The sequence below is a fragment of the Stegodyphus dumicola genome, chromosome 9 (genome assembly GCF_044657685.1).
Source record: "Stegodyphus dumicola isolate Sdum_Otavi_A_Nest chromosome 9, ASM4465768v1".
NCBI lineage: Eukaryota > Metazoa > Arthropoda > Arachnida > Araneae > Eresidae > Stegodyphus > Stegodyphus dumicola.
Genome location: NC_140776.1, coordinates 4,260,853 through 4,547,238, shown reverse-complemented (window position 1 = coordinate 4,547,238; position 286,386 = coordinate 4,260,853). Strand labels below are relative to the sequence as shown.

Here is a 286,386-nt window from a genome sequence, read left to right as displayed (position 1 = left end):
CGAATGAAGCATTTGCAACTCTTATTCTGTAGACTTATAAGTCTTCCCATTTTCGCATAACGTCCTTAGTGAGCTGTGTTGGAAATTTTGCCACACGTTGCCTTTCCATTCTCTTGCGTTTCATGTTAAGCTCATAAAATATGCCTTAGAAACAAGACTTCTCAAAGCACTTTTAATTCAATTTATTGACCTTCCAAGAAGGTATGCCCTTATAAGCATTCTGAGACACCACCTGCTACAGAATTTAATAAGAATGTTACGTTGCATGAGCATTCTAGACTTTGTTAGATAAAATAATTAAATGGATGATTGCTTTTCACATAAACGGTAAATTTAATTTGATGAGCAGGTACGGCAAACTAGCTTTTAAGCGCTTATTGTTATTATCTTGCTTTAAAGCTGTTGTTACTGAGCTTTTAGGTATTGAATATATTTTAAGATGAATGTCAATGTTGAAGTTAAATTTATTTAATGCTTTGCTTGCTTTGTATCACTTACGTATGCATTCAGTTCCGTCTCTCTTTAATCTAATGTGAAATAATAAAAGGAAGGTGGGGCATGAAAATCCGTTGCAAGTTCCACAAGGAAATGAAGCGTAAGTTAATGAAGGAATAGTATTTTTCAATGATTTAATTAAAAGTCTGTGCATGCCTTTAAAAGTTATACTTTTATTGTACACTTACTCTTAAAATAAATGGGGACAAGGAAAGTGATAATATAAAATTGATAAGTATTTTATAATTAGAAAAGTAAATCCTCCCCTTCCCCCTCCAAAAAAAAAAAGTGCCTTCTTTTTGATAATTGGCTTATAAAGTTTTAGTTACATCTACCTAATAAGGGAAAAGGAAAGTATCGAACTTCTCAATGTCAATCGTCCCAAAACGTTCAAGAATTTTTAAACGTACGAGCCAAAACACAGATGCGAAGCATGGCATTTGGTAATCATCGACATCTTCTTAGCAGGAGACGGTAAACGTATGAGAAAAAAAAGGGTGCGAAGCATGGGCTTTGGTAATCATCGACATCTTCTTAGCAATAGACGGTAAATAATAACTTCGCTGTCGCCCTATTCCCAGACGCGGAGTAACAAATGTAATGCATTTATGAATTATCAGATCGTTGCGGAATAAGGCGCATTACCAGCACGTAGCATATGTGTCGCACGATAGTGATTATTGCGTTTGAAGAGAGTGAAACAACGCGGATCCATGTTCGGCCATCAACAAGTAGTATGTTGTAAGCTTGATGAGCCGAATGGTTCACATTTATATACTCATATTAATGACGAAGGTAAAGCACAGTACTCAACAGACTGCGCCTTTCCAACGTATACCGACATGTTTCTCCCGAAAACGTGTTGGAGAAACAAAACCTGTAGCAGCGGTTGCCAGAAATTGCAAGACAATATCGAACAAATGAGGCATATTTCATGGCATTTGAGACTAATGGTGGAATAGAAGTGGAACAAAGTTGAATGAGCCTGCCAGCATGTGTGTAAGAAATTACGGAAAACATGTAATGTGGTATTTGCATTTCTCTAGTGGTACTGAAAAAAAAAATGGATCAAAGAAGCAGCTGATCTAGATTCAAATCCAATACATGTTTCTTTCTCCGCTCCTGAAGTTTGTAGTGCGGGACATGCGTAGCGTTCCTCGTGGTTTTACAGCCGCCATTACTTATTTATGGTGCATGTAAAAATCTTGCTCTTTTGCCTTTATTACCATGGCATTGATTCACACTAAGTATTAAAATAAGCGCATCTTCATGATGGTGACCATACGTTTGATAACACAACGTGTAATTCCTCTCAAATACACTATGTTTTTCAATCTTATTACTTTAAATATTTCTGCCGCGAGTACTACTTTATATGCCTTTCTCTGCTAGCTGTGAGAGTTTGCAAATGTTGTTTTATTCATATGTTTGGTCATCTTGAAAACTTCGTGATGGCTCCCGTCAAGAGGTCCGATAGCTTTAATTGAACGTGTAATAATCAGCAGTTTTGAAGATTTAGAAACATTCTGAGTTTCTGAAAAGTTTTCAAATTTAATTTCAGGGAATGACATAAATCATTTAAGATGCCTGAATCAATGGATATTCGAAAATTTAATTGCGATAGACAATCAATTTCAAAACCTCCATTAATTAATTTATATGATATCATCGGAAAATTAAACGAAATTTATGAAAATAAGCGCTTATGTACTAATTGTTGCAATTCATCCGCTCGTTAGCAACTTTTATTCTGTTGGGAAAGCTTGTTGGATATTAGCCATCATAAATATGCTAAACTTATACTCTTGCTTTGGTCTCAAGTATGCATAATTTGTCGTAATAATGCGAGCTAGGGCAGGTACAGGGAAAAGTGGACGGAACATAAAAAATTCGCCTATAGATTTATATGCAATGCTTCGTGGCACTACTGTTCTAGCGCCTTCCAAATGGGAAAGTGGTTAATGACTTTGACTGCCGTACCGAAGGCTTGGGTTCGAATCCCTGAAAGGACATGTATATAATTTTTTCATCTTTCGTCGGAAGCAAAAGAAGCCCACATATTAGATACTTCTCAGCAAAAAACATCTGTTTTAAGATTAAAGAAATGAATTCCAGCAGAAGAAATTCAGTGTTCCATTATGTTTCTGTCTAAAGGAAAGGAGCTGGCACATTAAGCTGGGTGATCTAAGACTTCCTTCGTCATACTTTTTTTTTGTATTAACTGAACAGATCGATTTTTTTTTCACGGTAAACTTGCTTTTCCAATTTATCCTGAAGGTTACTTATAGAACACTGTTCAGTGATTTTCGAAGCATTAACAAAGACCTTTACGAATGAATTATATATGGCAGCCTCCATCCTGGCGCATTCAAGTGCGAACAAAATTATTCTACAAGATTTATAAAACAAAATACATGGAAGAGTAGTCGTAATGCAATATTATATAAATTTAATGATTAGGTGGATTAATCAACTTAAATAACTGTATTCCTATAGCAAATGTGACTTTTCACTTAATGAATGCTTTATAGACTTAAATAACGAATTTCAATCCCAATAATTTAATTTCTTCAAAATGTTTGCTTTAATGAAAAATTGTTCTGAACATAACAGTCCAAATAGTGTAGGGTATTTATTGATTATTTTGCCTGTTTAGAAGAAAGACTGGAACCCTTTGAATCCTTTCTTTTACAGACGGCGCCTTCGACCACATAATTTAATATTATGTGGCTCTCTTAATATTATCTGCTCTTTCATTTTTCGCTTCTTGAGCGATGAAATGAAGTATTAGGTGTCACATTTGGGAAAACTGCCAACCTAAAAACGAAAAACTGAACAAAAATTATTTTTCTGTATTTTTGTAACGCGTGATTTTATTTCAGGCCTTTGCCGATAAAGGCTTTACTCTTTGTAGATTACACATTACTATAAATTCCTTTTGTCTGACCATTGGTTAAATTCATATTTGTTATTTAAAACCCTAAATCGTTTACTATGTTCGGCGACAGTATCAAAAACTATGCTCTCTATGTTTACGAGAATAATAATCCAAATAACACAATGTATCGAGGCGTAATGCTATCGTGATTATTTTACGCATATATTGGTATTAAATCGAAAACAATTTGAGCAACATTTCATCCAGCTCATCCAATACATAAACTTCATCAGGCTTTATTTCCTTTTATTTAAAAACTGCTTGAAGGTTTATAAAGAGGTGAAGTAAATGCAGACCGATCTCAGATGTCATATTCCGGCTGTTGAATGCATGCAGTTTTATATATGACACTGAGATCATTTGATAACTAGATAAATGCTATACTTTAGGTAATTTTTCGGCATACTCTAAACTAAAACAGCTACAACAAATAATGCATTGCATCATTATTGTAAGGCCCAAGTAACGCCTTAATTCTATGGATATGCATGTTCATTACAGGCAAAGGAAAACAAACATGTTATTCATGATTGTTTCAAGCAGCTTACTGAATGAGTATCTCAAGTAACCATATCTCTAGTAACCGTATCGTCTGCTTGTTTGGATGCATTATTTACTCAAATTTTATCAGGGGTTCTCTAACCAATGCAGCTGCTTGTTAGTTGGACTTACGTTTTTCCTAGATGCGTACAGATCTTCCCCATACACTTTAAAAGCAGGATCGATATTCACCATGTTGTCTTTGAATATCTGCGTCAATTTGGAACAGTTTCCAAAACCTAAATGCTTTGTTTTAACAAAATATTAGATTTCTGAGGCATTTTTATTTGAAAACAGATCACTCCTGATCTTCACATGATTTTATGAAATGTCAAAAATTACTGCTATGGCTTCTTCGTGTAGTAAGATCTGTCTAATAATGATTTTTAGAGGGCGGCCAAGAAACAATACCAACGTATCGGGTTTAAGATATTAATACGAAGCCTACCCCTTGCTGTGAATCTTGGACAACATGTCCGGTAAATGAGCAGTGGGTTCGGCCATTTCTGACCAATTTGCAACAAGCAAATGTAAGATTATTGGAAGGGAGAATGCCGTATTCGGAATTCATGCATTTATTGGTTCTTAATAATTAGAATTTCAATTGCATACTAACGAAATCTTTCTTAATATGACACCAATACATTTCAGTATTGGTAATATTAATAGATAATCAGTCCGAATAATAATGAAAATAATAATAATAATGATGACAAGCAAACTGATGATTAACAATAAATAACGATAATAATTTACTTTTCTGATGGACGATTGATATGAGCTTCCTATGTTCCTATATGGAAAATTTTTATTCTTTCCGGGGTATGACATCAGTTTTTATTTTATTTAATAATGCTCTGCTTACAATTATTCTAGGCTTTTCTACTGTATGGATAGGATGTTTGGTCTGGCTCCCACAACAATGACTACAATCAGCAAAATCACTATTACTAATCGTCCTTTATCAAAAGCATATTAATCAAGATAAGATACTTCGAGAATTAAGTTTTTTTTAGAACTTTGATACGGTTTACATGAAGGAAAGGAAATTACAAGTTAGTGAATTTTAATAAGCGATAAAATTTAACTATTGCCACTTTCATGATTATTTTAATAACTAGAAAGCCTGGCGGTCATACGAAATTACCGCTGTTCTAGATATTATAAATTGTAATTAAAATGATTTGTGCAAAGGTGTCTGCTAATTTAAATTGAATTACCCAGGGCAGGCGGCGAGGACGCCCCTTTGCTTACTGTCCCACGGAGTTTCCCCCTTCTACTTGCTTAATTGCTTAAAGTAGAGTGCAGTGAAGGAAACCATTGGCGGGACATTTCTTAAAAGACCACCGCTAGCTCAATCAATAAAGGTGATTTGAATAATGAAATATTAAGTCACACAACTTTGTACACAACATTTCTTGTGTAGATCTTTCCATCATTTTTAAGCTCGCCTTGCAGAGGACCATCCATTATTTTTAATTTTACGTCCGTTCTTTCACGAACTCTTGAACAGGCAACATAAAGTTGACCGTGTCCAAATGTAAGCTCAGGCAAAAAAATGCCAACACGCTTAAGCGTTTGGCCCTGAGACTTATGGATGCTCATAGCAAAGGCAAGTTTTACAGAAAATTGTCTACGTCTCCATTGAAACGGCAACCCTGCGCCGTGGCAACTTCACCCCATTGGCTAGTACAGTTACGCAAGCAACCAATAAACTATCGGCGACAAACAGACACTTAAGACGCATATATATATATATAGGAAGAATTAACCTTATCTCATCCGAAACGGCTCACTCTCGGGCTTAGCGAAGCACACCGTTAGATTCCGCAGGTCCATGGCACGCCATTTTGACCATTCGCGTCTTCTTAGGACTTTAATTAGCCGAGATATTAATTTAACACTAATTTTACGCTATGTTTTCCCTACATTTTCCACTTTCTTTCTTGGGTCTTCCCTATTACAGGGATTTGGCTACGTGCCAAATTGTTTTTAATCGAATATCTACGGAGCGGCGTTGAGTTGAAATTCGAGACGCGTATCCTCGTATTCCAAAAAATTCTCCGAATCCATCGATACCGTTCTCATCTTCATACGACTTCTTACCGTTCTCAACTTCATTCGGCCGAGATATTATTTAAAAACTGCGGAAACGTTAATTTCCGCGCTCATTTTTCCGAGTGGCAACAATAAGCTATCGGCGACACAGACTTTAGCCGCTTATATATACAAAGATAATAATCATGAAATAACACAATAACAGAGATGCATTATACCGTTCAGAAATCACCAAACGCCTCAACAAATGTTAAGTGCTTCAGCTCCTCTTCTTGAGCAAAAGGCACATGTAAGAGAAATAATATATAGCTAGTGATGTTTCATTCATAGTGCCATTTAACACTTTAAATGCGATTTCAGTCTACGGCGACTGAAATTATATTTTCCTTTTGGACTTAAGTCACCGTTAATTCACAGTGTCCTTTTCAATCAAGCTCAGTCACTGCTGTCTGCCAAGATCCCCCTCGGGGGTTGTCTCAGGCGAATGCCTGGGAAGTACTGGTTAGGATCTGTACCTAGGCAGTCTCAACCACGGGGGTATAAAAACAGACTTCACAGAAGGGCTGAGGGCTCTCGGGACAGAGTAAGGCTCGGCAGGGATCGTACAGGTACTGCCTTGTCTGTCCTTGCTCTGTGGGTTGCCACATGATTGATTGTTTCGCAGCTAGGGTGGCACTGATCCCGTTTGGCAATGTACCTTAGGTCGGGAGCCCCCTGTCCCTTAGCGTTGTCTGCCAAGATACAATTTAAAACTTACCTTCTTCTATCAAATCTATTTATCTTCTATCAAACTCTGCATAATTCTCTGGTTCAGCATATCGATAAAATCGCATATCGCGGACTATACGGAAAGGAAAGTAAAACAGACTTGTCTGTTAACTTTGAAAATTTTAAGTTACACTAAGTTGTCTGTGAATCAGTGGCACTGAGTGACCCATGGCTTAAGATAGCTTCATAACACAAAATTGCAAACTCACTGGTCTAGTAGATTATTGCTCTATTTTTTTAAACTTGAAGATGATGCAGTTTGAAACAGTCTTCTGACATGGACAAATATCATATAATTAAATGTTTACTTTTTGATAGGTTATTAAAAAAATCTTAATCTGGGGGAATTATAGTTAGGAAGCTCAATCCCATATGAAAATTCCGAGTGTGCGGTTGTCTTTTGTAAATAACTCTAAACTGTACATAATAAAGTTCTTAAAAATGTATTTTTATGTATTTTATCCTAGTTGCATTATTATACTTCGTAAATGCACTGACATATATATCAATAAAATTATTTCAGATTTCACCTGACAAAATGCAGTATTGGATTTTTGAATGTATTTTACATATAAGAGATACGAGGTATTTCTCTCGCCTTCGTGATGTAGTAATCAGCACACTCGACTCGTATTCGAGAGGTCCGTGGTTCGAGTCCCGGAGAAGCCATTGCTCATTTTTCACGTCTCCAGCACTCACAATAACCTAATGTCTTTACAAAGGTATGAGTAAAAAAAGCTTTATAATTACAATTCTACAATCGTTTGTAGAATTCCTCACAGTGTAATGCTGAGTTACTGTTGAACGTGAAGAATCTTACGAACTGATAAGCGAATAATCGCTTGAGTTCGTTGGTCAGGAAACAACAAGATAGAAGGGTAAACTAGCCCTTTATTATTCTAACTAAAGTTTAACAAACACCGTCTTGGAGTGTACAATAAAGCTGAATCTTGGGCTTTGAACTTGAGAGACTAAGAATAATATTAAACTAATCTAAACTAAAGAGATATAGCCGAAGCTATCAAGATTCTAACCGAATTGGCCCCTTAACGTTAATAGACTGCGAAGCTATCAAGGGCCTAAAGAACTCCCGAGCTTAATAATAGCTTACGATAGAGTAGCCTAAAAAGGCGGCCACGTGCAGACAGAAACCTGGTAACTCTCTCACTAAGACCGAAGAACTTCGCGGTTAAATACCGCTCTTCCTCATTATGTATTCAGCCGTGATTCTAAAACTATGTTCTGGTCGGAAGTAGTAAGATGAAGTTAAAAATCGACAGTAAAGGAACTTTAACTAAAAATTTAACTGTTAATAAAATTTACATAATCCTTACACATTGATTACCTGATGCAGTCTAGCTCATGATATTTAAATTCGAGTTGCCAAAAAGAGGAGATAATTGAAGAAGATAAAAAAAAGTATTTTAATAATTACATTTGTAGAATCGGTATTTACTGTCTAGGAATATGATGTTCGTAAACTTACTTCTTAGGTGGCTGTCTAGGGGCTAATAAAATAGTCCGATTTATGTAAAACTTGAATATTTAATGAAACATGAATAGTTGCTACAAACTACAAAGTAATTACATACGTAGAAGGAAATAGATGAGATTATTTACAGATGAAGAGAAGGAATCGCCTTTACATTCAAACATCTTTTATTCGCGTCATCGTCTTATTGGCGGAATCGTCTGACTTCTATCATCGGAAAAGTAAAAGATTTATTCTCACAGCTTGTCGCGTCATCCGATTATAATGAACGATGCCATCCCACAAATGCTCGTCCATCCTGATGGAATGCGGCCTCGCATTCTCGTAACACCACCATCTACATCTAGGGATCTAAAAAATAAAATTAAAAAAAAAAAAAAAAAAGATTTTTAGTTACTATTGAGGGAAAAGTCGTCCTAAAAGGTTTTTTTCAACCATCTTTTCTCATCATCTTAACATCTACAGAAATAACGGCGTTAGCTCTTCTTAAATGCTCTTTCAGTGTTCGTTCATCTTTAACAGTCTATCTGAATACATGTATTTTACAAACACGTCTTCCTTTGAGGTTGTCTGGAACAATTCATCTTCGTATTTACGTCTTTTTAAACATCATCTGAATACGTCTTCTGAATGTGTCTTTTTAGATACCGTCTGGATACGTCTTCCGAATGCGTCTTAGATATCTTCAAGATCCGTCATTCGAATGCGTCTTCTCAAAATCATCTTCTTTAAGCCGTATTTCTTCATACATTTCATCCTTAGACATCATCTTCAGTCTTCTTAAATTAGTTCACGTCTTTAAAATAATAGTCCAAGTCCATTAGTCAAATCGGGAGAAATTTGTCAACCTGGGAAAAAGTTTATAATCAGGAATCATCAAAATTGGTATTTCATTATCAAAGGTCGTCTGTCCATGGTTTCAGGTATTCAGCACAGATACTAGTCTTGAACGGTCCTTCGGTAAAACCAACCTTCTCCACGTCTTATGTGTCATTAGGCTTCACCTTGGTGATTTTGTATGGACCTAAAAATTTGGATTTTAGCTTTATACCTGGCCCTAGTTGAGTGCGTTTAATAGCTACCATATCATTGATCTTGTATTTACGAGGGAGTTTTCGACTTCGATTGTAAGTCTTTCGATTCTCTTCCTGGATCTTCCGAATCTGCTCTTTCGCCTCTTTACGTAAATTTTCTCTAGACTCGATAAAGTCCTTCTGAATTTCAGCTTCTATTAGTTCTTTAATCTTCCTGTCTTTATTCGTCTTTATCTTCGTACCAAACAAAAGCTCGAAAGGTGTCGAATTGATACTCCTCTGAAAAGTCGAATTAATTATTTGCTGGACATCATTTACGTGTTTGTACCATTTCGTAGGGTCATCTATAGCCAACTTAGAAATGACTGATATGATAATGGAATTCAACCGCTCTACTTGTCCATTGGCTCTTGGTAATCCTGTTGTGATTAAGGATAGATGAATATTTTCCCTAGTACAATAATCATCAAATTCTTGAGAAGTAAATGCAGTACCTCTGTCAGCTACTATATTGCAGGGATTTCCAAATAAAGATTTTTGAATTTCAAGTTTAGCTATTACTTCTTTACTAAAGGTGGTTTTAGTTGGATGTAACCAAACAAATTTTGTAAACGAATCAATAACCGCGAAAATGTATTTATAATTCTTGTTAGAACTCTCCAAAGGTCCTAAATGGTCTATGTGGTAAGTGTTTAGAGGAATATCTTCTTTAGGTAAAGGATGTAATAATCCTTCCTTCTTTCCAGATTTCCGGTTGGCCAGTATACAGGTAATACAATTTGCGATACATTTTTCAATTTTCTCTTTCAATTTAGGGATATAAAAATGTTGTCTCACATGTTCTTCAGTATACGTTTGGCAGCAAAATGACCTCGTTCATGTGCGTCTTTAATTACTTCAATTTGCATAATCTCAGGTACTACTAGTGCTTCAATTCCATTCACCATTTTGTAAAGCACGTCATTCCGCAAACAATAATCTTCATATGGCTTAGACTTCAAAACTTCTTTTATAACTTTTATATTTTCATCAGTTTCTTGAGCTTGAATTATTTTAAATGTTATACCATCTTGAATTACCATACATACAGGATTTCGACTAAGAGCATCCACATGTCCCATACGGGTGCCAGATCTGTGTTCCATTGTGTAATATAATCTTGTAACATTAATGCCCATCTAGATATTTTAGTACAAATGTCTTTCTTGCTCATAGTTTGTTTGAATGCATTACAATCTGTCATGATTTTAAATGGTATGCCTAATACGTACACCCTGAATTTTTTAAGAGCTTCTACTACTGCTTTAACCTCTAATTCGTAGCTCGAATATTTACGTTCAATGTCTGTCGTTTTCCTACTCATATAATAAACCGGATGCATCTGATTATCAATTAAGGATTTCTGTAACAGAACCGCACCATAACCGTCAGCACTAGCATCAGTGTGTATTTCGGTTTCTGCTTTCGGATTATAAATACACAAAACAGGTTCTGATGTCAATATGCATTTCAATTCGTTAAAAGCATAAAGTTGTTTAGTTTGGAATTTAAATTTAGAATCTTTCTTCAGTAAATCACTAAGCGGTTTTGCAATTAATGAATAATTAGGTATAAATTTTCTGAAGTAACCAGTTAAACCTAAATAACTTTGAACATCTTTTACACATCTAGGTTCTGGAAAGTTAATTACTGCTTTCGTTTTAGAAGAAGAAGGATATAATTTCCCATCTTTAATTTTGTGTCCTAAAAATTCGATTTCGCGCTTCAAAAATTGACATTTCTTAATGTTTAGTTCTAGTCCATATTCCGATGCAGTCTGTAATACGCGTTTCAATTTTTGAATTCCCTGAGCTTCATTTTCGGAAGGAATAATGATGTCGTCCATATAGATTACAACAATATTGTCCTTTAAAAGATCACGAAATATATCGCAGATGTATCTTTGGAAAACACTTGGACTGTTGGCAAGACCGAACGGGACCCTCAGAAATTCATACTGTCCGTTTTGTGTCACGAAAGATGTGTATTTTCTACTTTCTTCGTCCACTTCAACATGAAAAAATCCGTTCTTTAAATCTAGTGTTGTAAATACCATTGCTGCTTGTAATTTATCAATAACATCATCAATTAATGGCAGAGGAAAGCGATCGCGAATTATTTTTTTTATTCAGGCGCCGATAATCCACGCAAAGTCTCCATGAGCCACATTTTTTTTCTACTTAGCACGATATTACTTGCGTAATCAGAACAGCTTTGTTTAATAATTTGTTTCTCCAACCACTCCGAAATCTGTTTATCAATTTCACGCTGCTCAGCTGGGGGAAAGCGTCGCGGCGAGCAATAAACTGGAAGTTGATCTGTCAGCATTATTCGCATCTTCAGGCCAGATGTTTTTATTTTATTCGGCTCATAATTCTTTACTAAGTGTAGTATTTCATTTCTATGTACTCCGTCTTTGATATGGCTTAAATCAATTTCCTCGTCATTATAAATATCACGAATGCACATCAAATTGTTTTCAGGTTGCAATTTTCTAATTTCGACTCCTTTTTTATTTACAGTTAATTCCCCTTGCCTTATAATATCAGTACCAATGATCGCTTGTAAAAACATTTCCTTTTCTGCGATAACACAAATATTTGATCGAAATGAAGAACCATCAATTTCGAATTCACCTACAAATCTTCCTATAGGCTTAATTTTCCCATTACCAAACCCCGTTAACTGTAGATCTGCTGACTTAAGTTCAGGAGAACCTATCTTCTTATGTATATCTTCTCGGATTAACGTTACCTGACTACCAGTATCTATTAAAGCATCAATTTGCAAATTACCCAAATTAACAATTTTATGCATTTCTTTCTGACAAGTCTGAGTTATCGGAGTAACAGCTTTGGCATCTTGGATATTTTTAGATGATGTTTTCGAACAATCTATGGCCTTGTGTCCAAACAAATCGCATTTAAAACAATTAAATCCTTTACTCTTATTGTTACAAAAATTAGACTTATGACCTAAACTTCCGCAATTATAACACCTTGGCTCTTTAATCTTACTAGGTACAGTGTGTGTTTTATTTTGTGTGTTAGTACTTGAATAACCCTTATTCTTCGTATCTGGAACGCGAATTTTCTCATAAATTTTTAATTTCTCTTTGAATTCAGAAATAGTTTTACAACCGTACAAAACAATTTTGTTACTACTCTGATCTGGTATCCCATTGATTACATAATCAAGAATTGATGAATCATCAACAAAACCGCGACTGGCTATTTCACGCATGGCAATTAAATATTCGGAAAGTGATTCACCAGGTTTTAAGTGTCGTTTCTGTAACAAATTATGAAGTTCTGCACTGTTTATTTTAGAACCAAATTCAGATAAAAGATTTTCTTTTAATTTTTTCCATGATATTATACCTTTCAAAGACCTAATAAATACTTTAGCAGAACCAGTAAGCAATTTTTTAGCAAACACAATTTTCTGTAATTCCGATAACTTAAATAATTTAAAAGATTCTTCTAAATCACCAATGAAGGATTCAACTGGATATGTATCAGTGCCATTAAATTCAGAAACAGTTTCTATCACGAAAATGTAAGGAAATATTGCTAGGCATTATAATGTTTTCATTCACTGAGTTATTTATGGGAGGTGATTCTGACAGAACAGAATTAATATCATCATTTTTATCAGAATCATAAACACTTTCGTTTTCAGATAACTCATCATCGTCATCGTCACTTTCGGATTTTAAAAGCTTAAAATCACAAAGACTATTCAATATTAAATCACAGTTTTTATCAGGATTTGAGTCATAATTAAGATGTAACAAATTACACACAGAAATAAAATCATTTGCAGTAAAAGTTTTAAGTAATTTTTGTTTTGTTTCTTCAATATTAAAATATGATGGAAAACCACAAAAGTTACGCAATCTAGCTCTATTTTTTCGATCACCCAAAGTTCCAAACACAATTTGATGTAAAAGTTTAATTGACTTAGTAGGCCCAGTCTTTAAAGAATTTGAAATTCTAGGAATAGAATTTAAGGTAGTCATCTTAATTCACAGTATCATAGAACACTATTCTTAGAAGTAACAATGTGGAAATAATCGAAACAAAACTTACTTATTTTGTAATATTCATAATGCTTCTTCCTAGGCTCATACCGGCCTGAGCACCCAAATCTGTAGAATCGGTACTTACTGTCTAGGAATATGATGTTCGTAAACTTACTTCTTAGGTGGCTGTCTAGGGGCTAATAAAATAATCCGATTTATGTAAAACTTGAATATTTAATGAAACATGAATAGTTGCTACAAACTACAAAGTAATTACATACGTAGAAGGAAATAGATGAGATTATTTACAGATGAAGAGAAGGAATCGCCTTTACATTCAAACATCTTCTATTCGCGTCATCGTCTTAATGGCGGAATCGTCTGACTTCTATCATCGGAAAAGTAAAAGATTTATTCTCACAGCTTGTCGCGTCATCCGATTATAATGAACGATGCCATCCCACACATTAAACAGTTAATTAAATTCTATAACAAGGACATCAGGTTTTGGATCTTGGTAATGTCATATTTCACTTATTCGTTTTCTCAGAAACTTATTTTCATTTCACTTTCTGGCAAAGAGCATTCTGATATTTATTTTTTTTTTTTTATTTTATCAAAGTGAATCATATACTATTTTCAAAATTTTTGCTTTAATATTATCTTAAAAAAAGATGTCGTAATTAGTTCATATCAGGTTTTTTTCTATTATATTGTTTATATTTCATACAATTACGCATTTTTCACTAAAATTAACACTTTTTTTTTATATTTCATTTGGTGCGAAGTCTGAATGGTTTATGAGTTATTTATTTTATTACTCTGAAATAAAGGATAAGACAGAAGGTGACATTAAAGATAAGCTTCTTAAAAGCAAATTCAGTTGTGTTGCAAAATATTAGGAAATTAAAGAATATAAAAGGTGTTATAGAAGGTTTCGAGGAGTGAGTAAAGATCATTAAGAAGTAAGTTTCAAGGAGTGAGTAAAAATCAGTCACGTGAGTAAAGATCTTGCTCTTCAGAAAATGCGGAACTATATTGCTTCCTTATAATTTATACTTTCTTTTAAGTTATAGTAATTAAATCTAAAGATACAAAGAGTGAAATCTGTGCTTCGTAAGAATAACGATAGACTAAATACATCTATCGGAAAGATAAATGCGACCTATTTCCTTCAGTTGCTATCAATTTATCCAATGTTCTTTCTCACTCCTGATCTCATTTCTCTTTTTGTAGTACTTTTGTGCTTCTTGGAGTTAGAAGATCCCTAGTCACAGGAGGATATGGTAACATCGAGAAAGATTCAAAAAGGAAATAGACAATGTATTCAGGGAAAATCCTTTTACTTCGATTTAGTTTTTCTAGCTTGTTCTTAATTTTCTTTTTTTTAAAATCTTTTTTCTTGCTTTAAATAAAGGCATCAAGTTGCAATCGTGGGAAAATTATCAGTTTTTTTTAATTCATTTTATTATATATATATTATATAATTCATTTCGAGAGTAGTATATGTAGTGTATCTGATTTTACTAGCAATGCGTATATAAATATGCATTTACCTCAATATTGAAACAAAACGGTATATAAAAACTGGTTAAGAGATTAATAAAAATTTCTTATTAAACTAAGTTCTTAATCAATCTTTTCGATTTGTTCTTTATACTCCTCCGTTTCTTTCGAATCTGCCAGACAGGCAAAATTTTATAACTAGTGCATGTAAAAAAACATGGAACTTAAACTTTTACCATACCCTAATTTAAAATTTTACTAAACTTCTCCGTATGTGTCTTAAATAAAGGGAATTGGGTTTTAGGTTGAAATAATTTACAATTATTTCTTCAAGAACAATATATTTTTTCTAGAAGGATTAAAATTAAATTTTGAGAAAAAATTAAAGCGATGAAATATTTCATACTGGAAGTGAAGCACTTAATCGCAATTAAATAAAGGTATAATTAAGCAGCATACTATATATTTAACACAGATGGATGGTCGAAATAAAACTGTTCCGGAAAATGCGTATAATTCCGATATTAAATTTACCCTATTTATGAACAGCCGAGGTGCTGTTTGTAAAGTGTACTGTAAATAACCACGTACCCCGTTCACATCGATGCAGCACTGTGCCCGATTTATCACACTGTGAAACTCTCTTGGCAGCTCTACCTGAATACGAATTGTAATGCTGGGTTCTGCCTGAATATTAATTTCTGCTAACTGTGTTTCTCAAAACACATAACAATGAACATTCGGTGTTTTGTTGTTTGCACCATTATCACTATACAAGTGTGAATCTCTTACTTCAGTTGTTCACTAAATATATTTGTACTGCTCACTCAAAGACTGGTTGCTATCACGTATCTGCACGTGCACGTCTTACATCGAGTTGTGTCTGTCTCAATTTCTAATTATGTGATATGTTCAGAGTACATTTTCACGAAATTTCGAAATTATTTTCCCGGGCAAGTTTTATTTTGGCCACCACTTATAAATACGTATATCAAACGATTAACTGTTAATATTATAAATGAGCTGCATAAATCGATGATCACTCGAATCATAACATTTCCTTTCAAGGTTTGTAGATACTTTTACTAGGAAAGCCAGAGAAAAGAGAGATACTAAGGAAAGCCAGAGAAATCATTTGCACTTTTCCCGAGATTCTAATCACAAATTTTCTACTGAAAAGAAAACTGCGGAGAGGTCGTGAAGCTAAGTCATCACGCACTTGTGACCACTTAGTTTCCATCATATTTTAGTTCAAAAACCACTTGCACCGGGTACTAGCATTTTTGCCAACTTTGGAGTCGAAAAAATGAATTTTAAAACATTAACATACATTTTTGATGTTTCGCACGAAGAAAAAAGGATATTGTGTTAATTCTCGAATTTATTAACCTAAAATAGAATTAAGAACTAGAATAAGAGTTCGAGGAAGACAATTTACTAAATTTCTTATGTATTTTTTAACATATAAAAACACATTAGAAAGTTTAGTAAGAATCTTTTATAAAATAAAAGAACACTGAAAATATATATTTATCATTACTTGCTGTAAGTTCAGACTACACTGTTGGCCATTAAAACCACTGCACTAGGAATCGGAGCAAATAGCAGAAATTTATTTACTGCACATATACAATATAATAGAAGGAAGACATGATTAAATTTACATGAGGTTTGGCCTGCATCAATAATAACAGGAAGTCGACATGAAGGTCAGGACAGCAAGGGAAACATGCGGTTGGTCATTGTCTTGCTGAAAGATGACGTTATTCAGGGCTCGAAGATAGGGCACAGCTACTTGCCTTAACATGAACCGTAATGATGTCTGTCCACATATACAAATAATGCCAACAGTAGGTTACCAGGACGTGTGCGTAATGGTACACCATACCAGTACGTCAGTTGCTGCGCCGTATGTCGATCGCGAATGCAAGCTGGCCAATGTTCATCTTCCTTGGTTTCTCCACACACGAATATTTCCATTATGGCGCTGCAAGCTAAATTGGGATTCAGTCTCAAAAGTCGACACGATGCCGCTCTTCTGTCTACTGTCAAAATGCGTCACACCACTGTAGGAGTGAGTATCTCTGCTAGTATTGCCACCCTGGTATTGCGGCAGCTGCTGGTAAATATTTCATCTTCTTGCACGAGGCGTAAATCGAATTTAACGCAAAAAAGAAAAAAAAATTAGAAAAGGAAAAAGAAAAAAATGTGAATGCTTTAAGATTTTATATTACACCCTGGAGCGTTTTTTCAATGTTTTGTGTGTTAACTTTATTTATTAAGTATAATGTTCTTCCTACTTAAACCATAAAATTAAATTCAACAGAAATATCACAAAACATTTAAAAGAACATATTTTTAGAATTTGCGATACACAGTCTCGCGCGCTGGAGATAAAAATATTTTTACTTTTTTTTTCCTACAGGGTTGCCATTGCTCACTTTGGAGTCGTTGAGTTCCTTAATAAAAATCTCACAATAGCTTTATAAAATATGAAATAGATAATAAAACAAATTCCAAATTTCCAAGTTTGGGCTTTCAGATGCCCATACCCGGTTGGAGACTTGCATTATTCAAAATTTGATGGCTCTAGGTACCGTTGCTTTATCTCAATGCGAGAAGCATGTACACATTTATGTAGATTCTTCATTATTCAATTTCTTTAAATATGATACAGGGCTCTAACATTTGGTGACAACAATTTAAAAAGTGATTCGCCGTTTATAGTGAACCAACACAAAATTCCAAAACGAAATTATTAGCCCTTCTCGGAAATTGTCCCTTTGATCAAAATATTTCAAATGCCATTTCGAAATTAGAATCACAATATGCAGTTTTTCCGTTTATACACGATACGACGGGATACAAGTACTGATTTGTGTGCGTGCGTTGGATTGCTAATGATCTGCATTCCTGAGCATGTAAGTATTTGTCATGCAAATTTCACATTTTTTTGTCTAAGCCTTGATGGTGTAGAAATTTTAATGGTTAGCAGTGTAGATACAGTGAGTTTGTTATTAAGTAATTCTAACTGAACAATCTCATTCATTTATTCTTTAATTCAATAATTAATATTCATGGTTTATATATTAAGTAAATGCTAATTCGTTTTTTGGGCTCTAATTGTAATAATATTGACATATTATACGCATATATATGCAGTTATCCCTGCAAGCTTATTGTGTCCTATTAACAAATAATAAGGAAATTTTATTGATGATCGCAGCCTGTAGAACAATTGTTTTCTCCTTTGTATATAAAACGTTATTTGTTGTTCCGGTACGGATTTCTAACTTCTTGACAAATATATATGTGTTTCGCATTTTATTGTGTTTTTCGTTATCATTCTTAATAACATTTATTAATATAATGAAACAAAATTTAGACAAAATTAAAAAAATTAATATTTGAGAATTTTTTGTCAAGGAGCATTGGAAATAATTTTCAAGGGTGCCACGTTTCTGAATTACATGTGAAAAGGGAATAAAATACCAGAAAATTAATTTTAAACAAACAAATTTATCTCACAAATTATAAGAAACTGAAACAACACTATAGATTTTTATACTACTAAATGGAAATTCAGCTTCCTTATGCATTGAGAAAAAGGGCATCGTATACAGTAATCACAGCTTATTAACATCACCTCCGTTCCAAGCATGTTTCAGATTATTAAGCGCCTGAGTTCAATAAACGGTGATTTGTGTACTGCACATTGTGATAACGCATTTCAACTTGTCAAACAAAATAATAATTAATATTAATCCAGGAATTTAACCTAAAAATGGTAATTAAATTATTTACGCCATTTTGAAATGATTGTTTTTTAAATATTTTTATGAAAAAAAATGTAAAGTTATGTACATGATGAAATTTTCCAAGTTTTACCAGCTGTTGTTTCAACCGTGCTGTTTCATACTGTTCATCAATCCTTGTTCTATCGTTATTCTCAATTACAGAAAGCTGGTGGTAGATTATTGACTAGCGTATTTCATTCTTAGAGTTTTTCATAGAATTTTGAGTGTTTTTCTAAATTTGAATGATGCTTGCATGTCATCAGCTTCTTCTGTATTACTGTCAGTTTCTGCAGCTATTTTAACACTTTCTATAATATCACTGCCAGTCTGCCTATTACTGTCTCACTGATGTCTGAAACATTAACGGATTTAGTTTTCAACTCTTCCGAGACTTTTTCTATGAACAAGAATCCACATATTTTAAAACGGTTTTTAACAATACTTTAAGAAATCTCCCCCTTCTGCATTAACTATAATATGCATGGCCTCTATCAAACATATTGATTTATTTACCTCCGTCGAAATGTTTGCATTTTTACAAGATTAAATCATGTTTATTATTTTTTCAATATCTTTCCTATAACGATATATGAAAGCTTTTCTTTAATGGCATGTGAAAGCTTGATATAAAGGCTTGCGACTTCCGTAGAGTCACTCAAGAAATTTGAAAATTTGAAATTTGGAAATTTGAAAGAGTCGAAATTCTTGAATGTAACCACCAGGAGCTCTTTTGCACTAGTGGTATAAATTCCGCTCGCTTGAAAAAGACCCTAATTCTTATACCGCAAGTCACCAAGGCCCCCTCGCATCACGCTTCGTATTTCGAACTGTAGACGTCGCCACAAGCAAAGCCGGTTGAAAGTACCGAAAACACCGAGTAACTGTGAGCTGTAATTCAACTTGGGCCAGCGGGTTAACCATAGGATGAATGTTAGAATTGTATCTGCAAAAACAAAAGGGGGAAAGAGACACTGATGTTTTTCAGACTGTATTCAGATGTGTGTGTGCTGGTATCTGATTACTAATGTTTTTATTTTTAGTCCAAAGGGACTTGAGTCCCGAAGGACTATTACTTTCGTTTTGGCATTTTGCGTCGGACGGATAAATGTCGGTTCACTTTTCAAACTGTTGCCATAAAATGTTAGAGTCCTGCATTGTATTTGAAGAAATTAAATAATGAAAATCTGCGTAAATGTATGTATATTTCTCACATTGTCATAAAATAACGGTACATAGAGTCATCGAATTTTGAATAACGTAATCCTCCAACGAATATGAGCATGTGGAAGACCAAATTTGAAATTTGAAATTTGTTTTATGATCGATTTCCTATTTTTTTAAAAATTTGACGTATTTTTGATTAACAAATTCAAGGATTTCAAAGCGAGCAATGCAACGTTGTGCAGAAAAAACATTTTTATCTCCAGCGCGTGAGTCTCTGTATCGGAAATTCTAAAGATATGCTCGTTTTAAAACTATTTTGCGATATTGCTGTTGCACTGGATCTTATGGTTCCAGTACCATAAGTACCATAAGTAGTGCGAGGAACATGATATTTAATAAAGAAAGGTAACACACAAAATGTTAAAAAACGCCCCTTTGGACGTAATTTAAAATCTGAAACATTTCAGATTTTTTTTTTTTTTTTTTTCATTTTTCAATTTGATGTCCCATTAAAAAAAGGGGGTCAGTAAGATACTACTTTTTGATGACTTCTCGTAGTTATGGTAAGTTACAGGTAAATGATTGAATTCTTTCAAGTATCAATTTTTATTTGCTTCTATCAATTACCAGTGCTGACCTCTTAACTGTTGGGTCCATATTTCACGTCAATAATACAGCAATACTTTCCTTCAGCTTCTTAAACCATCTCTTGTTTCACATTTAAATATTAAGGAGTGTATTAATATTCTCAAAACAGTTTAATTTCTTCTGTATTATAATTATTTTATGGCTTGTACAGTAGCCCCATTAAAAAGTCTTTATCTAGTTATCAGCCGCTTGATGATATACTTGTCGATCAGGCTCTGATAAACGATATTATTTTTTGTCTTACGGACTAGTTAGCCATCCGTCAATTGCTATAATTGTTTTTAATAATAGCAGTTTAGCAAATTCCACAACCTTGATGATGAAAGCAACTCTAATTTTTTTTTTTTTTTTTTTTTTTTTTAATTTTATAGCATGTAACCGTCTTAAGAAAGCATTTCCAAAGCGTCTGTATTTTTCACCTTTTTTTTTTTTTTTTTTTTTTTTTTGCCTTCTTTGTTTGACATTTTCCTTTTTATCAGTTCTTTATCTATTATAATTATTTATTAGCTCTTCATCAATTATAATGCTTTGTTTAGGGAAATTTTATAATGCTGTTTGCGAACTCCCACTTCAGTGCAGTTTTTCTCTGCCTGCACTTACCAGAAACATGAAGATTTTATAATGATTTATCTTTTTTTCAGTATTAAATCTTTTCGCTTGAGCATTTTCGAACTGTTACAAAGGAAGTCCACAACAAACTTTCAAATCTTCCAATGATTTATTTAATCTCAAAATTACCCTTTCTAGGAAGCAGAAATTTTGCACTTTGTCAGTTAAGCGGATTTGCCACTTCATGTTTATAGCCATATCCAGCGCTTGCTTTGCTATTTTAAAGCCTATAGTTACCGTACCCATTCCATTCAAAGATTGTTAATGATCGTTAATGCTTGGAAGCATTTCATGAATTTTATTTTTGAGCTCTTTACGAAAATAATGTGTGTATCGCAAAGGGAAGATTTTGAAAGGGCAAGCATAAAAAGAAGGATTCAGAAGTTGTATTCCAAACTCTTATTAGCTAGTATTCCTGAAGGAACACTCATTCATTTATAATATCTCCAGAGGATTTATATTAACCTTAAGATAAGGAAATTCTGTTCCTCTGCACTCTACTGCAAACACAGAAAAGAGGCTGGGGGGTAGATAAATTTCTGTGAACCCCGTTTTAGTGAACAAATGAATAGCTGAATGAAAAATAACCCGTGGTACACAAGTTAAATGGATTACCTACAAACAATTTTGAAGTATGCTAGTAGGATATTCTAACACTGAGGAGCCAGTCTTTTGCCAATTTCAGTTTTATAAACGGCGGAAATGAGTTTAATAAATGGCGTTTCTTTACTGATTTGTATACATTTGTTTTGGCTCCTGGAAATTTGAACATAATGAGTAGCTGAATTTATTAACCAGCGAATTTAATAAGCGGTAGCATAAAACTCTCAAAGAAATTTCTTTTAAATCAGTCACGTTTGTTCCACTTAAAAGTAGGAGATGTTTTATGCAAATGAACCCAATAGACAACGGAAACAGAATTTCTCTATTTTTCCTCCGATTTCTCCAGGAACTCTTGTAACAAAATGATAAATTGAGTTATTTTTATTTTTCAAATTTCATAGTGCCTTATAAACTGTAGCCAAGGATTTATTTCAATAGATATATATAACTAAGTAGTATACAAAAAAAAAAAAAAAAAAAAAAAGACAGAAACCTTTAAAAAAACATATTTATTGAAACGATAAAATTGTTCCTGAATTTTTATGTTTTATTACAGTTTAAAGATTCTTTCATTTCTGAGAACGTTTGAAACTTTTATAATTAAGAGGCATTATAGCGTAATTTTTTGTAACAATATTTCAAGGAAGGAATCGGAATCCTATGGTTTCAAAAGTGTTTTCTTACAAAAATCCTCTTTAAACCTTAAACTTTCAAAATTTCACAAAATATATGCCTCTTCCTTATGCGCACGGATCAGTTTATTAGAAATGTATAATAGTAAAAAATAGCTGCTAAAAGCTTAGAGATTTTTTACGCAAAGCATTTCAAATGGAGATTTTCATCAGTAATGCCAATTTGACGAAGTTTAGAAGAATATTAAAATTTCCTAAAATATCCAGTTTAGCACAATATCGCAAAATATAATAAGATTTGTACATTTTTAGTTTTCTTAATAACATAGATTTATCTGTTATTATTTAAAAAATATTTTTTGTTTCGAAATCAACAAAAGAGCATTTGCAGTTTTCTGAACATTACTTTATTTTTTATAATTTCATGTTTTATGAAAAATGCTTCCTCAGTTTTTAATAAAGTATTTCATTTAAGTTTTTTTTTTTTTTCATTTGTACTTTTTGTAAATTGATCCTTAAGTAAAAGCATGAACAACCGCTTTAAAGTTTGCGCAAAAGTTCGACGGGGTCACTATAATAAGTTTTGTAATAAATAATTATAATTTTTAATTATAATTTAAATTTTTTTGTAATAAAATAATTATGATTTTGTTAATTATATAAGTTTTGTTTAGCCGTTGTTTGATTTTAAATTTGAACATAAATTTGTTAATGTTCTAAATGCGACATATGCAATTTCTGAAAATTAAATATTTGTTTTTCATCTTTGCAAATAATGACTTGTGTAATCAGTGTGTATAAAACATCATGGTTTCCCTTCAATTTCGAATTGGCAACATCACTACGACCGTATATAAGAAATTTCTGATTACGAGAGATGCAATTGAATATCGCTAATGAGAATAGGAATACTGTTAAAAATAGAGTTGGGAGAAATTTAAAGCTTCAACTACTGATATTGTGGTCTCCTCCTGACATTTTTATATCCGTTTTGAAGGAACGATCACTTAAGAAAAATGCTGTTCTGAGGTCTCAAACTACAAATCGCACCTCTGCAATCCACGAGCATACAAGAGGTGTTCTGAGAGATTTCGACTATGACCATTTTAACCCCTCCTTCTACTTAGTTACATCCGTTAGGAAAGTGTATATACGAGCATATAGTCCTAATTACTGTGGTAGTATAGAACTTAGCTTTTTTCAAGTATGTGTGTTTAGCATTTGGTCACATACTGTTTATTTAATTACTTGTCGCACATTCTGAAATCTCAAAAGTCTAATTTCCTCCTATGTGAGCCGCGGATCACTAACGCCATGGATATTAAAACCGCGGATATGATCTCATGAGTGTAATGCATATTTATTGGAGATAGTCTGTATTAAAATGTTGAAACTTTAAATTATAATTTTATTTCGAAGTGACAAAGGTAATACATCATTTATTTATTAAAATATGCATAAAAATATGCAAAATGTTGATGCAATTTAATAAATTAATTTCATAATATCACCATTTATTATCTAAACTTTTATTGACAGAAAAGTAGAATATTTTTATCCGTAAGCATGTGTGTTACATTTTTAAATACATATCTTTGTATTATGTTCCTCAAAAGACTACCTTTTCGTGATATTTTGATTTAAAAACACGGCTAACACTAAAATTCATAAGGAGTTTGCAAACTAATTTTTAGACTTCCATAAATTTTCACACACAAAGGAAAAGAGATTTCTATGTTTAAAACTTTCTCACTTTTATTCAGACAAATTTTTTAACATGAAAAGAATTAATCACCTTTCTCTCTAATTTTTTCCTATGCTGAATATATAGTGTTATTTTTTCCCATGATAAACTCTTTGTTTTCTCCTTCAGTGTAGATAATTTCATTTTCTTATTCTGTCAACTTAAAACAATTTATCTTTTAGACTCATTTTATATTGTAAATATAGTTAGAATTCTGATGCAACTGGAAAAGAACAGTTAAGCGGATATTTTATTTCTTTCAGTAAACTTTTCTCTTGCTCCGCTTGAGATTTACTTCGCAGAAGTTGTTTAGATTATGCTTTCCCTAAAACACTTTTATCTGAGTTACTGCCCAGAGGGAACAAGAACAGGGCGTTTATCAATATTTTCAGGAAGGAAAAGAGACGCTAAGCTTCGAGAAGTATTATTACAGCTTTGTGCTCTTTATCATACTTCAGAATCCTTCCTGCTTTTATATATTGCGTTACTGCTTCAAGCATTCCTTTTCATCTCATGAAATACATATCCGTGTCCGACAGGACAAACAGGTTTAATACTTTTACTTAGAAGTAACGTATTAAAATCTCCATTTTCAACCGAGATTTTGATGCTAACGCAAGAAAAATATCCAGTGCGATGATATTAATAACTTTCTTTCTAAATTTTAAAATAAAGTGCTTAGCTTCTAAACTATCTCGATTGTGTATCTTTTATTGTATATACGGTTTCCAAGCAGGCATTTAAAGAAAAATCACTAATTTTTGTTTCCTGAAAGAATGGATTCTCTACAAAGCTGAATAACTTTTCTTATTTTATATAACTTCCCAGTGATTTTCATTGAAAATATCAAAGAGTTTTAGGCCTGTATTATTAAGTTTCATTGAAAGTTATGGTATGAAATTTATAGTTTTTAAGAGAATAATAGGCAAATGTACATGTTTAATAGTTTTTTATAAAAACGCAGGGACCACAAGTTCATAGCAATATTCAAAAGCACAAACTTCCGAAATTTCTGGAATTTATGAGCCCGCTTATTTCTTACAGTTTCATAAGTTTTATAGTTCCGAAAAATAAGTTAATTGTACGCGTGTTTTTCCTGATTTTCTCCATGGGCAATTTGACAACCGTGGAGTTTCTCACAGAAAGTTGCACAATTAAAAATGTAAATAATCCTGTATCCTGTAACCTTATTTCTGTTCAGTAAATGTAGAACATAAATTCACGGCGGGTTTTAATCTCGTAGGATAGCATAATCACAGTATTATACTAATAATACGAAATTATAGTATTTGCACTGCTGTAGCTGATGAAGGTTATAACCTTCGAATCGATAATCTTGCAAAAATATTCACGCTCCGCTCACTTAGTATATTTATTATATGCAATACTGTGATAATCATAAGAAGTACATAAATCATATTAAAAACTTTAAAATAAAAATTTTTAATGAAATTTAAAACAAGTTCAAAATATTACAGTAAACTTTGAATCAAACCAATCCATTGGGTTACAGCCGAAAACACCGCTGCAAAAACATCGAGGACTAAAACGTCGCGGAGAAAACAACGCAAGGCGAAAACGTCGTGCTACAAAACATCGTGGGAGAAAACATCGCAAAGAGAAAACATCGTGGTACAAAACATCGTCGTCGAAAATAAAGAGGTTCAAAAACTTCGCAGGTTAAAAACATCGTCGTCGAAATATCGTGGTAAAAAATAAAGTATCTACAAATCATCGCATGACGATAACATCGCAGACATGCTTTTCTTAAGCCTTTAATAACTGTAAATGGATATTCCCATAATGATTCGTGAGCGCAAGATGGAAAGAAGGATAATTTTTACTTTCATATTTTTTATTAACTAATAAATTTTTGCTGAGAAAATTAGAAGGAAACTTAAGCATAGAAAATTAATGCAACTTATAGCACTCAATAGAATTTTAAACCGACATAGTTAACGAACAAAGGCCATTAATAAATCATTTTTTATAAAGTTTTACTGGTAATTTTTCATGAAAAGTATAATCTATAAGTTGCGTTTAATTGTCTATGCTTAAGTTTCCTTCTTACGTTTTCAGCAAAACTTTATTAGTCAATAAAGAACTATGAAAGCAAAAATTATCCTTCTTTACATCTTGCGCTCAGAAATCATTATGGAAATATCCATTTACAAATATTAAAACTTGAAAAAAGCATGTCTGCTATGTTATCGTCATGCAATGATTTGTAGATACTTTATTTTTTACCACGATATTTTTGACTACGATGTTTTTAAACTGCAAAGTTTTTGAACCGCTTTATTTTCGACGACGATGTTTTGTACCACGATGTTTTCTCTTTGCGATGTTTTCTCCCACGATGTTTTGTAGCACGACGTTTTCGCCTTGCGTTGTTTTCTCCGCGACGTTTTCGTCCGCGATTTTTTTGCCGCGATGTCATCGGCGGACACCAATCCATTGAGAACTAAAGTTGTAAGGATTAATTTTATTAATAGTTAAATTTGCACATGTGCAGCCAGAATATCGGGTACCTCTCACTAAGACTGTAGAACTTCGCGGTTATATACCGCTCTTCCTCATTAGCATTCAGACGTCATTCTAAAACTACGTTCTGGCCGGAAGGGGTAAGTTGAAGTAAGAATCGACAGGAAAGGAAGTTTAACTCAAAATTTAACTGTTAATAAAATTAACATAATCCTTACAAAGTAATTAACTTATTATATACAGATGCCAATGCTGGCCATGTAATTACAATGAAGTATGTTACGATATTAAAGTAATAATTAAATCCTATACATAATTTACTACATATTGAATTACCTAAGTTTCACGTGGAATACTATTATGTACAGATACCAATTTCTATACTTTAATAATAGTCATAATAGTCCAGAGTTGTTTCATATTATTCGAATACCTGTAATAAACGCTACAGACTTACTCTTCTTGCTGAATTAAAAGAAACCTTACTGTTGTATGATGTTATACGGTTTTCCTTATTTTGCATAACAAATTTATTTTAAGTTTGATACCTATTCTAGACTTCTCAACTTCCCATCACATTCTCTTGCCAGTAATTTAAAGTTAAATGCTTATTTAAACGGTGAATATCTGGGTTTTTCAGAGCGTGTTTCGCTAGCCAAGCGTACGTTTCGTTGTTATTTCGCTGTTACGCTAGTGAGCCTTTCGGCTTTATCAGATTTAGCCTCACGCCGGTTAGGTTATTTGTGGGTCCACCTCTTAGGAGTAACTTAAGTACTATCTTGCACTATTTATTTTAGGTTTGACTTGCATTACATTCTACGTTTAGTTTCCACCGCAAGTTGACTGTGCCTTTCTGTCAACTATTTTGAATTAATAAAGGGTTATTTTTACCCTTCGCCTGTGTCAGTAGTTTTATTCACGCCTGTGAGAGAATTCACCAAGGCATTATAGGGTCTATTCTAGTTTATGCGGAATAAGAGAGAAAGACTCTATAATGTAATTACAAGTGGTTCGGGGATTATATAACTTGACAAATGTATATTCTAAAGGTTATCCGGATGACCTGCGTAAATTTCTGAGCAGTTCATACTTATTCAGCGAAGATTCTATTTGTGCAGAGTCTACTTTCTATTTTACCAACGACTGCTGTATATTGGAACGCCTTGGGCGCACAAAAATGAGTTTTTTCAGTTAATGAGTCTTGAGGCAAGTAAAAATATCTGTGTGGTTCCTCAACCCCCTTATTACCCCGATTTGAGAATCTGTGACTTTTTTTTTATTCCCAAGAATGAAAGATCATCTCAGAGGCCCTCACTTCTGGGAACAAGAAAACTTTAAAATGGTCGTAAGCTACCAGCTTAAGGCAATACCAGTATCCGAGTTTCAGCAGCTATGAGTAGTGAAAAAAATAATCTGTAACACTGTGTGGCTTCCCAAGATGATTACTTTGAAGAGCACAACATGACATAATAAAAACATCAGTATCAGTACTGTATTTATACAACTCGTATGAATGTATATTATATATATATATATATATATATATATATATATATATATATATATATATATATATATATATATATATATATATATATATATATATATATATATATATATATATATACATGCTTACATACTTTTGAAATTCATTAAAAAAATTAAGCAGCACTAGGCGCTAATTTTGAACTTGTTAGTTCTTTCGTAATTTTTCTAAATTGAATTTTGTCTACTTTTCTAATTTCTTATATGTATATATATATATATATATAGTGTATTTTCCGGCGTATAACGAGTACTGGTGTGTAACGCACATCTTTGATTTCAAATACTATTCTTTTATTTTTAGCTATATTCTCCATATAACGCGCACCCTATTTTTCACCAAGATACATGTGCAATGTAATTTTCTTCTGAGGTCACTTATTCGAAGATTTGTAATAGACATTCGAACAATATTATATCGAACTAACCAGCGATAAGGGGAACAACATGTGTGTGGGTTAATTGCGTGTGTGAATAAATATTCCTGCAAACAGGGTGGATTGTATTAAATGCAGCAGCCCGAAAAATGCTATTGTTTCGAGGAAAAGGGGATATAATTTGGAGTAAGAATGCATTTCCAACCTGAATGAATTCGTGGAATTAGGAGTTAGATATTTTCTCTTTCTGTACTCATTTGAAGCTCCGATTTTGAACCGAATATCGAAGACTTTAGTAAATCGCAATTGCTTTCGCTGAAATACAGTTAATCTACTGTTCCTTTAAGTAGAAAATATATCTCCCGCGAAAAGAAACAAATACAGTGCTGTTTTCAAATGCAAAGCCACTCATTTTGCGAAAGAAAATGGAAATCGTATTGCAAAAAGGATGTTTGCTGTTGGTGAAAGCTCCATACGTGAGTGGAAGAAAAATGAAATCACAATAATTAATATGCCAAATAATAAATGTGCTGTGCTTAAAGTAGTAATTCAGTGGCCTTTTCTAGAAGGCTACATCGGCGAACTACATCCTACAAAAGAGCCAGAATGGATTAATTGTAACAAGAAACAGTGTTTATTTACCGTAAAGCGGGCCAAAAAGAATGCAAATGAAAGTGACCACTTCCAAGTAACTTACCACTTTCCAAGTAACTTCCAAGTAACTAACCACTTTCTTTTGAAATGAAGTAATAGCTTTATGGAAAGGAATAATTTAGTTTTACGAGAAAAAACAAAAGTTTCGCAAATTTGGATAATAAATTGTTTAATTTTCAGAAAATATGTTATCGATCTACGAAAGCAAAAAAGGATTTACTGTCACATATTCAAAATATGGAGGAAACTCCAGTAATGTTTAATATAATAAGGAATAAAACAATTGATGTGAAGAAACAAAAACGGTTCACATAGCAACAGGTCACGAATGATCTCACTTCAACGTAGTGTTTTTCTGCTTGGCGGAGAGTTCAAAATTAAAAACCATCGTTATTTAAAAAGAAAAAAAAAAAAAAAAAAAAAAAAAAAAAAAAGACGAATCCAAATGTAATTTTTCAAGTGTTTTCATTCATATTCAAGAGAACTGGCCACCTATAACTGGACAAAAACGACGTGAAATGGTGGATAAGAAATATTTGCCAAAGAATACAGAGAGTCTTTTAGTCTGGGACATGTTGATATCCCATCTAACAGATAATACGCAGAAATTGTCGAAAGAGTGTAATACAGACTTGGCAGTTATTCGAGGAGGATCAAAGCCGTCAGTTTAGCCTTAAGATGTGTATGTATCAATAAACCATTCAAATAAAATTTAAAGCAATAGTGGAATACGTTTATGTTAGGTGAGGAAACATTTACAAATGGAGATCAAATGCGTCAAGCCAGTTTAGAGATAATATGTGAGTGGTTATTAAAAGCATGGAATGAAATTAAACACGACATAATTCAAAAGTCATTCAAAAAGTATACTATATCTAACAATCTATATGGAACGGAATATGATTATCTATTTACGGATCAGAGTAACAGTGATTGTGAAAAAGAAACAGAAATCGATAGTGTGCCTGAAGATATAACAGAAGACGAATATCATGAACTTTTATTGTTATGCGATAATGAAAATTTTTAAGTTCATAAGGTATGTCATTTGTCATTTCTTTTAAATAAACAGCATTTAGGTACAAACAGAAATCTAACTTTTTATGCTCATTCCTTATTTTTAAATCTATCATTTTTTTACGCTGTGTATAATGCGCACCCGTAAATTTCGATCTTATTTTTTGTATTGTAAATGCGCTATATACTCCGAAATATACGGTGTATATATATATATATATATATATCAGAAACTGGCTACAACTTTGCTCATTAGTTACTCTTAATATGGCACCAAATGTTGCGAAAAGATGTCAGTTATAATTTAATGAAAATTTTGTTTTATTGTTTGGGTTAATTTACGTTTTTATTAGTTTTGTCATCTAAGTTTTAAACTTAACTGTTTTGAACTGTAGCCCTCTGTTAGAAATTTCATCAGTTTGGATAATATCTTATCTCTTTATGTATATGTGTGGGAGGGGTACTTTAATTTTAATTTTTAATAACAGGCTTTTTGTTTTCAATGATATATATATATATATATATATATATATGTATTTCATATATCACACATAGATATATTCTGTCAAATATGCGTATATATATCCCTATATATATATGGGATGAAGTTAGGATTAATAATGAAGTTGGTAGTGGCATTTTAGAAGTATTTAATAATGAAAGAATGAACATGATTATGGGATATACAGAGTGAAAGAAAGTAAGATGAAGACATCATAAAACAGAACAGCTTTCATATCATCATGAAAATGGTTACAGTTCCGCTTTGTTTAATCACATGGTCGAGCTACATCGTCCAGCTGCATCTGTCGTGGCCTCCTAACCACGTCTGACGGGAACCTCTCCATTTCCTCACACAGCTTTACAGAAACCTTTATAATTTTTCTGTAAGATTTAAAACTTAATTTTTTTTTAACATTTCGTTTCCTATTTGCTTTTCACCAATGTTTTCATGATGTTCACGGCCGTATGCACTTTTAAACCTGGTTTAAATGTTATGGACATTGGCAATTCTGGGAATTTTGAGAAATGATTTACAGAAGAAGAAAAAAATCTTACCATAATGCTTCATACGAATTGCGCATATATCCAATAGCTTATCGGGTTACTCATCTATCATCTATCTTACACACAAAACGGGAAACCGTTTCTCCGTTTAATTCTAAAAAAGGAAAAGAAATCCAAACTGTATCGAAGAAATAAGCTTATCGTTTAACAAAAGGGAGAAAAAGGCCACGAAGGATTTCATTTCTCTTCAGTGAAAAGAAAGACGGATCCAGAACCAAAAATCCGGAGATCTGAGAATGATAAAGAAATCCGCAACAACTTGTCTCAGAAAAGAAACGACAACATCTCAGATAATACTAAGAGGTAAGCCGACTGGATCGAGGAAGAACACATTGGTTTGACCTTAACAACTTTTTATATTCCCTTCCGAAAAAACAACCATATTTTATCTCACAATATATTCTAGAAATCAAGGGAAATTTCATCAATATCTAATCGATATAGCTACTCGATGACGGCTTTGTAAGAATTTTATCGATACGTTAGGAGTTAGAAAAGTAAAAAATGTCTATTCAGCATTTTTTTCCGTAAACGTCGAAAGAGAAGACATGTAATGTCTTCTTTAACGATTCTTTTCTTTGAAGAAACTTTTTGCCGATACCGGAGTAAAAGTTTACGAAAAAAACCGCGGTCTTCTACTAGATACGAGTTACTAAAGGGAAAAAAAGGCTTTATTCCATCTCTTTTATTACAGTAGTTGTTCACTTTATTTTGTACTAACGTATTTCCTCTCGAAGCGTTCAAAGTTAAAAATACAGAAATGTGTAGAACGGGATGTGTCACTAAATAGTTTCACGTTAATGATTTCACAGATAAAAATTGTATCCGTCGTTTTCGCACGGAGACAATAAGTAATTAAATTTATTTATAACATATAATTAATTTTTTGCAAATTACAGTCTATAAGCTAATGCTGAAGAGATCAAAAATTGCTACACAGAGTTTTGTATGTTAAAAAATTTTAATTTTGTGTAAGCTCTAGTCATTAAAAACAATTATAAGTTGATTCAAAAAACAGTTACAGTTTTTGTTTAACTGTGCTTTTTAAGAACAACTTTTAAAATAGTGCTTTTATTTTAAAATAGTAAAAGATTTTAAATTGTATATAAAATTATCTTTAAAATAACGTATAATTTGTTAAATGCGGGATGGAAATTAGTTTAGAAAATAATATTATACTATGTTGAGAACAAATGCTTTTAACTTAAGAGCTGTCTGTAATATGCACTGTGCCATACCCGTAAGCATTATTATCGCTGTTGAAACAGAAAGGAACATCATTGGAAACTGTTTCCAATGATGCATTATTATCGCTGTTGAAACAGAAAGGAACATCATTGGAAACTGTTTCCAATGATGCATTATTATCGCTGTTAAAACAGAAATATCGCGGGTATAGCTTATCGAATTTGATTCTTCTTGATGATTTTGACCCAATAAATTTCTAGATTTATTTAATGTACTTTATCATGTAATGGTTTGTCATAAAGTTAGATTGAAGCAGAAAACAACAACAAACAAAAAGTATTTTAGCCGGATATATTACTAACCGATTCATAAAGTTTAAATTTTGTAGATTTAAATTTAATATTTCGCATGTTATATCAGCTGATATTTTAATATGTATTTTTATATTTATTCCACAACGTGAATTGCATTTGCTAAAATTCACTTTAAACTAAGTAAAATTCTGCGAAAAATATACCAAAAGAAAATTTTGAAAGAGTTATATAACATTCAACATCATCGAACGTTGTTTATGAAAACAACTGAGGGCAAAACGTCACGATTTAGAATATAGCTTCAGTGGGATATTGAGGGAAAAGTAAAGTCATGGATTGCTGATTTTGGTCGGTTGCCAAAACTAACATTCTTAGAGGTAAGGCACAGTTCTGCATTATTTAATTATTTTTGCTTGAATTTTTTTGGAAAGGAAACTTCGCAACTCGCATGAAATTTTTTATAAGGAAAAAAAATGAATGAAATTTGGAACTATGAATAAATGCGTTTAACCTTCAAAACGCACGAATGTATGAAGAATTATAAAGCTCACGAGCATCTTTTCTTATCAGTAAAAAAAGCAATGCCTTAAAGGCCGGAAGTCGTGGTATTCTATGTAGTTAGTAAAAAGGCAAGATATGATCAAATCAGAATGTGATATTTTTTACTAGATTTATACTCAGAATTCTTTCCAATGATGCATTACTATCGCTGTTAAAACAGAAAGATCGCGGGTACAGCTTATCGAATTTGATTCGTAAAACTTCGGAAGGGAAACTAAGTTGCAGACATAACATTACGCGTATAACTTAATTAACTGTGGTATCTCTGTATTAAAATAGGAACTGTTTATTTTATACGACTGGGGATGAAAGTCAAGCTAATGAAATTTTAGCAAATAATTCCCGAATTTTTATATTGTTTTAGACTGTACATAGCAGCTTATGCAATTTTAAAAATACTTAACAGTTTTCTATAAAGATTAAAGAAATGAAGAAATTCGAAGTTTCTAGTGTAGATAATAAATGCATATTTACATGCATTGTTCACATTCCGCTTTAACTGCAGTACTTAATTCTGTTAACAAGTGCCTATTCTTAATAAACATATCTGACTCTAATAATAATATAATAAATACGTGAAGCCACCCTTTTTAATGCAGTTTGATACTTTAATAAATTATCTGATATCGTAAAATTGTGAGACCCTTTTTTTAAGTATATATTTTTGAATACTTATTCACCTCTCATTAATTTAAATTCTGATATATAATGAGAAGTAATTTTCTGGTTAAGTTCTTACTTAAGTAGCTGGTCAGTTCCTTTGTGTGTACTGTTGTAATGTAAGCTGTTAGCAAATTTAGCTACAGTTGAATGTCCTTAGCTGGAATCGGGTGAGGCCACAGTATCTTTTATGCTTCCCGAAGTGAAAACCCTTAATAAACTGCATAATTTTACCTGTAGGAAGCACTCTTTAGTTCTATAGCAATACACATTTTCCCAATTCTGAATAGATAAGACAATTACTAAGTCAATAACTTATAATTTTAATTATTTATAGCTACAAGTGGAAATAATGACACAGAAAAGAATTTGATGGACAAAGTTTTGGTACTTTATTTAATATTTAGTTTTTAGCGTTTTGATCAAACCGAAATATCTTATCAATTCTTTCAAGCCATTTTTGAGTTAAACTTAGATTCATACTTTCAAGTTCTTTTTTTTAACATTCCAATTAAGCAAAAGAATCCTTATTTAGTGCTTAATAGATTCCAAATATAGCCACTGATCCAAACCTAATGTTACATTAATTACACATGAGTATCGATGACACTAATATTAGTTTTTCACTTTTTTTTTCCAAATTATCAAAGCCTCTTCCCGCATTTATTGGACAGTATATCAAAATTTATTCTTAAGTCTATTGCATATATTACTCTCTGAGTTAGCACTCTGTTGCATTGTATATCTCTTTCTCTTCGCTTGAGTTATTTGCTAGGATCATCATTAAAGACAGTGCTATGAGTACCATGTTTCTTTATCATATTTGGAACTTAATCACGGTAGCTTGTTTAGTTAAAATAATGTTATTTGCTCCGAAACTTTGAGCGATTCCTTCCGAGTTTCTAATGCCTCACTTGTTTTACGAAATAATGGCAATTTTGTATTATTTCAAATAATTATTTCAAATATATTATCTAATGGAGGATTTTTCTGCCCGAACTGAAAATACAAAATTCGCCTCATCACATTATTTTACATTTGCTAAAAATCGTTATTTACTCTGAAGCAGTACATTAAACAAAAGTTTTTTTGCCTTAAGATAAATTCTGGAGAACATTACAAAACGATATATTTCCTCAAAATTTTATTTCTATATTTTTATATACTGTTATAAATGTTAACTCATAAATTAGTTTTTATTTATCGGAGTAAATTCTAGCTTTTATGAAAGTATAATCTGCACATTAAAACACAAAAAATGATCATTTAAATATAAAAAATACGTTATCCTAAATATCGCATAAAAATGACACCGTTGCGTTTTGCGTTAGATCGTATGAGTTCGATTAAGTGGAACTCAGTTTGCATGCTTTTTGAAATGAAACTGAACGTGGGTGCATTTTAATCCTTTAACTCTCGCCCTTTTTCTTCCGGGTAAACCACCAACTCGAGACGATTCTCCCCATATACGGTGAATTTCTTACAGCTAACATAAAATGATCACACACACAGTTTAAAGAATCTAATGGTTCTTTTATGCCTGAACGATCCAGCGGCTTTTCGCCGGATACAAGCGGAATTCTTTTCGATATTTCTTCGGATTTTCTGCATGTTATCCATTCTGAATTTCCTGGCTCTTCTGTAGAAGCACTGTCCCTTTCACATCCACTACCTATTACCCTGATTATTTGCCTTATTACAGCTCTTATTTCACAACAGTCTTCATAACTGATTTGCTCCTCTCTATCTTTAAGTAATCTATGCATAGATGTAATTTCGTCCTTAACCAACGAAAAATTCGCCTTCACTTGAAATGATTCCTTCATTGTATCTCATGCTTTCCGGGTTCTGTAACTTAGAAAATAAAAATTTCCATTATTTTCAATATTCCAAATATTTCCCTTACATGATATTTTTCTTCTTAAAATGCAAAAATGACGGAGGAAAGTAAAATTTTACAGTGTAAGTTAACTTTTTTCTTAACTAAAATGTAAGTTAACTCTGTCTCCAAAGACAGGAGACAGAGGTACAAAATGTTGGCATAGTGACTTTTTTGTTATTATTATTCGCTTTAATGTGAAACATCAGTTTGAAGAAAATTTATTCTCTCTATCATCTTTACTGTATCTTACGGTTTTAGCTTTATTCTTCCTTTTCAGAAAGAGGGAATGGATGTTCTTCCTTGATACAAATTTCAAAATAATAACAAAAAGCTATACATTGCTGTCCAGGAACATACGGCTGGTGTACAATTTACCTGCCATTTCGATACGTAGGTTTCAAGGATTGCTCCAATGTCTAAAGTATTGTTGCGTTTCTACGGAGTCGCGGATCTGGAGTGATTAATTACAACACTTGATGAAAAATGAAAACACAATTTATTAGACAATATTACTCAGCACAGCTCCAAAAGCACTCCAAAAGTCGTCGAAAAACTACAACAAACACGCTGAAACACTCAGCAACACAGCCTTCAGGCAATCAGGCTATAACGATGAAGACAGCTTCACGGCACAGCACTAGAAGACAGCTCCCGACTCGGTTCGTTCGTTCATAGAACTCAGCGAACTCTCGAGACTCTCCACTCTACAACTCGATGTGCACTCGACTATAGCCTCAACGATATGCCATCTCGATGCACCAACTCGCGATACGATATAGGTAAAAATAAAAGAATGGGCCAACTCCGCACTACGCGTGAAGTACTCAAGCTTTGGTCTTTAGATGGTGGGTTTTTTGTTTACATCCAGAGCTTCCTTGACAGCGATTTGATAGTATTTCTACACACGATAGCTCCATACAAATCGAAAAGCGGGACACTTCCGCATAAAAGGAACATTCATTGTTGATTGAATAGTAAATATTTGTGTAGTTTAGTGACATTTACCCAAAAATCACATCAAACTTGGTTATTTTTCGATAACTTGCAACAGCGCTTTTGCGGTAGCCTTTTGTGTACGTCTTTCGATAGCCTTCTTTTTATCCTTGATAAAGTATTCGCTACTTTTATTTTATGTTCCAAACACCAAAACAGTTTAAGTAAAATACATGTTTTGTCATCCATATATTATGATTTTATTTTTATATAACTGAAAGATAACTAAAAAGTGACTTCAGTTAACTAAAAAGTGAAAAAAAAAGTTCTCTCTCTCTTCTTTTAAATTTTATTTAGCAACATGTTTAATTGATGATTAAATGTAATACAAAATTGTGAATGAAAAATCTTTGTTATTCAATGCGTAAACTTGAGTAGTGGTCTGCTATTTTTGAAAGAGTTTCGAGATATGAAAAAAGCATCATATTATTACCTTCTGGATTACCTCGCAATATGAAAATTTCAGATATTTGTGAATTTCGATCAATTAGCTGTTTTAACTGTTTTTAAAAAAATGAAACAATATTATGTAGAGTAAGGCAAAAGTAGATTGCGATCTGAGGACAGTGAGGTTAATGTTTAAATGTGAAATGAATAGTTAGTATTTATTATATTATCAGAGAATTATTAAACTGTGTAATCGCTAAAAGAGATATTGAATGCTCTGCCAAAATATATTTACTAGAAAACTTGAATTTGATAATAATGTATCCTGAAACGTGTTATTTAAAAGTTTGAAACTTGACGGCTATGTGAAAATGTTTGTAATCAGGCACAAAGGTCAGGTTATGTTCTTATTAAATAGGATAAGGCATGCAATGGCTATCTGCTTAAAGGGAGAGTGCCATCGTGGAGGAATTTCGAAGGAAAACTGACTTTAAGTGGCTAATGCACGAATTTTCATTCAAATTTTTTATACATATTTTCTTATATAAAACATTCTAGTATATGCGAAATTAGTGTAAATTACTTTACCCGAAAAGATAAGTGAATGCACAGAAATTAAAGATTTGCACACGCCGAAAATGAAAAATGTTAAATATATATGGGATATTTATGTATATGCTTGCAAAAAGCATGTATCTGCCTTTAACAAAATAAGTAAATATTTATTAAATTCTTTATAAATGTATTTAGAAAGAAAGGATTTATACATTCTTAAACGCCTGTGACAGTTACTGTGAAGAAATCTAGTTATTAAATATTTATATCTAAATTTATAATGATTATAAATATTATCTAAATATATAAGAAACTTGACATTTAATTATAACTTTAAACTGAAATTATGTTGACAGATACATTTATAAAGCTGTTTAAGCAAGAATTGCTCGTACATGAAACCAATTTGTTGAAAGGTATTGTAAAGCAAATTCTATGAGAAGCGTACTTAAGGAAATAGTAAACAAGAGTTTTTAGAATATGTAATTGTTGAAAGTAAGGGTAAAAAAAAAATTTATAAGTATTAAAAAAACTATTTCCTTACATTTTATAACAACTCAATTACAAGTTTTAAATAATATTTAAAAAAAAAAGAATCCTTTTTTTATTCCCTTTCAGATATACTTATAGAAAGTACGTCGAAATCAGCACCAATATTTAATGTATTTCACTATTAAAAATAAAAGATACTCTAACTTGAAATGAACCGAACAGAGCACTAATTATAAATTGACTCAGATTTTCGATTTAAAAGATGCTTCAGAAGTTAAAAAATCATCTCATATTTGAGAAAGTATTTTAAGAAGAAGCTCCGTAGATAGAAAAGAAATAATGCGTAATTTTAATATAAAAAATATAATCAACTTTGATCTATTTTTTTTAACCCTTAACCGAATAAAATCGAATTATTTTTTTCTGATGTAATAATGTAAACTTCTGAAAATTTTTCATTCAAACTGAGCAAACTATTCTGGATAAATTATACTATTTAATTCCGTTCAGAATGAAATGTAGTTTAGAAATGCATTCTTTTCACATACTTAGGAATATTGTAGAAAAAGAAACTAGAGGTATTTTTACATATATTTACGAATTCACCAGGTAATTACAAAATGCTTACATCCAATCATGTCGAAACGCATTGATCTTAATGGTAAGTCACTGAATGTTTTGGTCTCCATGAAGGGATCGCCACTGCTTCAAAGTAGTGAATAGGGAAAACCGGTTAAGGTCTCTCCTCTTACTTCCTACCTCCATGCCCTATACAATCGACACTAGACTGACGATCAACTCGACGGTAGACTGCGAGACACTCCGCGCACAGGCAGGGTTTATATAGCTTTTGGGTTGCTTTGGAGAACATTCTGGGCCAGACCGGTAAGAATTCGCTCTAGAAGGTTCTCCATCCGTCCATGCATATCGCCAATTTTATAGCCAAATAGGCTATTTCGCCTCAAATATGGCAACCCTGCATTCCCTTGCTATTTTCTGGCAATCTTAAACCCGCCTTGCGGGGAAGCTATCTTACCGCAGCTGGACATGTTGTTCCAGTATTAAGGAAAGTATTATAAAATATAAACGTTAGTCGCCGTTTATAGTGAATCAACGCAAAATGCCAAAACAAAATTAATATTTCCTCTGGGCAAATTTACCCTTTGGGCTAATAAAGTTTATCATTAAAATGCTTCAAAATCACGGAAGACAATTTCCCTTCCTCTATCTTTTTTAATAAACAGCTGAATAAATTAATTAATGTTAATTAAGATTTTGATGAATTCTATTCAACAAACAAGTTATTAAAGAAACTTAAAAATTTATAACATAAATTTTATTGCTTAATTTATTAAATGTTTCAATCTTCTAAAAGCTGTTTAATTGAATTTCTGAAATGCAAATTTGTGATCTTCTCATATAATGTACTGAAAATAGTATATACACGAAAACATGTAATAACACAAGTAGTATGTACTAGTTTGTACATTCATATATTTTCAGGTCTCAGTTTGAATGAAGATAAAATTGTAGCATTTTTAGTTGGTTGTTTCAATGTATGTATCTAAAGCTCAGTATATATATTAATTATTTGTTTTCATCGGGTTCAGATACTGGAGAAAAAGTAGTTTATAATTTGAATGTAAACTTTAGCTCCATTATTTGATATGCTTGATTTGAAACTAAACAATTTTAAACTGTATAATAGTGCGCTAAAAACCTGTGTTACCATGTTTAACTATATAATCAAAATTTTGGAATAAAATCATGTTATTATTTTCTAATTTGAAGAGTGGTATGAATAATGGGAATATAAAATAGCTCGCATTAAATTCATTCAATAATGCTTTCTACCAAGAACTTTAAATATGCCTTGTTTAATTGTGATCTCGTTGTGAAATAAAAAACAGAGACTGGAGGGGGGAGAATTCTTTTCCTTAATGATCAGCACAAATGATTTTTTAAATCCTGTATTCATTTTCAGCTTTATAACCACATGAAGAGACACAGTAATTGCAATAATGCAATGAATCGTTAGAATTTTCTTTTGCTAATGAAATGCCATTAACATAAATTCATGGCATTTCTCAAATAAAAAAGAAAAATCGATAAGGTCTTCTGAAATAAAAACATGCTGTAAGATAGGAGTTAATTGGTCTTCACCTTCTTCAGATTTTACTTTGGAAATAATACATTTTTAAAGCGTCACTCATGAATTACGTGCACAAACACGCTTCAGATATTAAGAGTGCAAATCCTTTCTTTTTTATTGGAATTTTTTCATTACAATTTTTTTTCTTCCCAAAGATCGTTGAAAGCAAATCTCATATACGTTTCTAAAGAATTTCTTTGATCTCTTCAAAAGGGATAATGCTCTAATTTAAACAAATTAAAATGTAGTTCTATATTTCTTTAAGGGAATGGTGTGTGTTAAAAAAAATTAATTTTAATTCTAAATGCATTCATTTAAGTTTTTTCTCTCTTTTTTTTTCCTTTTCTTTTTTTCTTTTTTTCTTTTCTTTTTTTTTTTTTTTTTTTTTTTTTTTTTTTTATTTCTTTGTATTATTTTAAGGACATCTACATTTTACTAGCAGTTAGTTTTTCCTTTTGTTCACATATTAACCTTTACGTCCATTTGTCTTTTGCATTTAAACAATAAAGAATTAAATAATTTAACTTACAAAAAGTTACCTCAGGAAAATGTTTAGAAAAAAAATTGATAATTACAAATTAGAATCCGAAGTAAAAAACACCTTTTGTTTCAAAAGTGCTGATGTTGAACGGAAAACTGAAAGGAAATGTTCCCAGCTTAAAATATTTTTTAATTGAAAAGTATTTATTTTTATAAACACATAATAAACCTTAAAAATTAAACTCTAATTTGAAATTTAGAAATACATTTCTTACAGATGCATGAATCTTTCGCGAAAATGCAGAGTTAAAATTATGTAGATTGAATTAACTAATGAAGAAGAGTATTTCGATTTTATACATCTAAACTAATATACATAATTGTGAATTCAGAGATAAACAATAAATAGAATATGACATATATATATGTGATAAAGAGTTAGAAATGCAACAACAAGTTATAGCTCGGCAATGGTAAAATAATTTCTATTTCTCTCGTTTTCCTGTTTTATGTATTCTTTTGCAAAAAGTATATGTATTCAATTAGAAAACGTCTGCTAGAAAGTTCTTTCTTATAGCAAACGTTAGTTTAGAGAATAAGTTCTTCTCACTTACTACAGTTAATATTCTGGTATATCTTTGAAATTTTAATCTAGATATATTACTTTACTTACTCTAAAAGTAAGATAAAGTATCATATTAATTTAAGCTATATATCTGGTACGTTTAAATTGTATAATAACATCAAACAAACAGTATATTCATTATTGTTTGAGGTTTTTATGTTCATTCTCATAGATCAAAGTACTAAATGCCCACTAGTAGCTTAGTGAATAAGATGCTGAAATTTTATAGTTCGATCGAAAATGTAATCCCGGCAAATGGACTGACTTTATGGGCTAGAGTTTAGTTTCCCTTACAGAGTACTCTATAAAAGAACCCCTTCTGTAAGAAACATTCACATGCTTTAATTTAATCATTTAATTTAACCAATCCGAAACATTCTATCTACATTTTACTTACATAAATGGAAAAACATGCATAAAGCTTTGATAATAAGGATGTAAAAACATGCATAAAGCTTTGATAATAAGGATGTAAAAACATGCATAAAGCTTTGATAATAGGAAGTAAAAATCTGATGACACCATATGACTTCCCTGTAGTCCTATTAAGTTATACATATTTTGGCTGCATTTCATTTAAATTTATTTTTTCGAATTTTACTAGGGATATATTTCTCATTCAATCAATTCAGTTCGCTTCGCGGTAAGGCAAAAATACACAAAACTCGAAACAAGTTTAATAAAAGTTGTAAAATACAGGAACGCGTAAAAGGCCAAATACAGTTAAAAAGAGTTTAAAAAAATAATTTTCACAATTAGAGTTTTCACGCAAAAACACGAAATTTGCTTAGCGGACAAGAAGACAGATTTTTCGGGGAGCAAAACTGAATGTTTACTTTCTGTACCGCTCGGCAAAAAGACATTGAAGGTGAAGAAAGTTATATATTTCAATATCTTCTAAGAGTTTTCAAGTGTAAACAAATGGCTTTCGCATTAGGCTTAGCAAGACTTTCAGAATTATCAACAACTTTTAAATTCTTGATAATTCTACATTATTGTATGCAGATTAACTAAAGACATAAAACCTTAACCGATTAAGAAGTAAATCACTTTTCAAGCAAAAAATGCACAATCGGTGCTGCCGATTGCAACCAAAAAAGGAGGTGCATAACTAAATATTATAACACACCCATATACAAAATTTCAACATTCTGAGGCTAGTCGTTTTTGAGTAATGCGAGATACATACATAAGTACGTACAGACGTCACGAGAAAAATCTCTTCTGAATCCATTTTTCAATCCGTGGGGGAAAAACAGTCCTTTATTCTGTCCTTACGTACAGATGTCACGCAAATACCTCGTTAAATTGCATTCGATAGCGGTCAGAAGCATATTTTCGTTCAAATATGGTGCCCGGATTTTTTTCTGATTGCAATATTTTCTTTACTTCGTACGAGGAAGTAAAAACAGTGCAAAAGTTTTCAGCGATGAAAGGTTGTATTAAGATCAACATTGTTTGAATGGAGCAATCAAAATGCATATTTTCGTTGAACTATGATACCCGAAATCGCGATTACAATACTTCCATTACTTTGTTCAATGAAGTAAAATTTAAAGGGATTTTGCGATGCCATTAGTTTTTAATAACATATAGGTTTTTCTTTGCAGCCTTAGTCCACATTTTTTAAAATGGGACATAAATCAATTATTTAAATATTAACATAATACAGCATGCAATATGATTCATTATCAACCAACCGTTTATATTTTTTCAACAATTATGATAAAATAGTCATTCTTGGTAAATAATATGAATATTATATAAAGGAGACTGCACGTGTATGGATGCAGATTTCTCCCCTTTCATCTTAACACAGGACAGAGAAAGTCTGATCTCAATCACATTTCGTATTGTTTTGCAAATATGCTCATTCTAATTCTTTAAATGAAAGACTTCATGTATTTATCACATTTTTGGATTTATTTTTCTTTACAGAGAGTGACAAACTCAAAGGTTTTGCAAATGGCTCCATCTGTTGAGCACCAAGCTGAAGCTATGCTTAGTATACTGAGAAGGTACTCTTGGCATTCCTTCGCAGTGGTCACTACCAAGTTAGGTGGACATGAAGATTTCGTACGAGCCCTTAGAGACCTTATTCAAAAGATGGTTTATCATGATTTTAAGTAAGAATTTTATTAACTCTTTTTCTTCTCAGTTCTAAAACACTGTTACAATGAAAATGAAGAGTTTCGGCTTAAAAATAAAATTAGTTTTATATCCATTATTCTGAATGAAATAAAAATTTATTTGGACTCTTTGGAGAACAAGATGTCCAATTTATTGCTAAATATTATTGCGATTTAAGAAATATTTATATTATTTACAAATCGACCACAGGTAACTAATGCGTAATAATTCTAAATTAAAAGAATATGAATACACGAATTTTAATAAAATATTCAAACACCAGATGTAAAACAAATTTCATAATATTATGTTTCACATGTTTAACCTTTTTTGAAGCGCATTATTTACTGGCGCATTTGCCCCTAGCGTACCTTTCTCTAAGATTTTAGCGCAAGGTTCTGAAAATTTTATTCATTTAATTTTCCTCTTTCTCAAGACGTTCAGAAAGTGAGCTTACTAAAATTTTAAAATGTATTTGTCTGTGATATAATTGTTTCCAGCTGATTTGCTAGTGAGCATAATTTGGGTGCATTGACTATAACTGATAAAGTAATAACAGCGAATTGTTTCAAGAAAAAAAATATATCATGCTCTGGATGGTTCTGAAAATTATTACACTTCAGGAAAGAGACTGAAAGGCGACGGGGATGAAGGGGATTAAAAAATGAGGCATTAAAAAATGAGCATTAAAAAATGAGGCTAGACATCAACAGTGAATAGCAATAAGTGCGGATAAGATAAGAGTAGTAGAAATGAAGAGAACTTAAACTTTCTAATGTTAATATTATTATGCATTCCTACTGGAAGGATGTTTCTTTTAAAGAAATAATATTGCGGCAGTTAGTGGTAGTTTATTAATGAATTCTTTAATTTATTTTATTCGTACTATAATTCTACGGATTCTACGGAATTTAATCTACGGAATTTATTCTAGTATTTATGTTATTCTTATCTATTATCTTTTATTTATTTATTTTATTTATTATTTATTTTTATTATTATTTATTTATTCTACGGAAATAAATTTATTCATATAATTTTTCTCATTTGATTTTCTTACGATAACGGTAATAAAACAAAGGGTGAAAAACATGCGAGTAAATATAGTACTTTATTTAAAATACTCATACAAGTTGGTATAAATTTCAGTACCTTCTAAAATATAACTATAGCGAACTCAGAAAGTACAAATCACTAGTTCAAATCAAGTTTACCTTTAGCTTAATGAAATTTTAGTTTTATTTAATTTTAACGAATTTCCTGTTTGGTTGCAAGTAATGCAATTCACTTATATTTCACATATTTAAATTCTATAAAATCATTTAAAGCAAATATTCAGACCAGGAACCGAATTAGTTTTGACAAAAAAATCGCATTCTGGTAAGTCTTAAAGCCTATTACTATGTGTATAAGAAGCAATAAAATGTTACCATTAATTAGTTTTCCTTCAAGTTGTAAATGTTTTAAATTATGGTTGTTACGAAAAATGTTGTCAACTGAATATCGGTATTTCAGTTGCAGATTTGCATTTCCCTTTTGGTTGCCCTTTAATGCCTAAACTTATATGTTTCTGAATCGTTGAAATCATGTTCAGTAAATAATGTTTGAATAGAAAAATAGTTAAAATATTAAAAATTAATTAAAATGCAATTAACCAGTCTTTGATCTTCAGCTCATTCTAACTACACGGCACGCAAAATCTTTTCATAAGGAACTCAAATAAATATTTGCACTATAGGTACTATTTTTATTTTGCAGTAAAATAATATGCTGCTATACTAATTTTAAACTGTTTCTGAACTTTCAATTAAAAATATTACCATATATTGCATTCTAAGTGATTTAAATAAAACTCAGCAGACATTAATGCAAATTCAAATTACATGGAAAATACAGAGCATCTACGCCTCTTTATCACATTATCACGTACCATTTTTGAGCCTCTACGCCTAGTGTTCTACAATGGAATTTGAAACGTTTTATGACTTAATAAATTTTTCTTTGTACTGAAAAAAGTATAAATTGTGAAATGGAATCAAAATTCACCTGATTTATATGGATATGCAACTATCAAGCAATTTTTAATTTCCTAATTAACTTTTGAATATTTACTTATCGTTTTGAGTTCAACTTCTTGAGGAATGAATCAAAAAATGTAAGTCTCCGAATTGAAAGAAAAGTAGATGGTCACATAAATTATTTTATTCAAATTATGGAGAATTTTAATTTTTATAATAAGAAAAATGTTTCATGTCTGGATTAATAATAAAAACAAAAAATAATTTCTTTTTATGCGATCATAAGTTCACGATTAGAAGTTTTCAGGATCGAATTTCGGGAACCATATTACTAAAGACATTATTAAAATACTAAACATATTACTAAAGCTACCTTATATAAGTTTTCGAATGGAAATTCTAAAAGATAGTTTGAGGACGTAAAAATTAATTTAGTATATATAAGTAAATATTTAAATTATTTTCATTGCATTGTCTATTATTGTGCATCGATTTACTTGGTTGCTTGTTTCTCTTAGACTTTGTTTTGTATTTGTGCCACATGTTTTGAATATAAATAAATGACTTATAGATGAAAATTTTAGTCTTTAAGTTTTTAGTGTGACAACCTTTAAATTGTAAAGCAAATAGTTCAAGCAGAAAGCTAGATAGAGCAAATACTCTGCTCACTGGTTTTGACAACAAATTCTTTTCGAAGTTTGTTAAAATGTATGTTATTCTAGGCCTTTGATCGCGTTACACTGTATAAACGCGGTTCTGAGAAACAAGCGTCTAAACGAAGTCTTCTGCCCTCTGATAGGATCGGATCTCCGTCACACACTTGAAGATTCTGCAATTGACTATGGTCGAAGTGTCTCATCTTTTCACGTATTCGCATTCCATGGCCCTCGTCTAGAAGCTTATTTAAGGTCGCGGGCGATCATGGCCCTAGAACAACATACATTTTAACAAACTTTGAAAAGAATCGGTTGACAAGACCAGTGAGCAGAGTATTTGCTCTATCTAGCTTTCTGCTTGAGCTATTTGTTTTACAATTTAAGCGTTGTCACACCAAAAATTTAAAGACTAAAAATTTCATGTATAAATCATCTATTTATATTCAAAACATGAGGCACAAATGCAAAACAAATTCTAAGAGAATCAAATATACATGCAACCAAGTAAATTAATGCACTGCAATGAAAATAATTTAAATATTTACTTATATATACGACAAGACGTTTTTTCCTCCCCAATCTATCTTTTAGAATTTCCATTTGAAAACTTATATAAAGTGGCTTTAGTAATATTTTTAGTACTTTAGTAATGTCTTTAATAAAATGGTTCCATTCTTTCCTGAAAACTTCTAATCGTGCAGTTATGATCGCATGAAAAGAAATTATTTTTTTCAGTTTTTCTTGTTCACTTTCATTGAGGTTCACTGAGATATTCCAGAGGTCCTTTGAGATAATTAATAAGTACTGTTTAAAAATAACAGCGGAATGCCAGTTTAAATCCTAGAATCCAGGATTTCTTCAGAAATTAATACGTTTCTTGAAATAACAATTTTGACCTTGTGAGGGCCAAACAGTTTCTTCGAATCAAGAAATCAGCTGATTTCCTCGGAAACAATTGAACGGCCTTTTTCATTACCAAATATCCCTGCACTGGAAAATTAACCATTGTTCTCAAATTTCTGTTCCACAAGTAGCGAAGGATCTACGTTACATTTTAACTTAAAAGGACCTAGATCTCTATCCCACAGAATTATTTGTCTTAAAGCGCGGGACAGAAACGAATTTAAATGTTCTCATTAAGCTATTCAGTACTCCAAAATTCCATTAAAATTATCATAAACGATAGAAATATGCAATAATCTCATTGCCACCGCACAATCCTATAATCGCTAACTATGTGATTAGTATTTTGATACGCTAAACATCTTTAAACATCTTCTAAGTGATCATGCAGTAAAAAAGGAACTTAAAAATACAAGATAGTAGTAAGATAAATAGGGAAGAAGGAAGAATTATAAATTATTACCAGTTCTTCTTGAGCTTAAAAAAAGTAGAATATTTCAAATAACATTTATCTTCATTGCTTTAAACAAGTGGTATTTTGTAGGACTAAAGGGAAAAATAAATGTATTTCTAAATCCTACAATATATCGACTGAAAATTTCTAACTTTACTTCTGCTTACCATCATATGCAGCCAAGATAAAATCAAATGGTGATGATTAAAATCTCACAGCTAACGTATAGATAGCAATCGATTCTTCTATCCTTTTATTTTATGTGACTCAAGCTGCTATATGTTTTCTAAGTTTTTATATTTTTAAGCTTATAACTTTTAACGTTTTTTGTTTTGAAAGGACTTGTGACGTTAAAGCTAAAACGTCACAAAGTCCTCTTTTTAAAGGAAATTCAATACATTATTTACCGTAAAAATTTAGTCATCACTCAACAACAGAAGTAACTACTTTTACTTAAGAAAAGAATCGAAATATTAGCATCATTATATATTCATATATATGTAATGTTCTCAGTTATTCCAACACATCGTGAGCGAGTGGTGAGGCTATTCCATTACACGTTCTGGCAGATGATTGAAGCACGGAGAGAAATGACGACTCAGGACTTTTCACTTTTAACAGCAAGCCTATCTTTATTTTAATTTATAGCAGATGACTTTTTCCAGATGAAGTTAATCAAATAATTTATTCATTAATTGAACTATTAGATACGACTGACTTTAAACTTTAATACGTCATAACGTTCTAACAAATAAAGAGGAGCATAGCGGAAGCGTTAGCAGAACGAAGGGGCATCTGTGTAGGAGAACTTATGACGCAGCATTTATATGAAAGGTTATGTAACAGAGTAGCTTCTAGAAAAATGTAGAAAAACTTATGACGCAGCATTTATATGAGGAGGTTATGTAATAGGCGCGAATGTTCTAGAAGGTACTGGGTTAGGGGACGATCCTGAATTGCAGAAAATTAATTAAAGGTTGCTGGCTCGCAAAGAGCAAAGCCATCGTATTTTTTTTTTTTTTTTATATTTTACATCTTCCCTCCGTCAAAAGGAGAGGCCGGGGTGAGAAAAGTATTAGGACAGGAGTAAAGCAAAAGTATGAGATAAGACACAAAAACATCCAGAACATAGCGTACAAGCTTTAACTATGACCTATCATAGTTCATGACTTTCTCATATAAAATTTTGACTTTATAGCATATGAAATTTTGAACATTAAAACTATGAGTTATAAATAAATGTACAATATATGACCAATTTTAAGACTATAACGTAATAAATATGGAATACTGATAAATAAATAAGTTATAATTACAAAAGTCCTCAATTTTGTTAAAAATGTCCATTTTTTTTTAAGTCCTTTTCATAAAAAGAGTTCGAATAGAATGAAAATATCTGGTAAAATCTCGAAATGCCAGATAGTCCACAAATATGATGCATGTTGATAGTTCACAAATATGATGCATTTTTTTTCGCTGAATATGTTTTTATAATAATAAGCTTTGATTAGAAAATATGTTAAATTTTTCTTCCTTCAGATAAAACTTAGAAAAGAAATAGATTATACAATTTATGAATAATATATTATGTGCATTTTTTCCTCTCATCGTAGGCAATTAAAGATTGACATATTTTACACTTCGATACAAAATATTATAATTATTCAAAAAACAATTCAATATAAATAATACTAGAATATGAACACTTTGACTTTAAAACTATGGCATGTCCTCGCCAACAGATCAGCGTGATTACTTGCTGATGGCTGGGGGGTGCTAGGTACAAATATCGAAAAACCTCCGTTGCCTAATACAAGGTAACTGGTTTTTGGCATTGTACATCACCATTGTAATCACAAAAAGTGGTTTTAGAAAAATAAAAGATCATATAAAATCAAAATTATAAGACAGACAACTTGTATAATCAAGTTAGTCTTTTTTATAATTTTTTAAATTAGAAACAAATATTATTCTACAATAAGAAGAAACTTTTTGCTACAAAATTATTCAAATTATGTGAAAAATATAAAAGGTCAAGATCGCAGAAAAATTTGTCATAGTCTGGAAAATAACTTGTCATAATTAGGGTTTAAGTCTAAATCAGGTATTAAAAGTCATAATCAGGAAGATTTTTAATAGAGAATTTTGAAAAAATTAATTTTAATTTTGAACGAAGATAGGAATTCTACTATTTCTGACAGTTAACTTAAACTCACTTGCTGGATTAAAAGGTCTTAATCTAGTTGAATGAACAATTTCTGATTTCTTTTTAGTTAAAGGATTAGGTTTATCTATTTCATAAGTAACTTCAGAATATTGTTTTAAAACTTTATAAGGTCCTGAGAATGGAGGAGATAATTTACGTGTATTAGGGTATTGAAATTTTTCATACATTACTAAATCGCCAATTTTAAAATTACTAGTTTTAAAATGAATATCATACCTTTCTTTATTTGCATTATGATAATCATCAGATCTCTTTTGAGCTATTTTTCTGGCTTCTTCTATTGACGGATACAATTCTTGATTTTGAATTAAGGAATCATAAGGTAATTTCCCATACATTAAATATGATGGAGGGAATTTTGTTACAGAATGAGGGGTATTATTATACTCTTCATTTACTTGGGGTAATAATTTTGTCCATGCTGTATTACCTTGATAAGAATTTAGTTTACATTTTAATCTAGTTATAATAGTTTGATTAACGCGTTCAATTTTACCATTAGTTTGGGGTCTATATGCAGTAGTTAGCAATTGTTTTACATTATTATTCCTTAAAAAGTGCTTAAATTTTGAAGATGTAAAAGCAGCGTTCCTATCACTTAAAATCTTTTTAGGGACCTGAATTTGGAAAATTTGTTTTAAGCAATTTATATAAGTATCTGTAGTTACACTTTTAGAAGCAAAAGTCCAGATATATCTAGTTGCATGATCAATAATTATGTGAATATACTTTTTAGTAGAATTATAACAATTTAAACCACCTACAGTATGAATAGATAATATTTCAAAAGGTTCACTAACTGATGGTAAATTTTGCTAAATCAAATTTCTTTTGTTTACTTTTCTTATTTAACTGACATACTTCACAATCTTTACAATAATTTCTAACATCTTGAACAATTCCTGGCCAATAATATTGTGGAGATAACAAATTTAGCATAGATGATACACCAATATGACCAAATTGTATATGGGCCTTTTCAAGTAATTTCGTACGTAGAGACATGGGTATCACAATTTTGTACAATCTCTGTTTTTTGATAGTTAAGCCATCATTAATTTTCCTATACTTAGTATTACAAACATTATCTAAATTTTGATATTCTTTTATTTCTTCTAATGATAATAAATTAACTTGCAATCTTAAATGTTGACACATAGGATTTCTAGAGAGCATGTCAGCTTCAACATTAGCAGATCCTTTTTTATATTTTATATCAAAATCATACATAGATAATTTTAAAGACCACCTAAATAGACGACCTGTAGGGTGTTTCATATTTTTAAGCCAAACTAAAGCAGCATGATCAGTATGTACAGTAAAATGGTTACCATGTAAATAATAATAAAATTTATCAATTGCATCAATAATAGATAAACATTCCAGCTCAGTAATGGCATAATTTTGTTCATAAGATCTTAATTTTCTAGAATGAAAAGCAATTGGATGTAAACTACCATCAGGATGTTCTTGTTTTAAAACAGCACCAACAGCTTCTTTGGACGCATCAACAAACACATGACAGGGATATTTAGGATTAAACAAAGTTAAAATAGGTCTAGAAATCAATGCATCTTTTAATTTTTGAAAAGCTTTTTGACATTCATCAGTCCAATTATAAGGAATATCTTTCTTAAGTAAATTTGTTAATGGGGCTCTAATTTTAGCATAATTTAGAATAAATTTATGATAAACATTAATACTTCCTTAAAATCTTTGTAGTTCTTTGATATTTTTAGGGGGTTGCAATTTCTTAATAACCTCTATATTTGCATTACTGAGCTGGTATTTACCTGCTTGAATTTCATATCCTAGAAAATTTATTTTTTCTTTTGCAAAATTACATTTAGATTGTTTTAATTTTATATTCTCTTTCTCACATATATCAAATATTATTTTAAGATGATTTAAATGTTCACCAACATTTGGAGAGAATGCTATAATATCATCAAAATAATTTAAAGCAAATTGAATCTGATATTTGTTTAAAATTTGTCTAAGAGCTCGTTGGAAAACAGCCGGGGAATTTTTCCAACCAAAAGGTAATCTAGTAAACTCATACAACTCAAAATTTGTAGTGAATGCCAATTTTTCAGTATCCTTTTCATTTAATTTTATACGACAATAGCCTGATGCTAAATCCAATGTAGAAAAGATTTTTGCATTTGTTAATTGATCTAAAACAGCATCAATTCTAGGAATAGGTTCAGAATCAGTTTTAGTAATTTGGTTAAGCTTCCTGAAATCAATACACAATCTGCGTCTGGACTGCTCGTCTCGCTTATAAGCTAAAGTTAAAGGAGCAGCTTAAGGACTATAAGAAAGTTTAATAATTCCAGCTTTTAACAATTTATCCATTTGTTTTTTAATTTCACTATTATCTTTAGGAGATGCTCTGTATGGTCTATAGGCTATTGGTAATTCAGAAGTTAATATAACTCTGTAAGGTCCAACCCTTATACAACCAACATCATATTTACTTTTTGCAAATATATGATTATAATCATTCAACAATTTCTGTAATTTACTATCAGAATTTTTACTATTATCAAAATAGTTATAATTTTTAGTACTAAGATCATTTTTACATACAAAATTTTCGCTATTATCAAAATATTTACTAGATTGTTCAGCACTGATATCATTTTTACATACATAATTATTTTGGAAAAGCTTGTCTACTTTAACATTTTTACTTACCTATTTTCCAAGATGATACACTTCATAATTATGAAAATTCAATTGTAATTTAAATAATGAAACACATGGTGATGAAAGCAATAAATAATTCAAATTTGAATCTACTACATAAAATATCACATTATTTTCTATTTTACCTACTTTACAGTTTACTTTGATTATTTTCTCTATATGAACTTGACTAGATATTGAAAATATTTTATCATGGGATTTCACTGAAATTTCTCTAAATTTATCACCAATTTTGTTAAAAATTTTTAATGGTAAAACGTTAATTTGCGATCCCGTATCATTACTCCAGTACATAATACCGTATCCAGTACATAATACTGGGAATTTTTTCCTGTCCAATTTGGACATTCACTTTAAAGTAATATCACTTTTTAACTTCTCTTTTAGGAACCGTATTATAATTAATAGCAGGTAATTGTGGATACGGAATTGGCCGATACGCATACTGTAGAGATTAGTATTGCACTTGTTGATAATTAAAAGGTCTCACACTATAGAAACTTTGATAAGGAGTGGCTTGCACTGGTCTGGGATAATAGCACCTCGGAACAGTTTGCCTTGGAGAAACAAATTGATAATTATTATTTCCTAGACCAACCAACGGCATCTGAACGGCAACGGCATTTCGGTGTGTCTATGTTTTGCACTGTTAACAGCATTCTTTGAGACTCAGGAAGTCCTTCCGTAAGTGCTTCCACCATTGTGGAATCAGTTAGTTTCAAGCTGGCTCCTAATTTCAACTTATTACGAAAATAAACATCAATATTATTAAATTTCTCGTATTTTAAAGACACAAAATCACTAAAAGTAACAGATTCCGATGTTGTGAAGTATGTCTCGAAAATATCCTTTATGTTGTTCCAGTCTTTATCTAAACAATCACGTAAATAGAGGGCTAAAGCCTCTCCTCTAATACACTCTGAGAAAACAAATTTCTTTTCCTTTTCTGGAATGTACTTTGCGGCACATTTCTCTTCAAACAATAGAAGATATTTGCTTATTGGAAAATTTGTACTTGTGCCGTCAAAAATACGGAATTGAAATTTCACTGTATCCACAATAGCTACGGATTCTTGCTTATCAGTTGAAATTTTTGTCGTTTTTGAGCGTGTTAGCATTCCAATCACAAAATCTTGAATTTAAGAGTTCGCTTACACATCAATTTGAACACTAAAATCAATCACTTTAGAAGCACTTGATAAAACGCATAACTTTGGAGACGAGGGAAAGCACTTAAGAATCGCCGGAAAAGAAGCACAAGCATCAGACGATCACACACTGTCCTTGACCCACTGTTGAATTTAGAAGCGCGTTATAAATAAATCCAGGAGCTTTTTTCCCACGTAGAGGATAAATCCTGTCGACTAATTAATAACTGTAATGTTTTCAGTTATTCCAACACATCGTGGGCGAATGGTGAGGCTATTCCATTTCACGTTCTGGCAAATGGTTAACGAAGCTGGGGTGATTGAAACACGGAGAAAAATGACGAATCAGGAATTTTCACTTTTAACAGCAAGCATATCTTTATTTTAATTTATAGCAGATGACTTTTTCCAGATGAAGTTAATCAAATAACTTATTCAGTAATTGAACTATTATATACGACTGACTTTAAACTTTAATACGTCATAACGTTCTAACAAAGAAAGAGGAGCATAGCGGAAGCGTTAGCAGAACGAAGGCGAGAAGGCATCTGTGTAGGAGAACTTATGACGCAGCATTTATATGAAAGGTTATGTAACAGAGTAGCTTCTAGAAAAATGTAGAATGCTTAAATGCTAATTGCTTATGCTTATATTAGCCGAGTTGGGCTTTAATAAGCTATATTGATCTAATCCCCTAAGGACAATCAGAATGTCAACTATCAGCTAGTTCCCAGCCGGGAAATCGGAGCGGGTAAGGAAAAGAGGGCCCATCGGCCATAGTGACAAAGTCCAATTATCAAAGTAACTTAACTCTCACCCCTGAGACAAGAGTAATAATCACGTGTATGGAGCTATGAAGATCCAAAAGAAATGAAAATACATGAAATGTGCATAGGATACAGTGTTGAACATGTAATAAACAAATGAAAGTGAAGTAATGCACGCATAAAAATGTGTTATTTACATATTTAAAAACGAGTGGGTTAAGTGACAAAATTGTGATCCCTCATTCTGTGAGCCGTGAAAGGCCTGATATTGTAGTCCTCAGGAATGCAGACATAGTTCAGTACAGCATTAAAGTTTACTTTACTGCAATTCAAACCTTTGTCAAAGAACTTGCTGTTAAGTTTTTGCAGATATTTGTCAATATATTCAACTTGTAAATCATCGTGCAGGAGTTTGTTACGGATGTAAAAATGCGCTCTTGTAATGGTGCGTAAGATTGTGTTTTGAGTCACCTGCAATTTGTTGATATCTGAGCTCGTAGCAGTCGCCCAGACAGGGGACGCATAACACATAATTGGTCTTAAAATGGAAATATAAATCTGTCTTTTCCTTCTCAGATCTAACTGCGAGCTGCGCCCTAGAAGTACCTGTAATTCTTGAGCAATTCCTCTAGTCTTGTTTGCAATGTAATTGACATGCGTACTCCACGTGAGTCTTCGATTCAAGTAAACACCTAAATACTTGGCCTTGTTTACCATCGGGACACGTTGGCCGAATAGGTAAAGTGGCTGAACTGAGACCAGTATTTTCTTCCTTCTAACAAAAAGTAGCTGTGATTTAGCCGCATTGATGGAAATCTTCCACCTGGAGCACCACTCCTCAATGTCCATAATTATATCCTGCATAACAGAAATTGCCCTGTTAGGCTGAATAGATCTGACCGCTACAGCGGTGTCATCCGCATAGCAGGCCAGCAATGTATTTCTGTTGAGTTTATCCCGCGGGAAATCAGCGCATAGAAAAGATAGAGTACTGGGCCAAGACAGGACCCCTGGGGGACGCCTGCAGCGAAAGTTTTGTATCCAGAATGACTTTGCTTGCAGCTAACAGTAAAGTAACGATTTGCAATATAAGATCTGGTGAGTAAGATCAGTTCTCTAGGTAAATTCATCATTATCAATTTATATATTAAGCCCTCATGCCAGACACGGTCAAATGCTTTGGCCACGTCCAGCATGAGCACTGCAGTACAACTCTTATGATGCAGAGCAGAGCCGATAAATTCCACAAGCCTAATCAGTTGTTTAGAAGTGCTAAGTTCGCTCCTAAATCCGTACTGATCTTCCGGAAGTACCTGTAAATAAGGCTGGAATTTCCTTAAAATTATTCGCTCAAAGATATTGCGTATATTAGAGAGCAAGCTTATGGGCCTGTGATTCTCCGCCCTAGTGATGTCTTTCCAGGCTTCGGTAGTAGGAAAACTTTTGCGTACTTCCAGCAGTCCGGGAAGTAGCATAACTTAATGCATATATTAAAAATGCTGGAAAGTCTTGTGATTCCACCGCGCGGAAGGTTCCTGATCATTAAATTTGTAACTCCATCAATACCTGGGGCTTTCTTGGGGTTCAATTTGGAGATAATATCCGTAACTTCTCTTGGATTAGTTAAACCATCGGCATTTAAAACCGTGGGAGCACTTAGCCATTCTTCTATTTTCATTCTGACTTGGGTCTCAAAGTGAATATTACGAGGTGTCTGATTGGGAGAAAACTGCTTTTCAAGATGTGAAGCGAAAATCTGACATTTGTCAGTATCTGAATAAGCAGTCACGCCGTTGGCAATAATTGGCCTATCACACTGATGCGTCCTCTTTAACATTTTTGTAAACTGCCAGAAGGCATCACTGTCTAAGTTTAACTCCTCCATTTTATCATTCCAAGCCTCACACTTTAATTTATGCATTTCAAGTTTAACATGCTTACTGATCCTATTTAACTCCGTTTTAATAATTGGGTCCCGGGTGATATTATACCTCTTTCGCAATCTGTTTCTTTCGGCTATGAGAGATTTTATGTACCTTGGAATCTTAGCGATTTTACAAGACCTTTGAGTAACCTTGGTGGCCTCATAGAAAGAGTCATTAAGACATGTAGTAAACTTATCAATCTCCTTGTCAATATCAGAAGGGCTTTTCATAGCACCTAATTTAGGGAGCCTCACTTTCACAACATTGTGGTACATTCTCCAGTCGGTATGGGTCTTAAGATTCGTATAATTAATACTGGTGATCCCTAGTGTAGCAATCACAGGAGTATGATCAGAGCTTAAGTCGTCTCGAACCTCCAGCACCCTATTAATTCCTGTATTAGACAAAATGATATCTAGAATATCAGGAGTGTAAAAATGTAGAAAAACTTATGACGCAGCATTTATATGAGGAGGTTATGTAATAGGTGCGAATGTTCTAGAAGGTACTGGGTGAGGGGACGATCCTGAATTGCAGAAAATTAATTAATGGTTGCTGGCTCGCAAAGAGCAAAGCCATCGTATTTTTTTTTATATTTTACATCTATATATATATATATATATATATATATATAGATGTAAAATATATATATATAGATAGATAGATGTTTCAACTTTTTCATACTTAGCTGGTAACACACTTAAATTTCGCGTATTTTTTACTGAAAGGTTTAATGTGTCCAAAATTATTGTACTTATAATCTACACCATTTGATTATCTTTTTTAACTTGGAAGGATGAACTTATGACTAAATACAACTTAATCATGTATTTTTAGCCCAAAGGAACGTTAGCTCAGCAGGACTTAGTCTCGAAACAACATTTTGCGTCGGTTCACTATAAACGGTGTATCACTTTTTAAATTTTTGCCACTAAATATTATCGCCCTGTATTATATTTAAAGAAGTTAAATAACGAAAAATCTGCTTTCTCAGATCGTGAAAAAACGACGGTACCTAGGACCATCAAATTTTGAATAACATAATTCTCCACCCGCATGCGCCTGGAAGCCCGAAATTCTTATTTCGAATTCGTTTTATTATCTATTTCATACTTTGCAAATCTGTAACGAATTTTCGATTTACAAAACCAACGATTTCAAAGCGAGTTATGGCAAGAGTGAAAGGGAAAAAAGAAACTCTTTTATCTCCAGTGCGCGAGACTGTCTATCGAAAATTCTAAATATATGTTGTTTTTAAATAGTTTGTGATATTAGTCTTGAATTGATTTTTATGTGGTTTAAGAATAAAGAATATTTAATAAACAAAAATAACACATGAAACGTTAAAAAATGGCCTTTTGAGCTTAATGTAAAACTGAGGACTTTTAGATACTTTTTTTTTTTTTTTTTTTAAATTTTTGTTAACATTTCGTGCACCTTTTTAAAATTAGGTAATGAACGCATCTTAAACTGGCTCAGATTTTAAACAAAATTCGAAACTTATTAATTTTGAGAGGGATCATGCAGCAAAAATGTTTTGATAAAGTTCCTTCAAATTTCCGTCTCCCTCGAGTTTATTCAAAATCAACTCCAATTTAAAGCTGTTTTTCCCCTAAATTTAATCTTTTACGTTGACAAGTTTCGCTTCTAATTCTACTTTGTATATCAATTTAACTAACAATCCGTTTTAAAACATTAAACGTTTTTTACATTATATAGCTTTTCAAATTAAATTTCATTCTAATATTATTAGTTTAAGACTTTTTGTATAGTGTAATGTGTATGAAAATATATGCTACAAAATATATAAAATACCTTTATAATGTTTCATATATTTAATATAATTTTTTTTACTTTACGTTTTTACAGATTTACAATAGTGGATATCGTTACCTTAAAAGGAAAAAATAAAGATGAAATTCGGAATGAACTTGAGGATTTAGCAGACAGTGAAGCAAGGATTATGCTTCTTTTTGCTACAAGGGACCAAGCTAAGGAAATAATGACAGCAGCTACGGATTTAGGACTGACTAGTAAAAACTACGTCTGGATAGCATCACAGACCGTAGTGGGCACTATTCTGGATAGTTCCATTTTCCTCCAGTTTCCCATAGGAATGCTAGGTAACAGTCATGAGATATCTATATTTTCTTTTTCATAGCAAGCAGTCTTTTATTTTGTACCAAATTTGATTTGTGTATCGCTTGAAAGTGTAAAGTATTCTAAGGCACGACATAATTTAAAACAATTTGTTTTTTGACATTTAATTATTACACGACATGATTGTTCTTGAAATTTATGAACGTGACTGTTGAAATAAAATATTGTAAAAAAGAATTATCAGTGAATCCATAATCATTTTTCTGTTAAATGGTACGACGAGACATCATTTACATTACTTTTAATTTACATAAGAAGACATATTTTGGGACCTTCAACTAACAGGCATAACAGGTTCATTCATAACAGGCATCAAAATTCATTCTCATAATATGAGGAGCAACTTTACACTCAAATAATAAAAATGAGAAATGCAATATTTAGGAGATGAATTATTGACTATTGCAATTTTTAGGAGATGAATTATTGTCTTTACGTCCAGCTGTTGCATTTCGTTATGCCGACATCATCGAAAAACTTAGGCCATACCTAAAAATGTACAATGTACTTGTTGATTTTAGCATGCCTACGCTATTTATCATACGTTGAACTAGACAAAGGAAGTGCTTTAATGTAAATGTTGATTTTAGCTAAACAGTATATCATATATCGATCTTATATATATCATGTATCGATCTTATATATATCATGTATCTATATATATTATGTATCGATTCAAACAACGGAGCTGCTTTTGGAGTTCTTCGAAACTCTCTTGACGTCTGAAAACATGCGGCTTCTTCGATTGCCTAATTTCTATACATCATAGTTTTATTAACGAGGTTACCAGAGGAACGAAGTTTACAGAAATAGTCCTAACACTCTATATAACCTGCTTAAGTAACTTCACTGCAGCAATGCATGATGTCTCAGCATTTTAAGCTAAGTATCGAGAAGCATTTGCCGCGTTTTGGGTTTGGTAATAACTGTGGAAAATGATAACCATTTTCAGCATTTTTGTAAAGCAATATATTTCACATTACCTTTCTACTACTTAATAATTGAGTATTCGTCTAACAGGATATGTCTATTAGAGGTAAAATGAAAGTGTGATATTTTTTTGAGTTTTAGATAATTCGAACAACAATTCATTTTTCAAAATTACTCCCCTATAACTTCTTAACTACTCATATTATTACAGAAATACTATATTATTAAGGGTGTTGGAACCCAAAACTTTTAAAAAAATTGTGATTTCAGATTTTTGCATTTTCAAATTCTCTACACGTTTATCTTTCTAAAAATACCATTCTTTAATCTCTATGAAAATTAGAACTGTAAAAAATCTAGTTTTAATTTTTCATCGAATGCTTTGATCAATGATGGTTTTCACACAAAAAAGCGTTTTTTCTCCAAACTTAATTTTGTACTCGATGTACCTTTTCTCAGAAACTACTGCTCACAGGTATCTAAAATTTTTATGGTTTATTTGTTAGGTTTCCTAATATTTACTGATATGATCTTTTTGTGATAAACTGAGAAAAAAAATTACAAAATGTTTTTGTGTCAGAAAAGTGCTAAATTTTACTATGCCTAACAAAATATTCTGTAAATTACTCTAAAATTCAAAATGTTTCAAAGCTCATTTCAGTATAATCGGATAGGCATACTTTAATTACACAAAAACTTTCAAGCGTGTATCTACATCAAATTTTGAGAGAAGGCACATCGAAAATGGCCAATTTAACATTATCGGTATAAGCGTTGCTGATACCCCTTAAAGCAACAAAAAATTCACATTGCTTTTTCAAATTCCAAGTATAGAACTTTAAAAGGGAGTCAGGAAATCGAAGAAGTTCATTGATTTCTCTGTCTCATGCAAAAATCAAATTTCTCACTCTGAAGCTACTTAAAGATAGATAAGGTTTACGAGCAGAAAGAATGGAATAAAAGTATACTATCGGAGTTCAATGTGACACGAACTTCAATTTACATAGTTTGAGTTCTTATAACAATTTGCAGTGCAAATAGGAAATTTAGTATTTTACGAGGCAGCTGTTTCAGTAGCTTTCATGAATTATAAAAAACAATTTAGACATCTATATTTTCTATTTTAGGGTTTAATAATTATGGGACATTTTCTTTTCATTTTACCAAAACAACGATATATCATTAAAATGAATTATTGGACAAGATTTTCCTTCACATTTTTATTATCTAAAATATAATGAAACAAAATTTATATTTTGAATAATTAAATTTCTTACAACGGATAAGGCAACAATTGTTTTGGTTGCAATGAGTGAGCTATTTTCAAAACGCAACTAATAATGTTTGCTATCACAGATGACGATGCATGTAAATGAGTAAAAACATAGTTATACCATTAAAAAATAAAAATTTCCAACTACTAGAATGAGAAGATGTAACGATATCATGCAGAAGTTCTGATAAAGATTTTGTCAATTTTTTCTCAGTTTGTTGCTCCTTATCTAAATATCTTCTGTTGCCATGGTAGTCATTTTAATTGGTCCATAAGAACGCAGAATTAAATAAATATAGCATCTCTTTTATTTGTCTGTAATAAGGCTATTATTTATTTCTTACTCAGAAGTAGCTGATATAAATTCCGAAAAAAAAAAAAAAAAAAAAAAAAAAAAGATTTGAGAGTATCTTTGAAAAGAAGTAGCAAAAATTAAATGAAAAATGTTAAAGCAACTTATATTTCTCTCAGCACTCTGCATAATTTTCCTTTCACAAGTTCTTTTCCAATTAAACTTTTTCTGCTATTTTGAAGAAGAAAGAGGTTTAATCAATGTGCTATTGATGAGAGATATTGAATAGAAGCGTATAGACTATACTTATACATACCTTTATTTTATTTATATTTTTAAAAGCATCAGCTGTGTTATGAGAAATAATCTTTAATTTGATACGTTCCCCCATCATACACTGTGTTTACTCAAAACCTTTTCTTATTCCATACCGAACAACTTTCTAAGTAAGAAATTTTGATTCCACAATATAATTAATCTGAAACTGTACTCTCAGATTAAAGTAAAATTTATTAACTAATTATAGTTAAAAATTAATTATAGTTGATTATAGTTAAAAAAAGAAAACAAAATTGTTGCAAATATGGACAAATGTGATTATAAATTTTGTTCAATTTAATTACATTTCTGAAGATTTAGTAAGAATATTTATTAATTACATTTCATATAAATCTGATACATTGGATTTAACGTTCACATGTACAGTTCACCTAGCTAGTAGGCAGTTAAGCATCAGAATATCATACTCGTTAGAAATATCTTTCGTCCATTTCATAAACGCAAACTACTTCGATATTTGAAAATATTTAGTACTGCATTTCTCTGGAGAAGCCCGCCTAGGCGGTATCGTGGTTAGGTGTAAGGTTAAATACCGAATGGCATGGGTTCAAATCCAGGAGAAGGCATGGTTGTAACTGTTCGTCCCTTCATAGGAGGCAACGATGGCCGCCTATTAGCTGCCTACATAATCAAATGGTACCAATTTTGGCTTTAGGAGTGGCCAATTCTGAACAGGCAAGTGATAGGTTTGGATAGATATAAGATAAAAAAATAGATAAAAAATAAATAAAAAAATAGATAAAAAATAAATAAAAAAATAGATAAAAAAATAATAAAAAATAGATAAAAAACAAATAAAAAATAGATAAAAATAAATAATAATTAAATAGATAAAAAATAAATAAAATTCTTTTAAAAAATTCTTTACAGAAAAACATTGTCTGTTGCCTTTTTAGGAAATAATGTCAAGGAAGTAAAAAGAATAGTTATGTAAATGAGGTTTTCGTATTTATATTCCAAGTAAACCGGAATATAATAAACATACTGTTACGTTTTTCCTATTCTTCTGACACCAGCTGTTGCGTTATTTTCTTACTTCACGTCCGTACGGGGTTCGTAGATTTGGAGTGAATAACGACGACACTGGATGAAGTATCGAAACCCACTTTATTAGCTAGTATTAACAGGACAGCTCCGAAACACGTCTTACAGTCGTCGAAGATCTATTATAAACACGCTGGAACAATCGGCGACACAGCCTTCAGGTTATCAGGCTATCACGGTGGAGACAGCTTCCTGCAAAGCACCCGACTCTGCTTTCCGGAGTACAGCTCCCGACTCTGCTTGGTCGTTCTCGGAACTCTACGTACTCTCGAGACTCTCCACGCTACAACTCGCGATGCACTCGACGACACACGAGCACAGCTCCTGACTCTTCGGTTCAGTCTTTCCCGGAGCTCCACACGCTCTCTCGACGATGCACTAACTGCGATACACTAACAGACTCCTTCAGTGGACTTGACGACCCACTCGGCGCTCGCTGTCCGGCTGTCAACTCGATCGACTCCGCAGGGATTGACTCGCTAGACGAGGCTCACACACTCTTGATGAGAGACACACTTCCTCTCGATGAAGCACACTGACTGACTGCGGACCAGCAGGGTTTATATAGCTTTCGGCTTGTGTTCGGGAGCATTCTGGGCTAAACCGGTAAGAATTCGTTCCAGAAGGTTCTCAATCGTCCATGGTATACCGCCAAATGGGCGATTTCTCGCCAAATGGGGCAACCCTGTCCTCCTTTGCCATTTTATGGCAACCCTAAAACTGCTTTGCGGGGAAGCCATCTTACCGCGCCTATACATTTCGTAACAATACAAACTTAAATTGTACTATATGTCGACCAACGAAATAGCACTTAAAAAAAACCATTATTTTTCTAATGCATTAAACCCCGAATCAACTCCTGCTTTATTTATTGTGTTTTTGTTTATTTTGCATTGAATTTATATTTGGTTTTTAATTAAAAATGCAAGAAACAATATATTATTTTGTAATATAAATATAATATCTTAAATATTTAAATATGAAAATGAATTAATAGTTACGCAACACATCACACAAATTCAGTCGACATATTTATTATACATGGTTGTAGGTAGGAAGAAATCTTTTTCGATCATGTATTGATATTACTGTTTTTATTCGCAGTATGCAGTCTGGTTATTCCATTTCGCCCGCTATTTACACAGCTATATCTTTCAGAGCATTTCCGTTTGCTCGAGAACTTAATGGAATAGCGGTTGTCATGTATAATTCATCGATAAAACTCTATGGAAATACTCTACCCTTACATAGCGAATAATATCCGACAGGTAATATCCATGACGATATGAAAAAGTAAAGCTTGAAAGGAAAATCTATAACTTCCGATAAGGCATTGTGAAAGACTTTGCAAAAGAAATCAGATGCACTAATATCCCTCCTGTATTAATGTATTCTAGATAGAAATGTTTAGAAAGTTAATGATTTCCAAGAAAACGGAATGTTTTTGTCTAAATGTGCCATAAGTATTCCCTTTATTTATAATTTTGCTAATACTTCAGTTAAAACAGTACCGAATCCAGAAGTTTAGAACTGACAAAAATACGATATACGAATCTTTAGTTTAAAAATTAATTGTTATAATTCTTCTGAAAATGTTGATCAATAAATTATAACGAAGGGTAAAAAGATGTTTTTTAATAAAGATAGAAAGATAAAAAGATGATTACGCAGGTTTTGAGATTTGAGATAAAAATCTATTACATAAAATAAAGCTAAATGAAGATATTTTTCTCTGTAATAGCTGCATAATAACAAAGGCGTGATGGCAAAAGAAGTAAATTTAGCATTTGCTATCGTTGGTCATTTCGAAACATTTGAAATCCATATAAATCATTAAAATACATTGTCAACTGACTATTTATTGACAAAACTCTTTCAAACTTCGTTAAGCCAGAGATATAAGATCAGAGATCTTATGTATCCATAATCATAATCAGAGATGTTATATATCTACAATCATAATCAGAGATGTTATATATCTATAATCATAAACAGGGATCTTATATATCCACAACTTGTTTTCGGTTTGTTGAAAAACACATCCTTAGCATAATCCAGTAGGCCCACCAGTGGACGAGCGGTTAAGTCCTTGAACATTGGTAGTTGGATCCGAGGTTCGAATCCCGCGAAAGGGCTGGCTGCATGGGCGTTTTCGTGGTTTTCCCACTTGTAAAGTGTTAATACGAGCCAGTTTGCCTTAGAAAATCTTTCATGAAGGCATTTCTCCCTTCCCTACAGTGCCTTATGTTGGAATGCGTAAGTAATAATAATTATAACACGCTTCAGTTTAATTTTTTAACTAAAGTTGAAAACTTTTCTTACGATCGCTTCCAAATTGAAAACTTTCTAAATTGTTTTGGTATATTATTATGCGTAGATTTCGGCATCAATTTAAGATTTACTTTGTGAAACTTCTTTCTATAAAGTAAAAAAACAATTTGGCGTAGTTCATTCTGAAGTTTTAAATGCGTCTTTAGAAGATCTGACTGCAGTAAATATGTATCAATTTGTAATTAATTTTGTGCATAAAATTATTATTACAATTTTATTGCAGATTACCTTTATATTTGAAATTCTCCACAAAATATTATTTCGCCAATACTAAAGTAAGATTAAAAGGATCATTTCAGAAACTCAACGCGTATGCTAACTTTCAGTTATTTCGAACGTAGCTATTAGAGTATAAAACTAGCTTTTAAGTTAGAAGTAATCATTTGACATTTGAAAATAAAAACTACGTTTAACAAAAAAAAGTGTTAATTTCTTATATTGAAAGTAACAAGATTAGTTCTGTTTAGAAACGTCTATGTAACATTTCTATAAATAATTTTTCAATTATTGGAGAAGTTAAACAACAAGAATCAGCGTAAAATTAAAAAATTTTGCAGGACTAGTTTTATGGTTTAACTACAAAACCACTTTCCTCAACTGCCTAATGGCAAAAGAACGAGATAAAATAGGCTGATAAGATAAAAATGGCTGGACATAAGGATAAGCTACTGGCGCCATTTATCGGTGACACAAGAAAACTAAATCATAATTTCCTGTTTTAAGGAAGGCCTTTAAGGAAACATTCTGCCTTTAAGGTAACTCTAATATTTTGTGCATCTTTCAAATCAGATGATGGTGGTTCAGTGGGTTTACTAATTTTAACACTTTTACATTTTTAACAATATTTTAATTACTATATACAGAGCGTATTCTTAGGCCGCCGCCTTCGACATGAACAAACTTTATTCTCTTACAACTAAGCGAGCAACAGCCTTTTTCTTCAAATTACACAACACTCCCCACCTGAACTCGGTGGAGAGTTCATCTTTCAATAATATATTCTAGAATATTCAATTAATATTTCGACAATAAATCCTAGATAAATGGTTAAATATAACAAACATGCATACATATTTATAAGCACATAAAATTTTACAATACATTAAATGATATCTATCAGCAAGGTCAGGAGAATCAAACCTAAAAATACAAAATACAACATTAGTTAGATTCCATATTATATAACAATTGTATAGGCCTTTTAAAGGTAGCAGTAGGTGTTTTAATTATGCAAGATCTTATTTTACCATCTCTGCCTGGCATTAATTCCAAAATTTTACCTATTGTCCAGAGATTTCTGGGATGTTTATCGTCATGAATCAAGACAATATCGTTGATTTTAAACTGAGATGCGTTAGAGTGTAGAGGACAAATATTGGCAGATCTCAAATTAAAAAGATACTCTGATCTCCAACGCTTCCAAAAATGATTTAAAATATCTTGATGGTATTTATATTGTTTAATAATTGAATTTCTTGATCCAATCAAATTATTTGATGTTATTTTATTAGCAGGCAGAGATAGCAATCGTCTACCAACCAGAAAATGAGAGGGTGTTAGTGGAGAAGGTTCATTGGGATCGGTAAACACGTAGGTAATTGGTCTACAATTAATCATTGCCTCGATTTCAATGAGCACTATTTCAAACTCTTTCACAGTAAGGGATGATCGACCAATAATTTTTCGCAAGCTGGATTTTATGGTTCGTACCATACGCTCCCAAAACCCTCCCCACCATGGACCCCTCTCAATAATAAATTTCCAATTTATGCCTCTAGCAGAAAATTCTTTCACAGATGAGTCACGCAAAGTTTTAAAAATATGTTTTAGTTCTTTATCAGCTCTTTTAAAAGTTTGGCATTATCGGAGTACACAGTGGTACACAGTCCTCGGAGAGCTAAAAATCTTCGGAAAGCTAGTAAAAACCTTCCAGTGCTGAGATCAGTTACTATCTCTATATGTAAGGCACGAGTGAACGCACACGTTAACAACAGCATGTAAACTTTACCTTGCCTGTCTTTCGTAAAAAATGGACCGGCGAAGTCCAACCCGGTCACAGCAAATGGAGGCGACTCTTGGATTCTGTCTTGAGGAAGTGGAGCGATATCCTGTACCCCAGGACGAGCACTATATCGTTTGCATATCACACATTTTCTGATGATAGTCTTAACACGCTGTCTTCCCTTAATGATCCAATATTTGTCTCTGATCTGAGTTATTGTCGAATTAACTCCAGCATGGAATACCCTTTCATGCGAGTCCATGATGAGCAACTCGGTAAACTCGCATTTTGAGGGTAATAGAATAGGATGTTTTAAATTGAATGCGACCTTTCAACCGAAGAATTCCCTCCTCATCAAGCGTTGGATTAAGGGAGTAGATGTAAGAATCGAGAATTGATTTTTATTTGATAACTTAATTATTTCCGCTTGATACGATTCTCGTTGCGTTAATTTTTACCCAATAATGTTCAGCTGCTTTAATCTCAAAAGCACTTAAAGGTCCATTCCCTGTAGACCTTTTCCGAAGCCTCCCAATAAATTTAAATACATAGGCAGTAATTCGAAGTAATTTTCCTAAAGAACTGAATTTTTCTATATGCAAAATTGGGGATTCATTGTTAATTACAGGTGCAGTCAATATAATATTTTTTCTTAACTCCAACGATTCTGAATTTGGTTTTAATTTCTTTTGTTTTGGAAAGTTTTCAGTAGGAAAACGTAACCAGTGTGGCCCATGCTACCACAGATCATTCTTAACTAGTGACTGAGCACTAATTCCTCGAGTTAGTAAATCGGAAGGATTTTGTTTTCCTTCGCAGTGGTTCCACAATTTTTTGTTGCATATACTCTGTATTTCTGTAACACGATTGGCGATAAATGGTTTCCAATTGTTTGGCGAACCTTTAATCCAAGTAATGGCGATTTCGGAATCACTCCAAAAATAAACATCCTCAATTAAATCACCAAACAATTTTTTCAAATATTTATACATTCGAGCAGCCACGAGTGCTGCCATTAAATCTAAACGAGGAAGAGTGATTGCTCTTAAAGATGCAACCCTGCATTTTGACATGATAAAGGAAGTTTTAATTTTAGAATCACTCGTACAATATCTGAAATATGCGATGGCCCCATATGCTTTAGGACAAGCGTCCGAAAATAGGTGAAGGCTTATATTCATTGAATCGTCATCAAAGAAATTTCGCTGTATCGATATTTCAGTTAAATCATTAAGTTTCTCCCGCCAAATGTTGAATTTGTCCTTAATCTTTGCAGGAAGGACCTCATCCCAGTCAGAACCGGAACACCAGATTTCTTGCATAATAATTTTCTCCCGAATAACAAAGGGTGCAATAAATCCAAATGGATCGTATATTTGGGCGATGCTTTGCAAAAGTTTCCTTTTTGTAGTAAAATCGTTTCCAGTAGAAAAGTCAATTAAATTTTTTAAATTTAACTTTATATCGTCTTCAATGGAATTCCAAATCATGCCTAAGAAATTCGATTCACTAGTTAATTTGTTGTCTGATTCCTTAATCCCATCTGAGACCCATAAATCGTTTAATGCTTTAGAATTAGTTCTTAATTTTCTGAAATTCATTCCAGCATTTTAAATATGTTAACCGCATCTACAGATAATCGATATGCATCTTCAACCATTCCTGCTCCAAAATATAGGTCGTCGACATAGACAGAAGAATTTAACATTTGGAAACCGTCCTGAATTTTATCTTTATATTTTCGAATGTGATATTTTATAGTGGCGGCCAAAATGAAAGGAGATATAGTCAAACCGAAAGCTACGCGACACATTTGCATAATCTTAAAGGAGTCATTATTTTCATTAAACCAAAGAAAATTTAAAAATTGTCTGTCACCTTCAGCAATTCCTATCATTATAATTATCTCATTATGTTTATTTGTTTATTAATTATGTTTATCTCCTATTTTTGTTGCACCAAATCAGATGTTCAATTTATCTTGTGAATCTCAAATTGTATTCCTACTATTTTGTAATCTACTTATGCCCTACACCATTATTTTTAATAAATACTGGATGCGGGGCGTACTGTGGAATTGCACGATGTACCACAATAGGCAAACTTTAGACCTTTAGAAAAGCTTCAGTCTATGCAAATTCTTATAAAACTTGCAATTACCCCCCCTTTTTTTTTCTCTCAAAGAGTTAGTATGGGAAGGCATTACCAGTTGACCTATGGTACATCGCTGGTGTCCCCCATACTTTTACCTTTACCTTACCTGTCATCAAAAAGGCTTTTTCAACGTCTCCACTAAACGCTATCTTAAACTTACAAAAATTTAACATAACGTCTAGTATATTTGGATTTAGATTAGGTCCCGATTCAAGGCAGTCATTTAACGAATTCGTGTCCTCTGTCCTTGAGCTAGCATCGTACACAATTCTTACCTTAGTAGTTTCACTAGGTCGCATCACTGCTCGGTGAGGCATAAAATATCCCAAATTTGTATCATTATTCGGACATTCCTCCACAATTCTTCTAATATCTGGTTCTCAATTATATTTTTATATTCCTGAAAAATCTCCGGAGTTTTACTTAGTTTATTGTGAAGGTTTGCGAATCGTTTCTGAGCTACCTTAAAATTGTCGAACCCGGGCCGCCCGCGTGGCAGGCGAGCATTCTACCACTGAACCACCGATGCACCATCTAATATTTTGTGCATCTTTCAAATCAGATGATGGTGGTTCAGTGGGTTTACTAATTTTAACACTTTTACATTTTTAACAATATTTTAATTACTATATACAGAGCGTATTCTTAGGCCGCCGTCTTCGACATGAACAAATTTTATTCTCTTACAACTAAGCGAGCAACAGCGTCCTCTAGCCTTTTTCTTCAAATTACACAAAAGTAACACAATTTCCTTAAAGGACCTTAATTTGAACCGAAAGATTTTTTAATGCGAAAATCCTCTAGAAAATCTAATTCACCAATAAAAGATGTTTTTTGAATAATTGAATAATTTTGGTTGCCCAAACATGGAAAATCTGATTTTCTGACCAGCAGACCTGAGAAACAGAGGAGTTCTCTGTTTCCCTTTGCCTAACATAGGCCTCAAATTTTTTATTGCGAAATTTTAAGTCTCTCTTTGTTTCGCCAATGTAAATTAAAACACATTGGTAAGAAAACCTATAAATACCCCAGAAAATCATATCCGGAATCAGGCCTTTAAGTATGAACATGGGAATTTTATTGATAGGTAAAAAAAGGACCGAAAATTAAATTTCTGTAAAATACGTGCAATTTTTATAGCCAAAGAATGGAAAGAAAGTAATGACAACACAATTCTCATAATCTCCTAAAGCGAGAGTGTGCCTTTGATGTGTTGAGATGAGAATGTTTTTTAACTACTTGATTAAAAATATTGGGTGAAAAATCCCTGTCAATAGCAACTGCTTTCAAATAATTGAGTGCTTTATCAAGAGCCAATGTGCAAACTTGAAGCACACAGAGGTATTTTAGAAAAAAAAAGAAACACAGAAATCTTCTGTTGCTCAACATTGCTGGTCCAAAAGTGACACTTTTCATTTTCCTGCAACCAAAAGTATTAAAAAAATATGATCCGTTGGTCAATTAGATTTTTCTAGAAGTGTTTCTAATTTAAAAAAAAAATATGTTCTAGTTAACGATCCTAATTCCAATCCATCTTTACCTTCAGCCTGTAAGGAAATTAGGTTTAATTTTCTTGTTTCATCAATAAATGGCGCCAGTAGTTTAACTTCTGTCTAGCCATTCTTATCTTATCTTATCACCATATCTTATCTGCTTCATTTGTGCTTAGGCCTCTGAGAAAAATGGTTTTGTAGTTAAACCATTGAAACTACTACAAGACTTACAAATATTACGCTGATTCTTGTTGTTTGACTTCTCCAATAATCATCAGTCGGCCTGTTATTTTAAATTAAAGTAATTCTAAGTTATAGAATGTTTTACATGTTTCCTTCTTCGTGTTATGTAAATATGCCAGTACTTCTTGGAAAACCATCTACGTAGACATTCATCTTAAGTCACTCTCGAACAACCCCTAAAATGACTGGCCTAATATATTTATTATCAACCTACTTTATAATAATTGCCTTAATTTCTCAAAAGCACATTTTAAGTTTTTAGAATTCTCTATTCTTCTTACTTTCTTTCGCAATAATTCGTCTGGTTAAGACATTTTATGCAAATCTAAGCTACTGGAATGTAAATAAATGTACTGTGATTTTTTTCTCAGCAGCTTACCTTAAAATTTAATAAAATTACTTCTGGTCCAGTGAAGTGCTTGTCGCCTTTGGAGGTTTCTCCTGTGATGGCCGGTTGACTGTAATTTTAAGAGGTTTCGTAGGACAGATGGAAATTGCATTTAGATAAATAGTACACTTCCACATGTTTGATTGATTAAATAACTAGAACTGAAACTGAAGACGCTTTAGACTAATTGCTTTCGTTTGCAGGTAGTGAATGTTTGTGTTTTAATGCTGTATGTAATAAGTTAGACCATAATTGTGGTTTAAATAAGCCTTTTTATTTTTAAGCATAAATTGCACTTTCTGGGACGAGTTTTTTAACCTTATGCTGACCATCGTTTGGCTTCATATTGTATAGTCTAGACTTGAAACATTTTATTCTACGAGTAATTATTAAACTTAAATTCATCGAGTAAGTTTGTTTCTAAAATTAAGCAGACTTGTGTAAATTACAATACTAATCTGTCTCTAAAGCCACGTTGACCTGTGGAATTTAAGATCTATAACTTTACTTGCAAAGCTAAATTTTATTTTGCGTTCTCATGTTTCATGTTTACATTGAACATTTTCCCCTTTTCTTAAATTTTATGTTTAAATTTATATTTTATCCTCATAGTTAATATTTATATTTTAAACATATCCCTTTTTCTTTAAATTGCAATGTTCAGTGCTGGTCTGGAATGGAAAAATTTATTCTTTGTTTTCATGGTTAACATTCATATTGATGGTATTCCCTTTTCTTCTAATAACGTTTCGTTATTTTGAAATTTCTTCACGTTCTTCCGTATGTTTGAAAATATAAGAATAAATATTGTTTAAAAAATATCATGCCTCGATTCATAAATTTTTCAATTTAAGATTAAAATCCTACTGGATTGAAGAAAAAAGACAAATTTTCTTGAAATCTTTTAAAAATCTAAATGAAAATCAAATGTGGTAAAAAATTTCAAACGTTCCAGAAATTGTAAATAAGTTGCAGACAGCAGTTGCAAAAGATTTATTTAGGTCATTCAACCATTTTGGGGCTGTGAATAAATGACTGATGTTTCATAGTAAACATATTTCTGAGTTTTTTAATTAAGACACGAAGCACTATGTAAACATAATTTACTAGAAAGTGTGTCGAGTTTGAAAATAAGAAAATAAAAAGAGATTTTAAACTGCTTTGTTTATTTAAAGCCAAACTAGATATTCAGTAAATATTCTAACATCTTAATTACGTATACTGGAAATATGAATATTTGGTCTACTCATAGTTAGTCCCATTATAGTAGACCATGTTAATGGAACTTTAGCTATGGGATAAATTTTCATTTAAACATTCTTAAAGTATATTAACTTTAATGTCACCGTCACTGAGAATCTGTTTGTGTATAAAAAATTCTAACGGTCTTGCTATCCATTCCATATTTAAAATCCTGATGAAATTCTCTTCATTTATATTTATAACTATTAATTTTGTCTTAAAATATCGCAATTAATCTTTTAAATAGAACAGCAATACACAAATAAAGATTGTCCTATTAGCATTAAAAAATAATTAACCTTATAATATTCATTAGTTCTGTTTGACAATTGCAAACTTCCTACAGCAAAAAGAATTTAGAAATTCTCAAGTGATAATTATGCTTGCGACGTGATAAACACTTCTTAAAACATTGCGTTTAAATTTAACTCAAAATACCAAAACAGTAAATTTTTTAGTTTAAAACGGCGAAAAACATTTTTTATCAACTACCTCGCGAAAAAACAGCGAAAGTTACTTATATATTATGCATGTGGGAAAACTGAGTTTTCACGAGAGCCAAGAGCAATTATATTTAATGTTTAATTGTCCTCTTCAACTATATTAATTAACATTGCCTTCGCATTTCTTTCAGAAGTGCCGCATAACTCTTTTGCGAACCCATAGGCATAGCGTTAAAATTAACTTACTTAACGAATTTCTTCTTTCAGTTTTTGAGCCAGAAAATGTGAACAGACAAATTCTGCGGCCCCATAGGTTATGCGTTAAAATTAACTTACTTAACAAATTTCTTCTTTCAGTTCGAGACAGAAAATGTGAACAGACAATAAACAAATTATTCACTTGAAATGTTAAAATCCTTAATAATTTCGAAAGAATGAATACGTGTTAATAATTAATCCATTGTTATTCACCTGCGATAAGTTTATATTACAAATGTTTACAAAACAATCCGGTAAGTAACCTAAAATGCGGGAAATAAGTGAAATGGGTACAAATTATGCTACTGAATTCAGAAGCTGAAAATTTTGGAACCAGGAATTGGAATTTGCCTGATTACGAGAAAAGCTGCAATAAATAAATATAATTTTTAAAAAAAATCTCAATTTCGACAAGTAACGCTCATAATTCCCTTTATTTCTCGAAGATTTCATTTATTAATGACAGAAAAGGTGTTAAAAACACAATAATGAGTAATAAGTATCTTTGCGGTTTGAACAAATTTTGAGCATCATAATTTCACAGTTTAATGTAACCTTTTCCTTCAGCTGCGAGATAGAAAATGTTGAAAGAGAACAATGTGTCTAGGCGAGAACAATGGGCAAAACTGCCATATTTTATCAAAATCACAAAACATAAGACATAGTAGTATCTATTGACAAAAACGAGAACGAAAAACACTAGGAATTAATTTATTGAAAACTTAAAGGTAAAGAGGGTTTAGAACTAGAATCATTAACAAGTAATATAAGATATTTATCGATGTGAAGCGCCTCCAAGAAACATTACTCATCAACGGAAGATGTGTTTTTAATACTTTTGGATATAGAAAAAACGAAATGTGATCTTTTGACCAGCTGTGATGGATAGTGGAAGATTTATGACTTCCTATTTCTGAAGCTTAAGTCTCATGTTCTCTGATGTGAATTTCTTGGCTTTCTTTATTTGACCTATAAACACACTGCTGATACTTCAAGAATCTCTATTCGGAATGGGATCTTTAAGAATCAAACTTCAAATTTTATTGACAGAAGATTAAATTTATATAAAGTACTTGCAATTTCATAAATACTCGACGAAAAGGGTGTTCGATGTTATGCAAATTGTATTTCTTTCTTTGTACCGAGGAGCGGCGCAGACGCAAATTTGTTAGGTTTTTAATGCTCGCGTTTAGAGCTTTGAGGTTGCTGTGAATTACTGGAGTTTCAACTAGGCAGAGGTTTTTCTGAGTTTGTGTTGGTAAGCAGCCACTGAAGTCGGAGTTTGTGTGGTCTTCGCCGTTCCTCAACTAACCTACTGTTTGAAAGCCAATAAAGAAGTTTCGGTCAACGTTATGACTCTGAGGTTTTTGGGTTCTATACTGAAGTAATATCAAGTCAATTTACAGTCCACTATTTTTAACAACGGATCGTACATGTTTTTTGGTCCGTCGAGCCGGAGTCGCAGTAAATTTGGTGAGTCAGTGTGGTTTTTTATCTTTCTTATTACATAATGGAATTTACAACGCTTAAGACTAAAAAGCGTGTAGCTAAAGCTAAGTTAAGTAAACTGAAAGAGAAAATTACAGTAACTTACGATTCTGCTGATGTTGATCAGTTAGAACTTTTTAAATCTAGATTAAATAATTTAATGACCGAACTTTCGGATATTTTTAGTAACATATTTGTAGTGTGTGAAGAAAAAGATATTGATGTATTTATAGAAGAACAACAGATCATACAAGATACTGTTGATGAGTTAATTTTAATGCTAACCAGAGTTAAGAATGTTTAGACATTAGTGTGGAAACTAAATCTTGTGAAATAGCGAGTATACGCTTACCTAAGCTAACTCTTCCTGTATGTAGTGGCAGTACTGAAGAATGATTATCATTTTCTGATTTATTTAAAACGGCGATAGTGGATAATGACCGTTTATCAGGTGCACAAAAGCTACAATATTTAAAGGGTTCTTTAAAAGGAGATGCTTTGCGGATTGTTCAAGCTTTAACTATTTGTGACAGGAATTTCGAAATAGCGTGGCATTTATTGCGTCAAAGATTTTCCTATAAGAGAGAATTACTTTCATCGTTATTAAAGAAAATCTTATATTTATCAAATTTACAATCTGAAATTCCTAGTCAGATATTAGCATTAGTAGACACTGTAAGAGAGTGTGTATGTTCATTTGAAAATCTAGGATTCAAATTGGAGCAATTCGCGGATACAATTTTAATGTTAATAGTACAGTTTAAATTGGATTCTTCGACGAGAGGATGGTGGGAAAGAACATTAAAGAGTGAGGAAATACCAACACTTAATAATCTGCTAGAGTTTTTGAAATCTCATGCCAGAACCTTGCAAGCAGGTAAACCGCAAGGTGTTAAAAAACAAGTTACAAAAGACAAATTAACTTCATTGGCTTCAGAGATTCGCGCGCAGTGTACATATTATAAAGCCGGTCATTCAGTTTTTAAATGTAATAAGTTTATATATTTGAAGGTTCAGGAACGCGTTAATTTTGTCAAGAGAAATAATGTTTGTTTTAATTGTTTGGTTTCAAATTATAAAGCTTTCGAGTGTAGAAGTACACATAAATGTATAAAGTGCTTTAAAAATCATCACACACTACTGCATTTCGAAAGAGTTCAAAATGAACCAAAGGCACGTAAAGGAGTTACGAACAGTTCGAGTGAATTATCAGTGACGGCTAAGCTATTTTTCCCAGGGCCAGAACCTCGCGCTCAATCGGCTGGGTCAGGGGAGAATATCGCAAGTTCTAGTCCAGTAATTAAATCTTGTGTTTCAGACTTTAATTTTCAGAGTGAAGTTTTATTATGTACGGCTGTTATTAAAGTGTTAAATTCATCGGGTGAATACCAATTGTGTAGAGCCCTCCTTGACCCTGGCAGTCAAGCATGCCTGATTTCAGAAGATTGTGTAAAAAGGCTAGGGTTAGCAAGAAGAAATGCCAAAGTTTTTATTTCATGTTTAGGGTCTTTGGATACGAAAACTAATGGATTTACGGAAATAAACTTCGTTCCGCATTTTCCGGCAAAAGTGTCATTTAAATCACCAGTATTTATCATCAATAGAATTATTGGAACTTTGCCGCATTTTACATTGGATAAGAAGTACGTTGAGGAATATAATGATTTAATGTTAGCAGATCCAACATTTTACAAAAGTGGGCCTGTTGATATACTTTTAGGCGTAGATATTGCCTTACCTCTTTTAAAGGGAGAAATAATTAAATGCGAAGAAAGTAAACCGGTAGCTTCTCGTTCTGAACTAGGATGGATTATTTCAGGTAGTGTAAATAATTCAACAGAAATTAATCCTACTATCTATGTGAATAATATAAAAGTGGAAACTGATCAGATGCTGTTTGACTTTTGGAAATTGTATGCTGTACCTACGTTTGACATGCTTACTAAATCGGAGAGAGCATGTGAAGATTATTTCAAATCTACATATACGAGAGAGGAAAGTGGGGTATATACTGTGAAATTACCGTTTTACTCTCCGCCTTCTCAGCTTGGAGATTCCAGACAATTAGCTATGCGTAGATTCCAATCTTTAGAAAATCCACTTCTAAAAAGGCCTCAGATATATGAACAGTATAAGGATTTCATGAGGGAATACCTTGAGCTGAGACATATGGAGGGAGTGCCTGAGAGAGAGATTCTTATTGACTCTCCGTATTACATGCCTCATCATGCCGTATTAAAGGAATCAAGTACTACGACTAAACTGAGAGTTGTTTCCGATGCTTCAGCTAAAACGACATCGGGTCTTTCATTGAATGATATTTTGATGGTTGGGCCAAGAGTTCAGCAAGAGCTGTTTCCAATTCTTCTACGGTTTAGAAATCACAAAATTGCAGAATGTGCCGATGTAGAGAAGATGTTCAGACAAATTCGTGTCCACCCAGAAGATACAAATTGGCAACGAATGCTTTGGAGGGATAGTCCTAGTGAGCCCTTGAGTACATTTAGATTAGTGATAGTTACATATGGAACTGCCTGTGCGCCATATTTGTCTACTAGAGTAATGAAACAACTTGCATTAGATGAACAAGTGAGATTTCCTTTAGCATCAAAAATTGCCCTTCGTGATTTTTATGTTGATGATTTGCTTTCAGAGGCACAAAGTGAAGAGGAAGCGAATGTTCTAGTTCAGCAGTTGAATGAAATGATGAAAAGGGGTGGATTTCGCTTAAGGAAGTGGATTTCAAACAGTTCAGCTATTTTAGAGAATATTCCCGAGTGCTTACGAGAATCCAGTATTTCTCTTGAAATAAACAGTGACAAGAAAGTAAAAGTATTGGGAATTAATTGGAACAACTCTAGTGATACGTTTCATTTTTCGGTATGCATAAGTGATAAAGAGTTTACTAAGAGGACTATTTTATCAGAAGTAGCCAAAATCTTTCATCCAATGGGATGGTTAGCGCCAACAATAATATACGCGAAAATATTATTACAAGAGTTATGGAACTTACAGCTGGGTTGGGATGAACTCGTTGATAAGAGAATAAGTATAAAATGGAAGCGTTTCTATATAGAATTGCCCTTACTTTCAAGCTTACAATTTCCGAGGTGTGTCTTGAGTCCGAAGGCAGTAGTTATAAATATCCATGTTTTCTGCGACGCTTCAGAAAAGGCTTATTGTGCAGTCATCTATCTCCGAACAATCAACCTTGATTCGTCAGTCAAAGTCAGCCTTCTGACATCGAAAACCAGAGTAGCGCCCTTAAAAACCCAGTCTCTTCCGAGACTAGAGTTGTGTGCTGCGTTACTTTTAACCAACCTCTTACATGCAGTATTATTGTGCATAGAACTGCCTATTAACAATATTTACGCATGGACCTACTCGCGGGTTACATTGGCATGGGTCTCGTCCGAACCTCGCCGTTGGCTACCTTTTGTGGCAAATCGAGTTGCAAAAATCCAGGAAGCTGTTCCAGGTATTTAATGGAATTATGTTGCTGGGAAAGGAAATCCTGCAGGCTGTGGGACCAGAGGTTTTATTCCATCAGAATTCCTACAATGTGAGTTATGGATGAAAGGAACCTCAGTGGTTAAACGAATCCCTAATTCATGTACAGCAAAATTCAAGTGTAGAATTAGAGGGTGAAGTTATGTTGAAGGAATTGAAAAAGAGTTTCAGTTCAAATGTTTCCAAATTTGAAGAGCCTAGTGTGTTTTCAAGATTTTCATCATGGTTAAAGTTATGTCGAGTCTTAGCGTTATGTATAAGATTCAGAAATAATTGTAGTAAGTTACCTACAGAGCGTATAAAGGGTTATTTTTCTACTGAAGAATTCTGTGAAGTTACTTCTATGATTGTTAGGATTGTGCAAAGAGCCGAATTTCCAGAAGAATTATTCTGTTTAGAATCTGGTAAACCCTTGAAGACATCAAGTAAATTACTGTCTTTAAGTCCTTTCTTGCATTCCGCGGAAGTAATGCGTGTAGGCGGAAGGCTCAGAAACTCTACAGTTTCAAATAATCAGAATAAACCTATGATTTTACCTAAGAATCACAATATTACGCGTTTAATTATTAAGCATTATCATGACACGTATCTTCACGCAGGTACGCAGCTACTCACTTCTGTCATACGACATAGATTTTGGATTGTGAATGCTAGAGATATTATAAGAAAGTGTATAAACCAATGTGTTATCTGCCGTAGAGTTAGAGCGCAAACTGCAACTCAGCTAATGACAGATTTACCCGCTTCAAGAGTTACTCAAAGTAGAGCTTTTTCTCGTGTTTGATTTAGCAGGACCATTTAACGTAAAATATCGGCCGGGTAGAGGAGTCAAAATCTTTAAGTGTTACGTATGTCTATTTATTTGTTTTACTACAAGAGCAATACACTTAGAATTAGTTGGAGATCTTTCAACAAAATCATTCCTCGCGACACTTAAGCGGTTTATAGCTCGTAGAGGCAAACCGTGTGAAATTCACAGTGATTGTGCAACGAATTTTATAGGAGCTAATAAAGAATTAAGGAAAGCCTTTTCTATTGTTCAACGTGATGAACAGCTACAGGGTTATATTTCTTCAGAAAATATTAAATGGTTATTTAATCGTCCCTCTGCCCCTCATTTTGGAGGGCTTTGGGAAGCGGGTATCTAGTCTATGAAACATCACTTAAAAAGATGTTTAGGAACACTTATTTTAACATACGAGGAATTTTTAACATTAATAACCCAAATTGAATCCTGTCTTAGTTCTAGGCCTTTGGTACCAGCTTCAAGTGATTGTAGCGACTTGGAGGCGATAACACCAGGGCACTTTTTAACCGGAGCGGCTTTAAGCGCTATTCCAGAATCTAACCAAATTCAAGAAACCATGAGCTGCAGTGACCGTTGTAGGAACGTGCAAAAGTTATTTCAACATTTCTGTAATCGATGGAGCAGTGAGTATTTATCTAGATTGCAGCAGAGACCCAAGTGGTGCACGTTACAACAAGATCTGAAGATTGGTGATATGGTTCTTATTAATAAGGAAAATCTACCTCCGCTACGTTGGAAGTTAGGTAGAATTACTAAAGTGTATCCTGGTCTGGATGAGAAAGTTCGAGTGGTGAGTTTACGCACGTCTAATGGTGAAATAAAACGACCTATAGCAAAGCTATGCGCTTTGCCATTTAATTCCTGATTTAGAGACTTTAATTTTTATTTTTCAGGTTTATGCAGTTCAACAGTTTAAATTTATTGTTTGAACCCCCTTGGGACTTCAAGGCTGGGGGTATGTTCGATGTTATGCAAATTGTATTTCTTTCTTTGTACCGAGGAGCGGCGCAAACTCAAATTTGTTAGGTTTTTAAAGCTCGTGTTTAGAGCTTTGAGGTTGCTGTGAATTACTGGAGTTTCAACTAGGCAGAGGTTCTTCTGAGTTTGTGTTCGTAAGCCGCCACTGAAGTCGGAGTTTTTGTGGTCTTCGCCGTTCCTCAACTAACCTACTGTTTGAAAGCCAATAAAGAAGTTTCGGTCAACGTTATGACTCTGAGGTTTTTTGGGTTCTATACTGAAGTAATATCAAGTTACAGTCCACTATTTTTAACAACGGATTGTACAAAGGGAAAATGCTATTGAATTCTTATTCATAATGGTTCAAAAAGGAAGAATTATTTTCTTTGTAATACGATGACTATTCTTTAAACGCTTGATCCAAAAAGCCTCTACTGATTTTCTGCGCCTCTTAATGTTTAAATTCTTGATCAAGAGCTAACTTCAAGAAAAACACTTTGGGTGCATGTAAAATGAAAGAATAAAATTAAGCTAATTTTTGATTAGCGGCATGACAGAATTTGAAATGTGACCAAGCTGATGAAGTTGATGAAACGCAGTACTGAGGTTTTATAAAATACGTATAACCCATTGAGGAACGGAATATAATTAGATGTCTCAAATTAAAAAAATTATCTTCTGTTTTATAGGATTGCAGTAGAGAATAACATAAATTTATTCTCTAAACCGCTGATAAAACTGCAGTAGACGATTTAGGAAATAATTCTGAAAATTTTATATCTAAAAGTCTGAAATTATGTGAGTTTTACAGCTTAAAAACAGATGACTGCGTGGGTACAGATGATGCAACCGATTAGAAAATCTGACTTTAATTTAGAATCACCGTTGCCGATGATGATTTCGCTAGGAATAGAAACTGAATTTACCTGTAAACTCTAGTAAAGATTAGCTGTTATTGTTCATCATTACTTGTCATTTGAGAAATTACTGAACTTAGAATCAGTAAGACTCACCATCTTGTTCCCATAGTTTTAATAGCTTGAAACTTACGGAGAAGACAAATTAAGTCCCAATTAGAATCAAATATAACGGATTTGAAAACTAAAATGAAAGTATAATGCTATCATCGCATGCTAAAGTTCATTCATCAAGAGTGAAAGATCTTAGGTAAGCGGCACTGAAATTGTTTCCACCCTCCTACGATGTTTACTAATGTTACAATACGTAAAATTACAGAGAATTTGTAGAGACATTAGGTATTTTTGGAAACAGGCAAGATGAAAAATATGCTACGTCTTCCCCGGGAATCGAACCGTGGACCACTCAATTACGCGCTGAGCGTTCAGACTACGAAGGCTCGCTAAGAAGGCGGGAGAAGTACCTTATAAATTTTACGTTTTTGTTGTAGAAGTAAATGCATTCGATTGGAAAATATATTACTTCTCTCATGTATCTTTGTACAACAGGGTGCGAGACTGACCACATGTGAAACACAGCTCGAAGAAATGAAAATTTATCTCTTACAGCAAATTTAAAAGAAACGAATTTTAGAATGATGAACAGATGAATAAACTGGTATTCCTAATCTATATCGCTGTGCATCTTTCCTCTTTAAGTTAGAAATTACAAGTAAACTCGATATCCATATCTGAATTTTTATACAACCTGAGACCAATAAGCAGCCGAGAGAGTAAATTAGCTGAACAGAGATAGTTTGGTCAGGGTTTGAATCCCGGTCAAAGGGCTACCTGCATGTTCATTTTCATGATTTGTGGCCATGTGTAACTTGTATACAAGCCGGTTTCTCTTAAAATTTCTTCCTTGAATTCATCCATTCCCTTAGCTGAATAGCCCTAAAAAAAAAAAAAAAAAAAAGGTCTGAAAGGTCTGGTACTTTAAATTACGTTGAAAGGGGCGTTTTTTTCACATTTCGTGTGTCACCTTTATTTATTAAATATCATATTCTTCGCACTTAACCATAAAATTGAGTTCAAAAGCAATATCGATAAATAGTTTTAAATTGAGCATATCTTTAGAATTTTAGATACACAATCTCAAGCGCCGGAGATAATTTTTTTTTTCTGTACAACGTTGCCATTGCTCGCTTTGAAATCGCTGAGTTTGTTAATCAACAATTCGTTAAAGTTTTACAAAATATGAAATGGATAATAAAACAAATACCAAATTTAAAATTTGGGATTCCAGATGCCCATATTTGCAGTATGATTACGTCATTCAAAATTTTATGGCTCTGGGTGCCATTGTTTTATCACAATGCGAGAAACATACATACATCTATGCAGCTTCTTCGTTATTTAATTTCTTCAAATACAAAATAGCAAAACAGGGCGATAATATTTGGTGGCAACAGTTTGAAAATTGAAACAGACATTCAGAGTGATTCGACGCAAAACCGTAAAACGAAAACAATAGTCCCCCAGGAATAAAGCCCCTTTGTACTAATGGCAATACAAACTGAAATGCATAATTTAGATTGTATCAAAGCACTTTAAGGTTTTATAATTAAGGAATTGATGCTTTTGTAGAGGACTTCTTAATGAAAATTGTCTTGTATTATTTGCCTTACACATATAAAAACAATCGAAGCAAGCACGAAACTAGGTCTTTCTCCAGGTTTTGAAACCGAGTCGATCTATCGGTGTCCAGGAAACTTATGAGTCAGCCACTGGTGACTACGTTTTCATACAGAAGTTACAACTGTTTCAGATGTAACTTGATATATTGCAGACGGAATTAATCAAGATACAAATCACTCTAATGCGAAGACTCCTTTTCGAACTCAGTATTCAACTATTTCAAAGTATTGTCATCAAATGATTTCGAAGTTTGCAAAAATTGCTGCGAGTAGCTGTTTTCCAAAATTAAACTTTTTGAAATTCAGACTAAAATTGTTTTTGAGAATGAATATCTCCCCGTTATTCTGCACATCGTAGAATCAAATGTATAGGCAGTCACATTGCGTGAGTAAACAAAGCAATACTTACTTCTTGTTAACTCACCATTAGGCCTAACCTCTGTCAATAACATTTCGATGAAATTTATCGCCAGATATAAATAAATTAGTTTTTATCACAATACTTTGATGCATAATTTTATATTAGATTAATATTAGCTGGGACCAAATTCCTGGACTCATTTCGAATGTTTTTGCATCGTTAAAAACAAAGTTATACATAAATGTTTAATTTTGTGTGCCCTGTTTTACACACCATTACTAATTGTTTTCACGTTTGTTGTATTTTAATACTGAATATTCGGCAACATTTAAAAGGGATCTTTACAAACAAAAAATTTTCATAATATGTGCTGTTCAGCACAGGGGGAATGCACATTTCCCAACAAAATGTAAGGTGCTGATATTTTTAAATAAATATCCATATATCAGTAAATATTTTTTTATGAAAACCAGCAATTGTCCTCTGTTATATAGATTAGAATAATTTTTAGATGCATTGACACAGCGCATTATATTTCAAATCGAATTTAATTAGAGTTAGATGCAATGTAACATTCAGATATATGTTCCGTATTTCGAATTATAATCGTAAATTCTAACTAGATTCAAGACATGTAATGCATTTTAAAATAAAATTATTCAACTTTGCATACAGACTTGATATTTTAATATAAGCCTTGAATGTTAATTAGGCTATACTGTTAGGATACACAATACTTAATAAGAATATACAATAAGTTACTGGTGGAATACGTAACTATAAATACAATTGAATCCTCGAAGAATATATGCCTGGGGAAAGATAGCTTTATAGAGAATTTTCTAAAATCTATGCATGTGTTTGCGCTACATAATGACAAACTATGCCAAATCACGAGCGGCTAGCCTGTCTCATCGATTATTGAACTTGGAAAAAATAACCAATACTTGTAACTTTAAACACATGGCGATTTTATATGTAAACGTAAATATTATTTAGGGCAATGTTTTGCTGATAATATAAGCAGGTGGTTTACTTTATGACCGTTAACAACATTTTATACAAAATTTACATGCAGCATTAGGAACTAATCTACTTTAAATTGTAACTAACGTGATCAGTAGTCGCAACACACCATTAAGGGGAATTTTATTATTACTATATAACATTATTCTTCAGAACAAACTTCAACTATAGTATCAGTGTAGACTTATCGTAAATGTATCCGATTTAATTTTATTTACTTTATAAATATGCTTTATACAAATTGGCATTAATTTATATCATGGTTATTTTAATATATCATCTACTTTTTTAGCTCCAGTATGTTAATATACAACAAGATTTAGCTTCTAGCCGCGAATTAATTTCCCATTTTCTTAGTTTCACTGATCATTTTAATATACAATCTACTGTATTTCAGGTGTATATTACAACACAACAAAGTTCAGATTGTTTGATGAACTAGAGAAAGCAGTTCTCGTTTTCGGCCATGGCTTGGAACTCTTCACGAGTGATCCGAAAAATGCAAATATCAGCCTTACACCAAATGTCAGCTGCTATGGAGGAGGACAGCCTCGATGGAATAAAGGAGATTACTTCTTCAAGTTAGTATTTTTTTACTCTTTGTGTTATTTTACAGCAGACCATAATTAATGAAACTCAATTCAAATACTGAATAGATTTCCCAGTAAAAGAAATTGTGAAGAAATTTGTAACAGACAATTATTATCGCTGTCTATTGTTATCTGAATTTTCGTCTTGTAAATGTCAGCGAAGAGCAAAAATCTTATGCATGTTGGTAAGTAACACACTCTTATGTTAAAACGTTTTGTACAAGAAATTTTGAATTCATATTTTATCTTATTTAGGTATCTGAAAAATGTGACAGCAAAAATGAAACAAGGTCCGGACATCAGCTTTAACTTAGACGGCTCTCTCAAACATGTCGAACTTCAGATCTTGAATCTTAATAGGAAAAATGTCTGGGAGAAAGTGAGTACATATTTCAAACTGATTGTGACTATACAGCTGAATAGATAACGTAAACGTACCTTAAATGTGAAATCTGTTCCCGTCGGAAGGTCGTGAGAACTTACCTTAAAGGCACAGAAAGTAATCTTAGAAAACTTACATTTATAACACTGAGATCGTTTGAAATTTCAAATAACAGCGAGAAATATTTTTGTTTCAAAAGTGAGCTTCAAGTGTTCCTTAAATTTATCTCTCTAACCTTTTGAAAGAAATACTTCTAGTATGCTTTTGTGAAAGAACACTTTCAGGAAGTTTTCGCGTGTTTCTTTATTTCATGTAATGCGATAGAGAAGTTTTTATTTCGATTAATTCTAAGATTTTTCCTACGAAAATACGGTATTATTCCATAATGCGTGATAGGCTGAGGAAAAAATATTCGATTAAATCCTTCTGTTTACGAGATGACCCTTTTATCTATCGAACGGTATGATATAAGTTTACTCAGCAGAAATTATTTTTCCTAGAAGATAATTGTTTATAGGATGCGTAATTCATTTTGTTGATTGAGAAACAAAGCGCATTTTAGTATAATTCTAGAGTAACGCCAGTGCTCCAAATATATCGACTAACAGTTCAAGACCATCGAGTTAAACGGGATATCCACATGAGGTGTCTTGTCTTTTTCTTGCAAGACAATTTGATACAACGTAAATGAGAGGTATTTATTTTTTTACTCCCTTTAGTTCCTTTGATGGGAATAAATAACATATTTATTATAAAAAATAATCTTGTTTTCATTAAAAAAAAATCAAAAATATATTTTTCGACAAAATTGAATGGTGAAATTACATTTTATTTACCGAAACACTAAGTCTGTTTCGCTTCTAAATACATAATAACAATAAATTGAATTATTATTCAACAATTATTATATACTAAAAATGAAACACTTTTATTTCAGTTGTACTAAAATTAAAAGTACATATTTTGTCAAAAACTGAATGATGAATTTTTTTTTACCTGAACACTTAGTTCATTTCGGTTTTAAATACATTAAAATAATGAAATTAATTTTTATTTTTGAGTAAATCCTAGAAGTAAAACCATGGCCTTATTTTTCTCACGTGGAGAGAAAAACAATAATAATGTCGCCCCGATTTTTTACTCTCTTTTAAGGACAGGGGTAATAAAACGCGTGTTGTGATTTGCGGAATAAAAAAGAAATAAACTACATATGGTATATCAATAGACTTTATTTTTTATAATAAATTTTTGTTGCAAGTAATAAACATATTTATCCAATAAAGTCAGCTAAGTAAACTAAACAGTACACTATTCATCCAAAATTCAATTTAATACTCCTTTAAAAATATATAAGAAAATCCATTCGTCTAAAGCAGCGATTCTCAACCTTTAACTAACAGGTACCATCTAAAAAAAAAATGAAAAAAACTTTTGTACCACCACTACGTTTTACAATGATTACTTTTCAGTTTCTCAATAGAAATATTATATATACATATATACTAGAATGCTGACGGTCATACGAAATGATCGCTGTTCTAGATATTATAAATTGTAATTAAAATGATTTGTGCAAAAGTGTCTGCTAATTTAAACTGAATTACCCAGGGCAGGTGGCGATAACGCCCCTTTGCTTACTGCCCCACGAAGTTTCCCCCCTTCTACTTGCTTAATTGCTTAGAGTGCAATGAAAGAAATTACTGGCTTACATTTCTTAAGAGCCACCGCCAGCTCAATCAATAAAATAAAATTTAAATAGCGAAATGTTAATTCACATGTCAAAGATCTCTTTGTACACAACATTTCTTGTGTAGATCTTTCCATCATTTTTAAGCTCGCCTTGCAGAGGACCATCCATTATTTTTAATTTTACCTCCGTTCAAATGTTCAAATGCAGGCTCAGGTAAAAAAAAATGCAAACACGCTTAAGCGTTTGGCCCTGAGACTTATGGATGTTCATAGCAAAGGCAAGTTTTACAGGAATTGTTAACGTCTCAATTGAAACGGCAACCCAGTGCCATGGCAACTTCACCCCATTGTCTAGTACAGTTACGCAAGCTACCAATAAACTATCTGTGACAAACAAACACTTAAGCCGCATATATATATATATATAGAGAGAGAGAGAGAGAGAGAGAGATAGATATAGATATAGATATAGATATGGGTTGAAGTAACATTATCTCCTCTGAAACGGCTGGCGAAGCACACTGTTGGATTCCGCAGGTCCGTGGCACGCCACTTTGACCATCCGCGTCTTCCTAGGACTTTAATTAGCCGAGATATTAATTTAAAACTAATTTGTCTCTACGTTTTCCCTACATTCTCCACTTTCTTTCTTGGGTTTTCCCTATTAGAGGGATTAGGCTACGTGCCAAATTCTTTTTTCTCGAATATCTACGGAACGGCGCCGAATTGAAATTCGAGACGCGTATCCTCGGATTCCAAAAAAATTCTCCAAATCCATCGATACCGTTCTCATCTTCGTACGACTTTAATCGGCCGAGATATTAATTAAAAACTGCTGAAACGCTAATTTCTGTGCTCATTTTTCCGAGTGGCAACAATAAACTTTCTGCGGCACACACTTTAGCCGCTTATATATATATAAAGATAATGCCATTCGAGCAACCTATTAGCTATTTGTGTTGAATATGTACACATAAGAATATTAAATTAAAAATTGGTTACCGTTTTAATTATTAAAATTTAAGTTATAATACTTTAATTTTAAAATGTACTGCGAAATTTGAGCCTGTTTACGACAGATCAATTTATTTATGTCTGGGTTTATTTCACTTAGCTTTAACCATAAATTAGGATACACTTTTGATTTAATTCTGTATTTATTTTTCAACTATAACTGGGAAGAAAATTCTTGTTTACACAAATAGGTTGTGCAAAAAAGCAATAAGAATTTAATAGCTTTATTTGAAATGCCTTTAAATTATTTTTTTAAGTTCAGCCAAAAGTTAACATTTGTGTTATTTATGAAATCTTCAATTAGAGTTCGATCATAGGAAATTTCTATCAATTACAGCTATGTTCACACAAATAGGTTGTGCAAAAATGCAATAAGAATTTAATAGCTTTTTTTAAATGCCTTTAAATTCTTTATTTCGGCTCAACCAAAGGTTAGCAGGTGTGCTATTCATGAAATCTTCAGCTAGAGTTCGAAATTTCTATCAATTGTTCTTTTTCTTCGCTACATAAAATTTCAGGTACATTTGAACAAAATGGATATCTAATCCAATTTTCGTTTTCTCAACCCTCTGGAAAATACATTTTGAAATTATTTATCAATGAAATTATTATCATAAACAATTTTCCTTTTTTTTTCAGTATTTTTAGTGCTGGTGGATAATTTTTAATGTCGGGTGCTAATTCTGCGATAGTCAGTCTCGGATTCTAATTCTTCTTTTATTTTCAAATTATCGGCTGGAAAACTTTCTAAAAGTAGAAAAAAGCTTAGAATAATATTCTCCAATTATTTGATTATAAGCTCAAGTATTTTTTAACATTGCATTTATTTTATCTCTAATTAAACAAATTAACACTTTTTTCTTTTAACCCTAAATTTAATTAATTTAACTATACAAAACCATCAGCAAAATATGCTAAATGCGCCAAACATAATTCACTCAATAAATATTTTTGCAATTAAAATTTTGAATCTCTGAGGAAAATTTGAATTTCTGAACCATATTCGATCTGATCAAGTCGATTTCAATGATTATTTGCCTTTGGATAAACCCCTTACTTAGGAATGTAACAAAAGCGTTTCATGTTCACTGCCCATCTCTTGGCATAAAATCGTAAATATTCTTGAATTTAAAACTCGGGTTTCAATAAAATTTAAAATTTTCACAGCTTGACTCCAAACGATTTTCAGGTTTTCAGGGATTGTTTTGGCTACTACAGCTTCACGATGAACAGCGCAGTGAGTAAATTTGGTTTCAGGTGCGATTTTCTTTATTTGAGAAATAACACCGGAATGGTTTTCGTTAAAGCCACCGATCCATTACTGCATACGACAATGCACTTATTCCAAGAATTATTCTCAGACATAAAATTGTCAATTACCTTGAAAATTTCATTTCGAGTTGCTCTATCATGGAAAAATTCAAAAAATAAATACTCTTTGGCAATTAGTTTATCTTCTTCGAAACGTATGTAAATAAATAACTGAAGAAAGTGTTTAAGAAAGTATATTAATTAAAGTACTTTCATCCAACTGCATTGTGAAATACTCACTGTGTTTTATCTTGTGAATAAGTGTCTCTTTTATGGAAATTGCCATTTAATGAATTTGCCGACTTACTGCATCATTTGATAACGATATATTAAGTTAATTAAGCGCTTTTTGTTGAACAATGAGGCCCACCACTGGTCGAGCGGTAAAATCGCTGAACACTGGTAGTTTGGACCTGGGTTCGATTACATTTGAACGGGCTGGCTGCATGGGCGTTTCCATTGTTTTCCCATGTCTATAAAAGCCAGGTTTCCTAGGAAAGTTCTCCTCAAAAGCATCCCTCCCCATAGGTACATAGCCCTCACGTGGTTTGCCGTGATTAAACAAGCCAAACCAAAATGTTGAATAGTGTTAAAATGATATCTTTAGCTGCTGCTAATATAAGGTTTCCTCCAATGGTGTGATCTTGCTGAGGTTTTAGCAATTCTTAGGCTTACTAGATAACTAGCTTCCAAAGATTTTCAATTAAAGTAACGAAACGTTTCATTACTTGTTTACTGTTTCTGAACTCAGATAATTTCCTCTTAAAATATTCTTCAGATTTATCCTTTAAATTGGCTTGCTTAGATTCAAGATGTGTTTTATAAACGATGGTTTCACACTTTGTTTGGATAATAGTTCAACGCAAACATCACATTGAGCCTGAGGGTCCATTTCATCTCTATTTCAAGTAAACCCAAACGATAAACAACTTTTATTATATTTTCTATAAACATTTTTTTCTTTTCTTTACAATATTCTTAGAGCTAATAGATTGTTATGGATCAAACATTTGTGAATCATCACTTTTCCGCTTAGTCAATCGTAGCCACTTAACCATTTTGACTTGTTTTATTATTTTTTTGCAAATACACTGCCCATCAAAAGTTAGGGAACAGCATGTTTCTTGTGTCTAATTTGAGAATGAAGCAACATAGAAATAAGAAATTTACAAGGTATGTTCACTAAAAAGTTCTTAAATGAAAGTGACATAGAATGTTCCTAAATTTCACCACAAACATGAATTACATCAAAAAATTACACTCTTGACAGAGAAATCCAGTCTTGGTATATCACAGTTTTCTGAGGTAACGTGGGGTGATAACATTACAAGAATGGGTCCTAATAAGGAATTTGGCCATCCCAAGTTGCAATGCATTGGCGGCAGCAACGTTCCATACTGTCAATTAAGTTGTCGTTCAGTGAAATGGGAAGCAACGACCAGACACGGAGTAATTCTTGTTCAAGCTCTTCTAACGATCTTGGAGGAGGACGTAAAGCAGCAACCTGTCTCCAAGGTAGTCTCAAAGATGCTCTATCGAATTCAGGTCTAGGGATTGAGATGGCTATTCCATTTGTTCCATACCATGACCTTTAAGATATTATTAAACAACCCGAGCTCCGCACATTGTCGTTAATCAGAAGAAATCCGAGACCAATAGCAGCGGCATATGGGCGGATATATTGATTAAGGACCTCGTCTCGATATCTCACATAGATCAAAGCTCCTCCATGTAACACATGCAGTTCAGTGTGACTACTGTGAGAGATCCCAGCCCAAACCACTATCCCACCACCTCTGTAACTGTGTCTTTCCACAATGTATGATTGGTTATATCTGGTAAATTGTTTCCTTCAGATCAGCTGACGACCAGAATCACTCTTCGTTGTGAACCTCGACTCGTATGTGAAGAGAACAGGTCCCCATTGTTGACTGACCCAGGAGACGTTTACTCTTGCCCGACACGAGCGGGCACCTCTGTGTCGTTGGGTCAGAGGACACAAACAACTGGTTGTCTTACATGCAAACCTGTATTGTGCAGGCGTCTACGCACTGTAGTAGCTGAGAGTCTTGTTCCTGTTTCCACTAAATGATCTGCTATGAGCTGAGGCACAGTAATGCTACCCCTCCTTTGGGCCGAATGAGCTAAATAACGGTCTCCCACAGGAGTTGTAACTCTAGATCTGTCTGGTACATGTTTTCAAGACACAGAATCCTCGCATTCAAACTGATTCCATAGTCGATAGACCACACTACTAGAGACATTGAGAGGTCTAGCATCATCAGCTCGTGATTTCTTCATTTCCATCCATCCGATCGCTCGCCACCTCAACGATTCAGGCAAACGACTTCTCCTGGACATTGATAGACTCTCCAGGATATTGTCCACGAAACTGTAATAACAATTGAAGACCAATACTCGAGAACAAAAATTACAATTTTTGCCCTTTTTCTCCAACTCTTACATAAGTATTCATTTCTATAAACTAAAATGGTAACTATTGTTTTTGCATATATTTTCTTAAACTTCGTTACTGCATGCATATGAATTGTGAATTTAAACTTTACTGACATTTTTGTAATGGTGAGCACTGGAAAACATGCTGCTCCTTAACTTTTGGAGGGCAGTGTATTTAAATGTACAATTCAAAAACAAACAACTATTCCTGCTGTTAGAGGCAGCAAATCGACGTAAAATAAATGATTCTAATTCAAGCTAGAACGATATGAGCCCGGCAATGGTGGCGACATGAAGTGTAGACATGCTAATAAATCGATCAGCTCTAAAAGAATTAATGAGATACTATATTATCTTTTTATATCAATTTAATTTTTATTTCCTCTTAAGTACAACATCCATTTCTATTACTCGTTTTAAAACATCATTTATGACAAATTTTTTATATCTGTATCCAAAAGAATATTTGTAAAAATAAAAACAGATTATTTTGTAAAGTCTATGAGCGGCTATTGACCTTGAACAAAGCTCAAATCGCATAAATTTGTGATTGTTAGAAAAAAACAGGATATTAGGTTATTTAATTTTTGAATTTAGTAGTTAATAATTTGTTCCTTTGCGTAACACCAGTTGAGGATATCTGCTCTAAACTAATTTAATATATGTTTATAATATATTTTTGTTATTTATAATATTTAAATTTCCAATTAAAATTAAAAATAGTTCATTATTTATTTCAAAAACAAATAAGTCCAAAGAAGGCTAATTATATTTTCAACTAACTGAAGGCTTACGATTTTGAAATTCAATAACTGTATTTCATAACTGAATATCAAAAACGAAAGAACCCTGAAAAATAGAAGAAGTAATATAGACAAACTTAGAAACAAAAGTTTTTTCAAATGATTTATTTATAGTTGATTATGATTGTTAATTACTTAACTGACTAGTCGCTTGTGGAGCCAGCCCTTTAAAGCTATTATTATAAAAAATACTATATTTATAATGTAATGATATTTATGAATCCATCTAATGTAATTCCTTAAGTCTAGTAATTAATAATGACTTAAATAAATCTGCCTTTGTTACTTTTTTAATCACTTAGCTGTTGATTAATAACAAAATAAATCTGTAAAAAAAAATAAATGTCTCCTTACTCTTTCTTTAACGAGCTGTCGCATGAAAAATATTTTAATTAGAGCCATGGGAATTCATTCTTTTAAATTTTTAATAGCTTGGTTTTTGATTAAGTATACTCTTAATACACTCATAACACCTGCTTAATGCAGAAAAACACTCTTAGACCCCACACACAAAAAAAAAAAAAAAAAAAAAAAACCCGACGCACAAAGAATGAATTATCCGAATGGGACGAAAATCGGTAGAAGTGATGTACATGTACAGAAAAACAAATAATTACACTTTGAGAAATATTGGATGATTTAATTGAAGTCAAAGAGCCTCACAAAGTAAAAAAGTAAGTAACGCATTTGTTCACCTCTGGCCCTTATGCAAGTCGTTATTCGACCTTGCTGGCCAAGGTAATGTTCGCGAAGCACTAAGGCAAGCAGTAAAAATATATGCAGTGTGGGGGCGAGCATTATCTTGTCTGAAATGTAAGCCCAAGATAGCGTGACATGAAGGGCAACACAACGGGCCTTAGAACGTCTTCGAAGTACCGCTGTGTTGTAAGGTTACAACGGATAAGAACCAAAGGGGTCCTACTATGAAATGAACTGGCACCCCATACCATCACTCCTGGTTGTCGGCCTGTCTGCCGGAAGACAGTCAGGTTGGTATCACACCGCTGTTCGGGGCGTCTCCAGACTCGCCTTCGCTGGTCATCGGGGCTAAGTTCAAAGCGGGCCTCATTACTGAAGACTATTCTACTCCAGTCAGTGACATTCCAGTGTGAATGAGCCCGACACCACTGCAAACGGGCTTGACGTTGTATAGAGGGTCAATGGTAGTCGGTTTCTATGAGCCGTCTATGAATGGTTCTTGCGGTCACTGAAGCACTAGTCGCACGTACAATCAATGATAATGATGCATCTGGGGCTGTGAGTGCTGCTCTCACGATTGCTCGTTCTTCACGTTCTGTTGTTTCTCTAGGACTACCGCTTCCTTCTTGACGCTGTGTGAGGCCATGGTTCACCTATTCTTGCCAACATCGTCTAATAGTGGCGTCTCTTCTGCTCAAATGTCAAGCTATTCGCCGATAAGACCAACCGGCTTCTTTGGGCCAACTACACGACCTCTCTCAAATTCTGACATCTGCGCATATCGTTCGCACAGCTGTATGCGAGGCATAGTTAATGTCTACCAGAGTATACGGAATGAAATTTGTGAAGAATTTATGATCTGGAATCGTAATTTCTACTCTTAAATATCCTGCCAGTTGCGCAGATCAGATGCGCTGTAGCGAGAACCGTTCACTCATCGGCAGCCAAAATGTAAAATTTTACATTTTCCGTCGAAATCTGTATGTATATAAGTTTGTGTCCAATTTGCTTTATATCTCCTCGGTGTGTTTTCTCGTTTTCTCGTTTCTTCTCGTTTTTTTTTTTTTTTTTTTTTTTTTTTTTTTTTTTTTTTTTTTTAAAGAGTGTATATTGCGTTTTACCTTGTAACATTTTACCGATTAGAATGTCGCTGGAATTTACTGATTAAACCTGAAATGCAAATACCTTACGCTTTGCGAGTGACAGCATCAAAATTTGAAATCTTTGAGTTTTGAATCAAAAATCATAAATTTGAAGAAACAGGAAACAAATAAAAAAGAAATTCAAAATTGAGCCTTCCAGGTGCGTATGTTCGGGTGGAAAACTACCGTGTTTTTAAATTCTAGTGGTTGTAGGTTCAGCCAATATTCCACAACGCGAAAAATATACATACGTACAGTAGCTCACATTTCTTTTAGGATACTTGTATCTTTCGGTTTTATGTGCAAATATCTGTTAATAAATATTAGTAAAATGACTATATAATATATTTCTTATACATTATCGATCATTGTTTTAAAATCTTCCTTGTTGTGTGGAAAAGAATATTCAAAATGTTTTAGCAAATAAAATAATTTATTAGAAAAGTTCTGAAAATAAATTCACATAAATACTTAAAAATTTTAAATAAATAAAGTTTAATAATAACGTGCAAATAACAGGATATTCAATATTTCATTGGATAACCTATTTTCTAAAATTACATTTTTCATGCGATTTGGCATAGATCAACTAATTTTTTATGCAACGATGTTCCACATTCTTCTATTTCTCTCTAAGAACTACTTTTGACAGAACTTTTGAAGAAATATTGCGTTATGCTTTATTCCAACCCACTCCTTACATTTTCGATAATATTCTATTGGGTTTCGAAAGGGTAGTAAGAAAAGTACGGATGGGATTTGATAACTTTTTATGATGCACGTTGTACTTCGAAAGAAATAGAATAAAAATTGTTTATGATTCTGCCTTCAACTCTCTTTTGCTAATTAGTAAACGTTTGCATTAAAATTTGAGACAAAACGAAAACTTTTTTGGAAGTTTGAAATTGCGCGTTTTCGCAAATATATTTCTGTTAAGAAATATCCGTATTATACTTTCAGAATATTTAACTCGAAAAGTTTTCGATTGAATATATTCAGTTAGAAAAGAGTGATTATAACTTTTAAAATATTTTCTTCGATTTAACAAAATAGTAATTATTGAGACCATAAAAGAGACTTTACGCAAGCAACTTTAAGTTTATAGGATGTTGCACAGTAAGATCCTATAGTTAAAATATTTATACTTTTACGCACAACGCTTCAAACATTATACAAAGGAAAATTAAACAAAGGAAAATAAAAAAAGACATCTGTAACATATTTGAAAAAGTAATCAAATGCATTCATTTCAAACAAGTGTTTACAGACAGATCATTAAATTCATTCACGACCCGAAAGAAATAGTTTATTTGGAAGTTAGAAAAATGCCGGAAAATATATATATAAAGACTGAAGTTAGAAGCAGAAGTTAGAAGTTGCACTGGTATATAATACTTGAGAGATGGTTGTTTCTTCTCATATAAATGTATATATTCTACAGAAATTTTAAAACTAAGATTATATTAATTATTAGTTGTTAAATACTTAAATTATTAATTGTTAATTGTGATTATTAATTATATATACGTAAGTAAAATTATGTAAATCAAAATTATAACTTAAATTAGCACTAGGCATCTTAATTCTTCATTTTAATTTGGGTATTTTCCCTTTCCATTCTAAAAATAGTAGTTGTTCATAGTAATGTTTTTGGGCTGCGTCATTTCTAGAGTACGCCTTATCATACGACTTTTATACAATTCCGGAAATAAAAATGAAACTGAAACTCAAGTAGGAAATAATCGTCTTAGAGCTTTATTAAATATTCAATCAAATGTATTTAAAACCGAATCTAACTCACTCTAAATTAAGCTTTATTTGTGAGCGCTTTGCACTTTGCTTCTGTTTCTGTTGTCGCTAAAACTTTGCAACGCTCTTTTCTTCCTATTGCAACAATAATAAAAATGTAAATTTTCTGGAATAGGCACTATTTATGTGCCAAATTATTGGTGGCCGCGAAATGTTTGATTAAAATAAAAGAATCGTGATTTAAATGTGCTACGACTGCGTCCTATTGCATGTAAACGACTTCTTTATTCTTCTTTACGGATGATCTATGTGCGCTTCAAAATCTCTCCGCATCATTCTCAAATCATTCCAGCAATGAATATAAAACATACATAGTGCGTGTATCCATTCTAAAACGGTAATTTACATATTAAGGTTGCAAGCTGTAAAACCTAAGAAATGAAGAAAAAATAAATAAATTGTTAATAACCATCTTTTACGAATATAATGTAACATATTTTACAGAGCAATTTTAATTCAATATTTATTATGTGAGATCTCAGTTTGCACATCATGCTAAAAAATTTAAATATGGAATAAAGATATTTAATATGTTTCACAGAAAAAAAGGTGCATATGCATAACTTTGCAAATTCTTTATCGAAAAACAAAAATAAAGTTTATCATTATTTAGTCTAATATGCTCACACTATTTCAATCACTGGAAAACTTCTAAACATTCTTATTCATCTTACTAAATAAAGGCAATAATACAGCAAATGTTTTCTGGATTAATATTCAAATGCAACTTTTCATACCATAGAATAAATGAGTATATAAAATCCTATGTATGTTTATTAAAATTTCTCAGTTTACGTTATCTAGGTTAAAGATGTTTAAATTTTAAATCGTTGGATTCCTTCTAAGAACTTCACTGAACTGCGTACAGAAACTTACAGAACTGCGTACAGAACTGCGTACTCTGCAACATAGACTTTGTGAAGACATAGACTTTTATCACTTATTATTAATTAAGTTTTAATTTAGCTTTTTTTTAATCTAAGAAGTATTGGGTTGGCAGGAAAAGAAATTTCGATTTGCACAAATAGACAGCATTATGTTCATTTTGTTATTCTTCTGTCAATCTTGCATTTCGTTTTTGCTTATTACATACCAATTTGTGAGCTGACACTTTTAGGATGCTATAGAAGCTAATTTCGAGTATTTCTTCTTACAACTGTTAGTCTACGATGAGTTTTAACATGGGGTGCAAAAATAAACATTTTCGACACATTTTACGTAATTGCATCGCATCATCATATAATTGTTCTCGAATTTGCAAAATGTATCACATACAACAAGTAAAAATCACATAAGATGTATTCACATAGCTGGATATTTGGGTTCCGCATGAATTGAAAGAAATTCTCTCAGCGAATCAATATTTGCTATACACATTCCAAACGTAATGCAATCAACCTTTTTTTAAAATGAATTATCCCTGATGATGAAAAATAGATCGTCTACAATAACATTAAATGAAAAAGAGAATGGTTCAAGCATCATTAATCAGCACTCGAAAACTTAATTGCATCAGAGGATATCGTGCTGTCAATTAGGTGGGATTAAGCTATTGTAAATAGCTAATAGCTATTGTAAAATTTGGGCTGCCTCAAGCAATCCAACGATCAACTCAGCTGTATACTAGCAACAGCTTATCAAATAAGAGGAGGTTTTCAAAAAAAGTTAGAATTGGCAAATCGCAAAGGAATCATGTTCCGCCATGCCAATGCGAGGCCTCATGCACTGATTGGGAAGTGCAGTCGCCTCCTCCATATTACCCGACCTTGCACTATCGGATTATCACTTATTTTGAACTTTGCAAAATTTCTTAAATGGTAAAAAATTTCAGTAATAACGAAGACTCCAAATCGGAGTTAGTTGAGCTTTTTGTCTGATAAAGATCAGAAGTTCAATCTGATCAAGATCAAGATCAGAAGCGCGAAATCATGAAGTTATCAAAACGGTGGCAAAATATCATTAATAGATTGGAAAATATCTGACTGATTAAAGGTTAGTTTTGTATATAAAAAACTCACACTAAAATCCCGAAATTACTTTCTTGCCAACATATTAAATTTATTTCTAATGGTAAAATATTATTTTCTCTTTCTCTAACAGATTGGCGTCTGGACAAACACAGGCCTAGATATAAAAGATATTGTTTGGCCAGGGGACAGTCCAGTGCCACCCCCAGGAGTTCCAGAAAAATTCAACCTTAAAGTGACCTTTCTGGATGAACCTCCTTTTGTGAACGTGTTCCCCCCGGATAATGAAACTGGAGAGTGCAAAACTAGCCGGTCTGTCAGGTGTCGAGTGGCACCAGAGTACAAGTTTTATGGGTTAGATATTTATTACGTAATAACTTACTAATAACACATAAATGACGCAAATAAATTTTTGCAGTTATTACTAATATAGCTAAGAATCTAAAATATTTGAATTTGTCAATTAATATGTTTCCCATCTAAACTCTTTTTAATTCACTCGAATTCTGTTATTATAATTTTTTTCTACTGCATAACTGGAAACTGTATTAACAGATAATTACATAATTTTACAACCTACATTCCTTTGATTTTATTGCTTTGAGTGCAATATTTGTAACTGGCAGCAATTTCAAATTATATTTTCATTTTTTAATAATTGGTGTTATTAAATCAATATTTATTAAAGAATTTTTATTGGACCTTATTATTAGAAACATTTAATTTTAATTACTTTATAAATTTCATGGAATTTATCTAATTTTATTAAACGTCCATGAAGCTAAAGTTCTAAGTACAGTCCTTACAAATATTCTGATTTTATATTCCTTTTTTATCTTTATGATTTTGCCTTTGTGTCACGTAAGTCCTTTCGCTGGTTTTCATCTGTCTCGCCCTTATATATGCTTGATAAAATCCTTATGCCGCCTACACACCAAAGCAACTAACTCAGCTGTTTTTCTTCTTTTGACATTCTACTCTATGTGTCATATAGCGATCTTCATTTAATGCTTTCTCCTAGGGAATCCTCTTCATTGCCGTACTGCGGAATTCCTTTCCCTAATACATTTAATACTCGCTCAGTCTGGATACATCGTCCAATCTTACTTTTTTCCTATGTCTTTAGTACTTTGAAAAATTATTCTGATGCAATTTCATATATATATATATATATATATATATATATTATCTGGAATACATATTTATTCTACTTTTATGTCCATAAATAATGCAGTAATGTCTTAAATGAATTACTAATTAAAAGCTATTAAAGAATGACAGAATTGAAAGATTATTATTCAAACTTATTTTTCCATAACCAAAAGTTACTTGTTTAGGAACGCTGTAGAAATTTTCTTAGTTTCATTAACAGATTAAAATGTTTTGATGAACATTTCTGAAATTTTATTGAATTTTGTAACTAATTTATTTCTTTTAATATCAGTAATATTTGCCTTGCTTTTAGCATTTACTTAAAATTCACAGTATCCTAATTTTTTCTTGCAGTATGAATCATTCAGTTGCGATACGTAATCCAGATTATTACAAATGTTGTTCAGGCTTTTGTATAGATCTCCTACAGAAGTTCGCTCAAGATTTAAAATTTTCCTACGATCTTTACCGTGTAGAAGATGGAACTTGGGGAGTTTTAAGTGTAAGTAAAATTTCAAATCTTTGTTCTTTAATTTATCTTTTAAGATTTTTTTTAAAATTATATATATATATATATATAAAATTGTTTCATAAGAAAAAATTGAATTTAATTAAATAAATTTAATTTAAATAAATTCATTAAATTTAAATAAAAATTTAATTAAATAATTCTTTGCGCCATTGCTGCAAGGAATGAAATTTAAATTTTAACAAACACGTATAAAAGTAAAAAAGCAAATTTAAAGCCAAAATTAAAAAAAGCAAATTTAAAGCCAAAATTAAAAAAAGCAAATTTAAAGCCAAAATTAAAAAAAGCAAATTTAAAGAAAAAAAGTAAATAAATAAAAAAAAAAAAAATGTGTAAACATATAAAAGATTTAAAAGATTTAATTCTCGAACTAATCTACAATATCATTTAAATTCAGAAGCATAAGCAAATCAAGTGCAAACCAATCCATGAAAATAAATTCACTAATTTAGCAAATTAAAATTAATCCAAACAATTTTTTTTAAAAATGCATAAGTGAATTACTGTTGAGCAGGCAGGAGACAGACTTATAGAGGGGAAATTGCCTCCAAACCTAACTCTCCATATATGAATGACGAAACTGAATTATATGAACTATATGAATGACCATTCCTGCATGAATAACGAAACACGCATTGAATGATTGGAGAGTTAGGTTTGGAGGCAACTTCCCCTTGATAAGTCTGTCTCCTGCCTGCTCAACAGTCATTCACTTATGCACTTTTAAAAAAATTGTTTGGATTAATTTTAATTTGCTAAATTAGTGAATTTATTTTCGTGGATTGGTTTGCACTTGATTTGCTTATGATTCTGAATTTAAATGATATTGTAGATTAGTTCGAGAATTAAATATTTTAAATCTTTTATATGTTTACACATTTTTTTAAAATTTTTTTGGGGGCTTTAAATTTGCTTTTTTACTTTTATACGTGTTTGTTAAAATTTAAATTTCATTCGTTTAAATTTATATATATATATATAATTTATACTGAGCACGCCCATTATTATCCGATAATCATCAAAATCGAGATTTTACCACTGGCTTAACAAGTGCGATGACAGATAATTTTCAGAAAATTACTTACACGTGTTATTAAACCGCTATAAAATGGGAATAATGCGTGATTAAGGCAATTTCAAAGCACGGATATTAGTATGGACTTGTGCAATATGAAAGCAAAATGACGGTAACTTCCATAGACTTAATTAACAGAAATGCAATCAGTGGTTTTCTTTTATCGCCTTCTTGAACTGCAACTAAATGAAAGACAAATACCACAAACTGACAGGTGGTTGAATTTTCGAGAACTTGCATATATTTTATTACGGCACCATCTAAAAAAATGTAAAAGACCTTTCGTTCTTTTCCATATCCTTGTAATGGTTGGATGAAGTAGTAAATGTTCTTGATGATCCCAGAGGAATTAAATGTGAAAGGGGCAATCATTGATGAGGAATGCGATAAAAAAAATCAAAACTAGATCTTTATTAAGACCAAAATAAATAAATAAAAATGATGATAACGTTAACTGTGGAAGGTTATAAAGAGGTCATATGCGTGCTATTCTATTACATAACTGTGCAATAAAGATAATCAAGAAAGATAATCTAGCGAAGAATCTCCCTACACATAGTTACAAAACTGGATTTCGTTATGTGCAACAATTTCCGCAACAGACTCAGGCCTTTCCCAGGGATAGTGGTAGGTTACTATAGTCGTAACGGGTGACGAGGAATCAGGATCTATACCGGAAAGAGAACCTGGGAAAATGCTACCGAAAGCAACAAGGGCAAAAATTACCCCCTCTCAGATTGCGACGTAGTGACAAAAAACAACAATATGGGTCCCTTTACAGATCTTAGTTATCTTAAAGTCTTACTCATTATTACTTACTACTTCAAAATTCATTTACGGTGAGAAAACATACTTGAAATGACTGGAAAAAGTAGCCTGCTCGGATAAAATTTAATCCGAATGCCTATCGTAAATGAGCGACAAAAAAATGGGAAGTTAACAATAAGAAGCAATGGATCATAGCCCTCAGGTATTAGCCTATTGATTGTAATGTTATGGAAACATATAATTATCTGTACGTGTTCTCGTAAAAACCATACATAATTTTTTTTAATGTTCAAAGTTACACGAGTATCACCATTGATCACATAAGCCTGATCCCTGGAGCGTAGTACAATGAAGGTAGACCTATCCATAAGCTTCTATTATGTATCTGTTGATACACCCAGTAGAACAGGGGTTCTCAACATCTCAACCTTTTGTAAATGTAAGATGTAATTATTTTATTATGAACATATACAACTCTTTCCTGTGGTTACTTTTATGCAGATTTCGATATTCTATGAACATAAGTATAATTGCCATTTCCTTTTTTGGAAATATTTACATTCTGATTTTCATAAAAGCAAATAATAAGTACGCTGGCGTTTCTAGAGACATTGGAAGAGCCGGAGAGTTGAAAAATTAGCAATCGCCTTCTCCGGGAATCGAATCACGGATGTCTGGAATACCGGCCCAACGTGCAGAATCCCTACACCACGAAGGCACGCTAGGAAAGAGGGAGAAATACCTAATAAGTTATTAATTACCTTGACAAATAAATCCATTCGTATTTCTTAAATACATATATAGCTTACTTTAAAATTAACACTTTTAGTTTCTGAAGAGTGATGGCAGTGTTTGAAGTGAGGTATAGGAGAAGAATATATTTTAAAATACTGCATGAAACCTAGCTGTTATTTCTTGAAAGTTTGTACAAAATATAGTTTTAACCTAGCTCAATAAATGTTTTATTCACTTAAAACCAAAGAAATTATAATCGTTTAATGAAATCTGATTAAAAACGGATTAACGTTCTTTAAATACGCTGTATTTTAACACATTTCTTCATACATTATTTTAATTGATAAAGTACTGTATGGATTATTTGAATGTGCTCTAGATTTGTTTTCAATAGCATGTTTGTTAATAAAACGAACCAAAATTAAAATTAGAAAGAGTATACAAATAAGACAGCCCATTGCTAAATGTTGTACATACTGCATATATAAACAGGTAAGCAAGTTTTGGAAAAAACGATTACGCTAACAAATGCAGCAAACTATAAAGTGCTAAATTAATGTTATGGTTTCACACTATCATTGTTTAAAGCTTAAAAACAAAATGCCTCACGTGTGAATTATTTGATATATCCATAAATTATTGCTATAATTTATAAAGTTCGTACTATTGCTTCTATCTTGAAAAATAATCAGAAATTTTTATTTCAGTCCGAATTTTGTAAAATCATGCTGTACATTTTTTATTGAACAAGTGGTGAACTAAACAAAATGAGCTGTAGCAAGAGAAAGACTCGGAAATTTTAAACAATTGTTAATTTTCCTTGTTTTCATTTCAACCCTAAAATTTTCTATTTATGTGTTACTAAGAAATCTAACAATCACTTTCACTCTAGTCACTTCTTAGTGCACGCGTCTTATTTTTGATTCATACTTCTAAGCAGCAAGTGCCATCCGAAAATACACCGATGAGGAAGAGCCAAATGTTAAAAAAAGTTCAACTTGGAGAGAAAAATCCTTCTATCCAGAAAAAAAGAAAAGGAAAAGGTAAATCCCACTACAATAGGTTTCGGTATAAATCTCTCAGCCAACAAATAGGAAAGGATTTAGGAGAAAATACCATAGAAATAAAACTGCAAGAGATTTAAGTATTCAGTCAATTGTTAGATAGTCTACAAGGAATCTTCGAGCACTTTTATCGTCCTTCCTATCATGCATACACAAGGCAGCATTGTTCTATACTTAGATATCTCTTTATTGTCTCTCCTTAGACGTAAGATTTCTGTCTCTCCATCTACTGAAATACCAACCTTCTATAATAGAATTTAAGAATATTGTGTAAGAACTAGCATTTTCTTCAAAAGCTGATATTGTAGGGTTTCTATTATTTTTACTAATAGTTTAAGTTGTTGGCCTTTCTGACTTCCCTTGCGTCTTCTCGCATTGATGTAAATGAGTTAGAATGCGCAAGAGTGCATTTAAACTGCAGTAGTGAAAAGGTTAGTCATAGCGTATTTTTCCTATTGAGTGCGCACGTTGTTACATTTACCAGTTGTTTGAATTTTCAAAATCGCTTTCTAATTCTTGCGACGAAAGTTTAATACCATACCGGTGTAGGTTTCTGTGTCAACCTGCTAGGTTAAATTAAATTGTTTAGTCTTTACCTACTAGTTTTCCTTTAAATTTAGTTTGCTACATTATCTTTAAGTTCTTCACTTTAAGAAAGCACTAAGGTTAAGTGCTTACACTGTCAGTAGCCTTTAAGTGGCTACTGACAGTGTAAGCACTTAACCTCGGGCCGTCTGTAAATAATTGAGTTCAATAAAAGGATCTTTTACACCATTCCCCTATTGTATTCTTTTATTTTGAGCGATACGTTGCTAAACAAAAGTTCAAGTAGATCTAGTTGCAGTGTGCATTAGCAACGAAGACTAGATCTTACAATGCTTTTCTAAAATGCCTGTTTAACTTTCTTTATCAGTTTTATCACTAATTGTTAGTCATTATGCAGAAAAGAAAATAAAATTGCATGTTTTATCCAAGCATAAGCAGACTAAAGAAAAAAAAGATAAGAAAAAGAACTTTGTCGAAAATCAGGAATATTGCACGAAAAACAATTTTATTATAAAGGCAATTGCATTTTGGCTGCCAAAGAGTACTTCGGAAATGTTAAAACCTCTGTAAGTAAAAGGGCAAATGGCTATATTTAAATGCAGAAATGTTCCATTTCGAAATGTAAAAATTTTATTCTTTGCACATCAATAAATTTTATATACTTGAATTATATATAGATTAATAGAAAAAGGTTTAAAAGTATATTATTCAAACTGATATGACAGGTAAGACAAAATTAATTATCGTCTTCTAATTATCGCAGTTTCTATCACATGTAACAGAAACATGGCACAGCAAAATTACTTAAGTGAAACAGCTTTACTACCTTACAATCAAAATCTCTTCAAAACCATTGCGGCGGCTGCTCATATAAACCGAGAAATATTCCCTTTAGTTTTAATTCAAGTTCGATTTTAGCATAAGTATTATTTAATTATATAATAATTTTGTGACATTTTGGTAACAGCCTAGCGTCGTGATAACTACACATTATTCTGAAGTATCTAGAAGTTACAAAGAATACATTTGTTGAGAATTTGTAACAATACAGCATAGCCTCCCATGAAATAATGCATATGCTTCTCATGGTAATTTGCACATAACTCTTTATTATATAAGTCTTATGCTCTTTGCACAATCAGTAATGCAGGTTCTGTGCTCAGTTACTATCTTTAGTACTGTATATGAACCAGCACATTACTGTTAAAATTATGCTCATCGGTTCATAAACAATTCGTTTTGCTTCGTTTGATTTATTTTGCACATGGTTCTAACTGATTGCGTGCTTCACTTCCAGTGAAATCTTGAAAATCACTTGAGATTCTCAGCGAACTACCACCAAATAAAGCAGTTCAATGCGGTCTCTAAAATTTTCAAATTTAGTCTTAATGTGATCGAGCAGTGTTTGCTGTGGAATTAATGTAAATATCACAGATTATAAAATCCTAATCAAGTGAGTTGAGGGTATGAGTTCCGATTATAACAAAACAAAATTGAGGTAACCGTTTGTTAAACAGTAGGCTGCTGTAAAGAGGGATTTTCTTATAGATTAATTCTCAGAATCAAACATGGAATATGATATATTGCGCTTATGATTTCCAGTAACGGATGAGGTTTGAGAGGACTTATAGCAGATGATTAGTCCATTAGTTATAACTGATGCCACCGTTTGATTCCCTTGTATAACTGATATTATGTAATCAGAAGACATAATAAAGTGATAAAAACAATTATTAATATGTGAGTTCCTTAAAGTAAGCAAATTTTGTTGCTCAGAACAACATTTAATTTTTAAAAATATTAAGTAATAACAAGCATAATGTTGGTACATGTTAAGCATAATATTGTTAACAATGAAATATTAATAATGAAAATCAAATAAAATCGCAAATAAATAGATTATAAAATAATAATACTATGCAAATTAAATAAGAAAAATCATATATAATAAGCAAACCACTTTCTTGAAACATATTTTCTACATATTCTCAAAAATTATTTTGTGATTTTATATTACTTTAAGCGTTTTATTTCCCACTTAATGTTTGATATTTTTAATTAGCTAATAATTAACTAATTAAACATAAGGCATTAAATCACTGTCTCAAATTATTTAAGGATTTCTTCATCAAAAATTAAATAAAAAAGTTAGATATGTATCTTCCATTTTTAATTCTGAGAAAATGCTGGATACATTTGCATTACTCACAAATTAACAGGCATTATCGTATGTAATTTCAGCAGATAATTCTGAACATGAACGTATTTTTCCTTATTCATATTCATTCAAGCATAATATTAAATAAAAAACGTTACAGAAGCACCATTTGAAAACTTTTCAGAAGCACAAATGTTTGGTATTTCATCGTTGTCACATTTGTCGTTTCATTTGCAATGGGTAGCAAAGGCATGCGACATTTGAAGATCTTGGCACGTTTCCGGAGGCAATAAAATTTTATTTTTATGCTTAGCATAGATAAAGCTACTGTCCAATTTCATTTTTTGAAGAAAGTAGCAATCATCAGCGTTCTGAGGGTTGTCCCTTGAGGCGTCTTCGACATATAGTCGCCAGCAGCAAAGGAAGATAAAATTGTTCCTTTCATACTTCCGCTAACTTAAAAGTAGTTTCATGCTGTATATGAACAGACGTAATTCAATAAAAATGGCGCTGTTAGAATATCAATAACAAATTTTAAGAAGATTGATGTCTAATCTAAAATTTTGTAATTTTTTACTTTAAAGAGACTTCTTATAAATACAGAAACAAGACTTTTTTTTTTAATTAAGAAGATGCATTTAATACCAAAATTCTCTGTAGCCTCTCTTGCTATGTGAGGTTACACGTTATATGCACACAAGCATATTAAAAAACAGCGAATATTATGAATTTCAAAACTATAACCTAACGGTAAATGGCAACAGTAAAAAAATTGAAACATCTAACATCTGAATCATTAGTTAAAGAGATTCGACAGATTTTTGCATGGACATAACTTTTCCTCTTATCCAAGAGTAATTGCTTTATGTTACCTTTATTACTTTTGACATGTAATTCTTCCATGTAGTGTTTTTCTTATAATTATAATTCTTTCTTATTTGCTTGGTTAAATGTAAAGTTTACATGGCCCTCTGGTTATAAACTGGCAGCCCAACAGTGGGCCCGAAGCCTCAAAAATTTAAAACTTATTACCGAAAGCTGAGCGCAATTTTTTTACTTCGAGCTCTTCCTGCGTTAAAAGAAGAAAATTACCACCCTGGTGATATGGAAAATTTTGATTTTTGACTATCTGGAAATTAACAGCCACCCTAGGAGTGAAGGATTAATCCAATGTCCTTGCGCTTATTGTAAAGCAATCATGTAGTAAGTAGGAATTGTATTTTATATAAAGTTAAATTCATTATGATAGTTTAACATAGAGTGAAAGCATGTTTAATTTTCTAAATAAAAAGAATTAATATTTGAGAATAAAAAAGAAATGGATCGACAGAAGGAAATGACTGAAAATATGTCATTAAAAGTCAAAGCTACTGGAACGGATGAACCAAAGAATAAATGTGGAAAATCTTCAGATCCTAAATTCAATCTTATTAGTCTCAGTTATCATTGATTATAAAAGAAATCTTAAACTCTATTTGAAAAACCCGCAAAGAAATGGAGCAATTCATCAGAGGCTTGGAAGAAGAAAAATAAGACCTTGATGATAAAGTGGATGAAACGGTTTAAAAACTGAAAAGCTCTAGTTCTACAACAGATGATTGTTCTAGTGAACTTTTTAATACTCTCATAGAATTAGGAGAAGTTAAGAAACAAAATTCAAACTTAGAAAAGGAAAATAAGTGGCTCCAAAATGTGTTGCATTAAGTGCAGTCGTCTAGCAAAAGTAATGAAGATATACAAAATAGTAATTCCACAGGTTCCCTCAAGTTGCCTTCGAACTATTCTGAGATTTTCAAAATTTTTAATTTCAAAGTTGCGTTGACAGTAGGATGGTGGGGATATTGTGATTTGGCTTTTAGAATTCAAGAGTCGCTTCAAACCAGGGGGAGATCCAACCCCATATAATGAACTTTTCAAGAACTGATATGTACTTAAAATACTTAAAAAACATACTTAAAAAAAATCCTGTCATTTACATCCCTGTCATACTTAAATTTGGAACCTAGGCTTATAACCTTGGCTCCGCCCATTTCTTGTGTTTCGTGCAATTTTTTATTTCAAAATCCTTATTAATATTATGTTTTCTGTCTAGAATGTCCAACTATTAACCATAAATCGAATCTCGGCGAAGGCACATTACATTTATCACATTTCCCGTCTTCGAAAAATATATTGTTCTGTCAATATTTTATTGCATTAATGATAAAAAACTACTACAGTTAAGTAAGTAATTTTTTATTATTATATTTATTTGAAAAATTCAAGAAACGTTTATAATTTGGATCATGATACGAGTATAGAAAAATTTAGGATTCATCCCATTTTTAAATGTAATATTTCAAAAAGCTTGCTCTCTGTGATACCTTGAGTATTTGTGGTACCTTGTTTTTATTATTATTACACGTTTGCAAACATAAACAATGCTTTGTTTAAATATTATCTATTCATGCAATTTCCATTTTATCCAACGTATTTGTGTTGTTCTTTTCTGGTCTAGAATTCAAATACCAATACATTCAACAAAAAGGCAGACTGCCATAAAAACCTTGCAAATAAAACCATTCAGATATAAAAATTCCCTTTTACTCCTAAAAAAACGAAAATAACTTTCTTCTGTACCAAATATGTATATGAATCTTTTCGCACTGAACTAGCATTTCTAAAAGCGGAGAAAAAAGAATAGTATCTCGAGATAACAATATTCTGTAAGGGTTATGGATTTTTCCTCCTTGAAAGCTGTCAAAAAAGGGGTATTAAATTTTTCTTCCGATTCAATTGTTATCGGCTACCTTATTTTGTGTTGCATAGTTAGGAAGATAGCATGCGCCAAGCAGAAATGATGGAATATGCATACGTTAAAATTGTATTTTGAATTTCTAGAATAATAGCAAAAAAATATAAATGTTGATAAATTGTATCACAGAAAATACAGTTGGCAGATTTAATTCCTGATTTGGCAAATTGATGAAAAATGGCAACTTTTATGAATGCAATTCTATTATGATAATTATTTTTTGAAAATGCTTTTGCTTTAGAATCTAGGATATAGATATTTTATTTCTGAAAAAATCAAAAGCTAAACCCTCCAATACAACTTTTGAGGTATTTTGCATTTTTTTTTTTTTTTTTGCTTTGATTTGCTGCGAATATTTAACGAAAGATAGATGTAATACATTATTTTATATTTATTCCTTAAAGCATACTTTAAAATTGCATATGCACCTACTTTTTCCAACATTTCATTTCCGCTTAAGAACTAACATATATAGATATGGTTTCCATTATCTCCTCCATACAAAAATGTCAGACATTTCATTAGATAATCATTCACGAAAATACATCAGTTTCAAGATTGCATCTTCGGGTTTATTTATCATTCTCTTCAGAGAACATACTTTGAAAGTTCAGTGAACGATATGTGTATTGGTAACCGAGTGGGTAAGACTACTGAATACTAGTAATTCTTCTGTGTGTCGTTCTTATTGATGAACTGTTTTCAGGAATTTCATGAATTTCAATTGTTGGAATTGAGAACTCTACCGTGAATACTAGTTATGGCCTCAATGCGTCTAATAAAAAATCTGATGTGTACACCACATGACTTTTGTACGGAATATTAAATTATACGCATTTTTTCTTGCATTTCATTTAAACTTATTGGATTGAATTAAATCTACTTCTCCGACAGTGCATAAACCACAATAGAATAAATGGATTCTTTAAAATTCATTCTATTTGTTTACCATAGCGACACTCTGGCGATAGGTTCACTTAACAGTACTACATTTCGTTCATATTATAACTGAGAATGCACAAAATTGATATAATTTAAAGAATTATCTAATCGCAGCCACATGTTCTATTCAAATACTATAATAAAGCTACAACGATGTATAAAAGAAATTAAGCAAACAAAACAAAAAAGAAACAGTTTTTCACAGACGATTGAGTATTTCTCATTCAATTAATTCAGTTCTCACTTCGCGACAAGGCAAAAATACATAAAAACCCAAAATGTCTGTATTAAAAATTACGAAGTAAATCTTAAACACTTATTTCCTCGAAAAAATTTCAGAAAGGATTAAGCATGATTTAATTCGCAATAATAAATAAAAGCGTTATCTTTGTTGTTGCGCAGCTTAGTTTCTCTAGATTGGCAACAAATCCAATATCCTGCTGTTTCAAATGTAAACAAGCAATGGCCGCCATCCAAAAAAATTATTAGGCTTAGCTGCACTTAAACAACTTTAAAATTGTTGATAATTCTAAAACTATTGCATACAGATTTACTAAAGGCCTAAAAACCTTAACCCGAAGATAATAACAACATAATTCAATCGTTTTTAAAGCAAAAAATGTACAATTTACAAACATATAAGAGTAAAGAAACTGAGATCACTGAGCCGGGTAACAGAGTGGATGCATATATATATAAATATATTTATATACGTTTGGTGCGGCCGATTGCAACCAAAATACGATGTGCACATCTACATGTTATAGCAGTCCTGTATACAAAATTTCAACGTTTTGAGGCTATTCGTTTTTGAGTTATGCGAGATACGTACGTACGTTCGTACAGACGCCACGAAAAATTCTCTTCAGAATTCATTTTAAAGCAGTTTTATAATTTTTTTCGAGGGGAAAAAAGTGTTTTATTCTCTCTTCACGTACAGATATCGCGCAAAAACATCGTTAAATAGCATTCGATAGCGGTCAAAATGGATATTTTCGTTGAAATATGCTGCTTGAAACTTTTCGCTATTACAATACTTCCTTTTTACTTCGTGCGAGGAAGTAAAAATTAAATAAAAGTTTAAAAATAAAATTTGAAAGCTTTCAGATTTTACATTACTTCCGAAAGGGCGTTTTTTTCACGTTTTGTGTATTACCTTTATTTTTTAAATATCATGCTCTTCGCGCTTAAACCATGAAATTCTGTTTAACAGCGATATCGCAAAATAATTTAAAATGAGCTTATCTTTAGAATTTCCGATACATAATAGAGCTCGCTGCAGATAAAAATACACTGGTGTTCAAAAATTAAGGACAAGACGATTTTTTCAATATAACTTTGTACAAAAGATTTCCAAATCAACACATTTAATACCGTGAGATCCCCAATACGTAAGAACATGAGTAATGTAAACAACACTTACTAAAAGAGAAATCAGAGGGATAAAAAGAAGCTTTATTGAAAAAGTAGCATGGAGCGCAATGCGACTGAAGGCCGAAACATCCGGGTGTCCAGCAAAAAACATCCGGTCATTAATAGGGGATATGATCTCCCCTGACTGCTAGACAGGTTTCACAGCGTCTGCCCATGTTGAGAATGAGGGTGTCAATGAGTTGTTGAGACATTGCTGCCCATTCGTCTTGCAGCGCTAATCGGAGCTCCGGAATCGTTACTGGTGGTAAGGTACGAGCTGCCAAGCGTCTGCCTAGAAAATACCATACATGCTCGATGGGATTGATATCCGGAGATCGTGCCGGCCAATCCATACGTTCAATATCCTCGCTCTTTAAGAGCTGTTCGGCAGCTATTGTGCGATGACATGATGCATTGTCGTCCATGAAAAGGAACTGCGAACCCATAGCGCCTCTAAAAAGACGCACAAATGGAAGAAGAATCTCGTTACAATAACGGGTCCCGTTGACCGAACCTGCGTCGAAGATGTGAAGGTCTGTACGACTACCAAGCATGATGCCTCCCCAAACGAGAACACCGCCACCTCCATACCTGTCCCTTTCAATGATGTTCGAGGGATGATTGCGGCTTCCCCGCTCTCTCCAGATGAGTATACGATGAGAATCGCTACTCAGACTGAATCTGCTCTCATCTGTAAAGAGTACTTGTCCGCATTCATTGTCTCTCCAATTCCGGTGTTCCTGGCACCACAGAGAACGCCTTCTCCGATGGGCAGGCGTTAGAGGTACACACCGTACAGGGCGTCGTGCAAACAGACCACCACCGTGCAGTCTTCTGGCCACGGTAAAACGCGATATCGGTCGTCCAGTCGCCTGTGTCGTGTGTCTAGCGATTTCTTCCGCTGTCTGCCGCCTGTTTCTTCTGGCCTGTAAGGCAATATACCGGTCATCTGCGGGTGTGGTTCCTCGTGGACGACCACTACTAAACCCCCGGATAGCTGTTCCTGTAGTTTGAAATTGTCTCCAATGTCGTGAAACGATGCTGTGAGCAATTGCGAACTCTGCAGCCACAATTGTCACACTGCGGCCTTCCTCCAACTTCCCAATGATTCGACCTCTGGTAAAAGCATCGAGATGTCGTCTAACAGATTGATTATTCGCCATTTCTCGCTGAGGCAGCAACTCGGTGTAATTTTAACTGCTATACGGCGTGCAATCTCTTTGCCAGAAATACTGATCTTACACCGACAACATGCTTCATACTACTCAGACACTCCCCCATTACGTCTACCTGCATATCTGCGCATGTGCTACCGTACATCACTTTACTTAAACTCCTGATTGTTCTTTCTGTCCGCTCTGCCTCTTCGTTCAGCTGATATGCTAATTTTTCGACTTCGTCCTTAATTTTTGCACACCAGTGTATGTTTTTTTTTTTTTTCATACAGTGTTGCCATTGCTCCCTTTGAAATCATTGAGTTTGTTAATCAAAATTTTGTTAAAATGTAACAAAATATGAATTAAATAATAAAAAAAATCAGAAATCCAAATTTGGTCTTGTAGGTGGCAATATTTGGATGGAACCATACGTTATTCAAAATTTGATGGCTCTAGGTACCGTTATTTTATCACAGTGCGAGAAACATACACATATTTATGCAGATTCTTCATTAATTAATTTCTTTAAATATAATACTGGGCTGTAATATTTGGTGGCAACAATTTGAAAAATATATCAACGCAAAATGCCAAAACGAAATTAATACTCCTTCTGGGCAAATTACCTCTTTGCAATAAAATAGGAAACTTAAAGGAAATCTGAAAAGATTTAGATTATAGCATTGCATCAGGTGATTTGCTAAGAATTTTTATGCTGTCGTTGAGCATCATAGGTCACCAATCTGCTCTTAAGCTCACTTTTGCTAGCACAAATTTTTCACCTTTTGCTTTATTATCAAGCATCGCATTCTTCGAACTTACGTTACATTAAATTCAACAGCAAGAACAAAAACAAATTTAAAAACAGCATATCTTTAGAATTCCCGATAGAGTGTTAAGTGTCGCCATACTTTATTTGGCCCAAGAGGGGTATTATTCTCGAACTTCGATTTTTCGTCGATTCGCTGCTGTTGTCCGTTTGACTTTTAGAATAACTCTGTGCTGGCGCTGCTAACCGCCTAAAAATGTTATAATGAATAAAAGTAAAAAATATATAATGCTCTTAATAAATACAGTAGTGTCATTTCACGAGTCCAGCTAGTAATTTGTAAAATAAAAGAAATATTGCTTTCATTGCTTTAAAATCGCTTAGTTTGTTAATCAATAACAGTCAGAATGACGTTAAAAGATACGTTAAATAATTTACGCTTCAAAAAATTTCAAAAAATGTATCCGTGGAATTTACAAGGGACGTGTGAGACTAATAACATCTTTGGTTCTAAATATGATGTTTAAAAATTACTATAATTAAGGTTTATTCATTTTTAGTATAAATTACTCTCCGAATATGGAAGTTTAATAACTATATATATTTTGCATAAATCGAAAATTATAACTTTACCCTTTTCTGTGAAGCCTTACATTGGTCTTTAGACCAGTAATATTCGGTGGTGCTTCTGTTTTCGTTTCAATTCCCATTGCACTTTATTTCCATAATTTCAAAGTCTTAAAGAAACATTTTCTCAGGCTTAATAAAACTGTCTTCTAATAACTGGCTAGTGACTTGACTTCTAGTAACTGGCTAGCGTATTAATAAAACTGGCTACCAAACTGGCTAGTTTAATAAGACCATAATTTCAGAAAAGAGGAGAAATAAAAGTAAAAGATATGGAATCTGAGTGAGAATTATAATCTGAAACCTCTACGAGATAAAAGCAATTTCTCCTGTTAATCCCCGTAGTTTTAGATTTCTTACTTCTCTAAATCTTGTTGCAGAATTTCTGGAATATCTCCGAGGCGTTTTTCTTGGATTCATTTAATCTATCACTGAAGTAAGTTTTCAGAGAAGACTGTTTATCTTCTGTCTCGATAAGAATTCTTTTTTTATATTCCTTTGTCTAGGAAACGTCTCTTTTATCTACGAGAATTCTTCTCTTTCATACACGAAATAAATAATTTAATAAGATCAAAATTTAAATGAAGATGCAAAAAATTAATTTTCTTCTTTCCCAGATAATGTAATATTTTGTCTGTCCACAGTTTTGCACCAAGACTACGTTTTACAATGTGATGGTTCATTTATTTAGTAACTTCTTAATCAAATACGTTCGTGAAGCGGGACCTTCCTGATTTTTTTAAGAAAATCTCTTCACGGCCTTTGTGTCTACGGCCACCATACCTTTTTGTTCCTGACTGAACATTAGCGGGTTATCGTTTTTTATAACACAGCTTGGTTCGTTACCGAATCCTAGAAACAATTTTGGGCTACAAACCATACACTTTTTACCAATAGTCTCTATATGTTTTTAGCAATAGCCTAGCTCTTTCATTTTTAAAGTTTCTCAATAACTTCTATAATATCTCATTCCTCTCTTAAGACCTTAAATTTCGTTCCTTCTGCATATTTCTAGAAAAAAATAAAGAAAATCATAGACACACAGTATCAAAATTCTATTTTGTAGAATCAGAGGTAACTTGTTTGAAACTACTCCTGCCTCTTCATCTCCTAACGTGATGCAAATTTATAAATCGGAGAATCATTTCTATAAAGAGGGAATATTTTAAATTGGCACATACATATAAAGAAGTTGGCAAAAGTCGAGTGAATAACTGCTTTAAGTTTCAAGGCTGCCATACCTGCTGAAACTAAGCGTTATTTGAAAACTATAAGTTTATATTCTCAAAAAATGTTTAAAATTTTTAGAAAGAATAATATTGGAAAAACATAAAAATTCCATAAACTTTTCATGCAGTAGCTCTAGATTTAAAACCCCAGAAAGCCATGTTCATTTGTGGGTATAATGATTTGTCGATATGGAAAACTTAAATGATACCAGATAGAAAGGCCTGTAAAGAGGCTGGTGGCAATGAAAGATGTATATGAAATCCTATATTTAAAATACTGAGAGTTTCTGTGTCAAAAGCAAGATGGAGCATATATTCCTCGAGCGTTTTTGCTAAATTAAATACTCTAATTTTCTCTTCATAATCTTGGTGAGAATGAGAACAGTAAAATACAGTTAATAACATTTAAATTTGTAAATTTTAGAAACAACTTACATAAGAGATATATTCAGTAAATGAGTGACATTTGGGCAATCCAGTTTTACTCAGACACCTCAGAATGAGGCATAAAATTAGTTAATTCATAACTGTGAATATTATTGAATTACCTGTGAAATATATTCCTTTCTTAAATCACAAAGAAGAAGCTATATTACTCAAAAATCGCATTTAATTTATAAAATCATTACCAAGAAATATATAAGAAATGTAATTCTTCGCAAATGATTCGCACACTAAATCTTACTATGGTTAAAATGTAATATGTACTCAATAAATTCATTGCTGGGATATCATGTTTTAATATTTTAAGAATCTATTTAATAGAGCGAAATAGTTTGTCATATTTTTCTGATGACCCATTAAGCAGAATAGAATTTTGTGAATACAAAAAAAGGAAGTAAATAAAATCTGAAAGGTTTCAGATTTTAAATTACGTCCAAAGGGGCATTTTCTTATTATTTTGTATTTTACCTTTATTTATTAAATATCATGTTCTTTGAACTTAAACCATAAAATTCAGTTCAAGAGCAATATGGCAAATTAATTTTAAAATTAACACTTCTTTGGAATTTCCGATACACAGTCTCGCTAGCTGGAGATAAAAATGTTTTCTTTTTCGTACAGAGTTGCCACTGCACGCTTTGAAATCATTGTGTTCTTTAATCAAAAATTCATTAAAGTTTTACAAAAATGAAATAGATAATAAAACAAATTCCAAATTTTGGCTTTCAGATCCCCATATTCGGGTGGAAACGCACGTTAGTCAAAATGTAATGGCTCTAGATACCGTTGTTTTGTCACAGTGCGAGAAACTTACATACATTTATGCAGATTCTTCATCATTTAATTTCTTTAAATAAAATACAGGGCTGTAATGTTTGGTGTCAACAGTTTCAAAAGAGAACCGACATTTAATTTTCAACGCAAAATGTCAAAACGAAATTAATAGTCCTTCTGGGCTAACGCCGTTTGGGCTAAGAATCATTTAAAGAGTAAAAGTGTTTTTATTTTTTTTTTATTTTTTTATTTTATTTCATCATACAAGCTTAATTTCTTTTTTTTTTCTAGAATTACTTTACCTGCTATTATATAAAACAGTAAGATACAAACAAAGATTATATAATTATGTTAGATATGTTTCAAAATTAATGAAGATAATTATTAAATATTACTAACGTAGGATGGCATCGTCGATAATAATCGGATGATGCGGCAAGCTGTGAAAAGAAATTTATTTTCACGTGATAGAATTCAGACGATTCCGCCGTTAAGACGATGATGCGATTGAAAGATTTTTGCATGTAAAAGAAAGGTTATTTCTCTTCATCTGTAAATAATCTCATCTTTTTCCTTCTACGCATGTAATCATTTTGTAATTTGTAACAATAAGTATTCATGTTTTCATTAAATATTCAAGTTATTTATAAACCTGACTAGTCTATTTGCCCTTAGACAGCCACCTCGGAAGTAAGTTCACAGACATCACACTCCTAGACAGTAAGCCCCGATCCTACATTAATATGATGCACTATTTTATAACATTGGAAATATTATATATTTTGCTCAATATTCAATGCTTACAAAAATGCCTATAGCTTCCAAAAAAAAGTTGAAATATGTCTCTAGATGTTCTACGCAAATAAATAATATCAAGCTTTTACTTTTTTGCCTCCCGACCTAGTTTTACCACGTTTATAGAGTGATTTTAAGATTCCTAATACAATAAATGTATAATCATAAAAATATAATATTAGTAGTATTTATGTTAGTTTGGAAATAATAGTAATAATAAGAATAATAATTTCGTTGCTTAATTTTTTTTATACCATCGATTTCGATTTTTATTAACTTTCTGTTTTTATAACTGTACATCTTCCAAGAGTGCTTTGTTGGTATCTTCATTTAAGGTCTTTCTTTTTTTGTTTTTGCCCTTAAATCTCTTTGTAGCAAAAGAATTGCTCTCTAGAGATTGGTGGACGAGATTGCTTTGTAATTGAAGAAGATTGATGAAAGTGTTTTCGTTGTTAAATGAAGGGAATGAGTTAATCGTAAAGATAATCTGTATAATGAGTGAATAGGAACAATAAAGAAGCACTTCCTTCATTTGTTGAGTAGTTAATACAAATTATTTGAAATAATGCATCATATGAAATATAAGTTCATAAAATTATTTCATATTCTATATCCTTTGATATACTAAATGGAATGTTATCTTAATTTTGCTTGCCTTTACTAAACACAGTATTTGTTTTTTCGCGTTTGCGAAGAATGTTCTCCGAAGAAAAGCAGAGCTAACTTGTGTTTATATCTTAAGTTATATTGTCCTTAACATTATGCAAACCTATATTAGTATTTATCACAAAATAAAACAAAGCTTCACACTTTTTTTAGCTCAAAGGAGAGTTAGCGCAGAAGGGCTCTTAGTCTCGAAACGGGATTTTGTGTTGAACCTCTGTAAATACTGAATCACTTTTCAAATTGTTGGTACCAAATATTATTACCCTGTAATATTAAAAAACATAAATAAAGTAGAATCTCCGTGAATGTAAGAATGTTTCTCTCATTGTGAAAAAACGCTAGTACCTAAAGCCATAAAGTTCTGAGTGGCGTAATCCTCCGCCCGAACATGGCTACATCGAAGCTCGAATTTTGAATGTAGAATTTGTTTTTTTTTTATCTGTTTCAAATTTTGAAAACCTTTAACGAAATTTTTATCAGCAAACTCAAAGATTGCAAAGGGAGCAATGGCAACACTGTACGAAAAAATGCATTTTTATCTCCAGCGCTCGAGACTGTCTATCCGAAATATTGAAAAAATTCCTCTTAAAATTTCAAAATGTTAAAATAACTGAAAATATTTTGAAATATATACAATCGTTAGCCTGAAAATAAATTGAAACTGAAAGAAATTTCAATTCATCACCTGAAATAACAATTATTTTAAGCTAAATAGGCAATGATATAACCAACAGTTTAAGACTTAATTCTCCAGAGGTTAGAAGAAATAAAAGAATGCAAAATCACGTAGAAAATAAACTTCTTAACATGACAATGCTAAATGAAATATAAAAAACATATTGTGGCTTTATTTCATCATAAGTTAACATCGCGTGAAATGTTGTGGACTTACTTAACGAAGAAAAGAATTATTTCAGAAGTCTATGTGAAGGTTTTTTGACTGTATCGCTGGAACCTGAGTTTTCGAACAAATAGTTTCTTCGTGGCAGTTCACTGGTGCTAACATAAATTATATGTGAAGTGTATTAAATGGTTTAAATGCACCCAAACGTAGATTTCAATAATTGCTAATCTTAATGCCTCAGTTTGCAATATTTATTATTTTTAAATTCCTGCGACTAGCCACGGCTTCCCACTGCGTTATTCCTTACTTAAAGATTTAAGAACTGAGACTCGTATAATTCAAAATGCTTTGCCATGGCTATCTGAAGTCATCGTAATTAGCTTCTCTCGAAAAAAAATCCTCCAAAATCAAGAAGCTAAAATTATCATATAGAAGATTTTGCACCTGCACCTGGAAAGATGTTTTGATGAACTTCTAAATATTATAAATAGTACGCTCTTAAGCAATTCTAATTTAATAGAAAATAATTTAAAAAAAAGAAAACATACAAGCACGAAATAGGAACTAGTTGAAATTTTTGTACCATAACTAGAGTATTTTTATTCTTAAATATAAAAACTATAGACTTAAAACCTTTGAAATATTATCTGCTATTGTTGGATTTTAAAGGGGAAATTTAGTCCTGATGTTTAAATATAATGAAGGATGTGCATTATTTCAAAGTATCGCCCTGAATAAAAGTAATTCAACCCTTTATAAAATGAAATTGATTAATTTTAATAAGCAACATAAAAGAATATCTTTTATTTAAAAATAAAAGTGAAGCATATGCATATCTTTCAGTTTATCGTGTCTCAGAAAATTTCGACTTTTAAAATTTACCAACTTTAAAATTTATTTTACATATCAGGAGCTTGTATCAGTAAATATTTCTCATAATTGAAATATATCTTTTATAGGTAGTAATTCGAAATTTGAAGTATCAGATTGCAATTATCTGTTTAGTTTTTAATTTCTGTCAAGCGCAAGTTTATCCGAATATTTATAACAGAGCTTTTACGGAATGAGTTTATATTCCGTAAAATACAATATATGCAATAATTCACTTACTCTATTTAACAATTTCTTTGCACCATCTGAAATTAGCGTTTACAAAGATAAATGAAAAAACCTTATTTCGTCTCGTGAGAGGTAACTTATTCTGGCAGTTTTTAAATCTATTCATTAATGCTTTATTTTCTCTTGCTACTCATTTCATCTAAGTTACAAATTCTGATGTGTGACTTGAAGTATTACTTACTTTTATGTTTTTCTTAATCTTTACTTTGATATGTCTCACTGCTATTTCTTTGTACTTGGTATATAGTCTTGGTTTATTTTAAGTAAGCAATATTAAAGTAATAAATTGATTTATATGATCTATTTATTTTAGTTCTGATGTATTCAGTGATATCGATTAAAGGCATATTTTGTCAATTTTATTTTCTCATGAATAGTGTAACAAACATACCGATTTTTTATGTTAACCTTATAAGGTATTTCTCCCACTTCCCTAGCAATCCTTCGTGGTGTAGTGGTTCTGCACACTGAGCCGGTATTTCAGAGGTCCGTGGTTCGATTCCCGGCGAAGGCGGTTGCATATTTTTCATCTTTTCTGCTTCCAATTAACCTAATGACTCTACAACCTTTCTAAGAGAATTTCATGAAATTGAAGAAATTTCGTTTTTGAAAATAATTGAAGTTTTGCTTCGGAAAGAGATCAGTTTTCATCTACACAACGAAACTATATTTTTGTAACTAGCGAATAAATATTGATAGACGAATTCACTGCTTATGCAGAGACCTAATGAATCTGCAGAAAAATGAGTGATGATCTTTCTGATGCTTCTGATGATGCCAAACATTGGGTGCTCAAAATGTATTTCATAGACAGAGCATTTGAACATTTACAAGATGTTTCTCTCAGTAACGATATTTTAGCTATTATAACCTCTAAATAAAAATAGCATTACTGGGGAAGTCAAATAACAAGAATCAGGCTTATATTTGTAAATTTTGCAGGACTAGCATTGATGCTTTCTTTAACTACAACTGCCTAAGTGCAACCTTTCTCAGCTGCCTAAGTGCAAATGACTTGTTGATCCTTGTTGTTTGACTTCTCCAATGATCATAATTCGGCGTGATATTTTCATCTAAATTAATAATAGCATGTTTTCCCTTTCTTTAACATAACAAAGATTTCCATAACTGGTACTTTTGTGCAAGATTTAGTACTTTCTATCAATTTTAACAATTAGTTTTCCAACAGAGCTAGTATTCTCTTCCTTCTGAATATTAGTGTTAATAATACTGGAGTTAAAAGTATGAATTCCTAACTTATCGTAAATGCAAAAGAGATAACAATGAAAATTCCAAATCAATTTTAAATGTACTGCAACTTTTTTATACATATTGTATACATAACATTTCAGTTATCTGTAGTAATAAATCTAAATTTGAATAACCAATGCAATAAACATCGCTTTTCCCATCCGCCTTCTCCAATAGAAGATGAGCGGAAAATGATCTCATGGGGCATTTTAAGAAATATTTGTAGGCTGAGTGTTATAATGAAAAAATGTTTAATAAAATTTTATAAGTACGAAATTTTATGTTATTATCCAAAATTAATTAATTATGTAAATTACCATGTGTTCTTAATCAACAAGATATTTATCATGAAGGTATTTGCTCCAAAATAAAGTTAATTGAATCATTCTCTAAAGATATGAGCTCACAGTTCTCTTTATTATAACAGTGAAATTTCGCAAGTTGAAGATTTTCACTGTATCATCACTGCAGACATAGCGCGAAGAAGCACAGCGGGGAGAGTGTGAGGCCGAAGCCTTCTTTACCGCACGAAGTTGAAAGACCGGGGCGAAAAAACAAGTCGTTAAGAATTTATGCACTTTTCCCTGGGTGAATTCGATGAAGATTAATTAGTCCCGTATCAAGTATGAATGCTTGCTTTCACACTGAAAATACATGAATACAAATTCAGATCACCATACCTTTATGATCGAGTCAATAGTGGCTAGCTCTTAGACAAATGTCAGCCAGATCTGTTTTTAAATACTGGTTACTTTGCAGGGAAAGTTAGCTTCTAAACTGTGAATTACAAAATTTTCTAATGTGACAATGAATTTTTCTCTTTAAATGAGTTTATAATAAAATTGTCAGATTCTAGAGAAAGACAAAATACTTTAACTAACGTTAGTAGTAATTATACTTAGAATTTGCATACATTCAAAATCTGCAAGAGAAATTTATTTTATTTAATCATTTTACAGTGAAATATAATATCGAAGGATACCAATAAATAATTAGATAGTGATCTAAAAATGTAAATCAACCTTTGCATTTTTATTTGATATTTTCTAAGCAAGGTGAGGATAATGCATAAAATCCCAAATGTAACTAATTTTTCAAGCTGAAAACTTACACTCTTTGCGTTTTCGTACAGCTGTCAAAACTATATATTCAACTTGATGACTTATAAACACGCTTTTATACTTCATATTTTTTGCGGGGAAAATCCAGCGACTTTAAATGGCTTTTAAAGAAGAAAAAATAAGCATGCAATAATCTAGCACTTTCAATTTAAGTTCATATTAAAGCTTTTATTCCTATTTCAGTTATTACGGATTACGTAAACTCATTTATTCATTTCTTCATTTTATATCAAATGCCAAATACCCTTTAAAATTTAAGTAGTTAGCACTTTGTAATAAACCAAACATAAATAAGATTGTTTATTATCTCATGCGTTGTAACATTCATTTTCTCTACACAGATCCCTGCATATTAGTATTTTCTAGTAAAATGTTAAAAACTTTATCTTAAGTCTTATATTGGGTAGTTTATTAAAATATCTTCGAAATTCCAACACTATGCTATACTAAGCAGAAAACGTTTAATTAAGAAGGCCACGAAGAATTTTAAATTAAGCGCAAATTAAAAGTATTTCCTGGTATTTGCTTTCATAACTACGAAACTAGGATGACATATAGATTCGATATAACAATAAATAAAATGTAAGAAGTAATTTCCTTAACATACTTTAACTTTAGCTGAAAAGAATTTCAAAATATTACTCATTCATCGTTTGCTTCTAACTACTGTAATCTCAGATATCTTCGTTATTTGAGATTCGGTCCGTCGTTTAGAATTAAAATGTATTTGGTAAATTTGAATTATCAGCCTTTTCAAATGTCCCAATCTATGAACTAAACAATGATTACTCCAAAAATAAAATAAAATAAATTGTTGTTACATTTACAAATTTTAAGTCTTATCATAATGTCTACACGGATCTATTCACCCTTTCGTTATGTTTAAAACATTTGCTTTGGGTTAGCGTATTTTTAAGAGTAATATGATTTTGAAACGAAGAAATGTTATTTAACACCTTCTCGAAGAGATATATTGCGTAATCCGAAGCAATAAATTAAGTCTAAACTAGCTTATTATGAAGTATAGTGCTTAAAATATTGCATATTTCAATTTTAAACAAAATACCCAAAATAGTTTAAGTTATACCTATACCTTTTGACATATTTTTACGCTTAGAATTTTATTTACATAATCAATAAAATATTCATGTAAGTATTTGCAGCATTATTTTTGTCGTTTCATGGAACATGATATATATATTCTTTTAATTTTAGGAGTTTATTGTTCGGTTTGGAATGCGTCCTGTAAACGTTAAATGATTTGCAAATATAGTAAAATCAGTATTCTGCAGAAAATTCTCCAAAACAAAGTAATAGGTATTCTATATAATTTAGACGCTGGTTTCGCTAAAACTAATCTCGAATGCCCTTTAATGCCCAAGGTGTTTATATGTTATTTACCTTTATAATAAAAAGGCATTTTTAAGCAGTAAAAGCATAGTTAACGAAGTAAAGGGTATCTTAACCAAATAGAAATTTATTTTTGCAGTTAATTATAAAACTCAAACGCTACATTCCATCTGCGTCTGCAGCGTATATTTCAAATATGAATGATATTTATGGTAATATTCAGGATTATTTGAAAAGACCCACTGCGAAGATTAATGGTACCACCGTGCTCATATACCAATTCCCATATTTGTGACTGAATTTTTACTGTAAATAGGCTTTCATAAATATTGCTGCTTTTAATGCGAATAAAATTATCCATCAATGGAAAACTACCACATTATAAAAATGTCTTCTGTAGACAAATACTGTACTTAGTGAAAAAAAATGTGGTACAAAAGATTTAGTTCAAAAAAGAAATCACTTATATCAGTCTGGTAGATGCACAGAAACCGAAAGCACTGTTATTGACAAAGCGCACGTAGAGTGAAACCGAAGGGACTCACGCGCTTTCAAGGCGATGCAGACTTAATGTAACTATAGAGCACTAATAGAGGCATATTGCGCACGAATGTTGAAACGAAATGAAGGTACCGAAGCAACTCATTCGCGGTTGTTTGCAAAATGACTAAGGTAGGCAGTCAGCAGGCGCATCAAGTCTTCGAATATGCTATTTGAGGAGGATGCTGTGAAAAAACAAACTGCTAGGCATGGATTCAGAAAGCCCTGAAGGCAGCCATAGAGGAAGACACCAATCAAATGTGTGGTGAATTTGGTGAATTCTACGTATCCAGGGTTAGGTGTGTCTTGCGTAACACAGAGAAGAAATAGAAGTTGAGCAAGCAGGTACCTCTCTACACTGCTGCCAACCAACAAGGGAAAATAAGAGGCAACCGATTATAATGCAACATTGGCTGTGACCACGCCGACCTGGGCCTAAAACCTCAAGAAACCTCTGCACCCACACTACATTATGCTCAGTATATAGTTCACTAAAAGTACAGTGACGAAAGAGCTCATTATGAGCTACTAATAGCTATATTCCCAATAGCTGCAGCTGAAAACGTCAGCTCCTGTCAGTCGCTAGTGTTTGCTGAAGCATTCAATAAATTCAATAAATTCTCTAAGAGACACAGTGCTTGATAGACCTAATCCCCACAAATTATGTTGCATCGCAATGAGAGACTACACGTTGTAAGAACAAACTGGAACAACATTCAGTAAATTCGCTGAGTGACACAGTGATAGACCTAACACTCCATAAATTACCACCTGTTCCATTATTTGAACAACTCTTCCTGGGGGAATTCCTTCGGCAATTAGGTAGACTTGTGGCATATACTTGTTTGCTTCTGAAACCCCCGAGTTTTATCTTCAGAAAATTTCACAGCTGTAGAAATGGCAGTAAAGAAAGCTGTACGCCAATGGCTGTTGCTTAAAGAAGTGCTGTATGTCTTTCTGTTTCTGACAATTACTAACGACAAGAACCTTTTGGTTACCTTGTATCTATGACACTCCTTTGCGCAAGTTCTGATGATTCAAGTGGTTAGCCATCCATCATAAAACTGAAAGAACCCTGGCTCGAACGCAGTGGCGAGTATAATTAATTTCCTACATTTCTTTGTTCAGAAGGGATTACGGAATCTCTGCAATGCCCCTAAAACGTAAGCATAATGGATGAATCAACATCATCCCCTGAATTTTGTCGATTGAATCTCGTCCTTTCCGTAGTTGCCTTTTAAGCTTGGAAGAATAAAGAGAATTATCGCATTTTGTCGCGCATGCACTTATGGTATAAGCAGTTAGCATGTACAGCTGTCAGCCTTGAAGATACTTTTTTTTTAATCCTGCGAGAGTATGGTTCATTTTTGACATTTCTCGAACGAAGACCTTCTACAAATAACTAGATAAAAAAGAGATTGAACGCTAGCCTTCCTAACGATGCCTCCTTATAAATGTGTAGGCACCTTCAAGTAAGTTTGCCACCATTAGAAGAGATAAAAACTTTCGTGAAGATGCTTCAATATAAATGTGTCCTCACTCTTACTGAGATGAATAGTTGATTGAAATAAGTATATTTAATAAAGAGGGGCCATTTAATGCTATACTATTTTATAATTTTATATGAATTCCACACAAAGATATAAATTTGCTATGCAGTACAGCTTAAGAACTAAAAACAGTACTTATATATAAAATAGATTCTGTTATTTAATATACCAATATCTTAGCATAGGAAGAAGTGTTTAAGGGACCCCCAAAGAGGGTAAATTTCTGAGATCTTAATTAAAGGAGGAGTTTAAATGAAACAGCAAACAGAACTTGAAGCGCATATAAAATACTATGAAAAATGTCTTGAGAACAGGAACGAAAAATTTACGAAATTTACATGAAAAATTTTTTTGCTGCTTTTGAAACGATGGCTTGTAGATTTTCAGACAAACTGTATTATATTTCTGTGTTAATCTAATTCTTCCCTAAAAATATGACAGAAGTTTTGAATAAAAGTGGATAAATGTTTCTTAAACGTTATCGCTCATATGAGGAAGAGATGCATTAGGAAATATTAAAGATAATAATAGAAAGCGTTCAATGGTTTATTGTGACATTCTACTTTCTATGGATTCTGAAATATTAATATTAACAATTTCAAAAATGGTATTTACTTTTCTAATACTGTTTTTGTTGAATATTACTAGATATACTCAGTTATCAGTCGCGAGATAAAATCTAAAATCAATTAAATGTCCATATTTTAAATTCTTGGAACATAGAATGGATAAATACTAATTTTAAATAATATTTTCACTCCCTATACTTTTTTCATATTTCCTTCATTCCGTTAAAATCTAAAGTAATAATGAAAAAAAATTACTTCTGGATAAAATGAAAACTGCAAGAAATTTATAAAATCCACAGAAAAGCTTGACTACAGAATAACGTTGTTTATTGCGCAAAACTGAGATATTGAAATGCTCCGTAGTAAAGAAATTAACATTTCATATATTGCTTATGTTATTTTACCTAAGAACTTTACACTTGTTAGTTTTACGTTTATAGATTAAATCGGTTCCGAAACTGTTGATAACAAGATTTATTCTGAGTAATCCACTATGTTCAATTATTTTGTACTTGGAAAAATGGAGGTAAATGAGTTGATATATTTTAATTTGAAAATTTTTAGATTGCACTTTCAAACAGAATAAGTAAAGACCAAGAAAACATCTCCAGTACCCTTTATGGTTGCTACGAGAGCGATGAGCGATTTAGCTATTTGTATATTGATATGTAATAGTTTTTCAGTGTCTTGGGTTAAGAAAGAGAGAAAAGTAATACTGTGTATTTTTACCAATTATTTACAGCAAAACGGCACGTGGAATGGACTTATAGCTGAACTCTTACATCATAAAGCTGATATTGTGGTAACCTCAATCAAGATAAATTCCGAGCGTCAAACAGCAGCAGATTTCACAGTTCCATTTTTGGAGACTGGGATCGCCATTGTTGTGGCAAAGCGAACAGGCATAATATCGCCAAAAGCTTTCCTTGGTAAGTTCTTTGATAATTTCTTTCTCCTGTTGACATGCGTAACAAATACTATATGCTTTAAATTAGGCTTAATCTAATTTTAATAGAACAGTTAATTCATAATGAATGTTTAACAAAGTCACCATTATTGATGTCATAATTGTTTGATGTTTACTAGAAGCTCTTTCTATGGCAAGTAACCCATATTTCTGACAAACTGCAAATTTATGTGAGGAAATGAACTTTGAGAAATTACAAAATAATTTCAAATTTTAATCAAATATTGAGTTTAGTAAAACTGAATAAATTGCTGTAGTTTATTTTTCAGTTCTGGAGGCACAGGAGTTGGCAGTTGCAGACAATTCCTTTGCAAACACTTAAATTTTGTCAAGGTTTGTTGCTTTTCATATGGAATTATTTTCTTCATAATTATCATCAAACAAACATTTCCGAATAATAAGATAATAGCGTGCCCTCAAATTAGATAAATCACTTTCTTTACTTTGGTTAGAGGTTGAATATTTGAAGAAAAGTATAAAATAGTAATTGAGTAACATTTTAGAGTGTATAATGAATGATGGCCGTAAAACTTTTAATTAAATTTTTATATGCAATATTTAAGGCAGAGATTTGGGATATTTTAGAAAAGCCTTCCTTTTCATTAAAAGTCTGAATATTGTTCAGTATTATCATACGCTATTGAAAAAAGTAATATGACTTTAAATTGTGAGCTGCCCAAATATTGCTACTCAGAAAAATTACGCAGGTGAGCTAACTAATGGTACTTGAGATATTAGAGAAAACATTATTAGTGAAATTAGTAATATTAAAGAAATTAAAAAACAATATTTTAGTAATCAGCAAATAATAGATTTTCATACTTTTGCTTTTCTTAAAATTATTTCTTCTCATACCGAGTACTTTTTTCTCTTTTTAGTAATTTAACAACTCAAAAAGAAAAATTATTTACGCATATGTGAGCAAACCACTCTATTAACAAAAGTTTAAATTCATATTAAAATAACATAAATGGTAATTTTGCTGTTCAAGTCATTAAAAAATTAAAAATACGTAATATAAAAATGTCATTTAATAAATTCTGTTACAATACGTTTGTAGCCTACATTTTCCCGGATGATAGTGGCTTCAGCGATCCGAGTAGGTAGCATGACGGCCATGAATACGCGGTTATAGTCTTTGTTGTTTCACTCCGTCGTGGTCTCCGACACCTGAGGTTTGACGAGCTCTCGCTGGGCCGGTTTAGCGATGGGGTTTTGAGTAAATCGTTCGTCTTCTGCATTCCGGGATTGTACACCCCAAGGACCGTAAGGATTGTGGCTATAAGGAATTTGTTCTATATTCTCTCCGAGGTCATTCACGACTAGTTTTCACTCCCTGCTTAATATAGTATCTTCAGTTGGGAATTCTGTTTCCTCTAGTGTCATCAGTTTGCAGAAAGGGTGTATAAATTTTGATTGATTATCATTATTATTCTACCCTCAAAACTCATCTATTTATCATATATCAAGAAGTGAAAATAGTGACAAATGTATAAAAGTTGAGTAAAGAGGAAGACTTTTATGCCTGAATAGTAATAGTTCATGTAACGAAAATCGATTCATGTATCGAAAATGAATGATATAGTAAAAGATAATTCATGTAAAGAAATTACACTGTAGTGTGTTAGTAGTACCTGCAAACTTTCATATTTCTCGAAGATCATCTCAGTTATGCCAAATAGACTTAAACTCTGGATGCTTTGTTTTATTTACTCAGTAAATACACTGACGAGGCCTTAGCGTTCATATTACTAAATTATTAAAATTTTCCTTCGAGTACACGGATGTTCGAAAGTAACCCAATTATATTCGCATAATTTAAAATTTACAAGTTAGAATCTGTTTCATTTAAAATGAAGTTGAACAAATATAGTTTTTTTCCCAGCTAGAAAACAGATTCTATTAAACTCATAAATTAAAAATATTTAATTACAACTAAATTTAGAAGAAAAATGTTGGTAAACCATAGGGTTCTTTTTATGAAGGCACTACTTTTAAATTTACTCTTAGATTTGTATCATGTTCTCTCGCTCCTTTCCATGTGCCATCTGTCTGTCCTCAACTACTTATTCCATTAAAGCTGTTGATTAAGCTGATTTACCGAAATTTCGATCTCCGTGACTGTATTAGATGTCAAATCCATATTCCATTTCAATTTGTCCTCCTCTTTGTACGTTAATGCTCAGGTACTCAGAAAAATAATCAAATTTGCTAATGGACTTTATCCATTAGCAATTGTTAAGCAAATGACTTCGAGTTTAATTACTTATACGCTACTTAATCAATATTTTTAATTGTCTGCTGTCAATACCATAAATGGAAATAAGAATTAAGTAAGTAAGTAAGTTTAAAAAAATTAACGCATTATATGCATATGGTACGTACATACGAAATTTTATATATATAACGATATACAAATGAAGCATTTTAAATTCATTTCGAAATTTTTATACTTAATGGATGCAAATTCATTAAAGATTATATTTTTAAATCTCCCTTTCAACGGTTTATATTTATGAGGTCGGTTCTGACAAAATAAAGCTCTTTGATTGGTTTAGCTATGTTTTGAACATATTCAGATTATAAATATAGGAAAATATTCCTGAACGTGAATTCAATACACACGTTAGAGGGAAACAAGAACCGCGAGGGATTTAAGAGTATTGGTAAAAAAAGAAAAGGAAATGGATATATGTATCTACTGCATTCAAAAGCAGGTCACGAATGTGGCTATTCATGATACAACGGAGATGTTTCAGCAAATTTTCAAAATACGATTTCCTTTGAACGCTGTTTTTGTTGCTAGGCTTTATTTAAGAATCGATATAGTTAATAGAAAAATTCATTAACTATCGTATTCCATTATCACAATATATAAAATTTTTAGTTTTTGTAATTATTTGAATGAAAGTAAGTGCCAAAAAATTTGAGGAAAGAATTGTATTTTTCCTGTTAGTTACATGCAAAAAAACTTACTAATGCATTCTCTAATCTAGTTGCAAACCTGAAATTTTACTATACACTGAGAAGCAGGGATCAACAGAAATTGAGGTAATTTCGCACATCCGAACATGGGAATAATTCGGTTAATGCGAATCTCTGTTTAGAAAAAAAAAAAAAAAAAAAGTCGATGTCCACCGAAATCTTTACAACATTAATTCCAGTTGTGTTAAACTCCATATAAAAAATATGCAATTTGAAAATATTAGAATGTAAGACTTCGGATATTTAAGATTATTATTGTCTCAAAGTCAGTTTTCGAAAGACTATTACAGCCTCAAAATTAAAAAAAAAAGTATTTTCATAATTCAAATTTATAAGTATTAGAAGATCAAAATGAAATTACAGTCTGATCTTAATACGTAGATTCATTCTGAACAATTTTAAGCTGAGCAATTAAGACAGTTTTATTATTTAAAAATTTATTGAGTAGCAATTTATGATCTAAAGATACAAAGATTTATATTTGAAATGATTTGTTGAAGATGGCAGAATGATATGGGTGAAAAAAATTGCTATGATTTGTATTTTTAAACTAACGCCAAGGGTAATCTTGTGCTTCTGTTCAATATACAAAGGACTTGATTAATCAAGATGTATCTGTGCAGTTATTTCGCTATATGTCATGCGCACAAGGCTTGCAACATGCATTATTTCCCTCAAGTGATAATGTCTTATATCTTAGTAGGATGTGAAACTCGAAAGTGGAAACACAGGCAACATTGAAACATTGAATGCCCGCAGCATGTCTGTTATATTATCAAAACAGGCATACTATGCATGTCCCTGCGACAGATTGCAGCACAGGTAACGTCAAGCACGGTACCGAACGAATTAAGATATGTTTTCTTAACAACCCGTGTCAGCATGAACCCTTCAACGTTGTATGCAGAGCAGGAACATTTTTGCAAGGTGTCCATGGCTGTGTTTATCATTGACTTGACATTTACAGAAGTATACGACTGTAACTGTAACATCATATATGGAAAACTGAAAATACCAGATACAAAAAAACCTTTCAGACTAATATCTGTTCTACTTACAGCAATGTTCTACTTACAGCAGGATGAGGGTTTTAACATTAAAGAATTTTTTGCTCTCCACCAGGTCTCATTGCTGTCTTGGACTGTCCGTTTTGCTAATTTGTTTCCCATAACGCACATCGGTCAATGATTTGTAAAGGAATGGTCCAACATACACCAACCGCTGCTGCACCCGATGAACTTTGGCAGCTTGTGGAAACTGCATGGAATGACATACCACAGACAAAGATTTAAAATCTCGTTCTTTTACTTTTGATGCACATCGCAGCAATTATTACTATCCATGTTGCTAGGCAAAATACTGATTTCTTCAAACAAAATGCATGATTATAAATGCAATCTTAGTTTGATAAAATCAATAAATTTATTCAATTTATAAGCTTATTAGGTATTTATTTGTTTACTTCCTTGATCGGTTTAAAAAAAGAAAATTATAAATGTTTAACACTGTGAGGATGCAAAGATGCAATTGATCTTCAGGTTTTAATATATTTGAAAGGATTGTCTACCGTATTTCATTTCCAACATCATTTCCAACATTTCTTCTCTTTCAGAAAAGCAGGTTCAGAAATAATTTTAAGTTTTGAGAATAAGCTTTTAAAATGAAGTGGCAAAATCCAATATGTTTCAACATTCAGTTACTTTAATTTTTCAGGAGGACTTGTTTGCATATACATTTTATAAAATACTTCAGTATTTTGAAGGCTTTTCTTGCAGTAGCAAGTTCTCGCTTTTGTCTACTTACCCGCTTTTTTATTTTCTTTCAGAACCTTTTGATACGATATCGTGGTTGATGATACTTTTGATCAGCATCCAAGGTGCCGCTTTAGCTATATTTTGTTTCGAATGGTTGAGTCCGTACGGATATGATATGAAGATGCTACCACCTAGAGGTAAAATTTATTTAAAAGTCCATATTTCCTTTAAGTATTGCATGCATTACACGTTCTTGTTTCAGCTTCTGTTATAGATGCTATTTTTGAAGGAAATAATATCACCGCTAACATAATTGTTATAGTTCAATTACTGTAGCTATTCCTTTTGGGTACTTTTGGGTAATTGTTTGGTAAATATATATTCAGAATTCCGATATCCTGATATAATATTTTTTCAAATTTCCATGATGTTAGGAAAATTGCAAAATGCCATAAATTTTAATAAAGCAAACTGAAATTCATACCATTGAAACGCTTACACAGAATTTTAATTAAATGTGAATAATTATTTGATATTTGACTACTTCTGAGAATTGTAGCGATAAATGAATAAAATGACATTTATATATAATTAGCTTTCCTATCTAGAATTGTTGAAATTTAATTGAGGATCACTAAATTTCAATTTTATCAATTTAAAAATTATCTCAGAATTTTAAATTCATAAAAGGAAATGAAATAAATTATTTTTTAACTTTTACTAGTTGTACTTTCTAACTTAAATTCATAAACCAAATAAGTTATTAAGATAAAACAATGAAATTGCTGTATATTTTGATAAAATAGACACACTCTTCTAAGTCCTGTTTCCGTATCAATTAGAAATTCGAGGTGTCAAAAAAACTCTCATCTAAAGCAAAAGTATATTTATAACCTCCTTTTTAATTTATAGTAATCTAGAAATATATCACTTTTAATTTTTGTTAATACTGTTTCGCAGAATTTCCTTAGAAATCTGTCATTTAAATTCGTAACTGATGTCTTCATGGATTTAGTTTTCTACGTAAAATTTTAATTCTTATGTATGTATCAAGACTGTGATCTTCTGAAGTATATACATGTGCCCTGGTCAATGAATTACTAAAGGTTCTCGCATTTTCTATGTGAAGTCTAACTGTTGGACTCGGATTAGAATTCCATATTAGACAAGAATAATTATAACTCAGAGTCATTGTGAAGTTGAGGCACTTATTATATGTCGGTAAAGTTCTTTTGGTGGTTGACGTTAGATAACATAGTATGAGATTCTCAGTTCCATTCCCTGTGGTAGTGGTATTCTCTGTCGAAATTGAGATGTAAATTAGTCAGACAACTTTCATATGCATGCCTTGCCCAAATTAGGTAATCCTAATGGTTAATGTATTCTTTGTGAATATAGGTAGTGTATTTCAAAAGAGGTTGAAACTCAAACTCTAGATTTTGGATTCATTTCGACAACTTTTATTTATTAAAATTATTACATATTTTAAAACTAAATTTAACACTTCATTTTTATTATTTAAAGAATGAAACTGGAAAATATTGGTAAAAATCTTTAAATAAGTAGTTATAGCAAATCGCACCATTCTGTATTTGTGCATAAACGATGTTTCCAAGAAGCCTGTTTTGAAACGTGGCAAATGTAATTTTGACAATATAGGGCCATTTTCATATAATAAGCTTTTAAATTCAATGTTTAAATTAAAATATACCTTCTCTTCCCTGATAGATTTGGATATTTGAAACATCAGTTTTGATTTTGGACTTTTACCAGACTGAGAAAAGAGATTTTGCTTTCTGCACATTTTCCAGAGTTTTAAGAATTTTAATAATTTTTTTCCCTTTTTAAAGATAAAGAGACTGGAGACCGGTAGTTCCTTTCACAGATTTAAATTTCTTCTGTATTGGAAATTAGCACGTTTAAGATATTTTTAACAGAATTATTTGTCTGTCGGTTCTAAAATGTGATACAGTAATAATTGTCACCAACAATAAATAAATTTTCAGTTAATTGAAAATTTCAAGAATTAAAAAAAAGGATCCTGTGATCTCATACCAACGGATACTCGTTCTTTAACTGGAGACATACCTAATATGTAAAATAAAAGGGATTATTTTAACATTATAATTTTCATTTACGACAGAAAGACAGACTTATCATCACAGACTTATAATCATCCACTATTTAATTAAAATTCAGCCTTTCAAATCTGCTTAAAAATTAGAAATACAATATTTCGTCTTCTTAGAAATAAAAAATAATGTCAGAAACACATAATAGCATTAATAAATTTTTATAGTAAAATTTTAAAAAAATCATACTATAATCGTTAACAAATGTTTTCACAATATTTTCTATCATATAATATCTGTCATAATTTCAATTACACATTACACGGGAAAAATCAAAATTTCTTTCTGTTTGGTCTATGAAATCAATGTAGCTCTCTTGTTTATTGAGAATTTGATGCTAAAATAATTTTTAAGAATTCCATTAACATGCATCATTTACAATCAGTTCCCACCTGTATCAGGTCTTGTTTTTAAGTAAGCAAAGAAAATCTCATGTTGAGATAGAAAAAAAATTTAAATGTTCATAAATGTTATGCTGTACATACTTTAAATTGACATACTTTATATTATTTTTTAAAATAAAGTTTAGATTTTAATATAGAATGAACAGGGGTAAAAACTTAGCATCGAAATGTAACGATCTTCAAAAACCAGTAAGAAAATTCAGTTTTTTTTTTTTTTTTTTTTTTTTTTTTTTTTGTCTTGTTCAAAAATAAACAAGAAATAGTAACAGAAAACTTCTTTTAAGCTTGCTGAAAAGCTATCAGAAGAAACTGGATACCAATTTTATAACTAATTAGGTACACATTAGAATGAGCAGCTGACCTGGCAAGCTGCAAACTGGAAAGAGGTCGTTACTCTCAGAAAATCAACGCATTAAGATTATATATTATTCGAAGAAGAAATTTAGAGAAGAAATGGTCAAATATTCCCTTTCCTTATGAATAAGTTTTCAGGTAAGCCTTCGTTTCCTCAAAAATAATTTTTCATGTACATCCAACATATCTTTTGTTTCTAGCTTCTTAAAAATGTATAATTTACTTTGACGTTTAGGTTACATCTATTGCATCGTATTTGAAGAATGGAAAATGTATAAAATACAACTCAAAATATGTAGTTCTCATAATAAAACATGGAGGAAGAAATATTGTGATCTAAGAATGTATAGTGGCTGCTGTTGTATACTAAATATGTAATACAACAGTGACAGTTACATGAATAGCCAAAAATGCGTCAATATTTTAACACGAATCTAGAACCATTCATTTGAATGCAATTTAGTGGTAAAACATATGAAACTATGAATTTCAGCAAAAACAATCGGTGATGATTCCGTAACACTACTGATGCTTTAGATTGGCCACCACAGAAACCAAATCGTAACTCAATAAAATACCTCTGAACTCCTTCAAAGGAAAAGCTATGCCAAAACTCAGTAAGGTCTAAATAAGATGCCTAACGCTTTTCGCCAAAGCTGCAGAAGAATTCGAAGGACTGCACGAAAACAATTATTTGCATTTTTAAATATAATGTTAGCTTTAAATAAGATTTTTCCTCTAAAGAAAAGAAGTATTTAAATTTTAAATGTATTTAAATTTTTCTTTTTTGTATTAGTATTTTAGTAATACAAAAAAGAAGTATTTTTCTTGTTAACAGCCATTTTCCTTTAAACCGTATTCATTTGTTAGTAAACTCAGTCCTGTTTTGCTAGTTAAAATTAATTCTTTATAGTTATGTGGATAAAAATATTTTTAAATATCGAAAAGAAAATGCCGGTATTGGAACACGTCAAATGGGATCTTAACACACATTAAATGTTAGCAGGAACACAATGCTTGTTCTGGTTATCAAATAGTTAAAAGCCAAAGAAACGTAAATAGCAGAATAAATTGTTTATACACTTATATTTAAATTTCGGAAATACGCAGCTGCGAAAATAACGGTATAGTTTAAACATAAAGTAAAATTTAAATGTCTACAAATTTTTAACTATACCTTAATGGTCCAATAAAAATATCTTTAATTTTCTCCTTACATAAAAGGTATGAAACATTGTCAAATATTTTTCTCAATTAGCTCATTGAACATTCATGAAAAATATTTAATTTAAAGGAAAGAGTGTATTAAAGTACGCTCTTAAATGTTCACAATATTTGTGGCTTTCTAGCTATGTATCTACATATATATAAAACGATGATAAAAATCTGCAAAAAAGACATGCTTTAAAGGAGTAATGCTTTAGTTTTCTTTCTTAAGTTGTAATAATTTTTGTTAATTGTGTGTAAAAGCACTCAGTTTTCTAACTGTTATGTGAAGACATTGTGAAACAGCAATGCTATAATCCTGGTAGTATGCCCTCATTATAAAGTGAGCTTCGACTTTTGTTGAAATGTATCCTTTATATGCATGTATATATTTTGGAATATTTTATTTATGTATGCTCCCAGAAGGCAAACGTGTATTTTTTTTCTATTCTATGGTACGACAGAGGATCCTTTCAACCCAAGGAAAAGTAAGTTAAGATTCGTTCGCTTTGGAAAGCGCAGGCTTCATTATGTGCAATAAGAAAGATCTGTAGAGCTTAGGAAAGCATTCTTGTTTAAGGGCAGAAATATATCCCTTATATAAATTTCAATTAATTATTTATATTTAAATATTCTATCATTTTCCTTTCAGTATTTAAATTCTCTTCCCCCAAAGCCTCTATTTAAAAGTAACAAACTCTCTTATTTCATATTACAGAGCTCATAGTACAACATTCGCTTAAAGCAGAAGGTTTAAAATACATTAGGTTTTACCTTAGAAGGTTTAAAATTTATTCCTTATGAATTATTTATTAATCTATATGAATACTGTATTTTAGAAATAATTCTGCTCCGTAATATACTGCTCTAAACATTCTTATTCGGGTAGACATAGAGCCAATATTATGCTAAAATGTTGTTTGCGTGCGTACGTGTTCGTAATAGATTGAATGCACACAAAATCGTTTGATAAAGTTTAATTTTACCCAAAGAAACACTTCACAGTTTTGGAACTTTTCACAAAATAACTCCTACAGCTCTTCTCAGCATCACAGTGTATAATCAGTAGTTACAGTTTAAACTAGTAAAATGTTAAACACAATGAAATGCAAAGCGCATCTAAAAGGTGAAGCTCTCATGGATATAACCATTGAGAAATGGATGCTCTCCCCGGTCCTATATAGTTTTCTTCCGGTCTCGTATAGCATCAATTACAGTACCCTTTATTACAGTTATACAGAAACCGAACCCAAACATCTCTAAATGGTCGCCACATTTGGCGACGTTTGGAGATTTCTCGTCAAATTCGGTGATTAATATTAGTCGCCACAACCATCGCCTTCTTGCGGTATCTCGCCAAATTAAAGAGATAGCCATATACTCAAAGTTCAATAGACTTGCCCTACTCTTGTTACTTCTCCTATAAAGTTTTGCTTTTTAACATACTGATGTTACATCATACTAAAAAAATACGACAGTTTCACATATAATTTCACGAGAATTATTTACATATGTACATTTCTTACATTACGAAACAAAAACATTTCTTTATGAATTTTCACCCATTTGCTTTAAATTTTTCAAATACTGATTTTTCACTTTATTTTCAATATATTTACATATACTTGCGTGTAGTTATAAGTGTCGTATTTTGTGGAAATTCCTTGCGGTAAATGTAAAACAAAACATGAAACGTAATATGCTTGCAGCAATGTATTATTCATTAAAAAAGTGTCTTCCGTAGAATTGCCATGAACAGAATATGCGAAATGTTTTTCACTAGTTAAAACTAGTACAGTGAATGGTTTATTTCTTAAAATATATGCAAAACTATAATCAGTCAAAGTGAAATGCGGGAAATTATGTATAAACATTCATTTTGTAATTTTTTCTTTATTTAATAAGTATGATTTTAATTCTTGCCTCAGTTACATCGCCTCTTTTTAACAGAAAAATACTTGAGACTGAAAGCATAACAAATGCTAATGCTGATCGGAAAGCTGCACCTATTCTAGAATTGATGCGGTCCAAATCACAAAAAAAAATTTGGACATTTCTGTTTATCAAATTTGTCAAGGATAAATGAAAAATATATTTGTATTTACATTCCTAATGAATGATTCCATACCTATAAATTTAACTGACCACTTTCTAAGTACATTACAAGAATTAGCAACTAATTAGTATTGTAATGTTTATTATTTAAATCTTTAGATATAATTTAATTTTTCAATTTCTTATAAAGAACAGAACCCTACATTGAAAGTTTTACTCATGACATAAACATGATCAAAACTGTTAATTCATTTTAGTGCAGTGATATATAATTCCGGTTGCATATGACATCAGGCCGGCAGAACTGATGTATATACTGCGACTAAGTAACTATGGGACTGCATTCACAGCAAGAAAAATATATATTATGAACAGTCATGTTTATATTCGAAATGGGTCATGCTTCGGTGATGGAGAAGAAAAGCAAATTCCGTGCAAAGCAGTAGGTTAAAACCGCTTGTCTGTGTAGGTATCCACTGTTATGTACTTCTGCGTCATCCACTTCATTAATATTTATGCTCCAATAGGTGGAATACAAGCTATTTGAAAAATAGTATTACACATTATTTCATAACACTATTTCTTAGAGAGCGAACTGACCCATGGTCTGTATCTCACTACTCATGTCACAATCGTTGCTGTATGACGGATAAGTTATCTGCCAGGGCCTGTCTTATTATGATCTTGTAATTCATAAATATACAGCTTCAAATACTGAGGGTCTCTTTATATTCCCTGTTTTGGGGTTTGCAAGTAACAGTAAGATGCCACACTTTGCATCTGTTGTTTTGTTTAAGTACTTGATTATCCATGAATGTTTTGTAGCGATAGTTTTCATTCCAGTATCTTCATCTATTATTATTTTTTTCTTTGGAAAAAAGACATCTCTTACACATTTTTGCGCCTGAAGCACGTATAGTAATTTTCATCAAAACATTTGTTAGTTATTTTATGTACTCTGATGCAAAAAGAATTTTCACACATTCAAGAAAACTTACAACTCAGCAAGATCATCCAGCTAGTTCATTTTACATGAAAAAAGGAGCATGTGTTAAATGTAATCTTCATTAGTCTTGAAATCATCATGTAATAGTTTTTAAGAATGTCACATTCTGCAGCCTATAAAAATCACGTAAACTTTAGTATTCATTTTAGATAATTCAAATGCTGAAAGAATCCTTGAAAGCTTCCAAATATAAGTATAGCTCTTTTAACTCTAATACTTTATACTGAATGTGCGAAAAATTCGCATTATAAAATTTCAGTCTTCCTTCCTACAATGAAAACAAACATATTGCATTATATAAACAATATTTCTTTCTAGAAAGCAAAATAGTTTATATACAGGTTTAAGAAAATAAAGTTATTCTTCTGTTTTAGTATTAGTTCTTTGTAGCTGTTAAGAAAGTTACGTTTAATGTTCACACATATTCGCGTCTGCAAAGTTGCTAATTTATATGACGAAATTAGGCTAAATTTGCAATAAATACAAATGGAATTATTAAATTAGTTTGCTTCTTAATTTCGATGGTATAAGAAGAAGGAGCCAATCGTCTGTTACATAAACCACACAGTAATAAACCTTTCAGTTAACAAGAATGAAATTGAATACTCCTCTCTAATAATCCTAATGTACCTCGAGTTTAGCTTTGATTGCTCCAGTATCATGTATATAAAATTTAATAATGTAGTGAAAGGGGAGACTTTAGACTTCAGAAACGTGATACATAAAACCAGTGTCAACATGTACGGGGGACGTTATAAAAATTATATTATTTTTCTGACGTATTTCATAGCGTATAACATATATGTGAATGAAATTTAGTAATGTTAGACATTACTAAATTTCATTCACATATATGTTACGGAAATAAAATGGTTCATGTCATACTTTTTTATTTTATACTTATTTAATGCTATTTAAGAAAGGACTATAGGATATTTTGTTGACGTTATATATTTACCCAAAATAATGTTTTCCTTAAAAATATTCATAATCACTACAATACAATTAAAAATGCCGATATTTATAAATATAAGTTAATGCTAAGACGGTTTTGCATTTACATAAGAAGTGCAGTATAAAAGTTATACCCTATATATATATACATATAAAGGCTATATCCCTCAGTTTCAAAATCTGGAGGCTAAATTTCATATCTGCATTTATTTCATATGCTACCAACATCTGAAAAATCCCGGACTTAGTAAACGGCTTACTCCTTGACGTTCAGAAAATCTCAAATCTGTCTGCTTTTTCTAAATTCAAGGGCTTAAGCTGTCACTTAGAAAACGCTTTAAAAACATGAATTCAAAAAAAAGCGAAAATAGCAATGCCCCCCTTTAAACTAAAAAAACTTACAGCAAACAACCTTCTAATCCCACACTAAGAGAAAATAACGTAAGATAGGAAACAGAAAGTAACAAATACTTGCTGTTTTATCAGAACAGTGTAAAAGTATAGTTAAAAAAGATGTAGCTAACTGACGTTTAATTAATTTAACATATCAGGAAGAATTAATTTGTCTAAACACTTTCAAATAAGAAATTAATTTAATTGCGTTAATCAGGTCATAGATGTAAGAATGTGTAAAAAATCGATGAATTAATAAAAATGAAATTATGATATTCTAAAAACGAAATGAAAATAATTTCGTGAATTTCACAAACCAAAAATAACAAAAAACTTTCTGAAACTCTAAAGTATCAAACTAGGGCATTTTTATACAGACTGAGTTTGTGAAAAGATGTGTAAAATCATTTTACTGCTCATTACTGGAAAGGAAAATCTCCAAAAATATATCTTTAGGTATGCAGTCTCAAGTATTTTACTTTTGGATTTTTAAGGATTTTGGATTTACTTTCATTAACCATTAAATCTTACATAAAAACACCGGTAATATAAGTGATAACTGTTTCAAAGTTGGCAAGTGTTAGAGACATTTATAAACATATTTATATTTTTTTACATTTAATTAATAACTCTTTATTTTCAAATTTTGTGAATTTACCTCTTTTGCAATAGTTTTTAATAATCATTTCCGCTTAATTACTATCTGAGCGATTTTTAAATAATCTGCTTCAGTGGAAAAATTACACATAATGATTACGTTCTATTTATCATGTAAAGGCGATTTGCGATTTTCCTTTTTTGGGGGGGGGGGCTGGAGATGGAATTCGTACAAAATATAAATAAACGAATGAACACTCAAAATACTTATTTTGCCGATTATTTAATGGTTGTTTAGAAATTTAATTGATAAATACACAATACAAAACATTCATCAGTAATGAAACGTCCATAGGAAGTACAATCGAGTATTCCAAAACGAAAACATAATTAAAAAATTAATAACATATTTTCTCTATGCTGATTATGTTTTCTTTTTTTTTTTTTTATTTTAACTGGTTGGTAATAAGATAAGCAAAGCCACAAAAAGTAGCCAAATTCTAATTATAACTAAATTCGATAACTAAACACTTTTAGTTTGCTTGTAATAGCAATTAATGAAATGAGCTTATATGTAATTGCAATTAATTAAATTTGATTGTGTGCAATGAATAAAATAAAACTTCCATCTTCGTATAACTAGATATTCTAATAAGTTCAGAGGTATTTGAAAACAGAATGATTTCGAATCCCCCATCTCCTTTCTCTTATCAAATGCAACTTGTGCAGAAATAAATATGATTTTTGCTCGGTCACTTCCTCAAATCTGCCCTTAGACAAGTATTCTGAATTTCGCAACTGCATGAGTCTGAGAAAAGCTGTTTGCATGTGAGCAAGGCATAAATTCTTGGCGAGGTATTTCGTAGATTTAAGAGCCAGTAGTGATGCTGCATTTGAGTATACGTGAAAGCATGATGGCGAAGCTAATGATTTTAATACAGTGCCTGCTAATCTCTTAACGTGATAATAGAGGCGTTGAATTAGCGAACCGACTTTGGAGCATAGAGCTTTAGGGTTAATTAACTCCGAAGTGAGATCGTAGATAACCGCTGTGACTGTAACTGTGTTGCATAAAACGGAAGCGAACTGGAGTTCTGGAATTCCTATTTATAATATCCTCTCTGCAAATATTAGGTAAAGTGATGCATTTCCTCTTTCAAGAATGTGTGTTTGATCACATCATGTCTGTTTGATTCCATCCATACAAATACACAACGCATGTGCACATTTTCAATGTCATAATAAGATAATTTTGGTAGATCATTAATGCATCTTGCATGCGAATAATTTCCATATATATATTTTTATGTATGTTATTGTGCTTTTAAATCTAAATCAAAGTTTAATATGAATCGCAGACGTTCTAACAGATTTTAATGCATCCGCCATATCTCAAAACTAATTTTCGAAATAATTTTTAATTCATTTTGGTATTACTATTTAATTTAGTGTATTTTAATTTTTCTTTCTCTCTCGTTCATTAATACGGGCAAGTGCTTTACTCACTCAATTCCGACAACGCCTGTGATGTCAATTACACTTAACATCATGCAATATTCTTGTTGTGACTATTAACTACTATGCAGGTTTTGTTTTATTAAATGTAAATATGGTTTTCGTATTACTTACTATTTTTAACTTCGACAGTTAGAATTGAAAACATTATTGTTTATAAAATACATCAGAAATTTAAAAGAACATTTATTTATAAGAATAATCTGGATGCACTCTTCTGTATTGGAAGCACTCTTCTATATTGTACTTACTCAAATATTTCAAGGAAAAAAATCAAGCGTTCGTGTATATTTATTAGCTGAAATTTGGGCACAAATGGCAATTTTTTTTAATTTTCTGAAATTTTAATTTAATAAACGACTAATTTTCTAATTCTTTCAAATTTTAATTTAATAAACGACTTCCGTTTAATACAACGTTGCTTATCATAAAATGTTCTAATACATGTTGAAATGTACTTAAATATCACTTAGATTTACATATGTCTGAACGAAGAGCTTTCCAAATGTAAAAATTAGAAAATGCATTTTCACTATTATAAGTTTATCTTCAACTCTATTATAAATTATATTAATTATCTATCAACTTATCAGAATCTTTCATAATTCTTGTTTCATGCTCTCATGGCCACTTTTGAAACAGAACTGGTAGTTTTGCTTATTAGACGTTCTTCCTCTAACTTGAAAATGAACTTGGTCATGCATTAAATAAGTAACAATAATACTTAATAAATGCCTATAATTTCATGTACATTCACGTTATTGGCATCAAATTATTTTGCATAATATTACTATGAGTTATTACTCAACACAAACTGAAAAACACACAAACTTTATTAAAATTGGCATTTTTATTTTAGAAAATGATTAAAATATGAACTTAAGTTGCGGATTTCTAACGGTTTTTCAGTTGCATTTCTCAAATTTTCGCAATTTAATTTTATATTTTATAAACTTCTCACAGTTGCATTTGTGGATATTAAATTGAAGAATGAATATCATGCTTGCATTGAATCTGAGTACAAAATTCTTTTAATCTAAATAAACTCATTAAAAATTGCAGAAAATACATGCTAGTTTTATCAATAACAAAACTCAGTACATCATAAATATAAATTTATGCTTAAAAATGTATCTATCTTAGGTATAAAGATGATCTCTCTTCAACCATAGCAAATATTATTCTTTCCAAATTCAATAGTCTTGTTTGTAGTGGTTCTTGAAACCCTTAAAAATCCATAAATAAGTCAATCTACTTAAAATATACCAGTAAAAGACATTATGTTGTGTTCCTAGAAATTCAAGCAAATACACACGCAGGCAACAATCCTGGTTAGCAAGAGCACACAGTAGAAGAAGAGCACATAGTAGTAACTAATTATTCCAAGGAATAGTAAGTTATTATTCCTGGAGTAAACTAATTATTCCTGGAAGTAACTAATTATTCCTGGAAGAGCACATAGTAGTAACTAATTATTCCAAGGTTATTTATTTCGGTGTAGCCTTTTTTCTTTTTTTAGAATTATTTTTTTTTTCAGATTTAAGTACCAGAATATTTTCAAATAAAGAAAGTAATTAGAAGCAGTGGGTGAAAAAAAATCCTTACAATGGAGATTTTGAATAAATTATAGGTACTTATCTAAAAACTCATGATTGCTGGGGATCTCATACGCTGGAACGAGCACTACATGTTCACCAGGATCTCTTGATGCTAATGTCTGGAAAAACTAACTTTCTGCTAATGTAGAACATCTTCCTGAAGTCTTATGATGAACGAGCCAGATGCAACTCCCCTCGATGGAGCTGGCCCGGAATGCCCCAAACGAAGGAAGAACTTTCAGCATCCACTCCCAGCACAAAACAATAAAAAAATTTCTACTTTTTCGTTATTCCAATTCAAACTCTTTCATACTTGTTGCCACCTCAGCCAAAAGAACAGTAACCCTTTTCGCGCGTTTTTCAGGCCAGAAACAGGATGTGTGAATTACATTAAACCGTGTTAGCGGGCTATCTTGCTTAAAAACAGTGTTAAATGTAGCTTTTGAAAACCATAAAATCCTCTCCGTTTCTAATAAAATGTATACTTATTTACTTCTATGTCTCAACTAATCAACATCCGTTGAGAAATATAAATGCATCAGAAAGGCAAAATTTGACTGCACACTGTGTATAAATTTCAAGTTGATAAATTAATAATATGTGCTTTTAAACTGCAATAATACTAAAACATTATTTAAGTTACTGCCTCTTTTAACTAAGTTAAACTAAATTTAAAAGCCGAATATCTGACTTTTCCAAAATAAAGGAAACCAAGCTTTAACAAATTAATTATTAATACCCCTAATTAAAGGTTGCTTAGTAAATTAAAGTGTCTAGTTAAATCTGGAATATGATGTTATCTCTAGAGAAAAGAAAAGCGTTCATGAAATAAGGCGTGCAAAATTACAAAGATAAGCAGATTAGGATGATGGTGAAAGACGTGAAAGAAAGAAAGCGTTTGTACCTTTCGAGCTGAAATATCGGATTTTTGAAATCTTCCGCAAAATATTCTGAATTGGTTACAGCCGAAAACATCGCGGCAAAAACATCGCAGACGAAAACGTCGCGGAGAAAACAACGCAAGGCGAAAACGTCGTGCTACAAAACATCGTGGGAGAAAACATCGCAAAGAGAAAACATCGCAGTTCTAAAACATCGTGCTACAAAACATCGTCGTCGAAAATAAAGCGCTTCAAAAATTTCGCAGTTTAAAAACATCGTCGTCGAAAATATCGTGGTAAAAAATAAAGTATCTGCAAATTATCGCATGACGATAACATCGCAAACATGCTTTTTTCAGGCTTTAATAACTATACATGGATATTCCCGTAATGATTTGTGAGCACAAGATGGAAAGAAGGATAATTTTTACTTTCATATTTTTTATTAATCAATAAATTTTTGCTGAGAAAATAAAAAAGAAGCTTAAGCATAGAAAATTAATGCAACTTATAGCATTGAATAGAATTTTAAACCGACATAGTTAACTAACAAAGGCCATTAATAAATCAGTTTTTGTAAAGTTTTCACTGGTAATTTTTCATGAAAAGTATAATCTATAAGTTGCATTTAGTTTTCTATGCTTAAGTTTCTTCTTACTTTTTCAGCAAAAATTTATTAGTTAATAAAAAAAATGTGAAAGTAAAAATTATCCTTCTTTACATCTTGCGCTCACAAATCATTATGGGAATATCCATTTACAATTATTAAAACCTGAAAAAAGCATATCTGCGATGTTATCGTCATGCGATGATTTGTAGATACTTTATTTTTTACCACGATATTTTCGACGACGATGATTTTAAACTGCGAAGTTTTTCAACTGCTTTATTTTCGACGACGATATTTTGTACCGCGATGTTTTAGAACTGCGATGTTTTCTCTTTGCGATGTTTTCTCCCACGATGTTTTGTAGCACGACGTTTTCGCATTGCGTTGTTTTCTCCGCGACGTTTTCGTCCGCGATGTTTTTGCCGCGATGTTATCGGCGGACACCTCTGAATTATAGGTTCAGACTTCATTAGTTTCATAATATTTATTATCTTATTTTGTCTATCATTAGATACTGTATCATAATACTTTATTCTTTCATTGTTACCGAAATATACTCTTGTATCTAATATGTTTTCGAGAATCTCTGTGGATTCGGTTCCACTGCAACAGAATAAAAAGTGTGTCCGAATAAAATGAGGCTTGTGAAGTTCTACTTTCCCAAGCTGCTTAAAAAAACTGCGTTTAACATTATATATGCAATATTAAATTGGTCCGAAGAGAGAATTTAATAGAATCATTCACTAGTAAACATAGCTGGAAATTGCTTCTTTGTAGATAACTGGAAATGGTAGACTGACTGACGGCGCCTTACTAGATGTATTTTCGAAGAATCACAAGTCACTTGATAATTCGAATATATCTTTATTTCTTGTTCATTACTCAGTTCAGACACATCTTGTAGCATGGTACAGCACAAATGGGAAAATATGGATCTCACAATTTTAATTATGACGAATTACCTTTAATATTGAATATAAGCAACCACGCAACATACGTCCTTTAGAGTAGGCAACAAAAGATACTGCGTACATGGTAGCCTGGCACTGCAACTGGGCAAGAGTTTTTGCAATGCGGTTACTGCAGGGAAAATGCAAATGCGTTGAAGGGGCTATACTTTATAAGTTTTGTAATACCTTATCCTTTGTACTGCTTTGTCGAAAAGACAAATTTCTTAGTGTGTAGTGAAATATTTTTGCGATCTAAAAGGGGTTCAAATTCTATTTAAGACATACGACAGCAAAGAGAATTAGATCATCGAATACCAGAACGCACATTAATCATCCTGAACTATGATGGGTTGAGTGAACAATTTCTTTCGGAATAATGAGATTTATAAAACATTTGGAAAAACTTTAAGGCTTGGCATGCTTCTGTTACAGCAAAAGGTGGTTTAAAAAAATATATTCATTACCGAAATAACCAGACACCTAAGGCGACCTGACCTAAGGTGAAATGAAAAGCTAGAGTTTCTGAAAGATGCATGTTAGCTAGAAGCAATCAAAGAATATAACTAAAAAATTAAATTATACTGTCATTATATCTGATTATATAGCCCGATAAGCCAAAATCATTGCTTTCACTTTATTGGATGTTGTTGACATGTGCTAATTTCAGCAAAATGCTTTAGATCAATGCACTAATTGAAACTAGGAGAAATTAAAGAATTTACTTTTCGCATGCGCATAACAGTTTTAAAGTCTTAAATTATTATCTAAAATACACTGTGTTGTATTTTAAATTAAATTTCCATTGCAATGACGTATGCCGTTTCATGGCGAAATTTATAAGTGCTATTGATTTGTTAAATTTCAAAAATATTTTTTTTTTCTTTTTGTCTGCACAAATTTTATCATATGTGCATATACTATAATGAATATAAAATATTGTTGTTATATAAAGCATATTTATACAGCATTATTATTCTAGTGCTATAAGACGTTTAATTTCTTTCTGAAAAATCTTTCTTCTTGATTTACAATTCGGATAATTTTTTATTTGACTAGACTTGTCTTTATAATGACTTTTAATGCTATATAAGAATAAGAATTTAAGGAAACCGATTCTTCATTATGGAAGTAAATATGAAATAGTGAATAATAATAATAAATTATGGCATTTCGAGAAGAGGGTTACAGTAGATTTTAAGTTACCATTCGCTTAATGATTGATTAACTTTTCCTTATTTTTTAAATTTTCGTAATAATAAAATTCCTCAGGGTTTACAGATTTCTCAGAAACATTTCACAGGTGATATGAGTTCCATGTATTCACATTATTTGCTTTTGCGGCGATAACTAGAGCTCTGGGACTAAAATAATACTATTTTTCAGATTTTCAGGAATGTAAATTATTTTGGCTGTGTAAATTTTGAACAAAGCATTTTGACTGTGTTATTTAGTGTTAAAAGTCTTAATAAATTTCAATTCTAAATAGCTTAGAATTGAAGTTACATTCTTAATTTCAATTTCTTAATTACAATATGTCTTCTAAATAGGCACAGAGTTCAACATTCAATGATTTACTATGAACTTATTAAATTTCTTGTTACTAACTACTCTTAGTAAAAGTATTAAAATACTTTGAAGAATTACAGTGTCATTTATTGCTCTTCTTGCGCACTAATACCATCTAATATTTTCATTCTATTGTCGTACAAAATTTACGTAATGATTGACATACTAATTTATGATTATTTTTTATTGCCTTGCTCTGTGTTTCTATATATTTTATAAGCTCGTAAAATTTTGCATCACAGTAATAATTTCTTTGTCAGAATATGAACTGGCAAAACTTCGAAATCGAATATTTATAAAACGCTCGACGGTTCTTTTAATTTAATAAGATACAAGCACTTAATTTAATATAAGATTTAAAATCGAGTATGTTTTAGATAAATGAATCTATTGGCTGCAAAGTATAACTAACTGTATTGAAAGCTGTCACTGAGTCGTTTTTCGATTAAATCATGTAAGAAAAAACACGTCTTATGAATGTTACAAGCTTTAAAAGTTTGATTCTAAAAAGCGTGTTTAAATAATATTTTTCAAAGTGCAAGTTTATTTGCTACTGATAAAATATTTGATGTTAAATAGCTAGAAATCTTCTGCCATATTTTTCCTTCCATAGTAAAGCATTTGAATATTTTTAGTTAAACGTTTTAAAAGTATTAATTCAAAACTCTAATATTGTTTTATAAATATGCGATAAATTGTTTAACTATTTAAAAAGTGTGAAGTTGATTAGTATAAGTCCTTTTCCAACAAACAACTCTGAATAAAGGATTAGAAAGTCAAATTATACAGCTTCGATTATTTAGCAAATTAAATTTTTCAAGCACAGAGGCAGTACAAATGCTTTTAATAATATAACATGTGATGCCAAAAATTAAACAAAACGTTAATATGGAATCCTATATTGAGAAGGAAAATTTTATGAGAATCCTATTTATATACTGAAATAATAATTTCTAAAAGGTATTGATGTACTTGTATCTATAAAATTTTCCTTTCTTTATTATACAGACATGGTTTTTAAAGAGACATAAACTTAAAATATAACTGCATAATTCGTAAAAAAGAATGAAAAATATTGTTAAAAAAGGATATAGTTCCAAATCATCTAACAAGGTTTTATCTTGATAGTCACATAATCATATGACTATCAAGATAAAAGAGCTTCAGGAAAATATATTTAAAATAAAAGTTGTCTTATATTAATGTATACCAATGCGTTCGAAATTATCTCTTTTCATTAAATATAAGCCCTAATTCAGATGTAATATTGTGATAGTTGTTCTTCTTTGAGCAGTTGATTTTAAAATCATTGAATGAATATTTTGAGTTATAAGTTTTTAGAATAAGATGCATAAAAGATAAGATATAAATTGCATTTTAAAAAGAGTGTAATAAATAGAAATTTTAGGCTAATTTGCCCATTTTACTTTAAGACTGTTCCTGGAGTTGAAGACTTTTAGCTAAGTTCGAAGACGAAAAATCATCGGAAGCACAGTAATAATTTCAATGCGTAATGATCTGCTTCAAGTTACCGCCGTTTCTAACCCTATGCTTTTTACGATTTAAAAAGCCCTCGCGAAACTTAGGCGACGTGCAAGTGAATGACTCAGGATTTTAATTGCATTCTGGCGAGTTGCCACAGTTGTCTGTTTAAATCATCAGTTCGCTTTTAATATAAGTCCAAACTAATTTGCATTCTGGTGAAGACTGATGGAAGAAATAGTCGTTATAGACGTTAGGTGAAATAAACCCTAAAACTATGTTTCAAAACATTTTCATTGCATCAAGTTCATACACTGAAGTGAAAAAAGTCATGGGATACCTCCTAATATTTTGTCGGTCCTCCTTTTGCCCGGCGAAGTGCAGCAACTCGACGTGGCATGGACTCAACAAGTCGTTGGAAGTCCCCTGCAGGAATATTGAACCATGCTGCCTCTATAGACATCCATAATTGTGAAAGTGTTGACGGTGCAGGGTTTTGGGCACGAACTGACCTCTCGATGATGTCCCATAAATGTTCGATGGGATTCATGTCGGGCGATCTAGGTGGTCAGATCATTCGCTGGAATTGTCCAGAATGTTCTTCTAACCAATCGCGAACAATTGTGGCCCGGTGACATAGCGCATTGTCATCCATAAAAATCCCCTCGTTGTTTGAGTACGTGAAGTTCATGAATGGCTATAAGTGATCTCCAAGTAGCTGAAGGTATCCATTTCCAGTCAATGATCGGTTCAGTTGCACCAGAGGACCGAGTCCATACCATGTAAAAACAGCCCAGACCATTATGGAACCACCACCAGCTTGAACAGTGCCTTGTTGACAACTTGGGTCCATGGCTTCGTGGGGTCTGCGCCACACTCGAACCCTACCATCAGCTCTTACCAACTGAAACCGTGACTCATCTGACCAAGCCACGGTTTTCCGTTCGTTTATAGACCAGCCGATATGCTCACGAGCCCACGAGTGTCGCTGCAGGCGATGTCGTGCTGTCAGTAAAGGCACTCGAGTCGGTTTTCTGCTGGCATAGCCCAAGGAAGACAAATTTCGCCGTACTGTCCTATCGGACACGTCCCTCGTACGTCCCACATTGATTTCTGAGGTTATTTAACGCAGTGATGCTTGTTTGTGAACATTGACAACTCTACGCAGACGTCGCTGGTCTCGGTCGTTAAGTGCAGGTGGTCGGCCACTGCGCTGTCCATGGTGGGATGTTATGCCTGAAATTAGATACTCTCGGCACACTCTTGACACTGTGGATCTTGGAATGTTGAATTCCCTAACGATATCCGAAATGGAATGACCCATGCGTCTAGCTCCAACTACCATTCCGCGTTCAAAGTTTGTTAATTCTCGTCGTGCGGCCATAATCACGTCAAAGCCTCTTCACATGAATAACTTGAACACAAATGAACGCCTTACCAAAGCACTTCGCATTTATACATTTTCTACGCGATACTACTGCCATCTGTATATTTGCATATTGCTATCCCATGACTTTTGTCACTTCAGTGTACATGAAACTTTTTTGCATACAGACTACTAATGTTTCTGTTAAATTAGTTAAAAAATGGAGAATTCACTTTATAGGTAGGCTTTCTTTATTTCAGATTATATTTTTACTGTGATTAAATTATATTGCTTATTCCCTGATAACTATACTCAACAAATAGTTCTTAAATAAGTTTTTTCATAAACTTATTTAAAAAATATAATAAAAATTGCTCTCCTCTCCCCCCCCCAAATATTCGAAAACTCTGAGAATTTCATAATTTATAACAATTTTCTCAAGAACCTTTTAGTCTGCATTCTGCATAACAGATGAAATTCGTTTTCAAAGCCTTTTATTTGCATGCATTCCCAAATTATGTTTTGCTCGTATAATGCAGATAATGCTTGCCAAATTTTCCTCAAGCAAATCTTAATTTGAAAACTTATCTGGATTTAAATAAAATGTCGTTTAAGAATACATCAGAACTAAATCAATGTAAACTATAATTGCAACTGATAAAATCAAATTAACATGAGCGTCAGAAATTTAGTATGTTATTTAATAAAGTGACTACATTTTCACAGAGACAAGGCGCGACAAATGGAATGAAATGAAAATTGTAATTTAGTTATGAAAGCAGACCAATAATTCAAACAAGAATATATTTTATTGTAAACATTCATATACTTATCTATAAACATACAAAAATATATTTATTATTAACTGTTGGTAACTATAAAAATATTTGTAAAAACTATAATTTGAATATTATACTTTTTAATTAATTTAAAATTTTATTTAAAAAAAAAATGTGATTTCTTTCACAGTCATATTTTTTATCCGAGTGAATACTTTGCAATAGAATCGGATCATTTATTAAAATGTCGTGAAATTTCTCTGATCAAATTATATTTTACCCTTAATACAGATTTTAAAGTTTTAATGTTCAACTGCGTTTTCTCAATTGTCCATACTTTATTGATACTAAAAAAAAACACGCCCTGTTGCTGAACTTGTGCCTGGGAGTGCACGTGTTCTATAGTTTTCAAAATATTTTTATAAGGAATATTATTCTGTTTAAAATGAAAGAATAACTCCGTCTACTTTTTGTCTGTGTCCACATTTGCAGACAACCAACATTTAATTTTTTTCTTCAGTAACATATCTTTTTACCAATGACACCTTATCAAAAAGATCATTTTCGCAAATAATATTTTTCAGAAAATGGTTACTAATATATTAAAAAGATTTTTCCACATATTCCCATAAAATCTTTTTTTTTTTTTTTTATGTAATGTCACCCAATTCTTTTATATTTGATTTTTGCGCTTTCACATAAATCTTTCAAACTTTTAACATGCACTGTATATATATAAAAAATGAATAAATTTTTGCAATAATATTTTCAAGATCCACTGGAAGTAAGTAAAATGCTGTCTGAATAGTATTGTGTAGAATGTGCGCTGCACAACCTACTGCAATAACGTTTTGGTTCAAATGTTTGTTAAGTTTCGTAAAAACGTTATTGATGCCCCTTCTAGATTTTCCACCAAAATTTTCGATAGTGTTTTCCTCACAATAGGCAATAATTTTATTGTTCAAAATTTTTTTTAAATAGTACTTATTGAATCAAAATTTATTTCTGAAGTTTCACCCGGCAATGAAATAAAAACTAATATTCTAATTTTAATTCCTGTTTCTGGATCAAAAAGTCTAACAATTGTGGGAAATAATTTTAAATACTTGTATTTGTGGTTAGAAGCATCATAATATATGAATATAAATGTGCATTTATCTAATTCTTTCTGCAATTGTGAAAACGAATATAGTAAAAAACATTACAAAAAATTGCTTCGATATTTTTCCTTGCACATGCAAATTTTTTGTCATAGAAGGCTTTGATCATTTGCGACGTACAGTCAATTGATCTGAAACTTTGATTGTGGTTTATAGTGTGGAGAGGAAATAGCCCTTCAACTAATGCTAGCTGTTCCTCAGTTAACAATACATATTCCTTGACGAGACGTAACGACAATGATCGACCACCACCGAGTAAACTGAGTAAATCTAACTCGTTACATCGCCTAATTTAGTTTACTCTGCATGCATTTTATGTGTTTTTTTAATTTATGTATTTTTTATTTCTTTATATTTACTATAATAATTAATAAATAATAGGTAATATATTTTTACAGTACATTTAAAATAAGAAATGCAGATGTTTTCTAAACAGCGGGACGTTTTTAAAAATCGGCGGGACGCGAGACAGTCCTCCAAAAAGCATGACCGTCCCGCCAAATTCGGGACGTGTAGTCACTTTATTATTTAATATTTAAATCTGTACTATTTGTTTCACTTTCAGCGTTGAAATTCGGCAACAACTATTGTATTTCATTTTAAGCGTTTGAAATTCGGCAAAATTTGCGTCCGTTTTTCTTTCATCTTCTGCAGTGGCGCCCTCTTTTGACAGTGCTAAGAAAGTTACGTAGTTTTAGTCAGTGTTCACAGATGGCGTCACTAGTTATTAGCAGTTCTAAATTCTCATCATTTTAAATCAATATGAATCGTTGTAATATTTATGAAACATTAATATAATTAATTTATATTTCTGAAAACGTTATACAATTAGTGCACGTTTCTGTATAAATTATTTTAATTTGTACTGCAAATAAATTCAAATTCCCTTATTATTCTAATTTTTCAAAATATTGTCAAAATTGTATTCCCTAAATATTGATTGTCACATTGATAAATTCTAGTTATGAACGGCCATGCATGACCTTAGAATAATGCTTTCAAAAGGAAAGTAATATAAAATTTACTCCGGAAATGGATTCGTACTATTTAACTGGAAATAATAGTTCGAACCTACTGATATCAATCAAAAATTTTAAAAAAATGTATGTTAAGTGTCGCAAATATTTTAATCGGATTAAATACATAAAGTAACTTGCTTATTAATTGTTATCAATTAAGTCACTTGGAAGTTTTCTTTCTTGCTTCAAAAAAATACGACATACTTGAATCAACTACCACTGCTAGAAATTGAAAAATAAATTAAGGTAGCTTATTAAAAAACGTTTGCAATGAAAACGTTCTGCTGCAGTTTTACAAATACTGTTAATTACTTCATTCTTTACGCCTCAGACATATGTTTAAAAACCTTCTTTAAAAAAGTATAGCTGGAATTTGAAAAAAAAAAAAAAAAAAAATGAAGTGTTTTTTTTTTTTTTTTTTTTTTTTTTTTTTTTGTGTGTGTGCATGAGAATTTTCGCTTGTTCAAAATACTTAAATAATATGTAGCGTATTAACAATGTTTTCTATAGGATAATTTTCTTGGATATCAAATATTTACTTACAATTAAAAAAAATCATTTATGAAATTTCAGTCAGTTTCAGAATTGCGGGATGGAGGATTTCTGTAAATGTAAAATCAAATTTTTTATATGTTATCTGTAAATCAAAATTTAGTAAAATTTTCAGTATGTTTTAATTATGTAAAAACGAAGCGTTTTATAATTTTATGCGGAAAATTCGTTGATATATGATTAATTTATAGTTTCGTGTTGTCATCTAAGTATATTAATAGCTAATACTATTTCTTCAGAAGTAAAATGATAAGTTACGAAAACGAGCTATTTTTATTTGAAGCTTCTCACACAATTTGTTTTATTAAATATTGACGTATATCATTGCTAAAAATAATGGAAATATTGTCCAAGTCAGAGTTTCTTAAACGTATATCAGTCGCGATCCCTTTTCATCACTGAGATATTTCGCGACTCCCAGGGCCCAATTATATTTACAAAAACGTTGTGGAAACACATAAGTATTGCGCAAATCCGGCGCATAAGTGAATGAAACTGTCAATTTTTTCACTTGTATTGTAATATACTACTGTAATATTAGGTCATTAACTTTAGTTTCTAATTTTAAAACATTTAACAATGTGAAAATTTTAAATAAGTAACAGACAAAATGGCAGCGTCACGTGCAACGAAAGGAAAATGAATGTTTATATTAAAAAAGAATGCGTCGAAACATTTTCGTTCTTTTCTTTGTCTGTATTGTCCTTTCTTTATCTATTTTCAGAAGATACATTGTGTAAAAATATTTGGTAATTGTAATATTATTATAATAAGTTAAAGAAATGCCAAAACTGCTAAATTTTTGGCGACCCCCTGCTGCAGGTGCCAATCCCATTGGGGGTCGCGACCCGCAGTTTAAGAAACCCTGGTTAAGTCAGCGAAGTCCTCCTCAAAACACCTTACAGAGTACTGCATTTAAGGACAGAAAACTTTATTTTTAGCTCATTAAAGCATAGCTGTTTTCCAAATTGGTAGTTTCTCTCTGTGAGTATTAAGTAAAAGTTTAGATATTTTGTTATGACTGAATCTTTTGTAAATTGTTTAAGACACTTTTCTTGAAACTACAGTCTTCCTTTGGATATTCCGTATCACGTTACGAAAATATAACAGTTAAAAATTATTCTACTAGGATTTAAAATAGAAAATTTTTAATTATTTATGTGCTAAAAATAATTATTACGTTTCAATCCATAATTTCAGCCCTAAAAATATTATTTTTACAAACTAGTTTCAGAATACTACAGGTCCGAAATTCAAATGGAAAACTTCAGAATATCGTAAAGCTTTCTCGATGTTTAAAGATCTAAAGTATGACATTTTTATGTAATGCAGGTGTATAAATACGGCTTTCTTATCAAAGTTATTTTCTTCTTGTAATTACTCAGCTTTTAAATGCTTAGAAACAGGTTTCACCGCTTTAAAGAAATATTTAGTTATTTTAAATTAACTTTTTATACATATATTCACTCATGGAAAAATTAAAACGTTTTCCTTTGAAAGAAAAATGCAGTTGCTTTTTATACACTTGAGCTATACACTTGAGTTGTTACATGCTGTTACGAAAAACTAAAGTATTACGCACGCAAAGAAAATAAAACAATAATTTATGTCCTGTCTCAGCAGGATTTCTCTAGTTTCCTGTACTTGAACTTTTAATTTTTATACAGCACTTGTTAATATTAAAGTAAAATAATGTAATTTATATGTTTCGTAATTTCTGTTTTTAAATGCATTTTATTTAAAAATCAAACTTTGCTTTTTTGAAAGCTTTCAATTTCTTGTTGGGTTGTTATACTTTAACTGCGAAACATAAGGGAAAGAAACGGTCTTTTATTTTGAAGCGATGATAAAAACTAAAACATTTATATTGTAAATTGGCAATATGGTTATTAAAAATCAACTCTTAATTTGAACCAGCTTTAATAAAGAATTATATTTTTATTTATCTTTTTATATATTTAAAACAATGTCTTTTAAATATATGAAGTTTCTTTTTGCTGCTTAATATCAACAAAAGAACTTACTTTTTTAATTAATAATTATGTATCGAAAAATCGAATTAAATAATTAAATAAATAAGTATTGCCTTATATATATATATATATACTTATAGTTCCATTTTGAAACATGCTCGCAGGGAACCCTAAACCTCTCGAATATGCGTCGATTATGCTTTTCAATTGCACTATGTAGGCATGCATAAGGGAGAGAGAAAAACATTTTTAAAGGGCTACTAGGGATTAGGGGACTCAGTAGCCAAATCCTGGTGGTGACACATTATCGTCCACCACCTTTCAGCTCAGGCGTCACTTGTATAGTTAATTAGGTTTTTTTGAAGCAGGATACAAGAGAAATGTGCAGTTCCATCGCCAGGACTCCAACCCTGGACCTCTCGTATGCTCGTTGAGTGTGCTTCCAATTACATCACGCAGGCATGCGGAAAGGAGAGAATAAATACCTTATATACTGATACGGCTGTTGGAATGCTCAACTATAATAATTTAATGCATAAGCGTGTGCCATATTTATTATAATTATTACCATAATATGGAATATGCGCACATTGAAAAATATAGCTCCGGTTATTCTTTTGCCTTATAGTCCAAACTTCGCATATTTTAAAAATGTTTATATTTTTAAATATTTTATTGTTTATATTTAAAAATGTGTATATTCGCATATTTTAAAAATTTATTAATGTTTAAAAGCATTTTTACAAATTTATTGCATGATGTTTATAGCATGTTCTTGAACTTGAGATTCTTCAACTGCATGGTGTCTGGATGTTCCTGCTATTTTTTTCACTTGTATGAAGGGCAAAAATTAATATGCTGCTTTTGAGAAATTTATTGCTGCACTTTATTAGTTTTACGCATTTTCTGGGCATATTTTGTAAGATCGTATCACTTACATAATGAAACAAATTAATTAAGTGGTCAAAAATTCATTTAATTGAGAAACTGTGTAAATGAAACTTTAATTTAGAATTATTTTCTAAGTTGTTGTGAATAAAGTTTTATGCGTTTTTCAGTCAAATTCATCTTCGAATTCTGATTGAATCAAAGAAATAAATTTAAAAAGTATTCACTTTTATTTTTTACTTATATAGGAAAATTAGGTATTAAGATATATCATTTAAAATGAAATATTGGCTTTCGTAAATAGGATGTTTGCTTCTGAAAGCAAACTGAGTTTATATTAGCTTTTAGTATACAATTTTATTCTCTGAATATTAATGTTATTGTGGAGAAGAATGAGTGTTAATAATTATTGTGGAGAAGAATACTTTGCAAATGTTTTCATGCTGAAGAAGAAGAACCTAAGTATGATTTCTTTCAAAGTTGATAGAGATTTATTCACAATCTAAGCCCATCTAAGATTGTTTTTTTTTCTTTAATTTAAAATTTTTAAGGTTACGAGAATGCTCTCGAAGTTTAATTGAAAAAACACTGTAAATTTCATCTTAATAATACTTGATTAGTGTTTGACACAGAATTTAAATTGCCTATTTTTTACTCTTAATTTTTTTACGAGGTGCTAAAAATTTTTTTCTCTTTCTTTCGAAATTTTTAGCTTAAGGCTGAAAGTTTTACTTTATTATAGGATCATTATTCATTTATTTATAAAATAATTTACAAAAAAATACGAGGTTTTTATATTTTCACTTTCATGATAAGTTTAATTTCTTTATTTTAAAATAATGTAATTTTTTAATCCAATTAAATTTAAATGCGTCTTTGTTAAATATATTATTATAACATAATTATTAAATGAATTATAAAGGAATTATTAATTGTTTTTAAAAACGGAATTCCAACTGGACTTCTTTTTAAATTATAGCGATCGCTCTCTTATTTAATACTTTTTTTTTTTTCAATTTTTCTAAAGATCACAAATTTTCTCTCTTCCGAACCTACTGGCTGGTTTGGGCAATTCTGTTTGGAGCTGCAGTTAACGTGGACTGTCCTCGTGGCATTACTGCAAGGTTCATGTCCAATGTATGGGCCATGTTTGCTGTCGTATTTCTTGCTATCTACACTGCCAATTTGGCAGCTTTCATGATAACCAGAGAAGAATACTATGATCTTCAAGGGATAGATGACAAAAGGGTACGTTATTATAACTATTCTGTTTCTGTCTGAAGTTAGTTTTTACATTTCTGATAATCAAATTGTTTTTTATTTGTTAATGAAAATAGTTAATTGCATTATTGTTAAGCTGGATGCTACAAAGATAGAAAATTTATTTATTCAAACCAGCTAGGATTTACCTAGCGTATTGGGTTATCACTTAGCTCTAAATGCGAAATAAAAATATAAAGCTAAACTGATAGCTATCAAAATTACTTAATGAAACAACCGCACAAAAATATGAAACTTAGACGAAATGTAGAACATTCTGGGATATACAAATGACGAGCATTTCACTGCAAGCAAGAATAATGACATAGCACTACTGTATAAAAAAAAACCAGTGATATGGCGAAACGGTATGGAAAGTAGATTAGATGTCTGTTCTTTTATTTGGAAATCGCTTTTGCTTCTATGCGTCCACTGGGCTCTGAAAGAGAGTGATGTGGGGCATCTCAGTGGCTCATGTCCTCCGATGCCCATACGGCATTCTTATTGTTCACAAAATTATAAGGGATGGTACAGGTCTCAAAAAAGGGTCGGTTGCAGAGTAGACCCCATTTAATATACTGTGAGATAATGTCGGCAAATGCAGGCTTTATCAGCACAGCGACTATTTCTTTGGCTCCGCATGGTGCAACAACGGGAATCAGGACCGACAATAACGCTTTCGATGACGCATATAAACATTAAATGGCGCAGCGTCAACTTTTTTGATGAATTCTGCTCTCGTTCAGAGTATCATGGTCTTTTACAGTCAGAAATCGTCTGGTAAATGGATGGAGAAGGACTAGCGCGACTACACCTAGCAGCCAATACGACTGATTATAAAATTCTGGCATGGAATTAAGCCGTCTGAAATGCGATACCCCAAATGTGCCATCAAAAGTTTGTTCGATAACCACATAATAGCTGCTATTGAGCCAGAAGGGAATGCGCAAGATACTACACGTTTTATGCCTCAAAATTACCTGAAATTTTAATCATTCTGTCCTTTCATTAGAGTGCATTTTTCAATGAATGGGATTTTGCTTACATTTTTAATGGTGTAGTTGTTTTAATGGCCAGGAATGTATATATACATATATATTATATTTTAACGTCAAAATTTAGGTGATAACAATGATATTTTATTCTCAGTATGTATCAGAATATGACAAATTAAAAGCGTAAGTATTTTTACAAATAAGAAATGATATATAAATTTCATGAATGTCATAATGCTTGCGAAAAGCAAAATATTTTTATAGAGTTTCCAAGTTCAAGATGGACGCTAAACACGAATGCATAAGCAATTTTAAAATCCATTTGCCAATGCGTTTTTTCAATGTCTTCAGGAACGGAATTTTCTTTATTATCAATGACTACTGGTGTGTATTTATACCAGCAGACAATATTATGAGCAGCAATTATAAATATAAGCTCCTCGATAATTATACATACAAAGGTTGGGCTTTTTTGAGACATTAAATGTTAAATCAAAAGCCGAAAAACATCTAAATTTGTCTAGAATTCTTTGAAATCTAACAGTTTCAGGCTGTGTGAAATAAGAGAAGTATTTTTATTTTATGTGCGCGAATTAAGATTTAAATGCAGACAACAAGAATTTTCGAAATAAAGTAACACATAACTTTTGTTAATAGAGAAGTTTCTTATAATTCATTCTGGGTAACAAACCATCAGTCCCCATTTTCCATATCCTTAATCCTACCTTAGAGTATTTAGTATGTAAATCAGAAGACGATACGACCAGTTTGGTATTCATCAAAAATTATCTAATGTTTGAAAACAGAGAACATAATTCTTTGTATAATATAGAGTACTTCAGAAAAATTCCATGACTAAATATTTATGAAAATCTAATCATAAAACCATGTTTCAAGTTTAAGTATTGAATCAAATAAGACAAATATTCAGCGAGCTGCAATTTAGTCCTTGTGAGCATTTTTGATAGGAACGTAATTAACGCAGACTTATAGAGGACTTGTAGAAAATATGCAGAAAGGAAAGGCTTTCTCGTAACTTGATTTGATCATTCTCATAGGACTCTGATTTTTCTAAGGTAATTAAAATTCTGTTGGGAATTACAGCCGTGTGCAATATTAAGAGAATTTGATCTTAACATCGAATTTCTGAAAAACTGAAGGATGGATTCTAATCAAATTTGATTTGAACGTACATTTACAAGGGAGAAGGAGATGTGACATTCAAAAGTTATTTTATGTACGTATGATTACCAGTAAGCTCTTAATGCACGGATGTTGTATTTCTAACTGAAAATGAGTCTAATATGGGGTATAGTCCTCTCTTTATAGCCAGATAGGTCGCGCATCGGGGTGGCATACTGAAACGAAGGCAGCTGAGAAGTCGCTGTGACATTTGTTCCTACTCTTGTAGCAAGGCAGTTTCAACTCCAGGGTAGTTCTCGGATAGGGATGGCAAGATAGGATTGTCCTCCAAACAGCGACTTAGGTAATTGTGTAGCTGTGGAGATCAGGCTGGCCAGTACGTGCGACCAATATCCTCACTTTCTAAGTAATCGTCAGCAGATAAGCCCTATGTGAGCAAGCTTTGTCGTCCATTTACAGGAACCCAGGACCAACTGCCATCTGAAAAGTCGAACGTGAGGTTTCACGAACTCCTATCTACTGTTAATAAAGTTCAGAGAGCCTTTGTCAAGCACATACAGGGGTGTGCGGCCTACCCAAACTATTACACCTTCACAATCGCAATAATCCTCTTCTCTGGTGAAGGACCGATAGTAGCATGTTTTAGGCTCTGTCGAGATACAGATACACCGAGAATAAATGTACAGACCGATTCCTGACTCAGCATGGTACTGTACTGAAGTCTGGTCCAAGGCGAATGTTGCCTGCATCATGTTAAACCGTGTGCTGCAGTGAGCGGAAGGCAAACAGCGGGTCGTTTGGCATACAGGAAGCCTTCCATCAAACGTAGCCTGGGAGAGTCGGGTTCTAGTGACAACTTATACTGATATGAGAGCTGTAAAGCTGTAGTAATCCTGTATCATCTTATGAAAGTGACAAATAACGATCCTCATTCGTCGTTATGGATGTTGGTCAGCCTTCCCGAGATTTTGATAATATGAATTTAGGGTCCTAGAACTATTCCCACAAATTGCACACTGCACTAGACATTAGGTTCTCACTATCCTACCTCCAATCTACAGACAATTCTTCTTCTCATATCATCATCCATACGTTTGTGACAACTCATTTTACACATTGATAACTTGTAGATTATTTAGGTTCTTTTAAAGCAGGAGCAGTGAAAAATGTACAGTGCCCTCTACGGTACTCGAAGCTTGGACCTCTTGAATACGCGTCGAGTTGTGCTTCCAATTACACCATGAAGGCATGTGGAAAGGAGGAAGAAAATATCGTACATACACTTCATTTTAAAGGGCGAACGGGGGTTAGGAGACCAATCACCAAATCCTGGTGTTGAAGAATTATTGTCCACTACCTTTTAGTTCGGAGGCCAGTGTTGTGTCATTAGGCTATTTTGAAGCAGGATAATTGAAAAATGTGCAATGTCCTCTCCGGGACTCGAACCTTGGACCTCTCGAATAAGTGTCGAGTATGCTTCCAATTACACAACGAAGATATGAGAAAAGTAGGGACAAAATACTTTATAAACTTTTAAAATTCTTCTAATTCTTGCGAGAAACACGGCGAAAAATTTTAAAGGATTAGAAGCACATACATCGCCAAAAACACCTCATGCGTTTATATTCCCACCTCAAACACAGCTCCGTAGACACGTATTTGACGTATTAGAATTCAGGTAAAGTTACGTATTCGACTCAGAATTTGTGCATAGTTCTCCCGGCAGGATAATTATTGCTTTTAGGTTCAAACATCGCTTAACATTAAACATATTTTGGGAATTCTTAAATTTTGCATTCGAATGTTAAAAGATAAAATCCCTTTAGACAGCTACGCTGTTAAGACTCTGAGAAAATACCCTCTACTAAAGAAAATCTCTAATGTAGGAAGATAGGCTCCAAATTCCTTTTTGTTAGAATGCTAAATTTAAAATCTACTGTAGACACCACGCCTTCCTTGCACGGCCTCTAAAATTATACATATTTATTGCTGCATTTCATTTAAACGTATTACCTGGAATTTCATTAGAGGTATATATCTCATTGAATTAATTCGGTTCTTATTTCCTGGCAAGGCAAAAATACATAAAATCTCAAAACAACGTTATAAAAAATTGTAAACACAGAGAACCTAAAACACCGAATGCAGTTAAAAGCACTTACAAAAAACATTTTTTGCAATTAAAATTAGAGTTAAACAAGAAATTGGGCCAACAGGCAGAAAAGAATATTTTCGGTTCACAAAAACGCAAGGTTAGCTTCTGGTACCACTGAACAAAAAGACATAGAAAACTGGTGCACCAAATGACTTAATTTAGTATACTACTAAGAGTTTCAAATGTAAGCAAATGTCCGGCACATCAGGCCGCCACTTATACTTTTAAATTGTTGAATATTCTACAACTATTGCATGCATAGGTAAAGCCATTAAAAATGTTACCCAGGACATAAAAACAGTGTGATTCAATCCCTTTTAATGCAAAAAATGCACAATTTACTATTTATAAAAATAATAAAAAAAAAACAGAGCTCAATGAGCTGGCTTAGACGGTGGGTATGTATGCACATTTAGTACGTCCGATTCGAAAGGGGGGTGCGAAACTAGACGTTACAGCTGTCCTGCGTGTAAAATGTCAACGTTCTACGGCTAATATTTCGTTTTTTAGTTATACGTGTATTTATGTACCTGCGTCACAAAAAATTCTCTTCTGAATCCGTTTCACTATCCGTTTTAGAAAAAGCAGTCGTTTATAATGTCCGTACGTACAGATGTCACCCAAAAATTTCGTTCAGATGTATTCGAGAGCGATCAAAATGTATATTAACTTTGAAATATCAGACCCGAAATTTTTTGTAATTAAATTACTTCATTTACTTCGTGCCGGGAATCTCTTACCTAACTGAATTTAATTTTAATATAACTCAAAAATTGAATTTTTTGTTGTATTCATCCATTTAAAATTGTGTAAAATTTTTGCGCACTAGTTTTGCCTATTAGAGAACCGATGTGTTACATTTGAAATATTGATTAGGCTGCTGACCAGTTTACTAATTGGAACTTCCTTTATAGAGGGCTCGAATGCAATTTTAAACTTTGTGCGTTTTTACTAAAAGTTGTTACGTGACCGGAATGTAATTTAAAGGGCAGTCTTTATTCCGTCTTAATAACGTTACTGAGTGTTCAAGAACCATTTCTTTCCAGAGCTATTTTATGGACTACTTTTGTTTTGAATCTCTGTGTGCATCAATTTATCTTATCCGCTTTTCCATTTATATTACGCTTGGAAATGAAAATAATGTTTGGTTTTTCTTATACCTGCTTTTATTTTCCCAATATTAAAGAATCTGATGTGTACACCACATAAATTCCTTGTACGGAATATTAAATTATGCGCATTTTTCTTGCATTTCATTTAAACTTATTAGATTGAATGAAATCTAATTCGTCGATAGCGCATAAAACACAATAGAATAAATGCACTCTTTAAAACTCACTATATTTTTTATCATAGCGACACTCTGGCGCTAGGTTCACTTAACAGCGTTATATTTCGTTCATATTATAACTCAATACACAAAATTTATATCATTTGAAGAATTATCTAATGGTTGACACATGTTCTACTCAAATACTATAATAAAGCTAGAACGATGTATAAAAGAAATTAAGTAAACAAAACAAAAAAGAAACAGTTTTTTCACAGATGATTGAGTATTTCTCATTAAATTAATTCAGTTCTCACTTCGCGAGAAGGCAAAAATACATAAAAACTCAAAACACCTATATTAGAAATTACGAAGTAAATCTTAAACACTTATTTCCTCGAAAAAATTCCAGAAAGGATTAAGCATGATTTAATTCGCCATAATAAATGAAGGCGTTTTCTTTGTTGTCGCCAAGTTTAGTCTCTCTAGATTGGCAAAAAATATACTATTCCGCTGTTTCAAATGTAAACAAATATATCCGCCATGTTATTTAAAAATTAGGCTTAACCGCACTTAAACAGCATTTAAATTGTTGATAATTGTACAAATATTGCTTGCAGATTTATGAAATCATAGAAATCTTAACCTGATAATAAGAACAACATAATTCAATCATTTTTAAACAAAAAATGCACAATTTACAAACATATAAGAGTAAAGAAACTGAGATCACTGAGCCGGGTAACAGAGTGTATATATATGTAAATATATTTATATACGTTTGGTGCGACCGATTGCAACCAAAATACGGGGTGCACATCAGTCCTAGCTTATATACAAAATTTCAATGTTCTGAGGCAACGTTTTTGAGTTATGCGAGATAGGTACGTACATACGGACGGACGGACGCCACGAAAAATTCTCTTCAGAATTCATTTTAAAGCAGTTTTATAATTTTTTGGAGGAAAAGAGTCTTTTTTTCTGTCCTTACGTACAGATGTCACGAAAATACACCGTTAAATTGAATTCGAAAGCGGTCAAAATGGATATTTTCGTTGAAATATGCTGCCTGAAACTTTTCGCGATTACAATATTTCCTTTTTACTTCGTAAAAGGAAGTTAAAAAGCTGTTCTAAATTTATTAAAACTCTAAATTTTGTCCCAAACGTTATTATGCGCTACATATACCTCTTAAGAAGCAACTTTAGTAAAACTGTTACCTGTGTTATAAATATGAGTTAAAGTTTTATTTTTGTGGATGTGCTAAAATAATCCTGAAAGATAACTTTTGAGAAATCCAAGAGCCACCATTTCTCAGGTAACTGAAGTTATGCGTTTAGAAATTGAGACATTTTAAAACATTTTCTTAAATATAATATATATATATATATATAATTCATCTCTTTTAACACGACGCAAAACTCTAATTTTGCTTTAATTTGTTTTTAATAACTTAGCAAATCTACAGTTTTAATATAAATTTTTTTATTCAGCTTCTTAGCCTTGTATGAATTGAAATGCATTTGATTTTATTTTTGTTATAGGTAATAACGAAAAATAATCTTAAGAAAAATAACTGCAACTTCTCACATAATTTATCTTTTCTTTTTTTTTTCTCTCTCTGAAGCTCACAAGTCCGTACATAACAGATCCTCCATTCCGTTTTGGCACGATACCTAATGGAAATACTGAGGCTGTCCTGAAGCGCAACAAGCTTCACCTTTACACATGGATGCGCAAATTCAATAGATCATCAGTGCAGCTAGGGGTTGAAGCAGTTAAAAGAGGGTAAGTAGTATGTTTTTCTTGGTAAATTTTTGTAAATAAACTATACAGTCTACTTAAAACTCCCATCAACTAGCGGAAAATTATAAATATTTTATTTTCAAAAGCCTTTTATTCTAAGAAACATATTGCGTAAAATGTTCCATATGAAGAAGTATAAAAAAGTGTAAAGTTACCTATCTTTATATCCTGATTAATTGATTTTTAGTGCGTCTAATTAGGAAGATTTATAAAAAAAAAACTTCTTTAAATCGATTTTTTTCCGGATTTTGCGTATTACCTTATATATTTTAATTATTGCTTTAGGGGAATAGATTTTTAACGTGAGTTTTTTAAAGGGAAGGTGATTACTTAAGAGTAAATAGCCGTATTGTGGCACAAATTATTTCTTTTAAAATTTTGATTAGGAAAAATTCAGTTACTATTTGCATTACACATAACGTAATTTTCAGCAAATTTCTGTTTTATATTTATCTAATTTAAAATAATAGCAAATTGGTGAGCATTTAAATAACTACTTATGTGATCATTTTTAGATTAACCCATTTAGGTAAATAAATAATTAAATGCGATACGACATTATGTATAATATGTATCATATGGTAATTAGTATGCAGTTAGGAAAAGGATTTCAGTCACAAAAAAAGAAAGAAGCTGATATTTCATATGATAAATCAAAAGGCGTCTCATTAATTGTACTCAAATTTCTTTTCATTCAGTTCATTATCTGTATTTAAGTGTCTCAGTGTTACCGATTGCTTTTTAGGGAAATGGTTGACGAAGTCGTCTAACTTGCAGAACAGATTTAATGTCTCATTAAGGCCATTGGTCGCGATCATGAGAAGACATTAATGTTAAACACTCGTCAAAGAAAAATGCCATTAAGCTTGCAGAATGTGTTTACTGCGATTAGTTGGGGAACTTGAAATTGAAGTTACTTTTTTATTCTTAACACAAATGAACTGGAAATACATTCTCGAAAGCAAATAAGAATTACGATAAGTGGATCAAGAAAGTGGTAACAATGTAATGTTAAAAAACCCATAATTCATAGATAGTTTTTCTGTTGCTCTTGTTTTACTGTGACGCTGAAATATGAAACTGGCCTAAAAGTTCTTCGACAAAATTTATATTTTGATTGAGTAATAGAGAATATTTGAAACATGGTCCAGAATTAAGATACAATAACACGCCGAACAAATATTAATTTAGAAGTCAAACAACAAATATCAGCGTAATATTTTTTTTAAATTTTCACAGGACTAGTTTCGATTGTTTTACCGAACCATCATCCTCAGCAGCAAAAGCGCAAATGAAGCGCCATTTGCGCTTTTGCAGATAAGGATGATGGTTCATTAAAACCATCGAAACTAGTCCTGTGAAAATTTGAAAAATATTACACTGATTTTTGTTTTTTGACTTCTAAATTAATGGTTCAGGATGCTTTTATCAGTTAAAAGAGTATAAATAGTGCAAGTGAACTAATGTGTAACTAAATGTTTTCCAAGACTGCGCTAAAATAACGTTTCGTTCGTATAATACATTTGGTAATAAAAATATAAAAAAATAAACTTTTTAAAATCCAAATTTCAATTTACATTTATTACATAAGTTTCTTCATTGAGATAATGAGTCAACTAATAAGCTAAATGATTTATTGATATTTTACTCATGTAGAATTTTCTTTCCTGGGAAACAAATTGAATTTTTCCCCCTATCGTCTTTGCTTTCAATAATGCCCCCCAACGACCGAATATCACTGAACACTGGTAGTTCGGTCCGTGGTTCGAATCCCACAAACGGGCTGGCTGCATGGGCGTTTTTGAGGTTTTCCCCATGTGTAACGTGTATACGAGCCAGTTGTCCTTAGAACGTCCTCCACGAAGACATCTCTTCCCTTAGGCAGATAGCCGTAGTGTGCTTTGCCGTAATCTCAATAAACCAAACCAAAACATTCAGTAATGTACTAAAATTTATTCAAATTACTATATATAGCACGCATTTTAAATAAAATTTAAAAGTTAAATTTTAAATTTCAGGGTTTAGAATAAGCTTTTAACAACAAATACATTCAGTTTATATCTGTTAGTGAGTTTTCAGCTGATCTAGATAAACTGCATATTTGTTTTTTTCCCATTTCCCCCCCCCCTCATTCTTTTCATCTTATTATACGTATAAAAAGAATCGATATTTGAAATTTGAAACTTAGTTAATTTACTAAGGATTTCTAACTTCTAAATTAAATTTGAATACTTCAGTGCATTAGAAATGTGCATTTCCTTATTTCCTGCGCCGATGAGAAATAACATCATGAAACTTTATGACTGAAGTGAAACCCGCCTTTAGCAAAAGCTCTTCCCACAACTTTGATGCAACTGTGCCTTCGTTTTTGATTCTACTCTGCATCATTACCCTCGTTTTCTACACTATATATGACACATTTGCAGCGCTATTGGTCCTCAAAGTGCTAGTCCGACCGGTGATACTGGACGATCGTGATAATGAGTACGTGGCTGTTTTTCGAAATACTTAGCGAAACGTAATGCTGCTAATTGTTATCCTTGCTACCTGAATTTCTAACTGAAAGAATAACAATTAAAATAGAATCTAAAAATCGTATATAAGTCTTCGTATGCTAGAAACAAGCAAAAACGTTTCTTTTGTTAACACCGTGCTACGACGCCAAGGACTTATTGTGTTGTGCTGTAGACTACCTGATTAAAGACAACCTTCAGACACTGCGCGAACCACTTCCTCAGAAATTACCTTTTCAATTTATTAATTCCTATTATTCTCCTGGCTATGAATTGTTTACTTTTTTAAACATTTACGAACCTTTTCCCAGGTAATGATCTCATTTCTTTTACGTATATTAACCCCCTTCACATGTTACACAATAACTTCTACATCATCAGTTGATGGTTCATAGAAAAACACCGACTGCACCTTTGCATAAAATTGCGTATCTGCTTATCCAGATACTCATACAACAGGAGATCCGAAACAGAGTCGTATTTTATATTTCAGTGATAATCAGTATGGTCAAAATTGTTCTTCATTTGACCATTCTTTGGAAGGAAAAAACTTAAGCGTGTTTTGTTTATAACGAAGTAAATATTGAACTCTCATGGAGTTATGTTCTTTACCTTTCTTCTTCTTTTTTTTTTTTTTTTTTTTTTTTTTTGCCATGCTGTCGATGAAAACTGAATTTAAGCTTGATCGGTTAGCTCTGGTGTTACTTGCCATAACTAAATAATCCGATCTGTTATTGCTTTTGCTGTGACTAACCTCGCTTTTCTGCTATCAGAACAGTCACCGAAGTTCGTATTACCTGCATTCAAGTCACAACAGGGGGCTAAACGCTCTTCTATCGTGATAGCTGCTTGTACTCTCTGCCTGTGTCTTAACAATGAGGACTCCTTAGCGGCTTTTTGACTACAGCTTAACAGCTTTTCTTTTCACCTTTAGCGAATGCTTCATCTCTCAATTATTTCAATTTTCATTAACGGTGATGTGGAGGTAATTGCAATTAATTGCAAAGGTACTCCGTAACCAAACGCCTTGGTCGGAAGTTCGTCGCGGCAAGGAGGCAAGATTGCGCCTGTCGTTAGGGTACCATGCAGATGATAGTACGACTTTGTACAGTTCCGCCTACCGTTTTGAAGAAGAGCATCCCAGATGGATAGGTCCGAGAATCTCCCACCCCTCTTTCCCTACCATCAACCTCTCGATAATATCTCGATATAATTCTTTAAACAGAAAACGCTATAGAGAACCGATGTTTACTAAATCAACCGTTTTGAAAGGCATTTTCTCCGTAACGGATACGTTTTGCATAAACTGCTTGCAGCAGATTTTCTCAACCGTTTCCTAGTTCATGGATCTTAGTCCGTCTAGAATCCGCTCCAGGTTCAGCAAACTGAAAAGTCTTAAGCGCAATGTAGACGTTGTGATATCTGGCGACTGTTTGGCGATCAACAGAGCATGCTTGGCGCAGGTAGCTCTTCTTCGAGAAGGGTTAATGTATTTATTAGGAGTTGCATGTTAGCCTCGGAAGAGGAAGGTAGTAGATTGTACTATGCGGTAGGAGCGACGTACTGCTCTGAGTAACTATTATATTATGCTTTGAATTATATATTTAATAAATGTTTGTTTCGTCTTGCTAAATGGTGCCTTATTAAACCACGAAGTCATCACAACACGCTCTCTTTCGAGAAAACCAGAGAGGTTAGAAGCTTAGAGCGTTGAAAACGGAAGAGGCGTAAAGTTAAGCCTAACTAACGAAAGAAGTGTTCATTTGCAAAAGAGAGTAAAAACGTGAGAATTATTTAATCGAGAGTTTGAAAGGCTTGATTCTAAAGGAAAATAGAAGAAAATGTTCAAAAACGCAAAGAAAGAGGATTTAGTAACAGTTCTATTGGAAATTGGCGAAGAAGCATCCCCAGATTTGAAGCTGGTAGAACTGAAACACAAACTCCAGAATAGCAAGGAATACATCGAAGATGCTGATTTCGTGAAAGAAATTCTGATTACTACAGTGGAGAATAGAAAAAGAAAAGAAGAAATGGAAAGAATGCAAATGGAAGAAGAAAGAATAAGAACAGAAAGAGAACACGAAATAGAACTAGCGAAGATTCGAGCAACTCAAAATGAAGGAAGTAGAAGTCCAACACCTTTAATACAAAACACAGAACGAGAAACCGAAATTTCCCTGGACAAGCTGATCAAAGGAGTAGAAACACTGACTATACCAGTACCGAAGAGAGCAGAAGAATGGAATATATTTTTCGATTCTATCGAAAGAGCATTTAAGCACAAGAAGGTTCCTGAAGAATACAAATCAGAAATATTATTGAAATTAATTGGAGAAAAAGCTTCAAATGTTCTTGTTTATATAAAGGAGGAAGATCTGCAAAATTACGAAAAAGTGAAAACTCTTGTTCTGAAGGAATATCAACCTACTCCTCAAACCTATTTAGAAAACTTCATAAAAACTAAACGTTATTCCGGCGAAACGCATATCCAGTTCGCTTCAAGACTAACAGCTACATGGGACTATTACTGCAAGTCAAGAGAAGTAAAGGATTTCGAAACACTCAAGGAGTTAATTATTTCCGATAAATTATTCCAAGCATTAGATGAAGAAACAGCTGCACACGTCGCAATACGCCAAGGAAATAAATGGCTGAAGCCTCAAGAATTAGCTACAGAATGTGATATTTATTTCACGGCCAAAGGAAAATCTTTCGACGAAGTTCGAAATGGAATTAAGCGATCACCGAGATTCCTGGATACAACATGTGCACACGACAAATATATTCCACCACCCATGAGAAAAGAATATCCAAAACACGAAAGATTTCACGCGAGAAGAAAAGAATGTTATATTTGTGGAAATTATCAATACATCGCGAGAGATTGCCCAGACAAAAGAAGAAAGAACGAAACTGCAGTAAATAAGAAGGGAAAGGATGATTCCAAAACTCAAAAAAATTCAAACAGAACATCAAAAGAAGAAGCCATCGTAGCTAAAGTAGAACTCATCCCATCTACGATCTGAATTCGCAGAACGCATCGTTCAACCACTGCAAAAAGTAGATATTTTTATTAACTCTGAGAAAATCGAAGCTATTGTAGACTCTGGAACGCAGATAACGATCGTCCATTCATCGCTCATTCCAAATTTAGAGGAGAGAGAAGGAGGTAAAATATTGCTAACACCTGCTTTCGGACAACCAATTGAAACAAAAGTTTGCCGTGTACCTATTTACCATAAAGATCATGGAAGCAATATATTTAATTTTGTGGATACATTAATTGCAGTGACTGATAAGCTAAATGTGCCTTGCCTAATAACTCCAGAAATATACGAACTCTTGATTAATCCTGCGGCAGAAGAACCAAACGCAGAAAGAAATAATTACGGAAGCGAAAACTTACAAACTTTTTTCGCCAATGCACAGTCAAACGACAGCGTCGATTCCCCCCCCCCGCTAATGCTTATGGAGGAGAAAAACGAAGAGGAGGAAGGGAAGAAGGCGAGTGTTTATGTAAACACAGACTTATCGTCTGCTGAACGCCTACGCGAAGAGCAAGTTAACTGTCCCTCGCTGAGAGAAGCATGGAAGCTAGCAATAAAAAAAAAGGAAATTATTTATTTATTGATCATCTTTTACATCACCAAGAAAAAATATTAGGACAGAATGTTTTTCAGTTAGTGCTTCCACTTAGTAGAAGAGCACAAGTGTTGGAATTAGCACATAGTTCCATTTTCGGTGCACATCTTGGGATAAAAAAACAAAGGAGCGAATACGATATTCATTTTATTGGCCTGGATTAGCACAAGATGTTGAAACCTTTTGTAAAACGTGCAAAGATTGTCAGTTGAAAAGTCCAGAAAAGCGATCTGACAAGATTCCCATCACACCGGTCAGAAGGCCAGGATTACCTTTCGAAACAGTTAACATCGACATTATTGGACCTATTGAACCTTCCTCTGCTAGGAAACATAAATATGTGTTATGTCTGGTAGATCAACATTCCCGATGGCTAGAAGCCATTCCACTGAGAAGCTTGACAGCAAAAGCCACTTGCGACGCGCTTTTGGAGATTTTCATGAGAACAGGAATCCCTAATACAATAGCTAGTGACAACGGAAGTAACTTCGTTTCAAAATTAACTAAAGAATTCCAGAAAAGACTAGGTTCTCACCCTAGGTTCTCTACACCTGCTTACAGTGCTTCAAATGGATTAGTAGAAAGATGGAACAAGTCCTTCAAGCAAATGTTACATCATGTCATCAGGACTGATCCTTCGAATTGGGATAAGCACATCCCATACCTGCTCTTTGCATACAGAGAAGTACCAAACTGCACCACGGGTGTCTCACCATTTCAGCTGATGTATGGAAGACAACCAAGAGGTCCTTTAGCAGTACTGAAGTCTTCATGGTCAGGAGAAATACCTATACCACCTAATCTAAGTGAATCGGCAGTGGATTACTTACAACTTTTAAAAATAAGGTTAGAACAAGCAGCCGAACAAGCCAATTTAATTGCAAGTGATAAACAACAAAAATATGCTGAGTACTTTAATCGGAGATCAATACCAAAAAATTTCAAAATCGGAGAACAAGTTTATTTACTCATACCAGATTCAAATAACAAACTCTATGCCCGATGGACTGGTCCAGGAGAAATCGTGAATCATTGCCCACCTCATTCCTATAAAGTAAAACTACCTGATGGAAAGATCAAACATGTTCATGCAAATAAAATTAGAAAATTCCAAGCTAGTGTCAATGCAGTTGGAGTGATATTTGAAAATGAAGAAGAATTTGGAGAAATTATAACTTTACCAGGAAAAGATCTCTCGACCCCCCTGGAAGATTTTAAAATAGATGCAAATCTGAATTTAGAAAATTTGAATCCGCAGCAGAGAAGAAAATTGATAGCTCTTATCAACAAACACCGAACACTATTCACCGGAAAGCTGAAAATAGCTAAAGTTGAAGCTCATAAAATTAGATTAATACCCAATATGGAGAGGAAGAAACCTTACATTTATAGGATTCCTGAAGCATTGAAACCCAAGGTCGATGAAGAAGTAGAAGAATTATTGAAATCGGGACTAATAGAAGAAAGTAATGCAGAAATAGCTCATCCAGTAGTTTGTGTAAGCAAAAAAAAATGGAGATATCAGATTGTGCTTAGATTATCGAGCTTTGAATGCAGTGACGAAGCCAGATGACTTTCCTATGCAAAATGCCATTGATTTAATGTACAGTATAGGAAGAGCCAACGTCATAACAACTTTAGATTTGCTGAAAGGATATTGGGCAATTCCCATGGAGGAACAAAGTAAAAAGTACACATCGTTCAAAACTCATCGAGGTCAATATCAGTTTAAAGTGCTACCCTTTGGATTAAGGAACGCAGCAGCAACTTTTCAGAGAGTAATGAATAACGTGCTGAAAGAATTTCAACAATTTTCAAGAGCCTATATTGATGACATAGCTATATTTTCCACGGATTTCGACACTCATCTCCAACATCTGGATAAAGTTTTTACCAAATTAGAATCACTTGGATTTACTATCAATTCGAAGAAATGTTCGTTTGCAAAACCTCAAATTAAATATTTAGGACACATCATTGGATCAGGAAAACATCAACCAGATCCCGAGAAAATAGAGGCAATCAAGAAGCTGGAAACGCCGAAAACGAAAAGAGATCTTAAAAGTCTGTTAGGACTATGTAATTATTATCGCGATTATATCCCAGGGTATGCAGAGATCGCCTACCCACTCACAGAACTCACGAAAAATAAACAACCGGAAATACTCGAATGGAAAGAAATTCATGAGTCAACATTTCAACAACTGAAGGAACGATTAGCGATGTCAACGGAGCTGATCACCCCAACACTGCAGGATCCGTTTGTCATTCATTCTGATGCATCCCAAATCGGAATAGGTGCATGTTTGTCACAGCAAAGGGGAGAGAAGCAATTTCCCATCTGCTACGCAGGCAAGAAATTATCGAAACCTCAACAGAGCTGGCCGACTATAGAGCGTGAAGCTTATGCTATAGTATGGGCATTGAAGAAGTTTGAACCTTGGATATTCGGTTCATCGGTGAAAATTGTGACTGATCATAATCCTCTAGCCTTTATAGTGAGAAAATGCTCCGCAATCGTCCAAATTACAACGATGGGCCATAGCTTTGCAGAAATATAATCTCGAAATAGAACATTGCCCTGGAAAAAAACTGTCAAACGCGGATGCATTATCCAGACTTCCCACTTGTGAACTTTGAACATTAATTTACTGTTCATCTTCACGAACATTTTGTATAGTTAATAATTAGATAGTTTCTTTGCTTTTCATAATCATTTTACAATTTTGTGCAAATAAGATGTTTATGTAATTTGAAATAGATAGAGAAATTATTGGATAACAAATATTCGAGGTAAGTGGTAAATTTAGATATTTGTCTCCCAAGGATTTAAATCATGCTGCAGCATCATTAATTAAAAGGAATGTTAAGAATATAATTATATATATATATAAGAAACTTAATAATTTTACTGTCATCATTGGAATAATACTAGGGTATATTTTAACATGTTTATAAAAGAAAATATCAACTTGGTTTCTTTGAATTAAGAATTGATAAATTGTTACAATAATAATAAGGTTCGGAACAAGTGAAGTTAAAAATGATTTATCTATGTTTATATATAAAAATGTGTTATCTATGTTTATGTAGTAAATTGAGGTATGTCTATAGTAATTGAGATTTGAAAATTAGGAGAGAATGTATAAAAGTATATGTAGTTTTTTTTTCTTTTTCACGTTGATCGCAAACAGTTGCTAGATTTTAGTTTCCAGATTGCTGATTGATTTGTAAATAATATCAACAACAATCTTACGACGGGGGTGTGACATCTGGCGACTGTTTGGCGATCAACAGAGCATGCTTGGCGCAGGTAGGTCTTCTTCGAGAAGGGTTAATGTATTTATTAGGAGTTGCATGTTAGCCTCGGAAGAGGAAGGTAGTAGATTGTACTATGCGGTAGGAGCGACGTACTGCTCTGAGTAACTATTATATTATGCTTTGAATTATATATTTAATAAATGTTTGTTTCGTCTTGCTAAATGGTGCCTTATTAAACCACGAAGTCATCACAGACGTAGAGTTCCTGAGTTTTGTTGCAAATTTTAGTGCATTTCCGATACGCACTGTTACTTTATAACGGATGGTAGAATTCCGTTTAAACTTTGACTGCTATAATTAAACTCTCCTTTTATAAGATTTGAGACGTTAGGCATAACATTGGGCATAAATAGACTTTCGGTTGGAAAACTTTCAAAATTGTCTTAAATTAATATCTCTAAATGCGTAAATCGTAGAAGGCACTCAAACACTCTACAGAGACTAAAATAGCTGACCACTAATACTGTTAATGCAAATGATAAAATTAATTGCTCTTTAAATAAATTTTCATTGATTATATCATTGTAATTCTATACTTTCCATTTGAAAGTTTTGTAGTCAAATCTAATATCAACTAATTTATTATCTTGAAAACATTAAGATACTAATCTTAATGTTTATAATATTATAAGATAATCGTATTTCAAATTCTTCTAATAAAATGACTATCATTGACGCATATTTTTTCAGGTATAATTCTCTTGTCCTGGTAGAGTTTCAGAATGAATTATATTGCTACTGTTAACATAAGCTTAAATTCAATTTCGAATATTATCATTCCTTGAAACATTAATTTTTGAACAAAACGTTAGAGCAAAAGAGTTATTTTTTTCCTTAAAGACGTATGCTTCATTAATATCAAAAAATACCTTCACGGAAAATCATCCAAATATTTTTTTTTAAATTTAAAGTATGCATTATATACACTTATACTTGTTCGTTTTGTGATTACGCAATGCGAGGTTCATGGAACCTTTTATGTTACAGTTTGAGCACGAGTGCCGAAATTACTATAAGAATATTCATAGCTGCAATTACAAAAACTCTAATTTGTTGATGTGTAGTTGAGCTAAAATTAAGGCAAGGAAAACGCTATTCATAAATAATTTTTTGTGAAAAAATATGTTATGTGTAAAATTTATTTTACAGAAATATTTAAGAAGAAAAGTCATCAATATTTATTTTTAGAGAATTAAGAAATTTTAGTAAGAAAGAATGGTGTTTTATTGATTGCTCATAATTTAGTTTAACATAGGTTTGAACTAAAATAAGAATTACCACATTATTTGGTGATTAATTTAAAAATATGCATTCTTTGTTTCTGTAAAAGATGGTTTTCAATCTAAATGTGATTTTCAGTGATTTGGATGCCTTCATATATGATGCTACTGTTCTTGAATATCTTGCTGGGCAAGACAACGAATGCCGACTTTTAACGGTCGGGACGTGGTATGCTATGACCGGCTATGGTTTTGCACTTCCAAAGAAATCCAAGTATCTCAGTATGTTTAACAGAGCTATGATACAGTACAGAGAAAATGGTAAAGCGTTTTTTATTCTATTTATTGTCCCTTACTATACTCATAATTTATAAGAAAGTCAACATTTACAAAAGTAATCAGAGAAAAAATATTAAATCATAGAATATTTTTACATATTAGAGAGATAGTAATTACCCATATCATAATAGTTTAGAATTTTCTACTTCTTAATTACTTTAGTAGATAGATATCATTCACAAATAACTGTAAAGTTTTATTGAATAAAGAGTAAGGTATCATTACAGGCACAACATATATCATATTACAAAATAATTGATGAAACAATTAACGTTTTAGGTAATCGACAAATTCGTCGAACATTCTAGTAATCTACCATCTGCAAATTCGAATATTCATGAAATTCCTCTTTGGGTTCTTTGACTTGATATATCCTATATTCTTTTTGGAAGAGGGGCACAGCCTAGAGTAATATTGTAGTTTCATTGCTCTGATTACAGTGATAATGTTTGACCATGGCATGGTTTAATGTAATAACCATAGCATTCTATACAACAACCTATTCTAAGATAATGAACTATAGTCTAAGGTATGCATTAATTGGAAATTATGCATATCATCTTGAAATTCTATTACGCCTTTGAAGCCTAAGCATTTAAAATCTTTCCTCTACTCTCAACGCAAATGTGCAACATGGAATAAGAACGAAATTTTCTTGTAAAATGCTTAATCTAAACAGCCTTTGCGTGGTTTGTGAAAATTATTTAAACAAATAGGCATTGTTATCACTTGCATCGCTCTCCTGTAGTGTAACATCGTCTTCGTAAAATTACTCTTGTGCCAGTTTTATATCGCATAATTATTCCACAACATCTTTGAAAAACTATTGCTTCAAGTTGCCAAAAATGTACATCTATACATATCTACTCCGGCTCTAAATCCATACGTGCCTACTCTGCATCCATACGTGCATACTCTGAAATCGTGCATCCATACGTACTGTGCATTCGTATGTACCTACCATGCATCCATACGTGCTTCTGGAAGTTCAGTAGAGTCACCTGTAATTCTGTATGGCTTGTCATAAATTTTTAAAGTCTCGCATACTTCTTTTTTAAGGTAACAAAGCATATAAAAGCTATCTTAAAGGAAATTATGTCTTAATGACAAACTTAACAAAAGTACTGGTTCGTATTCACTTTTAAGGGGTAAGGACGTCACGAAACATTCTATGCATGTGGCTTTTCACATGGATTCCATCACAGACCACGCTACTAAATCAGGAGTTTTAGTAATGCCATTCATGGGCTTTTCATATAAATGTGTGCTAATAAAGGTAACATAAGAAATTTTCTTAAATAACAACCAAATGAATTTCTTATATTATGATTCATTCATTACCCTATCAGAACCCAAGAGGTCCATCAATGGTTTGTTTGATTAATGGGATCACCAGACACTGATAATTAGACCCGGATTCGAATCCTGAGTAACGGGCTGAAAGCACGAAAGTTTTAATGGTTTTACCTATTTGTAATGTGAAATATTATCAAGATTGTCTTATAAAGGTCCTTTAGATGACATCACAAGTTAAGATAGCTCTCATATGCTTCTCCGTTCTCAGATAACAAAACATTTAAAACCGGAAGTATTAATAATATCAAATTTTAGCTACCTTGCTAAGATGTAATCTGTTTTTCACTTTTCTAAGTCAAATAAAATAGTTTTTTTATTTAAAGATAGGTAATTCTTATCAATTATCCAAGGACAACCTATGTGTGAATAAGAATATCTTAAATATCCCAAAATAATAATACTAATATCAATGTCTTAACCACCGCAAAATGATAGAAGGGCACATTCATAAAATAAAATTAATAGAAGTAAGCCATAAATTTCATTACAAACATGGATGAGCCTTCAGTCATTCCGAAAAAAATGTCGCAGCTAAGAAAATCTCTAATTGCACTAACATTAAAAAATGTTAAAATAAAATAAGCCAACTAAAGACATGAAGAAAATAATTAAAAAGGAAAAGTGTTTCAGATATCTCTTGGTAGAAATAATTCGGCTAGCGGACGTATATATAAAATCCACTCTTCAAGATTACTCCTATGAACGGAGGCATTCTGCCATTGAAGCACAGAGCTAATGTACTTAGAAACTAGACTGTATTTCAGCCAATCAATTGATGATTGGAAATTGTGTTTTTATTTCTATGGCTAAAACTGTTTCAGCACTCCAGCATTTCAGAAATGAAGCTTTAGCGACAAGCGTTTTTAAGCAGAATACTTGTTTCACGTCGGATGGCATCAAAAGTTTATAAACATGCAATTAATACAAAAATAGCCATAATATTTTAAATAGCTTTTATGAAATTATTTGAACGACCCTTTCCTCAGGCAAATAACCCAAGATTGCTCAACCGTAATTATATAACACTATCCATTCCATTATAGAGAATTTAAGTCTTTCTTGGCTAAAATACATCATTATAAGAATACAATATATTTATAACTGACGTTCTTTAATGAATATGCGCAACGTTAGGATAGCATTATTATTGAAACTATATTATATTGAAAATATTTATGTTAAAATAGTTTAACATTAGATGCTTATTAGCATGGCTTAATTTGCTTGGGAAACGAGTTTGAATTTCTTTATTTATTGAGTTCATGAGATATTCATTTTCCATTGATTTTCCATGTATCTTAAAGATAAGAATATATTTTATTGAAACTTAGTTGAATCAGACGCCTCAAAGGTGTATGAATACACTGTAGAGCATTCAAAGCGAAATTGGCTTGGAGCTAAGCAGATATGAAGAAAACTATAAAAGTTCCGTATAGAAGATACTAAGCTACATTTAACTGAAACTATAAAGATTTACTAATATTTAGATCTACTTCTCTAAGGTTACAGCCGAAAACATCGCGGACGAAAACGTCGCGGAGAAAACAACGCAAGGCGAAAACGTCGTGATACAAAACATCGTGGGAGAAACCATCGCAGTTCTAAAACATCGTGATTCAAAATATCGTCGTCCAAAACAAAGCGGTTAAAAAATTTCGCAGTTTAAAAACATCGTCGTCGAAAATATCGTGGTAAAAAATAAAGTATCTACAAATCATCGCATGACGATAACATCGCAGACATGCTTTTTTCAGGCTTTAATAATTGTAAATGGATGTTTCCATAATGATTGAGGGTAAGATGGAAAGAAGGCTAATCTTTACTTTAATATTTTTATTAACTAATAAATTTTTGCTGAAAACGTAAGAAGGAAATTTCAGCATAGAAAATTAAGGCAACTTATAGCACTTAATAGAATTTTAAACTGACATAGTTAGCTAACAAAGATCATTAATAAATCATTTTTATAAAGTTTTTACTGGTAATTTTTCATTAAAAGTATAATATAAAAATGTTTAGAAAAAGGAAGCTTTGTAACTGTGTGACCTTATCTATGAAAAATTGCTAATTATGAGATTAATTTCTTCACTTTTGTCAATCTAATACTCTTATAATGAAATTTATTTCTTGTTCTGCTTCAGTTTATTCTTAAGTATTAAGTTTCCTTCTTACTTTTTCAGCAAAAATTTATTAGTTTTTAAAAAATACGAAAGTAAAAATTATCTTTCTTTCCATATCGCGCTCACAAATCAATATGGGAATATCCATTTACAATTACTAAAGCCTGCTAAAAGCAGGTCTGCGATGTTATCGTCCTGCGATGATTTGTCGATGCTTTATTTTTTACCGCGATATTTTCGAAAACGATGTTTCTAAACTGAGAAGTTTTTGAACCGCTTTATTTTCGACGACGATATTTTGTACCACGATGTTTTAGAACTGCGATGTTTTGCAATGTTTTCTCCCACGATGTTTTGTAGCATAACGTTTTCGCATTGCGTTGTTTTCTCCCCGACGTTTTCGCCAGCGATGATTTTGCCGCGATGTTATCGGCAGACATCTTCTCTAATTGCTAGGCCTCTTTTAGCTATCTAAGGAACTGCATGTATTCTTTCACAAAATATCTTGCATACACGCTGCACGAATTTTATTAAACTCCGAAAAGGTTGTGCATGAGCTGCAAAACAGTTTCAAATCTCTCGTTCTCTAGATCAGAATTCAAATCTTAAGCCATTTTTCCTGTCTACAGTTCATATTTTGCTTAATATATCTTTAAGGTATTCATGCCCTGATATATCCGAAAAATAAGTCTCCTTTACTGCGAAATATCACTTGAACTTTGGACAGCGCAGCATTTAGGGAGTCAATATTTGATTTTATTCATTACGTAAAAATTAACTTTGTTTCGAAGGAAGTACATATTTATGCAAATATAAGGAATTTTAAAAGTAAAATCACTTCAATATCTCTGTTTGTACAGAATTTTGATTAATCCGGCAACTCAAAAGTTTTGCACTCGAGTTACGATTGAAGCAGAGGTTTAGAGCATTACCTTAGAAATTACTTCAGAATTCCATATGACCATAGTTCGCATCCAAATGTGCATTATTTAGTATAACTTTAAGAACGTTTTATGATATGTACACGTACTATGAAATCTTTTTTTCGAATCATTAATGGCCATACATCTCTGCACAGTGAACGAGACAAAAGATGCATTATGTATGTATGTATATATATATATATATATATATATAACTTTGCTAACTATTACTTGTTTATGCCAGTGACTTTATCAGTGCAGTTCTTTTAAATGTTGCACATGCTTTTCAATGATTTAATCTCTTTCAGGTGACCTTGAGCGGTTGCAAAGGTTTTGGCTTCAAGGTGCTTGTAAACCGACAAGGAATAAACGGAATGTAAGCAAACCGTTAGATGTGAACCAGTTCATGAGTGCGTTTCTTCTATTAGGTTGTGGAGTTTTATTCACCATCTTAGTGTTACTATTAGAACATATTTATTTCAAGTATATAAGAAAACATCTTGCCAAAAAAGACACTGGTGATTGCTTCACTCTTATAAGTCTTGTAAGTAAATGGGGATTTTTAAATTATTTACAAATTTTCTTAAAATTAGAATTAAGTGCATATTTTTCATCAAATTATATATTTATTAAGTTCCAAAATCTATTACAGTACTTCCAACTTCAACATGTAAACATTCGATAGCTGTGAAATTAAATTAATCTACAAATGTTACAAAGTTTAGTTCGTTAGATATTCCTCTATGTGAAGAACGAAATATATTTTCTCGCCCCTATCTGCATGCTGATATTATTTTGTCAAATAACACCGAGGTAAATATCCGAAGATTTTGAACAAATATATTGACCTGTTCTTTTTGCCGAAGAGTGTTCTACAAACGGCTCTAGCCATTTTATCCATCCATTTGAGCTCCTCGTGATATGTGTGCATGCGGATACTAGAAACTTCTTACTTACAAAAATAAACTGCATTTATAAGAAGAGTTAGCAACATCAGTTAAGTAACATTCGAAAACTGATGAGGATAAGCTTTAGAAGATCTTTATACAGATCAACATTCTCGAATGGATAAGAATGTTTCCAGCAAATAAATAACGTTTCGAATTCTACTATATCCCTATTCATTATTTACTCTGATATATTTTGAATCATCCATCACTTTATATTATATGAATTTATTACAAGTATATTGTATCAGACTGTAGACTCATTAGGTTTTTTGTTTTTAAAACAGAAGACATGAAACATGTGGAATACCCTAGCCGGGACTCGAACCCTGAACCTATCGAATAAGTGTCGAATATGCTTCCAATTATACCATGAAGGCATGTGGAAAGGAGGGAGAAAATACCTTGTAATACATTTGAAGTTACCTAATAAACATTTCTCTAAACAAATATTTCTCATTTCATTAAAATTTCCGGTCATTCATGATGTGAGATCAAGTTTCATTAACAACAGTCTTTATGCTGATTACTTTTTATTCTGCCTTGTTTCTTCCCATTCGCTCAGCAAAGGTTTAAGCAAATTTTATAGCAAACTATGCATGCGGAAATGAACGAGAAAATACCTCATATACTTCCCATTTTAAAGAGCGACTAGGGATTAGGAAACCCAGTCGCCAAATATTGGTGGTGACGAACTATCGTCCACCACCTTTTTAGTTCGGGTCCCAGTTTTAGAGTCATTAGACTATTTTGAAACTGGAGACGTGAAAAATGTGCAGTGTCTTCGCCGGAACTCGAACCCTAGACCTCACGAATATTCGTCAAGTATGCTTCCCATTATACCACGAAAGCATAAGAACAGGAGGAAGAAGATATCTTAATAACATGAAAATATTATAAAGTATCGTGGAGCTTCCGAGAAAATTATGTGAAGCAAGGGGAGTCATCCCGCATTTATGCAAATCAGCATATATTTTCCTAAACAAATAAACCTTTCAGTAGCATGAATTAAAGTCCAATAAATGAATATTTTAATTTGATTTAAAATTTCAGGGATTACCTTAAATGGCAAGTAAACCAAGTATGATAATAATCATATACAAAGCTTTATTTGGTTTTATATATACATTCATTAATATACTTCTTTACAAAATATACTCTTAGTTTGTTCCATATTCATACGGGAGATAATAGTCCAGAAGATCAAACCGAAGTGTGAGTTGTTGCTATTTCTCCTTCCTTCTCACCTGGAACAGGCCATAATGACAGAGATACAAAATAAAAATATATTGCTATAAAACATAATTTTTTACAATGAGTAGCAATAAAATGTTATCTATAAAGTTTCAATGTTGAGAGAATAATATCGATTCTCTGCTTTATAACAAGTAATTATTCTGTGGATCTGAAATAATTTACGTATGGAGCACTTTTATGCTTAAGCTACACCTTAATGATCTAATACAACTAAACTTTTAAAGATAGAATTAGTAAGATTTTTTTGAGCTATTGTACTTTGTAGTTACAAAATATTTAAAAAGCGAAAATAATTTTAATTATATATTTCAGTAGCAAATTATAATTTAAAAAATAATTTTTTATTAATTAGAATATTAATAACCCTATATTTTTATTCCGTACTTCAAACATTAAGGAACTGAGCTTTTAAAACTATACAACTAAAATAAAAAGTGCGATCTAAATTGCGTTTCATACCGCAGTAAAAAATAGTTCCCAAACAGAAAAATATAATACTCTAAATTTTGTTTATAATTGTAGTTAAATTTTATTAATCATAACATATTTCATTATTTAAAATAATAATGCATTTACTTTGGGAAAGCTTTCATATGTAGGTTTAAAGTATAATTAACCAATAAAGCCTAAAATATAGTATTACACTAATAAATATTTTTCTCATTTCAAAATGATAGTCAGAATACAGAGCGAGAACGGCGTCGGCTCAGTAGGATGTAGAACCACCGCGGACAGCGATGCACGAAGAAACACGTCTAGGCATAGAGTAAAAAAGAATGCGGATGGTGTCCTGAGGGATGGCTCTCCATTCCCTTTCAACCATTTGCCACAGTTCATCTTCTGAACGAGGCAGGGGCAGAGTCTGCAAACGGCGTCCAATCACATCCCACACATGCTCCATTGGTGACAGGTCAGGAGAGTACGGTGGCCAGGGAAACACCTGTATACCTTGCAGAGAATGTTTGCAGATGCGAGCACTGTGTGGTTGGGCGTTATCCTTCTGAAAAATTGCATTCAGGGCCGCTGAAGGTGGAGGATTGCCACCGGCCGCAGTACATTATCCAAGTATCGTTGGGCCATCATAGTGCCTTGAATACGAACTAGAGGTGACCTGGAAGCGTAGGCAATAGCGCCCCAAACATTATGCCACGTTGTCACGCGGTGGGGCGTTCCACAGTTATAGCCAGATTAGTTCTGTCTCCACGCCGACGACACACACGTATGCGGCGACTGTCACTGGATAAACAGAAGCGTGACTCATCTGAGAACACGACGTTTCGCCATTCTGTCATCCACATTGCTCCAGTCCGACACCATTCTAAACGTTGGCGTCTATGCTGTGGGGTCAGGGGCAGTCTTCTTAACGGCGCCGTGAGTGCAGGCCACGTTCAATCGACGGGAAATGGTTCTGGTGACACGGGAACATCCAGGGTATCTTGCACATGCTGCAAAATCGCAGTACAAGTAACTTGCGAGACCGCCACAGCTTGTCGGCTGATGCGTCGATCCACGCGTGCTGACGTCACTCTGGCTGCACCTGCACTGCTCCTTCCATATTTCCTCGTTCCAACCATGTTCGCCATAGCCGATGCACCGTGCTCGCATGTGGGTATCAGCTGCGACCAACCCGCCCGCCCTTCTCAGACCAACCCTCCCTTCTCAATCCCTATGTAAGGACCAACCCGCCCTTCTCAGTCCGATCACCATACCCCTCGTAAAATCGTCTATCTGCTGGAAGTGCCTTCGTTGACGGCGGCCTGGCTTTCTCTCCTATTACGCGTATTCTCCGGGACAAATCTCAACTTTCTTCGATAAGTCGTCTGGCAGAAACAACGACACGAATATTGCCCATTCTGCACGTTCTTTCTGTTATATCTTACTTCACGTGCGTCGGAGAGCTGCGCATTTCACATCATTCACATAACTCAGTAACGTGCGTCTACTCTAAAATTAGCATAAATTTCTGACCACTCCTTCTTGGTAGTGCATTTTCAATATCGAGCAGTGTATTCAGAGTATATGTAGATAATTTTGCCATTTTACAGATTGCAAAATTCGTTATATTGCTGAAAATGTATTAGGAAATGTTTTTTTATATACATTTATGAAAATGGAAAACTTCTTTAGTCACACATCTTGCCCTTCTCGTATAATTTCACTAATTTTGGTTTAAATGTCTGCTAATATTTTCCTATAACTCCTTTTTTCTTCAAAAGGTAACACAATTTGTATTCTAATTTACAGAGTATGGGCAAATCGCTGAGTTTTCGAGGTGCTGTTTATGAAGCTACAGATATGCTGAGACACCACCGGTGCAAAGATCCAGTTTGCGACACACAGTTGTGGAAAACTCGTCATGAGCTGGATATGGCAAAATTAAAGATACGTCAGTTGGAAGCCAGTATACAAGGCGCCCTTAATTCGCCAACATTTAAAGAGTAAGTTATTTTTTTTTAAAATCATTTGACAAGAGGTTTACAGCCGCAAAAGTGACTGACTGGAATGTCACACTTGCAAACTCTGTCAGCACCAAAACAATAGGAAAGGCAAAGTATTTTTGCGTGAGCTGCAATTCAAATGCCACTCATCAGTGATCAAAATGCCTGTAAGAGGAGAAGGTAGTGCCGAAGTCATAAAACCTGGACTGTAGATCAAATGTTCCCTTGCAAAGCATACAAGATCTCTATTTATCCATCCCGAGAAGACTGTAAGCTGATATGAATGCCAACGGTTTTCTTCATATCGGTCACAGAAATATGTTTTCATTTCGGTGTTTCCATATATTTGTTCACTCCTGTATTTTCACATAATGAACTATCTTCTGCAGCTCATTTACCAATACTTTCATAACTTTCATTTACCGATTGCAGCCCAATTTGATGCTATTAAATATTTTAAAGAAATTCTCAGAATAAGGGATGTAGTCTAATTTAATTATATTTAAACAAAAATGATCATAACATTCTGGAGCAATGGTCTAGGTTTTAAACATAAGTTTGTTTAGTGGAATTACATACAAGGTATCCTATGAAGACCTTCCAAACTCGGTACAGCCAGATTCCTCGCTTGGAATATATAAAAATTCCCCAAATAACTGTACGCAGGGTTAAATAGAAGGCTAGATCACTCCTTTGTGTGTCTCCTCGCCAACACGACCCTCGTAAGGAAAAGGAGGTTAACAGGAAATAGCTCTAATTCAGAAGTCAAACAACAAAAATCACCGTTATATTTACAAAACTTTTCCAGGACTAGTTTCGATGGTTTTACCGAACCACCATCCTCAGCTGCAAAACCGCAAATGCAAATACATTTGTATTTTTGTTGTTTGACTTAATATTTATTCGGCGTGTTATTGTGTCTTAATTAGGAAACAGTCCGTCATCACTATGTTGCATCTGCTTTGAATTTGCCTGTTTAAAACTAGCAATGTAGACATCTCAAATTAATTTTAATCATTTATATTGTTTTCTAGAAAAGCAGTGTCAAAGTCAAACTGGCGGCTCTCGAAGTAATTTTATGCTGCCTACGAATACATTTCCCGTAAATTAATTCCTATTATTATGACAAGAACTTGAAGGAAAAATTAATGGTTTAGAGTCAGGTTTACGGTATATTCTTTGCCAAAACAAACGTAACTCTTCAGAAAATCTATAAGTATATCTTCTTAATTTGCACTGTGATATAAATCTTGTTCAAAGATTTTAAGATACAAATTTGGTCAATTTTTATTGGTAATTGTGAAAAGATAAATATCTTAAGTTACGAATTTTCTCAATGAAAATATTAGCTTTGTTTTTGAGTATATTTACATGAGAACAGAATTTTTTTTGGGGGGGGGGAGGAGTTAAAAATTCAGAAGTCTACAAAATGAACCAGACTGTCGATAAGTATCTACAATTTGTGATGATACGTTTTGAAATTCCCCTCGAAAATTACAAACTTTATGAAATTCGAAACGTCATGAGGTGGTGTAGCAGAAAGGCGTAGTAAAAACATATATTTACAGTAATTTACGTACAAAAATTTTTTTTGTTTTGTTTTGCATCATAGAAAAATTTCATAAATAAAAGATTAAGAATAGCTTATCACTATTTATTCTCAAGTTTTGTCCCTCTTAGGAAACTTTCGTATATATTAATTTAAATTACAAGTAAATTACTTAGTGTTCAATATATTACAATTAGTTGAATAAATGCCAGCCTGAAAAATTTAATATTTAGTTGTGAGTTTGAATTCCAAATTGTGACCAACAGAAAGTTCTTGCAGATACTAACGTTTAGATTTCAAGCAAAATATAAGTATAAATTTGATATTTTTCTTTGCGTTATTTTTATTCGTATGTTTTCGTAAATACTTAGTAAAATGCTTTTATTTAACTAACAAAATTTTTTTTGTATAAAAAAAGTTCACGCCTTTTTTTCGTGATCGATGCCTGTCAAATGTTTTCAAATTGTGCATTGGTCCGTGTGCAGTGTAAGTTCGAGACCACTGTTGTAAAGTATCGTTTATGTAATATGTTTATGTATGGAAAGTTATTTTGTCAAACTTTGTCAGGCAACGATCTTGTACTTGTTTAAATGTAATGTATGTGTATAAATGTGAGCGTAAATTAGACAATTAATTAAAAAAATATATGTTATTACATCAAACCAGAAGATGTAAAAACTCCGATGTAAAATTTATAATTAAGCCAAAAAAAAGCAAACTTAGGTTAGACTCAATCTTGAATAATACTATCAACTTCAATAGCAGTCAAACATAAGTTCGTCTTCTTTAGTTGCAGAAAAACGAAATGACATATATACTCAAAACTCTACCAAACTAAGGTTTTTTTCTTACTATAGTTATCTTAGAAAGAATAAAAAAATTCTCTAACTTAGTATGCAAATGAAGAAAAGGTAATGAATGCCATATTTTTTTTCTCTATGATTTAATGATGAACACATAGAGAATGAAAACTGCAGCTTTTAAGAAAACGTAGCGTAATTTACCTATTATTTTAAAATTCATAAATAAGTACGATTAACTTTTTAAACCTCATAAATGCTTACAGTAATAACATCTTCTTTTCTAAATTAAAGATACTTTTTCACGTACAGTTTTTTTAAAGCTACTTTTCTCAAAATTAAAACTTTTATTTCTTTGCTGAGAATTGCAGTCAGTGTCAACATGACTACATCATCACTCCTCATTTCTTGTTTCAGGGGGTAAAGCTTTATGAACTATCTCTTCTCTTCTAAATCCTGATTATAACCGTGCGACCCATAGCTTTCTAGATAAACGCGAAAAAAACGTATGACATCATATCCTGAACAAGAAAAAAATTATTGGAAACATGAACATGGGTATATTCATAGAAAAATTATTATCGTTACATAGGAAGGTGTTCAAAATGTTCACCGCACATAGCAAGGTATGCATGCGCGTGCTGTGGAATCAAAGGATTTCGGAGATGACATGCCCTTAGCAACATTACATGGACTGTAGTTCCAAAATGATAGAACTTCTTCGCATTTTAGCGCTTCTATACGTGAATAGCTGGCTTGAACGTGGGAGATCTAGTTTCATGGCCACCAAATCTGATTCAAATCACCAGATCTGACACATTTGTATTTGTCTCTATGTCTTTCTGTAGTAACTAGGTCTCAATTAAACAGAAAGTCACTTAGTTGCTCTTCTTCATTTTGCATGTACTTTAGACACCATCATCTACTACAACGTGTGCAGTCAGACATTCCACGGGACGTGCATCACATGCGCGGTGAACATTTTGAACTATTCCTCAATGCTAAACCGAAATAGCATCGGTTCTAGCGAAATTGCTTCGGCTAAGGAACCTCCAATAGCAGAAGGAGAACTTGTTTATCAGAAAAGTTTCTCCTGGCGTGGCTAGATGTGATAACAGCATTATATAACAATGTTTATCAAGTGTCTGTAAGATAATGTAGAATACAAGACACTTCGTTCTGTAATCTAGTCATACATCAAGCAACATAAATAGAATAATCTAGCAACTGTATATCCCAATTCTCAAATTAATCTTGCAACAATATGTCTATAGGTTTCCTTAGTTTAAAAAAAAAGGCAGATCTACACAAAGAACAATATCAAAATATTATTTGTTTTCTTGAATGCCATTCAAAACGTCAGTTCTTTAATTAGCATACGTAATTACATGTACCAAAGGTAGTGACATATATTTTTTATCATTATTCAGAAATTCGTCTTGATCTTCAGTGATATAATTAGATCTGTATTTGTTAGGACTGATTTTCATGCAAAGTAACTTTTCCCTGTTGTTAATATAAAAATTTTAACAATGCAACACGCGTTGCGAATCTCAAGTATTTATATTCCCTTGTCTTGAAAACGAATAAAATACAAGAGAAATGATATTTTATTATAAACTGATTTGCTACATACTTATTACTTCGCATTTCCAAATACATCGCTTCCAAGTCAGTTCCAGGCACATTTTTGAATATAGTTGTTGCGAAAATTCCCTGCCGAAAGGTTCAGACAACTTATTCTAATATGTATGATCCCAGTGAATAAAAGAAGATAATAACAGTTATTTTGCATGAAAATCAGTCCTAACAAATATAAATCTAATTATCTCACTGAAGATCAAGACGAATATCTGAATAATTGATAAAAAATATATGTCACTATCTTTGATACATGTAATTACGTATGCTAAGTAAAGAACTGATGTTTTGAATGGCATTCAAGAAAACAAATAATCTACCCTTATCTTTAGAGACTGGACAAATTAAGAGAAATATACATGTTCTCATTAACTATGAACTAAATCCGTGAGGAGCGACTAATCTAATTATTGGAAAAGCTAAGAGATTGGTGTTTTTACTTTGTGTTCCAGCAGTGTTCGACAAACCTGCCTTTGGGAGAAAATTACGAAAACTTCGATTAGCGATAATACAACAATGTTCAACAAGCTAATCATTGAAGAAAAAAAAAGTGATTGGGATTTCGATTTTGAAAGTGAAAAGTCTGCTTCAAAATCTTAAAAATTTAAATTTTCTCCTACTTAATTTACTTAAAAAAACTCTAATCTAAATTCTGTACAATAATATCCCCCTTGTGTTTATTAACGCATAATGTAAGTTTAGCGAAAAATGTCTCGGCAATCGGATTATAAAAGTAATCAAATTTCATATCGTATGCGAAAATGAATTTACATTTATAAGCTAATCACGATGTTATATGGAGATTAGTGCATAAATGTATATTTATTCTTCAATATGGCCATCGATACCACTAATAACCATATTTATAAGGTCTATAATGCGATTAGCTGTGTCACTTCCATACCATTGGGTCTATATTCGCATCTCTGAGAAGATGTATTCGCATCCCTGAGTAGAATTTTTATGCGTCTTCGCGGTATATAGGTATTTAATGAGCTAAAAGTCCCATCGAAAGTTCGTAGTCACTAAGTAACTGAACCCGAGTTAACCAGAGAACATGGTGCTATTTCCATCAAAATTAAGACAAAGCTTGGAAAATTCTAGTATCACTTGTAATGTTATCAAGGCTTTGAATGGCAGGCTCTGACACCTGCCTCTTAACTATGATAAAATTTGAATACTAGATTTGGTTAAAATGCGTTTCATCGGATCAGGAGGATAGCTTCAGATCACTAGGTTTAGGATTAATTCAGATATCTAAACAGCTTCAGATCAGGAGATCAGTAATAACAGCATATCTGTTAACCTAATCAAAAAACTTGGCTAGGCAATTAAAAGGAATAACATTTTTATGGATTCTGATATACGTAAATTTTTTAAAGACCGAAACTGTATTTATCCAACATTTAGAGTTCTTATGTTTATATGTAAAAGGCATGTTAAAATGAGGCTTAATTAATGTTGTTAACAAATGAGAGGCGTTAAAATGCTTGAGAAAACGTGCAGTTATTTCAAGAAAAGAATTCAAACCCTGTATCTGCGGTAACAACAGGAACCGGCTTTGACATAAATCCGCTTGATAAATTATCTTTCTTTAACTTATGTTTGATAATAACTAGCGTTCTGTTTTCTTTTTCAGATGGTCAGCAGATTATGCCAAGCCTCGAGACCTAACGAGGAATTACTTTCAGAGCAACGAACCACAGCTTTCGAATTTTGCACTTCCACCTGCTTACAGAACTCATCCATTGCACCCTTACGGGCCACACTACGTCAAAAACTTCACTAATATGGAAATAGCAGAGATTGAAACTGTATTATGATCACCAGACAATTGATTTGATATTTGCATGAAAGAACAGTGATTCTGGATTTAACATTAGAAAATGAATTTTACCGCAGACGCATTGAAATTTATCGTTCTCTGATTAAAAGCTACATATATTTGTGTAATTTTTTTAAACAAAGGAAATGAATATTTTCTTAACATTATGTTTCTTACAGCTCTGGGTTCTTTTATTCGTATTAGTTGCCTGTAGCCAAATGGAATATTAGCAGAGGTTTCAAAATGTCTATATATTATCCTCGAAAATTAAATGTAATGTTCTTTAACGTTCATTTTGTATGTGTTTTTTACGCTTTTGAGAACCAATTATTAACGATAGCTTAAATGAGAAATGCTTGTACAGCAGTAAATTTTATGAGATATTTTATATTAACATTTGATAGGAGTTGATTTATATCATCATTAAAAATCCATAAATTAGCTATCTTTAATTTAAAATTGAGGAAATGCAATGCGCTGATGTTTCTTCGAGATTGAATAGTTTCTTATTTTCTTGTTATGTAACTAAACACTAAATATTCTGGTCGATGTCAAGTGCAAAACGTCATATATAAAATTAGAGTAAAGGTCCTACAGTAAAAGAAACTCTTGCATTCTATTTGAGTATTGTTGCTTAACAGACCATGCAAATAATAATTAGTTGACAGATTTAATATCTGTATTTTTAAATTAAAATATTTTTGAATATAAATTACTGAATACATCCATAAAATTTCCTAAGTTATTTTTTTCCCAGTAATCTCTGTTGAAATTAAATGGAATAATATAAATTGTCACAGTTCTTCTAACATTTTGAAATTGAAAAGTTTAATGCAGAATTCAGAATTGTGAATGAAATTTAGCGTTTGCATATGAGTGACGCATGTAAGCTATAATGCAAAATAATTTAATTATCCATAAAATGTTTAAAATTATATATTATTTGAGAAAGGACATTTTTTTTTACTTTCAAGCAGATTGTTAAACTCTTTAAACGTATAACTAATTGGTGCATATAGGGAATTATTCAGCGATTTTTATTTCTCATGAGTAGTTGGTGTTAAATATTTTGAGCAATATTTTAATCTCAAATGTATGTATAAGTTTCCTAATCAAATATTAACTTTTAAACCAAAATTTCAATGTGCTGCTTCGGGAAAATTCATTTTCTTGAGCTCTTAATGAGAGTTAGATTTCATTGCGTTTGACTCTATTATAACTGGTTTGCGGAAATTAATTTTTAATTGAATCGCTAGCTAATGTGTTTTCTATCTATTACCGGATGGGGTGAAAAATGGTATGTACAGTGTGATTAAAATATTAATTTGTTAATTATGATTTGAATTGCTATAAATTTGCTGCTAAATATTTTTAAAAATTTAAGTCTTTAAGATAGATCTGACTATTCTATATTTATCATAGTAACAATTTGTTTCGACTCAGTTGCATTTTGAGAAAACCGTTTTTAAAAGTTGCTTACAATTTCAGTATATAGATAGATACTCGTTATTATGCCACTTTAGCAGCTATTTTAAGTAAATATTTCTTTATGAATATAGGTAGCCTTTCATTTTTTGCCGCATCCGAAAGTGCGTTATGGATATTCTATGTACTCAAAATGGTGTAAATTTAAGATCTGAAGGTATTTGATCATTTGAAAGTAGAATTCTAAATATTTTACTTTATAAGTGGACTATAAATGGAGTGTCAATGAAACATTTTAGTCCATATACTTCATTTCCTATAGAAATTAATCAAATTGAGAAGTGTTTGTGCTTCTTTTTGGTAGCATCAGTGTAATTATATTTTGTGATAAAATATAACGATAGTTTTTCATTGCTATAACGCTACTACAATTAATGTGCATTGTTAAAAATAATTTTTTGGCAATAACTTAGCATGGTAAAAACATGAATTTTATGCAGTGCCACAGTAGTTCTCTCAAAGGTTATAGAAAAAGATATTGAATTTATTTTCAAAGAGATTATTGAAAACGCTTGTTGAATAAAATCTCCAATTTTTCTTTATTCAATTAAAGACTGTTCCAAATTTTGTTGTAAGTACTTAGTTATCTAGAAGAAATGAAGGTTTATTTGTAAAAAATTTTAATTATTGATTAATTTTAAACATTATATTAAAAACATCGTATTAATAACATCATATTATGATGTGAATTTTAAACATCATATTAAAAAAACAAATAAACTGCCACAGAATAAATAAGTACAAAAATAGTCTAAAATTATTTTACAGTTAATAAATACTACTTTAAGTGTATATATATCCTAAAATAATAAATTTTAAATGAAAAAAATTTTGATTAATGTCCTGAAATGTTTCATCTCTCTTTTGGAACAAAAATATTTTGAGCTTATACTTTTCATTAGGCACGATCAAAATTTTAATTTGGATTTTAAGATCACTAAAAATATCCTAAATTACTTTGTAAGTTTATCGGGTGTTATATTATAAAAATTGATTTCCTTTAAGTTTAGTTTTTATTCTTTTGTTAGAAATATAATGATTAATGTTAGAAATATAATGATTAGTGAGTTTTATCATCTTTTAATCCAAATATACCTTTATATATAAATTAATCATTTTGAATGTTATGTTTAATTTAATTAGTTGTTATGTAAAATATATAGCTTCCAATTTACATGGTACCCAAGATCATCTGACATACTATTTAATTATGATTATTTGCTAAGGATTTACATTCTAATTACTTAAAGGAAAACAATTAGTAAAGTTTTAAACGTTAAATTGAAAATAAATGTTTAAAACATTAAGATTAAAATGTTCAATTTTTTAATAAAATTATTTACATTTATTGAATTGAATTCATCGATGTTGTATTTTTACATATGATTTCAGTCTTTCACTGGAAAAAAATGTCGGAAATGTAATATTCCTCGACTTAGCAATCTCTAAATGTCCGACTATAGCAACATAATTATCTCCTTGGTTTATATTTAGATGCTATAAAGTGAATGATGGATACAATTTCTTTAATTCCCAAAATAGAGATATTGTAAATAACAAGTATATCATTTAACATCGAAACATATACCTAAATTTCGAGATATTGACAAGCAGAATTTTAGCTGCCTAAAGTAAATTATTATCATTCGAACTGATTGAAACCTCAGCTGTGAAACTGTTATGTCATAATAGCATTCTATTTCATCACCTAAATTGAAAATTTTTCAGTGTGCCAAAAAGTTTTGTTAATTGCTATTGATGACGTTAGTAATCTTTTAGCTTGCGAATTAGCATATCAAAATGGAGAGAAGTTTCTGCGTAAGAAACAACATTATGAATTACATGTATGTAATCATGAGTGAAAGAAATTTTAATTTATAAAAACAGTTTGCTTAACAGTCTTCATGTCAGGTTAATGCAAAAGTATTTCTCTTTAAAGAAAACAAATTAAATTAAGAAATTTGTCTTAAAATGTTTAGTTCCCATGAAATATTAAACTAACAAATGGAAACATTGAAATGTTTATGACAATATTGTTACTGAATGGCAATAACAATGGATAATAATAGCAAATAAAAGGTGTTATTTTCCTCTTTATGGTTAGCCCAAAGTTAAATTCAAAAATCAGTAAAGTTGTTTTATTTATGCAGCAAAAATGCAGTTTATCATCCAGTCTAAATGAAGCATGAAGAGAAACACTATTTAGAGTTATTAAATTAAGAAATTTGTCTTAAAATGTTTAGTTCCCATGAAATATTAAACTAACAAATGGAAACATTGAAATGTTTATCACAATATTGTTACTGAATGGCAATAACAATGGATAATAATAGCAAATAAAAGGTGTTATTTTCCTCTTTATGGTTAGCCCAAAGTTAAATTCAAAAATCAGTAAAGTTGTTTTATTTATGCAGCAAAAATGCAGTTTATCATCCAGTCTAAATGAAGCATGAAGAGAAACACTATTTAGACTTATTTAAAGAATCCAAGCTGAAGAGTGTTGCTGATTAGTATTGTATTAATCAATAATGAACTGAAATATTTATAGGAAATTTTGAAGTCCCTGCTTGCAATGAACTGTAACTATATTATAAAATCCAGTAATTTTATTCATACCGATAAATGAGTACTTAAATATTTGCCTTGTAAACATATTCATTCGTCATCGAAATACTTTAGATTTTAATATAAATAGTAAAAACAGTCTTATTTACTGCAAATTTTCTTCATTAGTCTTGACTTGAAACAGCTTTAAATAACATAATCATATATAATGAAACATAAAATACTTAATTTTACTCCATTTTGAATGAAAAATGCTGGTTCACAATGGTGCTTATACTATAGAAAAGAAGACTGTTCTTCTACATTTTTCTCTTTTTAAGGTTGTTGAAAGAAGTGATGTGTAAATAAAATTAGATATACATCAAAGTAGTAGTAACGGGTCTTGCATGTTTACGCATAATGATGCATGATGCTTTTTTAAGCCGAAATATTGCATGCGCATTTATTTATTGCAGATTAAGTGTACATGTATGAACATATATAAATATGCATATACATATGAAACATATGTGTGGCTTATAAATGTTTTCAGTTGAGAATAATTTTTTTAATATCAATAAAAACAATTTGTTCAAAATGTGCTGTCCTTCATTTATTTTTTTATCATGTATCGTACATTCAAATACTAGCAAACTAAATAATTCATGTCTTATTATGGATGCTATAGAATAAAATCATTAAGTGGGAATTGAGAATAAAACGCAATATAATTACAGTTTTCCGAATCCAGAATAATAGTTATTCATTATTATACTATCAAACAAGTTTCAGACACAATACTTCTCTTTTTATAAGCATGTACTTCTTTATTTCATATATGCTTTGCTATGATGATTTAATAGGTGATCTAAATGACTTTGGAAATGATTTCCTACGCGCAGAACAGTACAGGATATCACACCTGCCAAATCAACTGATGCTGAATTGACTACGAACAGTTGTGGCACAGGGAGAAGGAAAGAAATCCTAGACATAAAATATTTAAATATATACTTAGAAAGTTCAAAAATAATTAAACATGTTTTTTGTGCTAATCTTTTACCATTTTAATTTCGGTAAAAGATAAGCATTTTATAATAATGTTTTGATGAATTTACCTGTAAGGCCCTCTCAGATATATTGTTCAGTGGCAGCGTACGGAGTTCCAGAGACTGTTTAGTTTTACATAAAATTTACTCATTTCTGAACTGAGCTTATGGAAGTATTCGAGATGTTTTTGATGATATTTAAATTGTAATAATATGCAAGCCACTTTATTTCAACAACGACAGGAATTTCCAGCAGCATGTGAAAAAGGGTATCATCTAAGGGGCTGCTATAATGCCACTTATGAAGACACCACTGACACACTTAGGCCAATGATGCGTGCCAGCGAAGGTTAATGAGGCAGTACAATATCCTTGTAAATAATAGCCTATACCGTTGGTTGCTTGAACAGCTCACAGTATTTGCAGTTCTATATGAGCCCATCAATACTTCTTTCTAAAAAAGAATATTTTGATTGCCATCTGCATCTAAGTAAAGTCTGCGGAATGGAATCGTGTATCAAAATGCACTCAGATTAGCAGAATAAAATCAATACAGTAGCTACGTTTACTCTCATCGATAAACGATACTTTTTCTCATTTCGATGTTGTACAGCTTTTATATTCTAGGCATGGCTTTAAATCCATTGTAACTGCACCTGGCTGCAGTGAATTTTGATATTTGGCACCTATTTTTTTTATGCAGTTGGCTTGCAATAGAATCTACTGTCTAGAGCTGCTCAAAAAGCATTAAAGCATGCTTAAAAATATTCAAGTGAAATCAGAAGTAGTTCGAACAAGGTCAACCAATGCGTATGGGCTGAATTGTCTGCCTAGAGTACCATTATCTTTGAAAATACTCCCCTTTAAAAATGAATAGATTTCAGTGTGTTTTGCACTCATAGCTTCGGCATCATATAATATACACATAGGTTTGGTTGATTTTGTTTGACTTGTGTGATTATGGTAAAGCCTCGAATGCTATCTGCCTAAGGGAAGGGATGCCTTCATGGAGGACTTTCCAAGGGAAACTGGGGGGTATACACAATACACAGATAGGGCTAGGAAGGAATCAAAATGTGTTTAAAATCTGTTAATAATTTTGTTGCTCATATCTCAGTTTTAAACGGAATGCTGCAACATCAGTTCCTCTGGGATAACTAGAAATTTTATCAAAAAAGTATTCAAAAACTTTTCGTTGATTTGTTCCATGTCTTTAATTTTCTAATTTTTATTCATTTTTTACATAAGTGTCACTGTAGTTGGAAATGAAATCGTACTTAAAGGTTGATGTCGAAATTTCTGTCTCCCTTTTTGGTAAAATTCAACCGTCTCGTTACCATACAGACAACAATGTGAAGAAACTGAGCAACTGAAGAAAAATTGTTCATATCCAAAATTAAGATTATCTTGATACCATATAATGCAAATCATACTGAGTCTATTACGAATGTGTAGAAATAGCCTGAATTGCTGCAACAAGTGAGAAAAAACTACAACGACTTCTCCTTTTTAAATTAATGGCTGAGCTGCCGATCTAATAACTTAACTTCTCCACGGGAGAAAGCAACATTTCATCCGAAGAAAGAACGACGTAAAAAAAGGCAATTAGAAGACCACAGCGTGAGCATTTTCTCCTGCTACAAGCAGATAGAGGGAGAATATGACTGTCTGGAAACGAAAATTCAAACTAGAACATTTAAATTCAATATTATTCAATATTATTGATTTAATAAATTCAATATTATTGATTTAATAAATCTTTTTTTAGAAGTTGATGAAATATAGAGCACTAAATATATAACTGATTTCTTTAGTAGAGCAAAATATTTTACATAAATGATAATTGAATGTGATCTATTAAACATCATTTAAAACTGTAAAAAATAATAAAAATCAAAGGTTGGAATAAAAATTCAGTTGTTATCCCTCCCTTTGATTACTATCAATATTGATTATTAATATTAAAGACTTGATAATTTTCAGATTATTTACACAATTTGTTAATTTTTACTCTGGTTTAAAATGTAAAAACATTTTAACACATTTCCTGAAGCAGATAAAGGACTTTCAAATATGCAAATAGCCAAAAATCATTAGAAACTACAACATATTTTAAGTTCATTAAACCAGTTGCGTATGCAGGAGGATCTTACTGGGTTTTCCGCATTTCCAACTAGAAAATACCAAAAAAGAAACTAACGAACTGTGATTTGTGTGATGTGTTAGCAGCATAGAAGTCTTTTTCCTGCCAGATTCTTCTCTTAAAATTAGAAAAAGTATCTCTCCATTAATTTGCAATTCCTCAGCTATCAATATCACATTTGATGATTAATCAGAAATAATAACGCATATCGTTGTTGATTTTGGTGCTTGTGTTATGCTATAACTTCTCGCTCATCTTTGAAGGTTTTCATGTAATTCTTTATTTTCGTGAAACCTTCATCGTATTTCAGGAGCACACTTATTGATTTTTGAAAAATCTGATACTTGTACGGTAAATTTCTGTTGCCCATTTTTAAGCCGAAGCAGCTCAATTATTTTTCTGTTTTTTTCCTAATTGGTAACTCCTGTCTCTAGCAGTGTAAAATTTACGCATATATTATATGTAAATGAGCATATGTATATGGGAAAGCGTCATCGAGTAGATGTAGCGTCAAGGCCGTAGCGAAAGGACCTTTGGATCCCGAGTGCTACGACAGGGTGAACTGCGCGGTCATTCGGAGAAGGACGTTAGTAGGAGCATAACGGAGATGATGGCATTTAAAGACGTCTAGTATATATAAATGACCTTATTCTCTATCCATCTGTAAATAACCTATTAAATATCTATTCAACTGAATTTTTTGCAGCGTAAGTGCGAAGAACATGATATTTAATTAATAATAGTATAAAGAATAAATATATAAATAAGACAGAAAAAAACGTTTTAAGATCATTTTACTAAGAAACTGTAATGCCTGAAAAAATAGAAAAATATATGCCCACACTTAACACTCATATGAAATTCTAAACACATACAACTTTTAATTTTTTTAAAATTTTGCTGTTGAAATGTATATAGCTAAAATTTGAAGAAAATTACTTTTAATAATAAAGCTAAAAAGACAAAAAGGAATAGATTAGCAGGAGTGAATGCAACAGCAGCCTGGTAGAGTAGGAGCTCAACAAGAACATACTTGTAGAAAAATACTAACAAACACTTTTAAGCGACCATTAAAATGTGAGCCCTTTTAGACTTTTTAAAAATGTTCATGATTTCTCTAACAGCTTCAGAATATTTACGTCTGATCAGTCAATTTTTAAATCCTAGCAAATTAATTTGAACTACTCAGTTTAGTTAATCTTATCTTTTTACTTTAGGTAAATTATAATACTTTTACCGAATTTATATGCGGCTTCAAGCTTCTACGTGGTACATTGCACATTTCGAAAACTTTTTCTTCCACTTATATTGTCCTGAAATTTTATATATTATAAACTTTTGGGAATTCTCAGGAAACGGCCGCTTTAGTAAACAGACAGAGAAAACAATATTATCGTCTTCTGCAAGGTACAGTCATCTAACTTAAACACTTAGATTAAAATTGCATTTTGTTTTCATTGTATTATAAAAGCGTTGCACTCTGTTTTAGTGCTTTAACAGCACATTTACATAGATATTAAAGAGAAAGTTTGTAGCTGTAGGTTCAGGATAGTAAGTCTGTTTCGAATCCTTCAGAATTCAACAAGTTATTTAAAGTTAAACAAAACAAATTTCACCAAAAAAATAATATAATCTGTCAAAACTTCTCCATGTAACCTCTGCTCTGATACAGCATTAAGTGTATTTCAAAAATTCTTTTTTCGTAGAAAATACTTCGAAAACCGGAATCAAAATTTACCCATATTGTATATTACGCATATTTCCTTTTACTTTCCTTTTACACTCAAGCCAAAACGTTTTCCCCATTCACTTGATATTTTTCCTATTTTTGTAATCGTTCTGATAACATTGTAATTAACATTTCGTTCATAACTAAGTGACCACCTCTCTTTGTGTGTTTAAGTAAGTTATTCGTATTAATTATTTTCCAATGTTTGGCCAATATTGATTTTGTTTCGTCCTTTTAAATGATTTTGGATTAAATATTTTTATGCCTAAAGTAGAAAAACATGTTTCAAAAGCTGTGTAAGAAATATTTTGCCTTTTTTTAAAATTTTTAAGTGTAAAATACATTTATTTATGTGCTACGTTTTCCATTAAAATCAGTATAAGTGTTTTTTTAGAAAACTTATATTTTTTATTGAAATTTTAATAAATTACTCCATTGCATTCCTATGAATTATGGTGTCTTTGCTGCATGTGGTCGATATAGCAGATGATGAAAATTAGTGAGATCTGTCATACATTTATTTAAAATTCAGGTTACTTATCAAATTTATATTCTCTATTAATAACATACAAGTCCGGTGGCGTAGTGGCTAGCAGCAGTACCACCGGTCCGGGGCTCGATGCTCGGGGCTGGGCAAGATTGACTCACTTGTCATCCCTGGTTCGGTCAATAAAATGTGTACCAATTCGCTTGGAGACTAACCACCAGGGGTCCTGTCACAAGATGACCACTGACTATGATGCACAAGCACGCAAGAGCCCATGGTCTAGAAAGCAGATTTCAAGGCACTACCGTCCATGGCTCTCTATGGGCTGTTTGTGCCGCCGAGTTTAGTTTAGTTTTAGTTATAGCATAAATATTTTACAATATTTACTTTAACTTTGACATCATGAATTATTCCAATCGAATACATTCTCAAGGTCTTAATGAAAAGTCAAATATCTCTTTTAAAACGTATTTGTTCTCTGGTAATTTCTGCAAGTCACTTTTAATTAGCATTGATTTCAATGAAAGAACTGCAAGAGAAGAAGACGAAATCTCTTTACCTCTGAGGAAAAAAAATAGTTTGTGTGGTTTAACAGACCACACAAAACGTTACCAATGATTATGTTTGCATGATTTGCTTATTGATCCTTTTTCGAAGAAAGAATCATTATTTTAATGTAAAATTTCAGAGCTTAATTTAGCTAAACATATCAAATATACATTAAGCAAAGTTGAGTATTTACACTGATGGAAAATGAGATCCCAGCAACAAGCAAAAGTTGTGTTCGCTTACAAAAAATGTACTGATAGGCCTTTTTTTACATCGGAAATATGATGTCTGTTATGTCTATTAAGATTTCAAGCTAGACGAATAAGTTTGGCACTACCTCTTTCAGCATGCAAATCAGGCATGCTTTAAATACGCGAATTCAACTTTATGTGCTTTATTTATCTCTTGAATTCTGCGTTGTGAGCGAGATTTGAGTCAATAATGCTTTTTAAAGAGACTAAGAAGGCAGTATCAGCAGCTTACTGAATTTAAACAAGACCTTCTAGCACGCTACGAGAAAATAAATTTTATTCATGGGATATTTCAAAAGGATTTATCAAGAATGCATCCTCTGTGATGCGTGTTGGCAAAGCAGCAGTGGTCCCGGGAAGGTACTATTTCAAGAAGGCCAGTATCCAGCCGTACACGATTCACCACTCAAACGAGAAAACCTCAGTATTCGCCGCATATCTGTGACGCACTGCATCTTCAGCAAACATTCAAGCTTTTGTTGGCACCCGACTGACAAGCGAAATGTAACAAATCAATAACTTGATGGAGAGCTCCAAGCAAGACGATTCATAGCGGCCATACCACTAATTCCAAACCACCTCCAGCTTTGACTTAGTTGACTTCAAGTTATAGCAAATTGAAGGGCTGAGTGAAGATCTCTTGTGTCTTCACATGAGAGCCGTTTTCATCTTGGTGTCCGTTATGATCGTGTGTTGGGCAGAAAGAAGCCACGTGAGTACTTGGAACCAAGCTGTCTGTGACGTAGCTACATTGGGCCTACACCTGGAGTTATTATCTGAGAAGCATCTTCTTATGACTCGTCGTTATCCTACATATTTTGACAACAAATTTATACGTCAGACAGGACCAGACTGGTGACTGCACCGTTTGCACTGTCATTATTGAGCTGTATACCAAGAGGTATTTTCTAACAGAATAACGCTTGTCCCCATACCGCTGATATCACCTAAAATGCTCTATAAAGTATCGACATGATTTGCAAGATTACTTGCAAGATCGATTGAGTAATCTTGCCTTGTTTTGCAAGATTACTCGATCGATCTCCCGTCTAGCACATACGGAACATGATTGGACAGTAAATCAAGCGTCATCTACAACCAACACGTAGTGTTGCTGATTTGACTGACGAAAGTGCAACAGGATGGAGCTCCGTCCCACAATATTGCTTCATGACAAAATACGCAAACATCTGCAGGCTTGCATTCAGAATCGTGGCAGCTGCACAGGTTATTTTTGTACTACCATTTCACATTTGATGGTTCTTCTCCCGTATACTTTAAACTGCAACTTCTAAACAAATACGTTACCTAGATAAATCGTTTGCCTTCATTTTATTCTTCGAATCTGATTTATTCTTGGTTATGGGATTTCACCTTTCATAAGTGCAGACTACAGCAAAACAAACGAAGGTTCACTGTCTAAGGAGAACAATATCTTCATGGAAGAGTTTTTTAAGAGAAACGGGCTGGTATTTACAATGCCCAGGATAAAAATCCACGAAAGCTTTTATATAGTTAGCCTGTTCACCAGGACCTCATCTTGGGCTGAAGTACCCATGTTCAATGATTCCACACCACGGCCGCTACTGACAAGCTACGCTGACGAAACCTGGCTTAAATTCTGGAAGAATGCTCAGAACCCTATCACAGAATTTTTAAGTTGAAACATGAAAATGATTTAAACAGAAGAAGAAACAACTAGGATTTGAACTTCCCACAAGTATGGGTAATCCCAAAAGTTTGGGCCTCAAAAAAGAATCAATGCTATTCTGTTTAATATTTATACCTAACTACACATGAGTATTTTATTTTTAATAGTGATCTAAAATGTAAATAGTATTTAACTGTTAGTGTTTTTAAACAGAGCGGATAGTTTAGACGCAAGGTAATTTTAAAATTTCTGAGCAAAATAAACGATACTTTAGTTTATGGAAGGATTTTTAAAGAGCCCGAAGATGAATTAAGTAATCCAGAAAAGCGTATACATGTCGCGCTTTTAATAATAATAATAATAACAAAATAAACTTGAGAGCAAACGTGCAGCATAAATATATTCATTTTGGAAGATAGCTTTGAAGTTTGCAAGCGTGGATATTTAGCGTGGATAAGGTTAAAAAAAAAACAAAAAGAACCGACTTCATTAAAATAATTGCTTTAGAAGCTGAATCAGAAAATTTAACAAGTGATTTGAATATGATATTTTTATTACCAGGATCTGAAATAAAAATTTTTATTAATACTTGCTATTCAATAACATATGCAACTGGATAATTAGCAGTTTTTTTTTTTTTAATTTCGCTAACTAAAGTAAGATATACTAATTAAAAATTTACAATTATTTTTTTTTCACTTCGATGTAAACTTTATTTAATTTTGGAAAATCATTAGGTTATATCGATGCAGGAACGTAAAAAATGTGAGATGTCTTCACAGGGATTCGATTTCCGGATCTCTCAAATACGCGCCCAGCCTACTTCCAGTTACTCTATGAAGGGATGCAAAAGGAGGGAGAAAATACTTTATAATGGTGGCTAGTGATTAGGGAACTCAGTTCGTCAAATCCTAGTCGTGATTAATTATCGTTCACTGCCTTTTTAATTCGGATGCCACCTATACAGCCATTAGAGAATTTTTCAAAGCAAGTCGCAGAAGTCGGCAGTACCTTCACCGGGATTTGAACCAAATACGCGTCGAGAGTAGTCCAGTTATGATGTATGCGAAAAGGAGGGAGAAAATACTTCATAATTTCATTCAGATGCTTATATCGACGGAAAGAGAAATACATGATTGTTAATCCTCTCAATGCGCATCCCGCGATTTCCGCGGGCAACGTAAATGTAGCAAAATTCACGCAACCCGCGATTTAAGCGGGGATGAATTTTTGCCGTCTATTTAACTGTTCAACCCGCTCTTTCCCCATTCAAGGTTTCCTTTCGGCTTTTCTGTGATGTTTAATTGTTTATTTAGATGTGGGCTAACAGATGGCGTTAACTGTTAGCCATCTGTTAGCTAACATCCACATTTCTGACAAATATACAAGAATATGTAATATGAGCTCAAAAATGTCTTTGCAGGCAGAGTTTCGCGAGTGATATAACCTATATTCCTGACGATATTTCCGACACTGATAGTAGTTCTGACTCGGATTTCAAGTATATTGAAGATAGTTATAGCGGAACTGATGAGAATTTCTCGGATTCCTCTGCAGACAGTGATGAATCTGAAAATTCAGTTTCTATTGAATACGTTCGACAGTGGTTCAAAATTGATATGCAAAATTGATATCACATTATGCAAATATTTTCATTAGTATATGTGTTTTACCTTTGTATTTTATAAAATAAATCATAATTTAACCAATATTAATTTTCAAAATTTTCCTTTTATATCATTATTCTTCAATTTCAGTATTCTGACAACCTTTTTCTATGGTCTAATTCTATACTGAAAAAAAAAAAAAAAAAAAAAAAAAAAAAAAACTCTTTTACAAAACTTTTTGTATATTTTAACTGTAAAATATATCTAAATTTGAAATAAGTAATAAAAAAGTACGCAATATTTGAAACTATTTTGATAAAAAAAGTATGCAATGAGAGGGTTTTAATCCAGAATAGCATTAATCTTTCAGAAATATTAAAAGCACTATAAGAAAAAAATCTCCAAGGTTTCAGATTTTAAATTACGTCCAAAGGGGCGTTATTTTTAACATTTTGTGTGTTACCTTTATTTATTAAATATCAAGTTTTTGCACTTAAACCATAAAATTCAATTCAACAGCAATATCGCAAAGTAATTTTAAAATAAGCATATCTTTAGAATTTCCGATACACAGTCACACGCGCTGGAGATAAAAATGTTTTTTCTGTACAACGTTGCCATAGTTCGCTTTGAAATCCTCGAGTTTGCTAATCAAAAATTCGTTAAAGATTTACAATAATAAAACAACAATAATACAATAATACAAGTCAATAATAAAATAAATTCAAAATTTCAAATTTGGGCTTCTACATTGCCATATTCTCAGTAGGATTACGTCATTCAAAATTCGATGGCTCTAAGTACCGTTGTTTTATCACAACATCCATCCATTTAGGCAGATTGTTCATTATTTAATTTCTTTAAATATACCACAGGTCTATAATATCTGGTGGCAACAGTTTGAAAAGTGAAACGAACATTCAGAGTGATTCGACGCAAAATCGCAAAACGAAAACAATAGACCCACAGAGATAAAGCCCCTTTAGACTAAAAATTAAATATTATGTTTGTATTGACATTCAGTAATTCTACACAAAATTGTTGATTTTTAAATCCTAGAAATAAATTACCTAAAACCACATAAGTTTGTTTTTCTGAAACGTACAAGCACTAAATGGTTTTAACTTTTACTAAATTAACACGGAATAAAGGTCTTATATATATATATATTTGTACAACCTTTTGTGTTGGCAGAACAAAATCATTAGTTCTTTAACTCTTCCTGATTTTGGTTAATAAAGGAAAAAAATAAGTCTATTTATTTATGTCTTCTGATTAAGAGATTTCAGACGTAAAGAGAAATGTTGAATGGAAATAAGAAACAAAACGCTAAGTGCTATATACTTTTCCCATTCTAAGAAAAATGAGCTACTTTGTTATTAACCTTGAGATCATTTGGATAGGATATTTTAGCATATTTTCAAAATATCTGGAAACTATTTGTTTTAATTAAGGAACGGCGTTTATGTGTCATTAATTTTAAAGAAGCAAGTTTGGCTTTTAAGCTCTTCAACTCTAGTCTGAAGAAAGTGATATAAATTACCCTGACATCAATTCAACCTGCAGTCATTTGTGAGTTTTGTAAATCTAATCTTCTAGTGTGAACAGCATTATAGAAACAAAATTATTACTTCATATACATTATTTTTAATAAATGTTTACTTGAGTGCTCACAGTGAGCTTAAAAAGTTCGCAATTGTTTACTGTTCCAATAACATAAAATTTCAATATTTCTAGGAATGTAGCTGCAACAGATAAACGGAAATTAGTTTAACTGTTTTCCTCATCAGCAGAAAATCTACGGGGAATCATAAGAAATGCCTCAGTAGATAAACTAGTGACAATTTCTTGACTTCTCGGTAAGCGGCACAGATCAACACCAGTACTAGTGTTTCTGATTCCCTTTAAGGTATAATGGTTCAACTACATTCACTCTTGTGATTTAAATAACAGCAACGTCGCGAATACAATTTTCTGGGAAATGCCCAGGCTCAGCTTCTAGTGTCCTTAAAGTGAAACGCTTGAGAACGGCGCACTTTGATATGATTTTGCATATTGTTTTTCTCCCATTCAAAACCAAAACTTTTCGAACATATATTCTACATAATTTCGATACCACGAAGCAAATTATTCTTGTGATAATGTTCAATGAGCATCAGCACAACTTCCTGATTTGAGGATAGAATCATTGGTTTTCGAAAATCTTCGTTGTCTTGTCAATTAACAATTAGTGTGACAATACATGAGACATATGATTTATCTTCGTCTAAGTAAGTAGAGAAAATTTTAAATCTTTTACTTTGTCATTTGAAAGACTCTTTTTGAATCATCTGTATTAATTCAGGTCTGGTTTTGAAATTCAGAAGTTGAGCTCTCCAACGGTTCTTTCTTCTTTTCTAAAAAGGCAGTTATTTCTAACTCTTAAAACCCAACTCACTAAACGAACTGTTTACGAGTATTTAGAGAAGTATGAACGGGTATTATAACACTGCATAAAATTTTCAAAGTTAGTCAAAAATTCTGCAGATCTTAACTTCCTCTTTTCTATCACTTTTCAATGTCTTCATTCAAGTTCTTTTACAGTTTCAAAAATCAGTAAGTTCAGTCAACCATTGTGAGCGCTCCGATCATTTCAGAGACAAAAGCAAAAAAGTAGTATAAGTAGTATAACAAAAGTGTAGTATAAGCTGTATTGTTAGACGGCAAGTCGGTGGGATTCAGTTCACTAACTGAGGATTCCATGCGAAATGAGAAGTTTGTTTACTTATCTCTTGTAGTCTATTTCTAACAAACGTTGAACAGTCCTCTTCTCTAATTATCCGTGAGACTACAGTAGTTGAATCGCTTCAGTAGTAGCATTTCACATCCTTCCAGTCCAAAGCTTCAGCTAACGAATAAATTAATCTTGCACCCAGTAAGGCAGATAAAAGTCCCATATGTGATTTGGATGCGACTCTTAAAGGAGCCACTCTGGAGATAGCTGCAGGCAATGATCTAACCAAACTTTTCTCTTCTCTTCTAAAAGTTAAGCAGCAGGATAGGCATCTTTGCTAGCATCATAGAAAGTGTGAATTGTGTAGCGCTTTTAATTTTACGCAGTGATATGAATCGCGTGGAATCTTTAATTCTTAAAATCACTGCACAAGTCCTTTCACCGGATTACCAGTTATTTCTATGTTCAATTTCACATCCACATTTCAAATCTTTTGTAGCATTATCTTGGGGAAAAGCATAACTGAAGTAGTGTATCCAAATTCAGCTATTCCCACTGTCTGAGATCAAAATCGTCTTTTGACATTAGAATACTGAGTTTCGAAATAAAATCTTTTAAATCAGCGTAATTATCAATGCCATCTATGACATTGTTAAAGCAAAAACTTAGTTGGAGCGTTTTTTAAACGCAGGGTCAAAATCTTGATTATTTTTAATATAACGTTCTATAACAGTGGCAAGGAGGAAAGGGCTGCTTTTAACTCCAAGAACAACACTTTTATGCCGAAGTATTTTAAGTTTCTTCTGTTCTAAATTTTGTTACCAAAGAAAACGCAAAAAGTCTATCTTCTTTGCAAACCCGTATTTTCAAAAAACTATTTTCTAATATCTATTGCGATGCCAAACTTCTTTCTCTAAATCGCGTTAAAATATCTGAAAATAATTATGTAAATTTCGGCTTACATTGTAGACCCTGGCTCAAGAAACAAGGGTTTTACGCTTTAGCTGACACATCAAATACCGGTCCAATGGGAATTGAACTGTTGGATTCTTTTATGACAAGTCAATGAGGTTAGCGGCTCCCAAACAAAATCACTTCATTTAGAGTGAACACATCAATGACTCCTTTGTAAAGCTATTCTAGAAGCACATTCTGATATTTGTCATACAAGGTTTTAGATAAGAGTTTTGTAGTTGTAACTTTAACTCTTTTCTGGGTGACGCTAAAGCTATCGGGCAGAATAAAACTATCTTCAGCCCACTGGTAATCAAACTTCTTAATGATTATCTGAATTAAATTTCACTGTTTCTAGACGTTCTTTAGTTTTTGGGTCTATCTCTAGTTCTGAATTCTTCTCCGTGAGATCCTTGATGCCACTGGCGTATAATCTCCAGAAATAAAGAATTTCCATTTTCCTCACAAACAGTAACATTACAATCATTTCACAGTTTTTCTCATAGTATCTTGTGGAATTTTACCCTTTAATGTCCCTTAGCGATGGCTTTTGACTGCGACTAAACTTGATGATAACATTTCCTTCGTTCCATCAAAGGCTTACCTATAATATTTGCTACAGTTAAGACTGAATAGATTTCCAGGATCTGGGTGTCGTTTTAATTGATTCCTTGACATCAGTTAAAACAACATCCAGATCTTTCAGTGCCTCCAACCAAGGCCCTTTACTTCTTGGCAATACAATTTCACATATATTATCTTGATCCAAGACTTCACCGACTTTCAGTTGAAAATCTCATTTAGTTGCTTTAATTTTATTTTGTAACAATTATACTTATCTCCTTTAGCCTTTAAACAATTACACTGATCTTGCACTACCAAACAAAGAGTGTTCGTCTCGATCTTTTCTGTTATATTTCTTAAAATAAAACCTTTGTGAGTCAGTATCGCACAGCACGCGAGCAATTCCTTCGTTATCGCCACAAACAACTTTGACTTCCAAAGGTATTTCTTTAGACTTTTAAAAACTTTCGATTTAAAATCTTTTTATACCTTTCGATTTGAACTTATACTTTTTAACATCTTTTCAAGGAGAAATTCCTTCTTCTCACTATGCTCGTTGTAAGTCTGCAGTTGGTCACACATGTCTTCTACTACAAATGATATATTTTAAAAGCATGAGACACTTTTTAACCGAATAACGAGGAACAAGGCACATAAAAAAGCATTTCTTATCCTCTACTATCTTTTGCCTTTCTTCTAGTGTCACATTTTGAACATTGAAATAATTAGCACTGACATGCTTGTTTTTACAACACATGCATTTTGATTTTATTTTTTCAGATTGTTTACTAAATGTTATCAGCATAAATGCCGTAGATATTTAAACTACACTGGTGTGCAAAAATTAACGACGAGACGATATTTTCAATATAACTTTGTAAAAAAGCCTTCCAAATCAACACATTTAATACCGTAAGATCCCCAATACGTAAGGACATGAGTAATGTAAGCAACACTTACTAAAAGTGAAATCAGAAGGATAAAAAGAAGCTTTATTGAAAAATTAGCATGGAGCGCAATGTGACTGAAGACCGAAACATCCCTGTGATGGGTGTCCAGCAAGAAACATCCGGTCTTTAATAGGGGATATGATCTCCCCTGACTGCTAGGCAGGTTTCACAGCGTCTGCCCATGCTGAGAATGAGGGTGTCAATGAGTTGTTGAGGCATTGCTGCCCATTCGTCTTGCAGCGCCAATCGAAGCTGCGGAATCATTACTGGTGGTAAGGTACGAGCTGCCAAGCGTCTGCCTAGAAACTCCCATACATGCTCGATGGGATTGAGATCTGGAGATCGTGCCGGCCAATCCATACATTCAATATCCTCACTCTCTAAGAGTTGTTCGGCAGCTACTGTGCGATTACATGGTGCATTGTCGTCCATGAAAAAGAACTGCGGACCCATAGCGCCTCTAAAAAGACGCAAATATGGAAGAAGAATCTCGTTACAATAACGGGTCCCGTTGACTGAACCTGCGTCGAAGATGTGAAGGTCTGTACGACTACCAAGCATGATGCCTCTCCAAACGAGAACACCGCCACCTCCCTACCTGTCCCTTTCAATGATGTTCGAGGGATGATTGCGGCTTCCCCGCTCTCTCCAGATGAGTATGCGATGATAATCGCTACTCAGACTGAATTTGCTCTCATCTGTAAAGAGTACTCGTCCCCATTCATTGTCTCTCCAATTCCGGTGTTCACGGCACCACAGAGAACGCCTTCTCCGATGGGCAGGCGTTAGAGGTACACACCGTAGAGTGCGTCGTGCAAACAGACCACCACCGAGCAGTCTTCTGGCCACAGTAAAACGCGATATCGGTCGTCCAGTCGCCTGTGTCGTGTGTCTAGCGATTTCTCCAGCTGTCTGCCGCCTGTTTCTTCTGACCTGTAAGGCAATATACCGGTCATCTGCGGGTGTGGTTCCTCGTGGACGACCACTACTAAACCGCCGGATAGCTGTTCCTGTAGTTTGAAATTGTCTCCAAAGTCGTGAAACGATGCTGTGAGCAATTCCGAACTCTGCAGCCACACTTGTCACACTGCGGCCTTCCTCCAACTTCCCAATGATTCGACCTCGAGTAAACGCATCCAGATGTCGTCTAACAGATTGATTATTCGCCATTTCTCGCTGAGACAGCAACTTGGTGTGATTTTAACTGCTATACGGCGTGCAATCTCTTTGCCAGAAATACTGATCTTACACCGACAACATGCTTTATACTACTCAGACAATCCCCCATTACGTCTACCTGCATATCTGCGCATGTGCTACCGTACATCACCTTACTTAATCTCCTTATTGGTCTTTCTGTCCGCTCTGCAGTTGAAATGCTAATTTTTCGACTTCGTCCTTAAATTTTGCACAGTGTATTTTAGGCTCCATAAATTTATTATTTTATTTGTTATTTTTTTCTGACATCCTCGTATCTTCTTTTTTAGTTTAACAAACTCCTATATTGATAAGATATCCTTTTATCTCCCTTGAAGAACAATCAAGTTGCTCAAAGGTTCCTTTGCATCCTCTACAGAACTAAAAGAAGACCTTCTATTCCAAGCTAATAGAAACTTCTCTTCAAAACATGATTTTACCATTTGATAAATAATTGAGGCACATTTGACCGTTTGACTTCCATTGCAAAGAAAGCATCAAGTTTATCGTAGACGGATATTAGTGATAACGTTTGGCTGGATTGCGTGTAGGTAATTATATACAAATTCCTGACATATACTTCACTAAAATGTGAAGTATGAAACAAGGCTTTAACATGGCTTCAAACTATCTACAGCCTATGTAAAATTTTCTGTAGTTGGAAGGGGGGAACTTTACACTACCTCTTTTGCTCTCGATCCAATGACAGTTGCTTTAATTAAATATGGGAATTTGTTTTCGGAAGTAAAATAACCATCTTTATCAATATGCTCAAAAGTTGCTCCAAAATGGTAGCCACTCTTTTAAATCATCGTCAAACTGCCTAATGCCTGAAGGACTGCCTAATTTAGGAAAAGTAACCTTTTTCTTTGAACTGTTAGTTGTTTAAATTGGCTGAGAAATTTAACCTTATTTTTCAGCTTGAGCTAGAATTTTCCAAATTTCGCTGTATTGTTTAGTTTAATTATCTCCTTTCATCCATTCCATCAGTTTTCTTTAACTCATATTCTTGATCATTTTTGTCCTTCTCTCAATTTTCTCTAACTCAAATTCTTGAACTTGTTTCTTGATTCTCTCATCAAAAATATCCTCCAAAGCTCCTTTAACAGAAATTTTGAACTCTTTTATATGTATTGCTATTTAAAAGAAGATTCTTTTAATCGTCGATTTTCGTCGATAATGGCAATATTAACAACAGCTGACAGTGGAGAAGGTTAAGAAATAAATAAATAAATACTTAATGAGGAGACGTTCGCCTAGACGATAACATTCATCGTGTATCAGCGATCCTTTAAGGAAGAGGATGTTTTTGATATTTTTATTAAAACGTTGTAACATATCATGTATTGAAAACTGACTAAAATATGTGCCCTTTTGAAAATTGACTAAAATATGTGCCCTTTCTAGGTTGTAGAGACATTAAGTATTTTCTGAAAGCTGGAGAGATGAAAAATGGGCAATACCCTCGCCGGGACTCTAACCACGGACCTCTCGAATACACGCAGAGTGTGCTGACCACTACACCACTAAGGTATGCTAAGAAGGCGGGAGAAATACCTTATAAGGTAATGAGTTGAAAGTAAATATTGACGACGAAAAGACATTTATAATTAAACTCCAATGACAAGAATTTTATTTAATCATCGAATTAAAAACTAACATAGTCTCATACTTAAAATTATAATAAATTATAGACCATACAGCTAGGTTAAACAATGTTGTTTTTCCTGCCTTATACATTATAATTAAGTAAACGTTTGCAGTGCTCGGAAATGTGTAATATTCAACTACAAAACATATGAAACGCTTCACATCTAGTCCTTCAACAATAAGTTATTGCAATAAGTGAAACAGATATTTTTCATTATTTTTTTAATACAGAGAAAATAGTTATTTCAGCAGTTTCCTTTCTCTTTAATGGAAACAGTAATTAAAGGAGGAAGATATGTTTAATTTTCATTTTCTTGCGTTTATAGTGAGCATTACGAAACTGCAGTTTGCTAAAAAACAAGTAAAGAGATTTAGGGTGGACGAAGGTGACGTTAGCATTAAACAGATGTTGTAGTTTTCTTTAAGCGTGGAAAAAATGTGAGGCAAGTAAGTACTTCATTAAGAAGAATAATTAGTTTATATTAACGAGCGTGTCAGCTATTTTTGCTTTTTTAACAAGGCTGAATTTGTTATTAAATGTAATGACTAAAGTTTCTACAAGATAAGGTATCATGAAAAATAACTTTAAAAGATACCTGTAAAAGTACTTGTGATGTAAAGTACAAGAGCGCATTTATTATTCTAAATTACTTTTAAAATTATAATATGGAGGGAAAAAATAAATGCAAAACACAGGTTTTGTAAGATCGCTGATGTAAATAAAAATATATAATATGAGATGATTATCCTACTTTACTTTTTTCGCTGAATAACAGATATATGTTTTTCAGTAATCATACACACCCATACACGCACACACACACATATTGAGCATGTATGCCTTACGCTGATAGAGGGAATACAACGACGACTAAGATGAGTGACTTCAGAGCAAATTTCTATTATAAACTTCTTGATTATGTATCTCATGGAGGGGTTTTTTTAAATCTTAAAAACAGAGTGACACACAATCTGAAACCCAAACTCTAACTCAGGTGCGAACACGCTACAGAAGTTATCTCAGACTTCCCGAAACTTCAACTGACTGTCTGCTTCTTTCGCAAGCTCTACACTGGAAATAAGGAGGAAACTGATTGGCTGAGTGCGGATATATGCATGACAGTGAACTTCTTTTTTTCTTGATGATCAAGTGAGCTAATTATCATCAATACAGGAATAAAATAGATTTGTACAAATTACATACACAAACAAAACAAACAAATAAAAGGTGATGTTCTTTCTTATATATAGATATAGATAGATAGATAGATAGATAGATAGATATAGATAGATAGATAATTTTAATGAATGCAACTAGTGTAATTTCAGACGTTCGGTTAATAATTAATATGATTCTGCTTTTATTGCTTTTAAATCGCTTAGTTTGATAAATAAGAACGGAACAAATTTGAAAGGCAAATTAAATATGTAACTCTTTGTTGAAAAAGAAAACACCGCCGTGAGGAAGATAAAAATATTTTAATTTGGGCAGTGGCAACACATTTCTTTAAAATTGCTGTGTTTGTGTGTTAAATTTGTAACCGAAATTATATTGCGAGAGGCAAAGTACTTCTGTTATATCGCAGAGTTTCCTGATTAAATTTGAAGTTTTAAATACTTTACAGAATGGCAATGCAAAGCCTTCCTATGACAGGCTGCCCTTATCGTGTTAGATTATAAAATTATTAACCAATTGTAGCCTAAATATCTGGCAAATTCTAAGTTTTATTCGTGAGAAAAATAAAGAATCCAACTCTAAATTCTGCGACACTAGATTCTGCTTCAAAAATATACCTTCCTTGAAATGAATACTATTGCGTGCATACGGATTCCTAATCGACTGAAAGCACACACATCCAATAATAGATTGATAAAATTTATTTGATCAAAAGAAACACTTCTGATTTCTGGAACTTCCCAGAGAAATACGCCTATAAATCTTCAGAGTATCACACGCTATAATCAGTAATGACACTTCAAACTACTTAGAAAATTAAACACAAAGAAATGCAAAGCGCAGTTAAAGACAGAAGCTAAACCGGAGATAGTACAAAGAACTCATTCTGAGCTAACTTCTAAAACCATGGGCAGATAATATCTCCGTTTTATACAGTTTACACCCGACCGACGAGATATTTCTATCACTTTTTGCTTCTCAAAATTACTGGAAAGCATATGAGGGATGAATACAGTTACAGTTACACAGGAAAATGCCAAATAGTCACCAGGTTTAGCGACTTGTGGCGATTTCTAGTCGAAATCGACGACAAAATTTAGTTGCTGAAACATTTGCCAGCTTAGCGATATCTCGCAAAATAGCGAGATTGCTAGATAGCCTGATAGCCCTTTACTCAATGCTCAACAGACGTCCTTGTATTCTTACTTTTCCGAAAAGCTACGTTTCTTTAGATTTTCATGTTACATTCTACAAACGAAAAAAAAAAAAAAAGTTTCACATATAATTTCACTAAAATTGTCTATAAATGTACAAAATTCGTAAAAATACAAATTTTTATTAAAATCCCAATAATGTTTTCCTTACAATCCATAATTCGTCCGTATCAGCCGGCCACATTATCACATACGAAACAAATCAGTAAAAAACATAAATACTTATCGTACATCAAATCATTTTACTGGCGAAAATTCTTTGGCCATGTATATACCGCCTAAACAGGACAGTCGCTAGCGAAACTGACTGCAGTAACCCAACGCTCCAGGTTCATATCCCGAAGACAGCATGGATATCTGTAAGCATATAACGGCTGTGGGCAAGAGGGCCCTCAAAATACTCGTCGAGCCGAAATAATCTGGAGAGTTTGGCGGCCTTACTTGAGCGTATACTTGTTATTTATTTTATATCACCGTTTGACTTTTAACTCGTGGCCTGTCGAGATTGGTTTCACATAATGATGCTACAAGCAGTTTTCCGAACATTTATAAAATATCAAAGAGAGACATTTATTAAAACCTATCATACTTTAGATAATGTGTTTGCACATAGAATTTTCTGTCTGTAAGTGCGTGTATTATTATCGTCTTGAAAGTTATAAAATACTGCAGATATTGCATTATTACTAATATTAGAGATCAAAAACTGAAAGTTTTCTAAAAATATTAAATATTTAAAACGTTCTAGCATACTCATCAAGCAATTCGATATTATCTTCAAAGAATATGAGTTGGAAGAAAAAGCACGTACGTCAATTATTTGTGCTGTTTAAAATTAGCAGTTAATGTACCATGAATATTAACTGAGAACTACTGAAGAATGTGCTTTCCTTCAATGTTTCATTTTAGTGAAATGGCAAATCATTCGGTATGAAGGCTAATATTATGAACAATATGGAGGCTAATATTACTATGCGAATATGTTTGAAACAAATTTCTACAAAAGTCTGAAATGATATAAGCAGCAGAAAATGACTGTTACATTATTTCAACAACACAGTCTTAGTAGTCGAAACAGGTAATCTTTTATTTATATTTACATTTAAATTCCTAGCAGTGATAAATTTAAAGTTCTGTATAAGTTATGTGCTAACATCTCAACAGATGTAAATTTCTGTAACACTGTAGAGACATTACGTATTTTTTGAAAGCAGGAGATATAAAAAATGAACAATGCCCTCCCCAGGCCTCGAACCACTGAGCTCTCGAATTCGTCGAGCTCGCTGACTACTACCCAACGAAAGCATGCTAAGAGGGTGAGAGAAATTACCTTATTACATAAGGAATTGGTAAGAAAATAAATGACAAATTTGGCTAGTTTCTGCCTATGTTTTAAATGTTCATGAAACATCTATAATTCTTCTAATTTGTACTTGTTTTCTAGTTTTTTTTAATTTCTTATTTATTTTTTCACTCTTTCTCTAAGTGTCTAAAACCATTCTTATATTTCATTGGAGAGGCGAACGTATATAAGTGAAATTCTGAAATCAAATCTGCATAATCTCAAAGGTCATTTCTGTTTCACTTTTGCATGCTAAAAGGGCATACAGTGTTTACTGTTATAGTAAGTTACATAGCACAATTAAAAGCATAATAACGCAATAAATTTTTTTGAATTTAGAAGTCCATTATTTATTTTCTTTGGACTTCTTGCCAGCTATACTACTTTCCGGCTTCAGCCGTTTAAGTTCTATGCGAATGTCCAAGAGTATAAAAAATCCAAGAGTATAAAAAAGTACTATTATAAGAATCTTAAATATGAGCCGTATACGTAGTATGAGCAAATACTGTAAAATTGACAATATGATATTCAAAAAACGCTTATCAAGGTCCGTGAAGTTTTTCAAAAATGCCCACAGTCCAGATTTAGAGCATTATAATGGTTGTAGAGAACATTTCAATAACATTAAAAAAGTTATATTTTTAGAGAAAACGGAGTTACAGATGTTGAATCATTGGACTGTACATTTAGTTATTATATAACATTTTTTTTCCAATTATATGCTTATATGTGCATTTTGTATGTTTAAGATGAAAAACATTTCATAAATAAAATGACGGGCAGAGTGAGACCTAAAGTATATTGAGACTTTTTATTTCTCATAAAAGAATCACATTATATATATGTTACGCAAATTTTACCTTCATTTCCTAATGCTGTAATGCTGTTTATAAAACAAGAAAGAAAACAAGTCTTTTTTTTCTCTGAAGGTGGATAAGTAAGATATAAAATATGAAAAAAAATTCGAACTTTAATTTAGTAATATTTTGTTTCATTTCTCATTTTAATTTGGCTACGTCTTCTGCCTGAAATCTAAATTACATTATTTGAAAACTAATACGCATTATGTCACCTGCAATGTAGTGAAAAAAACGCCTTTCACGTTTTCCTGTCTTCTTCTCTCGATTCGACTGCGGCCGCTTCGGTATTAGCGGGACTTATGCCGCTTCCAATCAAAGCGCAGCAAGAAGCCTCAATTACGAAGGCGACGCAACTCCAACAGTCATACACATATGGGGATACATGCTATCTTCCAGAAGTCTACGAAACACGCAGCTCCAAACTAAGCACACATCCGTCGGAATATGGACTGGGCATAAGGACTTTCCACTCACCAGCGTTAACGCCCCGCTTAAACGGACCAGGGGCCGTGCTTTATACGGATGGGTCAAAAATTTATAACGCTGTAGGCAGTGCCTATGTAGCCTATATATATATGGGAACATAGCAAAGGAATGGAAAGGCCGCCTGGGCGCACAGAACTCAGTGTTCTAAGCGGAAGTAGTTGCCCTCACAAAGGCTGTGAAATGGGCAATTGACACACGGCAGAGTCGAGCTACGATATTTACTGATAGCCTGTTAAGCATTTATGCTATCAATAACCCTCTTCAGCGCTCCGCACTAATCTCGCACCTGCAAGAAGTCCTCTGTCTACAAGAAAAATCAATGAGAATTCAAATTTCCTGGGTGAAGGCACACGCCGGAATCCTGGGAAATGAAGCAGCAGACGCTCTTGCCAAGGACGCTACCCAAAATGAGGAAACGGAGCAGATTCAAGTGCCCCTGCCCCGGTCATCCTAAAGAGGCAAATAGAGGAGACTGCCATTGGAAACTGGCAGAAAGAATGGAACCAAATCTCGCAAGGCCGCAGAGCCTATGAGTTCCTGCCCAAGGTAGAGGTGGACCGGCTCATCTCAGCCCCCTACCTCACGCGATATATAACAGGCCACTGCCTCTTTCCGACATACTTTGCAGAAAGGGGTCTAGCAACAACTAATATGTGTGTTTGTGACAACTTGATCTCACCAGACCACTATGTCACGGAGTGCCCATTAACAGCAGAATGGTACATCAAATTCCCAACCACCAATGTTCGCCTTTCAAACGCCTCCTCGTAAAACATCGAGGCACGCGGCAAAAGCTTAAAAGCATAATGGACAAGTTAGAAAAAATGGGCATAGACCTCTGCAGGCCGGAATAGAGCACATGCAATAAACATAATTGGCATAACGATTCTCAAAGCTTACTAAAGTAGCTAGGACAGGAATGGTATGTGTATCCGAAGTATGGAAATGTAACTGTTTTTAGTTATCCACGAGCCGACATGCCGTTCAAGGCTAATAGCACAGTAATGGGCAGTGCACATATAATACTGTAGATGTAACGTGACACGTATTGAGCACACATTTGTTAAGCGTCTTACAACTGTGAAGGCTCTAGATGGTTGCAGAGCCAAGGTAACACCCGAGGAGTCATAGAAAGCCGTCCGGGTGCCCTGTCCTGCTGTCACCTGTCTTCCTCTCTCTATGTTAACGTGAGTTGGTTCTCCTTTTCTTCCATGGTCTCGCTGTGATAACTTGTCTATAGACTAGTGGGATGTTTATGGTAACCATACTGATGCGTGAAAGATATTATGTGTTCTAAAAATTAGTCGTCAGGAAATAAATTTACTTTGAAGCTGTGAAGGCTTAAACACTTTGCCCGCTATCTTGTGATGCAATCCGTAAATTTCTTTTGTATTGGAGCAAAACTCTCTCCATGATGTCACATTCGCCTGTGTGATCATCTTTTTGTATATTGCACGCTTTCTTCGAAAGATGATGAGCGTGTCTGAGGTGATTTCTAGCCGCCTCTCGTACTTCAATTTCCTTCGAAAAGCCCTGCATTTACTCTGTTGCGTCTGTAAAGCACCCGTCCACCAATGCATTTCTTTTATCCTCTGTGGTTTTCTCTTGGGGAGATTTTGGTCACAAACTGATTGCAAACAAACCTCTCTCTATGTTAACATGAGTTGGTTCTCCTTTTCTTCCATTGTCTCGAAATGTGATAAGTTGTATATAGACTAGTGGGATGTTTATGGTAACCATAGTGATGTGTGAAAAAGATTATGTGTTCTAAAAATTAGTCGTCAGGAAATAAATTTACGTCTTGTTATCTACGTTAATGTCTGCAAGATTCTTCTTCGACTACTCATTCCATCTCTATACCAGCAACACAATAGCCATCTCGGCCATAAGTGAAAAAGTAATTGGTGTCTTCTCTCCCACGCATCCTGAATTTATTACAATCAATAGACTTTATAAAGAGAATTGTTACATATAAGTAATATGATAATTTAGGAATAGCTGTTATAGACTGCTGCGTAGTTTAAATAATGAGTAATGGTGAAAAAAAAAAAAAAAAAAAAACTAGCAGAAGTGCCAGAAGGTATAAAACTTAATTTATATATGGATGATTAGTTATTGAGATAATTATTCTTGGCACCTCATCCTTAGGGATGCGATATGAACGAAATCAAATTTGGCACTGCATGCATTTTCGAAAAATGGAAATAGAAGAAACGACCGAGATGAACAGAACATCTTAGCAAGAGCAGATGCAAAGCGAAAAAGCGAAGAAAGTGAGAATATACTTTTTCAGTTACTATTCGTTTTAAAATAATATTATTTAAAAAAAATCTTACTGTTGCAATTTAGAATTTTCTGAACTCTGCCTTGCCGTGACCAGGCACTTGAAAGTCACTAGGGTTACATCTGTAATATCTTGACGCTTGCAGGATAGCTGTACTGGACTACTTGGTAGTTACAAAAATGACATTTACAAAGAGACATGGCCGAAGACAAGACATATTTTATTGCTAGATGTTTAATTCTCAATACGCATTCTCATTCACACATTATTATGGGTGCGGTATCCACCCCATCTTTATAACGTTCTTTGAAATTGAGATCTTCTTGGAATTGAGTTCTTAGACGTTAATGTTAGATTACGCGGGAAGGTCAACCAGATTGGCGTTGGCTGTGTCCACTTTTGGCTTTCTGGTTTACTGGCCGCGCTCAAAGGGTTGCTTTTGATTGTTTTAGCGGAAAATTGGTATTAGTAATGTTTAGGTGGTGCGAAATTTTGAGATTTTTGGTATCCTGGTGGTTTTTCGTTATTGCGCAAATACATGTGCGGTCTCGTCACTTTTATGCTGATGTTCGAGAGGAGTGGACCTAAAAATGCTTCAGTTAAGATTTTCCTTTTTTGAATTCTCAGTTTCAAAGAATCTGAGAAAAGGTTTCAGTAGATTGAAAAGGGTTCAGGAAGGCCAGGGCACTAAATTTAAGGAATAACTTTATCCATATTTAAGATAGATAAATCATGAACTCGACGTTTGAGCCCGTTTTTCTCGAGCTGAACAGAAGTCACTACCTGCAGGTCTAGATGCCTGACAATCTTGATGGATGTAAATTATGACTGTCTTCCAATGACCAACTTAGAGTCGTCGCTTAATCCACATACAGGTGGTATCCAGAAGCCTGTTCATCAAATACCTAGTTCTATAGCTTCAGAAGTCCTGACTCCTTTAAAATGCTGAGCTGAGGTTACTTCCCCAAGGATGGAACAGATTCAACTTCTTCGTTTACCTTGTTCCTGCTTTCTAAGTCTAGTAGAGGAAGGACCCTGTTTCCGTTTTTGTTTCAAGCTACCTATGCAAAAGAAGTGTCTTTAAGTCCGGTTAACGGGTTAAAATTTGATGGTCAATAATATTTGTGAGTTCTGTTTATTTATGGACATAATCTACTAGACTTTACCTAAGGACTAATTAGAATTAATACTGCTATTTTAAAAGATAATGCTTCTTTCACCAGTATGGCTGAGGATCAAAATCCAATTTTCGGAAATTTAATTGAATTTTCTCTTTTTTTGGGAGAAACTGTGTGTTAAAACACAAAACGCTATTCCGTAATAATTCTTTATAAGTAAACTGATTCATAATATTATAATTATTTAATTGGGTACTCATTTTGTCTTTAAAAATTGCTTAATGAGATGTTTCTCGTGTAAGAAAAATAGAGTAAATCAACCATTAAACGTATTAATAAAATAGTAATAAAAAGAGCTGAATTGTGTCTGTCAATTGTTTATTTTATTCTAACTTTTTATATACATGTCCTCTTGATTCAAAAGGGGTTTAAGTTACGTGTTACGTTTAAGTTAAGGTGTTTATGTTACGTTTCAAAAGGGGTTTAAGTTACGTGTTCTCACTGAGCCCAGTAGTCTGGATGTATCATATGTTCATTTATTTAATGATCCTTTGATATGTTACAGCATGTTTAACTTAGCGTTTGAGTATTTTTTTAATTAAGTGTATGGCCATTCAACCGGCGCGAACCCGGAATTCCAAATCACAACGCGCGACATCTTACTATATTCGATTCTAGTTAGAGTTATAATTAAGATGAAACCAACTACTTACTTGAGTAATCTTTGTAGTGACATTCGTATGGTACTTATTCGTAATGTTTAATGATTTGAGGTACTATCATTTCCCTTTTTGTATTTACCAATTTTGGGCACAGTGAAAAGTTTTTAGATCAAATTTGATACAGTAGTTAGTTCGTTGTAACAATATGATGGCGATTGTTGCAAAACTGATGTTAGTATTTGTAATATTACTGTGCTGTGGGATGACATCAGTTTCTTTTCTGTGAGCTCTTTCTATCGCTTAATATTTAAGGAAGTATTTCAGTCGAGGATACATTACTTACAGGTGAATTTTGAAAGTGGCTTTAGGACTAAATGTCTTCGAATTATACTTAGTGTTATTCAATAAACATAAAATTCAAGAAGATTAAATTAAAGCTAAGATGCAGTACGTTGATATACGTACTTTTGCTTATGTAGTGATCAAACTAAGTTTAATAAAAGTAGAAAACTTTTTGTTAACTTGTTAACTTTTCTGATTTCTTGAAATGCATGGTAAAGCAGCTACATTCATTTAAAGTCTAATTTAATGCAAATTAACAGGCAGAAGAAACTAACGTAAAATACATAAATTAAGAATGACGGAATGGAACGGAAGCAAATATTCTTGATAAGAAAAAAATTCTGGTGTGTTTTTAATCAAATTCGGCTGCAGATTAAAAAAAAAAAAAATATTTTGGCTGAAATATTTCTTCAGTACGCGAAGGAAGATTCATCAAAAGAAATTATTTAATTCAAACTAAATTTATTTCATGGAACAAACTACTATCACCAGCTGCGCCATCTTTAAATTTACATATTTTAGAAAATAGTTAGTTTTTGGCGATTACTTGGGAACAATTTTGGATAGAGGGCTAAAATGTAAGCTCTTCAATATTTTCTTTTCCGATAAAATGTAAAATATTAAATTAGTTTAAATTCATTTTTTTATTAGTTTTGTCTTTTGCTGTTTTTAAGAATTCATTTTCTACTACACCATACACTCCACAATAAAAATAATTTTACATCAAATTTTAAAATTATGTCAATGTTTTAAAATTTTAGGAACGGCGAGCACGTAAAAAATGTCCCTGTAAAAATTTCCTTTCATATATTTTCTCTAAAAAATGGCATTTTAATAAGAAAGTCGTGTTATATGTATATAAAAAAAAATAAAATTTTGTACTATTTATTCTTCACATGATTTTGACATCTCTACATGCTTTAATTTGGAAAAATTTCAGAATTGACCTAGCTTCCTTCAGTACTTAAAGTTCTGAAACTGTTGCTTATACTCTTAGGTTTAAATCAGTTATAATCAAACACATTTTGTTTTAGCAAGCAGTGTGAGTAAATTGAAGTATAGGAACGAATTACGGCAGAGCACATGAGAAATAATTTTCTAGAGGAAAGGATGCCTTTGTGGAAGACACTTTAAAAAGAAACAGGCTTGTATTTATGTTACATAAGAGGAAAACCATGACATCTTCCATACAGTTAACTCGTTCTCTGAAATTTTAACACATTTGAAATACGCCTGGCTGCTTTTAGGCCTTAAAATATAGTAGCAAGTAGGCCTTAAAATATAGTAGCAAATATAGTAATACATTAATTGTTACCATACGTCTTGTAATATATTAATAATATACGTTATATATTTAATATATTAAATTTTAATATATATCATGACTGAATCTGGCTCTCATACTATTTATTTTATGAATACCGAATAGTAGAACAGAATTTATACCGAATGGTAGAATTTATACCGAATGGTGAAAGGTTATACCGAATGGTATTTCTACCATTCGGTATAACCTTTCATTTCAACGATGTGCATAAAAATATATATTTTATGTTTTGCCAAACGTTATAAACTTTATCTCATAAATTGAATTAGAAAATCAATTTCATCAGCGTTTTAGAGTTTATTTAAAGTGGTTCTGAACTTTTAGTGATAAATCTACGATTATCGATATTTCATTAAGCATCATTATTTGGTAAAGAATCTAGGCATTAAGTTTTACCTCTAAAATAATATCCATTTTACAAACTCTACCACTTGTTTCCCACTCAATAAAATACGATTCAAATATTAAAAAGTTTAAAATATTATGTAGAAATATTAATGGTAATGATCCACTCGAAGAACCGCTTCTTATTCAAGCGTGCCAACAGAAATAAAATATTTCTTCTCGAATAAGAATGTTGTTAATCCCAGGTCTGGAAATACTTCAGAATGTAAGTTAAAAAGAAGTTAAGTAATCAGGTTTCCTTTTGTTGAAAGAAACCTGAAAGAAAGCCTGAAAGAAAAATGTTCATTCTACGCTTTTACAATAATAAAAGAATACTACATGGACATAAACTCTTGATTAGTTCAGCTGAATTATTGAAATTTATTGTTGCCTTAGTACAGAACAAATCTAACACAATTTGACTTCCGCTTCTCGAGGGTATAATTTAAAATTCTCAAGATTAAATTCTGTCTTAATATCCTGGTTTGATAAATTTCTCGACCTATTACTTATATTCAGTAAAAAACGTTATGCTCACCTATTTACATAAATTGTACTCACGACGCATGCAAATATACAGGAGTATGCTTACGACGTAGTTGGTTCAACTTTATACTCCAGCACAAATTCTCGGTATGCTGACGCGGTAAATCTGAGTCGAATCGAACCTTAATATTCTGCGAATATCGAGCAGTCCGGATCAATGACACATAATACCATAAAGACGCATAACATGAATGCAGTCATGATAAGTAGGACTTAGAAGGGAGGGAATTTTCTGTAATTTCAAGGAGATCACTTTTTGTAGCAGATGTCCATACAGGTGAAGCATAAACTAAAACTGTTCTGATAATGGAAATGTAAACAAGATGTTTTTTCTAAGATCCATATTTGAATGCTTTACAACAATGGGAATTAGATTATTGATAACATTTTAGTGAATTATATTTATTTTAACTACCAAGTTAAAATTTAATTTTAAAAACCTTCTTCGGTAGGAGGAAAGAGAGTTAGGCTATAACCGCCACCTCTGCCGTAGATACGTTTGCTTATTGCTGGTACAAGTGGCTTAATTACATTTACTTGCTGCTACTAGTTTCAAAAAGGGTTTTATTATGTGATCTCGCTGAGCCCAGTAGTCTAGCTCTATCATTTGTTAATATCTTCAAATTTTAGTTTCGTTACTTGATTTTCAGTTACCGCCCAAGGAGAGGCGAAGTTTGTTAACGTCGAGTTGACGCATTGTAAATTTTCAAAGATTTAACAAAGGGTACATTAACCCTTCTCTTGTGTAGTTTCCTGTTACTCCAGTTTTCATACAGAAGTTTATCTACTGGACTTTACAACCTTATATGCTTTGTTTCTAATCTTGTTAATATGACCATTCCATTTTAATTTAGAATCAAACGTTATACCCAAATACTTTGAAGTCTTGTCTAAAGGAACAGTTTCTTTGAATAGGCTAAGCTGAAGAGTAGGATTTGTCCGGGACTTTCTCCTTCTAATGAAAAGTAATTGAGATTTCGTCACATTAATGGTGTTACGTTATTTTCTTCCTTTGCGTTACGTACGTTACGGGATTTGTGCGGATTTGGAGTGAATAATGACAATAGCGATGAAGTATCGAAACACAATGTATTGGCCAGTATTCACAGGACAGCTCCAAAATCACGTTTGCAGTCGTCGCAGAACATCTATAAACACGCTGACACAATCCGCGACACAGCCTCCAGGTTATCAGGCTATAACGGTGGAGACAGCTTCAATGCAAAGCACCAGAGTACAGCTCCCGACTCTGCTCCGTCGTTCTTGGAACTCCACGTACTCTCGAGACTTTCTAAGCTACAACTCGCGATGCACTCGACGATACACTAAAGTACAGCTCCCGACTCCTCGGTTCAGTCATTCCCGGAGCTCAACACACTCTCTCGATGATGCACTAACCGTGATACACTAAGAGACTCTTTGGTTCACTCGACGACCAGCTCGGCACTCGCTGACTAACTCTCCACGTACCCACAGGGTTTATAAAGCTTCTGGCTTATGTTCGAAAACATTCTGGGCTAAACCAGTAGGAAATCGTTCCAGAAGGATCCTCATCCGTCTATAGCATATCGTCAAATGTGGCAACCCTGCTTCCCCTTGATAGTTTATGGAAACCCTAAACCTGCTTTGCGGAGAAGATATTTTACCGCACCTGGACATTTCGTAACACTAGCAATTCTCCATAAGGTGCACAATCTTTCGATATGAGGTACTTGATCTTGTAACTTTTTAATCGCATGGTTAGCATTTGTAAATCTAGCCGCGAGAGTCTATCATCAGCATAACGCAGGAGGGAGTAGTAATGGTGAAGATTTTCCTTGGGGAAATCAGCGTCGTAGAAAAAATAAAGTATAGGGCCAAGGGTAATTTCCTTGGGTTAGGATGAATTCCCTGTTGGAGATAAACGACATCAATAGGATGATAATTTCTCTGCCAGTATTCAATTGAATAAATTTATATATGAGCCCCTCATGCCAGACGCGGTCGAAGGCTTTCGCCACGTCCAGCATGAATAAGGCAACATTTTCCCTATTATGAAGGGCTGCACCCGCAAATTCAGATAGTCTTAACTAATTGTTTCGTGGTAGACAACGATTTTAGAAAACCAAACTGTTCGTTAGGTAAAACATACAAATAAGGGTTCAATCTGCGATAAATAATTCTTTCGAAAATTTTACTAAGTCCGCTAAGTAAACTTATGTAGCGATACACATCCGGCTCAGTTGTATCTATACCAGGTTTATGTATTAATTTAATTTTTGCATATTTCAACAAATCAGGAAAATAAGTATGAGTCAGATATGCATTAATTATCCTGGTACGTTTTGTGATCGAGTTCAAGGGTAAATTTCTGAGAGGAATATTTGGAATATCATCCTGTCCTGAGGCTTTTCTGATTTTAAGTTTCTTAGCAATATCTTGGACTTCATATGGAATAGCGAATTTTCGTAAATTTTTAACTGTGGGGGCATTGAGCCAGACTCTGATTGTATAACAAACTTCATAAATGAAGTTAATATGTCTGGGATCAGCATTAGGAGTAAACTGATTCTCTAAGTGATCAGCAAAGACTATAGCTTTCAATTCGAGTGCTGCCTTGACATCATTAGAGAGGACTACATTTTTATTTGTATAGAGAGGTTGATTACAAGAGTACGTTTTTGTCGTTCTGTTAATATAATCACACCCACATTACCGAAATTATCACTTTCCATAATGTTCGAAGTAAGATTTTGCGTCCCTGACTCCCCTCAAATATAAATGTATTTAGAATCAAATTTTAAACCAATATTCTTCTACTAGTCAGTTAAGACAACATAAGATCATTGATATTCACTCCCTTTTTTTTCCGTCGATTTAAGCGATTTCTCTTTTGTTATGAAGAGAATGAAACACGTACTTTTAGATTCCTGACTTAGACATTTTTCATTAGGCTGCAATCTACCAAAATACAACAGGTTACAATAGCGACTGTAATCTCTGAACTTAACTGCGAAGCAGTAGGCTTCCTGTTTCAACGGGCCGTTAATGTCAGATATCGATCTTGAGAAGCAGTTGCTATTCGTTTCCGACTTTTTCCAAGCTTCTTTACTTTAGTTCCAAAGTTCTGAAATTGTTTCCGTAACATAGAGACTGTCTTGAAGTACACTGTTGTCCGTTAAAATTTCAAAGCCAGGAAGGAATGATCTGACGAGCGTCAAAATCACATGAAGGGAAGAAGAGGTTTGGATATACAAACGATTGGTATTCCAGCACATTTAGACGACGCAGGAGGGAGAAACGACATATAAAGAGCACTACACAAGAGAAAAGTTGTGTTTTGGATTTTTCATTTGGAAAGCGCTTTGTAAGTTTGCTCAGAACATCATGTTGTAACTCGAATAATAATAAGAAATGCAACTTAGAAAAGCAATTCGATAGAGGCAAGATCGTTTCCTATCTAGACTGATTATTATCGTTCCGTGATATAGCCCGTCGCACTGATCGACATCCAACCACTATCATGATAATATGGAATCAATGGGTTGCTGAGGATCATACTGAACGGTATGCAGGATCCCAACGCCCTCCCATGACTAACGTCTAAGAGGACAGACATATTTTGAGGTCAGTCCTGCAAAACCATACAACCAAATCAGGAACCATATGTCCGGAAATGGGTATGTTTGAAGCATGCCAAGTATCCACTGGTACAGTGCATCGACGTTTGCCGCAGCGTGAACTATCAACACGGCGACCATTACTTCGTTTCTCTTGACAATGCAGCATATAGAGAGACGGCGACTCTGGTGCGCCGAACGACAAAGTTGGGTAAAGGAGTGGCACAATGTACTCTTTTCAGTCGAATCCCGGTTCTGCCTTTAGTATTCTGATAACCGCATACGTGTCTGGAGGCTCCGAGGAGATCGCACTTGCCTGCTTGCTTTCGATATCGGCATATGGGCCTTGCGCCTGGTTTGGAAAGCAATTGGGTACACGACACGTACATCTCTAGTTCGGATCGAAGGTAATTTGAAAGCAGACGGGTACATTTCTGGTATCTTACTTCCAGTGGTTGTGCCCTATCTTCGAGGCCTGCCAAATGCCATCTTCCTACAATATAATGGAAGACAACACGTTGCACGTCGTGTTTTGGCATTCCTCAATTCCCTTGATATTCGAGTGCTGCCTTGGCCTGCGCGGCTTCTAGGAGTGGCAGCTGTTTCTACTAATTTCTCAGCCCTGTAAACCCCAAAACTTCTTAGAAATTTAATCATTTTGTCTGCATGCGTTATTGTTTACGTGCAATTAATATTTTTTTGTATTTGCTTTCCCTCATAATGTTGCAATTTTGCTGCCCAGCAGTGTATCTTGAAACTTCATTTGTATAAAACATGATCATTTGTATAAAACATGATATTCGTTTGTATAAAACATGTATAAAACAGGATCTTCATTTGTATAAAACATGACATTCAGAATGTATCTCATCAACCTTAAGAAAATATCAAATATTCTAGAGGTGATACAATAAGCCAGTGGTATTCAAAATTTATGGCAGTACAACACCTTGGAACATTTATGGCAGTCGACCATCAGTTATATACCGTTAAATCAAATTTTTTAGGAATTTTATCTATCTTACGACCTCACTATATATTTTCGCATTTTCGACCTAGGAGTCTCAACCCGTAGTTTGAATACCACTGCAAAAAGCTATTAGGAGTTTGCAAGTTTTCACTGATATCATATCAGCCTATCTTCAAAATCCAGAGGGACTTCTTTCTGTATGACATAAATGTTCTTATCCACAAAATTACCATAAATAGGAGAACTGCGTGCTCGGCTAATCAAAATCGACTAATTTCTAGTCTCAAAATTTCTAGGTGGCATAAATCACTTCTGTACTGATTTACAGTCACATTTACTCACGTATTTGATTTACTGAGCTGTTCGAAATGTCAGCTACTCGAGAGAGCTAATATTTATTACAGACTAATAATTCATAACTGTCACAGAAACGCATATTCCTAGAAGTTGAAAATATTTAATTAGCGCTCCTTACATTAGAATTTCGCTCTGATTTCGCGGCGCATTTCTATGAGTCCTTTACTCGTACAGACCATATACTAGTTTCTAGAAACACTACAACATGTATTTTCCAAAATGGAAAATACATGTTGTAGTGTTTTCATAATGACATTTTCATAAACTGAAGAAACCCAATTTGATTACATTCGCTTTCTTGGTTCAATTTAAAGTCCTAGATGATGAAAAGTTATTGTGACGTCTAATAATGTGATTATTTAGAGTTAAATTTTTGTGGAAGTCTCTCCAAATGTTTCAATGCAGCATGCTAAAAATTAGTGCTTCTAGATGTAATTTAGTTTAGTTCCATTAGCGTTTTCTGTGATTTAAATATGATACAGGGGATTTGTTTATATTATTCATGGAAAATTCTTCAGTTTATTGGAGAAATATCCATTGTCAAAAAAGCCGAATATATAATGATTACATGAAGAAAGTATAACTAGTTCCCTATATATACGGTAACAATGAAACTGTAATGCGCAAGCAATGAAAATATGCAACGTATATTGTCAGTCCAATTCTCAGAAAACATAAATATTTGAAAGTTCTGATAATTCTATTCAGAATTTTAAAATTTTAGTAATTATTAAAATAATTAGTCCTAAAAGCAATATATTCTTGATTTGAAAAGGAGGTAAAAGGACAAATTTAAACCGTAATTTAACACCTAAGAACAAACTTATATATATTTGAATAATAATTCTTTAAATTATCTCTTCAGTGACATTTAAAATCGCCTATTAATCTTAGAAATATTTTAGTATGTTTTAAGCACAGATTGAACGTTTTAAAAAATAACGGTATCTGAGTTTCATCAGTATGAAAAGCAACGAAGACCAGCAGAAATGCATGAACTTAATGACAAATATACTGTAATTAAGGAAATGAGATACACAGCAAGAACCCCCAACGCAAAATATGTTTTTGGAATTCAAAAATGAAGAATCTGGCTTGTTGGATTATTGTAATCTGGATTACAAGCTGCATGTATATGTGAGAACTAGAACTCAATTTTTCTTAACGAAGTGTTCAGTCAGGGCGGAAAATTTTTACAAGTTCTAAAAATAAATCAGCAGACTGAGTACTATTCCACCAAAACATAAAGAAATACTAAACATAAACATCATAAACAAATACCATTTAACAATAAGTTTATTGTAATTTCTAAATCATCATGTAAATGCGCACTTTTACAATGTAATAAGTATATGCATTTCTATATCTTATTACTATGTTGCAATCTTTTACTTTATTTTTCTAATAGTTATTTTAATTTTTGTGCAAACCTTTATCTTATCTTCTATTTTCCTACAAAGTTTCCCTGCTAGAATGAGTTTTCAGCATTACGCTTTATGCAAATAAGGTAGAAACTATATTTAAGCTGAGGTTTGAGTTATTTCAGTCAAATTAAGCTTCTGTCTTTGCATCACACTTGGAATTTCAATTCTTCCCAAGATTGGGTAGCGGATTCTAAATTCGAAAAGAAGACACTCTTGTGTGTTCGTGGTTCCCGAATGAGTCCACTGCTCGATTATTAACTTTGCCACCCCTTCCCTTCCAAAAGCTCTGATATTACGAAAACATTAAGAAAGAAGAAGGCTCCAGGCATCGATGGTATTCTTAAGAACGCTATTAAAAACCTTCCCAAGAATATCATCTGTAGTATTAAAAGTCTCGTGAAAGTCTGCTTTTCAATTGCGTATTTTCCTAAGAAATGGAAGATAGCAAAAATAATAATGATCCCAAAGACGGTGACTCTAATCCAGATGGATATCGGGCGATCAGCCTTCTACACAAGCTTGGCAAAATTTATGAGCGTGTCATTTTAAATAGACTAACACCTCATCTTCATCTACTGACACCAGAGCAATTTGGCTTTAGACAGTATCTTTCCACGACTAAACAACTGTTCGTATCACAGAGCTCGCAAGTAGAGCTATTCACTGCACGTTAAATGTCGCTTTTCAGTGAATATGTAAATATATAGGAATTCCAGAATAAAATGCTTAAATGTACCTGAATGAGTTTTAAAATGCTCAGAATACTTTCAACTGACATAAAAGGGAAGATAATAATAACGGGTATATTAATTTATTTGATAATATTGTAGATCATTATTATGAGATTGTGAGTACTGAATGGGACAAAAAGCTTACTTGTGATTGCTGTAATTACTAGTATATTTTGATAAATCAAATTTACAATGAAAATGTAGTTATCCAAATTTCTACAGATGTTCTATATGTGTCCCTCCGGTGTCGCAGCAAATGTCTACGCAGTAATCCAGTTCCTACCACACTCGTATTAGAATATCGTTTGTTAACTGCTCGAGCACTTCAGTTATCTCTTGCTTCGGTGGCTAAACGAGCAGTAGCATATTTTTTGACCCAGCAGGGCCAATCCAGAGATGGGGTAGACTATTGTTAACATAATCTATATAGATAATATTTGGATATCCTATCAAGGGGTATGCAAATTGAATATTTCAAACCTATTGTCTTTTTACTTCATAGCGTTGCATTTCGGATAACAGCTGTATATGTAGCATTCTTACCTGTAAGTCTTATGCATTATATATATTCGTAGAGCAACTATAAATTTTACTTGTAGCCCTGTCTTTTATTACCGAATTATCCTGTTCTAAGTGATGAAGGTGTACTCTACATGCAACTTTATAATCGGGTACATTATCTCTATAGATGGTATAATGTCTCAAATCTCATAGATACATAACATTTTCGAAATAATATAAAATTTATAATAATATAAATGGTATATATATTATATAATATAAAAGGTGCATCAAGGAATTAATCCGAAGGTGACGAAACTACATACGCCCATAGGTTACGACATAATTGTTACGACAAATAATTACCTTACGGCAGCCAATGGCTGATTTGCTGGTGCTCCAAGAAATTCCAACGGAGAATCCGGATAGTGTATAATGCAGAGAATATTCCAATGCTAAGGCATAACTTCAACAATGTAGCGTAACTGGCATGTAACTGGGACAGCAGTGACTGTAGTGACCATTGACAGGCGACTCAAAAAAAAAAAAAAAACGGGAGCTGAGGTCTCGAAAGCCATTGCGCCGAATTTCTTTTCACCGTTGCACACCGCCAGATATGTTGCTGCGACGCCGGAGAATTTGTCCGGGATCTCACGGAGTCGTGTAGAATTGGTTTCATCGATGAGCCCCGATGACTAGCAAAGACATTTTTGGAGAGCGGTAGGTTCCGGAGAGCGGTAGGATACTCACAGGACTGTCGTTCTCCACAAAGCCCGATAAGCAGGAGTTAAGATATTGGGTGCCATTTCATTTGATAGCCGGACCTCTTTGTCACCGTGACGTCCGTACAGCACGGCAAAATATCAATATAAGATTCTAAGCCCCGAAGTGTTGCCTTCATTTCATGGATCCGTAGATTTATATTTCCCAACGATAATTCCCGGGAGCACACGGCATCACTTTCTTCTGCTAGTTTTCGAGCTTCTTCAGCACTTACCTGGTCGGCGTTATCGACAAATCTCCCTCCAATGGAGCAAGTTTTGCCTCTGATGAGCAGGCATCTCTGACAGTCCCTGGATAGCTCCGAATTAACTCGTTGTTGAAAGGTATATGGCAAGCAATCTCGCAATAGGACATCCGTCAGTTTGACGAGTCTGGGCCCAACTGAGCCGGTTGTAGGTGACCAACCTTGCCAACTGGGTATCAGGGCCAGTAGTCTGCAAGGCACTATTTATATATTTTGCTCTTGTAGCTTTGCTTCCTGAATAAAATATCCAATTCTTATAATTGTATTAGCATTTCTTGTGAATACATATAAAACACATCTACGTAATATAAGGATTTGGTGCATCGCTTTTAACATTGTTGAGTATACTATAGGAGAACAGCCTATTTTATACGTCTTAAGGTTGAACGCGATTGCGAAATGCTAAAGTTTGCGACTGGTGTTTCGTTTGCTTTCTTGATGACTTAACGAAATATTCTTCGTAATTACCATTGAAAAGATAGATGCTTTCTTTGTGAAAATATTTCCGCACTATTTATAACCAGAATGCTAAATTTAAAAATATTAAATATCATATTAATCACTTCGTGTGTTAGATAGTTCGTAAAAACTGGCTTCCAGAAACTTATTTATTATTCCTATTCTATTTTCATTTGCTAAATGCTGGCAAAGATGGCAAAAGAAAGATGAAATTCTCTTAAATAACCTTTAAACAAGTGCAAAATGTCCTCGCAACCTTTCTTTTATCCTTTTACTAACTGATGAATAAATTGTGTAAATAAAGTTTTCCATGCATTTTTGTCTATTAAGTTGTAATTATGTTACTATATTACAAGCAGCACCAGATGCGTTTCAATAGATGATTAACTATTGTAAACAACATTAAGAAAACCTTGGTGATTAATAAAACATTTTTATCGAAATTCTCTCCTGTTTTTTACAGAAAGTCTGTTTTTTTTTTTTTTTTTTTTTTTTTTTTTTTTGTATGAGATATTTTTTCTGTTGTTTTCCAAAATAATTAACACTGCCATTCTTAAAGAGCTGTTCGTAATTTCAGCAGCGGACTAAGGAAAAAAAATATGCTAATATTTATTGTTATCTATTGCTTTTAACAATATCTGCACATATTTTATTCACAGCATGTAGGTTTAATTATTTTTGCAGTTTTATAACATTTTTCTCAAAATTTCCTCTTCTAAAATAGTTTTCGAAAACACATACCTTTCATAGCTGTATTTTTTATTTTCAGTGATATTTATACTAATCTTTTATTAGTAAACAAAATGGGAGATGCAATTTATATTATCTTTTCTATTCATTTAAACTTATGATTTTATATGCATAAAATTATTAACTAAATTTTGAAAGGATTAAATTCTAGTCGAGTTTCCTTAGGAATGAAGAGCTGCGAAGCGATAGAAATTTTTGACGTCGCTTTAATTATATTCCTCTGTAAGGAGACGTTCAAACATAAATAGGAATATATCAGCCAAAGTTTATTTGTTGAATACAATGAAAAGACTCAAAACAATATTTGTCTTTATAGTTACAAGCCAGTATAAACTAAAACTTAGCATATATGATTTTAAATAAAACAGATAAAGTTATAGAGTTCTAAGAGCTTAGCCTTTTTTATTTGCCTCACTAATAATTCTAAAGCGTTAGGGTAAAATTTATTCGTATTAAAATTCATTTCAACTCTTTGTTAAAGCTTGAATTAAACTCTCCCAAAAAATTGCCTAAACAACATTAAGCAAAGTCTTAAAAATATTAATTCATTTTATTAAAATTTCTTTAATCTTACAACTTTAATTTTCAAATTAAGTACATATATAAATAGATCCAAAATGCGATTATTATATATTTTTTCTTCGTTTTCAAAAGTAAATAAATGTACTTTTTTTCACAATAAGAAGTTTAAGAAGAGTTATAAATTAATTTATTTCAGTAATAACCCTAAATCTTTACCTGGGCTTAAATCTCAAGAATAAGCATGAGAAATTTACTTTCTGGCTTTTTCCTTTTATACCGTTTTACAGGCATATTTTTATGTACATTAATTTGGGAATAATAATTTTATATCTGCGATCTGGAGAAATAATTAGCACTTTTTATGTAGTTAATTATAGCATGATAATGTAATCAGATATTTTTCCTCAAATTTTCATGTGAGATATTAGAACGAAGTATGCATAATGAATTAAAATGAATTCGAACCCACGTCTGGTATCCATCTTTAAAATTGACCAGCATTTCCAAAAACATTCTTATCACCCAAAATTAGTAGCAAACTTGTATTCCTCATAAAAAATGTCCTGATTCTGCTATGAATAGTTTAGAATCTCAGTATAATTGAGCGTTTGACTAAAACACATATAAATTAACTTTCAGAGTTCAAAACAATATTTAAATAATATGTAGGGATTTATGTTTATTTTAAATAACCAATTTAATTTATGATTTTCTCTATAAGTCTTCATTCCCCTATCTATATATGCCAGAATATTTAAATTTTTGTAGCGCTCGTGAAGTAATACATATTTTACTTTGAAGAGAAAAAATTTAAATACTGAGTTCTAGAAGGGAAAGTGAGACAGTGTGGGCAATCGCCGTCACCCCTGTAGCGTGAGCTTCTATTTCTGCAGTTATTGTTTGTTTACACGGCCTAACAGCTATAACTTTTCTGCCACTAGATTTCGAAGTGGTTTTAAGTAACAAGAGTTTCTTAGTCCTGGTAGCTTATTTTCTACTACTTGTTAATATCTTCGAAATTTTTTTTTAGTTATTGTTATTTGAGTTACAGATCGAGTGAGGTGTAGTATGTTAGCGTCAAATCGACGTATTGTGAATTTTAAAGAATTTAATAAAGGGTACTTTTAACCCTTCTCCTGTGTAATTTCTACTCTCACTTCAGTTGTTACGTCAGAAGACAGACAGGTGGACCATGAAGAAGACCACATTGGTTTCGAGTGTGGGTCATACGAGCATTTTAAGCCTCAGTGACCTCGCTTAAAACTAAATGAGAGGTTAAACTGTGTATCTTCGAATGATGATTTGTTAAATACATATGCAATTAACTGTTTAGTAAATGTATATGAAATGCCTATTCTTCGAGACACAGGAGATACAATAGATGCGATTTCTCGAAAATACATAGATAACGCAAAAATGACTGTAGAACATGTTTGGATACAGTATTTTTTAAATGACCATTTAGTATGTCTACCGTTAGATGAAGTTGAAATTTATTGTGAACTTCGTCATATAAAGACGAAGTTTACAAATGTTACAAATGATCCTGGCAGATACGTATTGGGCAACAAAACTGCTTAGTTGTTCAAAGATAAACAATTCTTAAATTTAGAAAAAGATAAATGCGGTTTTGACACGATCTCGTGAAGGCTATCGAAGTAGAGACCCCAAAATGGGGAAACAAGAAGAACTGTCTGTTATTTAGATTGATGAAAATATTTTACTGCAAGCTGATGAGGAAGACAAAGAATTTAAGAAAGTTAATTAATGTTAATTCTAAGGAATTATTTGAACCTCATTATCAAAGCAGAGATCTAACCTCATTGCTTAGAGAAACTAAAAAGAAAAATTACAGCAAGACAAATGATTTCAAAGTAAACGAGAACGGGTTGTTAATGAAAACGAAAATAGATAAAAATGGAAATGAAAGGAAATTTATTGTTATTCCTGAAAAATATAAGGATCAAAGGCAGAACTATACGTCTTTGATACAGAGCCAAACAAATAATAGTGCTAAAACTAAGGGTAATTTAGTCAATACTCACCCTCCTAAAAGTCAAGCTTCTATCAATGCTTCTCAGAAATCTGACAAACAATTTAAACGTTCATCTCCTGTTGAGAAAACTGAAGTTATTTATATGGAAGTTGACTCACCTTATTTACTTAGAGATTCATCATATATGAATTGTGTAACGTGATTATTCCCCTACGAATTCCCCGGTTCCTTCTTCTCCAGAAAGCAAGGATGTGTTTGACATTTTGTCAAGAGTAGATTAAAGAAGTTCTGATAAAAGAACTCATGAAGATTCTTCTAAAGCTAAAAAATTAAAAATACGTTCAGAATCTAAACACGCGTCAGAAAACTTGGCAAAGAGGCACAAACATCATAAAGGGTACTCAAAGTTGCCACATTCAATGAGAATGCAAATAACAGGTAAGAACAAAAGTTCATCTCCCAAGGAGCAATCTGAACTGTAGCGAATGGATGACAGCCATGGAGAACCATTCCTAAGGACATCATCCGTAGTCTCATTGACGCTCACCTAAACATGTTGATTCGTGTATCGCCGTCCACGACCTATTGTTCTCGCTTTGAATTACGCACATTATTTCGAAATAAAAATTACTTATTGTTTATTACTGTCTCTCTCTGCCGAGTTTCATCATTTTCTGGCCACTCCTTCTTGGTGTTGCATTTTCAATGTCGTGTAGTGTAATTTAGTTCTTGATCCAGAGCCAATTTAGATGAGCAAGCTTGAAGTGCACCGGAAACCAAAGGAATAAAATGAAGCTAAATTCCGTTTAGTCGGATGACATCATTTGAAATGTGGCGGAAGGCTAAGCGATGAAGGTTTACGGTAAACACTAGTACTTGAAGTTGGATGTGTTACGGATGACCAAAATGTCGAGCAACGGAAGAGAGTTGGATGTCTCAAATTCACTGTTGAATGAACTTTAAGTCCTCTTTATCATAGTCAAACAGGGTAAAAGTATCGTCTACGTAGCGGAACTATGCCTGGAAGTCTATAGTTTCAAATAAATTTGATTCATAATAAGCCATGCATTATTATGAATCAAATTTGTAGATATCAGCCAGGATGGGAATTAATTTACATTGGTCTTCTAAAATTGTAGATATCAGCCAAGATGGGACTAAGAGGCCTTTTCATGGCTGATGCCTTGGTCTACTTGTAATATTTATTTTAGAAAACAAAATGCGTTTGTTTCAAACAGAGTAATGGAAATTAGCTTTAGCTATAAAATTGCACTTATTTTATAGAAATTTAACTTTCGGGTCGTTTACTCTCCTATCAATAAAAGTTCCAGTTCCATACTTAAGGACCCCCTTCCCAATATGAATTCCTGGGATAATTACAGGATTCCTTGCCAGTGTTGTTTAATTTGAGTTGCCAAAACTAAGGAAGGCCTAAAATTTCGTATCAAAGAACATGAGGCATATGTTAGGAAAAAGGAAACACAGAAGTCCTCTGTTGTCCAGCACTGTTGGTCCGAAAATCACACTTTCCATTTTTCCGCAGTTAAAATGCTTCAAAAAGAATCTTCTATTGGTGAATTATATTTTCTAGTGGCATTATAAAAATCTTTTTGTTCTGGTTAATGACCCTAATTCCAATCCATCGCTACCTTCAGCCTTTAAGGAAGTTAAGTTTTACTTTTCTTGTTTCCTCAATAGATAGCTCCAGTAGTTTAACTCCTGTCCATCTTATCCTGTCTTATCTTAATCCTATCACCATATGTTATCTCGTTCATTTGCACTTTGGCAGTTGGAGAAAATGGTTCGGTAGTGTAACCATCGAAACTATACTGGAAAATTTGGAAATATAACGCTGAATTTTCTTGTTTGACTTGTAACGTAAAACCACCAATCAAAGTATATTAAACTTATTATTTTACATTTAATATGAAGATCAGTTTTTGCATAAGAATATTATTGATAAAACGTTTTCATTGTCATTTAATATAAACTGATACATCAAAGAAAATGTAATTTTTTCCACTATGAGAATTTCAGACTTCGAAAAATACAAACAGTTGCCATTTCAATTTCGAGACATAAGTTTTGCGAGTGTAATGCACAATAGATCCAGTATTATAAGTGTCTAATTGCTCTTTAAGTTATTACTTCTTTTATTGCAAAATCTCTTGATGACGTTAATTTATAGTGCAACAATAAAGAACATTTTTTGGAGGGTGGGAAAAAAATAAAGATTTTTTTTTTCTTTGGCTTTGTTGTTCTGACTAGCTTTATAAAAGATATGATTTTATATTTTCTACTGCAGTGATCAGACAATCAACAAATGCACGCAATGAGAATGAAATCCACATATTGGAACGTAAGTAAGACTGAGCTATCATAATTAGTTTATAATTTGCAGACCGTGGCGTAATTTTCAATTCCTGCATCATACCCGCTTAACGTTTGTAACGAAATCACAATTGCAACAATGGCTCCAGACAAAACAGCTTTGTGTCTTTGTCAACTACTACCCTGACATAGACATGGCGTCGCCCGATCTAGAGTGAATTAACCAGCAAATTTGGTCCTCTGCACTCAATATATTAAGCTTACAGTGTTTAATTCTTAGACCTGTACTTCTTTGTGATTGGATTAAAGCTGCTTCATATGTTAAATTTAAGTTTAAATATAAACGTTATATTGTAAATTTTGTAAATGTTAAAAATACAGTTTATTAATATAGCTGTAAACTTACTATCTGATAAAGAAAAAATATATGCATAAGAAGTGCATACTATGCATATCTTAGTTTTATAATCGTAAGTACGAATGTGGCACTAATGATGTTAGGAAAATTATCCTCTTCAAGACAGGAATAGATTTATAAAATTGGGAAAAATTATAAGCTGTATCAAATTATAAGCTGTTTCAAATACAGTGTCATAATGCAAGCTGTATCTACCAATTATTCATTTTTAATACTCAAACAGAGCTACAGGTAAGGAATTTGTTTTAACAATTCATGTCACAATAAATAACAAAAAATTATTTAAGGCAATATAGAGTCTTTTTAAGTAGCAGTATTAAGTAAATAATCGCTACGTAATTTTTTATCCTTGAGAATTATGCTCTTCAAGACTCCTTGTATTGGTTCGCTAGGAAACTCTTATCTTGATTAAAAAAGAGATCTTATATGTCTAAAATTATAATAATATACTGTATACCAGCGACAAAAAAGCAAGTCATTTGAAAGCTCTATCTCTTTATATTATTTTGGTATTTTACGATGTCAGTAATGTTTTATGCATTTATTAATTGTAATAGTAAAAGTTACACATTATGTAATTCACACATTATATAAGTATAACTGTACCTATTTTAATTATTATCTCTACACAACCACCGTCTGGAATTAAAATAAGATACAATGATAAAAAAATTCTTCTAAGCATTTATCTTTATCGATATTTTTTAAAATTTTATTTAGATAACAAGCAATTTGACTTTTACTAGACCAGATTGAATATAATTTATCATTACTCTGCAGTTTAGTAAATTTAGGTTAGTAGAATTGGGAATGGTATGAATTCCGTATGGAGGTTAAATGCCATATGTAACTGCGAGTGGGACTTGAAGTCAAGATTGTCTGGGTCTTAGGCACGGCATTTTTTTCAAAATATCTTAAAACTCGCTTTCCTTTCTGTGGAAAAAACAGAATTGTAAAGAATTTTAAGATTATTCGGCATTTTCTAAATTCTGTGGCCCTATGCCACTGTAAAATTTCAAACCCTGGAGATAATCAGAACTTCCGTATGAGCAAGTATTTCTTATCATATAAACAAAATGCAGTCCTTTTTTTCCGTCAGTAGCATATGTACGAATAACTACTTTCTATATCAGAAATTATATACTTAAATGCTTGGATGTCGCAGAGTTAGTATTATTTTACTTATTGTTTTATGATTTAGATCTTTGCCGTCAACGCTCTTTTACTTTTCATCAGAATGGAAATTAGTTTGAGAGTATTTAAGCTGAGGTTTTCGGATTTTGAAACAGAGTATGTTTCTGCCTCTCGAGGACCCATTTCTATGTTTAGCTAGCTCTGATAAGATTTTAATTCTTCAGCTTTGTGTTATTGTTGTCGGCATTTAAATTGTTATTCCATTGGGAAGTTTCTGAGCCAGCTTCGCGTTAAACAAATTGTGCATACTTTGATTATTTGACTTAGGTTTCATTTTGAAATTTACTATTACTTCAGTTTGCCGCGCCTGAAATGGTGGCTTGATTCTGTAAACACGAGAAGTGCGTTTATGTTCAATTCCTGATTTAATAAAAAGTTTGATTTAAAATCTTTTTAAGTCACTGTCCTTAACTTCAAATTACCCTGATACAGTCTGTGCAGATGTACAGCGATAAATCACTGTACATTTGCACAGACTTTGGATCTATTGTATGCTACCAAAGGAAACCGAACCGAAAGGTATTAAGTAAAGATTCGAGTTTCAAACTGCGTCATGAAATTTGAATGACCTTTGATGATCTTAAATTCCTGTTTAATACTGGTTAACTTCTCGTATAAAATCACTGTTATATTCATAATCCCCCGAAAGTAAATTTATTTGTACTCGTGTTTTACTCATGTTTGAAGCATTTTTACGCAATGCCCTTTAATTTAAACTTTCTTTTTTGTTTAACAGGATTGCGTAAACGATAAAATCATATACAGATTTTGGAAGTTTCACCAATTCTAAGTAATTCGATAAAAGAGAAATCATTCCGGATACAGATTAATGGAAAAAAATATCTAATACAACGAATTCTTACGAGAAATAATTTTTCTTATAAAAAACCTCAATCAACTTTCTTAAATTTTTTTCTTACACTTATTTAACTATTTTATCTTTGAAACTTTTTGTGAGTCATTATGGTAATATAATCATAAAATTTATCCCAAAGAGCAAAATTAATATGCATAAGTATGGTAAGAAATTAAATTGAGCTAAATAAAGTAATCTGAAAAAAGTAATTCTTAGAAAAGTGCCTAGTTTGTAAAATGTTTCATACCTTCAAATGATATGAAACACAGGAATTTAAGTATTCACGCATATTAACAATTTTCATCGAAAATCTGTATTCTGTATTTGCTACTATTCGTTTCATTGTTGAATCTTAATAATAATTTCGTAAGTATCGCTGATATTAATCAGGTTCTTACTATATGTAGGTCATAATTTGTTAATTCTATCTATCATATTATATTTTCGCTATCTTCACATTTAAGAAGTGCATAATTATAGGAAACTAAAATATCTTAATTAAGAAAGATAAATCCTCATTGTATTCCCGTTCTTAAATTGCAAGAAAATAATATTATTTTAATGAGACTGTTTGCGAAGTTGTGCTCATGTTAACTAAATAAGCTAAAATTTTCATCACACTTACACCGGATCCAAAATAACTTACTGTGAGTAATTTCAGAATTTGTAATTACAGCAAAACACTTAAGATGATTTGCATGATTTGACACTCATGGTGTAGAGATATTAGGTATTTTTGGAAGCAGACAAGATGAAACATTAGCAAACGCCTTCGCCGGGAATCGAACCACGGACCTCTGGAACCACCTCTGGAATACCGGCCCCAAGTGCAGGACCACTACACCACGAAGGCACGCTAGGAAGGCGGTAGAAATATCTTATAATGGTAATTACAGTATTTCCTTTAAATTATGTACTTAGCCTATAAAATAAAGTAATATTTAAATGTCTAAATTTAATATTTTTTAGATTCATATTACAGTTCCATACATTTTAAAAATCGTTAAAATAAAACATATATTGCTTTAATAAAAATGCCATGGGAATATTTAGATATTACTAATTCTTTTAATATATTTCCTAGAAGAGAATAGAATATATCTAAAGATATAGTAATTGCTATTAGAAAAAGTTCGTGAATAAATTTATTTCATATAAGAAATTATTCTTTCATATTATTATCTGCTATAAAGGGGACACATTCATCTTCGACTACAGTTGTCGAAAGTTTTAATTCACTCCATTACAAAATTTTTGTACAAATAAATGTACAAGAAAAGGAGTTCCTTGAGGATATGTGAGTTTTAATATACATTTCCACTAATTTAAATGATAGAGATTTATCATGTCTTTTATATCTTAATTATTTTTAAGAGAACGATGTGTTCTAACTACAAACTCTAATTTTTGCTTACACTGCTTTTGTAGCCCTTTGGTAGCTGCAAATAAAACCAATGATTCCAGTAATGAACTGCCACTCTCTAGAGATTCTAGGGTTCTTCAGGAGTTCAGATAATGGCGTTATTTATGTTAAGGTAGAAATCACGTTATCTGTCTCTGTGAACTTTAGAAGTCTCTCCTTAACTTTCTCAAGTATTTAAGCGCAAGAAGTTCTTGGATACTGTATGGCAACCCGGAAAAAGTCATTAAAGAGAGGAATTATCATTCAGAGCTGGCTGTGGGCAGGAAAACGATTTTCTGTCTACTCATTCTTTGTATATAGTGATGCAGACATTATCTGAAATTAAATTATTATGAAATTAAAATGAAAAATTGGATATAAGTTCCTGAACATTACTTTTGCAATCATTACTATATATTAAGACAGACTTCTAAAAATTCGTAGAAATCGGTAAATGAATACACTGTTCATGCTTTAGGCAGTGAAAATATCAAGATGCTTTAAACAAGTTATCACTGTATGAAACAGGATGCAGACACATTTTTTTTCCTTTTAACGTATTGAGACACTGAAGGGTGTATCATTTAAATATTAGCTTCGGAAATCTGCAGTATGTTTTTCTCTCTTATTTTTGCTGTGCAATGGAACTAAAAGGATTTCTAATAAAAATTTGTAAATTTTTCATAGGATAGAAATAGAAAAAATATTTTGAAATTTTAAATTTGTGCTATCAAACTTAATTTTGCTTTTGAATTCACTGTGCTGCTTTTTCAAAATGAATTAATCATAAATCAATTTTAAATAAAAAAAAGAGTTTAATAAAGTGATTCCCATGTACTTCAAATGAATAATTCTACAAGTTGCATGGAAATAATAAAATACTTTGATAATAAATCATATTTAAACTTAAATGAGTGTATAAAGTTACGCAAGTTTCTAAATGATCATACACGAATAAAATGATACTTTAAAATGCATTAAAGTTTCTGAAAAAGTGAGCAAATTTTCCCTATTAAGAACAGGACCATTTTAAGGAATTTTACTTCTATTAGTGTATTTTGTTTATTTAGGTGAAGGAATGTTTGAGAAAATAGCATGCATTAACTGAACTCTCAGCTATTCTCGTCCTGATAGAACGCTTGCTCTTAAAAAAAAGCCAGATACTATCATATCGTGCTAATATACTATGTTGTAATCACCTAAAACGGCAATGTGTTGTTTTAAGACATCTAATGATTCTTTGCAGCCTTTCGTAACGAGGGGACAGAATCTTTGTTTAATTTCTACTTAACTTGATTAAGTTATTGAGAATTCTAGGAAAACAAAGAAGAGTTAAGGAAAGAATTTTAAAAAAATTCAGTGTGTCTATTTATTTTAATATGAAAGGAATTTTAGCCAATATAAGATAGAAGAATATTATAACTCACACAGACGTTTCGCTCTTTTTCCATTGAATACTTCATTCAAACACCGTTTCATAAAACAAATCTTCATTAAACTTAACTAATGACTATCGCAGTAAAAGTTAATTATTCAGCTTGTTAACACGCATCTTTTAGATGCCCCTTAAATATATTATCTCATAGAAAACAACGAATGAAAAAGTTCGTTCTTCTACTGAAATTCTTTTACTTTAGTTTGGTATTATCAAAGAAAAGCTGCAAAATATCAAAAAGCTAAACGTTTACCGTGATGCCATTACACAAGGGACAAAAATTTACTTCGCCTTTTAAATTAGAGCAACACTTTGCTAATCAGTGTATAAATGATAGAATGAAAAAAAAATATTACATGTAAGACAAAAAAATATGTAAGTCTCAAAATTATAATTTAAAATAACAATAGCTTCTTAACTTCTGCTCTCCATTCTAAACATCTACCTTTTACTGAGTCATTTCTAGGGTAATTCATATCATATGACTTGCATTAAGCTGATGAAATAGCTAATTCGAAACTTAAACCGGAAACCTTCGCTAAATAACCTGCCATATGGGACTAACTGCGCACCTTTGCTTGTATCTCTGCTTTTGCTAAGGCACTATTCTCGCTACTCCCTTCCTACCGCAACAGTATCAGGAAAAGCAAATTATGGCCACAAATGACGATTGAAACAGAGATGAATATTAAGCTGCCTCCGTTGCCACGTTTGCTCTTCAGTATGGATCAACATTCTGTACCACAAATATTGCTAAGTCTTGCTTTATTACGTACGCAGTTATTTCATTATGACAGCCTATTAACAAAAATGTTTCGATTTAAGCTCCGAATTAGCTACGTCATCAGCGATATGTAATTTACATGATATGGATTGATCTAGAAATGAAGCAATACAGAATATGCATTACTATGTTTAGAATAGAGAGGAGGCTACTGCTAATTTAAATCATAACTTTAAAATTTACATATTTTTCATCTTACACATATATGTGTAATAATTGCACTTTTGGTGGAAGATGAAAACAATTCGCTTTTAGTCATGACCGGACAAACTGCTGCGTAGATGATCGAATGAAATTTTAAAAGCACGACCAGCTTGATAGTTAAACATTATTTATTCTTGCATGATGAATGTCTTAATACATGTAAAATATAAAAAATACCATGGCTTTGCTCTACGCGAACAGGTAACCTCTAATTAACTTTCCGCAATTTCAGGATCTTCAGCCTAGAGTAGTACTTTTGAGAACATTCGGGCATGTTAAGTAATCGCTGCTATAAATGAAGATTTCGCGCCATTTTTCGTCAGACTACACCTTGCCATCTCTGCCATAAGACCTTGCCGTGCTCTGTCGCTTCTTTTTCCCTTTGTTAAAATAGCTGTGACGTCGAAAACTTCATTATTGGATTTGTAGTTTTGGAATAATGATTTGCTATTTTAAGTGAATAAAGATACGGAGTTTTAAAAAATGACATACTTCGGTGTCATCACTTCTGCTGTAAGCCACTCAGCCATATCCGGATTTTGATTCCAAGCTTCACTTACGTGCCCGACTGCCAAAATATTACATACGTATGAGATATAAAATATGTGACTGAAAGTTGTTACCTTTAATTTGACCATTGCCCTTTTTATTCTCCATTTTAATTTGGCTCTTCCGTTTCTGTTCTAAATTGTTTATAACTAAATTGTTTATACTGGGGCTAAGATCTCTCGCTTTGCTGCTCTGCTTTGGCTTTTGTGCTCAGAATTATTCTTGGAAAATTCAAATTGGGTTTTTTTATCTACGCTTCAACATTTGCAAATTGTTTGTTCTACTACGCATTTTATCTGTATGCTAGCTACATCTATAACCATTTTGGCCATTGAGTAAAAATAATTGGAATAACTGGTGTCTTCTCTCTAACGCATTCTAAATTCATAACCATTAAATGTATATAGATTGAGGTTATTTAATGAATTATTTCATTCGTATAACTATATATATTTTCTTTGAAGGAAGTCTGCTTTTAGATGTTAAAAAGGTTATAGAGTGAATATCTTAAGCTACTTCGCAATGTTTTCATTGTTTAAAAATTCTTCAGAATAAGGATTTGATATTAAAAATTCTTCCAGCAAGGGAATTAAAATGCTGATATACTAGACGTATTGTAGTATCTGCATTTCGCTCACAAGATACGTAGTATCAAAAGGCCAATTTTCGAGTTAATAGGTTCTGTGAAGCTTAAGTTTAGTTTTTATTAATTTAGTTATTAAGTGAATATTTCTTATTTTCTACGTTTTGGACCAAAAATGTTGGTCTCTGTGTCCTGAAGTGGAGCGCCTGTATGCTGTGAGAAATAACCTTTCTTAACTTGTGTTGTCTATTTCACGCACACACAAACATAGCTTCAGTAAGCTCCCTGTTCCCACTCAGTATTAACTCACTATTCAATTAATAGTTGAGAAAGTGATTTTTAAGGTTTTTAAATGTTTAATTGTCATGATTTAGTTTGTGGGGATTTATATTGATTTTAAATAACATTTTAAATTTTAAGTTCAGACTTTTCTATAAGCTTTCATTTCCTTAATTGTCAGTGTCAGAATAGTTAAATGTTGTAGCGCGCGTAAACGCATGCAAATTTTATATGTTGAAGGAAATAGTTAAAAGTCCAGTTTCAATAGGAGAAAGAGAGGTGTGGTGAGGTGTATTTAATTATGGCAAAGCACACTAGTGCTATCTGCCTAAGGGGGAGAGATGCCTTTCGTGGAGGGCTTTCTAAGGGAACCTGGCTCGTATACACGTTACACATGGGGAAAACCACGAAAACGCCCATGCAGCCAGCCCGTTCACGGGATTCGAACCTCGGACCGAACTACCAGTGTTCAGTGACTTTACCGCTCGGCCGCTGGTGGGCCAGGAGAAAGACAGAGTCAACTTTTATCTGCCGTCTCTGCCGTAAGTACGTTTGCTCATTGCTGGTTCAAGCGGCTTAATTTGCTTTGCTGCCACTAGCTTAGAAGAAGGTTGAAGTTCGGGATCTCACTAAGCCCTGTAGTTTAGTTTAGCATTTGTTAAACATTTCATCTTTTAATTTTCAATTACTTGACTTTCAGTTACCGCCCAAGTAGAAGCGAAGTTTGTTAGCGTCGAGTTGACGCAATGTAAATTTTAAAGAGTTAATAAAGGGTTTGAACTCTTCTTCTGTGTAGTTTCCTGCTACTCCTATATCCAGACAGAAATTAACCCGCCTGGACACTACAAGTTTAAATTAATTAGAGGGAAAATAAATATTTCTGAAAAGAAAGTTTCACTGAAGTAATGTTATTCTGTATTACAAGCATATCAAGTAATTTAATTGTTTGCTAAATGTCAGAAGATAAATTGTTCCATATTCCAAATGTGAATTATTAATTAATGATTTGCAGTATCCATACTCTTAATGAGTGATATGCGATCAGATGAGAAATTTTAAGTAAAATTTTAGATAATGTTTTGTAGGGGTAGTCTGACCAGCTATATAAAATTAATGTTGGAATATTTAACAAATGTGTTTATTCATTTAATTATTGCGTGTTTTATTTTCAGTTTTATTTTTTGGTTTACATTAAGTCACCCATGTGATCCTTACGGAAACATGGTTATTTTCAATTGGAACCTGGGTAAATCTTATTGCGGTAATAGAAAAGTCCATTTTATGTGTTTTGTGACTATACGATGAGCTTAATTAATTTATTTGGAATTGGTTGATTAGACTTCTTTAGTGTGAGATTTATCTTTCCCTGGTGTTTTGAAGAGTTCTGTGTTTTATTTAAATGTAAAGTGTTTTGGGGCTATCTCTAGAATGGTACTGAAATTTATGTGTTTTAAGAAAGTCAGTGGATATAGTTTTATTTTAGAGAGAGATAGCAGATTGAGGAATTTGTTGCGTAAGTGCATTTCGCATTTTGCTTTGATAAATAGCCATTGATTCTACCAAAACAACAGGGAGGTCATTTTCTTTGATTTAAAGAGTTGAGAGTTGATAAGTAAACCTTTATTTTTATGAGTTGTTGGTTTTAAGTGAATTTTGTGTAACTTTAAGTAGTTTTATACTCACCAACATTTTAATGTGTTAAAATAAGTTTCTTTTTATGTAAGAGTGCTTAGTTAGTTTTAGTTTTTTTATGTCGCGGCACCGAGTAAGAAGTCAGTTTAAAAGTTTAATGTAAAAGTAATTTTAACTTTTTTTTTCCTATACAACACAACAGAGAGTTAATATTTATTAGAGAACCTGAATTCAGAACTGTTACTAAAACGTACAACTGCTGAAATTGACGAAGCTGATCTTTTTATCACTTATAATTGATTCCATTTTGCGTTTATATTTCTCTTTATATGTACTAACTACATTACATTGGCAGCGCATTTTCTTGCTAATTTAAACAATATAGTTACAGTGGCTTTCCAGGCTATCTAAAATTGTAACTTTACAGAATTTGCCTACTCTTGAAACTTTTCCAACTGTTTTAACGTATTTTGGTACTCTACTAAAAGTTAAGTGCTCTTAATGAAATCCAAATTAGCGATGCTAGTTTCCGTCTTCATTAAATAAGGCGTGTGAACATTTTACAACAATATTTATGGAAATTTCTTGAATTTAATGCAAATACTCTGTTGGGATAGGATGTAAAACAACAGACTTAAAAATAAATCTGCTTACAACCGAGATAGATCTAAATTTGTTGCATTTATCTTTCCGCCATCTTATTTCTATTGATACACAATTTTCTCAATTCAAATACGAAATTCGTTATAATTCATTTCTTGAATTAATATAAATCAGGGATTGAAATAAATTGTGCTGATAAGTACAGATTTTTTGTATTAAATAATTGCAAGATGATTAGTGTTCTTTACATTTCATTTTTCAGATTTCATTCAGTTTATTGTTTTGTTAAATTTTCTTAAAATGTCTGTTTCTTGTTCCGCATTTTAATTTTTCTTTCCGGGGAATACTTCAACTAAAAATATTGAATATGGTTCAGAAAATAATGATCTGTATTTATGAACTGATAATTCATGAAAAATATTTTACGTCAGAACTGTATAAATTTCATACTAAATATAAGTACACAGCAATGAAATACGTTGAGCAATATTTCTATTGATATGTTCAGAATGTTATCTATTCATGTGCTGATACTCGCATACTTTATCCGCTACATGTACTACTATACACATACTTTATCAACTTATTTAAATAAGATAAAACTGTGACAAAATTGAAAAAAGTGTATTTGTGGGTTTCACTTCATTGAAGTTGCAGAATTTGGTCTTGGGTAATATTTTTAAGGCCATCCAGCAAAAAGAAATCTTGAGTTCGAGACAGATACTGCAGCGACCCACGCTGACATGCTGATTGTTTATCGCTCTTGTAAAGGCATGTCTAACGTCTCCGTTATTCAAAGCGGTGCATTATTATAAATATAAATGTCCGTTGTAGAGTGAGATACTGTTCACAAGAAGAACATACACTAATATCTCCACTCAAACTGTTACACAAACTCAACATTAAAATTTTCCTTAATTTAACCTCGGAGATTCATATCAGTTCAGTGCACCAGATTTTTGGGATTGGTATGGTTATTCATTATAAATCTAACTCTTCCTAACTCTATCTTCTAACTACCATATCTTTGTACTGAAGCTCTCAGTTTGGCATATTTTTATAAAACTCTACAATCTATTCAATATTTCCATCATGTAAGATGCATATTAAATGCAGTATATTACACTGCGCTATTTATAAAAGGGAGTTATTTTTTCCATATCTTAGACCAACAGAATGTACGGTGAGTAAGAAGATGTAAGATACAAAACTATGTTAAGAGAATATGACTTTATTTCTTTTCTTCTCGATTTTTGAGTTCCAAAAGCGACGAAAAAAATTGTCTTTGTCGTCGTTCCTATTCAAAACGCTGCTGTAAAATTCTAAAATACACTATTTATCCTGAAGTGCTTATTTTAAGAGTGTACGATTCCAAACTTTGAATGTACTGCAATGTGTCTAAAACTGATAAGAGAATAATCGCTTAGTTCAGAGAGATAGAAACGTACACATACGAAGGGTTAATTACCCTTTATTATTCAAAATAAATTTAACAGTCGACTCCTTCTTGAAGTTACAATGAAGCCTTCACTTGGGCTTGAACTCAGGAATAATAAGCAATAAAACTTAACTAAAAAGATATAGCCGAAGTTATCAAGATTCTAACAGAGTTGGCCCCTTAACGTTAACTAACGCCGAAGCTATCAAGGTAAAGTAGTAAAGTACGGCCGAGCGTAATAATAGCTTGTGAGAGAGTATTGTCAAAAGGCTAACGCGCGCTGATCAGAATCTCTGGCTCTCTCAAGAAGTCCGTAGAACTTCACAGTTAAATACTTCTCCTCATTTGCAGTCAACCGCGATTCTGAAAATATGATCTGGCCGGAAATTGTAAGCGAAAATTAAGGAAAGACAGAAAAGTAACTTTAACTTAAAATTAACTGTTAGAAAAATTAAGATAAACCTTACAAGAGGTACACCATGCTCTAAAAAAATGGGACAGTTCCATTTTTCCCATTCTACAGGACCAATTTTCGAAATTTAACTTGCGTTTTCCATGTCTCAAAAGCGCGACTTAGGATACATAGTAGATTTATATATAGCCGTATTCTAAATATTATATAATAGGTATTTTGAAACAGAATCGGACTTTTTATGAAACAGCATGCCAAGTGTTTTCCATATTTCTGTTCTACGTATCAAATTATGCCTAGATATTAAACTTTGTAATTTTTACTGAGAAATGTATTGAGAAATTTAAACATTTATCTTGGCACATTTTTTTCAGTTTATGCCATGAATAATTCACTTGGCGAACTTCTTAACTCATGACAACCTATTTTCCTTTCCTTAAGGTCATTATTTATAGTTTTAGATAATTGTAATAAAGTACGCAAACCACACATCGCGTTATTATCGCTTATAACAAATATGCCAAATTTCAAAACACGCCAATATATAAATTCGCGTATATCTTAGGAAATTTTGAATAGAAAACACTAATTTATTGCAGGTATGCTTAGAAATACATCTACTTTAAGATGACGGAAAACCTTTTATAGATTATAATTAAAAATATTTTTTGGAAAGTATATAAAAATTATTTAAAATTAAGTATTTTAAAAATAAACCATAATTTTTTGGAATGAACCTAACTTTCGAAATGTGAAAGGAAGAATAAGTTCAATAAAAAAGAGATATTAATAAATATATTCCAGTTTTAATTAACATGGAGCAAACAACAAATTAACAAAATTTTGAGAGCTAATTTTTTAAAAACTAATCGTGTGACTTTTGCAGAACTTGGCATTTTCGTATAATGCGAGTCGTAGGATCCAAATATGGAAAAAAGAGTAATTATTTCATAAAAAGTCCGATTTTGTATCAAAATACTTCTGTTAGAACAATGCTATTGTATAAATCTAATTTATATCTTGTCGAGCTTTGGAGACACGGGAAACGCAAGATAAATTTCGAAAATCGGTCCAGTAAAACGGGAGCTATAGAACTGTTATTTTTGCTACAAGGTATACATTAAAAAGAGGAATTTAGTACTAAATCTGTTTTCGGTAAAAATATTTCCCAGCTTTGAACAAAAAAATGTGTTTATAAACACGTTCCGGTTTTCGTCGCTGGTAAATAATATTGTTAAGGATTTGGTATTTAAATAGCTAATGTTAATAGCATTATAAATTAAATTGTTTTATTCGCCGTGCAGTGCAGCCACTAGACAAATTAAGTCGAAAAGGATGCTTTCGTACATTAATTGTTTACTCAAACAAAGAAAACAGTTCAAGAAAAAATGTCAGCTCTTTGATAAATTACACTTTAAAGAATGTATCGAATAAAACCTGTTTCTCATTCTTCCTTTATCCAAAAGTGATAGAAAGATAAATAAAATACCAAGAGCTACATGCAAGTCATATGTTTCCTCCTCTCTGTCGTGAAAAGCATTCCTTGCTCTCAAACCCTGGGATATCTTCTGGCTGAAATGTTGCCGATTTACCATTTCGAAAATGATGGCTGTTTTATATTTTCTGAGTTTCCAATTCAAGCAAGCGTTGACTGTAAGGAACGATTTCTGGGAAACTTTCTTCTCGTTTTGTTATAAGGTATTTCTTCCTCCTTCTTAGCATGCCTTCGTGGTGTAATGGCCAGCACACTCGGCGCGTATTCAAGAGTTCCGCTTTTCGAGTCCCGTCGAGGGATGGTAATTTTTCACATCTCCTGCTTCAAGATAATCTAATAGATTCTACACTGTAAAGAAAATTTAATATTCGAAACAGAATTATATCATCTGCATCTTTCTCATCAAAACTATAGCAAAAGGAAACTACATTTTACAGGCCCGTAAAGATGTATCCTTTTATATCTCAAAGGAAGGTATGCTACAAATTGCAATTCAAAGAAAGTGCACTCTTCTTCAAATTCCCCTATATACATATTTGCGAGAATAAAGAATGTAAAACGAGAAAAAGTTATGTTTGGTTTATTAAGGCAAAGCACTCGAAGGCTATCGGTCTAAGAGAAGTGATAACTTCATGGAAGAGTTTGAAAGATAAGTTGGATCACTTCCATGTTCTACTCGGGGAAAACCATGAAATAGCTCAGGCAACCAGCGTTTTAGTCGGGCTTCGAGCCCCGGACCGGACTACCAGTGTGAAAAATTGCGCTACTATTTACTGTAGTCGAAATTCGGGTATTATATATTGGTATCTAAGTAAGATGCATATCGTTCAGTTAAAAACTTGTGGGATCTCGTTTTTTTTCGCTATCATTCGATGTAACTAAATCTACTTAATTGTTAATCTTTGCTACTTCTCTCGAAGACTTGAAGATGAACACAACAGGAGAAGGATATAAAAGACCCTTTTATTGAACAAAATATTTTACAGACAGCAAGGACTACATACTTACAATCACCGACCACTTAGAGTAAAAACTTAAAAAATGTAACACTAAATTTAAAGGTCAAGAATAGGGCAAGGCTACATTATTCAGTGAAATCTAACATGTTGAATCAGAACCTACACCGGCAGGATACGTTTCCGGCAGCAAGAATTTGAAGCCAATATTGAAGGTTAACAGCAGGTAGAAATCATAACGTGCGCTCACAATAGCGAAACCAGACTCTGAATAAACTCTTCGCTACCTCAGTTTAAATACATTCTTTCACCCTAATTTACATACTGCCAGGCAAACACGAAGAGAATAAGAGAAGACAGAAAAGACTAAAAAATTAAAATACGTATTAGTAAACATAAATCAAAACTACAACCTAGAGAGCAGTTAGTTGAGGCAGCATCAGTTTTCTTTTCTAAACCATAAACTTTAGTCTAACTGATTTAGAATGGTTATTAAAAAGTAAATTTAAAGGCAAAAGTTAAGAATCTTTTAAATTGTAGATGCTTATTGCAGTAAAGTACCTTTCGCTTCGAATATTAGAATCGTTTGGCACTCTCTCGTTTTTTCCTTTGTTGTTATCATTTCCTTTGTTGTTTTACCTTTGTTGTTATGATTGTGCTAACTGTCAACAAAATCAATTCATCATAAAACCGATTCAACAATTGCAAACTGAATTTATGTTTTGTAGTGTATTGCAAGTAGGGGAGAAAAAAGAAGAAATAACAAGAAAATCTTATCTCCTCATGCGACTGTAAGTTATCAAAATTCCAGAATGAGAAAAAAAAAATTAAATCTTTTTATTAATTTCTTGCGAAAATCGGGAATACTTTAATTACTAAAGAACTAATAACTTGTGGTGGGAGATTTGATTAAGTGTTGTGGAAAAAAAATATTCTGTGATATTAATACATTTGAATAACATTTGATAAATGTGTGTCTCACTCAAAATAATTAGCAATCCATTTCTAAGTAAAATAATACTGTAATAAAATACAAGGTGCTAAATTTGGCAACTTTAAAACTTTAACCTGTTGCAAGAGTGGTTTTTCTTGCTTACTGGAAAAATGGAAATCATATACGGCTTAAGTGCTCAATGTATGGTACATTATTATGGAGGGACATTTCAGGAAAGTTGGCTTGTATTCAACTCACAATTGGGGTAAAACTACGGAACTAACAATACAGCATATTTGTTGCCAGGACTAGAATTCGAAACGGCATACAGTCAGACGTCTTAACTACTTGGCCTCTAAAGGGTCCTTATTGTAAGGGAGGGAAAATGAATATATATAGCAAAATTTTCATTTATTTTCTGAAATTTTGTTTTATTTCCAATCGCTAAGCATAAAGTTACAAAGAACTAAAATCTTACAAACAAAGGATTACAAACGATAGAACTAAGAACAAAAATACCGAAGTCACTGCCTGAGTAGAGCTCTTGCCTCCCAGTATCCCCACTCTTCTATGAGACCACGAAAAAGCAGCAGGAGGAAATATTTTGCAGCAGGTGGTTCCTGTCCATTTATGCTCCAGAATTACAAAGTGGACAAATAGGATCGCTTGAAATGCCTATGTGGTGCAGGTGGGCGACAAAGCAATCATGTCCTGTAGACAGACAGAAAGCCGCAAATGCATTGCGTTTTGCACTATCGGGAACAAGAGAAGGACTTATCATTCTCCAATTTTTTAACGCTGTACGAGTATGAAGATCTCGTAAAATAAGAGACGTAAATAAACTTTTTAAAAAAGTTTAATCCTCCAATACAACTTTTTTTACAAATACGTCCGCTTGTTCATTGTCCCAAAGACCACAATGGCCAGGCACCCACTGGAGAACGATTTTCTTCCCCTTTAAAGTGAAAGTTCTCAGGAATTCTTGACATTGCAAAATTTCAGGTGTTATTGGGTGTGCAACAGAGCTAATTGATCGAATGGTTGCTTGAGAATCAGAAAAAATGACTGCCTTTGCAAACTTGTAATGAATAGCTAATAATTTCTGTAGGGCTGTACAGATGGTTACTACTTCGCCATCAAAGGAGTACCATTGTATCCTGTAGGGGCGTAGACAGAGAAGAGATTCGAAAACACGTCAGCCCCAACTTTAAAATGATAGTCAAACTGAGAACCACCAGAAAGATGTGCAGCAATTGAATAAGTGGATATCTAGTCGTAATGAACTCCAAAGTGAGACATTTTAAAACGCTTGGTGCAACATTTCTCTTTCTATCGATTGTTTCCACTATGTCTAGCCTTACTTCGACATATATCACCTCGAAAGGGCTTCTGGCTGCCAAGAGAGGTTGCATATTACCTGGAATTACAAGATCTTACTTCTTCATGTCCAAGACGTTTTGAATAAGTCCATATTGGGTTTTTAATTTCCTAGGCTTCACTATGTTGTCCCTCCAGTAGGGATCCTTCGTACGCAGCAGATTTTCATAGAGAACAAAGACCTCATTTTCATAATATATTGGAAGGGTTTATTTCCTGTCAACAATAAAATCGCATCGATAGGTGTGGACTTCACAGCTCTTGCAATCAAGCGAAGAGCTTGATTTTGCATCACTTAAAGCTTATTAACCACCGATTGTGGGGCAGTGATGAGAGCTTTATAATAATACGTCATTAAAGGCAGGATATAAGTATTTTCTGTCCTTTTCCAGGATATATATATTCTACCTTCTTCCAAATAGAGGCAAATTGCTAGAGGCATATTGATTAGTTTTATTTTCTAAAAATAACGATATAAAATTAATTTCAATTTTATGCCTAGTTATAAGGACTAAAAGTAACTTCAGTTTTGCACGCATTAAAATTAGATTTCTAAAAAATTGTATTTTATGCCCTCTTTGAATACTTTTGTTTACACTAAATGCATTTAAGAAACTTAAAACTATATAAAACCAGATTACCTGTATTTAATATCAAGGATTCTTCTGTTATGCGAAATTATACTAACACGCAACAAAACGTTTTCTGTAATACTTGACATTCATCGATTTGATACTTTCAGCGAGAAAACATATTCTGGACATGGCTCATTTCGAGTGTGAAAAAAATTTTCTAAACATAAAAAATATAGCTATTAGGTTATTTTTTATGTCAGTAAATAAAAGGATCAAAATAGAGCGTTATATTTTCATAAACTTTTATTGGCAATACTATTTTGAAAACAAGAGCATAATTGTAACAGGTAAGAACTATACAATTAAATTTAACATCACCATTCAGTGGCTAAATAGTAACGTCGTTGAACAGAGGTAATTTGATCCGAGTGTTACTTGAATGTAATCCAATTTCCCTTAATAAGTCTTCTACGAAGGAAATCGTTTCCTCAGATACACCTTGCGTGCTTTTGTCGTAATTCAAATAACGTAACCTAATTGAATAGTGGCCAACAGGCGAACCTGTCATACATATATCTTTCTTTAGAAAACTGTTTGCCATTTATTGTTTTATAAGGAAAAAGTCTAACTGCAACATACATATTTTATTTCTCTTATCAATAAATCAGAAATTTCAATATAACATTCAAGCTACTGAAAATTTTTGTAATATACAAAATAATATGATGCGATATTATTAATTACTATAATTAGTTTTAAACAATATTGCATTAAAAGAATATTCTCTTTTGAAAGGCCAGCAAAAGTAATTTTCATAACCTTTTCCCCAAAAAAGAATAAAATTCTGAATGTTTTACACACTCATTACTTGTTTAATATTTGATATTGAATATTAGATTGAAACGGGGAAAACTGCATTAGTTCTAATCTTCAGATTCGGAATTGACTAAATATCAACATGTCCACTATAAAAAAACATGACCAAAGTATTTTGATGAATAATAATTTTGATGATTTCATTGGCATTAATTAACAATTACTTCATAGCTACTAGTTCGAGACGTGATGAAAAATAGTTGTTCCAGTTGAACATTACAAGTAAGAGATATATTTCATTATGCATTCTGGATTTCTTTACACGAGTGGAGAAAATTTCAGTTTTACTCCACAGTTAATTGAACTCTGCAAAGATGAGACATGTCATATATTTTAAAAGTGATATCTAATCAGATCTTCTGACATGTCATGAAATTGATTTGTTAATCATTATATGTATCCTTACCTATTCTTGCAAAATTGCCGTTGTTTTTTATAAAACGTTGCTTATAATGATAATCAAAGAACTCGAATTAATAGAATCAAAACTACCTCTTTGTCCGATTCTTATGCAATATACTTTAAATATAAAATTCTAAAAGAGCTATAACTGTAGCTTAACTGTTTTTTTTTTTTTTTCATTTTATTTCTCAAGCTTTCTTACATTCTCAGGTCAAGTGATATTTGCAAATATATGCTTCAGCTGTGAACTATCCATATGAAAAAAAAGAGTGCCAGTTTCAATCGGGGTTAAATAATTAATACATGATAATTTTAGTTTTAAATTCTCCCAGATGGTTAAATGCTATTATATTTTCCCTCTTTATGGAAGAGGACATATAACTGCAATAGCGGTCGATGTAGAGAAGTTGCGCACTCAGACGCAAATGCAAAGAATTTGGGTCTTGAGAAAATTAATCTAGAATATCCTAATCTGAGAACGAGTGTTCCGATATTAGAGTTATAGAGCCCTTAAAAACTATTAGAAGAAAAGAAAGATAAAAAATAGCTATGCTGGGTTTCGAACTCTGGATCATCCGATTGTCAGCTGAACGTGCTACCATTTACATCACGAGATTACTCAGTGAGAGAGGTAGTGACGAAATATCAGCCACTACATTTTACATCGAGCACCTATGTAGAGCTATTAATAATTTTTGGAACCCATGAAACATAAAAATCAGCTTCATTCTCCCTGGGAGTTCAAACCCGAGATTTTTCAATTGCTTGCCAGACGTATTGCCTCTTACAACAGGTGACTGCGCAATGGAGAAGGCAGAAATTCCTCATAAAGTTATTGATAATTCTTCATTTGTCCTGAACCTTTCGTGCTCTTTGGAGATCCTAGTATTATATCAGTGAATTTCATGAAAGATGTATGGGTACAGAAATAAATAAAGCAAATTATTATAATGAGTATACTATACTATAAATCTTTATTTTATATATTGCAAATAATCCAGTTTTCATAAAATAAATTAAGCATTCTGTTAATTGTTCACGTAAATAAAATGGTATGTATTTACAAAACCCATGAAGCTTCCTTAGTAAAATTATATTAATTCTAGCTTGGCATATAGATTAGCTTTCAGATTACTTATGTCATTATCTACAGTCTCAAATGATTTTATTTAAATTTAAATTAATAAATTGAAAATAGTACTCACACTGGCAAAATTAAATGGGCAATAAATATGATACTCTACAGCCTTTACTGAAAATGGAATAGATAAATGCAATAAATGGAAAAAAAGCAATAAAGGGAAGCTTATTTTCTTTCTTTTGCTAAATTCCCCCTTCACTGCTTTCCTCACTCACAAAGGAACTTACTTTTGATTCTTTCTTTTCTTTTACTTTTTTAGTAGTTTTGGTAGTTTTAAATCCCGCGGGCTCACTGTATGGGGTTTCGTAGCATTAATTGGATGTAAAAGGGATATGAGATAATTTCGTTTAGAAAAAAACTTCCTGATAGCAGCCTTCCTCTTACTTAGAGAACTTGCTATGTTGTACTGTACTCTAGCCCAAATCAATAACCAAAATCTTCTCGAAGATTTTTCATGACTGGTCTTCAAAAGAAATAGATTTGTTACATTAGAAATGGTAAAATTCATATGGAAATTATCAGTGTCTTAGAATATGAAAACAATGTACATACAGAATACCAAACGTATCTGTAAAATTTATTAAATATGTTGTCGTCTCGACATTATGGGCATCAGTTCAGCTGTGCAATTATTTGAATTTGCGTATATCCAAATGTTTAGATTTGCTTGCTTGACATGATATTTTAATTTTTCAAAAATAATAAAAAGGATTTGTTGTTTGTAAATTAATATGTTTAGATAGGCTTAGAAACTATTTAACTATATTTGGGCGTTTCATTAAAACTGATAGCAAATTAAATTTTAAAACAGTGTACTCAAGCTTAAAATTTGAGAGATAGCCATTTATGTGTAGCTATGGAAACTCGATATTGAACGTAAAGTTTTTACAAAGATTGCTATAAATTTTTCAGTCTGGAATAAATACAAATTTTACTGTAAACTTTAATTTTCACATTTTTGTTAAATTTGATACTCATTTCTCTGAGTGATTATATTATGAGTTAGAACTTAAAAATAGTCCATTCAGATTAGAAATACATCTCATAGGTTTACTTGAAAGTACTTTGGAGTAAATAGTTTTTGACCGTTTGTGTGTCAAACAGGATCCTCCTTTTTTCAGTTTTCCCCAGATGGCATTCTTAGGTCTTGAAACTTGGCGTACACTTTAGCTTTTAAAAATTCTTACTTATTTCCTCTTCTGTCCATTCTTATAATTTTAAAATTAATATATAAGAAATTAGTTATTATATCTTGCTAGTTACTTTTTGACAGCATTCGAAATTACCTATCTGTTCAACAAGGAGTAGGGTCTCTGACTCAGGCACCCTGATGCTACACCGTTTCTTCAGCGCGAGATGTGAAACCCGCCAATGCCCTTGTCGGGACTCCAAGTCTGGAATCTCAAATATGTGTCGAATATGCTTCCAAATTACTCCACGAAGGCATGCGGAAATGATAGAGAAAATACCTTATAGTAGTTTTTACGTTAACTTTTAAACACTTCACTAAACAAATATTTCTCAGTTAAAATTTCCGGTTATTCTTGAAGGGAGATTAAGTTTTATTAAGAACAATCTTTATGCTGATTTCTTATCATTACGCCTTGTTTTTTGACACTCGCTAAAGCAAATGCTTATGCAAATTTTATGACAAATTAAAGAGGTTAACGTTAGAAGGACGTAAGTACTGGTGTAATAGCGATAGAATTATGGCTGAGGGTGCCTAGAGAATTGCTCGTCAGATTAGATGTGATCGTGTGTGTCACAGTACGAACTGAAAGAAGTGTCTTTTTCTCTAGCATAGGCAAGCGGTATCTTCGTGTACATGTGTTAAAATGTAATCCAGGTAGTATATTCTAGAGTTCCAAAAAGTAGCTGCCAACAAGAAACTGAATAATTGCGTTTGTATTATTTTAACTGCTGTCAAGTTGTAAGGAATAAAGTTTAATCTAAACATTACATTTTTAGTTGCACCATGTGTTTCTAATAAATAGTATAAAAGACGTTAACTTACCAACCACTTACATAATTTCTAAAGATTAACAGCCGTACATGTAGTTTAATTAAGTAGCTAGATAAGTTTAGAGATTATAATGAAAGGAAGAAAATACAGCATAAATAGCAGATAATAACAATTTTAAATAACCTCAAAACTGCATGTTTCACAGCGTAGTTTTTAATTTCGTCCTAGGTAGACATTCATACAAACTCAATGTATAAACTTCAGTTTCATAAAAGTGAACAATTCAATATTCTTAAGCAACACATTTTCTGCGTATTCGAATTTCTCATGAAATATTCAATTAAATCTTCTCTAATAATTTTCATAGCTCGGAGTACAAGAAACTAATTTTATTTCTTTATTAGTCTAAATTCATACTTTTGAAAAGTAGTCTTCTCTATTTCTGATGCAATAATAATTGTATGTCCATCATTAAATATTATTTTCAGAACATACAATTAAATGTAATTTTGAAGCTTTAAATTGTCTTTAAATTATTTAACAAGATTTGAAATTACAAAATAATTAGGGAAAAATTATGTAGCTTAGAACTAGTAAATAAACAAAACACTAAAAACATTTTTTAAAAGATAAACAATACCAAATAATTACTTGTATTCATTTTATTGCTATTAAAGAATAAATTACGATTTTCATAAATGTGTACATATAACATTACAGAATATCATTATGAATACAAATTTCCTATTTAATTTAACAAACCACTTTTTAAAACTTAATTCGTTTAAAAATAGGTTTCTTGTATGCAGAAAGAGTTGCTTCTGTATATGGCGTGCTACTGTAAGTTTGATGTGATTTAACATCTGATACACTACTTCCAGTTGTTGATGATAATGCCTTAAATCCTTTGCTAAAGAAATTTCCTAACAAAGAATTAGGCGTACGAGTGTAGTAGTCCAAGAGCAGATTGAAAAGATTTACCTTAATGGGCCATAAATCTTTCTTGATCTCTCCTAAAGTATAACTACTCACGTGCGTTAAAGAGGAGGTTCTTAGAAGTGATCCATGTTTAGTTATGAAATCCAAGATGCTGCCACCAAGTGCTCCATCTCTGATGTCGTAAGCAACTCGTAAGCGCTGGAGGGTCTCCATAATGAGAGGTACGTTATCTGCAGCAGTCAAAAGAATCTTTTGAAGATGCCTTTCAGCAATTCTGCGTACGATTGGTTTCGTTTCTCTAACTAATTTGTTTCTAACAGCATCTAATGAAGCTTGTGGAATCTGAATAACGGTACCTTCTGGCGTGTTAAAATCTTGCAAAGTCAAAATCTCTGAAACAAGAGGGGAAACTGCAGCTTTTATCGACCAAAAGAGTGTTCGTAGATCAAAGACAGTTTCAGGATTTTCAGCCATATCGAATAAGATCGGAAGAATTACTTTACTTGTAAGAGTATTTTGGGTACCCATGAATGTTTCCTTAATACCTGCAAAAATGCTTCTCATTATGGGTTCTGCTAAGCTAGAAAGAAATTCAGGAATCTGTCTCTTCTCCCTAATTATTTCACTATCTTCTTCATCATCAACGCTGCGCTTAAATCGTTTGCTCTGGAATAATCTCTCTGACATATATTTGCTAAGTTTCAGTATCGGCTGAAGGTCGTTGGAAACATCACGTGCTACATCAGAAAATGATACAATATTGATGTGAGTAGAGTTAGAGAGTTCATAAGAGCGGTAAGCCTTCTCCATTAATCTGGTGCTTAATTTTTTAGCGTAGTTGAAAGTTTTCTTAAAATGGGGAACAAGCTTTTCTTTAACTATCGGTAAAACATCATCTTTTATGGCTCGGATTGTGGGCATGTAATACGATTGAAGCTTATCATAAACCGTTGGAGCAGCATCTTTGATGGCTTGTCTCATTAATGGCCGAACAGATTTTACCAAATTTAAGAAGGAATCGTTCACATCTTCAAGGGAAATGGTATGGACTTCTTCGTCAATGCTGCGTTTAGGTCGTCTGTTCTTAAACAATCTTTCTGACATGTATTTGCTAAGTTTCAGCACAGGTTGAATGTCGTTAGAAAGATCACGGACCACATCGGAAAATGATACAATGTTGATGTGTGTGGAATTTGACAATTCATAAGACCTGTAAGCTTTCTTTAAAAGTCTTGTGCTCAGTTTTCTAGCATAGTTGAAAGTCTTCTGAACATGAGGTAGGAGCTTTTCTCTAACTATTGGAAAAACATCGTCTCTTATGGCTTGAATTGCAGGCATGTAATATGACTGAATCTTATCATAAACCGTTGGAGCAGCATTCTGGATAGCTTCTTTCACTAACGGACAAACGGATTTTAACAAATGTAAAAAAGAATTCTTAGCGGCTTCAAGAGAAATGCTGTGGATTTCTTCATCAATGCTACGTTTAAATCGTCTGTTTTGGAACAATCTTTGTGACATGTATTTGCTAAGTTTCAATATAGGCTGAATATCATTAGAAACATCACGTGCTATATCAGAAAGTGAAACAATATTAATGTGAGTTGAATTCGATAATTCGTAAGACCGGAAAGCCTTCTCTATCATTCTAGAGCTCAACTTTCTAGCATATTTGAAAACCTTCTGAGCATGAGGCATAAGTTTTTCTCTAACGATTGGTAAAATGTCATTTGTTATGGCTTGGACTGTAGGCATATAATAGGATTGTAGCTTATCATAAACCGTTGGAGCAGCATCCTTAATGGCTTGAATCAATAATGGTCGAATGGAATTTCCCAAGTTTAGGAAAGAATTCTTTGTATCCTTAAGAGAAATGGTATGGACTAATTCGACAGATCGTTTAAATATGTGATGATATTCCGCTGTTTCATTGCAGGAAAAAGTAGTTTCGTCTTGGCAAAGAGACGTCTGATAGTTGAAGGCTTGTCCTTCAGGACATGTTAAAATTTGAATTTCAGAAGACTGGCACTGACGATAAACCTAAAAGGAATATAAATTCAGCAATTTAAGACAATATAAAATTTTTCAGAATATTTCATACTTTAAACAATAAGCTGTGCGTGTATTTTGTTTCAATTATAAAATGCTATTTAAGTCCTTTGCTCTTGGTTTTGATTTCAGGCTAATTTAATGACTGATAAACCATTCTTTTATAAAATGTAGTTCCTCATTGATATTGTTAGTAGCAGTGTATTAGATTAATCTAAATGTTAAATAAGCATTTGCACAGATTACGCTTTGTTATACGAAAACTTGTTTTAATAGTTTCCGTGTTTTTTCTAATATTCTACTGAAAAATAGTTCTCATAATTTGTAGTTAGTAATCTTAATGAAAGTGGCACTAATTTAATAAACAAATATTCACTCGAATTTTATTCTAATTTTAGATAAAGTAGCAGACATACTGGGGCACTAATACGTATTCCAGCATTTCGACAAAAATTACATCTGAAAATCTGTCAATTCCTATACATAAAATTGTTTTATATTGATAATTTTCTCAACTAGAAATTAAGGAAATTAATCTTGTTAAACTTTAAAAGAGTTCTTATTTAATTAATGTTGCTACAATGGACAGGATTGTTTTGTGAAATTTAATTTAATTTCACAAAACATTTACATAAAGTCAACATTTACATAAAGTCCAAAAACATTAATCTACGAATTTGAGAATCATACTCACAGAAACAAGATATGAATTTTTAAAACAAAATTTGCGAATACTTTTTTTTACATCAAAGATTGGTTTTTATGAGAAATTTTCGAAGAGACCAAATGTAGGCATTATTTACCAATTTTGTAGAATGGCAAAGATCAGTTGTATTTTAGACTTTAGCGATCAAAATTCACTTTCATTTTTATTTTCTCATTTTTCAATTTCGATATTCTAAATAACTGAACCAAAAATAGATATATTCTTTTAATACTTAAAATTAAAGGTAGAATAACTGGCTATGATTATATTTGTTTGTTGCACCATAATGTAAATTAAGTAGTCATTTAGTATTTAATTACTGCTAAATGCTCCCGTAAATATCTGATTGAAATTTTACATTACTTTTTATTTCACTAAATTTTAGGTAAGATTATGTTAGTTTATTTTAAAGGCAGCTCTCCAGATATAATTTACGGTGTGTGGTGTATTTAATTATGGCAAAGCACACTAGGGCTATCTGCCTAAGGGAAGGGATGCCTTCGTGGAGGACTTTCTAAGGGAAACTGTCTCGTATACACGTTACACATGGGGAAAACCACGAAAACACCCATGCAGGTAGCCTGTTCGCGGGATTCGAACCTCGGACCGAACTACCAGTGTTCAGCGACTTTACCGCTCGGCCGCTGGTGGGCTATAATTTACGACAGGATTTAAAACTTAAACGCGGACTTGCAAACTGCGATTTTGCTTATACGAGCTATCTTAACTATCTCTATTTAATTTTCTCAACGCGAGAATTTCAATTAGACTCGATACTCTCTTGTATTTTATCAGCCATGTTGAGATAGCCCTCTAAAATGGCTGGTTTGAAGTTAAATTTATCAAAGAAGTTAAACATTACTTAGAACAGCAAAAACTGAGCTTTAAAATTCTAATTCTCGATAACTTTCCATGACAACGTGCTGAATCACTTATAAAAACATTGCATCTAAATGTCAAGTTTCTATTCCTTCCACCGAACACTACTCCTTAGTTTAAACATTGTATCACAGAATGACAGAAACAATCTAACGTTATTATGTTTACATCTCTGCAAATAAAACACAAGATAAAGGAAAGCACGGCACACTAATGGCATGTTGGTGGCAATTCAAGGTTAGACACAACATAGATATGATTAAATTTTTAAACTTGCTTGGGCGCAATTGACTCTATTAACAGTGAATGCTTGCTGGCAGCAGCTCTGGGCGGAAGTTGACAACTACTTTAAAGGATTTCCATCGAATTGAAATTGAGGCCTAGGAAATCGCACAAACTGAAAAAGCAAAGCGAAACGATGAAGGATTTTCAGGTACAAAAGGAGGAGAAATCAAAGAATGAGTAGTGACTGGTGATGCTGAAACGACAAATGGAGAACTGGATTAACTTATAACAACAGCCAAATGTTATCTGAATTTATGATGGAGAGTGAACCAACTGAAGAAAAAAGAGGACATTTTATGAGCGGTACTGAAAAACTTCTCAATTCTTACCGCAAAAATTTAAATGAATTGCGTCAGATGATGTCCTAAGCAAAAATTACTCTCTATTTAAAAACAAAAGTATCTTATTATTAAGCAATAATAGAAATTCTTCCAATTAGCATTTATTTGACTAACGCCTTTCAATTACAACGATATTTAGGCTTGTTTAAATTATAATTACTTTAATAATATGAACTACAACTAACCGGTTTTTTCACAGAAAGTAAACTTTCCAAGATGCGAATTTCCCGTCTACTCAGCGTGTTTTGATGTAATACCCACATTCGGCAAGGACTTAACTGTTAATCTTTTGAAGCGTCGAAGAATTCCAGTTTCCTGCCTATACTTCATTTAATGTAGCCGCGTACTATATTACTCTTAATTACCTTTTTATTGAAATTTTTAAGACGTAAAATTAGAGCGCATTTTAAATTAAAAGCGACTATTTCAGCCTCTTATTTTTGAATGAATTAGGTAGCTTATTATAATTACATTATTACTTGTTTAAGAAAGTAAAAATGTTTACTATTTTTAGCATCTCCTAATTTTTTAGTGTTAAACTCGGTTTGTCTTAAATCGAGAATGGCTTCTTTACTTTTTTCCTAATTTTAAAATCATGCTGTATCTAAAATTAGAAGTAATTCTGTATTTAAGTTTTGCATAAAGTGTTGCGGCCTTGACATGTGGGAGCGGGGAGAGGAAATACTATCTTCGGTGTGTCACATCTGCACGTGCAGAACTGTAATTTAAATCGAAAAAAAATAGTTAATTTAGTGTTAAATATACATTTGAGGAATATTAAATTTGTTTTCAGTAATAAAATATTGGTATTCTATGGTACTTCTCTAAAAAGAATGGACTTTATATTCTGATAAGAGAATTTTCATGCCTATCAACGTTTTAGTGGAATTTTTTTAACTCCTACACTTTTTATAAGATTTCGATGGTGCATATTTTGAAGTTTGGGAGAATTACATTATTTGTAAGATATTTGTTATTCCTCAAAGGGCTATATTTTGAATTATCTAATATATAAAGACAATCCGAAAACTCATTCCTGCCACATATTTTTATAGATATGCTGCATATAGTTATGAGAATCTAATAGTTATTTTCTATTAGAGTAACATTTTAAAGGAAATTTTGATTTTCCTGGCTAATAACTACCTTAAGTTTGCAACAGTTAAAATTTAAGTTTTAAATAAGTTTTTTAAAACATGACCTGAGCTTACTTGCTATCTAGAGTTATGTCAAGGTATGTTATTTTTTTTTTACATTCATCTTCTTCCTAAACAGCACCCCGTAGTCTGAGCTTTCTTCGTTTCATCTTTTCTGAAAATTATTACAGTTTATTTGCAAATATTTATGGATCTTTTCCTGTTAGTAAACCAGTCTTCAGCAGTACATAAGTAATTCTACATTTGACTTTGAACATTATTTGTATTCGCAATTTCGATAAGGATAACTGTATAATTATTGAGCTAATTGAGTTTTGGAGCCACGACTGATATAAATTGTATAAACAAAGAGTAACTATGAAGAAAGTGCTTCATAAAACTATAGAGCTCGGGGCACATGATTCTATCAAGATGACCATGGAGGCATCTCAACATAAATTACTCTTCTGGGAGAGATAATGTTTTCCAGTTTTAACATCAGAATGTTTACCAGAAAACTAAGATGCAATTGAATTAATGCTAAAGAATAAAATTATGAATTTTTAGGTTATGGTTTTTTTTTTTTTTTTTTTTTTTTTTTTTTTCAGGGAGATGGCGAAACTCTGTCTAATGTTTGGCAATGTTTAATTGAAATCGCTGGTACTGGAATTTTGAAATTTAAAATATCATATCCTTAAACAATAGTATTTATAGTTTTTACTAACTAGCAGACCATATAACTGCAATGCAAATGTTCAAATTGGGAGAGTCTCGATAGAGTTTGGAGTAGTGTAATCTATTTACTTTCGTAACAATTTGAAAATGTTATTAGCAGCAGAACTTCTATTAATCTCAACCCTCACGTTTTTGCCCGTATCACATTCGTGCTCAGACCATTTTACAGACTATTGCCACTAATTGTTATCGCGATGCATTAAAAAGGAAATTAAATAATGACGAATCTGTATAATCCTAACATTGTAGAAAAAAGACAGCACCAAGAGCCACCGAATTTTTAGTCATCTTGCACGCGAACATGGCCCCTCGAAGCCCGAATTTTGAATTTCGAAACTAGTTTTGATTTATTTCATATTTTGTACAAATTTAACTTCATTTTTTTAACAAACTCAGCTACTTAAAAGCGAAAAGTGTTCCCACTGTTCGAAATAATTTTTTTTATCTCCTGTGCGCCAGACTGTTGACATTCGACAAAGTGTAAGATATTTATCTTTAAATTTTAATACAAAATTCGGTTACTTGAAAGCAATGTGTTCTCACTTCTTCCAATAGGATACTTATTATCTCCCCGCACCAGCGTGCTGCTATTCAATAAAGATAATACAAACTTAAACTCTCGATTCCTGAGCAGCAAACCAAGTGATTGAAAAGCGAGAAATGGATTTCTTAGTTTTTTCCTATTTTTTAATCCATTTGATTTAAATAAAAGTAATTAAATCATGATATATAAGAAATATCAGTAATACTCTTTTAGTTAGCTGGCTGCTAGTTTCCAAATAAATAATAAAGGTGATATAAAAAATATTCCGCAACCCTTAACGCTCTTCCGGGATTTCTAAAGTTCTGCTGTTTTTGCATATTTTGCTCTTGAAATTTATGCGGTATAAGTGCGTAGAAAACGATACATAATAATAAAAGTTAAAAAGAAAAAAAAGTTAATAGGAGAGAACCAAAGAGCAAATTGGTAGTCTTCGATGCTCAGCGAGAACATAAAATACATTAACAAATCCTCTGGGGCGACGTTAAAATCTGAACCCCTTTAGATATTCTTTTTTTTACTTCCTTGTACGAAGTAAAAAGAAAGTGTTGTAATTGCGAAAAGCTTCAGTCAGCATATTTCAACGAAAATATCCATTTTGACCGCTTTCGAATGCAATTTAACGATGTTTTTGCGTGATATCTGTAAGTAAGGACAGAATAAAAGACTCTTTTCCTCCAAAAATATTATAAAACTGCTTTAAAATGAATTCTGAAGAGAAATTTTCGTGGCGTCTGTACGAACGTATGTACGTACGTACGTATCTCGCATAACTCAAAAACGAATAGTCTCAGAACGTTGAAATTTTGTATATAGAACTGCTATAACATGTACATGTGCACCTCGTATTTTGGTTGCAATCGGCCGCACCAAACGTATGTAAATATATTTATAGATATATCCACTCTGTTACCCGGCTCAGTGATCTCAGTTTCTTTACTCTTATATGTTTGTAAATTGTACATTTTTTGCTTTAAAAATGATTATGTTGTTCTTATCTTCCGGTTAAGGTTTTTATGACTTTAGTAAATCTCTATGCAATATTTTTAGAGTTATCAACAATTTAAAATTTGTTTAAGTGCCGCAAAGCCTAATAATTTTTTTGATGGCGGCCGTTGCTTGCTTACATTTGAAACAACAAGATAGTGGATTTGTTGCTAATCTAGAGAAACTTAACTTCGCAACAACAAAGATAACGCCTTTATTTATTATTGCGAATTAAATCATGCTTAATCCTTTCTGGAATTTTTTCGAGGAAATAAGTGTTTAAGATTTACTTTGTAATTTTAATACAGACATTTTGAGTTTTTATGTATTTTTGCCTTGTCGGGAATTGAGAACTGAATTAATCGAATGAGAAATACTCAATCGTCTGTGGAAAGCTGTTTCTTTTTTGTTTTGTTTGCTTAATCTCTTTTATACATCGTTCTAGCTTTATATAGTATTTGAACAGAACATATAGCAACGATTAGATAATTCTTTAAATGATATACATTTTGTGCATTCTGAGTTATAATATGAACGAAATATAATACTGTTAAGTGAACCTAGCGCCAGAGTGTCGCTAGGGTAAACAAATAGTGAGTTTTAAAGAATAAATTTATTTTATTGTGTTTTATGCGCTATCGGCGAAGCAGATTTAATTCAATCCAATAAAATGCAAGAAAAATGCATATTAATTTAATATTCCATACGAGGAAGTCATGTGGTGTACACATCAGATTTTTTATCTTAGTGTTTTAGATTATAATATACACGTTGTATAACTCCAACATTACAAACATAATAATTTAATTACAATTATAACGATTTAATCATTTAAATGCGATCAAATCATTATAATCGTTTCTGGTGTACACATCAGATTTTTTTTATATTGATTTTCTAATAACCGCATTTTTTCGAGCCAACGTTTACGAGCGTTGTCTTTCAAATGTAAAAGAAAGTTTCAGTTTAGCATATAAGTAATATTTTTCTATGCTTGATATATGAAGAACCAATAATATTGTACATAAATCCAATTACTCACCCGGCAACCGGTAGAAACATCAGCGTGGTAGGAAGTACTGTTGTCACTGGGGCAAATGAATGCATGAATGGCAGTCAGAGTTATCAGAAATATGGCAAAACACTTGGAGATCTTCATAATTGCAGCTGTAATAAAAAATAAAATAAAAAGTAAGCTCAAACCCCTAAAGATCTTAATAATTACATCTGTAAGTAAAAAACGCTTAATATTAATTTTGCTTCATGTCTTTCCTTTTTCAATCCATTTCATAAATAATATAAAATTCATAAATAAACGGAACTGTTTAATAACTTAATCCTTTGGCTAAGAGTTTAAAACTTTCAGAAAACGTTTTAAGATTTTGTTTCAGATTTCACCGTATGAGACATGTTAGATCTCCTTATTTTTTTCAAATATTTGAAATAATAATTATCATTATTATTATTTAAATATTTAATTTATTGTTATTATTTCAAATAGTAATTAATAGTATATTATCTTGACTGAATTACTTATTATTAGGAATGATGAAGAATGAAAGTTAATGAAATTTAAATTAACTGTTTATCCAGTTTGTATTCCTCTGCATACTATTAAGTTTGAAGTTTTTGACTCGGAAAATAATTATTTCGTTTTAAAACAAAAAAACAAAAAGTTAAGAAATAAATAAAATCATTTCATTGAAAGCTTATAAAAATGGTTCTCTTTTTATTAATTTTAATAATCACTTAAATTTAGTCAGAATTCGGAAAGCCATTAATGTGACATAATCATTTTTATGACGAATTATTATTAGAATGAAAACTAGCAGACGTGAAAGCTAGCTTTACAGGCTGAGTTTATAAAAATTCAAAAAATTCTGACATGTCTTGGATAAAAGAAGTAGATTTCTTTCATACAGTTAGGCGAGTTCATTTTACATCAGCACATTACCCTATTAATTACCGAGAAAGAATTTTGTTTTATAAAACTCATTATCTGCATTATTAACTAGAAGAATATTTTAAGATTTAACCGCAAAGTCAAATGAAGCGTTTATACATAACTTTAAAAAGTAATGATAAATAATTAAAACATATAAATAGTTCAGGAAATTTGCTTGATAAAATTTCATTATTTTTATTTGAATTTGTTTTCACAGAAAGGAGTTTGAAACGAAATATATAGCCATGTGTAACTGCATTAATGGAGGCTGAAAATTTTTAATTTGAATATTGAGCATTATGAATAAGTGAATAAGACTCCAAAATTATTTTCGAAAGTTACGAAGAATAAAGAAAAGGTAGTTCCATTCTAAACACATTAAATTATGTGTAAGGTTCAGGCCATTATAAGAAAAATATTGACATGTTAAAAGTATGCCTTTTGCTACCTTTCTTGATACATCACATTTTGTATTTAGATATTAAAACTCAGAAATGTTTTCGAAAATGTACGGTTTTAAAATTGATAATTACGGTAATTCTTAATTTAGAATAAGAATAAGGAACTAGGAAAAGCATTTTATTTTTATATTTCTTCTTAAATTTACTGAACGAATTCTAAAGAAGCATGGAATTCGATGTTACTCATAAAGTACATGTTTTACCGAATTCATAACAAACTTGAATAGATAAAGTGCCTGAGAGAATAATTAATAAAGAAAATGGTATTTTTTAAATTTTGTACTCAGTTATTCCATGTGACTTAAATATTTAGCTATACTAGGTTGCAAAACAACTATTCCATATGATGCGTTAACATCTAAGTAATTTGTTTCAAGCATCTTGAAACATTATCCTTAGGTTTTTTAAAATTAAAATGTCTTAACATTTTAATGCACAAGTGGATACAGATGATAAGCCTGCCAAAATTCTTAACTACGCTGAGTGATGGCAAATCAAAATTTTAAGACTATTCTACGAATTCTAAGACTATTCTATATTCAAAAGCATACATTTTTGTAATTGATGTTTCTTTGAAATCAAAAAAAGAAATGGGCGCCCAAAACTAAATAATAGGCACATAGTGAAAGGAATTCTTTAAATACCAATATAAACTCAGTATACTCATAAACTTAAGTACGATTGTAAGTATTGAAATTTAAATTTGAATTTAATATCAGAGATGAAGAAATAAGAAAAGTCAGACATCAGAATGAGAAAAACATAAGAGTATGTATAATATAAGATTAATGCGAAATATACGTAACATTTAGCATTCGAATCATTTCTTGATTAATACAAATGGAAATATAGAAGCAAATTTTTTAAAGAAAAATAACTCTTTTTTTCTGTTTCTTACAACCTGAGAATTAAAGCTCTGAATCAAATTCATTTTTAACTTGCTCATTATAAACTCTTTGAATTGCAAACTTTTAAGTATGGAAAACTCTTCGGGTAAAGAAAACTTGCATATTTTATTCAATGGCATTTTTTTAAAAATTTCTTTATAATTTTTTACTTCAAAATTACTGAAGAGGAAAATTCTACCTTTGCTTTTAATATGGATTATCATTTAGGAATTCTCTAAAGTAAGAAAACGTGCACGCAGGCTGTTGAGTTTATATTACGTGTAATAAATACAATCTCTTTTTCAGATTATGCAATATTTATTGCCCTTTATATTGTTATTAAATACTACATGAAATGTCATACTATTATTAAAAGTGAAACATTCTTTTTTCTTCATTTTTAAGAATTCAGTCTCTTGAATTCAGAAATGAAATGCAATTGCCAACATTTCAAAATGCTTCTTTAAAAAAGATATTTTAGGTTCCACTAATACAAAATCAGTATTTTTTTACTGCATAGATCCTGCAGAAATCGTAAAAAAGGAAAAAGACAAAAATTCGTTTCTGTAAAAATCATCAGTATTTACTGCTAAGATTTCCAGCGAATTAAATAACGTAGCGTAGTTCCCAGCATTTAAATAATTTAAAAAACTAAAAGGTGCACAGACCACATAAGTTCACTGAATTTATGCAGAGCATAAAAGAGAACTACACGTATAAACTTCCGTATAGTCCAAAATAAGTTAAGAGGGAATAAATTAAATGCGTCTTTTCACAATATTAAAGTGTCATTTCCTATTTAGGAAATATCGTCACCGGTGAAACGCAGCACTTCAGACTATGTATCGTTTAATGGTGCATTCTAAAATAAGATAAACTTATTTGATCTTAATAATTAAACTAAGATAAACTTATTTTAGCAAACATCATTAAAAACTGTAGCAAACAAGTATATAATGACTACTTGAATAAATAGTTTTTGCTTCTCTGGCAAATAACATTTCTATCATGTCTTTAAAGTTTGATTAAAGTGTGATCCTAACTATAGCGATTTGTAACACAAATACACAGAGCTACACAAAAATACCTGCAACTTTGATAATTATTTCCCAGGTTGTAGAAATTAGCCATGAAATATACAGAGAATTAAATATACGGGGGTGTGAGAACTGAACATTGCAGGCAAAAAAATAATCATTGTAGAAATGGAACAAAAAACATAAAAAAAAAACAGAGAATTATGTTGTTTGGTATTTATGTGACCAAAAGAATAGAAATTATTATATTCTTAAATCAAATGTGAAATTAAATATAGACTGCCTTTGAAAACATCCTTTCAGTATTTTCTGTGTTTGAATTATTTCCTTTTATTTGATTTTTTTTTTTAAATTAACTCTTTACTTTTTTATTCTACAAATGTAAGATCTGATGATGACAGGGGATAAGACTTTCTGATGACAATTATGATTTTCTTTTTTAACATCTAGTTTTAAGTTAACTTCTATTCCACGTTCCTTGGCTAGTCCCATTACTCGCTCAGAGGTTTACGCAAATTGAATGACAACTTTGTGCTTTTGTAATTTTCAGTATGATTCTTGACGATTGTTTGCGGATGCCGTTTGGAAAACTGTGAAAAATTTACCAAAAGTTTTAGCGGAACCTGTGCTTGCAAATTCGAGTTGGGATGCTATTATAATCTCATTTTAGCGAAACGTCAAGCAGCATTTGTTGTTTAACGAGAAGCTCTCAATTTTAGTTTTGCGAGGTCCATAATTTATTGCTAATAAAATTTATGCTAAGTTTTACATTTCAATCTCATCTTGTGTTGACGGTTACGCAATACCAAAGGGCGATAACTCGCTAAGCTTTAATGCAAAATCTGTGGTTAGCAGTTAAGCGTTTAGGGCAAGTTTTAAGTAATTCACTACACAGAAGTTATAACTCATCTCCTTTTCTACTTAAACATCTAAAGCAAGAAGTAAAAAAAGTCATTCTAAGATAAATTTCCGATTTGATTCATTTTGGAATTACATAGATGAGACTGGATTGCTTATATGCCTACGAAATACCTTCGTGGAGTTAAAGGAAAGCTAGCTCGTTTTCATGTTGCACATCTCACCTGGGTTGAACCAAAATTTTAACTTCGTTTGAACTAGCTGAGAGATTTCATCTCTGGGCTGCTGTTGGGTTGTATAATTTTCAATCAAATCTGAATTAATTTAACGAAGAATACAATTCCTGGGTTTCTCGATGCAGAAAAACTAAACCTCAAGTTAACAATCTTAAGTGTAATAAATGTCTTAATTTGCGAAGCATAAGTTTATAGTTGCATAAGCAGAAAATTTGAATATTTGATGAAGTAAAATTAATGAACATATTATCTTACTATGTTCAGTTGAATTTTTAAGGAATTTAAACTTATACATTAATAAAAATGAATAAACTTAGTACATTTTAGAAATCGGATAGTAACAGAAAAACAGATAATCAAATAGTACAGCAGATAAAATCATGGAATACATCAAAATGGACGATTTTATCACTTAAAGTATTAACCCGCACGTAAAAAGTCATTGATGTTAAGAAGTAAGAAAATAGTTTTGAATCAATGAGTTAAATTTTAATACAGACGGTATGTTACTACGTATAAAAAATAGATTATTTTGTATATATTATAAAACTGTGATTATATGCTCTCTCTTAAAATTATAAGTTTTTAAAAATACAAAAACGCTTTTATGGAAAATATCCTGCGGAATAAATAACAAAGATATGATGGGTTAATAAAGGCCCAGAGTTAAGATCGCAGTTAAATCATAGGGGAATACAAATGAAAAGGGTTTTCAATCATTTCACATGGGAGGGGAGTGAATTTATTTCCGAATCATTTTAATTATTCAGAAACGTAATATACATATATAGCAAAAGAAATGTAAAAATAGCACTATGCAAAAGAAAAAAAAAATATATAACATGATTTTAGTTAGTTACCATTTTCGATTCTGTATATCTGAAATTTAAGTCTTATATTAAAATATTCCTTTAACTCCCTGGCTGGAAACCATAACAGTAATGAGAGCAATGAGTTCTTAAATCTTGCAAATTTGAAGAATATTGTATATATAAATATTGGGGAATATTTATGAGTCTTTTACAATCGTAAAATAGCTGCAACTAAAACTTATTCCATCTTTTTCTTGAAATACGCAAAGACAAAACACATTTCTCTATACAGTGTGAATAGTTCTCATATGGAAATATTTACATTACCGCTGGTTTGGCGACGGTTTTTTGGCGATAATGCTTGCCAGCTGGATAATGCTTGCCAACTGATAATGTATGAAACTCCTTTGGTATCAGGTTACCGCAGTGATCTACAATTAATTTACTGATGTTTAATTTGCTGCTTTAACATGGTGTATCATAAAATATTTACGAAAAAATCAGCGATCTTCCAAAACTCTTTCAAAAAATATTTATAGAAACTTTAGAATTCGTGCAGAGAAAAAATTTTTGCTTTTAATCTTCTTCATGTTCATTTGATGTTTTGTTCAGTCGATTAAGATTAGAAGACTGGCTAATATTAGTGTTATTAATGTGGCTCCCGATTCTAAAATGTTTCACTATAATTAATAATATAAATCATTTTGTGTCCAATATATGGGTTTAATTTTACAGTATTAATAAATTTTGTTTAAAAACTTTAAACCAGACTCATTTGCGACATAAACAAACTCATTTTCGGTTTTGCAGCTGAGGATGGTGGTTCGATAAAACCATCGAAACTAGTCCTGTGAAAATTTTGAAAATTAACGCTGATTTTTGTTGTTTGACTTCTGAATTAACTTTAAACCAGTTTAAAGTTAATAAAATAACACTTATTATTAAATTTGAATAAAAAATATAAAAAAGTTATTGATACTTAAAAATTAGATTTGAAATAAACTATTATAAATAGTCTGAATTCTAAATATATATACTTCCAAAAATACGTTCAACGTATGCCAATTACATACACAATTTCGTATACAGCATATCGTAAAAGTGTTCCTGAAAGAAATCTCTCTTATCTGACTGATGAAACTAAGCTTCAAACATCCGATTTCCTTCCTCTGTATTCCTAATTCTTAGCTTAAATTACATTAAATATTTTTTATTTAAATATTTTATCTTCAGAAATACTAAATTAAGTTCGAAAGTTTAAAAAAAAATATTTTTATCTTAAATTTCGCTTTTAATTTTTAGGCAAATCACAATGATTTCAAGACGGACCTCTAAATAAGTGTTATTTATTTATTTAGAATATGCTACACATTATAATATTAGAGCATAACCTACCAAAAGCGTGAATGACTCACAACAGTACATATTAAGTGTTCGTGTAGATACCAATTGAAATACATTAACCGTTTCAAATATATTAAACCATTAGCATAATGAAAATGGTTAGTTATGAAAATTTTACACCTTCCTTAAAAAATTACAGCGTGAACAAAGCTACATCGCAACTATTGGTCAAATATACTAAACCAATTAGCATTATGAAGATGGTTAGTGTGTCTGAAAATTTTACACCTTCCTTAAAAAATTACACCATGCCCAAAGATACATCGCAATTATTGGTTTAAGAGATGGCTGAATAAACAACCTTTATTACCCCGTGTTTACTAGAATAATAGTTGCTTTTTATTTTTATTTATTTATTTATTTATTTATTTATTTATTTATTTTTTTTTTGCTAATTTTTCATTGCGAAATTCTAAGTACTACTGTTACGCGGGGAAATCTGCTACACAATTTCGAACGCTTTCGATGATTTTTTCTGCTTCAAAACGGGGGTACGACTGTTAGGCGAATAAACATGGTACTTTATTTGATTTGGCTGTTAACTCCCATTGAACAGGATTTAAAGATGCTTGAAAATGCTATAAAAATTTCTGACCACGAAAACAATTAAACATTAAATAAATTAACTTTAGCTTTGTATTTAAAAATAGGAGATAAATTTTAATCGCCATATTTCATAAATGAAAGGTTTAAGTCAAGGAGCTGTTGTAGCCTTAATTTAACAGTATCTATTACAAGTTCAATCGAAAGCGATTTAACTTATTTGACCAAACATAATTTGTAGTTGTATCTGATACAAGAAAATCTGCCGCTGTCCTGCCGATCCTGGGAAGCCTAGCTGAGATTTCTACACCTGAAACTTTAACGAAAATTCAGAAATACCTAAATACTGTTATTAATATTAAAGCTACGACAAAATTGCATGTATAACTAATAATAGTTAGGTTAGGAATTTATGCAAGTACGGGAAGAATTAATTCTACGTAATTAATAACTATTTAAGCTCAAGAAATATCTAATTAAATTAAATAAATCAACCATCAGGTGAATTAAATTAAATAACACATTAGCTGTAATTCCAAAAAAAGTAATTTTTCATAGTTCTGTATGTTTTATCCAACACATAAAACTTAAAAATTTTAAAGCACTCTTTCAACTATATGAAAATTACAAAGAATAAATTTCGGCATGAAATAGGAAAGGTTGAATTACATACCAGATGTACCGAAATTTCTCAAAGTTAAGCACACTGGAACTCTTCTGGATGGTAAATAAGTGAATTTTTGCAAGAAGAATGGTATTTAAAGGAAAATGAAGCTTATCCGTTGCCAAGTGCTTACAAAAAGTACAAAGAGATGTTCCATTGTCTGCATTCACCTTCACGTATTTTGATTAAATAGTTCCTGTCAATGATCAGGTAAGCCCTTTCTTCTTTGGAAGTCCAAAATTGCAAAAATAGATAAGGCATTCCCAGGACATCACCTTAGATTGATCAAAGGAAAGGTCATACCCTCTGAATCACTATTACTACCCTTGCTTTGACCTTTTGGCCCCTGCCAGGTATTACTACCATTGTAATAAACTGTTTCTAAATTACCGAAAACGTTTTGAGAACCTACTGCGATTTCATTACTGCTGCATGCATAAAAAAATGCTTTATTCGTTCATAGCTTTATTAAATATATGTTTGAGAAAATATTTGCTTAATATTCTAAGATAATTTGAGTTTTAGAATTTTAGTAGATTTGTTCTGTTATCTAACATCAAAATAAAATTATGTTTTTAATAAGATGTATGTTATTCACTAGGCGATAAAATTTAGATACTTTAAGTTTCTTCCTTCTAACTTGTATAGGACTTATCCACAGGACAAGAAAAGGCGTGTCCATTTGCTTAATGTTTTAAATGTGAAACTGCGAAAAATAATTAATAAATAACTGTCAAAAATAATATATCTGTTGACGAAAAATTCTATTTGATTATGGAAGAGTAAAGAGTTCCGAACACAATGTGACTGAGTTTAAATGGTGAATACTGGCCATTTTACTTTAAAAATTCTCCATGAAGGTACACTCTCCTATAAAAAGTTAGGCCTTGAATGCTTTATAGCAATCAATGAAATATATATTTCTAGGTACCAAAAAGTAATCATTGATAAAAACGTTTAATTTGAAAAAAAATGTTCAAAGGCCTGCCAAAACCTAGGTAAATGGAAATTATCGCAGTTTCATTGCAAGAGAGATGGGATTGGTTTGGATTATTCAGTTATGGCAAAGCACACGAGGGCTATCTGCCTAAAGGGAGGGACGCCTTCGCGGAGGACTTTCTAAGCAAGAGAGATGGGACTTAAATAGCTTACGAAAAATACTACCAAAAATTTATTTTATTTTATTTTATATCTTTAATTTATATATTTATGCTTAAAAACGAACTCAGTCTTTAGAAATTTAATATTGAAACAATGAATTTTTGCTATTAGTCGATTTGGTCTTCTATAATAGATATCAATACTTTTATCTTTTTTTTTTTCAAATTTATTTTAACGGTTAAGTTATAATTATTCCTATTATTTACAGCATTCGGTTAGCCTTATTAGCAATGGATTGGTAAATCGGGTTAAATAAAAATTCCCTGTACAGTAAGCGTGATTTTTTCCCCGCCGTTTAGCTGCGGGCACACTTGAGTAATAAAATACAAAGGCTGTAGCATTCCAAACGACACAATCCGCTCTTTCATTTTTCAAATTATAACAATTCTCTTCTTCTCAGAAAAAACTTAAACCATTTAGAATAATATTACATGCTTCTTTATAATGTTTTAAAGCTTTCTCTGATACTAATTTCAATTGACATCAAATGAAATCCCGCACTACGTACATTCGCTGAAGAATTTCTAAACTTTGTCTTCACCTAAATGTTGCATACATCATAATTGAAATCAATTTTTAATAATGAAACTATTCAACAGAGCCCATGATGTTCGAAGACGATGGCTGTAGACTTTATTTCTTTAAATGCTGATCCTAGAAATTAACTTTCAGTTACAAAAGGTCGAAAAATAAGGAGTTTTGTGAAAAGCTTTTATCCTCCAGGATGAAAAGTTTTTTTAAATGTAAAATATAACTTCCTATTTGAAGTCTTCAAAAATCGAGTTAATGCACTGTGCTTCAAAAAGATATTTACCATTTTGTACTTCAATATCTAAGATGCCGCCGAAACAGAATAGTGGTTAACGACGCTGGCTGCCGTGCCGAAGGGCCCGGGTTCGAATCCCAGAGAAGGCATGGATGTTTGTAAATGTGTAGTGTCGGTGCGGCATGGGGGCACTCTAAATATGCGGCGAGCCGAAAGTCCTCTCGATAGGTTGTTAGTGGAACAGGGTGAGAGAAACTCGAACAAGTCATCTCGGAGTGCTATCCATCAAAATTGCGGGCGGAACTGAGCAAAGTCGTATTGTCACTTGTATAGTGCTCAAGATTCTTGCCATCAGTATTGCACTTTGCCACGATGGCCTTGTTCTTATGTTACTGCTAGACAAATTAAATTAGTCACAACAATAGTATCTAAGATTTCTGAATAACTCTTATTGGGGAAATTTAGGGAAAAATTATGAAACAAAATGTTTTCATATGTTCCGATACTGTGTTGAACAAAGCAGGAATCAATGTTAAATTTTAATCTTCTTAAAAACATCAATTACGCATAGCTTTGCGAATTTTGTGCTTAAAAGTAAAGAATAATTCTTTTTTAGCTTATCCAAAAAAAAATGGTTATTTTATTAACGGCTTTTCTTTCTTCACGTGAAACTTTATATTTACACCATCCTTTGTCATACAGTGTGGAAAATATTTAAAAAAAACTCTTTATTTTCATAAGAGTACAATATAAAGTGTTATCTAGGATTAATAGTTAAATAAGAAAAGGAAGAATATAAATTATCTTTATCTAACATCCTGGATATCTTGCAAGTAAGATATATATGTATTTACTTATTTAAATTTCATTTAAATATTAAAGAACTGAAATTCTTAGACTAAATCTAGAAAATACTAATAAACTAATTAGTTTACTTTTCCTTAAAAAGTAAAAGGAAAATGATGAACATAAATAACTTCTCGTTAATTTTTGGTTATGTATATGAGAAAAAGTATATTTCATAATTAAAACTTTATTTGAAATCTCAAAGGAAGACATGTGTTTCACAATGCAAGGTGGAATCCAAAATGCGTGATTGCAAGTTAATTAGCTCTGTATGTTATAAGATGTTTTAAATAATGTTCAGATTTCAAATGTAATTTTATTTTATGACTCTTTTAGTAACAATATTCCTATTTTCTGTAAATTATTTTACATCATTTTTATGCAAATTATGAAAGCAACATCCTATAATTATAAAAGAAAGTAAACATAGCTTCAGAAATTATTTTGTTTTAAATTTAAATAATAAAATACAAAATATAAATCATTTATATAATTATTGCAAAGAATTAGGATTCTGACCCACAATCTATAACCGCCAGTTATATTTTGTTACAAGTTATAGTTCGTATTTCTTCTCTTTTTTCTTCATATATCTTCTATTCCCGCATGACCCTTTTTTACTACTGGATGTTTTGTTACAAGCTATCGTTTACTTTCACTTTTCGCTATGTTTGTTTCTGACAGCATAAGCATAGAATCTGTTTCAAAGAACATCTTTCATGTGGAGTTTGTTTCATGAGAAGAAAGAAGTGCCCCTTCTAATAACATTACCTAGCGTAAATGAAGAAACCTGAAAGAAACCTACGCAGTTGTTAATATGTAAGAAAAATAGAAATTTAGAATATTGAAGCTATGCCTTATAAAGCTTTAGTAGCTTATAAGCTTTTAAAGCTTTATAAATAGCCTTATAAAGCTTGTTTTAGTCTTATAAAGATTAAAATTTAACATTGATTCCTGTTTTTATCAAGCATTACAGAGCTGTTACAGTGTTATTACAAAGATTGTTGTATTGTCGCTCATTATTTTGGCAGCTCAGAACATTTTGGGACAAGGTAAAGTATGCCGTAATACTTCTTAGCATGAATGGGCTGAAAGTGATGTGTTTTACATGATTTTTAAAGCAAAATAAAAGTTTATGGAAAACTGTAAACATATGCTGCTATAATTACCACTGAGTGTACGCTGAGTATTAAAAATTAGTTATTTCAATAATAATAGAAAGGTTTATATCTACTGTATCCCTCCTTACATAAGTTATGTTTTCGGAAAGAACAAGAAAATTTATATCACTTCTTTTGAATGGAAATATGCCATCTTACATGTATCATTTTTAATTTCTTTACCAAACAAAGAAAAATTTTGTTTACTTTCTATGAAAACATTTCCATTTTGTTTAAACTCTTACTTAGTAAAATGCGAAACATCTGCGATTCTATCTAAGTAATATAGGAATAAATAAGACTTATTTTGACAAAGTTAAAAATATTAATTTTGTCAGGCGTTAATAAACGCAAATTAATTGTTAGTAATAACTATACATTAATTTAAACGAGAACATGCATTTAGAATATTTCGCCAGGCTAGAAATTTGCTGCAGTTAATAATATACATATCGCATTTTAAAACATAGCGTAACTGAATACTTTCTGAATATTTCTTCTTAGACTTAAGATTCTAGTTTAAATTTAATATAATTTAAAATAGGCTTATGAAATTTTGGTGGGGGGACTAAAGTACAGCCAAGAAATGATTTTATAGCCATATTAATCCGAGTAAATAAATAAACAAATAACATATTGTTGTTCAGATTAAAATTCTTTGATTGAGATTTAGGCGTGAGTATACTGATTCTCCTAACAGCCAGCTATGGAAAATAAGTTTTGGAAATCAAATTCCTGAAATATTTCTTTTTGTGTCACAAAACTCATTTATTTTGGAGAACCTTTTAAACCATCGGTAAGTACAAAGTTAAAGTTAGAAATTGTTGTTGTTTTTTCGTCTTTAGGACAGAAGTTGTTTAAACAACAGGTTTAACATATTTTTTTTCATATAACAGGCAAAGGCTTTTTTTTTTTTTTTTTTCTGTTAAGAGATTTTTAGCAGGCTGAGGAGAAATTAATCACTGAAATTTTAACTCAACCAAATGCCTTGGATTTTAAAATACCTTATTAATAAAGAAGTAAACCAAGGAAGCACACAAACTTTGAAATTCTCAAAGCAGACGCTACAGAAACAAACTTTCACGTCAGAACTTAAAATAGCCTTAAATATTTCTTCAAATTATTTATCAATATTTCCTTATTATTTACATTTTGTTATGTTCACCCCTCGTGTCTTATTTTTCTCTTATTTACTATTTATTGTCTTTAATCAATTACCACTAATAAGCTATTATTAATGTATATTTTCTCGGATTCATTTCATTTTGCTTTAAAAATACGATTTCAGCACTGTAGTATAATGAATACAGTTTAATACGAAGCAATTAAAATGGCTGATCATTTTTTTTATAATCAAGAAGATTCAATTCAACTGATAAAATTCAATATATATTTTGCTTCTATTTCAAATGAAAAACTAAAAACACTTTTTAAAACCAAAAACATCTTACCTTTCAATAGAAAGTTACACGCGTAAGCATACAGTAAATTCTATATTCATACAGAAGAGTAGGATTCATTTTGATCCGCACCAATGGATCACACCGATTGCAAATAATAGAATTTTCCGGATAATCGAATATATATCTATATGTCTAGAACTTACTTGCTCTTGTTTTGTGCTCTTATCATTAGAAATTTCAGCACGCAAAGTCTGTTGGTTGTGGATTTGATCTATTGGCCACAATTACATAAATAACATCGAAAATCGTACAGATTACTTAAAATTAAATCATCATACATAATTTTATGTTTCAGAAAAAGAAAATTGAACAACATTTTAAAATTACGAATTTCTTAGCGTGAAGGCATATTCGAATGTCTGCCTGCCCACAAGATTGTTACCCTAAGTAAAACAAATTGCTGTGTATAGTTTGTTCTATGTTGTGCAACTAAAAATGTGTTGTATTTGTTGTTAAAGTTTCATATCATCATGTTTAGTTTGGTTTCTTTAATTATGGCAAAGCACACTAGGGCTATCTGCCTAAGGGAAGGGATGCCTTCGTGGAGGCTTTCTAAGGGAAAATGGCTCATATACACGTTACACATGGGGAAAACCACGAAAATGCCCATGCAGCCAGACAGTTTGAATCCATTTACAACTAAGAAAGATAGTTAGTCATTCAGTCATTCTGAAACATCCTAAAAGTAAGTGCAATAAAAATTGTGCGTAGATTTCAAAAGGGGGGGGGGCATTTCTGACTTATAAAAATATATTAAGCAGATGGTTAAACAAAAGTGGATTATAAGAAGTGAATAGTTAAAAGCTAAATTCTATGTTTTAGAAATTTTGGTAAATTTTTATATTTCTGAGAAATATTAAAGTACGTTATAAAGTTTCAATTAATGCAAGTCATAAATATTTGAATTTACTAATCTCCTTCTCAAAAGCCTTTCGTACTGCTTTTAAAATTCTCAAACATTCATAACTATTACTGAATAAAGAATAAAAAATGTAGTAATTAATTATCACGTATGTAAAACCACTACGTTTTGATATCGTTGCTGTATAACAGACCAATTCTTCCTGGGTAATTTTCATTAAAACGTTTAATTTAGTTATTATAAATAAAATTTTATAAATAAATGCACAAAAATTAATTTGTCAAAATTTCTAAACTGTTCAGCGTTTTATGCATGCTTCTGTCTTATTAAGCAAATTTGAAAAATTTCATAATTTCTTAATTTTTTTAGTTGGATGAATTATTTTATCTGTTTGATTTTAGCTTGTATTAACTTCGTCGTTCTTTGTTGTGTAGAATTATTCCTAAGGGTATAAGTCTGCTTGTGTTGTTTGCATATCCTTAGAATGCCAAGGCTTTAGGAATTGCGATAAATTCCCATTACAACAGAAACCATATTATATCTGTATGTGGATTTGGCAAAGAGTATATTCTGCTTATCTTCATCAGCACTTAAGTTCGGAAATGTTAGTTTAAAATGCTTTACTTTCTTATTTATCTCGCAGACACTGAGCCGTGGATGAACGGAATTGATGAAAGTGCTATTCCCGTTACATTTTTTACTATGACTCATACCATATAAAACTCAAACATCATGGATTTCAAATTTTTAATAATTTGTGAAACTCCAATGTAATTGATGTCTCCTAACCCAAATCTTATGTACTTAAAATATGATTATAAATTTTATTTATTTATCAATGAGCAGAAGTAATCATTTTAAAATGCTATGGGGAGAAAAATGAACACATACCTTCCAGACCATGCTTTATAGTGATTCATTCCAGTGGAAATCAAATTTGATGAATTTAAAATTAAAAACCCTGTAAAATATTAATAAATGATATAATTTTTTGTTAAACTATAATTGCAAAGTTTTTAAGTATGGCTCCTTTCGCTAAGCTAATAAATTTAAATTCTACAGCACTGTCTAGACGCGAAAGTGGTTGTTGATTCTGATCGCCGTACCGAAGGGCCCGGGTTCGAATCCCGGAGAGGCAAGGATGTAAATTTTCTGTCCCTTCGTTGAATACAACGGCGGCCAGCCTATTAAGTTCCTGTATAATAAAGTGATCATCGCTTCAGGGCCAACGCCGATAACGGCTAGTGCCCTTCATTGGAACAAAATTCTACAGTCTGAATATTAAAATTAATTTTCATTAAAAACACTTACGATGTTCTTGGACATAACATATTGGAACATTTTTTCGTAAGAAATATAAATTTATGTATGTTCCTGAGGAGAAGAATGTCATTTACCTTACACGATGGAGAAAACCACGGGAACTAAACATGAGAAAACAAACTCGTATTATTCAGTAATTTTAATCGCTCGACCACTAACGAGAGAAGAGAACGCTGGTTGAAAAAAGCTGCCGTAGAATATGAAATGATTTTTAATGGAAATTGAAAATAAAATATATGATTTTTAAAAAATTTGATATTTTGAAATTATAAAATTTAACGTTATTTTTATTTTCGAAATTATTCTTACGAATAAAGTAAAGTATTTAAGAGCAAACATTTTAGTGCTAAATTTCTTTTTATGAAACAGAATTTGTAAAAGAAATCTAAAGAAGAAAGCATGTCAACCTAGTAGTATGCTCTCTTGTTTTGATTTACTTTATGTCTAGACTACAACATCTTTTTTTTTAAAAAAAACTGCTAGGCAAATGCAATTTCCTGGTAAAATGAAAGGACATTTGAAATTATAGGCAGGAAAAATCTTTTTCAACTGCAAAATATTTTTGCAGCTAAAGAATTTTCCTCAAATGAGACATTTCTGTTTCAGG

The 286,386-nt window shown here is 32.2% G+C and overlaps 3 protein-coding genes across 5 annotated transcripts in view; 2 read left to right on the top strand and 1 right to left on the bottom strand.

Moving 5' to 3' along the window:
• Nucleotides 1-3,988, top strand: part of LOC118184662 (glutamate receptor ionotropic, NMDA 2B-like) — a 620,775-nt gene extending 616,787 nt beyond the window's left edge. The window contains exon 10 of the mRNA XM_085824503.1: nt 3,935-3,988. Coding sequence (XP_085680629.1) covers nt 3,935-3,988 — 54 coding nt within the window. The remainder of the gene's footprint in view (nt 1-3,934) is intronic.
• A 39,479-nt stretch (nt 3,989-43,467) lies between these two features.
• LOC118192858 (glutamate receptor ionotropic, NMDA 2B-like) lies at nt 43,468-195,934 on the top strand. 3 transcript variants are annotated; one of them, XM_085823173.1, is made up of 15 exons: nt 43,468-43,651; nt 58,335-58,588; nt 84,201-84,384; nt 84,649-84,772; nt 97,800-98,020; nt 99,173-99,320; nt 126,390-126,576; nt 131,425-131,550; nt 135,914-135,937; nt 157,821-158,041; nt 165,244-165,404; nt 176,258-176,439; nt 181,165-181,400; nt 185,305-185,498; nt 191,128-195,934. In XM_085823173.1, the coding sequence occupies exons 1-15, from the start codon at nt 43,491-43,493 to the stop codon at nt 191,309-191,311; spliced, it is 2,607 nt and encodes an 868-aa protein (XP_085679299.1). In that variant the 5' UTR covers nt 43,468-43,490; the 3' UTR covers nt 191,312-195,934. The 3 variants fall into 3 exon arrangements, with proteins under 3 accessions (XP_085679299.1, XP_085679300.1, XP_085679301.1); XM_085823174.1 differs by lacking the exon at nt 135,914-135,937; XM_085823175.1 differs by lacking the exons at nt 185,305-185,498; nt 191,128-195,934 and adding an exon at nt 182,091-182,210.
• Nucleotides 195,935-261,406: 65,472 nt separating this feature from the next.
• LOC118192856 (uncharacterized) lies at nt 261,407-278,309 on the bottom strand. Its single transcript, XM_035363878.2, has 3 exons — nt 278,208-278,309; nt 270,394-270,518; nt 261,407-263,732 (listed from the first exon to the last, which is right to left on the bottom strand). Exons 2-3 carry the CDS (start codon nt 270,508-270,510, stop codon nt 261,522-261,524), a joined length of 2,328 nt encoding a protein of 775 aa, XP_035219769.1. The 5' UTR covers nt 270,511-270,518; nt 278,208-278,309; the 3' UTR covers nt 261,407-261,521.
• Between the last annotated feature and the right edge of the window lie 8,077 nt (nt 278,310-286,386).

Bases quoted from the DNA above. Each gene is read 5' to 3' on its own strand.
- LOC118192858 (XM_085823173.1), top strand. From the start codon at position 43,491: ATGGCTCCATCTGTTGAGCACCAAGCTGAAGCTATGCTTAGTATACTG. The intron at 98,021-99,172 runs GTTAGATATTTA...TTTTTCTTGCAG, and splicing joins CCAGAGTACAAGTTTTATGG to TATGAATCATTCAGTTGCGA. The intron at 158,042-165,243 runs GTACGTTATTAT...CTCTCTCTGAAG, and splicing joins AAGGGATAGATGACAAAAGG to CTCACAAGTCCGTACATAAC.
- LOC118192856 (XM_035363878.2), bottom strand. From the start codon at position 270,510: ATGAAGATCTCCAAGTGTTTTGCCATATTTCTGATAACTCTGACTGCC. The intron at 263,733-270,393 runs GTGAGTAATTGG...TATTCCTTTTAG, and splicing joins ATGTTTCTACCGGTTGCCGG to GTTTATCGTCAGTGCCAGTC.